Source organism: Cervus elaphus, chromosome 31 (genome assembly GCF_910594005.1).
Source record: "Cervus elaphus chromosome 31, mCerEla1.1, whole genome shotgun sequence".
Taxonomy (NCBI): domain Eukaryota; kingdom Metazoa; phylum Chordata; class Mammalia; order Artiodactyla; family Cervidae; genus Cervus; species Cervus elaphus.
In genome coordinates, this window is record NC_057845.1 from 5,650,315 (window position 1) to 5,884,009 (window position 233,695).

Here is a 233,695-nt window from a genome sequence, read left to right on the forward strand (position 1 = left end):
CCAAGCATCCCAAAGTTTTCAATCAAAACATCTCTTCCTAACATCCTCAGTTCTGAACACCCTGCGACTTCACAGAGTTGACTCCCCTGTGGTGCCAAGACCCCGTGTTGGGTCCAGACTTGCCAGGCTACTGGCCCTGGGGATGGCAGAAGAGAGCCCTTAACCAGTCTAGTGCGTCATCTAGTGTCTCCCCTGAAATTCACACCCACCTGGACCCCTAGAAATGTGATCTGATTTGGAAATAGGTGTCTTGCAAATATGATTAAAGATGAGGTCCTACTGAGTTAGACACCAGTTCAAAGGCAGGTGTCTAAGAAGTCCGTTTAAAGACACACAGGGAAGAATGGCAAGTGAAGATGGGGGCTGACTTTGGAGTTGTGAATCTACAGTCCAAGGATGCCAAGGATTGCCAAGAATCACCAGAAGCTGAAAGAGGCAAGGAAGTGTCCTCCCCGAGACCCTTCACGGTCCGGCTGACACCTTGATTTCAAACTCTCTTCTCGAGTACTGTGAGGGAACATATTTCTGTTGTTTTTAAGCCACCACGCTTGTGGTCATTTTTTACAGCAGTCCCAGGAGACTAGCGCAGCCGGGTAAATGGGATGAGAAGACCTGTGCGATGCAGGATAGGCAAATGGGAAAATGGGACTCTGATTTTCAACCTCTGCAGTAACCAGCCTGCAAAACCAAACCATTCCCTCTGCAACAGTCAGTCCAACAGGTCGGGACTTGGTCAGCGGCTGCCAGTTTCCCTAGCTTTACCTCTGCTTCCAACTGCAAACCAACTAGAAACAGCCAACCATGCTCCCCTACCCAAGCACATAGGATGCCCTGCTTCTAGTTAACCTGCCTCCAGCTTCTCCATGGCAACAGCTTCCTGTCGGGACACACCTGATGCCTTCCCTTGATTCCACCAGTAAGCTTTCCCCCTCGGCTGTGGAGATGATTCTGACTCCCTGGCTAGAGTGGGCTCTGAGAAATCACGTCTGCGTGTCCTTATTGGTGGGGGGAGGTGTCCTTCATTGCTTCCACGCCTGGAATCTGTGGGTGTATTGGCTTGCAAGGACTCCTATAGCAATAGGGAAGCTTAAGCAGCAGAAATTTATTTGCTCAGAGCTCTGGAGGCTGGAAGTCCACGATCAAGGGGCTGGCAGGTGGTTTCTCGTGAGGCCTCTCTCCACAGCCTGCAGACAGCTGCCTTCTCCCTGTATCCTCACACTATCTTTCCTCTGTGCTCATGTTTCTCTGCACAATCAAATTCCTCTGCTTATAAGGACACTAGTCACATTGGATAAAGGCCCGCCCTAACGGTAGCCTCATTTTAACTTAATTATCTCTCTAAAGAGACCCAATTTCCAGATATATTCAGAGCCTGAGATGCTGGAAATTAGGACTTTAATATATGAATGGTGGGAAGACACGATTCAGCCTATAGCAGAAGGGATGGGACCAGGGCAACTGGGGTGAGTTGGAGCTGGAAGAATGCCATCTTGACTAGACATTATATCTCCTTTGTAAGAATGCATTATCTGTTTGTAGCTTTTAGATGATTTGTGTGCAACAGAGCTGAAAGACTGGGGTGACAAGACATGAAAATTAATAAGAGAAAGCGCTTCAGAGCCAGCCTGAGGACACAGCGAAGAGTTTGGGCCTCAGCAAACTGGCCAGTAAAGAGCCATGAGGGTGGAGGGGTGGGCCAGGAACTGTCCCAGCTTCTCTCATCAGCATCTCACCTCCGTGCCAAGTCTTTGCACAGTCACCAAAGGAAAACAGTCAAGTGGACACACACGCGTTGGAGACATGGGGACAATGGCTCCACCACGCACCCAAGGCCCACGGTTACCTGTTGCCGGGGTGGCCCACGGACCAATATTAGGAAGAGTCAGCACTCTGGCCATCTTCTGTGGAGGATGTTGGTACCCAATTTGTGAGCACTATTTGTCTCCCAGACCCTCCACTTGAATGTTTATATTCGGGGACTTACACTCTGGATTGGGAGTATTTTCCTTTCCCTTAAGTGCCCTTCAGCCATCCACTAATCAAAGTCATCTAAGTCCTCTCGACATTCACTTTTAATACAGTAAATCCCCTGCATACAAACCCTCACGTGGTGAACTTTCAAAGAGGCAAACGTGCATTCACATGTCCGATCACATAAGTTAGTTCACGCGTCTGGTGTGCGTCGTCACATGTGTGCGTCCTCTACAGGGGCTGTGTTTTGTGTACTTTAGTCTTCAGCGCTGTACGGAGTCTAGTAGTTCAGTGCCTTTCCTTCAAGCTCTGTGCCATCAGCTTCTTCAGGCAGGAGTGAAATGGCAGCTTGCCCTCCTACGGTCTCCTGTTGTCGACAATCCTTCAGCTCTGCCATCTCCCACCTCCTCTCCCTCCCCCAGTCAATAACTCTTCTTGCCTGTTTACGCTGTGCCAGCCCCTGTATGCCAGCTGTTGGACTGCACCACTGTACTTTTCAAGGTACTGCCCGGTTCAGTTCAGTCGCTCAGTCGTGTCTGACTCTTTGCAACCCCGTGAACCGCAGCACGCCAGGCCTCCCTGTCCATCACCAACTCCCGGAGTCCACCCAAACCCATGTCCTTTGTGTCGGTGATGCCATCAAGGTACTGCACTGTAAGATTAAACATATTTTATTTTTTGTGTTTTTTAATGTATTATCTGTGTGAAAAGTAACATAAACCTATTATACTACAGTACTATATAGCCAATTGTGTTGGTTGGGTACCTACGCTAGTTTTGTTGGACTTACAAACAAATTGGACTTACTAACATGCTCTGGGAATAGAACTTGTTCATATGTAGGGGACCTACTCTACCATTCATGCATCAGCTCCCCCCATCAATCCACCCATCCACCCATCCATCCACCATCCACCCACCCACCCATCCATCCACCATCCACCCACCCACCCATCCATCCACCATCCACCCACCCATCCATCCATGTGTTGGATGTACTCATGGAGGACCAGGAGTACGCAGAGAAGGGCAAGACAAATCATACTTGGGAAGGTGGAAAGAGCAGTTGGACATACCCTCTTCTTTCAAACACTCCTCACAAAGTAATTTCCTTCTTTCTATCATGGTCATCACCAGGTCCACCCTCTCTGTGGCCCAAAATTTGCAAAGAGGAAAAAATGGACTCCAGACGTCATGACAGCCCTAAAAATCCCCAAGCCCCCATTAATTCTGGTCTCTTCACCCAGCGTAATGAGAAGAAAACTGACCGTGGAGGCAGATGTTGCCAATGACAAGTTTGTGATCTTCATGCCTCCTTTCTCCGGTCCGGACTCAAATGCATTGTCTGTAAATGAGGAAAGTCGACCCTGACTCTGCCTCTTAAATTATCCCCTGAAATGTCCAGAGCAAAGAGGACAGTCACGGGTGGATTCACAATATTCACACTAATTTTGCATCTGAATACATGACACGTGTTAGTTTTAAGTCAAAAGGAAAATTTATTTTTGATTATCAGTGAGCTACAAAAACTCTCCTCCAAGAAGCTGCTTCATGTTTATCCTGAGAACCCCTGTTTATTGGTGCTCTTTTTGGACTGCCCCCAAACTCCTGGGGGGACTAAACCCAGGAACCAGGTGACCCCAGATCCTTGTGATTTTGTGACTTGGCCTCCAGTGCTCTGAAAGTGAGTATGGCTCCCGTCATTGAGGTGGCCACGGGTGGGGAGGACTCTGAATGGGCTCTTCAGGGCTCTCTGACTCAGAGGGCACGATTCATCTTTCAGTGGAGGGGACGCTGGTTCAGCCGGTGGTGACCCCACGTCATTCAGGTGTGAGTAATGGCCATGATTCGTCTACGAGGCATTACGCAGCTCCACGTCGGCTCCAGATTTAGACTTGTTCCCTTAAAAGTTGACTCAGCTCGCTTTTTATGAGCAAGCAAGAGCCCGTTTTAGAGAGGCCTTTCACAAAGAGAATGGAAAACGGCTTGAATGGAGTGTGATTTGAGCTCTAGGGCCACGCTCTGCTCCGTGGGATGAATCCAAGAGTGGGATTAAGTGTCTGCGACAGACTGGTGACCAAGATGTTCCCCGAAATGCTTCCGTGCCCTACGGACGGCAACCGGAGCTGGAGATCTGCCGGAAGCAACGTAGGAAGAACCTCACGTGTTCTCTTTTAGCATATATTTTTATTACACAACTACTTTGTTAATCATTTTTTTAATACCACACAATGTGCCTGGTTCCCTGACCAGGGATCAAACCTATGCCCCTTGCGTTGGAAGCAGAGAGTCTTAACCACTGGACCACCAGGGAATTCCCAGGGGCTCTCAGGTGACGGGACACCTCTGAACATCCACGGTGTGTGACTGCATTGGTGCTGGTCATGTGAACGGGGCTAGCTACCTACGGTGGTGTGCTTGCTCAATCCGATTCTTTGCAACCCCATGGACTGTGGCCCAGGAAGCTCCTCTGTTCTTGGGATTTTCCCAGTGAGAATACTGGAGTGGGTTGCCATTTCCTTCTCCAAAGCTACCTACACATAGCTCTAAAATTAAGACAACTTGACTATTCCACAGGGTCTCTATGAGGATTAAAGGAGGAGGCCTGAGGATCAAAGTCTGTGTGGCCTATGTTTTCCCACCAGACAAAAGTGGTTTCCACATGTTTTTAAATGTTTTCAATGTTTGGCTGTGCTGGGTGTTGGTTGCTGTGTGGGCTTTTCTCTGGTCGTAGCAAGCGAGGGTTGCTCTCTAGCTGTGGCGTGTGGGCTTCTCATTGGAGTGGCTTCCCTTGTTGCGGAGCATGGGCTCCAGGACATGGGCTTCAATAGTTGCAGCACTTGGGCTCAGTAGTGGTGGCTCCAGATTCTGCAGCACAGGCTCGGTAGTTGTGGCTCACGGGCTTAGTTGCTCGGAGGCACGTGGGATCGTCCCAGACCAGGGATCAGATCGATGCCTCCTGGATTGGCAGGTGGATTCTTTACCACCGAGCCACCAGCGGAGCCCCGGTTTCCACATTATTCAAGGGTTGTTAAAAAGAAAGACAGAAAAGAATATATAACGGACTGCATGATAGTCTGCTAAGTGTAACATGTTGCTACCTGCCCCTTTACAGAACAAGTGTGTGGGTCTCTGGACTGAAGGAAGAAATACACTTGAAAATAACTGGCCCAGGGCCTAGCACATAAGGGATACTTGGAAAAGGTGGAATTTCACTCCGAGATAAAGGACAACTTTCTGGGAATAATGTAGTTGCAAGAAAAGGGTAAATGAGATTCAACATATGGGACAAAATCTGTAGGATTTGTAGAATATATAAATATTTCTATTTGGCCTTCCCCTTGTGTTAGTCTGCTGGGGCTGCCGTAACCAAATACCACAGACTGTGCAGCTTAAACAACAGACATTTATTTTCTTACAGCTCCGGAGGCCAGAAGTCCAAGACCCAGGTGTCTGCAGGTTGGGTTTCTCCTGAGGCCGCTCTGTGGCCAGCAGATGGCTGGCTTCTCACTGGGTCTTCACATGCTCTTTCCCTTGTCTGGCGGTCCTCTGTGTGTGTCCACATTTTCTCTTCTTATAAGGACACCAGTCAGACTGAATTGGGACCCACCCCAATGGAGAAGGAAATGGCAACCCACTCCAGTACTCTCTTGTCTGGAGAATTCCATGGATGGAGGAGCCTGGTGGGCTACAGTCCATGGGATCACAAAGAGTCAGACACGACTAAGTGACTTCACTTTCCAATGGTGGCCTTATTTAAACTCAACTCTTTATTTTTTTATGTTTATTTATTTATTTATGTATTTGGTTGGCTGTGCCTCATGTCATGTGAGATCCTAGTTCCCTGACCATGCCCCCTAAAGTGGAAGCATGGAGTTTTAACCACTGGACCACCAGGGAAGTCCCTAACTCACCTCTTTAAAGGCCCTATATCCAACCACACCCACATTCTGAGGTACCTGGGGTTAGGTCTTCAGTATATGAATTTTGGAGGGTCTGTACAATTCAGCCTATAACTCTCCTCTTAAATTACAGGAAGTATTAATAATTAACAATGCTTATCCCTTTACTTAGGACAAATAATCCTTATCCTTGCTGGAGAAGACTCTTGAGAGTCCCTTGGATTGCAAGGAGATCAGTCAACCCTAAAGGAAATCAATCTTGAATATTCATTGGAAGGACTGATGTTGAAGCTGAAGCTCCAATATTTCAGCCACCTGCTGTGAAGAGTCAACTCAATGGAAAAGACTCTGATGTTGGGAAAGACTGAAGGCAAAAGGAGAAGGGAAGGGCAGCAGAGCATGAGATGGTTAGATAGCATCACCGACTCAATGGACATGAATTTGAGCAAACTCTGGGAGACAGTGGAGGACAGAGAAGCCTGTAGCACTGCAGTCCATGGGGTTACAAAGAGCTGGGCGTGACAGAGTGACTAAACAATGAACAATCCTTACACATGAAGAGGATCCATAACTGTGTAACAATGGGAAAGTCCAGTCCAATGTTAAGGGACTGTTAAGAGAGGCACCTGTAGGTCCCCTGTGGCAGAAACATTAAGTGCACCCAAAATATGCATGTTGCTGTGAAAGTGCTGCACTCAAGATGCCAGCAAATTTGGAAAACTCCGCAGGGGCCCCAGGACTGGAAAAGGTCAGTTTTCATTCCAATCCCAAAGAAGGGCAATGCCGAAGACAGTTCTAACTACTGCACAATTGCACTCATTTCACATGCTGGCAAAGTAATGCTCAAAATTACCATATACTCCCTCACATTTCTCAGCATCCTGCTCACAGGAAGGCCCAGAGGACTAGTTCTGGCCTTTATGGAGCTCCTAAGGGCCAGTGGATGCTCTCCAGCTCCCCCTTACTTGGCCATTTTGTTACTCAGTCTGACTCTTCATGACCCCATGGACTGCAGCATACCAAGCTTCCCTGTCTCAGGAAGCTTCTTGGCTATGGCAGCAAGAGAAGCTTCATTCTGAATGGATAGAACGGCAGGCTGGAAGCAACCTGGATCCCTGAGCTAACATGTGGAGGAGAGCTGCTCTGGCGTCAGCCAAACTGCACAAACATTGCCTAAGTAAGAAATAAAGCTTTATTGTGCAAATCACAGAGATCTGGGGCTCAGTCTATCACAGCAAAACCTGATCTATCGAACACACTAGTTGTCAGAAGAGAGCTGAATGCTGGGAAAGGGTCACAAAAGACATGTCCATCTCAGACCTGCCGTGAACTCACTACCTAATCTTGCACGGGAAGCCTTATTCCTAACACATGCACGCACTCTGCCCTTGGTTAGCTGGCTATGGTAACAAAGCCTAGAAAGAATACAGTTTGTTATTCCTGAGGGTTTATATACACAATATCAGCCAAAGACTTTTCTTTCAAAATAGCTATTAGGCTGGGACTTTCTTGGAGGTCCAGTGGTTAAGATCTGCCATCCAATGCAGGGGACATGGGCTTGATCTCCGGTTGGGGAACCAAGATCGCACATTGTTGTTTAGTTGCCCAGTCACGTCCATTGTTTTTGTGACCCCAGGGACAGTAGCCCGCCAGGCTCCTCCATCCACAGGATACCCCAGGCAACAATACCGGAATGGGTGGCCATTTGCTTTCTCCGGGGCATCTTTCTGACTCAGGAGCAAACTTCATCTCCTACATTGCAGGCGGATTCCTCACCCCTGAGCCACTGGGGAAGTCTACGTGCTGTGGGACAGCTAAGCCCACGTGTCGCAACTACCGAGCCCCTGCACTACAATCAGAGAGCCCGCAGCAAAGACCCCACATGCAACAAAGACCTGATGCGGCCAAAAATAAATATTAGGGGAAAAAATAGCTTTGGGCCATCTCCTGAGCAAGGAATATGTTGTGTAACTAGCTCAGGCCCTTAAATCAGAGCCATTTATTTATTTATTTCATCTGTAAATAATGCATCTCCCTGGCATTGTCCACTCTGTGATGTGGTCATTGGTTAGTCCCTGAGCTTCCAGTACATCAGTCTGTTCCACACACTCAGAGCTGCCACCCCCAAAGGCCTCCTTATGTGCACCCCAGCTCAAAGGCTGATACACGTGGAAGGAAATTGCAAAGGCTACGATGTTCCCCACTCTTTACCACCCCCAGACCTTGGTGCCTCAGACATCAGCTCTGAGAGATAGTGTCCTGAAAAGAGGTCTGCAGAAAAGAAGAACAAATATAGACCCACATTTGTCTTTGGAACCAGATGTCTGAAGCGCTCCCTTGACAGAAAAAAAAAAACTGCCACAAATAATACACTCATTTACTACTCAGGAAATATGCTCCTTTCATTCAAAAGTGATGACATGAAATTGAACCAGCTCCCAGTCCTGCTCTGAATTATTCTAACTGTGCCTGTAGCACAGAGAGCGTCTTACAGAGAAAACAAATGCATATTCGAGAGGCTTCCAGACGCCCCCCTAAAAATATCAGTCTTGCATTCTTTCTGGATTGGTCTCATTTTATGACACGGCTATACAGCAAGTATTTTATTGACTTAATCTAGTAAAACCCAGCAGCCTTTTAACAGCTAATGTAGATAAGGAGGTGATCCAGGGTGGCTGCTTACTTGGGAGATCTGTTAAGAAACAGTCTTTGTCCTGGTTTAAGAGTTGATGGTAGATGGCGGAAAGGCCGTGATGCTCAGAATCTCGACAAGCCATATGATTTTGAGAATGGCTTAACACTGCGAAGACCTGGCCCACACAGACACCTCAAAGATGTGTGCTATAAGGACAGCTCAATCTGCAGATGACTGTCCTCTCTGCCCGCGGTGGCCAAGCTCTCTCATTTCTCTGTGTTCATGGAGGTAGAGGCCATGTCCCCCGAAACCCCTCTGGGACCAGCTCACTCAGGACCCTGGAGTCCCTAAACCATTCGGGCTCCCAGTTTTCTCTTCTTCAAAAAAGCCCATTCGGGCTCCCAGTTTTCTCTTCTTCAAAAAAGCTGGGGTTCCACCCCATGGGACTCTGCTCAATGTTATGTGGCAGCCTGGATGGGAGGGGAGTTTGGGAGAGAATGGATACATGTCTATGTCCAGCTGAGTCCCTTCACTGTTCGCCTGAAACTATCACAGCACTGTCAATCGGCTATGCTCTAATACAAAATAAAAAGTTCAAAAGAAAAAAAAAAAGCTGAGTTGCATCCAATAATCTCAATTCCCTTTCTGTTCTAAAATGCCCTGATTCTGGAAACAAAGAAGAATTTATCACTCAGTCATGTCTGATGCTTTGCACCCCCATGAATTGGAGCCCTCCAGGCTCCTCTGTCCACAGGCTTCTCCAGACAAGAATACTGGAGTGGGTTGCTACCATCATCAATACTAGCTACACTTTCTGGTCCCCCCACCCCCACCCCGTGAAACTTCAGAGAGAGCTTCTTGAAGCGGAAACCATGGGCCTCCCGCTTTCTACCATGCTATACTGCACAGGAAGGCCACACAGCCCAGGGGACGCAGGGCTTAAGCAAGTCCGTCAATATGAAAAATGTTTTGTGAACAGTTATAAAGGAAGTCAGAACTGGGCCAATCCAAACACCCCATCTGGACTCCCCGTCCATTCTACTCATCACTTCAATTCCCCCTCACCCTCACCAAGTCCTGAAACAAGGACCAGAATCTAGAGGGGACGTTCACAGATGTCATTTTTCATGTGTCATTTTCAGAGCCTTAAGCTAGTCTGTGTCTTGCTTAAGCAGACATTGAAATGGGCTTAAGCATGTGAAGATTTTATTAGGGCAGATGCCTTTGAGAAGATGGGGAGGGAGGCTGGGGAAAGTCAGGAATTCCGGGGCTTCCTTGGCTCGGACAGTGAAAAATTTGCCTGCAATGCAGGACAAGGTTCAATCCCTGGGTCGGGAAGATTCCCTGGAGAAGGGAATGGCAACCCTCTCCAGTATTCTTGCTTGGAGTATTCCATGCACAGAGGAGCCTGGTGGGCTACAGTCTATGGGGTCACAAAGAGTCGGACACGACTGAGTGACTAACACTTTTACACTCTCACAAGGAAAAACCTGAACTCTTCCCCTCCAAAAAAAAAAATAGTTGATTCACCTTGAACAGCCATTTGCAGTACATCAGGCAGACAGAAGTCTGCAGGCACCCCTGTGGCAATGAGGCAAAGCCGAAAATGCCCTGAATGCCCGCACCACGGTCCCCTTTTGTATTCTGTCTGTTGCCGGGCCAAGAACCTTACTTAGAAGCCGACACCCCTCTTTTCAAACACACTCTTAGTTTTCAGACGTACCAGTCAATAAACGAAGCAGTCATAGTGAGGGAAAAGTGTATTTCACAGTCGTTATAAAAGTACATATATTTCATAAAGGTGACATAAATACAGTCCTTACTTATGACCAAACCGTACAACCAAAGCCACCCTGGCTTCCGGATATCACACGATGATAGTCGTCACTTCCGGCAGTAACCGCACACAGGCTGGCCAAGCTCACGGGTGCAGACTAACAGGAGACAGCCATGGGTCCAAGAGACAAAACACGCTCTATACTTACCAAAGGGATACTCAAGGTCTCCATATAAATATAATAAAATAATAAAGAACTCAACATTTCTCCTCTCACTCAATCCCATAGATTTGTCAGGTCCTCACACACGCAAAACACGGGTTCTCCCCTTCCTCACTGACCCCCTCACCTCTCACTGGGCTTGGAATAAACCTGAGTTCACAGTTCAAGCTGCCAGTGGTGACACAGTCAGCTGTTCTGGAAGCGTGCCAGGATCAGAGAACACGCCCCAGCAGGCAAACACAGCGAGGCAGAAACACTCATGGTCTCGAGGCCAGTAAAACACAAGAGAGAGACATAAGAGCTTAGACCAAGTTGGCGGGCAAGCAGCCTGCAAGCCTGCGGAGCCACACTTGCAACTGGAAACCATCTTCAAAGAGGCTTCTTCACCGATCAAAAACCCAGCACTCCGTGTCAAATGGAGAGAGGGACTTCTCAGCTGCTGCTTTTCTTCCCTCTGCTTAAAAAATTAAAAAAGCTCTATTTTTCAATGGAAAGTTCCAGAACCTGGTCTGGAGCCATCCAAATGAGTGCCACCCACAGTGGGGAGTCTGACCTCCTCCCAACAAGCCCCAGGGCTGGGGCGATCCCCAACAAGGCGAGGGGAGCAGCCGCCCCGGGTCTCGTGAAGATCAGCCAGAGCTGGGCACGGCCAGGTGTCCCCCCCTCTTCACTCACTCAGGGACACCTGGGGCAGAAGGAGGTCACCAGTGCGGAACGAGAAGAAAGGAAGACCCACCCTCACCGCTCTCTGGCACAGGCTGGCTGCTGGCGGAAGTGAAGGCGGGCTTTGCAAGGCTCCAGGGTCATGGACTTCCTTCGGATCAGTGGGCCGGGAGGACTAGCCCTGGGGTGGCCCCAGCAGCGGTTTCTGGTCACGCCCGCACCAGCCAGCAGTTGAAGACGCCAAGCCACAGTGGAACCTGTCTGTGAGCTGACCTGCATCCAACCTGTGCCGATTCTTCTTTTGCCAATTCTGTTCATGGCCGAGTGGTCCCCACCAAGGGCCAGGGCCCCGGCCCCAGTGGAGACAGCTCCTGGCAGGCTCCAAACTAGACACAGTCAGACAACAGTGGGGTCCACAAAACACATACACAGGGACGGCACGGACACAGACCCAGAGGTGCATCTTTGGTTCCATCCTTGGCAAAAGGTGTGAAAACCGACCACAGATTCAAAGCCTTGTTTGAGGAACACTGCTTTCCTCAAAGAAGATACAGTACTGTATTTTGAACGTGAGTCCCTCCACACGAGCCTTTCACTGCTCATGGCAAACTGGCTGAGCTCTGTTCCACAGTTGTTTCCTTAGCAGCTGGAACACTGCAATGCACAGAGCTAATGGTGCCTTCCGGGCATGTCCATATTCAACCTTACCTGTCTTCTCTTTCTAAATAACTGACTGTAACTATGCTCTGCACCTTCCAGAAGGATCTGGGCTCTGCTGATCTGATGGGAAGGACAGGTGGCCAGCTAGGATCACATCCCCTCCTGCAGGCCACCACGGGCCAGCGCCACTAAAAACATCACCTGGGCAAGCCTTGATGGGCTCCATGCTCATCCTCTTGTGAGAACAGGAGTTTGGTGAAATCACTTCCCATCTCATCACCCGGGTTTCTAAAAATCATGTTGATCGATTTAACGACATCACATAAAGAACAATCACCTTTGGAGAAGATACTAATAATTCAACTGTTAGCAAGTTTCAACCAAGTGAAAAAAAATTCCATCAAGACCCTGCTTGGCAAATGAGTGTCCCACATTGGTCCTTTCCATTCACTGGGGACCCCACTGTGGGGATCAGTCTTGGACCCGATCGGAGTGGGTGATGCTGGTTTCTAAGCTTCCTGCCCATCTTCCCCAGGGGTTCCTGAAGCTGGGCCCTCTGCTGACCAGCTCTTGCCACCCTTCAGGGAGTTCCCTCTATCAAAGGCGGGGAAACCGTGGCCTGGGTGAACCATGCTGTGCTTCCAATGCCACGTGACTGCTGATATGAGACCAGCCCACTAGAGGCACACACAGCACACAGTGCAGAAACAGCTCAAAGGGCGTATCGTCTGGGCAGGCCAGAGGCCAGTGCAGGGTTCTCCCTGCAGCCCGGCTGAGGGAGGGGGGTGGAGGGCCAGTGAGCAGGCGGGAGGAAGGAGGCCATGGGTGACGGAGTCGGCCGCATGGACAGCCAACCCTCCTGGGAGTCTCCAGTGGGGACCCTACATGAGACCAGGCCATACAGGCTCTGGGTCTGTGGGCTTCAGCTGTAGGGACAGCAAGTGTCAGGAGGAGGTGAGGCTGTGAAGGGTGCTCCAGGAGAGGCGTGAGAGTCTCCGCACCCTGACGGATTTGCACTGCTTTCCTTAGAAACACCCGGATCCCCTTCGCCGGCACAGGTTAGCACTGGCCTTTGACCCCATCAGCCAAGTCAAAGGAGAGGCTTGAGGGGGCCAGGGGCTGCAGCGGGGGCACGCTGGCCTCCAGGGGCCTGTCTGCAGGGGGCTGCAGGCTCTGATGCCGTTTCCTCAGCATCTGTCCGATGCCCATCATGGGGAACCTGCCTCGGCTCTTGACACAGTTGGGGCTCCCCAGGGGTTGCGCGGGGCCGTTACCGGGCCCCGGGGCTGGGGAGCACATGCCCTCCTCTTTGGGTGGGCTGTTCTTATCTTCGTGAGCAAAGGAGACCAGAGTGGGGTGCAAAGGCGTTTGGAGAGGCGACGGGCTTCCGGGCAGCAGAATGGGCGAGAGTGTCCGCTCACAGCGAGCCAGACCCCCAGGGGAGTTCAGAATCCTGTAGTGATGGGACGGGGAGAGCAGTTCCGTCTGGCCGTCGCGATCCACGGACTCGAAGGAGCGCACCATATCCAGCAGCAGGGGGTCTTCCTTGACGGGGAGGCTGGTGCCCCCAGGCCCCTGCTGAGGGGGCTCCGGTTTCTTCACGATCCTGGGGGTCCTGGGGGGTGGCACGGGGATGAACTCCATGGAGGAGGAGGCCACACAATTGGAGTCCGAGGTTTTGCGAAAAATATTGCGGCAGCCGAAGGAATCTGCACATCGAGAAAGAAAAGGAAAGATGAAGACGGCCACACAGTCAGCGCCCACAACCCTGTTCCCATGCACTCGGACCTCCAGTTTCACCGAGATGGGGTGGGAGGTGCCCAGGGAGGTCAGATGGGACCAAGGAGCTCATGGCTTCCCACTCTCCCCACGGGGAACTGGACGGTCTTCCTGGAGTGGAGGGGACAGAAGGCTGGTGACAGGAGGCCTCCTGGGTTCTGACTTGCCTCATGGCACCAGCTTAACTTCTGCTCTCCTTTCGGTTGTTTAAAACTCTGGACCCCGCCCAAGAGCCTCTGAATGAAAAGGTCTGCGGCTCAACAGGATGACCACAAAGCTGCCGGAAGCATGTGGATCCCAACTCACTGAGGACTTGCAAGTTTGGTCCTCAGATCATCAAAACCAGAAGGAAGGTTTTTTCGTAACTTTAAAAAAAAAATTATGGTGAAAATTACATAACATAAATTTTAAACTGTTTATGTATTTATTACTTAACCTCTTTTAAGTGTACAGTGCAGTTAAGGACATTCACACGGCTGTGAAATAGAACTCTTCACTTGCAGATCTGCTAGTGGTTGTCAGGGGCAACTGGTCTATACATCTGACTACTCTAGCTCCCTCATGTAAGGTGGAATCTACAGTATTTGTCCTTTCATAACTGGCTTGTTTCACTGAGTACAGTGTTCTCCAGGTTCCTCTGTGCTGGAGCATGGGTCAAAATTTCCATCCCTTTTAAAATTTTTATTTATTCATTATTTTCGGCTGTGCCGAGGCTTCATTGCTGTGCGGGGGCTGCTCTCTAGGTGCGGTGTGCAGGCTTCTCATTTTGGCGGCCTCCCTTGATGCAGAGCATGGGCTCCAGTGTGTGTGGACTTCAGCAGCTGCAGCTCAAGGGCTCTAGCGCACAGGTTCAACAGTTGTGGTGCATGGGCTAACTTGCTCCTCGGCATGTGGGATCTTTCCAGATCAGGGATCAAACCTGTGGCTCCCGCGCTGGCAGGCGGATACTTTACCACTGAGCCACCAGGGAAGCCCCAGAATTTCCTCCCTTTTAAAGACTCTCTCATGACTTCTGGTCTCCCCGGAGCCTCACCCAATCCTGAACGGGGGTGAAATACTCTTCATCTATATATTTCAGGCAACCAGCCAACTCCCGTGGCTTCCATCTCAAGCTGGCACAGGCTAGAATCCAGGTTTGCAGCCTTTGGCAGAGAAGAAAGGGAAAACCCCCGGCATTTGGCGCTGAGGGAAGTGAAGCCAGGTCCACATGGATCAAGGCCTGACTTGGTTGCTGCTCCTACCATCACACCTGACAGCCCTGTTGGAGTCCGGAGGCAGGAACGAGCTGTTGCCACTGGGAGCGATTTCGGCGACAGCCAAGGGCACTGGGAATCCTCTTCCCCTTACATAAATATATACACAGATTCCCCAAATAAATCTCCTCCTGGGGCCAGCACAGATGCCTGAGATTCATGGGCAGAGAGAAGGGAAATTTCATTGACGGCTAACGTCTCCAGCGTTCCAGCTGGCACGTGAGCCCCTGCCCTTCCCTGAGATGGCTGTGTGCCCTAATCTTGTAGCCCGGCTTCTCCCCCCACCCCCTTCTGCTTCCTCTGTTTGCCTAGAGGTGTAAATCCTGGCAGGATCCCTCCCACAAGCACCCTCCTTACCCCACCCCAGATTCAGCCCCGGGGCAGAGACCTGGGCCCTGCATGGTCCCCAGCGAGAAGGGCAGAGTCACCCCCGAGTCTTGGGCATGTGGGCTGGCTCCTCCTTACCCCGTTCTTCCTGGGAGGGAGTCAGCTACCCTGGTCAGCAGAGAGAGCTCTAGAGCCAGGCTGCTGGGCTGGAAATCTGGACTCCATCACTTACCAGCTCCCTGACTTTGGACATCTCTCTGTGCTATTCCTCACCTCTAGAAATGGGGGTGAGAACGATCTCACCGGCTGAGTTAAGAGCTGAAGCAGTGCCCGCCACACCGTGAGTGGTCAGTGTGAACAGTTAACACAGGCTCCTCCGCGCTCCTCGGCAACAGACTCCCAAGTCCCAGGACAAAGGCAAAATGCAGAGGAACAGACGACAGTTGACCCAGGAAAGTACCAAGGAACAGACTCGACCTCTGCAGCTACCTAAGTGAATGAAGTTGCTCAGTCGTGTCCGACTCTTTGCGACCCCATGGACTGGCTCCTCCGTCCATGGAATTTTCCCAGGCTCCTCCGTCCATGGAATTTTCCAGGCAAGAATACTGGAGTGGGTTGCCATGTCCTTCTCCAGGGGATCTTCCTGACCCAGGGATCGATCCTGGGTCTCCCGAATTGTAGGCAGACGCTTTACCATCTGAGCCACCAGGAAAGCCCGCTACAAAGTTAACCCCAAATATGCAGACCTTCCTTCGGGGAACCCACAGGATGCCATTGTCGAGGGCCCGGATTCACTGCTGGTTTCAAAGCCAGAAAGGAAGGTCTCCCGAGGAGGGACAAGCACAGTCTCTGCAGTGGGGCCCCTGCCTTCCTGACGCCTGCAGAATGAAATGGAACCAAGTAGATCTGCTCTTCCCTGGGTGACAGCTGGTCCCTCTTAGAGTCAGAAAGACCCATGCTACTGTTTTGAATGTCCCCAGCACTTTGCCAACAAAGGTCCGTCTAGTCAAGGCTATGGTTTTTCCAGTTGTCATGTGTGGATGTGAGAGTTGTACTATAAAGAAAGCTGAGGACCAAAGAATTGATGCTTTTGAACTGTGATGCTGGAGAAGACTCTTGAGAGTCCCTTGGACTACAGGGAGATCAAATCAGTCAATCCTAAAGGAAGTTAACCCTGAATATTCATTGGAAGAATTGATGCTAAAACTGAAGCTCCAACGCTCTGGCCACCTGATGTGATGAACTGAGTCACTGGAAAAGACCCTGCTGCTGGGCAAGATTGAAGGCAAGAGGAGAAGGGGACGACAGGATGAGATGGTTGGATGGCATCGCTGGCCCAGTTGACAGGAGTTTGAGTAAACTCCGGGAGATGGCGAAGGACAGGGAAGTCTGGCGTGCTGCGGTCCATGGAGTCGCAGAGTCAGAGATGATATTGTGACTGGACAACAACAAACTGCTTTCCTGCTGGTTAATGTCAGACAGCCGGAGCCCTCCTGGAACCTTAGTTTCTTCATAGTTAAAGCAAAGGGATCGAAGGCTGGACACCACCACCTCTCCCATCCCCTCTGGAAGGAGCACCGGCCTCTACTCCACAGGTGGCTTCAGGACACCCACTCCTAGGCTCCGTGTCCCCTCCAGGCCCTCAGGGTGTGTTAAGTCTCCTTTCCGTATCCCTGGATGCCTGCTCCAGAGGAGGAGACCCATATCCATCAGTTACCTCATGTGCTGGATGATGAATGAGGGAAAGCCCACACGTGTTTCTCATTGAAGTGAAAAGTGAAAGTGTAAATCGCTCAGTCGTGTCCAGCTCTTTGCGACCCCATGGACTGTAGCCCGCCAGGCTCTTCTGTCCATGGAATTCTCTAGGCAAGAATACTTGAGTGGGTTGCCAGTTCCTCCTCCAGGGAATCTTCCTGACGTAGGGATCAAACCTGGATCTCTTGCATTGGCAGGCCAATTCTTTACCATCTGAGCTATCAGGGGAGCCCTTATCTCACTGGATCCACCCAATAGCTCTGACAGATAGGTTTCCTTTCACAGGGAAGGGAATCAATAAAGATCCTCAGAGGGTGAGGAACTTGGGCCACCACCAGCCTCAGAGCTGGGTTTAAGCACCCTGCCTCCACCCAGAGCCCAGACCCTGTGGATCACATGTCACTGCCTCTCAGGGTGCACTTTTTGGGGAAGGCTTTCACAAGAGCATGCCCCATCCCTGCTCCTGAACCCTGATCTCTGCCCCCCAAAACTGAACACCAATGCCTGGTTCCATGATACTATGCACCCAAATCTCAGCTACCTCAATAAAATACCAAGCACTCCAGTTTCTACTCCCACAATGCCATGCACCCTGGTATCTGCTCTCCCACAAAACCATGCACCCCAATCTCTGCTCCCATAGTACCATCCACCTTGACGTCTGCTTCTTTGACATCTGCAAAATCATCCCTCCCAATCTCTGCTCCTGTACCCCATCTCTATTCCTGTACCCCATCTCTACTCCTGCACCCCAATCTGTTCCTGCATCCCATCTATACTCCTGCACCCCATTTCTGCTCCTGAACCCCAGTCTCGGCTTCTGCACCCCATCTCTACTCCTGCACCCCATTTCTGCTCCTGAACCCCAATCTCGGCTTCTGCACCCCATCTCTGCTCCTGCACCCCAGTCTCTACTCCTGCAATACTTTACACCCTGATTTCTGCACCCACAAGCTCCTGCATCCCAGCCTCTACACCTGCAATACTTTACACCCTGATTTCTGCACCCACTCCACCTCTGGTCTCTCAAACCCCGCCCACACGGGTGGACCACACCAGGCAGTCAGGACCTTGCTTGTTCTCTCGTTGCCTCTAAAGCATGAATTCTGCTTTCCCATGGCACAGGAGTCGTGTCTGTCACAGGGGCCCACACAGACACCAGCATGGGATACACAGCAGCCACGCAGCTGAACATGAGGCCCCGAGAGTCCCCCACGCTGACCCACCTTTGTCGGGGAAGCCAGGCTTGGAGGCCTTGCGGTCCTTGAGCAGGGCCCTGGTGCTCTGAATCTGCGTGATGAGCGAGGCCGACGGCTGTTTGTGCGACGGCAGGTTCTTGTCCAGCTTCTTGGAAAACGGTCGATGAAGAAAATCCCCTCTTTTTTCTTGTTCTTTGGGCTTTTTATCCTTCCAATGAGAAGCAAACATGGGTATTCAGAGGCACATAAGAATGCACAGCAGGACCCCCTCTGAAGAGCTATCACAGTGGAATTAAGGAGCCTCGGTTTCCTAAAGCATCAGGCTCCCAGCTGCGTGGTGAACAAGGGAAGCGCCCAGACCCAGAGGATGCCCCGGGAAGCCACGGCCTGCTCCCTGGGCCACAAGTGGGCTTCGTGGTCCCCAGCTTCCTGCAGTGTGCTGTTCTGACATGTTCCAACAAGGGCACGGATATCCCTGGGTGGTCCATTTTCCTAGAACAAGCTGAACAAACCGAGGTAAAGCCTATGAGGACTCCTGGTAACCTCCCATCTTAGCTACAGCAGAGTCCTGAGAGTCTGCCCAAGTAGCGGATTTGCAGAGGCAAAAAGTGCTCCATCATAACCTCAGTGTTTATGTGTTCAGTGAAGCCAAGGAGGTGGACGACCAACCCGTGGAGCCCTGAGCCTGCCTGGGTTAATTTCTGACCCGCCTTCCTCTGCTCACGTGGGCTCTTCTTGTTTAGTCACTAAGCCGTGTCTCTCTCGCGTGCTCAGTCACTCGGTTATGTCTGACTCTTTGTGACCCTATGGATTGTAGCCCGCCAGGCTCCTCTGGCCATGGAATTTTCCAGGGAGGAATACAGAAGTGGGTTGCCATTTCCTCATCCAGGGGATCTTCCTGACCCAGGAATCGAACCCGTGTCTCCTGCACCGCAGGCAGACTCTTTACCACTGAGCCACCTGGGAAGCTCACGTGGGCTCTTATGTACTTAAATTGGCACAAATCAGCCATTTGTGCTGTCACGTATTGCCCTGATTGAACTCAATTATAATCCCTCTGATGGGAGTGAATTTGACTGTTTTATACATCTTCAACCCCACAGCCTCTGGCATGAAGCCAGGCATGGAGAGAAAGCTTATTAAATAGTTAGTGAAATATTAAAAACAAAAACAAAAACAAAAAAGCCAGTGGAAACGGAACTGAATTAAAATTAATTGGGTTCAAGCTTCTGGGAAGGGTGATGCCACAAGGAAGCAGCTTTTTTCTGGCCCTAAAGACTGTGTTTGATGTTTATTGTTAAACATAGACAACTGAATCCCTGACCTCACCAGGAGTGGGGGGTGGGGTGGGGAGAGACCAATTTTCACATTTTTTGCCTTAAACCTTACGAACATTTGCAATTCAAGAGAGCTCATCTATTTTTCATGGATGCTGTTGAAAAGCTTCTCAAGGAAACATCCCCTTGCACTTGGGTAGCCCTTTCTAACAAGGATTTTCAAAGTCTTTCTGGATTGGGGTTCATTATGTCCAGGTTTTGAGTGGGAAAGATGGCAGGAAAGAAATGGGAAGTAGGGGGGCACCCATCCCGGCCTTGAGTGTCACCTCAGGACAGGAGCTGCTGGGAGCCCAGACCTTGGCTGAGGTGGCTCGTCCCCATGGACGGATGAGGCAGGAAGAAAGCAGAGGTGGAGCTCCTGCAAACACCTTCCCCAACGTCTCATCAGCCACCACCACCTTTACTGAGGATGTTTGTAACGCCAGACACTATGCTAAGAGCATGACCCATGATGAGGCAAATCCTGTTATCCCCTCTTCCAGAGGTGCCTGCAGTAGCTAAATATACCCAGATAATTCAAAAAGATACATGCACCCCTATGTTCACAACAGCACTATTCACAACCGCCTAGACCTGGAAACAATGTAAACGTCTGTCGACAGGTGAATGGATAAAGAAGATGTGGTCACACACACGTACAATGGAATGCTACACAGCTGTGAAAAGAACACCATTTGCAGCAACACAGATACAGCTAGCGATTATCAACCTAAGTGAAGCAAGTCAGAAGGAGAAAGACAACTACCACAGGATATCACTTATATGTGCAACCTAAAACAGGGCACAAATGAACCTATCTGTGAAACAGAGACTCACAGAGAACAGACTTGAGGTCACCAAGGGGAGGGGGGGCGGCGGAGGGATGGAGTGGGACTTGGGGATTGGTAGATGCAAACTGTTAGGTTTAGAATGGATGAACAACAAGGTCCTATCGTTGAGCACAGGGAACTATATTCAATATCCTGTGATAAACCACAATGGAGAAGAATAGTCAGTAACAGGGATGTGTACACATGTATAACTGAGTCACTTGGCCGTACAGCAGAGATGGGCCCAACGCTGTAAATCAACTATACTTTCATTTTTTAAAAAAGAATTCACCCAGGAGCCTGACAGCAACTCAGATTTTTGCAGCCTTCCCTGAACGTCGGTGTGTTCTTAACCTTTGACTCCACACTGCCCTCTGGAAGCTGGGGCAGGGCCAGGCTTGTTCTGGCGGCAGAGAGAAAGGCAGGGACCACACTGTAGTCCAGGGCATCCAGGATGCTACAGATGAGACCACGAGCAAGATGCTACAAAGGGCAGGGCGGAGGGGGGCATCCGCTCCACACCAAGGCCAAGCACAGTTCTCCACCGCCTCCCTTTCCCCCTTTCTATCAAACACCAACAGGCCCTCTGCTCCGCAGCAAAGAAGAGTGAGCTTTCACCATTTCCAGCCTCTCCCCAGGCAACAAACAGCCTGTCCCAAAGTCTGGCTCCATTTTTTATATATGTTTTTATGAGCAAACTCATCAGTTCTATCTGATAACACCTTAAACAGGAAAAAAGAAATCAGATGCACTTTTGTGATACACTGTAAAACAGTATTTGGAAGAAAAAAATAAAACTGGAGTTTGCTCCGCCACCCCCCCACCTCCCACCACCACAACCCCAACACTGCCCCTTGGAAGGATTTTTTTTAGAAACATGAGTATATCTTCCTTTGGGCTACCCTGCATTTCCTACTCTCAGAGGGCTCCTGCGGGCAGCCTCCTGGGTTCATCTCAGCTCCTTTTTAACTCTCTGTGGCTTCTCAAAGATAAAGGATCAAGATGCAAACTTTCAGGGGGGCCAGTATCACCACCCAGACAGAGCTCATGAACCAAAGTGTGTCCAAGGTATGAGAGTTCTCTGTAGGACGAGATCAAGGTTGGCTCTAGAAATTTCTCCTGCAACCCACAAAGGGATCTTTGGCAATGAGCAGAGCTGACTCATTGGACAAGCCCCTGATGCTGGGAGAGATGGAAGGCAGGAGAAGCGGACAACAGAGGATGAGATGGTTGGATGGCACCATCAACTCAATGGATATGAGTCTGAGCAAACTCTGGGAGATAGTGAAGGACAAAAAACTGTGCTACAGTTCATGGGGTCACAAAGAATCAGACACAACTAAGCTACTGACAATAACAACAAGGAAGCCCACAATGGGGACAGGAGAAAGAGGACACGGATTTAGGACTAAAGGGTCTGGGGAACCTTGCTCACATCCCCCTGTCGATCCTGCACCCTGGTGTTGTTGCTCAGTCGCTCAGCTGTGTCCAGCTCTTTGTGACCCCATGGACGGCAGCACGCCAGGCTTCCGTGTCCTTCAACATCTCCCGGAGCTCGCTCAAACTCGTGTCCACTGAGTCAGTCATGCCATCCAACCATCTCCTCCTCTCGCCCCCTTCTCCTCCTGCTTTCAATCTTTTGCACCATGGTACTTCCTCCAAACTGCCCCCATCCGCTCCCCCCACCCTCAGAGCATTCTTCTCAGCCTGAAAGAACAGATGACCTCATAGTGACTGGTTTCTAGGGAGATGCCAAGAGTTTACCACCCATCTGCTCCTTGGGGGTGGGGGACAACACCCTGGATCTGTCCCAGTGGACAGGTCACCAGTCCCCAGGAAACTGACTTGTTTACAAGCAGCCATCTTCATGTCTTCCAAGCAGAGGTTCATAAATGCAACCGATTTTCCAATTCTACCATTTTCATTTGCATGGCCTATTTTCTCCAAAAGAGATTTCCCAGGGAGAAGGATGCTAAATTGCCTTATGTAACAGAAACATATCTTCAGAAGGACTAATTATGTTCCCCCTTGCCTGCACCCACTCCCGCACACCCCACCCAGCAACGCTGGCTGCCTGCAGGCCTCTTCGGTTTACCTCTGATTCTCATGGGTGGGCAGTGTGCCCCTCAACCGCATGTGCCTAAAGGCGGGTGGTGGAGCTGAAGCTTCAAGGGTCTTCTCTGCCCCCTCATGCTCAGTCCATACCCTCCAAGGTGGATCCAAGAGGAAACCAGAGGCCCCAGATGCTAGCAAACCCCACACAAAACAGCCTCTTCTTCTCTTTAAACCATTTTCCAACCACCACACATGTGCGTGGACGTTTTTCAAAAAAACTGGATGCCCTGAGTGTGCAGACCTGGACTTCCCTGGTGGTCCAGTAGTAAAGAATCCGCCTGCCAATGCAGGGGACATAGGAGATGCGGGTTCGATCCCTGGGTCAGGAAGATCCTAACCTGGAGGAGGACGTGGCAACCCACTCCAGTATTCTCGCCTGGAGAATCCCCACAGACAAAGGGGTTGCAAAGAGTCAGACACGCCTTAGCGACTGAGCACAAGCCCAGGCCCATAACGTAAGGAAAAGCCACAGAGGCCTGAGTCTGCCATAAGAAACAAACAAATGCATTGAGAATAAAAAGGTCCAGGAACCGGGAAGCCATGGACTGTTCTAAACCCCACTTCTTTATAGGTAGAAACACAAATGCACAGCCAAGTTTATTGTTATAGCAAGATGAATTTTTAAAAAGTCAACTATACAGGTGGCTCTAGTGATAAAGAACACACCTGCCAATGCAGGAGACATACATGGGTTTGATCCCTGGGTTGAGAAGATTCCCTGGAAGAGGGCATGGCAACCCACTCCAGTACCTGGAGAATCCCATGAACAGAGAAGCCTGGCGGGCTACAGTTCATAGGGCCAAAGCGTTGGACACGACTGAGTGACTTAGCACACACACAGAGAAAGCTGATCTGATCTGAGGGGATTCTGACAAATCCACTTACAACAGGGTTCTGCATGTCTGAATTCAGGACAGGATGAGGGGTGTGCAGAGTCCGGAGCCCCGGGCAGGGATTCACTAATCTTCAGGGTCACAGGCAACGGAGACTTTCAAGTGTCAAGTTGCCTAGACCAGGGCACCCAGTGTCCGGTCAAACACCAGTCTACAGTTTGTGGTGAAGGCTTGTGTTAGATGAGAAGGACATTTCAATCGTAGGCTTTTGAGTAAAGCAGCTTATCCTCCACAGTCTGGGTGGGTCTTGGGCAATCCAGTTGAAGGGTTTAAGAGAAGACTTCATGGTAATGTTTGGCGGAAACCGACACAATAGTGTAAAGCAAATATCCTTCTATTAAAAATAAATTTAATTTTTTTAAAAAGAGAGAGAACACTGAAGTGTTCTGAGAAAGAAGGAATTCTGCCTCCAGAAGCCTTGTGACTGGAGCTGTAACATCAACCCTTCCCTGGGTGTCCATGCATCACACACACACACACACACACACACACACACACACACTGTCGATTCCGTTTTTCTGGAGGACTCTGTCTAATCCATCAGAATCCCCAATTTCTTACCTGCACGGCATGAAATTCAAGGTCTCTTGTCCAGGTGTCCAGGGAGGCCTGCGAAAAAAAAACCAAAAAACAGCATTTTTCAACAATTCAAGAAGCTGCACTTGCTGTTTATTCCCTAAACTCTTCCCACTTGCAGCTCTGGTTGAGGATTACCTATTTCAGTGTTTGCAGACAAGAAACCAAACTGTTCCGGAAGGAGGCGGCAGATGTCCTAATTCCTGCCCTAGAGAGATTTTCTAGGTAAGGTTTATATTAAAGTCTAGGACACATGACGGAGTGGTGCTCTGATGATGAGTAAAGCATTCACTCAGTTTTCTCAATCAACAAAAGCACGCATGAAAACGGCGCCCGGATCAAGAAACAGAACCCAGCCAACACAACCCAGCCAACACCTAGAAGTCCCTCGTTGCCACATTCTCTTCCCGCCCCCGAAGGTAGCCACCGTTCAGATTTGCCACAGCAGAGACTTGATCCCAAATTTGATTGTTAAAATTTGTGCAGGACTTCCCTGGTGGTCCAGTGCATAAGAATCTGCCTGCCAACGCAGAAGACATGGGTTCAATCCCTGATCTGGAAAGATTCCACATGGCTCGGAGCGATGGAGCCCATGGGCCACAATTACTGAAGTCCAAGAGATCTCAGGCCTGTGAACCATAACAACTAGAGCCTGTGCTCCACGGCAAGAAAAGTCACTGCAGTGAGAAGCCCACACACCAAAATGACGAGAAGCCCCTGCTCATCGCAATTAGAGAAAGCCTGGGCACACCCAAAACCCACTGAAGCCAAAAGTGACATAAATTTAAAAAAAAATTTTTTTTTAATTTGTACAGATTTGGAAATGACACAAAGAAAATACTGTAATATTTTACCTTTAAACTTATAGTTCCCATTATGCATTTAATTATGATGGTGGTGGTGGTTTAGTTGCTCAGTCGTGTCCAACTCTTTGCAATCCCACGGACTGCAGCCTGCCAGGCTCCTCTGTTCATGGAATTTCCCAGGCAAGAATACTGGAGTAGGTTGCCATTTCTTCCACCAGGGGATCTTCCCAACCCAGGGATCGAACCCACGTCTTCTGCATTTCCTGCTGGGCAAGTGGGTTCTTTACCACTGAGTCACCTGGGAAGCCTGCATTTCATCACATTCCTCCAAATTCGAATGTTGGAGTCCTAAACCCTGGACCTCAGAATGCAGCTTCACCTGAAGACAGGGTCAGGTGAGGCCCGTCCCATCCCCTCTGGGGCCTGGCAGGGGGTACAGCGGGGAGTGTGAAAGCTCTCTCTCCTTGGCCTTTGAGAAGGAACCTCTTCTTGGTCTTACCTTTTCAGGTGATTAAGTTAAGATAAGGTCATCAGATTGGGTTCTAGTGCAGTGTGACCGGAATCCTTATAGAAAGGGGGTAACTGGTCATAGACACACAAGCAGACTGCCACGTGAAGATGAAGGCAGAGATCAGGGTGATGCTCCTACAAGCCCATGAATACTGAAGACTGCTAGCACCCACCAGAAGCTAGGAGGCATGAAAGATTCTCCCTCACCATCCTCAGAGGGAATCAGTCCTGCAGACACCATGACCTTGACCTTCTGGACTCCCAAACCAGGAGACGACACATTTCTTTTGTTTAAGCCAGTGGTCCCCAGGGGCACCAGGAGCTGGTTTCGTGGAAGACCATTTTTCCAGAGACCAGGGTGGGAGATGGTTTGGGGATGATTCAAGTGCATCACCTCTATTGCTCACTTCATTTCTATTATGATTACATCAGCCCCACCTCAGATCATCAGGCATTAGATTCCAGACGAGGGGGACCCCTGGTTTAAGCCACTTGGTTTGTGGGACTTTGTGATGGGAGCCCTCGCAGGCTCATACAGTCCTTCCGCCACCGTCTGCATGATTTAACTTCCAAAACTGCAGTGTTACTTGGATATCGCAGAGAAGTCCGTGTATTTCTAAGTGACATTTTGCTACATATCAGCATTATTTTCCAAGACTTGGACAACACTGGCTTCCAGTTCTCTGTGGCTTCACTGAGCCAGTTTACTAGTGATGACTTCCCTGCCACAGCCCTCCATGGCGTCCTGCCCCCCGCCCCCCGGACCTCTCTTTTAGGAAAAGGAGTCTCTGGGGCCTTAGTCCAAGGTGAGACAAGGGTCTTCCTTTTCCAGACGTGATCTCTGCCTGCTACAGTACGAAGACGGGGAGAAAGTGGCAAAGTCATACCATGATAGCACTAGAATCCTGAGAGGGAAGTGTTTTCTGCTTAATTCAGCTCCTCTGTCTCCTTGGAGAAAAAGAACTGGGATCCAGAAGAAGAAAGAGGCCAACACTTGCCCTCAATGCCCAAACAAGGCCCCAGAGCCGCCCCCCAGCCCACTCGTGTACAACCTCGAACTTCACTCCGCTGCACACCACGCATCCCCTCTGCTTCTCCTCCTGGACCAGCTGGGCTGAAACCCACAGAGGCCCGGAGTGGGCTCTCCCTGGAGAATCTGGCCTCTTTCAGTCTTTCTCACCACTTTTTCTAGCTGGCCCCATTCCACTTTGCTAGGTTCCAATGGAGAGGAGCTGGGTCATCTAGCCAGAGCCTGTAATTTAATTAGCTCAAGTATTGCTGCGGTTTGGAGAAAACAAATGGAAACTAGAAAATTGAAATGCTGTTTCCCCATTAGCGTTTCTATTGAAACTCTAACCATTAAATATTGCAACAAATGTTTTAAAATGCTTACCATGTGTTTTCAGGCCAAATGCAATAAGCAGCTGAGAAAAATAATGTAGATGAAAAAAAAAAAAAAGAGGCCCTTTCCCATCCTGGCCCTGACACTTTGGAGCACTCAAGCAGTGCTGGGTACCAGGGCAAACAAGGACGTGGGCATCGGCCAAGTGGCTTAGAGGCCGCCTAGGATACACACTTAGGGGATGTGGCACATCTAAGTTTGCATTATTACCTGAGGCCCTAAAGAGTCAAACCAAGAGGCAGGGGAGCCCAACGGTGACTTCTGTATCCCCTGGCCCCCAGCCGAGGTGACCACCCCCAGTGCAAGTGACTGTAAGAGGTCCCTCCCATAGGGCATGGCCATCAAGTGATGGTAATCTGACTTGAATGCTGCCATGCAGGTGGTCCCCCTGCTTTAACCAAGCTAGGTGTCACAGCTGGAATGTTCAACCTTCCCAAGACGCTGACCCAATTCCATTTTCTGAGACTCAGGCCAAGGTCCACTTGATTATTTCACTTCTTCCTCCAGCAAATATTTATTAAGCCTCTACAGGCAGCGTGCAGGCTCTAGAGACACTGTGAGGAACAAAAGGGACGCTGTCCCAGGGACCCTCCTGATGGTCCAGTGGTTAAGAGCCCAATGCAGGGGAACTTGGGTCTGATTCCTGGTTGGGGAACTAAGATCCCACGTGCTGCGGGGCAAGCCCAAGCACCACAACTGAGACCAAGAGCTGTCAAATAAATAAATAACAGGGACTCCATCCCTCCTCTTAAGGAATTCACAGACCAGAGTGGGAGAGAGATGAGAATCAAATCATCCCAGAACAAACAGAACCTCATCCAGGGGATCAGCCCCAGGAGGCAGGAGGTGTGTGACAGCCTGCACTGGAGAGATGTGACCCGAAGGTACAGGTCAGAAAGCAGCAGGGGTCCATGAGGACACAACCCTGCCACCACATCTGAAGACAGACAGAGACTGACTCAGCAGAGAGAGCTCGGGAGAACATTCTGGAAGAGAGCAGGGTGTGTACAGCCCTGGAAGACAAGAGAGCACAGAAGTCTGAAGGCCCATGGGACCGAGCACGAAGCAAGAAGCAGGGGGCGTTCCTGGTGGTCTAGTGGTTAAGACTCTGCACTTTCAATGCAGCGGGGCACGGGTTCCATCCCTGGTCGGGGAACTAAGATCCCACATGCCTCAGGGAGTGACCAGATGAAAATTAAAAAAAAAAAAAAGGCAAGAAGCAGGGTGATGGGGGTGGGGGTAGGGGTAGCTAGAAGATAAGGTCGGAGTTGCTGGCAGAAGCCAGTCCGATCTGGGACACGGCGGCCACGTCACAGTTTGTCTTCCACAGTAAGGAAGCCTTTGACAGTTTCGAGCGGGGAAGCGATATGGTCTCATTTGAGTGTTAATAGCTCACCCTGGCCTGTGTGCGGACAGCCTGTATTCATGACTGCAGTCATGAGGACAAAGAGGGAATAGTTAGGAGGCTGTGGCTGAGGTCCACGCAAGGGGCGATGGGGGCTGGACCAGGGCGGGAGGATGGGGTTGGGGAGCTTCAGGAGTCAAGCTGGCAGAACTTGGTGACAGACTGGCTCTCAGGGGTGAGCGTGCCGTGTGCATGCTTGGTCACTCGGTCGTGTCCCCATGAACTGTGGCCCACCAGGCTCTTCTGTCCATGGGATTTTTTTTTTTTAGGCAAAAATATTGGAATGGGTGGCCATTTCCTTCTCCAGGGGATTTTTCTCGACACGGGGATCAAACCTGTGTCTCCTGCATTTCAGGCAGATTCTTCACCACTGAGCCACCTGGGAAGCTCCTGGGGGTGAGGGAAAGGAGTAAAAAGGACTCTGCCCCATTTGAGGGCGAGGCTGCCATTTGGAGAGAGAGAACAGGGGCAGGGCAGGAGGGCTGCTGCGGGTTGGCTCCTGTGTGCTATGTTGGAGACCTGCACTCATTCGAGAGGAGATTTGGCAAGCAATTGGCTGGAGGGGTCTGGAGCTGGGGGTGTCTGGCCCTTCACCGTCTCTGATCTTCCGCTCGCAACCCAAAAGCCATGTATGTGCTTCCTGCCCAGAACCAACCCACACAATCCATCCCGCCAAAGGCTCATCTCCACCCTCACCACGCTGGTGCCTCACAGTCTCAGAGGAAGGGGGCCTCCAGTCCAGGGTCAGGGCTAGGTCCCACCTGGGTTGCTCTGAATGCCCACCCGTCCCCACCTTCTGCTGCAGTCCCTTCCTCTGCCCCCCACCCTGACTCCTTCCCACCCCCGTGCATCCTTCAAGCAGAGGCGGTCATGTCCTCCTATTCATCGCCAGCATCATACATGGAGAGATCTAGGCTCACAGTCTTCACTCCCCCCAGTCCATGCAATCTCTTCTCTGCCCTTCCACTTCCTCCATGACAAGCAGCTGCTCAGCCATCACCACGGGCCATTTTATACTTGACCTTTCCCACGTCCTCCCCAACATCCTTCCCCCCTGGGTCTCCTGCTGCCCCAGGATCTCTGCTTGTTCCTCTGTCATCAGCATCTCCTCTTCTCCGCCTGCTTGAATCGTGCCATCTCCCAGGCTCTGTCTAGAGTGATCAGCCTCCTCCTCCCAACCCAGCTGCCTACCCCAACCCCGCCTCGATGCTCGGGGCGGCTGCATTCTCACATGGCAGCTCAGCTCCCCTGTCACCTGTATCACTGCAGTGGTCTGGGCCAGGTCCCACTTGCTTTCTGCTGTCACAGTGAAGCACAGCCCAGCAGGCTCCACATTCTATGGGAAACCCCTGAGCAGCCCGGGGAGCCCCCACTGGACAGAACAGTGAATGAGGGGTCCGGGGGGGAGGTCCCTCACCCTGTGCGCCAGGCCCTGGATCTGGAGATCCTAGCACGATCTCTTAACAAGCATGGATCTGGGGTCCGAATTTTGGATCATACGATACTAGTCTTTACTCTGAAATCAAAGAATCTTGGTATTTTCTCTCAGGTACGTCCTAGGTAGCATCAGGTCACCAGGGACAGCGGACTGGAAAGGTTCACTCCTGATCCTTTTTCCCAATCCTCACCTTCCTTACTTTCTTCTGATGCCAAGTGTTACATACACATGTCTTTCAGCATCTTGTTTTTATCTTTTGGCAATCTGACAGTGGATTCCAGCCGTGACTCCATTGGGAATCATCCAGTGAGCATTAAAAAATACTGACCCCCCCAGATCTGGGACTTCCCTTGCAGTCCAGTGGTTGGGACTCCATGCTTCCACTGCAGGGAGCATGGGTTCAATTCCTGGTCAGGGAACTAAGATCCCTCACATGCTGCATGGTGCGGCAAAAAAAAAGGAAACATCACTCCCCCACCCCCAATCCTGCCCCCTGAGTTTCGATGGAATCGGTCTGAGGTGTGGCCCAGGCATTCACAAGCTGAAATGCCCCTGGGGATTCTACTATATGCCCACAGCTAAGAACCACAGTCTGGAGACTGGACAATGGTGGCCCCACTGTAAGCCATTTCTTATAAAGTGAAAGCGTGAGTCGCTTCGGTTGTGTCCAACTCTTTTTGACCCCATGGACTGCAGCCCACCAGGCTCCCCTGTCTGTGGTATTCTCCAGGCAAGAACACTGGGGGGTGGGTGGCCATTCCCTTCTCCAGGGGATCTTCCCCACCCAGGGACTGAACCCGGGTCTCCAGCATTGCAGGCAGGTTCTTTACCATCTGAGCCACCAGGGAAGCCATTTCTTAAGGGCTCGGTAAAGCGAGTAAGTATTTGTCTTTGGCTACTTCCATGTCCCACAACAACTGGCTTCCTTTCCAGTCCTCCTCCCATAAAGGAAATCCACTCTTCCTAAGAGGTCCTGGGTTTTGCTCTGGGGAGCCACTCACCTCATACGGCTCCTTGGTGGGCCTGCACCTGTCTATCTGGTAGAGCTGGGTCTTGTAGCAGACGCTGTCCTGGAAGTCAGATTTCTACCAGAGAAGAAAAGAAAATAAGCCGGGCTCAACTCTCAGAAAATAGGAATGTCTATCAAGCAGTCATTAATTTTTAAACCAGCACTTGGCTGAGAAACGACAGAATGCGGTTGGCAGACCCCTCCAGGACAGCCCACAGGAGCGTGGGGGAGGCAGGACCCGGACTCCTGGCTCCGCCGGGAAAGGGCTTGGTGGCCCCGGGCACGTCACTGTTCCCGCTGCAAATCCCCTCTTTCACCTGTGCGATGAAGACCACGCTAAGACATGAGCTCAGAGACCAAATATGTGAGCTGGGGAGGACAACTTATTTTATGGAACTACTGAATGGGATACAGGTCTTGCTGATTTGAAAACAGGCCTAAGAACTTCCCTAGTGGCGCAGTGGATAAGAATCCACCCGCCAATGCAGGGGATGTGGGTTCAGTCCCTGGTCCAGGAAGATCCCACAAGTTGTGGAGCAACTAAACCCCTGCAACCACAACTACTAAAGCTCTGCTCTAGAGCCCATCCTCTGCAACAAGAGAACCACCGCGATGAGAAGCCTGGACACCGGAACTGGAGAGTAGCTCCCACTCACCGCAGCTAGAAGCAAAGCTTGTGTGCAGCGACACAGACCCAGCAGAACCAAAAACAAATTAACTTATAAAATGAAAACAGGCCTGAAATGCATAAATAACCAGGACCTACTATATAGCACAGGGAACTAGCTATATTTGATGTCTTATAAAAACCTATAATGGAAAATAGTCTGAAAAAGAATGTATATATATATATATATAACTGGATCAGTTAGGTGTGCACATGAAACTAACAGAATACTATGTATCAACCAGACTCCAGTTATAAAAACACAGCCCTGGTTCCTGCCCTCCGCCCCAGTAAAAGTCACAGCAATCCACAATACAGCTTAAAGGAGAAGATACATAACCACACCTCAGATGGTCTAGGGGTACGATTGAGGTGCGGTCCTCTCTGGCGACAGTTGAAATTAAATGACTGATTAATGCATCAGTCAACAAATATTCCCAGAAGGCCTTTACAGGCTCTCCAAATTAAAATCCATGCATCTAGGTTTTAGAAAGAGGAAACAAGAATCAAGGGAGAAGGGGAGAAATGGCAATTAAGGTATAATTTTTTAGTTCACTAGTTGCCCTTTCAAAATTATATATGGCTGTTAGTAATTGGTTAATGACATTAATAACTGGGACAGTGCCTCGGGTGCAGTTAAATTAGCCTTGCACAGATATTATTGAGTGGACTAGCTATAGTTACTTACGGGGAATAACTCACTCTTAAAAGCAGTCACCCACCAAGGCACTGGTTCTCAGACCAGCTATGTCCTGTGATTTAAGGGGTAAGTGTGAAACAGACAACAAAACAAGAACTGTGTCCTGTTAGAACTATGTTAGTTTCCACCAGGAACTTCTCAGTAGTGTGTGTGTGTGTGTGTGTGTGTGTGTGTGTGTGCGCGTGCTCAGTTGCTCAGTCACATCCACTCTTTGCACCTCCATGGACGGTAGCCCTCCAGGCCCCTCTGTCCACGGGATTTCCCAAGCAAGAATACCACAGTGGGTTGCCATTTCCTACTCTAGCTTCTCAGTAGACAAAACCACAAAGCTTGGCCACACTGCAACACTTGCAGCTCTGATGCCGAGTGATCACTGCAGAAGGCAAGACACCCGGAGAAGGCAGGACACAGCCTAAGAGCTTCACACAAACGTCTCTTACTTGGGATGAGCCCCCTGATTGTTTAAGAGTGTGAGTAACCGAAGCTGGGGGCTCTACAGAGGTAGACATAAGAAAGAAACTATTTTTTAAAACAAAAGCCCCTCTATCTTATTGATCATATTCAGAGAACTGATTCTGCCGAAAGAAGGATGTTTGAACCTGCTTGCTTACTTAGGAAAGTAGCAGAGTCATCCCTTTAAACATGTGGAATCATGAACTTTATAGGCAGTTTCCTGGAAACACTTTCTAAAACTCATTTTTCAGTGGCATTCATCATTTCAAAAAGAAAATCAGTGTGTGACCCTCCACTGTCCCTTTTACTTGAGAACTGCTTGTCTCTAGCACGGTGGTCTCTAAATGGTGTGACCTTGAGCCCATATGAATGAAAAAGCCGTCAGCAGGCATTGACAATATGTGCATATTTATTTTATAAATTATAAGCATGTACTGCACTAATATATCACGTATATCATAAAATATGCAATAAAATGGGGATTAAAAGGATAAGGAATATATGGGACAGACGGTTTTCTCACAAAACCACAAGGGCCTCGCTGGGGGTCCAGGTTAAGGATCCACTTTGCAATGCAGAAGCACCGGTTCAACTTCCGGTCTGGGAGGATCCCACAGGCCACAGGGCAACTAAGCCCATGCATCCGAACGCCTGAGCCCACGCGCTGCAACTGCTGAAGGCTGTGTGCCTAGAGCCCGTGCTCCACAGCTAGAGAAGCCACCGCAGCGAAGACCAAGCACCGAAACGAGAGAGGAGCCCACACACAGCGACAGAGACTCAGAGCAGCCAATGTAAACAAAACAACCTCTTTTTACAGAAATAAGAGAAAAATGAGAAATGGCTTCAAGTCTAACATGTCTTTTGAATTCATCGTCATAGGTGAACAGAGGACCTCTGTTCTCTGGTGTGAGAGAATTTCTTAATCCTATCACATAGTAAAATGATATAAATAATACATTATGGGTCAAAGGTCCAGTCTTTTTGACTTCCACCTCTCTCCTGTGGCAGCTTTCCAGTGACCGTGGTATTGTCTCTGAAATCCAGTTGCATATCTGTTCCCTTCCAAAGTTTCATTCCATCACTGCTTCTAGAGCGTGTTTTTTTTTTTCTCCCTCATACAACACTGCTCTCATTTTTAACAGCCTTTTACTATAATGTTTCTTCTCATGTACCTTTTTCCTTTTAAAGTCAAAGTGTTAGAGGCTCAGTCATGTCTGATTCTGTGCAACCCATGGACTGTAACCCTCCAAGTTCCTCTATCCATGGAATTCTCTAGGCAAGAACACTGGAGTCGGTAGCCATTCCCTTCTCCAGGAGATCTTCCAAACCCAGGGATCGAACCTGGGTGTCCTGCGCTGCAGGTGGATTCTTTACATCTAAGCCACCATGGAAGCCCAAATCTTTCCTTTGGTGGCTCACAAAAAAAAAAAAAAAAAGTTCTTCTGTGGATAATTTCACATTGCAGTCAAATCTAGGAAATACCCACAGCTGAATCAGCTTAGAAACATCTATCCTTCCATTGCATTGTTTAATAAACCTCCCATCAAGCTTCTTGATCTATTTAGCAATGTTTTCTAGACGTCTTCCAAATCTATTTGCTAACAAGAGACACATTCTAACCATCTTGTCTTCTGGGCATCGTTTTGGTCATTTCTACCTCACCAGGGAGAATATCATTTCCCCGACTGTCTGAATTTTCATCTTTAGCTCTAATTGGGCCATCACATAACTTTATGTATTTTTTAAATTTTTATCGGAATATAGTTGCTTTTCAACGTTCCGTTAGTTTCTGCTGTGTAGCAAAGTGAATCAGCCATATGTACACATATATCCCCTCTGTTTTTGGATTTCAAGCCCATCTAGGTCACCACAGGGCATTGTGTAGAGTTCCCTGCGCTATATCTCATTAGTCATCAACTTTATATACAGAGTGTGTGCTCAGTCACTCAGCCGTGTATGGCTCTGTGACCCCAGGGACTGCAGCCCTCCAGGCTCCTCTGTCCATGGGATCCTCCAGACAAGAATACTGGAGTGGGCTGCGCTTTTCTTCTTCCAGGGGATCTTCCCGACACAGGAATCGAACCTAGGTCTCCTGCACTGAAGGCAGATTTCTTGTCGTCTGAGCCACCAGGGAAGACAGTGACTATATGTCAGTCCCAATCTCCCGTATCACATGACTTTAAGTAGCACTGCAAAACTCCAGAATTTCGTCTTCATGTTCTGGATTCTGAATGTCTTCCTAACAGTGATGACCTCACGCAATCAGATCTCAAGGCACACATACACAGGGTGAAGACCATGCTTCAGGAGAGTGGGTGTGAAATCAGACTTCAGATGGGCTTCCCAATGATTGCAAATTTATCTGCCTGACTTCTTGTTAGATTTGGTCAGCCCTCACCATTCTGAGTAGGAGAAACAGCAGCAAAGATATGCAGAATCCCCACTGCCTCTGGTCTAGCTTTCTTTGCAGAATTCTTTTTCAGCCATTGTTCATTTGGAAAGAGTTGATTTACGAAGGGCTTCCCAGGTGGTAGAGAAGCTGCCTGCCAATGCAAGAGACCTAAGAGACCTGGGTTCAATCCCTGAGTCGGGAAGATTCCCTTGAGTAGGAAACGGCAACGTACTCCAGCATTCTTGCCTGGAAAATTCCATGCACAGGGGAACCTGGCAGGCTCTACAGTCCATGGGATGCAAAGAACCCGCCATGACTGAAGCAACTTAGCACACACAGCACGATGTAATCAAAACCCTCGCAGCTCAGTCCGTAAAGAGTCTGCCTGCCATGCAGGAGACCCGGGTTCGATTCCTGGGTCGGGAAGATCCCCTGGAGCAGGAAATGGCGTTTCAGTATGCTTGCCTGGAGAATCCCAGGACAGAGGGAGCCTAGGGGGCTACAGTCCATGTGGTCACAAGAGTCGGGCACGACTGAGCGACTAAGCACACACACACAGATACGGAAGTGTGTGGACTCCCTCACTTGGGCACTTGTGAACTGCGCGTGGCAGAAGGACACAGCTGACCTAAGCGTGAGGGTGCCACGCACGGTCCAGCCCAGACGCCCAGCTGCACCTCCCTCACCTGGGACACAGGGCACCTGGTGCCCAGACTGATCCGTGAAGAGCCCAAGGTCACTGTCACTCTTGCTTTCTAGAGAAGTCAATGTCAAGAGTGGCCTTTCATCTACCCTGCTTTAGAGGTGAGTGTTTGAGGGGCTCTGCGCCCCAGTTTTCATGACCACACAAGCCCCAGTGACCCTAAGTGGGGACCCCAAGGAACAAGGCAACAGGAAGCTGAAGGGAAAAGAAGCTTGGGCCTCTCGCAAGTCGGCCCAGAGCTTGGCTCTGTGGGAGAATATTTTAAAAACACCTCAGATAAAAAGCGCTCCCCGAGAAGCAGGTTTGCTCCTCTTTTATCCCATGTTCAGGAAACTCAACCTCACGTGAGTTTCAATTAACAGCTCAGATCAAGTGTCGGCCACCGGGAAACACTTCGGGCATCAGAGCTCTCTGTTTTTCCATAGAGAGCCGAGAAAGCCAGCACGGGGCCCCACTCACCCCTGACAAGTAGCGCTCCAGCTTCTTGTTTAAGAGGAAGTAGATGGCAAGGATGTGGCAGGCGCGGTTGGAGAGCACAGTGTTGATCACATCGCTGTTCTTATAGCCCAGCTTCTCGGTCATGTGCAGCACCACGCTGGGGCTCAGGTCTTCCAGGGAGATCCTGCTCAACGGAGGGACAGACAACCAGTCACCGCGAGGCTCCGGGGCCCCCTCAGTGGCGCTCACAAGCTCGGCAGCACAGAAGCCCCCTCCCACCCGCAGACACACAAGGGCTCCCTCGTGGACAGCCAGTCAACTCATTCATCCATTGACTTGTTATTATGAACCGTTAACATACACAAAACACGACAGGGAGTAGTCTGATTACCCTAGGTGTGTGCTGAGTCGCTTCAGTTGTGGCTGACTACGTGAACCCATGGACTGCAGCCCGCCAGGCTCCTCTGTCCATGGGGCTCTCCAAGGCAAAAACACCGGAGTGGGTTGCCATGATCTCCTCCAGGGGATCTTCCCAACCCAGGGATTGAACCCTTGCGTCTCCTGCATTGGCAGGCGATTCTTTACCATTAGTGCCATCTGGGTATATTAGTGCCATCTGGGTGTGCCCAATACCTGGTTGAACTAATTATTAGCAGTTTGCCTTTCTTTCTTTCTCCCTTTCTTTTTTCTTTTTCTTTCTCCTGTCCTTCCTTCCTTCCTTCTTCTCTTAGCTTCCCTCTTTCTTTCTTTACTAAAGTATTTCAAATCACAAACAATTTTTTTTCCTAAACACCAGAATGCATCTTTAAAAACCAATGACATCTCCTGCAGGATCATAATACCTTCAAAACATCCCCAAAATTTTAGAAATCTCTTAATATTCTCTGATACCTAGACTATATTCCAAGTTCCCTATTCATCCTAAATTTCTTTACAATTTAACATTTTTTTCCCTTAAAATGTCTTTATTGAACATGGGTAGAGCCCAGGTAGCTTGGGTGGATGTTGGGTTGGGAAAAAAGGGTATTCAGGAGCCAGCCCAGACCATGTTTAAAGGAACAGTGTGAGCTCACAACTTCACAAAGAGGGGATTTGGGACGCAGCTGTGAAGCTGGATGCTCTCAGAGGACAGGTTAAAGCTTCTACACAAGAGTGGTATGAAGATAAACCCCCTTGGGATAAAATGCCAGGTTTGTATTTATCTACTTATTTGCTCATTCAAGTCCCTGCTTCATGGAGTTTACATGACAACAGGGAAGAGAGAAAATAAATCCATTTATTTTTCACAACAGTCTTACAAAGGGTACCAGAGCTCGCCTGGTGGCTCAGTGGTAAAGAAACCACCTGCCAATGCAGGAGACGTGGGTTCAGTCCTTGGATTGGGGAGATCTCCCGGAGAAGGAAACAACAACCCACTCCAGTATCCTTGCCTGGAAAATCCCATGGACAGAGGAGCCTGGCAGGTTACAACAGTTCATGGGGTGACAAAAGAGTTGGTCATGACTTAGCAACTAAACAACAACAACAAACCATTACTATCCCCATTTAACAGATGAAGAAACTGAGGCCCACAGCAGGAAAGTAACTTGCCCAGGGACACACTGGCAAGAAGCAGCAGCTATGTAGAACCCGAAAGCAGGAGACGGGCATAGGGAATACATGTGTGGGTCATCAGATAGAACAACCTACAATCCTGAAGAGGCAAGGACAATACTCTGTGAGCATAAAGCAAGCACATCTGGCTAGAAAGCTCTGCAGCCTCGCCAAAGAGTCTGAAGACATTTTTGGTGGAACCTCAGAGCAATAACACTAGGAAAAACCACAAGTACAACCCCATAGTGGTGCAGAAGAGACCGACTTGCCAAGCTCACAGGGCAGCAAGGGCAGACCTGGGTCTGCTGGCCATTGTGACTAGGTCAGCCCTCCCTCTCCGAGGTCTGGCTAAGTGCCACCCAAAGAAAAGGTGCCTGGGAAACCACGAAATCTGCCTTCCTCACTCCTGTTGGCTACAAAAAGCACAAATTTTAGAAAGTTTGGAGTAGGCTTGCTATGATTAATGGTTAAAAGTAATAACATCTGTTTTAAAAGGATACGATTACTTGAAGGTTGCCAAAGCACTTAACACAGAAAACACAACTGTTGGAAACTACCTGGTAACATCCGTGTGCCCCTGGCCCTGCCCTTGATCAATGAAACCACGCCCACTTGACCCCACTCCTGGCCAATGAGATCACGGTCCTTTTATGTTGGCCAATCAGACCACAGCCTCATGGCCACTCCCTCAGCCAATCAGATCATGATTTTTGTGACTCCACCCCAGCCAATCATGCCATGGCTGCCCTTTGGATGGCTCCACCCTGTACCAGGAGCAGGGCCTGGAAGGGAGTGTGCTCTGGGTGTGAGATGCCACCAGCGTGGGGCTGGGGGCAGAGGAGAGAGGAGAAAAGTGAGCAGTCTCTGCCCTTCATACCCACTGTCTTCAAAAACAGGTGAGCTCTGCCAAACGGAGACTGTGGACTGGCTCTTGACTAACGGCAATATTTTGAACGTTTTCAATGAGCAATGTATATATTGAGTGTCTGAGGAATCCCATGGAGGGAGGAGCCTGGCGGGCTATCGTCCATGGGGTCACAAAGAGTCAGACGCCACTTAGCGACTAAACTACCACCAACCATGCTGGGTGCTCTCTTGTATGAGTTGTTGAATTTGTATTACCGCTCCAAGTTTCAATGATATAAACAATATTTTAAAAGTGTTCTAGAATACGAGGTATAATTTTGAGTCAATATGCATTAAATTAATTTTATTCCAGTTTGGTCTAAGTCTGTCCTTTGTTACCAATGACCTGCTTTCCCTCCCACCCATCTCCAGAGCTAACCTGCGGTGTGGGAGACCGTCCCAGGCAGGCTGAGGCAGGAGGCAGCCAAGGTCTGCTCTAGAAAAAAATGTCTGCTGCCAGAACAGTGAGGTGAGCCTGGCACACAGCAGACATCTGTAAATGACTGGCATGAACTTATTATAAACTTATTATAAAAAGTTTCCTTTTAAAGATATTTTCTTCTTGCCTCTTGCAGGTCAACTCAGAGGCTTGAATGAATTAACAGAAGGCTTTACAGAACAGTGATAGAAAACATGAGACCTTTATTTTCTCTCTGTCCCAACAGTAAAATGCTGACAACATCTAAAATAATTAAATCTGGGGCTACATATGTTGAGAAACTATAAAATAGACTTCAAAAAGAAAATATTCCTTTCTCTGGTCACATGTTCTTATTCTGTTTATCTTATCCATGTCCTGGTAAAATCAGAAAAATAATTATCAAGGGCACTTTTTTTTTTGTATTCTTTTTCAAAATAAAGACTAAGGAACATGTGTCTTTCCTAATAGTTTAGATTTCTGGTTTCATTACTGCCAAAATTGGACATTGGTTTGCCTCGAAAAATTGGACATTGATTTGCCTCATTAAATGAGTAATGAGCCTTACCTAAAGAGAAGGCATTGAGCTGCTGCTTTCCTTCATATGCAAGCTCTCAATCATTTTTACAGTCTATGCAACTAGATCTTGAACAGCCTTCATGCCTCTGACCAAGTCCAAATGCAGAAATGACCAAACTGGCTGAGCCAGTACAGGTAACTAGAATTTAAGATTTTAATCTACAAAAGGCTGTTTATAACCCGCGGAGAAGCAACAAAATGAGCCGGGCATGGATCTCTGTGAATGAAGATGCAACCAGCAAGGAGGGAGGGCTGTATTTCTAGTAGCTGCTTCACGCCCTTCAGCACCTGCTGCACTGAGGGGTTGGTTCTGCTCATTTAGAGGGTGATTACATTAGGTTAATGACTCATCTGGCTGCCACCGGCGCCTCCTCCCTTACAGAGAGCATAGCTGTGTACTGCCAGGCAGCATGAGCCTGGTGATGAGGCTTGGCCGCTTGGCTTTGCTTTCCATCGCACGTTGGGCTAATATTTCTCGTGTCTATTTCAGGTATTAGCCCACATTGAGCCAGCACTGGAAACCAGCAGTCTGTTTCCAGGTTCCCTTGGTAACCCAAGTCACCTAGACTCTGTTTAAATTACCTCTCATGAGTCAAAGGCTAGAATTCTAGATGGCAGCCCTCTCTGGCCAAGGTGAGTGTAAATGGGGCCCAGGAGCCAGGATGCAGGTCCCAGTACCGTCCACCCACCCCCTCTGAAGTTCCTCAGAACCTCCTCCCCAAGACGGAGCTCTGCCTGCACATCTTATTTGGAGAAGTTCGTGCTGCAGGTTTCATAAGCCTCGGGGTATGTCTCCAGACCTTCCTAGGCGTTTTGAAAACACTGTGATGGAGGTCGCTCCCTTCCCTGCCCCGTCACTGCTCTACGTGTCCCCCTTCTTCAGTGGTTCCCGCATTGTCTCCTGGACTTCAGATCTAGAGTGTGCAGGCCCCTCTAAGTCTGAAGGAAGAAGGACTCCAGGTGGTCTCAGTCCTGGAAGGTATTTGACCCCTGGGGTCTTCACATTTGCTCTAAAGCCACCAAGGGGTGGAGGGCTTCCCTGGTGGTCCAGTGGTGGGGGTTAGGGTTGGCAGGGGGTGCATGTTCCATCCCTGGTCAAGGAGCTGGGATCCCACATGCCTCAGCCAAAAAAAAAAAAAACACAGAACAGAAGCAGTATTGTAACAAATTCATTACAGACTTTTAAAAATAATGGTCCACATTAAAAAAAAAAACTTAAAAAATTTTTTTACAAAATAAAGTCACCAAGGGGAGGGTCCTTATTCCCCTAACTCAGATAGTGAGCAGTATGTCAAACGAGTAGGAAAAAGTACAAAAGTATTTTCCTGTGTGACCCTTTGCCACCCATGTAGCCCTCCAGGCTCCTCTGTCCATGGGGTTCTCCAGGCAAGAATTCTGGAGTGGGTAGTCATTCCCTTCTCCAGGGGATCTTCCCAACCTAGGGATCAAATCTGGGTCTCTGGAACTGCAGATGGATTCTTGACTGTCTGGGCCACCAGGGAAGGCCTTGTTTACAAGTCTGCAGTCAAGGGCCCCATGCGGGGACACATGGGCCATCACAAGGCGTCTCTCAGTGTTTCCACACTGTGGGCTCCTGCCTGGAAGCTTCCTCACGGACACCTCCTTGAGCAAACAGCACAGGAAAACACGGTCTGGAGCAAAGGACTCCTGCTCCCACCTTTCTTCCTGCCCGCAACATTTCAGAGCAGGGACTCGGGGCTGAAACAAACATCAGAGCAAAGAGGTGGCAGAAGAGGAGCCTGTGGGTCGTTTGGAAGGGACGGGGGCAATTCCACTGCATTCAGCCGATGCTGGCGGGACAGCTGTTGAGTGGAACACACACACACACACAATCAAACAGATACACTCACAGACACTCCAGCAGACACACATACTCACATACCCTCACACACTCAACACAGATTCACATACTGAAACACATACACTCACACACACAACCAGGCATACTCAGACACACACACACTCAAACAGATACACTCACAGACACGCATACTCACATACCCTTACACACTCAACACAGATTCACATACTGAAACACATACACTCACACACACAACCAGGCATATTCAGACACACACACACTCAAACAAACAGATACACTCACAGACACTCCAACAGACACACACATGCACACTCACATACCCTCACACACTCAAACACAAATTCACTTACTGAAGCACACACATTCACACACAGACACACACAACCAGGCATACTCAGACACACACACTCAAGCAAACAGTTACACTCACAGACACTCCAACAGACACACATGCACATTCACATACCCTCACACACTCAACACACACTGAAACACATACACTCACACACACAACCAGGCATACTCATACACACACCCACTCCGTTACACTCACTGACACTCCAGCAGACACACATACACACTCACATATACTCACACAGATTCACACATATACTCACACAGATTCACACACATAGTTACATATGCAAACACATACACTCACAGACACACATAAGCATACTAACACACACACACACACACACACACTCACTTGCTCACTCAAGCCATAGCTTGTCTAAACAGTCCCTTTGTGTGAATTAGAAAGAGGTGCTGCTCAAGAAAGACACAGGCCCTCAGCAGCGGGTTTGAGGAGGGGAGAGCAGCCTGGACTTCAGCCCCCCATGTATCTTCTGGCAGGTGCCCCCGAGGGTGCACTCTGCACAACCACGTGGGGTGGCCCCACCTACACTTCTCCTGGTGCACGGAGGGGAGCCCCACGTGCAGACCTGTGGGTGCAGAAAGGGGCAGGGCAGCCAGGAGAAGATGCGGCCTTCCCTTGAATCACAGAGAGCACCCTGTCCAGAACTATTCAGGGCTTGTAAGACAGGCCCCAGCTCGCCTGAGGAGGGTCCCTCTGCATGCACTCAGTACCTGTTGGGATAGGTGATGTTACACGGCACTTTGCCCATGTAATTCTCATTCAGCCAGCGATTCGCCAGCGCCTGCTGAATGTTGGGCCTCTTCACGGGATCTGGTTCCAGGAGAGAACGCAGGAAGTTCACGGCTCCTGTGAAGACATTGGGCAAACGTCACACGTGTTACAGGCTGAAGGCAGACCAAGGCAGGTGACCCACCACACCTCCCGGGCCACTGCTCATCTCTTTTCTGGATCTCTGGGGGCCACCCGTTCAGAGTATCAGATGTCTGTCCAAGGAGGTGTCTGGAATACAGTAAAGCAGGAACCGCCATGGGTCTCCCCATATACCATACTTCCCAAACCCCTTGTGGTTCACCACTAAAGGACAGCCAAAGAGGAATGGAAGAATGTAAAAAGACAACGCTGGATCTCAAGGTAGGTTTTAAGGAATATATATATAGGCTTTTCAGGTGTCGCTAGTGGTAAAGAACCCACCTGCTAATGCAGGAGATGTGAGAGATGCAGGTTTGATCCCTGGGTTGGGACGATCCCCTGGAGGAGGGCATGGCAGCCCATTCCAGTACTCCTGCCTGGAGAATCCCATGGACTGAGGAGCCTGGTGGGCTACAGTCCGTGTGGTCACAAAGACTTGGACATGACTTAGCGTCTAAACCACCACATATATATATTTATATGGAACTCCTTGGCAGTCCAGTGACTAGAATCTATGCTCCCAATGCAGCGGGCCTGGGTTCAGTCCCTGGTCAGGGAACTAGATCCCACATGCCACAACTAAAAGATCATGCATGCCACAACTAAGACTCGGATTCCTTTTCAGATTTGTTTCCCTTATAGATGATTGTAAAATCCTGAGTAGAGTTCCCTGTGCTATACATGCATCCTTTAAGATTATAACAATGGAGACAAGTATACAACACTGAAGAAAATGTTTATAACACACATGAAGGTCACAGGCTCCAAAATTGTTGAGCATGAGAATATGCAGGTCTTCATATGGACAAAGACTGCCAGGGATTCCCTGAAAATGAAGGTGTTCTGTCTTGCTTGAGTTTGGGGACCAGGATGTTTTCTTATTTATACTCATTTTATAAAGCACTGTGATAGTATCCTTGCAATAGAAAAAATATTCTTTTATGTAACTTTGTACATGATATCCCATTTCCAATATACCAAATAAAACTTTGCAGAAACTAATCTTAATTTGCTTGGTCAAAGAAAAAAAGACTGTGAGTATAATAAGTTGAAAACAGGAGACTCTTCAGTTAATCATGTTTCTGAGACATCTCTGTTGTTGCTATTCACACAGTCGTGTCCAATTCTTTGAGACCCCATGGACTGCAGCATGCCAGGCTTCCCTGTCCTTCACCATCTCCCAGAGCTTGCTCAAACTCATGTCCATTGAGTCAGTGATGCCATCCAACCATCTTGTCCTCTGTTGTCCCCTTCTCTTCCTGCCTTCACTCTTTCCCAGCATGAGGGTCTTTTCTAATTAGTCGGCTCTTTGCATCAGGTGGCCAAAGTATTGGAGCTTCAGCATCAGTCCTTCCAATGAATACTCAGGACCGATTTCCTTTAGGATTGACTGGTTTGATCTCCTTGCTGTCTAAGGGACTCTCAAGAGTCTTCTCCAACACCACAGTTCAAAAACATCCATTCTTTGGTGCTCAGCCTTCTTTATGGTCCAACTCTCACATCCACACATGACTACTGGATAAACAATAGCTTTGACTAGACAGATCTTTGATGGCAAAGTAATGTCTCTGCTTTTTAATATGCTGTCTAGGTTGGTCATAGCTTTTCTTCCAAGGAGTAAGTGTCTTTTAATTTCATGGCTGCAGTCACTATCTGCAGTGATTTTGGAGCCCAAGAAAATAAAGTCTCTCACTGTTTCCATTTTTTCCCCATCTATTTGCCATGAAGTGATCAGACCAGATGCCATGATCTTAGTTTTTTGAATGCTGAGTTTTAAGCCAGCTTTTTCACTCTTCTCTTTCACTTTCATCAAGAGGCTCATTAGTTCCTCTTCACTTTCTGCCGTAAGGGTGGTGTCATCTGCATATCTGAGGTTACTGATATTTCTCCTGGCAATCTTGATTCCAGCTTATGCTTCATCCAGCCCAGCATTTCTCATGATGTACTCTGCATAGAAGTTAAATAAGCAGGGAGACAATATACAGATGTACTCCTTTCCCAATTTGGAACCAGTCTGTTGTTCCATGTCCAGTTCTAACTGTTGCTTCTTGACCTGAATACAGTTTCTCAGGAGACAGGTAAGGTGATCTGGTATTCCCATTTCATGAAGAATTTTCACAAGTACTTCTCCGCTATCTTCTTGATCAATATTGTCATCGACAGGAGAATGTTGGATCCCATGAAAAAAAGATATCCCACATCCAAGGGCAAAAGAGAAGCTCCAACAAGACAGTAGGAGAGGTGAAACAGTGTTTAGAATTAAACCCCATACCCACCAGAGATGCTCAGAGGGCTCAAACAAGACCTTGTGTGCACCAGGACCCAGAGACCCCACAGAGACTGAGCCAGACCTGCCTTTGAGTGTTTGGTCAGCAGTGGCCTGCCATGGGGCAGGGGCTCTGCCTGCAGCAGGCCTTGGAGGCATAAGTCCTCTTGGAGGAGGTCGTCATTAACCCCACAATAGAGCCCCCAAGCAGACAACCCACAAACCGGAGAACAATTACACCAAAGAAGTTCTCTCACTGCTGCAAGAGTTCCAGGGCCCACAACAGATTCCCCAACCTGGGGATCTGGCAAAGGGACTGAGAACCCCCAGGGAATTTGACTTGAAGGCCAGTGGGATTTGATTACAGAACCTCCACAGGACTGGGGAAACAGACTCTTAGAGGGCACAAAAAAAAACCTTGTGCACACCAGGACCCAGGAGAAAGGAGTGGTGACCCCACAAGAGACTGAGCCAGATTCAGCTGTGAGCGTCCAGGAGTCTCCGTCGGAGGCGTGGGTCGACAGTGGCCTGCTGCGGGTCAGGGGCACTGAATACAACAGATCTAGGAGCCATGGTGTGCTGGCCGAAGTCCTTTGGAAGGAGGTTGCCCTTACTGCCATTACCCCTACTGTAGTTTGGCCTCAGGACAAACTACAGGGAGAGAATACAGCCCCACCCATCAGCAGAAAACTGGGCATCTCTATTGCTCACCCTCAAAGGACCTAAACAGCACCCCAGGCTTTTTCAGAGCATGATTACCCAGAAGAGCTAAGAACAGACTGGATGTGCGTCTTTGTTCTATTTTCAGAACCAAGCACTCTGTGCCGTCACAAATTGCTGATGAGCACAATAATTTTAGTTCAGATCTCTACCAGGAAATTTTCTTTCTTTGGACGTCACAAACATTGCATTAGTATCCTAAAAGGACTTTGAAAACATCCTTGGAGCTCTTTGAAGTCTGTATGAGGGTCTTGAATATCCCTATGACTCATGAGCAAAAGGCATAAAAATATTTTCCACTATTCTGGAAAGCTGTGGGTTGCATGGCCACACATCCCACCCAGCACCTCTAAGCTAGTGCTTAGGGTCTCCATTAGGAGCCAGGCATAGGGATGACCCACCCAGGGTGTGGTCCCTCTCTGCGCCCCGTATCACAGGAGGTACACACTCCTCCAGTGCAAAACCTGTTTCCTCCAAGCATCAGCTTTCTGGAGCCTGGGCTGGCTTGTGTGAGCTCCATGACCCCGTGCCTTGGGAAAGAGCGCCAGGAGGCAGACACGGCCATCAAATTCTCTGTTCTATTGCAGCCCGTGGGATGCTGAGAGAGATCTCACCCCTACCAGAGGCTCCTTCCCCATCAGCTCCTAGGAGAAAGCAGCAACAACAATTATTTGATGATTGAGACTTCTCAGAAATCTTTTTTACCCTATCTATATATATTCTCTTTTAGATTCTCATCGTTATAGTTTACTACAAGATAATGACTATAGTTCCCTGTGCTATACAGTAGGATCTTGTTTATTTTATATATCGTTGTGTGTATCTGTTAATCCCAAACTCCTCATTATCCCTCCCCCTTGCCCTTTGGTAGCTATAAGTTTGTTTTCCATGTCTGAGAATCTGTTTCTGTTTTATAAATAAATTCATTTAAATCATTTTTTTTTAGATTTCACATATAAATGATATCATATGTGTCTCTATCATATCATATCATATTTGTCTCTAGTTGTCTGACTTTGTATGATCATCTCTAGGCCTACCCAAGTTGCTGCAATGGCATTATTTCCTTCCTTTTTATAGCTGAGTAGTGCTCTGGGATGTGTGTGTGTGTGTGTGTGTACACCACAATGTCTTTATCTATTCATCAGTCAGTGAACATGTAGGTTGCTTCCACGTCTTGGTTATTGTAAATAGTGCTGCTATGAACACTGGGGTATATGTATCTTTTAAAATTAGAATATTCTTCAGATACATGCCCAGGAGTGGGATGGCTGGATCATATAGTAACTCTGGCTTCCCCAGTGGCTCAGGGGTAAAGAAACCACCTTTGATGCAGGCAGTCCAGGAGGTGCAGGTCTTCCTGGGTTGGGAAGATCTCCTGAAGGAGGACATGGCAACCCACTCCAGTATTCTTGCCTAGAGAATCTCATGGACATGGCAGCCTGGTGGGCTGCAGTCCAGAGGGTCGCAGAGAGCTGAACACACTGAAGTGACAGCACGCACGCACGCATGGTAATCACTCTATTTTTAGTTTTTCGGGAACCTCTACACTGTTCTCCATATGGCTGCACCAATTTACATGGCTACCAACAGTGCAGGATGGTTCCTTTTTTTTCTGCACCCTCTCCAGCATTTATTATTTGTAGACTCTTTGACGATGGCCATTCTGACCAGTGTGAGGGGATACCTCTGTCACTTTGATTTGCATTTCTCTAATAATGAGTGATGTTGAGCATATTTTCACGTAAAATCAATTGGCACTGGCACAACCCTCGGAGATGCTAACATCCTGCCTTTAGTATCACCTCAGTGACTTCATGGTGCAAAACCCGCTTGATCTAAAGTGAGTGTCTGGAATGTGTTCAAAATGCCTTCCTTGAGGTGTAGTGATGAAAAGGTAAACATGGACGCTGTGAGAGGCGTTCAGGACTCTGTGATGTACAAGCACCAACAAGCACAAGGAGAAGCCAGACTTGGAAGATCCAACGGCTTAAGCTTTCGAACTGCATGGTGGGGAAGAGGGACGATTCTTGGAAAGCATGCAGAACAGACTCAAAGGGCAATAACACGGTGCTCTTTTTCAGTTCAAATTGACAAAAATTCTTCCAACTTCATCTTAAAAAAAGTGTTGTTATACAGTAGACGTGGAGAGATCATTACAAGTATGAGTGATAGAAATTAATAAAGATGTGTTAATGAGACATTTAATAAAATGGCACATTTTCAATTTAGATATTTCAGTTTTGATATTACTCAAAACACGAGGACAACAGATAACACTGCCAAATCTGGGGTAGGGAGGGGAGGAGGGCATCTTACACAAAATAAAGTAAGGAAAAATAGAGAAGCAACCCTTCATACATAGCTCAGTTGGGAAAGAATCCGCCTGCAATGCAAGAGACCCTGGTTCGATTCCTGGGTTGGGAAGATCTGCTGGAGAAGGGATAGGCTATCCACTCCAATATTCTTGAGCTTCCCTTGTGGCTCAACTGATAAGAAATCCGCCTGCAATGTGGGAGACCTGGGTTCGATCCCTGGGTTGGGAAGATCCCCTGGAGAAGGGAAAGGCTACCCACTCCAGTATTCTGGCCTGGAGAATTCCATGGACTGTATAGTCCATGGGGTTGCAAAGAGTCAAACACGACTGAATGACTTTCACTTTCAGAGAAGCAACCTAGTACGGGAGGGAAGTTCAGATTGGGGGGTCAAAGGGAAGTAAATAAAAAACTGGAGAAGCTATATAATCTTGCTGGGACTCAGCAAGTCCGAGCAAGTCCCAGTTCCTCCTTGGTCAATTGGGAATAATAGAGCTTAACTTACAGAGTTGTTATGAGAACAGAAGATACTATGAAAAGCACTTACCCATGGCCATTCAATAAATGGCAGCCACTCCTACTACTGGAAGCTAGTATTCTGGGATGTAAACAAGCTGGTGTCATATGGTACCACAGAGGAAGGTGGGCCAGGCAAGGTGGAAGGAAAAAGTGGTAAACTTGGGATGCAAATAACAAAGAGTTGGAGAAGCAGGGGGCTGATGGAAAGCAGTGGCTGATCCCTAAAACTGATGTCCTTCACTCTATAAAGGAGAGAAGATGAGCTGAGCTTCCTCAGGATCAAGGGTGCAGTTCTGGGCCCTACTGGATCAGGCCAGATTCCATATCTAAGTAGCCAAATCAATCTGTGGGCTGCCTTCCCAGACCACATACTTTAACACAAGGGCCAGGGACTTAGATTCCCTGAGCAACTACTATGTGCCAACATGATGCTTGACAGCACAAACCTGGCACAAAAGGTTAAAGCTTGAGATGAGTAGATCTTACTATCTTACTATTGGAAATCAGTCCTGAATATTCAGTGGAAGGACTGATGCTGAAGCTGAAACTCCAATCCTTGGCCACTTGATGCGAAGAGCTGACTCACTGGAAGAGACCCTGATGCTGGGAAAGAGTGAAGGCAGGAGAAGAAGACGACAGAGGATGAGATGGTTGGATGGCATCACTGACTCAATGGACATGAGCCTGAGTAAACTCTGGGAGTTGGTGATGAACAAAGAGGCCTGGCATGCTGCTATCCATGGGGTCGCAAAGAGTTGGACATGACTGAGTGACTGAACTGAACTGAACTAAAACATCTACTCATCTCAGGCTTTAACCCTCTGTGTTGGAATAGTAAGAGAATAAAAGGGGGGAGTGAAAGTGTTAGTAGCTCAGTCGTGTCTGACTCTTTGTAATCCCATGGACTGTAGCCCACCAGGCTCCTCTGTCCATGGGACTCTCCAGGCAAGAATACTGGACTGGGTTGCCATGCCCTCCTGTAGGGGATCTACCCAACCCAGGGATCGAATCCAGGTCTCATGCATTTCAGGCAGATTCTTTCCCACTGAGCCATGGGGGAAGTCAAAAGGGGAGGAGAGCGATGTCCAAATTCCTATACCATAAAATCAGATATAAAAATGCATTTCATGCTTGTTCATGTTTGACCAGTCAAGGCTATAAGGTCCTGTACGGATATGAAGATCTCTAAAAAGCACACACAGAGTTTAAGGCCGAAGTCAAAACTGTCTTATCCAAGCAAGAGCTATGTGAGACTGGATATCAACTGCAATGATACTGAAATTGCTTGGAACATTTCTAATATTTCTTTTGTTCCCTTTGGACTTTAAAAAAAATATATTTTCATGGTGCAACTTTTACTTCTTTAAAGATAAATTCAATTGTCACAATAAGAAGGCACCTAGAGCCTAGCCTGCTAATGCTGAGTAATAGCACTGGGATAAAAACAAGGCTGGTTCAGAAGCAGTGAAACTGATGTCCTTGTGTTTTTAGTCCACCTGTCCTTGCCCTGCTGCCCGACCCACCCCAGTGCCGATGGCAGGGACCCCCTCCTCCCACAGCCTGTGGCTCACACGAGTAATGCTGCTTGATCAGATATTTCTGGCTTTTCACCTTCCAGACACATGGTAGCATTGCATTTCCTCAGCTCCTTTAGCTGGGTGAAGCCATGTGAAATGTTTTAGAAAGTTACAAGTTATGAGTGGAATGTTGGTGGGAGATTTCACTGCTGAAAAGAGACCGTCTAGATTTCTATTTCCCTCTGCATGGATCAGACACATTTGAAATAGTGGCTGCCCCATTGGTCTGGGACTCTGACTGACAAGAATGAGCAGAATCCTTCAACCTTTGATCCAACTCTCCATAGATATGTGGCATGAATGAGACATGAATCTTGGTTAAATTCCCTAGTTGTCCAGTGGTTAGGACTCCGAGCGTCCAAGGCAGGGGGTATGGGTTCGATCCCTGCTCGGAGAACTAAGATTCTGCATGCTACATGGCACAACCAACAGGAAAAAAAGAATCTTTGTTGTTTTATGCCACTCAGATCGGGGGGCTATTTGTTATTGCAGCATAACCTAGGCTATCCTGACTAGTACAATGAGAAGCAGCTCTAGCTCTTCAGGGTCTCACTGGAATTCAGTGAACACTGCTTTTTCCAGGCATGAGGTTAGAAACAACCTATTGTTCTTTGTACTGGGACACTTAGGACAAAACAGGCTCTGAACAATAAGAGGAATTTCAAAATCACTCCGAAAGATGAAGTGCTTATGATTATATCACTCTTAAAGAGACTACCTTGAAAGACTGCATTTATTTGTAAGTATTAAATTTTATTTGTTACCACAATGAGGGACCACTAGTTCCCTATCAGAATGGCTAAAATTAAAAACAGTGAGAATACCAAATGCTGGCAAGGATGCAGAGAAACTGGATCACTCATGCCTTGCAAAAAAACGCAAGAAAGAACGCAAAATGGTACAGCCACTCAGAACAGAAATGCAGCAGTTGCTTACAAAACCAATTATACGTTTATTATACAACCCAGCAATTTCACTCAGGCAAGTGAAAACATGTTCTCACAAAACCTATATATAAATGTTGACAGCAGATTTATTCATAGTATCTGGAAACAACTCAATATACTTCAACGGGTAAATATATACGCTATGGTAAATCTATACCATGGACTACTACTCAGCAAGAAAAAGAAACAAAGGATTGGTATGTGAAACAACTTGGATGGATCCCAAAGGAATTATGCTAAGTGAAAAAAAGAGATATAAACATATGGGATTTTTGAAAAGATAAAATTACAGAATTGGAGAACAGGTTAGTGGTAGCCAGGGGTTAGGCAAGGTGGGAGGCAGGGAGCTGGCTCAGGCTATAGACAGGTAAGATAAGAAACTCTGGTCATGGAATTGTCCCATACCTTGACTTAATTACCACATGAATCTACACATGTGGTGATGACACTGCAGAGAATTACATACACACCAACACAAGTGCATGTTCATCTGAATAAGGTCAGTGGATTTTAACAGTGTCCTAGTGGCAACACTAAACTACAGTTATTTAAGAGCCCATCAACGGGGGGAACTGGGTGAAGGAAGAACATATCTGCATGATTTCTCACAACTGCATGTGAGTCCGCAATTACAACACAACAAAAAGGTTTCTAAAAACCTTAATTGGCTAAAAAACCAAGAAACAAAAAGAAGCCCAACTGTATCTTTGTTCCCTGTCCCCTTATCCTGGTGCATCTTACTTTCTTTCTTTATTTTTGGCTGTTCTGGGCCTTCACTGCTGCGAAGCTTCACTCCAGCCGCAGCGCACGGGCTTCTCACTGCAGCGGCCTCTCCTGGGGAGCAGAGCTTCTGTGGCGTCTGCCTTCAGCAGCTGTGGTGCATGGACTCAGCAATTGTGGTGCTGGGCCTTAGCTGCTCTGAGGCACGTGGGATCGTCCTGGACCAGGGATCGAACCTGTGTCTCCTGCACTGGCAGGTGGGTTCGTTACCACTGAGTCACTGGGGAAGCCCCTTTCTAATTTCCTTTCGAGCACTTAAACTACTAAACATCCCATGTGTTTATCTGTTATTTTTTGTCTCCTCTGCTGCTACATGGATAGAGACTGTTTTGTTTTCCTGGTGCCTAGAACATCTCTGGCACCAAGTTGACGCCCAGGATCGATTTGTGGAATAAGTGAATGAATGTGAAATATGAATGAATGAATGCACTTTCATTGCAGCACTTTCAACATTTTGGCAAGCTCCAAAACCTAAACAAAACAATTTGATCAACATTTTGCACATTTTCTAACTCCAAGAGTTACAGGTCTCAGTGCAGAACTATTCCTTTTACAACAGAAACGTAACTCATCTTCCCAAGTACACAATGCCTGCTTTGCTTTCAGCCTCCAGAGATTCAACCCGCCTCAGCAGAGGTGAAAGAATGAACCGAATTAGATAATTACAGAAGAATGCATTTCAGCTTGGGTGCCATTTGGCAAGCATAAATTCTAGGTCAGCTTCATGGATGCTTTATAAACTCAAGCAAAAAAAAAAAAAAAAAAGAAACAAAAACCTAATAGTAGTCAAACAAAAATGCCATATTTGAACCATGTATCATAAGTTGGAATTAAATAATTGCTCCTTTTTTTCTTTTTTGGCCACATGCCTTATCTCAGTGAAGCTGAGTTTATTCTAAGGAGCCAATTAAATGACCATCAAGGCCAAGCAGAGGCCAGGAACTTGAAGTGAATTGCAAACCAAACAAAAGAACAAATTGCACTCATTTCCTGGATCTGAAACCAAACCTTAACATGAACTGTTTACTGAAATGTGAACCAGCTAAAGTTTGAGAGTAATTTCCAAACACACCTGAGGATTCAGTCTAATCAAGTAACCGAACCCATATATATTTAAAAGCTTTTGAACAGACTCGGAAACTCACATTGCTAAACAAATCCCAGAACAAACTCGAATGAAACTAATAGTTCTTTATGGTGAGTTGACTAAGGAAGACACAATAGAAATGTGATGATCAACCTTCTCTTTTCTGAGTCAACATTATAATATGGTAAGTGTGAACACAATTCAGCCTGCAATTATTTTTCCAAGGGAGACTATACGATCCTTTGATAGGTGTGTACTATGTGTAGGAGGAAGAAGGACGAAGTTAGGGGTCAGAATTATAACCGGCAAGGAAAGGACTCAGAGGAGATGAAGGGGATGTGTGTCCTTAGAGATGGGAAACCCAACCCTGTCTGGAGACTTCGTTTTCATACTAGGAAGACACAGGGTCGTCCAGACACCAAAGCTGCAGGAGACACACCGCTTCCGGAGGTCAGAGGGCGGCCCTGGACCCTGGAGCGGCAGGTGCTTTACCTGTGGAGAGCTGGGCGGGGAGCGGGTTCATTTCCTTGTCCACCATCTTCTGGTACAAGGCCCTCAGGCTGAAAGGCTCCACCGTGAAAGGCAGGGTCCCGGTCAGCATGGCATACATGTTCACACCTCTGAAAGGAGAGACACACCAGAGCGTGAGACGGGAAGACGAGCCGGGAAGAGGAAGACAGGGAGGCCAGGGGCGTGGGCAGCGGGGCCCTGCCACCCCCATGGCCCCCCGGCCCCACTCCATCGCCTCCTAGAGCGCTCAGCTCTGCCCTGAAACAGCAAGCGTGAGCGGCTCGGGTGGGAACACAGCTGGGAAGAGCCGGGCCGCGGTGACAACGGGCTTTAAGGAGCGTCCAGATGACACAAATGAATCTGTTATAAACCAGGAGCGGACTTAGAAAAGAGACGTAGAGTCACCAGAGGGGAGAGGCGGGGGACAACTCAGGAGTTTGGGATGAACATACACACACGCCACTGGATAGCACAGGGAACTCGACTCACTATTCCGTAATAACCTATTTGGGAACGAGTTTGAAGAAGAATGAATCCATGTATCTCAATAACTGAAGCTCTTTGCTCTACACCTTAAACTATCACAATATTGTAACTATCTTCTGATATAAAATAAAAATTAAAAAGGAATAAATTCAGGGACTTTCCTGGAGGTCCAGTAGTTAAGGCTCCACACTTCCACTACAGGGGACACCGGTTCGATCCCTGGTCAGTGAACTAAGATCCCACAGGCCGCGGGGCACAGCCAAAAAATAAATTAATTAATCAACTTTTAAAAAAGTAAATAAAGAGCTTCAGAAGCTACCCCTGGAAGAAGGGGAAACTATGTCCTTTTCTTCTGGAAGGAAGTCCAGACCAAATGATATGAAAAATGCCTGGGAAATCTCGTGCAAGTGCGAACTTCGAATAAAAGTAGTTTGGCCATGATGCGGTTTTCGAGTATAGTTTACAAGGTGGAGCCAGGAGGAGGCCAGACCAAAAAAATACATGGCAAGACCCCCCACGGGAGAGCAAGTCACAGTCTGGCCAGCTTGCTTGGCTACTACTTGGCCCTTGGAGACAGAAGTCTCACACCCCAAACTGGTGTTTTGCTCTTCTCTTGAATTCCATTTTGGCCTGTACATAGAGAAATTCCTTTGGAGGTGGGGAGGAAGGGAGGTCTCTTTCCCACTCTTATTTTTCATATCATTTTTTATTGCGAGATTCTGCCATCCAGCTCACATGTGGTCAAAATGCCTTCCGAATGGGCTTTACCACCTACATCCAAAGCCAAACTAGAGAACAGCAACGTCTCTTGGAGGATTTTCTTTTCCTGATGTGCACAACCTAATATCATTTTGATGAGATTTCCTGATGGGGTGAAATGCCTGGCCTGCCAAGAGGTCTCAAGTGCTCAAAAGCGCCCAAGGGAGTGTTTTAAAAAGAGGCAACAAGATCTCCAGTCAAAACAAATCCAATGAGACTGACTGAAATGAAGGCCCGTGGGGCCCGTTCCACTGAGGTGCCTCTGAATTACGGCACCCTGGAGAGGGACAGGTCTGGAACCCATGGGCTCGGCTAGATGTCATTCTCGAATTGCAGACGTATTCAGAGTCGTGCGGTCGGGGACGTATGCTAAGACCCAGTTCTTGCTCTGTAACTCGAAGTGGAGTTAGGGAGATGGATACATCTCCGTTCACTTCTCAAATGCTTGCAGGCTGGCTCTCGGACTCAGGCAGTGGTATTGATGGCTGGTCCCCAGGGGGGATACCAGACAAGGAGCTGCCATCTCAGACTTAGAACTGGGTGAAGGCAGACAACCAGCAAATCAACAAATAAATAAGTACAATCCTTTCAAGTAGTGAGTGCAGAGGGATAAGAAAATGCTGAAGTCTGCTGCTCTGGACCCCAGAGGAGTTCCATTAAGGGAGAGACATGACTATAATAAGTACTTGAAGATGGGAGCCCTCTCGGGATAGGTATACGTATGTGAGTTTCTCTGTCTCAGCCAACTGGTTATGAGGATAAATCATGTGGGCCAAGAAGTGGAGACGAAAGGGCTTCCCCGGTGGTCCAGTGGTTTAGAATCTGCCTTGCAAGGCAGAGCACACCAGTTCGATCTCTGATCCAGGAAGATTCCACTCACTGCAGGGTAACCAAGTCGATGTGCCCCAACTATGGAACCCACTCGCTGCAACCCCCGAAGCCCGAGTGCCCTGGGGTCTGTTTTTTGCAATGAGAAGCCTGTGCACTGCAACTAGAGAGTAGCCCCCACCCGCAGCAATGAGAGAAAGCCCTTACTCAGCAACAACAACCCAGCACAGCCAAAATAAATAAATCAATATTTAAATTTAAAAAAAGGAAATGCAGGTAAGAATGCACACACCAGGTAATCATTGGCATGAAGTGGGTGAAAGGGGCTCAGAATGGGGACCAGCAGACTAAGGCATGTTGTTCATTAAGTTCTGAATGGGAGGGACAGTGTACGGTGGCAAGAGAGAGGAGGAAAATTAGCAATAGGGACATTTGAAGGTGAGACACCAAGACGCAGTGTGGAAAGCTGGACGATGGTGGTGATATAACAGAAGCCAGGAAGCCGGGAGGAGAGGTAGTCTGGGAGCAGAGGAAAAGGGGATTAGGGGAACTAACCTGTTTGAGAACCTTCAATGCATTGTTGCATTGTGGGTACGTTTGAGGCTTGGAAGATTCTTAGAGACTGATAAAGAGGGAAAGCTAAGAGAGCCCTCCAAATTGTACCATTTGTGCATTTAAAAGGGTCTTGGACACATTGCTCTTGGGGATGGAAACCCCGTGGGATGCTCCACAAGGCTGTTGTTGGGGACCCCGGTAAAGCTTAAGAGTCAAGCTCTTCCAACCCCCTAAGGCAGCTCAGGCCATTCAGGGCAACTCTATGCATGGGCAAGGGCTTCAAATACTGAGCCAGAGTCTACAACTCCTGCCCATCAGCTGTGGGACCAGTCAGTCCTGTCCCACTCACCTCGGTGTGCATTAATTCTGGCTCTGACACTCACACCTAAAGTTGAAGAGTCTGGTACTTAAACAAAACTGTTTTTCCCACAGGTGGTTTTTTTTGATACTCAATCCATGTAGCAGGCTTCCCTGGTGGCTCAAATAGTAAAGAACCTGCCTGCAATGCAGGAGACTCAGGTTTGATCTGTGGGTCAGGATGATCCCCTGGAGAAGGAAATGGCAACCCACTCCAGTATTCTTGCCTGGAGAATCCCATGGACAGAGGAGCCTGGAGGGCTACAGTCAATGGGGTCACAAAGAGTCGACACGACTCAGCAACTAAACAACAACAAACTGCTTATTTGACCAAATTCACTCCAGATTCCCACTTCTCTTGGAGAAGTTTATCATCAACAAAAACAGTCATAAATCTGTAAAGAAGACCCAGCTCTCTATCCAGTATCTCTTACCTATAAAATGTGGATAATAATAGACCCTACTTCTCAGGTTGTATCAGGGTCAAATGAACTAAGCCACAGAAAGTATTGAATGCCATGCCTGGCATAATCTTAGTACTTGATAAATGTGACCTATTGTTTCATCACAAAACTAGAGATAAAAAGCTACAATTATATTTGTACCCTATTGCCAAATAATAATGGAAATCTACATTAACAGTCCTATGGCCACAGTACATTTGAAAAGGGAAACCAGACTGAGCATCTTAATCCCCCTCCCCTAGAGTTTTCATACATGTTTAATATCTGGATAAGGAAAATCTAGCCCCTTTGACATTTCGGAAGGATGTGAGAATACCAAGGGAGAAATGTGGAATGCAGTGTATAAACCTCCGTAATCCCACAGAATTAGTAGAAGTTTCAAAACATGTTCAGAATTTCCTGATGTGTCTTTTGAAACATGGCCCAGGGGCTTTCTCGCTTCTCCCTGTCAGACATGGGGCCCCCAAGAACCACAGAGAGTTTGAAAGAAAGTAACAAGATATTGGGATGAAGGAGGGCAACATGCATGTGAGCTCAGTCGCTCAGTCATGTCCAACTCTGCATTCCCATGGACCGTAGTCCACCAGGCTCCTCTGTCCATGGGATAATACTGGATATGGGTTGCCATTTCTTCCTCCAGGGGATTTTCCAGACCCAGGGATCGAACCCACATCTCCTGCATTGCAGGCAGATTCCTTACCACTGAGTCACCAGGGAAGCCCAAAGGAGGTTGACAAGAAATAAAATTCAAGGCTTCCAAACAGAGAGAAATAGGGTGAGTCACCAACGGATGCAAGCAAATCCAGAGACACTGACTAGGTGGAATACTTTGATGTCAAAAGAGAAAGAAAAAGTGCACCGGAAGGGTAGCTGGAAGAAGAGAGGAAGGGGTCCCGGGAAATGTAGATGTGGAATCTTTGGCATTAAACCAGGGGCCAGGGGACATTCCTGATGGTCCAATGGTTAAGAACTTGCTGTGCAATGCAGGGGTCTCGGGTTCAGTCCCTGGTCAGGGAACTAAGATCCCACATGCCAAAGGGCAACTAAGCCTGTGGGCCACAACTAGAGACCTCACGTGCTGCAACTACGGTAGCCTGCACTCTACAGCCCTTGCGACACACCTAAGACCCAACACAGCCAAATAAATAAATGAAAATACTTTTTTTTTAATTAGGAGCCAAGTAGTGGTCCTGATATTTAGTCTAATACACAGAAATACTCCCTGGAGGGAAAGCTAGGGTATCACCTGGCATCTCTGAAAGGAAAGACAGAGGGACTCAGCTCCCTGGAGAGAAGTCAACCAGCAACTTTAACAAGACACAAGAGACAAAGTAATTGGCAGAGCTACGGTGTCAGGGAGAGTATGAATACTGGTTCTCACGGGGCTGGTGGGCAGCTCAGCTTATACCAGAGTGAAGCCAAGAGAACCTTCAGCTGACATGCCTTGCTTCCATGTGATTCTTCGAAAAAGAAACTGCCTTTTAAAAATTAAAATAAATGCCTAAAAGCAATAGTCTTCCACATTTCAGTAACAGCTTTCAGTACAACCTCCAATTTAAGGTCTTAAAAATAGAGTGGGAACAGATCCATCCATTTGGAAAATCGCAAAGTTCACTACTACTCCATTATATGGTCTGTGTTCAGCAAAAGATTGTTTTCTTGTGGATTTTAAGACTTCCCCCCCCCTCTTTTCCTCTCCTCCCTCTTCTCTTCTAAGTGTGCATGCTAGCTCCAAAAACAAAAAGTCTTGGATTTTGTAACTGAAAAATCTCTGAAGCTAAAGAAAGTTTCTCTTTTAAAAGTCAATGTGCACATACCCAGAGGAATCCCTCCTCCCTCACCAAGCTTTTAAAAATGCTTTGCCAAAACCCTTTGGGGAGCTCAAGGCTTTTTAGGGCATAAGCCACCTTATCTCTTTGCACGGCCTTGCAACAAACTTTTCTTGGCTCAAAAAAAAAAAAAAAAAGTCAAAAGCTCTAAACTACCCCAAAGAAGTGATCAGACTGTTCTTTCTGCCTGTTTCTCCTGCCATCTTTCATTTGAAGGGAGACTGAATGGAGACAAAATGCTATCCTTCCAGATTTGAGCCCTGGAAGTAGCTGGTGGTGTCTGGTGTACTTTTACAAAACAGTTCTGGGGACTGAAACAAATTCTCCATTTCTTCCTCCTGAAAGCCTAGGTCTACACGGGGATAGCAGAACCGGAAACAAGACAGCGCCCCTCAGCCAACTTGTCTACCCGAAAGGACAGCACTGGGACAGACTTCTCCCACTCAGCATGCCTGGGAAGATGCTCTGGCTCTGCTGGGCAGGACACTCAACCAAGCCCCAGGTCTTCACACAAATGCTTCCCCCATTCCATGGCCCCGTGAGAGCAAAGAGCAGCTTTGGTGGATAAAAAATGTATTCTCAATCTCTGGGGGATAGAACTCTCCATCCCCTACCCTTAGAGACTCTCCAAAGTTTTCCAGAGAGCACTGTAATATTTTGAAAATTAAGTTAATTTTGATTCTTTTCATTTAAAAAGTATATCTGCATTGAAGTTTTTTTAAATTAGCATATATGCCACTCTGAGGAAAAGCCAGTCAACAATAAAAAAAAAGGTTCACTGCAACAGAATGAACATTTAGTTTTTGTCTCTGAAATTTCAAAATTCATTGGAGATAAAGATATAGATAATTCATTCATATGGATTAAAGGAAAGAAGTGAATTATTTTAGAGATATTCATATATGGTCCAAATACAAAAACACTGACCCTTGAAAATTATGGGACTTCCCCAAGATGTTGTTGTTCAGTCACTAAGTTGTATTCTGACTCTGTGACCCCATGGACTGCAGCACGCCAGGCTCCTCTGTCCTCCGCTATATCCCAGAGTTTGCTCAAATTCATGTCCATTAAGTCAGTGATGCTATCTAACCATCTCATCCTCGGTCACCCCCTTCTCCACCTGCCCTTGGTCTTTCTCAGTATCAGGGTCTCTTTCAATGAGTCAGCTCTTCCCATCAGGTGGCCAAAGTACTGGAGCTTCAGCTTCAGCATCAGTCTTTCCAACGAATATTCAGGGTTGATTTCCTTTAGGATTGATTGGTTTGATCTCCATGCTGTTCAAGGGACTGTCAAGAGTCTTCTCCAGCACCACAATTTGAAAGCATCAGTTCATTGGCTCTCATAATTAAGACCCTATAAATATTGCTTATTGCTGAGCCAGCTTGTCTATTATATGTAATAGGATGTTAAAAATGGGATACCTCCCTCCCGCCCCCGCCCCCCCCCCCCCCCCGCTTTTTCTTTCTCCCTCAATTTAGGCTGAATCTCCAGGATGATAAATGCTGCTGATTCGCATATCCCAAAGTGAGACCTGAGGCTGCCTGTGCAGGACTTGCAATGGAGAACCCTCTTTATGGTCAAACTCTCACATCCGTACGTGACTACTGGAAAAATCCAAACTTTGACTAAATGGACCTTTGTTGGAAAGGGGAAGTCTCTGCTTTTTAATATGCTGTGTAGGTTTATCATAGCTTGCCTTCCAAGGAACAAGCATCCTTTAATTTCATGGCTGCTATCACCATCCTCACGATTTTCCATTTCCATTATTAATTCCTGATTCACTAGAGGAGGAGTCTCCCACAGGCCCCATTTGTGGGGAACAGTTTTCTTTCCCAGGGTTTCCTTGAATGACATGCTGGTTTTCTTCCTGAACCAGTGTCAGAAAGGCCCCATGAACCTGTCAAGGTCAAAAAAAAAAAAAAATCTGGAGATGGAAGCTTGCTTTCAATTTTGGAAGTGGATGCTTCGTTCTGTTGTTGTTTCAGAGCTATAAAGAGGGATGCTTTGTAATAACAGTGTCTGACCCAGGGAGAATTGGTCCCACTTTCACTCTTTTTTAAATAGCCTTTCAAATTAAATTCTCTTTGGGCTTTCCATTTCCAGTGCTGCCAGCCACATCGTGGGCACCAAATAGAAACCTACCCAGCATCTCAGAACAACAACCCAAAGTGGTGGGAAATTAATCTCTTTAAAAGGCTCTGAAGTTGTGTTTTCTCCAAGATTAAGAACAGAAGGAATCAGGCTTTTCATATGTTCCTGCCTTTGCTCGACTGTTCCCTCTGCCTGGAAAGTTTCTCCTCCTCTTCTCCACCTGATGAACTCCTTCATCCCTCAGAAGCAGACTAAACTCTCTTCTGATACCTTCTGTTTTTTTAAAAAAAAATTTTATGTGGACCATTTTTTAAGTCTTTATTGAATTTTTTGTTACAATACTGCTTCTGTTTTACTTTTCGGTTTCTTGGCTATGAGCCCTGTGGGACACGGGGCTGAGCCTGTGCCCCGCATACTGAAATGTGAAATCTCAACCACTGAACTGCCAGGGAAGTCCCTGCTGCCCTCCTGAACTTAACCCACCGGAGCAACCACACTTGTTCTCTGCACGGTGTCTCCTGACATGCTCTACGGGTTTAAAGGTGAGACTTCTAGGTCACCTATATGCAAGTATCTTTGTCAGCTTGGCTACCATAACCCGACGGGGCGGATTAACCACCAGAAGTTAATTTTCTCACAATTCTGGAGGCTGGAAGTCTGGATCAGGATGCCAGCATGGTCAGGTTCTGCTGAGGCTTCTTTTCCTTGCTTGTAGATAGCCACCTTCTCTCTGTGTCCTCACACGTGACAGACTAAGCAAGTTCTTCTTAACAGCAATGCCATCATGAAGCCTCCACTCTCAAGGTCTCCCGAAGGCTCCGTCTCCAAATACCGTCACATTGGGAGTGAGTGTTTTAACATATGCCTTTGGGGAAGATACCATTCAATCCACAGCAGAAAATTTTTTTGTGCACGTTCTCAGTCGTGTCCTATTCTTTGCGACCCCCTGGCCTGTAGCTTGCCAGGTTCCTCTGTCTATCTATAGAATTTTCCAGGCAAGAATACTTGGAGTGGGTTGCCATTTCCTACTCCAAAGGATGTTCCTGATCCAGTGATCGAACTGGCATCCCCTAAGTCTCCTGAATTACAGGCAGATTGTAGATAGCAGTAGATAAGGATGTTCAATTTGAAAAAATAACCACAAATTCTTTGTTACTCTTTCCATCCAGGGGTAGAAAATATCTCTCCTCCTGACCCTGGGCTTAGCCATTGAGCCATCTGTTTTGCTCAAACAGACACTAGCAAATGTGACTCAGAGGACTCTTAAAAAGTATTTCTGCAGCAAGGCTTATCCTCTCTTACTCCAGGGACTTTTCCACCATCATGTGAACGAAATTCTACATACTGGTGGTTTTCTTTGCTTTCAGGTTTTCACATAGCCAATAGCGCGTTGCCTATAGGGCACAGCAAGGACTGACACGTCTGCTTTATGATCTGACCATCTGATGACCTCTGTTGGGGAGGCTTACAGTCCACTGGGGGGCGGGTATGATGGGGTGACCGAACTTCAGCTCGTCCAGTTCATCGGTCAGATAGTGGACTCGACTTAAGAAAGGAAATGTTTCACTCTTGGGAAGAGATCGGCTCTTGGGATCTGGACCGGTCAGTTTTCATTCACCTTTGACCTTTCCTGAGAGGGCAGAGTTTAAATAACAGAAATTTATCATCTCACAATTCTGGAGGCTCGGAGTCTGAGCTAAGAGTGTCGGCGGGGTTGGTGTCTCCCGTGGGCAGTAAGGAAGGGTCCGTTTCCCGCGGCCCCTGAGCCTCTGCTGGTTTGCTGGCCGTCTGGGGTTCCTTGACACAGATGGGTCACCCGGGTCCCTGCCTTCATCGTCACATGGCCTTCTCCCTGTGTCTCCCTGTGTCTAAATCTCCCCTTTATATGAGGACACAGTCCTATTGGAACAGAGCCCATCCTAATGACCTCATTCAACTCATTCAAGTCCCCATCTCTAAGTAAGGTCACATTCTGAGGTCCTGGGTTAGGGCTCCCATCTGTCTTTCTCTGGAGAGACACAATCAATGCATAACATTTTGTTTTGCATCTGTTTACAACTGTCCCATAGCCTCTCCCTTCCTTTAGGGCAAAATTCACACCCCTTCCCACTGCTTCCCACGCCACAGCCTTCACACATCCTGTTCTGTCCTGCCTGGAGCCTCTGCCCACATCTTCTTCCTCTCATAGCTGATTCCTCTCATCCTCAGATTCGGCTTTGAGGTCTTCTCAAGAGGCCACCCCCATCCTTGTTCCCTGCAGCCCTCCCACTTCCTCCAGAGAGGCTAGTGCAGTGAATTTACAGCTTTTTAAAAAACTGCCTTTCTGCCCCACTAGAATCCTACAAGAGGAAGAGCAACATGGCAGAAGCAGTAGAGGGTGACGATTAAAGGCAGAACTCGAGAGGCCAAACCACCTTGGCCCATCCTGGCCCCATCACCCATCAGTCACGTTATCTGGGCGAGTGTCTACAGCTCTTCACGCCTCACTGTCCTCATCTGCAAAGTGGGACAACACAGCATTCTCCCAAAGACTTCTGAGGCAGACGAGATGAGATAAGCTAAAACATGCAAAGCCCTTAACACTGACCACCACTCAGAGGGAGGTACGCAAGGGTTAACCACGATCATTACAGGAGTTGGACAGACCATCGTGCACTCGGAATTCGGCTCAGTGCCTGGCTCCACAAATATGTGCCGAATGAACAAATCTCTTGTAAGCCAGTATGTGGCTCACATAGCTTCCTATTGTTTTTTTAAGCTTTATCAACAGCTTCTAAAAAGGGCCTAGTTTATAGCATCCCTGTGAATGAGGTGTGGGTCATGGGGGTCTCATCCCCCTGGGGAATGTTCCAGGGAGTCAGCTAACACAGAGTTGCTCTGGGAAAACCCAGTTTCTAGAAAGAGTAAAACATGGTCCTTGGTGGCTGAGCAAGGGTAAGAATTTATTCCACCTTGACTCCCCATGTTGGGGACCAAAACAAAGGACTCGGGGGGGGGGGCGGGGGGGGGGGCGGTGCTGGGGTTTCTGGTCTACCTGGACATCCCCCATGGGCCTCCAGAGCTTTGCCAGGATCAACTGAAGCCCAGAGTCTGTAAAGTACATAATCACTTATCAAAGGCTTTCGCATACATTGCTTGACAGCATCATGACTAGAATGAGGCCTGATGAGAGCTTTCAAGAGACCTCCAGTTGCACATCAGCATTTTGAAAAAAAAAAATGCAACTGAGTGGAAGCTAGCAGAGAAGGGCCCCACTGCCCCAGACACAGTCCTGCCGGCAGCCGGGGCGGAAGGGGGAGGCGAGGTCCGGGCATGCTAGTCTCGGGTCATCTCTGTTTCTTCTGCGGTTTCTTCTGAAGCTTCACCTCTGCCTGGATGGAGCCACTGGATGGGTGTGGACACAGCAGGTGGCAATGGACCAGGTCCCTTTATTTTAATCCCGGAGCCCCGAAACTAAGAAGTAGAGCATCTAAAATGGTCACTAAACGTGGATTCCTTTCCAGGGTCCAGGGACTCAGAAGAAGAGGCAGGAACAAAGTCTGAGCTTAATACTGACCCTAGGATCCTTCTGCAGCCTGTCATCTTCATTTTCGTTTTTAAAAGTTAATTTTTATTTGACTGTAGTTGCTTTACACCGTGGCACCAGTTTCTACCATACAGCAAAATGAACCAGCCATATGCACACACGCCTCCCCTCTTTCCTGGACCTCCTTCCCACTCAGGCCACCACAGTGCATTAAGCAGAGGCCCTGTGCTGCACTCTGCCTCCCCACCAGTTGTCTGTTTCATACACAGCATCACGGGGCACTAATAGTAAAGAATCCACCTCCCAACACAGGAGACGCAGGAGACCCAGGTTCGATCCCTGAGTGGGTAAGATTCCCTGAAGAAGGGCATGGCAGCCCACTCCAGTATTCTTGCCTGGAGAGTCCCACGGACAGAGGAGCCTGGCGGCTACAGTCCATGGGGTCCCAAAGAGTCAGACGCAACTGAACAACTGACACATGCACCCATCAGTCGCGTATAAGTGTCAGTCCCAATCTCCCAATCCACCCCACCCCCCTTTCTCCCTTAGTGGCCATACTGTTCATTTTCCTTTGTATTTCTCCACGCAAGATAAATAATCAGTCTCTGTCTTAGTGTTCCCAGGACAGGACAAGAGGCCCCAGGCAGTTATAAGGCCAGGTGGTCGCCTACAGCTCTGACGAGCCACAGGCTCCTTCCTTCCTTCCTTCCTTCCCTCCACCAGCAGTTCTAGACTTTGCGGAGATGCCTGTTTTGTTAGTCATGGGCCAGAAAGGGTCCCGCTTACACAGGCTGAGCTTCGTCACCATGACGACCAGTGACGACGCTGCACTGTCCAGCCCCTTCTAGAGCAGGACCTCAGGAACAAACCGTCACCTCCTTTCCAGCCTCTCTTTCCCTTTGATCACTGTGTCTCCCGGCCCAGTCCCCATCACGACCCATTCTCCACATGGTTTCTTTTGGAGGAGAGGGGGTTTGTTGTTTCTGTTTTGTTTTTTGGTACACAAACTATTCCGTTCAAAGCTTTCCATTTAGCATAAACACATTCCCTAAATGCTGAGGAAAGAGAGTGATTATAGACTCAGACTTTCATATTCACCAATTCATACATGCGTATGTGCGTGCTCACTTAGTCATGTCTGACTCTTTGCAATCCCACAAAGACTGTAGACTGTCAGGCTCCTCTGTCCATGGAATTCTCCAGGCAAGACTAGTGGAGTGGGTTGCCATTTCCTCCTCCAAGGGATCTTCCCGACCCAGGAATCAAACCCGCATCTCCTACGGCTCCTGCACTGGCAGGCAGGCTCTTTACCCGCGGAGCCACCTGGGAAGCCCCTATTCATACATAAGTAACTATTAAGGGCAGATGACATGCCAGACACTTACAAGGGCATGAGTGGATTTCACCTGTGTATTGACTCTCATCCACCGGGGTTGGCTGCCTGGAGGGCTGTGTTGAGAAGGAAACTGAGGCCCATCTGGGCCCAGCATAAAAAGAGTCTGTGAGTCGCAATGCTGTTAACATCACCCAGGGCATCTCAAAGAGGAGGCACTCTTTACCTCTGCTTCCTACTACCACTACCCTGCCCCAGGGGTCCCCAGCTAGTCAGCTGCACATGGCACCCTCTGCACATGGCACCCCATGCACACGGCACCCTCTGCACACAGGCACCCTCTGCACATGGCACCCCCTGCACACGGCACCCTCTGCACACGGCACCCTCTGCACACAGGCACCCTCCTGCACACGGCACCCCCATGCACACGGCACCCTCTGCACACGGAACCCTCTGCACACGGCACCCTCTGCACACGGAACCCTCTGCACACGGCACCCCCTGCACACGGCACCCTCTGCACACAGGCACCCCCCTGCACTTGGCAGCCTTCTCACATCCTTTGGAGAAGTGGGAGGAACCCGGAGCTCAGCCTGAGGCTTGAAGAGCCCTGATGGCCAAGCGCAGCTCCCCAGCCTACAGGCTGAGTGGCCCTGAGCCGCACTAACCACCAAGCCACCCTCCTGTTTGTGTGAAAGAGGGTAATAGCCGGCCTCACAGGTGGTCCTGAGGATCAAAGGAAATAGCGGACTCAGAGTCTCAGCAATGAGGAGGCTGACCCCCACTAACGTCTCACCCCCTGGCTGAATGAGCTGAGCTGAGCTTCCAGCGAGAGCCAGCCCTTTCTTGAAATGTTCAGGAGATTCTGGTACCCTCTGATTCTCATTTCGTCTCTGGTTCCTCTGAATAATCTCCAACCAGACCTCCTGCAATCCCCTCACTCACTCACATTTCTCTGTTTGCTTCCTCTGCTGGCTTTAGCACTGACCCTCTAGCTTCTAGGGTTTCCCTGGTGGCTCAGACACTAAAGAATCTTCCTGCAATGCAGAAGACCTGGGTTCGATCCCTGGGTGGGGAAGATCTCCTAGAGGAGGAAACGGCTACCCACTTCAGTGTTCTTGCCTGGAGAATCCCATGGACAGAGGAGCCTGGCAGGCTACAGTCTGTATGTGTGTGCTAAGTCACTTAGTCATGTCCGATTCTTTGTGACCCCCAAGTAGCCCGCCAGGTTCCTCTGTTCATGGGATTCTCCAGGCAAGAATATTGGAGTGAGTTGCCATTTCCTTCTCCAGGGGATCTTCCTGACCCAGGGATCCAACCCACATCTCTTACATCTCCTGCATTGGCAGGCAGGTTCTTTACCGCTAGTGCCACCTGGGAAGCCTGAGCTACAGACCATGGAGTCGCAAAGAGTTGGACAGGACTGAGCTACTAACACTTTCACTCTCTCCAGCCTCTGCTCACCTGGTTGAAATGACTGTCCTGCCCTCCATCCCTCCCTTCTCTTCTTCTTCTCCTTCCTCCCTCTATCCCTCCTTCCCTCCTTCCTTCATTTTCCCTTTCCAGCCCAGGCTCCATGCCATGTGCTAGCCATCCCCAGAACAAGAGAGGGACTCCACAGTGGCGACACTGATCAATACTGGAACATGGGGCTGGACGGGCCATTCGAAGAGCTGGGAAACAGCGTTCCAGGGGAGAGCACCACCAAGTGCTGGCCGGGGCCGGGGGTGGGGTGGGAGGTGGGACAGAACAGATGAGGGGACTCAAAGGTACAGACTTCCGGTTAGAAAATAAACTAGCCACGGAGGTGTAGTGCACAGCCTAGGGAGTACAGTCAGTAACGCGGCAGTAACTCTGTGCGGTGACAGATGGTCCCTGGGCTTCCTGTGCGGGTCAGTTCATAATATATATAAGCGTCGGGTCACCGTGCTGCGCGCCTGAAACTAACATGATATTGTACGCCAGCTGCACTTCAATGAAAGGCGCAGCGACCGCGCAGCCCAGAGGCGGGGAGACAAAACAGAAGACAGCTTGCGTGAAGAACCCTGAGCAGTGGGGGCGGAGGGCAGTGGGTGAAGGGGCAGGAGAGGTGGGCAGGCCCACACGAGTGCGGGGCCAGGGCCGAGGCTGGGATTTACGCTGACGCTGATGGAAAGCAGCGGAAGGACACGAGTGACTCATGAAACCAAGGATCATCTTGGCGAGTGCTCGGCTGTTTTCTTCTCCCCCCTGCACCTTGTTGAATTTAAATTTAGGGCCTCTTGGGGCAGTTGGTGGAAAAACGACAGAAAGAACAGCGGTGGAAAGTGGGATCCTAGAGAATCACTGTGTATATATCTCAGGGCTGATCATTCATGCTCATTAAACACGCAAAGGTTATTTCATCAGAAAGGGACCGCGGAGACAGCAGGAGGGAGACAGGTCATTAGAGGGCCGTTTCAGAAGCTCAGTAACTCACATGGACCAGACATCGATTTTGGGGCCGTATTTCTTCCTGGCAAGGAGTTCGGGAGCGGCGTACGCAGGACTGCCACACTGCGTGCTGAATGGGTCGGAATGGCCCAGGATCCCTGCACAGTTGCTCAAACCAAAGTCTGCAAGAGGAGGACAAAACCAGCTCGGAATTAGAAAACTGTGGACGCGAACAAGGAGGGAGGTCGGGGGGAGGCAGCAGGAAAGGAAACATTCTCTGGGGCTAACACATCATTTCGCATCCACCAGGAAACCCAGCAGCTGTGAACTGTAACCTTTGGATATGGGTCTCAAGACAGAAGAATGTCAGGCGGTGGTTCTCTGGCCAAACTGGAAATATTTTCTAGCAGGGCCTCACAATCAAATCCAGCGAGAGCTAAAAAGTATGCTGAACCAAAACATATTTTCATCAACTCTTGGGTTATGAGTCATCCAGGAAAACAAGACAGGCTTGCTTGCTTTCGAGGACTAAGGCAGGAGGAGAAAACGAGCCAACAGTCCTTGGAGTCAGCCTGCTGGCTTCCAAGTGGCCAAGGGGGAAGAGCCAAAGGAAGATTGATATTCTCTGGCGGGTGTTGGTGTCACCCCAGATGACACGCGATCCCACCCATTAAAGAGTTGACTTTTTTCAGCTGAATGTTTTCATTGCATGCAAGTCTCTTAAAAAAAAAAAAAATGTTCCCAATGCATGAGGCAACATATGGTGATTTGAAGAGAGGGGGAAAAATACATCCAGTGATTTAGACAATGCTGAGCGTTGGCTGGGGGAAAAAAAAAATGCCAGAAAAATAGCAATGAGAAGTAGACTAAACCTAGCAATGATCCAAGCAATGATCCGTTGCTTGGATCCTGGGTGATTAAGGCAGGGGGCAGAAGAAAGAAGCCCTCAGCGCATCTAAAGCCACACTGGGTCCATTATGCCTTTTGTGCTCTGTTTACTGTTGATTTTACAGATAGGGCAGCTGACAGGTCATTAGAGAGCAGTTAGTGTCTGGTCCTCATCTGATATCTTTCCTCAAACTTTGTTGAGTGCAGAATTAAGATCATGCCTCCTCCTTTGAACTTCAATGTAAATATTTACAGTTCTGGTCCCCAAAGAGAAGACTCAGCCCATGGGGCTCAGACAGAAAGGGGCTGTGGTCAGAGATAGGCTCCACATTGGGGGAAAAAAACCCTTGCACTTTCTCAACTGCTAGGACATACACCTATCTTCGTTTTTTCCTTCACGCTAACACGTCTCCACCTGCAAAGCCATGGCTCTTGTGAAAGCTAGAGGGAAGCTCACGAAAAGAAAAAACCCAGTAGGGGCCGGAAAGGCAGAGTTGTGAGTCCATGAAGTTACTCACACACCATGGGTCAAGATGCACCACAAACATTCCCCCCTACGATCGTTGGGTTAAGCTGTACAATGAAAGAGCGTTTCTAAATAGAACCTCATCCAGGCAGAAAATACATCAAAGCTCTGAAGGTCACCCAAACTCTTCAGCTGAAGCTTGGAATGAAAAATCAGAACCCAAATCGGGATGGGCAAACCCCGCAGGAGCACTGTCCGTTCTTCTTTTGTTCGGGAGAGTTCTGTTTTCTCCCTCTTAACCTCTCTCCTGTCTCCTCTGCTCCCTACTCATCCACTCCCGCCCTCACAGACAGGGGCCCCTGTTTGCTTTCCGTTCAGCCCAGCTTGCACCAGCAGGCCCCTTCAGCAGGGCTGTCTTGGATTCATGTTTTAGGAGGAGATCTCTGTTCCAGAGACTCTGAGGCCCCTGCTCTCAGGCCCTACCCTGCAGAATCACTGAAGCTGGGAAAACTGGGAGGTGGGTCAGAAGTAGAAAAATGATTCTGAGCTTTCAGTTGAATGGCCATTTAGAATTCGCTGGTGGTCAGTGGTTGAGACTTCCCCTTCCAGCGCAGGAGCTGCCGGTTCAATCCCGGGTCAGGGACCACACGCCTTGTGGCCGAAACACCAAGGCATAAAACAGAAAGCAACACTGTCCATGGGATCGCAAGAGTCGGACACGTGTTAGCGACGAAACCACCACCACCCGCAGGGCGACAAATTCAATAAAGACTTAAAAAAATGGTCCACATAGAATAAAAAAAATCTCTTAAAAAAAAATATTTTCCCAAAGGAAATTTAAGAAGACAATCAATGCGTACAGAGCACTCACTATGGTAAAATGGAGAGACAGCACCATGGAATAAACATATTAAATGGGCCAACATTTTAAGAATAATTTCATAAACAGTCATGTTGGAGGCCCAGTCTCCTGAGAACCCATACACTAAAACTCTCACTTTCTAATCTCCAAAGGTTCCATTAACTCCTTCAGGTTACTCCCTCAGCTCTTGATTTGGGGCTACAACTAAGTGCTTGGTCTTAAAAAAGGGCAGCGGGGGGGAAGGGGGAAATAAGAGACCAGATTCCCCACTTGCTTCCAGACAAGCTTGTGAACACTGGCGTCTTGCCTTGTCTTAAGCACACTTTCAAAAAGATAAATGAGCAGAGGTCTGTGGGACAGAGAAGATAAAATCTACATTTTAAGTGACTTATGGAGACCTAGCCAAAAGGGTTTAATGTAAAATACATTGTGGAGAAATAACTAGTGTGTTTCACATGCACAACTGTAATTATTAAAGCTTCACACATATGCCTATAATTAGAATTGTGAAACTAGGGAGAAGTTCGCCTCTCAGTAATGTTACATGGGTCTGCCCCAATTAGATTTGGTATACACATAAGCCAATTATCACTCAGTTTTCTGAGAGTTATGAAATGAATCTCAAAAAACACCCAAACAAACGCTTTCTTTTTTTAAAAGGGGGGAAAGGACCCTAATTAAATCAAATCTTATTCCAGCTAATTCTAGTTAACTTGAACTGTGGCTTACATGGCTTAAGTAAATTTATTTAAATCAGATTATTTCAAAGAAAGAGAAACTGTTAAGAGAAAACGGTAATAGCTATAATCAACCTTTGAATAAACAACTAGGTAATTCCTTTGAAGAAAAGGTTCAAAGGGCTTTCAAGTTGCAAGAGGGCAGCTATAGAGACTTTTGATCCAAATTGCCCAACTCAGAAGCAAGAAAACACCTAAGACACGGGGCTTTCTTTGCCTCGAACATCTCCCCTCTCTTCCCACCCACCCTGTATGAAAAAAATGAGGAAATACAGATTCTGCTAAACAAAATGCAGTTCCCAGTTGCCCTCTGGGATGGCATAATGTCTCTTTCCATTAGCATGTATGTTAGGGCTGTTTGGTTTTAGCGGGTCAAGAGAAAATAGGGTGCCAAGTGAGAAGTTCTAACAAAGGGACATCCAGTTATCAAAGCCTCCTTTGCAACTGTTTCGGGAATTCTGGTTGCTGACACCTGGTTTCTGACATGCCCATTGTGTCCAGATGAGCTATGATGCCTGCCTGGGTACCAGTTCAGAAGCTGCCAAGCTGAGAGGCGATGACTCTGCCTAAAATGGTTCCTGGGATCTAAAGGTCCCCCCACCCATCTCAAGGGACCTGTGGGCTCTAATGTAGGTCTATCATGTCTCCATCTTATTTGTACAGGTCTCCTCTAAGAGGGTTTATCACGTGGCCAATGTGTGTGTGTGTGTGTGTGTGTGTGTGTGTTCACTCGGCCAGGTGTGTGCTATCCCATGGGCTCCTCCATCCATGGGACTTTCCAGGCAAGAATACTGGAGTGGGTTGCCATTTCCTTCTTCAGGGGACCTTCCCAACTCAGGGATTGAACCTGCATCTCCTGCATTGCAGTCAGATTCTTTACCGCTGAGCTACTGGGGAAGCCTGGCCAAAGTGTGAGCTACTTGCAAATGCACCCACTATTTACAGAGACTGGTTCTTCCAGAATCTTCTCAGCAATGGAAAGGTCTGTGCTTTTCAACACTCTCCACTCTTACCGATGATTGTCTAGGGCTATCGCTTGAAGAGAAAGAGGAGAAAACATACACAGGGGCAGAAAGAGAGGCAAAGTGAAGGGCAGAAGCAGCATGGGGGGTGCTAGGTGGGTAAGGAGACCACTTGGCGGGGGTCTGCACTTTGCTGGAATCACCAGCCTCAGCATAGACAACACGCAGGGGAAGTGAAATATTCTAATTCATACTATAATGGACATCCAGCCTTCACACCGCCTGTTCTCTTACACACTATGCAGCTTTAGGGCAACTCTGTGACTGTTCCCCACACAAAGACAAGTTCCAGGTCACCCTGCCAGGGAACCTACAAAGAAATCTGCTTTCCTCCATTCCTCGCCCCCCACCCCCGCCAGGACGTGCCTTTGTCTAATGCTGCAGACCTCGGAAACCAGGAGCAAAAAGACATCCTCCAGACATTTCAGAGTCTGCCTTATTTAAGGCTGCTGCACCTGGCTCTCAGGACAGCTCAAGTGCAATAGTAAAACAATCTGATCTGAATCATGCAAGAATCTTCTAAGAATACATCCTAACGCATTTGAGTCAGTTCTAACAAGGTGGATGAACCTAGCACCTATTATACAGAGTGAAGTAAGTCAGAAAGAGAAGGACAAATACCGTATATTAATGCATATTATGTGGAATCTAGAAAGATGGTACTGACAATCCTACATGCACAGGGCAGCAAAGAAGACACAGATGGAAAGAACAGACTTTTGGACTCAGTGGGAGAAGGAGAGGGTGGGCTGATTTGAGAGAACAGCACTGAAACATATACATTACCAGATGTAAAACAGATAACCAGTGCAAGTTTGATGTGTGACGCAGGGCACCCAAAGCCGGTGCTCTGTGACAAGCTGGAAGGATTGGGTGGGGTGGGGGTGGGGGGTTCAAGATGCAGGGGACACCTGTATACCTATGGCCAACTCCTCTTGATCTATGGCAAGAACCACAATATTGTAATTATCCTCCAATTAAAATAAATAAATAAAAACCGAATACATCCTATAAAATCCCTGGGGCGGAGGGCGGGGGGGGGGATTGGTTTCCTCTTAATTGTTAGTGTCCCAATAATGGGTGTATTTATCAACACCTGTCAACGATGCTTAATCACCCAGCCAAGGGGCCTGGAGTCCCTGGCAGCCTCTTGCCTGTTATTGGGTTGGAAGCCATCTGGGATCCCAAGGAATATAACCAGTCATTTGAATGATGTGTTTTAGAGTCTGGAGATGGTTTTCAGTATTTGCCAAACAAAATTTCCTTCTTGGGTACAAAAGCTAAAATTCACAAAGTTCTGTTGATTCTTCTCTTTTCTTCTAATAGAAAGTCTTTTCAAGCCCTCGAGGCAGAAGAAATTACTTGTACTTGGGGTGGGAAAAGAAAGAAAGGAGTAAAAGATGAGGCTGACATCTGGGTGGAAACTTGATGCCCTATATTTTTGCCAAGAGCAACCACACAGGTAAACAAAAGTAGAATATTTCTGGAGAAGAAGCCATGAGGTGAATTTGCTTATGAACCCTTAGTGGTGAATCAGTTATGATTCACTCCATCCTGGAATTTCCTCCTGATTGACACAGACCTCTAAAGCAGCCCTCTGTTTCACTCTGTACCATCATCCGTGTGCTACAGGGCTAAAGCAAAGACATTAAAAAGAGAAGGTAAGCTGCATTCCCTCTTATTTCAGTGCCCCTACATTCACTGAAAAGTGGAATAAAGCATGGCCAAGCTAAGAGCAGCATTTTTGAACAAAACTATGTTCCCCTTTTCTTAAGAAGCTTTCAGGTGAATTCAAGTAAAAAGAACCCCTCCACAAGTTCAACTCCATCTGAATTAACAGAGAAGCAAAAGTTTGAAGAATTCTAAGAACATGTTTTATGTTTAAATTATTCAGAACCATGCTTAGATGTTGCAGGTAAAAGGAGATGAACTAGAAGTATTGTCTGGGGATTAGAAATAGACCATGGTAATTTTCAAAGTCAGAAATAAATAACTGAGAATTGACAACACAGCACTTAAAGGATAATCTTGCTTTAAAAAAAAAAGTCATACCTATCAGCTTGATATTATTGTCTTCATCTAGCAGCAAGTTTTCTATCTTCAAGTCTCTGAAATAAACAAAACCATACAACATTTCAGATAAGCACTTGAAACATGGAATAACATTTTGCTTCTGAAGGGAAACGAACTGTTGAGAGCCACTTTGAACCAACCCATAAGGCTTGCTGCCAAAACTCACACAATCAATAAGTAAATATTTATGGAACATGATATACGTAATTGCCGCAGAGTCAAAAAGCTAAAGGATTTCAGAGAAGACAGAGAGCAAGCAGGGCATAACAAATCAGTTTCTGGAAGAAGTGGGCCAGAGCTGAAACTTGGCAGTTAATAAAACCAGGAGACAGTAGAAGACATCATTCAAGACAGGCACTGCTAGAACAGTCAAGAAAATACAAATGTGACCATGTTTTTGTGAGATGGTGAGCAAAACCAGCCAGAGTAAGGAAGATTTAGGCAGTTTCTTTTTTTTCCTTTTAATTGAAAACATGATTATCAGTCCTACAACCTCCATGCTTGGGGCCCAAGTGAAATGAAAGTCACTCTGTCACGTTTGACTCTGCGACCCCATGGACTAAACAGTCCGTGGAATTCTCCAGGCCAGAATATTGGAATGAGCAGCCTTTCCCTTCTCCAGGAGGTCTTCCCAAACCAGAGATTGAACCCAGGCCTCTCACACTGCAGGCGGATTCTTTACCAGCTGAGCCACCAAGGAAGCCCAATAGTCATCCACAAATTGGCAAGGGATGATAAACTATTTAGCAAGCAGCTATTACGGTAGACAGAAAAACAGACCCCAAAAATGTCAGGGTTCTAATCCTTGCATATGTAAACATTACATAACCAAAGAGAATTAAGTTTGCAGATGGAATGAAGATTGCTAATCAGAGGACGAGTGGCTTTTGACCATGGACACTGAGATAACTTGGGAGGTGGGAGGGAGACACGTGCTCAAGGTCATGCCGAGTGTGAGGGGTTGGTGGTTTCTGTGCAACCTGACTGTAAGCCCCTTGAAGGTACAAAACGTTCTGCCTTGCTTACCACTGTGCCCCAGGACCTTTGCACATTCCATAACCCGGTAAATACCAATGACTCTACACTATCCAAGAGATCACTTGGGGTTCCAGAAGAAAAAAACATGGGTGAAAGTATAAGCCATCTATGTCAATGATCATGAGCACCTTAAGTTGCAACCTGTCTGCTCAGACACACCATGAACATTACATGTGTGAGCATATTCTTCCCTTCTATATATACACAAAATGCTTTTTTCCATTGTTTTGAAACATAGCATTCTTGGTCCAGCTTTTATGTTCCGACTTCTGAATACAGACATAGCCAAAAGAGTTATTTTTGTCCTCTTATCTCTATTGTGAGGACTAGAACAGTGTGATCATGATAAACAAAAATGGTGACTGATAGCACTTCTTGGAAGTGCAGAGATGAGGGCAACAGCACTTGCTAGAACTCTGGAGGCCTGGGGAGCCAAAGTGCCCCATCTGTGTCCCATCTCCTGGGGACAGGGGTTTGTAACTTGGTCCCAGCACCGCCACCTCATCCCATCTTCCAAGAGTGGCCAGAAATCTGGATTCGATCCCAGATTTTCAATGTGGGCAACAAATTCACAATTATATCCACAGTGCGTGGGCCAACCTTACAGGCAAGATCCAGCCTACAGACTACCAATTTGCAACCTCAGTATGGGTGGAAGCTCAGCCTTCAAAGGACATGAGATGCCCAGGGAGAGGGAGAAAATAAGGCGCCAACATGCTGGCAGGAACAAGGACGCTCAGAGCCAGCTAAGAAGGAACAGTCAGGCAAGTATTGGCATAGGAATGACGAAAGGGCAGCATTTCAAGATGAGAAGAGTTAAGGAGTCCAGTGCAGGAAGAGGTGAGCTCTAAACAGTCACCACTGGATTTCAGAACTGGAATCCTTGACCCACGACTTGTAGCCTCAAGGCTGAACACCTGAATGAGAAGGGAGATTGTGTTGAACCGAGCAGCTGGGGAAGGTAAATAGATAGTCCCCAGTCCACAAGAGGACTTCCCAGGTGGCTCACTGGTAAAGAATTCACCTGCAATGCAGGAGACTTGAGTTCGATCCCTGGGTCGGGAAGATCCCCTGGAGGAGGAAATGGCAACCCACTCCAGTATCCTTGCCTGGGGAATTCCATGGATAGAGGAAACTGGCGGGCTACAGCCCATGGGGTCTCAAAAGAGTAGGACACAACTTAGCAATTCAACAACAAATCCATATGTGTTCACCAATGGGAAGGAGAATTGTAAACATGCCCTTCAATTCAAATAAAACCATACACTCAAAAAACTGTACCAGTCTTTAAAAGATGTCACCTATGTCCAAATGCAGGGTAAATCGCACCCCCCTCCACCATATAAGGCGATCGTCCTCACTTTTCCAAGGGGAAGACTCTGCCCCTCAGAAGGTTTTTGGAAAACATAAATATATAAGTTTTAGAAATGCAATGAAATGATCAAATGACTATTTACACTATTTATCTATGAAGCTACACCATCCTATTTCAGAGCATATATGCTATCATCTCAACATAATTACTTTAGAAATACTGTTCCCATGCCCTCACATCTTATGCAACAATTTCATTCAGACTTGTGGCAGGCAAGACCAGGAGTCTCCAGTGTAACATGATCTTTCAATTGACTGGATATTTGCGATAAAGCACTATTCGAACCTGTATGTGATATGCTTGTTGGGAATATTATCCCAAGCCATTTAAATAATAAGAGCCCATTTAAAATCTCTATAAATTATCCACTGAGTGAATTGATTTTAGAGTGGTCTCACAAACCCTCATCACTGTGAGTCACATCCCTTTAGCAACGGTCATTAAAGCCACACAAAGTGCCTTCGTCTCCCTTTCCATTGGTTCTCTCAGACTTCTAGAGTTTCCAAGGCCATCGGTGAGTCAGGTCAAGGTTAACCGGTACTTTGCTGTTGAAAGTAATGGAGATTATGCCTGATACTATGAGAGACTTTGCAAGCGCTCTGTAAGGCACTTCTTCCTTCCAGAAAATGATAGACTATGTCTTACACTTATATTCAAGCATATATGGTCATTCCCAGCCACTTGCATGGACTCACAAAACAATGTGCCAACAACAGGCCAAACTGTGAATTCTGTGAAAACTGATTATAAAGCAGCAGCACTCTTTTAATCTAAAAGAGGGCCACAGTTTATTTCCAGCAAAATTAAACCTCTCCCTGGGAAGCATGGAAGCCACACGAAGGCATTAAAGGAGAAATTTGGTTCAGAACAAATATTATGAAGAAAAACAGCTTAAAGAGGTAAGGTCAAAGAATGCAACTGCCAAGAATAATAAAACTAAGCTGGATAATTCTGGGGCCACAAAAGACCAAGGAACAACCAACCGCAGTGATTAGAAGAAGGATATAAATGAAAGGCTAAAAATAAGAGAAGATGCAGAAGAGAAAAAAAAGGTCCCCTTTTAAAATAGGGGAAAGTCATAAAACCAGGGTAGAAAGTATAAAAATGTAATTATCACGCTCAGTCATGTCCAACTCTTTGCAACCTCATGGTCTGTAGCCAACCAGGCTCCTCTGTCCATGGAATTCTCCAGGCAAGAATACTGGAGTGGGTTGCCATTTCCTTCCCCAGGGGATCTTCCTGACCCAGGGTGTGAATCTGGGTCTCCTGCACTGCAGTCAGATTCTTTACTGTCTGAGCCACAAGGGAAGCCCCCCAAAATAGAAGAAGATGTAGAAGAGAAAAAAAAAACCCACTTTTAAAACAGGGGAAATGTCATAAAACCAGGATGGAAAGTATAAAAATGTAATTATTAGGCAAAAGGAGGGAAATGAAATCAGTTTTTCTTTTCACCTGTTGCATCCCCTAGACACCCACCCCAACCCCTAAGAAAAATGCTCACAGCAAAGCTGGTTAATGGGCATTTACCCATACCCTTTCATCAAGGTTTCTAAAATATTCCAGTGACAACCAATAGAACTGCCGAAAAGTTTCATGACTAGTTAATGGAAAGGTAGGTATATCAGTCTCCACCCAGATCAATGTATTTAATCTACCCAAATGAAGGGAACAGTCAACCTCCTTTGGCTTTATTTCACCTCCTGATTTGTCTTTGGAGGTTTATCTACAAAGGAGAAGACGACTTTCCTTCTGACTCTAGGGAAAAAAGGCTCAAAAATCATATTTTAAAACGTCATTTTACCCTAGGTATTTATCCAAATGAGCTGAAAACTTATGGATACGAATGTTTACAGCAGCTTTATTCGTAATTGTCAAAACTTGGAAGCAACCAAGATGATCTTCAGTAGGTAAATGGATATACAAACTGGGGGACATCTCAGACAATGGAATAGTCTTCAGTCATAAGAAGAAGCAAGTTATTAGGACTTCCCTGGTGGCCCAATGATTAAGATTCCAACTTCCAACACAGGGAAGGTAGGTTTAATTCCTGGTCAGGAAACTGAGACCCCATGTGCCTTGTGGCAAAAAAAAAAACAAAAACAACAAAAAAAAACATGAAACAGAAGCAATATTGTAACCAATTCAATAAAGACTTTAAAAAACGGTCCACATCCAAAAAAAAAGAGTTTTTTTTTAAAGAAGAAATGAGTTACCAAGTCATGAAAGTCATGGAAGAACCTTGCATGCATGCTCAGTTGCTAAGTCATGTACCACTCTTTGCAACCCCATGGACTGTACCCCAGCAGACTTCTTTGTCCACAGGTTTTACCAAGCAAGAATACTGGCGTGGGTTGCCATTTCCTTCTCCAGGGGGTCTTCCTGACCCAGAGACTGAATCCAAGTCCCCTGCACTGGCAGGCAGATTCTTTACCACTGAGCCACCAGGGAAGCCTAGAAGAACCTTGGTGGTGGTTTAGTAGCTAAGTTGTGACCGACTCTTGTGATCCCATGGATTGTAGCCTGCCAGGCTCCTCTGTCCATGGGATTCTGCAGACAAGAATACAGGAGTGGGTAGCCATTTCCTTCTCTAGAGGATCGTCCCGACCCAGGAATTAAACCTGGAACCTTAAATATATGTTTTTAAGTGAAAGAAGGTAGTCTGAATAAACTATGATTCCAACTCTATGACCTTCTGAAAAAGGTTGTAGACTTAAAAAATATTCACAACTTAAAAGTTGAGAGTTATGTTTTAATCGGCAGGAAATTTTAGGACTTCAAGCCCAGGAGGAAATAGCTCAAATAACCCTGAAGGAACTGCTCCAAGGAGGTGAGGAGGAGAGCTGGTTATATAGAAGTTTTGCAACAAAGGCAGGTAGTCTGACCGTCAAAAAATTATAAATTAAGGAAAACCAGCTATCCCAAGTTAAGGAATTTAGCACTTTGTGGTGTATGGGAAGATGTAAGAGTCTGGCCTCACTGAACTCATTCCTTTGATATGCACTTCAGCTCTCTGGGGCCAGGATCCGGTATTTTCACATCCTGAGGGTCCTCAGGGCTCACTGTGGGGAGTGGCTGTGGTCTGATGGCTACTAGATGGCAAGTATTCTTTCCTTCCCGAGTTCCCTCAGGGCTCACCAGCTCACCATTTATGGTGGCTGCAATTACTGATGACTGTGACATCCTTTGTTTACTGATATGGCAGGAAATATTCCATTTCTCAAGACAAAACTACGGACAGGCAGATGATCACCACTTGCCTGAGGTTGCAGAAGGAGGGCTAGAATGAACAGGTGGAACACATTATTTTAGGGCAACAAATTTATTCTGTATGGGCTTCCCTGGTGGATCAGCAATAAAGAATCTGCCTGCGAATGCAGAAGATTCAGGTTTGATCCCTAGGTCAAGAAGATCCCCTAGAGAAGGAAATGGCAATCCACTCCAGTATTCTTGCTGGATAATCCCAAGGACAGAGGAGCCTGGTAGGCTACAGTCCACAGAGTCACAAAGAGCCAGATATGACTTAGCAACTAAGCAACAACAAATTATTCTGCACACTATAATGGTGGCTAGATGGCACCATGTATTTGCAAAATTCATAGAATGTACAACACAAAGAATATCCTAATGTACTATGCACCCTAAAGAACCCTAATGTAAACTGTGTACATTAGTTAATAGTAATGTATCAATATTGATTCAGCAATTGTAGCCAATGTCTTATACTATCACAAGATATTAATAGGGAAAACACAAGGAAGGGAAGTGGGAACTCTAGTTCTGCATGATTTTTCTGTAAACATAAAACTGCTTTTAAAAACTAAGTCTATTAACTTTTTAAGTAACACTTGGATATTCTCCCCTTCCTAAGAGATCAGTACTAGGAATGCTATGCCCCTTGCCAAGCCTCACTCAGGATGTTCCATGTGGAGCATCCTTACCACCAGAAGTTAATTATGAGTCCATTCAGCACAGCGGGCCACTCAGACCCTCTGCCCAGCTACTCAACAATGACTCAAAAGGCCATGAACAATCCCATGAGGCCAAAAATTGAAAGATAACTTCTTGAATAATAAAAGGATGAGGGAATTTCCTGATGGTCCAGTGGTTAGAACTCTGCACTTCGACAACAGGAGGCTAGGGTTCAATTTCTAATTGGTGTACTAAGATCCTGTAAGCCACGTGGAGGAGCCAAAAAAAAATTAAAAATTATTCACAAAGTTTTAGCGTTAGTGTGCGCGCGCGCGTCAGTCACTCAGTTGTGTCCAACTCTTTGCAATCCTATGGACTGTAGCCCACCAGGCTCCTCTGTCCATGGGATTCTCCAGCAAGAATACTGGAGTGGGCTGCCATGCCCTCCTCCAGGGGATCTCCCTGACCCAAGGATTGAACCAGGGTCTCCCGCATTGCAGGCACTGGCAGGCCTCTCTAATCCAGAAAACCTCCCCATGGTCCCTGTGAAAAGCATGGTTTTTAGCTCCACCCCGAGAGCAAAACATCTGTCTGTGTTTGGTGTCAGGTCTGTGAGATGGGAAGGAAGGTTCTGACAGCTGACCGGTTTGCACCTGATGATAAGGCGATGCTCAGTTTCACATTTAACAGCCCTTGATGGGATCAGCCACCTTGCGGAGAGGAGAGAGCCGTGGAGGGCTCTTCCTCCCGACCCGCAGTGGGACAAGCTCCTCTCTGCGGCCAGCTGACCGCAGGCGGTGTGAATGAGTCACTGGAAGCGCTGGGGAAGGAAGGGAAGTGGTCCCTGAACAGACAGGAACTGGCTTTCCCTGGGCCAGTGGGGCTTCCAAGAGGACTCGGGACAAGTAAGAAAAGGGGCAGGGCGTGTGTGGCGGAACCGGTGATCAGGACAGTGCTGGGGGCTGGGGTGGGAACGCTGTGTCTTGGGAGCGAAGGAAAGCAGTCAGTGGAGTGGCCCTTTGCCCAAACAAGAGGGAGCACAACCCAGGGGCTTCTCGGCCCTTCTTTGATGACTGGGCAGGGCCAGGAGAAATGTCCGGTGGGGCTCCTCATGGCGTCCATCCCACCCCCGCTTGCCCCCCAGACCCAGCACTGGGCCTATTCTCTACACTGTTTGAGGTTGGGGTGTGGGGGGGATGGGTAGGCATTTTTCCAGAGATTGAGAGGAAGGCCCAAGGGGAGAGCCCTAATCACCAGCCCTTTGTTCTGGGTTATTTCAAATGCACAAGCTCCAACAGGCCTGACTAACAATTAAACGTTCGCCCACAGGCGAGCAAGCATCCCTCCCCCTCCAGGAACCCACCCACCCAAAGGCTCCTTTAAAGGCATCCCTTTCAAGATGGTAATCTCTAAGGTTTGGAGACAGGCCACCAGGAGCTCTGCCCTCCCAGACCCAGGGGGTGGCGGGGAGGCCCCTGTTGCCATAACAAACACGGGGTCCTGGGGCGCCCTGGGGGAGGGGAGGTGCAGCTGCTGGGGAGACAGGGCAAGGGAGTGTGTGCGCACAGGCTTGCAAGGGGAACACACGCTCGTGCATGAGAGTGCACGTGTGTGCAAGCACGTCTGTGTGCGTACGTGTGCCTGTGTGCACACGCACAAACATGCTGCCCAAATACCAGGATGACGGGGCCTCACCCCGCGAGGCAGTGAAGGTCAGGCCTCTAACAAACCCCGGGCCTAAACTGGGGGGCAGGAATTTAAGAGAGCTTGCCCGCGGGGGCCACTCAGGGCTGAGACCCAAGAGGAAAGGGAGGAACAGAGCGGCATGAAGCAGAGGCTGCCAGGGAGGGGAGAGGAGGTCAGAGGGTGGCAGGGGGACGGGGGAGAGCTGGCGAAGGCCTAGTGTGGAGGGGGGGCGAACCTGGGCCAGGACGGCAGCCGGAGAGTGGGGCAGACAGGCTCCAGGGGCCGGGGCTCGCCAACAGCCCTGCCGAGCCGCCCTGGAAGAGTCACTTAAACACTCTGAGCTCCTGATTCTTTCTTTGGAAAATGGCATCCTAAGAGGGGCCACCTGGCAGGACCGGTTGACGGGTAGAGATGACAAAACGGGCCCCTCGCAGCTGCACAAGCACCGACAGATAAGAGGAGAGACGCTGGTGTGGCCAGGGGAGACGGTGAGGCTAGAGGTTCTAAGACTCAGTGAAGGGGAGGCTCCAGAAGAGATTTCAGATAAGTGACTCCCTCGTGAGAAGCACACAGCTGTTGTTCGGTCACTCAGTCCCGTCCAGACTCTGCGACCCCACCGACCACAGCACGCCAGGCCTCCCTGTCCCTTGCTGTCTTCCAGAGTTTGCTCAAACTTAGGTGCATCGAGTCGGTGATGCCCTCCAACCATCTCATCCTCTGTTGCCCTCCCCCCTTCTCCTCCGGCCCTCAATCTTTCCCAGCTTGGGAGGCAAACGAAAGGTCAGATAGAAGGGGTCTGAGAGGGGAGATGGGGAGCCTGGACCAGACTCACAGAGGACTAGGGCTGGGGGAGAAAGTTGTGCCTGCGGAGATGGCCACAAGATGGATTTTAGTAATGAGCTAAGAATAAAGCATTCAAGAAAAGCACATAACTCCCCAAGGCAACGGGCATTTTGCAGTGAACAAGAGTTTTTTTGTTTGTTTTTTTGTATATTTTTTAGTTAGGTTTTATAGTCAAAAGTGCTGTATTAAAACCAAATGTGGGAAGTGGGAAGGCGGTTCAAGAGGGAGGGGATATACATATACCTATGGCTTATTCACATTGATATATGGCAGAAACCAACACAATATTGTAAAACAATTACCCTCCAATTAAAAATAAATAATTTTTTAAAAACCAAATGATTTTTTAATCTTTGATTTATTTATAAGATGAGCAATTTGGTTAAATGCAAGAATAATTTGTTAAGCATGTACCTGATTTATTTATTCAAAATGAAACCTTTTTCGAATTCCTACAATGCTCCAGAAACTAACTCTGCTCATAAAATGAAAGAGCTATTCATTCGCTAAAAAGATGCCACCCTACAAAATGTGACCTGAAAACTAAATAAAGTGGTATGAAGTCAAAGAAGAAACTCCCTTAAAATTCCACAGAGAATATGGAATATTCCAGAAAGAACATGAATTGGCCGCCTGAAAGCTTCCATCCCAGTGCTAACTCTGACACTATCTGTATTCATTCAATTTCCCTTCACTCATCCAACAGAGTCTTACTGTGTCTGAACTGGGTTGGGTGCTGGGCTAGATGGTGGTCTGTGCAAAAGACAGAGAGGAAAGAAGTCAGTTATCTTGTGAAGCTGAAGCTGATGTTATTCCAATACTCTGGCCACCTAATGCGAAGAGCCGACTCGTTGGAAAAGACCCTGGTGCTGGGAAAGACTGAGGGCGGGAGGGGAAGGGGGTGGCAGAGGATGAGATGGTTGAATGGCATCACTGACTCAAAGGACATGAGTTTGAGCGAACTCCTGGCGTTAGTGAAGGAGTTAGTTGTGTCTGACTCTCACAAAAAGTCAGACACAACTTAGCAACTGACGAACAACAACAATCTTGTGAAAAGTGTTTGGAAAACAAAGTAGAAGGTGCTGGGGAGTCTATGACCAGGGGAGAGACTCCTGGAGGAGGTGACCTTCTGAGCTGGGACCTGAAGGATGAAGACAATTCAGCCAAAGATTTCAAGAGCCTGGTGGCTCAAACGGTAACAAGTCAGCCTGCAATGCAGGAGACCCGGGTTCGGTCCCTGGGTTGGGAAGATCCCCTGGAGATGGGGATGGCTACCCACTCCAGTATTTTTGCCTGGAGAAGTCCATGGGGTCGCAAAGAGTCAGACACGACCAAGTAACAGACAGAAGCAGAGAACAGCTCTGGGGCCTTGAACACACAGAACACGGCCTCCACGGATAAAATGAATGAGGTGGACTCAGTGGTAGCTACAGCGAACACGTACTCAGTACTTCCTGAGGGCTTTGAGCTAAGCACTTTACAGGAACTGACCCATTTAATCCTCACAACAACCACGTGAAGTGGATAACCCCTTACCCCTATCGTGTAGTTCCGGAAAGTGAGGCAGAAAAGCCTGAGATTTGCCCAGTGCAGCTTTTAAGCGGTAGACCCGGAACGTGGACACAGGCAGCCTGGCTTAGAATCCACACGCGGACCACAGTGCACCCCAATCCACAAACGTGTCGGGCGAGAGGTTTGTGAAATCCTGCATTTCTTATCATGCTTTCTCAGTCCCCATTAAATGAAAGAACCTTTGATCTATATAACCAGTGTCTCCAGATGTGTGCTCGGGCCCCAGGGTCTCCAACAGCCCCAGCCCCCAAAGTGAGCAGAAGTCACCCCTTTCTCATCCGCCTTCCCCTCTCACCCTCTCCAAAGGAAACCAAAAAGGTAAAAGAACTTTGTAAGAACCCCATCAGCACAGGTGGGGTCTGCTTCTTGTCAGGCCCACGAGAACAAAGGGTCCCCTCTGGCCCGGCATTCCCCGGAGTGCAGAAGGCCCCTTGCCAGCCCAGACGAGTGACTGGGGTCACGGCCCTGGGAACAGTCGTGCTGACACACGGGCGCAGGGTCCCTCTGATCACGCCTCTCTCTCACTCCCAGCCCTGCTCGTGTCTTCCTGCTGAGGGACGGCGGTATTGCGTGACCCAGGTATGTTTTGTCTGCACGGCTTGATTGGACTTCGTTATTTTGAACGAACAGTTGAATCTCCAATGAGACTCTCGGCAGAATCAGCATTCCTGATGATGGATGACAGGTCAACGCTTTCTGTATGACAGAAAAGTCATCAGATGTTGGCGTGAGCCCAGTTGAGAAAAAGAAAAATGGGAAAAAAGAAACCCTTGTTAGATTTTTAAGCCCGAAGTTATCTCAGGCAGTCCTCGGAGGGTGTAATGAAGATGTGAGGACCGCATTCTAACTTTGCAAAAGTGAACGACCACACTGTTGCAGCAGATGACACAAAAAGTATATGGCAGGTCCTTTTTCTTTTCCTTTTTTTTATATCTTCATTTATTTTTGGCTGTGCTGGGCCTTCATTACTGCGAGAGCTTTTCTCTGGTTGTGGCGAGAGGAGACGACTCTCTAGTTGTGATGCATGCACTTCTCACTGAAGGGGCTTCTCTTGCTGGGGAGCACAGCCTCTGGGGTACCTGGGCTTCAGTCACTGCAACACGGACTCAGTAGCTGTGGCTCTCAGATTCTAGAACACAGGCTCAATAGTTGCGTCTTGAGGGCTTAGTTGCTCCGCAGCATGTGGGATCTTCCCAGATCAGGGATCAAACTGATGTCTCCTGCATCGGCAGGCAGATTCTTTACTACTGAGCCACCAGGGAAGCCCAGGTTCAGTTTTTTTTTGTTTGTTTTTGTTTTTTTTTGCAGTTTATTTATTTATTTTTTTTTTTTATTAGTTGGAGGCTAATTACTTCACAACATTTCAGTGGGTTTTGTCATACATTGATATGAATCAGCCATAGAGTTATACGTATTCCCCATCCCGATCCCCCCTCCCACCTCCCTCTCCACCCGATTCCTCTGGGTCTTCCCAGGTTCAGTTTTAAATGAAGTCCTCTGCCAGCTAAGGAAATCTGCTTTATAGACGCTTGGTTTTCTTTTTTCCCTTCTACTTATAATAGTTACATGATTTTTAAAGATTCACTTCCTTTAAATGATATTTAAATAGCTCTGGGTTGAAAATTAAATATTTAGGTTTAATTTCACAGGAAATGAGGGCTCTGCCAGGCATTAAGCTGACGATAATATGACGATACGGTATCAGACTCATCAGGAAATATGCTTTTTAAAGTATCCTCTAACACACATCACCTAAAGCCCTTTAAATCATATAATGTAGCCACCAAAATTCATCCTAAATCCTTTTGGATGATCCAGTCTGTTTGCTCAGAAATCTTCCCGCTAGGGATACCGGGACATCTGTGAAATGCTATCTAAACTCTCTTCCTCATTTGAAAACTCTAACCTCGGAATTTGTGTGTGTGTTAGTCCCTCAGTCGTGCCCAACTCTTTGCGACTCCATGGACTGTAACCCGCCAGGCTCCTCTGTCCATCGGATTCTCCAGGCAAGAATACTGGAGTGGGTTGCCATTTCCTTCTCCAGGGGATCTTCTGAACCCAGGGATCGAACCCGGGTCTCCTACCTTGCAGGCAGATTCTTTACCATCTGAGCCACTAGGGAAGCCCAGCCTTGAAATAATTTATGAATTCATTCCACCTCTGCAGCATAAAGGAGACAATTCTCCACCATTGAAAACGGCTACAGTGTATTACGGATTACGGCTGCTTAGAAATGAGACATTCAAGACCTTTGAAAATTCAAGACATTCCGGATATAGCCACCCAGGAATGTATTCGAAACAGTTTCCTGTGATGTCTCCACCACCTAATCACCTGTGCCCACGTGCGCTGACACTCATTAACGCGATTTCTAGAGGAGAAAATGAAGAACTCCTCCAAAACGACACCTGTATTTCCAACCTTCCCTAACTTCAAAAGATCCGAGCCTTTGCCACTACTGGCTGATGAATATATTTCCAAAGAGGTAGAGAACGAAGCGGAATGCTGGAGATCAGAGAGAGAAAAAGTGCACCCTCGATGCTATCAAAACATTATTAAATGCATTCCTTTGACGTTCTGACAGTAATTGCGCTGAGAGGGATTGGATTTTGTTAAAATTACTTTAAAAGGGTTGCTGAGAATTTCCTGCGGGAGGGACCAGCAAGCGGGGCACAGCCTTCGCTGGCTTTCCCTTTGTTGTCCCTGAAGCTCCGACGAGACTGGGCGCATCTGATTTTTGACAGCAGGAAGCCCTTGTAACAACATCCTGAGTCCCTCGGAAAGCTCCCTCCCAGTTCTCTTTTCCTCCATGACCAGCAGAGTGGGTAACCCAAGCTGATTCACCCGTGAGGTTTCTGCCTTCATCACCAAACCACGCATCCTTACGACCATCATTTCCCGCATCACGGCAGAGCTCTGACACCGCAGGTTACACGAGGGGATTGTTAACAAGAGCCAAAAATAGGGTTATTCACTTACAATTTCTGAATGTTCCCTTCCTTGCTGATCAAAACTCAAAAGAGTTCTGATGAATCGTGATTTCCTGACAGTGTGTGTGACTAAAAATACATACATGGAGAAATTTTCTTACCTTGGTGAGGAAATGATCTGCCTGAATGGGGCCTGGTCAAGGCTGGCTCCTCCCCCCAGTTCCCCCCAAGCCCAGGACCTCCCCCTCCCCCCAGCTCCCCCCAAGCCCGGGACCTCCCCCTCTCCCCAGTTCCCCCCCAAGCCCGGGACCTCTCCCACAGGGTCCCCCCCCCACCTCCCGAGCTTGAGACCTCCCCCACGTGTTCCCCCCCAGCCCAGGACCTCCCCCCCTTGTGTCCCCCCACCCCCAACCTGGGACCTCCCCCTAGGGTCCCCGCTGTAACAGAGACTTCCCCACAATGAGCCCCAATCCAAGACTGGGACTTCCCCTCGGCATCTCCCGCCCCCCCCACCAAGACCTCCCTGCTGTGCCCCAGATTCAGGCACAGGGCAGAGCATCCCCGGAGCCAAGCCCATTGGTAAAGTTGAGTGAAGGAAGCCACTTGTAAAAGACCATATATTGTTTCCATTTATATGCATGATCCAGAACAGACAGATTCAAAGAGACAGAAAGAAGACTAGTGGTTATGACTAGGGGGTGGTGGGCGGGGTGGGAATGGAGAGTGACTGCCAGTGGGTACAGGGCTTCTTTTGGGGGGTGATGGAAATATTCTAGAATTAAGGCAGTGGGTATAAGGTATTAAGGCAGTTGCACAACTCTGAATATACTGAAAATGACTGAATTGTACACTTTAAAATGATAACTAATGATTGTGAGCTGTATCTCAATACAAAAAATTTTAAACATTGTGTGCGTATCTATATAATTCCTTGATCTTGGTTTTTTAAATGAGAATCAATTAAACATGAGCCCTAATTTTTCTCAGTAACCCAGAGTAATTATGAATTATAACTCCATGAAGGAAGAACTATGCATTTATTGATGAAGTCAACAGTTTTTTGGGAGGAAAAGAGGGCACTTTCATTTATTTTAATTTTACTATATTCTGTTGACCTTATTTTAGTCTAGCACTGAAAGTCGGCCCCACCACCAACAGCAGCACTGCTGAGAATTCTGTCTCCATTCTGGTTGCTTGCAAAACTCCTCCTCAAGAGGGAACAAGGTATTCAAAAAAAAAAAAGTTTTTCATAATTATTTGCAAGGTTGGTTTGGCTTATGGGGAACAAGCCTTACTTTCAAAGGCAAGTTCACAATTCACGTAGTAATTCAATTCCATTGAATAAAATAGCTATGAGCAATTACCATATGTAAAGCAAATACAGGGAAAGCACCATCAAGCATTGCTAAAATGTACGGCAAAAACCACTACAATATTGTAAAGTAATTAGCCTCCAACTAATAAAAATAAATGAAAAAAAAAAAATCTCATGCCATCCTAACATCGATCCTTCTTTCAGGCACCTGAGCAAGAGTTTTTATTATTTTGGAAATAATAATAACAAGAGCAGCCAACACTTAACATGCCCCTATTACATACCAAACGCAGTTCCAAGTTCTTTCCATATAACAACTCCTTTCCCCTAATGCCAACCATGAGATGAGTGTCATGATTGCTCCCATTTTACAGAAGAAGAGACTGAGGTTCAGAGTGGTTAACTAACCAGGCTAGGGTCACATAACTATCCGAAGGACAGAGCCAGGATGGACTCAGCCCTGCGCGGCTTGCACTGCAGCATGGCGCTGTGTGTCCAGCCCAGGGTTGGTGGCCAGCATCACGGCGCAGCCCTTACCTGTGGACCACCCCGGCCCGATGCAGGTGCTCCACTGCAGAGATGAGCTGCCGGATGTATCTGCGGGCTTCCGCCTCCTCCAGCCGCTTCTTCTCGTAGATTTTGTGCATCAGGTTGCCCCCCGGGCACAGCTCCATGACCAGGTAGTAGCTGTTCTCCGTCTCCAAGATATCGAGGAGCTGGGTGATGTTGGGATGGCGGATCATCTGCTGGATCTGCCCCTCTCGCCGAAGGTTTTTGGTGACATAGGTGTCTTTCTTGGCTCGCTTCTTGTCAATGACCTTGATGGCCACCTAAGGAGATACCAGGAACGCGGCGGTTACTAGACACTGCAGGCGAAGTTTACCCACCTGATTAGCCACAAAACCCTAGGAAGACACATCACTTCTTCTCTGCACCAGGAGCAGAACCTGATCTGAAGTAGCATCCAGGGAGAAGAGAAAAATGTTACATCAGCAAAGGTCAGAAGAGTCAACCTCGAAGGAAGAGAATGACATTCACTCGGGCGAGCTCGAGTAAGTCTGGAAGGCTCAGTGAAGAGTCAGTGTCAAATCTGGTGTTTCATCCTGCGGAGAAAACACCAAGGTCACCTCCAGCCAAGGCCGCTCCTGGCCCCCGCCCCACCCCGCTCAGACCTCGTAATGGCTCCAGGTTGGGTCCCCCCAGGCCTTCGTTTCTGAAACAGCCAAATCTGCCCCCACCTTCGGTTCTGGGGCGTGTTTAGGGAGCTGAGGGGTGCAATGCGCAGGGATCTGGGATCTCTGCCCTTCTCTGCCCCGCACCAGGCCCTCAGGTCCGGCTGTCCCTGGCTTCCAGGGGTCACCTCTTTGACTCTGAATCATGACGTAGGTCCTCTTGGCCCCAAGTCAGGCCCAACATGTCGCTGCTCCAGAGACACATCTCCGCTGCTGCCTGGACACCCCTCCTGGGCCACTTCCCCCACTATCAACACGTCACGTGTGTAGACCCTCCAGCTGTGCAGAGAGGGAAGGAAGGAAGGAGGAAGGGGAGGAAAGGAGAACGGAAGTAAGGATGGAGGGATGAAGGGGGAGAGAGGACTTCTGCCCAAGTCTCCACCCCTCCTTCGTTAGCTGTCACCAATTCACTCACCCAGCCTTAAAACACACCACTGTTCTGCCCACTTCTTCTTACTCAGGTCTTCTCCCCTCTCCAAGGTGACCACCAGTGACACCTCATCGCCGGCTTGTGCTAACTGCCACTGCCACTTTCTCTTCCCCTCTGTTCCCATGCCAGGCTGGATTCCTTCAGGACCTTGCCTCCCAGCCTTCAGATGCCCTGTCTCCATGGGAGACTCTAGCAACCCAAGGGACATTCTTCTATGAGGCTGTCAAGCCACTGGGCTGCAGGACAGAACACTAGAGCTATTTTCTACTTATTTTTTTTCTTGTAATTATATTTTATAACTGCTTCATAATGCATTCAGTGTCCAAAAGTGTGATATAGATTAATTAATAAAGGAATAGTAGATGATAGATAGACAGATGCTGGGAAAAGACTGAAGACAGGAGAAGAGGGAGCTGAGGATGGCATCACCAACTCAACGGACATGAAGCTGGGTGAACTCCGGGAGATGGTGAAGGACAGGGAGGCCTGGCGTGCTGCAGTCCATGGGGTCCAAAGAGTCAGACACGACTGAGCGACTGAACAACAGACAGGCAGATACATGTCTGTACAAAGGGGCTCAAATGTTCTTTTCTTTTCTTTTTTTTTAACACTAATCCTCTATCCCTGAGTCCTCCCAGGTCCTGGCATCCCCCACTCAAATTGTAATTTTTCAATGGGAGGATAACTGATTCACACCATTGTGTCGGCTTCAAATGTTATTTTCTTGACAACTGTGTGATAAAAATAAAAGTCTGGCCACCGCTGCTCTGGACTATGACGTCAATGTCCTACCTCTTTTCCTTGATACTCATCTGGGCCCCTTGAATTCACACTCTGCCCTGCCTTGATATCAGTGGGTCTAGAACTCTGATTTCTTGCTTAAAGCTCTTTGGGGGCTCTCTGCTGCCCGTCGGGCAAGGTCCACGGCCTCAGCCCAGCACTGAAGCTTCTTCTCCACCAACCCCGCCACTGTTCAGCCCAGACTCCCAGCTCCCCAGAGCAGGTCTCCTCATTCCCCCTGACCACATGCTCAGCCACTCTCCACCCTCTTTACACCTTCAAATCCTCAGACACTAACTCCAGTCCCACCTTCCTTCCACAAAGTCTCTTTAACGCTCCCGTCTTATGCTCCCACCACACCTACCACCCGCCATTCCATTTAAAGCACCAACCCCTCCCCTTAACACAGGGGCCACTCCCCACTCTGCCACACACGATCCTTTATAAACAGTGAGTGACCAACAGGTTACTAACCAAGCAAATCAGGGGACCCTTTTTTTTTTAATCACTGAAGCAAAACTAGCTGAAAACAGCTTAATCTAGCTGTAAACAGTTTATCATTTCTTCTAGAACAGTCTTTAAAAAAAAAAAACTTGAGATGTAATTGACATATAACATTGTATTAGTTTTAGGTACGCAACATAGGGATTTGGTGTATGTCTCTATTGGGAAGTGTTTACCACAATAAACCAGGTAAACATCCATCACTATAGTTATAAACTTATGTGTGTATGATAAGAATCTATGATCTTCCGTATTAGCAACTTTTCAAATATACAATACGGTGCTGCTAACTACTGGAGGAGGAAATGGCAGCCCACTCCAGTATGCTTGCCTGGAGAATCTGATGGACAGAGGAGCCTGGCGGACTACAGTCCATGGGGTCGCAAGAGTCGGACACGACTGAGCGACTAACGCTTCCTTTCATTTTCATTGCTAACTAGTCACCATGCTGCCCGTTACATCCTTCAGACTTATCTTACAACCAGAAGGTTTGTATCTTTAGACCACCTTCGCCCATTTTAATGGAGATTATCAGGCCCTTAAACCACAGATATGACCAAGAGGGGACAATCAGCCACTGGACCAGATAAATCGGAACCTGCAACATCCCAGGGCGATGTGAGGCTGATGCTGTCTGCCCACAGAAGTGGGCTGTAGTTTGGTCTACCAGTTCAGTATATACAAAACCAAAAGCTTTAAAAGCTGTACTCATTTGTGACAAAATATATGTATATATGCATAACACATGCACATATATATACACACAAATATATATCCATCATCTTGTGGAGGTGGAAAGAGGAATGCTGAAAAGTACAATTAGATTCTGTCTGCTCAACTCTATGTTGCAACGTTTTAAAAATTACACCCTTTGGCAGTGAAATTCTTAAAAGTACTGTGAATAAACAACAGTCTGAAAGCCCGGCAGTAATATGATCTGCCTTTCTTAACAAAGCACACAATTATTAGGAGGATAATTTATTTAGCTCTTTCATTGCCTGGAGTAGGTTATATAATGGCCACCCAAAGACATTAAGCCCCCACCCCTAGACCGTGTGAATGTGATCTTATTTGGAAAAAGTGAAGGATGCTGAAATGAGATTAACCTACATTATCTGGGTGGCACTAAGGGTCACCACAAGTGTCCCCATAAAATAGAGGCAGTGGGAGATTTCACACAAATACACAGAGAAGTCCAAGAGGTGAAGTGGGCAGAGATGGCAGGGATGGAATAACACGGCCACCAGGAGCTGGGAGAGGTGAAGGACGGATCCACCCAGAGCCATCGGAGGGAGCACAGCCTTGTTGACACCTTGACTTTGGTCCAGTGAAATTGACTCTGGACTTCTGGCCTCCACAACTGTGAGAGAAGAAACTTCTGTTGTTTTACGTTACCAAGTTTGCGGTAACACATTACAGCGTGTGTGGGTGCATGCTAAAGCACTTCAGTCGTGTCCGACTCTGTGTGACCCTATGGACTGCAGTCCACCAGGCTCCTCTGTCCATGGGATTCTCCAGGACAGAATACTGGAGTGGGTTGCCATTCCTTCCTCCAGGGGGTGTTCCTGACCCAGGGATCAAACCCACGTCTCCTGGAGCCGCCTGGGAAGCCCACGCATCACAGCAGCAACAAGAAAGTAACACACCAGGGGTCCACTCTCCCATCATCTGACATCTTGGTTCCCAAGTTCTGCTGATTCTGACAGTCCTTTTGTGAAAACCCCGAACCTTAGGCAGCCCCACCTAGAGAAGCTATCCTATAAAGGCCCCTCTCTATTTTTAAACGCCTTCACTTGTAAGCAGCGCTAAACTTGTAAACTCTGTACTGATAATACTGAAGATGGAATGATGTTCTTGCTTACACAAAACCATTTAATCAACTTTGTCTGTAACAACTGAAATGGGGTGGAGGGGAAATGAATGGGAAATTAAGGAATTGGCAGTGATCAATGGGAGGCATCTAATTTAATCTGACAGTAATCAGAGATTTACAGGCACTAATTCTACCCAGGGGAAGCCCAGTGTGATGGTGGGTCTCTAACTGAAAAGATAAACTGCTTCAGTCCGGAGAGTTTTAAAGAGTAAAATTAAATCTGCACAGACAGACAGGACCCAAGTTGATGGATCAGACTAGAACTCCCAACATGGTCTTTGAGTTTGTGATTGGGGTCTGGGGCGGAGGGGTGGGAGGTGTCAGGGGAATTTGTGAGTTTCATCCTGAGCATATGGGGAAAGAAGTTTTGCTGTGAAAGGTCAATAAAACAAAGACTCCAACTTTTTGATGGCTTCAAGTTGCATAGCCTCCTAAAATTTTACAGAGGAATCTGCTTTCAAAGATTGCCCCCACATTTCCAAGTAAGTAGCAAAGTCTGGCAAATTGCTAGAGAGAGATGAACACAGCACCAGTGGACCACAGGTGAAACTGATCCTTCATCAGCTTCTCATTAACTAAGACACCGCACTTCTCACAGTATGGCAACTCCCACCCCATCACCACTCCCAGGCTCCTGCAGAAAACAAACAAACAAAAAAACCTCTCAGTGTATAAAATCAGCAAACTTTTAAATAGCTAAGCTCACACAAAACGAAAGGAAATATCCCAAGGCCAAAAAAACCAAATTGAATAGATCCAAGATGAGGAGGAGGCAGCTACGGGGTAGAGAAACAGAAGATAGAGGGAAGCAGGGGTGACGCAAGGAAGGAGATCCTGAGAAAGCAAAGAGAGACGGAAGAGGCTGGCCTGAGGGGAAGGGAAGCCCGGCTCCCTCCCACACGGGGAAGGAGGAGAAAGAGAAACACGTGGATCCTAATTCCTCCAGAGAGGGGCCAGCTGCAGAAAGGCACTCATGCCTAGTGACCCCTGTGACATCTTAGGAGAAAAATTCCAACACAGAATTTTACTTAGAATGAGGGATGCACAAAGCATGTGGCCCCAGTCTTGGCATACACTTCCATAGACCCATGGGTATGCAGAAATGATGTTCATAAAGCACTCAGTAAAATGTCTGGCACTTAATAAGAGCTCCTTAAAAAGATATTCTTATAATCATTATCGCTTTGCTTTCACTGAGGCCACCTGTCGAGGGTGAAGAGCATTCAAAACTTAGTTCAGCCAAGAAAAAAAAAAGTGCATTGCTTTGACCTGTCACTTTAGCATATTAAATAAAAAAAAAAAAAGCAGCAGCAGCTTGAATCACATTTGAGTGTTTCGAACTCTCTGGAACAGAGCTGCTTTTAAATCCCAAGGCGGTGGTTTAATATTAGTCTACTCTCTCATCTTCTTTAAATATTGACTTCGTTGAGATTGCCTACATAGGATCAGACTTAACAGGATTTAAAATAATTCATCCCTTCATCCTGGATCACCCTTCACTGCCTTTAAAATTCATTCCTCTGAAATACATCAAGGATGGGTCACGCATCCAATCTCCAAAATGAAAAGGCAGATGTAAAATGGATCTTCATATGACAGAGAGGAAGGAAAACACTGATCAAAGAAATTCCTCTTTAATATCACAGAAACATGCATATATGCTTTACCCATTATACAATGTACAATGCGTTTCTGTACATGCAGCCTTCCCTTAATCAAAGCATTTGTGATGTTTTCAATAATCAGAATGCATGGAGAATAGGAGGCTCCGATCTGATTGAATTTTCTTTTTATGTAAAAATGAGCCAAAAAGAGCTTTCTTTCCAGACCGTGTTGGTTTCTTAATAAACACACTATGTTAAACTGGAGTGAATCTTTTCTTCTTTAGCAAACTCTTATAAAGGCACCTAAAATATAGTTGACACTGTTCTACACGCCAAGCGTACGCTATGAAAGAGACATGGATCTTCAGGCCTACTTGTGGCCATAATTCAGATTTTTTATAGTGATTTAAGATGACCATCTGTCACAGGCTGAATCGTCTCCCCCCCCAACACCCCACCCCCAAATCCACACTTTGAAGCCTTAACCCCTAATATGACTCTATATGGAGAGAGCTGTATGCAGTAAAAAGGTGAAACGGGGCCAAGAGGTGGGGTTATTGCTGCTGTTCAGTCACTAAGTCACGTTCGACTCTGTGTGACCCCATAGATTGCAGCACGCCAGGCTTCCCTGTCCTTCACTGTCTCCCACAGTCTGCTCAAACTCGCATCCCACTGAGTCAATGATCTCGTCCTCTGTCGCCCCCTTCTCCTCCTTCCCTCAATCTCTCCCAGCATCAGGATCTTTTCCAATGAGTCAGTTCTCCACATCAGATGGCCAAAGTACTGGAGCTTCAGTTAAGGGTGGGGACCTAATCTAGTTGGACTGGTGTCCATATATGAAAAGGAAGAGATGCCAGTGATCTCTCTCCACACTTGCATGGAGGAAAGGCCTGGCCACAGCAAGAAGCCGGCCATCTACCAAGCAAGGAGAAGCCTCATGAGAGAGCAACCCTACCGGCACCTGGATCTGGGGCTCCCAGCCTCCATAAATGTGAGAAGGTAAGTGTCTGTCACTTAATCCATACAGTCTGTGATCTGCTGCGGCTACCCAAGCAGACTCATGGACCACCCGAGCATCACACAATTCTACGAGATGCCTTTACCCTGCAGAAGAGCGAGACTATAAGTAAGAACCGAGGGGGAGCGTCCATCCTCCAAGGGCTGGGGTTCGGTCTGCTTTTGTCCACACCCTGGCAGCTCAGAAGGCGGCAGACCGCAGCAGCCAGATACGCAGGTTCCCAGGCTGGGCACCTGGACCTCAAAGCCGGCTCCTGCCACCTGGTGCCTCGGACCTCGCTAAGCTTCAGCATCCTCGTTGTTACAAAAACTGGAGGGGGGAATCATAATGCCTACCTTAAGTGGATGCTGGGGATACATTGACAAAGAAGAAAACCCAGGAAGGGTGGTGAGCCCCAGGAATGTTCCTGGAAGCCCTTGGTAAGTGTCCACTGTTAGGGTCTGTGTGTTTTGCGTAGGAAGAGTGTGTAGAACCAGAAGCCAGGAAGCCCCCCCCCCACCTGGCTCCCACCCCTGCCACTCCCTGAGGTCCTCAGCAGGGTCCCCAGGGCATCCTGACCACCCAGTCCATGAGGCCGCTCTCCCTCCTAGCCTCCTGCTGTTCCTCCCAGCCCGATGTCCCCAAGGTGCTGCAGGCCACCTCCCTCCTCACATTAGCAGTGTACCGTCCACCTCCTCCACTTCCTGGACGCCTACGAGCATCCATTTAATGACCAGTCCCACCACCTACATCTGCTTACACCTCTTTCCCAGATGTTTTTTTTTTAAGTTATTCATTTTAAATTGGAGGATAATTACTTTACAATATTTTGATGCTTTTTGCCATACATCAACATGAACCGGTCATAGGTAGACATGTGTGTCCCCACCCCCCTCCCCGATCCTGAACCCCCCTCCCATATCCCTCCCCACCTCATCAGTCCCGGTTGTCATAAAGCACTGCCTGGGACATCTCCACGTGAATGGTCCTCTGGCTTCCCAAGGACTTCCCAGGTGGCGCAGAGGTAAAGCTAGCAAATACAGGATACTCCAGCTGGATTCCTGGGTCAGGAAGATCCCCTGGAGGAGGAAATGGCAACCCACTCCGGTATTCTTGCCTGGAGAATCTGAAGCACAGAGGAGCCCAGTGGGCTACAGTCCAGGGGGTTGCAAAGAGTCAGACACGACTGAGTGACTGACACACACTGGCTCCCCAAACCCATCTCTTCCCCCTACTCCCCCTGAAGCAGGTGCCCTTGAAGCCCAACCACACATCCTCCTCCATCCATCACACCCCTAGTCCCACACGTAATTATCCACCAGGGCCTCCACCTCGTAAAGTCTCCACACGCCCTCTCCTCCCCAACCCCGCTGGGCGGCTGGCTGCACCACCATCCCGTCTGGAGGTCTCCCACCCCTGCCTGGAATTCCCTCCCACACAGGGCTCTCGGTCAGAGCAACTCCCAACTCCTAACTCCTCTCTCTGACCTCAGATTATAGTTTGTTTCTCCAGCCCAGACTGGCTCGAGCCACCCTGCAATTCCCCAGCTGTCACACCCATCACAGACACTCTTAACGGTGGGGGGCCACCCTCCACCCTCATTTCCAGGAAGGCAGCTGTCTGGCCTTCCAGCACTGTGCTTGGCTCATCCAGGGCGAGGACAGGAGGGGAAGAAATCAAAGAAAGGTCCCAGCCGTCTGCTACAGCGGCTCATCTCTATGCCTGCCGTGGGTAAGCTGGCCGCTTAAGCAACACCTTCCCGCCACTTTTTCAGCTTCAACACAGGCTGACCAAAGCCTTCCCTTCAACCATGAAAATTACAAAATGTGACGCCACCTGTGCGTGTGGTTTCAGCTCGTGTGTGACTGTGATGCAGAAACACGCTTTCCCACTCTTACCCCCTCTCCAAAAGTCTCCAGGTGAGAGACTTCCCTAACCAGCCTGATTAGAGCTGCACCACGCCCTCCACCCCCTACCCTCCAGGACAGCAATCCACAACCCCCTCACTGCCTTCTGGTTTTCCATTGGTTCCATTAGGGCTTTCCTCCTCCATGGCACAAAGTGCTCTCTGATGTGGACTGGTCCTGCTGAACCCTTCTCACTGCTTTTCCAGTCTCCTCCTTTTTGTAAAATAGCTCAAATGGTAAAGAGTCTGCCTGCAATGCAGGAGACCCGGGTTTGATCTCAGGGTCGGGAAGATCCCCTGGAGAAGGAAACAGCAACCCACTCCAGGATTCTTGCCTGGAGAATCCCCTGGAAGGAGGAGCCTGGCGGGCTACAGTCCACAGGGTCGCAAAGAGTCGGACACTACTAAGTAACTTCACTTTCTTCTAGAACCCGATCCCCACTGTCACTTCAAACAGAGCTCACTCCTCCGCGCCTGGTGCCTGGCAGTGTTGGGAACGCAGAAGAGGCTCAGGCAACGTGTACAGAGCCACTGAGACAGCCAAGGCTTGTGCGAGGGAAGGAGAGGAGAAGGGAGTAAGAGAGGGCGGGGGAAAGGGAGAAAGGATGGACAGACGGACGCTCCACTCCTCCCCAGTTAACGAGTGAGCCTCGTGGATTCCTGGACAAACGGCAGACAATGGACACAAAATGCTCACACTAGAGCAGAGATCAGATGACACGGAACAAACAGTGTCCGTGGTGGACTGTCTCAGGGTAAGCCAGGGCACAGAGAGAAGTTCAGGACCGCTGCCAGGCAACAGGGGGCGGACTGCGGTCCCCTGCTCCACTGGAGGCGCCCAGCCATCCTGCTGAAGAAAGCGCCCTCTCCCTTCCTAAGAGCCTGGCTGGGAGAAGTCACCAAGGAGAAGGAGAGCTGGAAGGACACCCATGGCCAGCAGTGAAGTGTGCCATCTGGGCACCTGGCGTCCACCGCAGAAGTAGCCTCCTGCTTCCCTCGATGCCCCCAAGTCCCTCCCTCCCAGCGTCTGGGCTGTGCCCCTGCCAGGTACCCTTCCTCCCTCCTCAACGTGTCTGCGCCATCTGCATCTTTTCCAGAATAGCTCCTCCAGAAGGACAGGCTGTGAGTGTGTGTGCACCAAGCTGCCTCTTTGGACCGCGTGGACCGTAGACCACCAGGCTCCTCTGTCCATGGGATTTTCCCGGCAAGAATAGTGGTGGAGTGGGTTGCCATGCCCTCCTCCAGGGGATCTTCCCAACCCAGGGATTGAACCCATGTCTCTGACGTCTCCTGCACTGGCAGGCAGGTTCTTTACCACTAGCGCCATCTGGGAAGAAAGGCCCCCTAAAGCAAAGACCAACCAGACACACCCAGAATCCCCATTTCTCCCAGAGAGTCACAGTCCTGAAGGTGCCTGGAGAACACATCACGCACCTGCCTCCTTCTCTGACCACATCTCCCTGCCGCCCCCTCTGCTCACCCGCGGGCTTCCCTGTAGGTCCTCTGATGAGGCACGGGTATTTCCGCCCCAGCCACAGACTCTCGCCCTCACCTCCAAGTCTTGCTGAGGCGGCACCACTCACAAGGCTCCCCTGACCCACTTATTAACAGCCAAATCCTCACTCCAGTCCCTAACATCTCATGGCAAATAGATGGGGAGAAAGGGGAAGCAGTGACAGGTGTTATTTCCTTGGGATCCAGAATCACTACAGATGGCGACTGCAGCCATGGGATTAAGACACTTGCTCCACTGAAGGAAATCTATGGGGACTTCCATCATGGTTCAGTGGCTGAGACTCCTTGCTCCCAGTGCAGGGTGCCTGGGTTCGATCCCTGGGCAGGGAACTAGACCCCGCATGCCACAACTAAGACCTGGTACAAACAAATAAGTAAATTTAAAAAAGAAAAAAGAAAAATCTATGACAAACCTAGACATTGTATTAAAAAGCAGAGACATCACTTTACCAACAAAAGGTCCATCTAGTCAAAGCTATGGTTTTTCCAGTAGTGATGTATGGATGTGCAAGTTGGGCCATAAAGAAGGCTGAGTGCTAAGGAATTGATGCTTTCAAATTGTGGTGCGAGAAGACTCTTGAGAGTCCCTTAGACCACAAGGAGATCACACCAATCCATTCTAAAGGAAATCAACCCTGAATATTCATTGGAAGAAGTTATGCTGAAGCTGAAACTCGAATACTTTGGCCACCTGATTCAAAGAGCCCACATGTTGGAAAAGACCCTGATGCTGGGAAAGATTGAGGGCAGGAGGAGAAGGGGGGAAACAGAGGATAAGATGGTTGGACGGCATGTCAATGGCCACGAGTTTGAGCAAACTCCAGGAGGTAGTGAAGGACAGGGAAGCCTGGCATGCTGCAGTCCATGGGGTCACAGAGTCAGGCACAGCTTGGTGACTGAACAGCAACAAAGCCTCACTCCAGTCTATTCCTCCCAATAGTGCACATCTCCTCTTAAACCCCACAGAACTCATCAACCGAGTGTGGAGTCTGCCTGACCCGCAGCTGCTGCAGAAGCAGGGGTCTGTCTCCTTTGCTGTCATGCTTTCAGCGACCAGAATGGTCTCTGGTTCACAGACAACACCCAACAAACATATCTTGGATGAATAAATGAATGACTGAATGAAAGCACAGCTGGAAGGAAAAGATTCTATTTTAACTAGATCAGAACCTGTTATGGACTGAATTGTGTCTCCCCTCAAATTCTTACGTTAAAGACTTAACCCCAAAGACACTACTAGGAGATGAGTTAAAGGTTAAATGAGGACATAAGGTTGGGGCCCTAATCCAACAGGATTGGTGTCCTTGTAAGAAGTGGAAGAAACACCAAGGATCCAGTCATACAGAGGACAAGCCATGCAAGGACACAGCAAGAAGACGGCCATCTGGAAGTCGAGGAGACAGGCCTCAGGAGAAATCTAACCTGCTGACACCTTGATCTGGGGCTTCTAGCCTGCAGAACTATGAGACAATAAACTTGTTGTTTCAGCCACCTGGCTGTGCTATTTTGTTATGCAGCCTGAGCGGACTTATACAGAAACTTCATCTAAGTTACTAGTGATAGGATGGCTCACGTTGTAGATCTCATCTACATCAATGAAATCTAGATGTATAGAAACCTAGACAATGTTGGATGAAGTAAACTGAGCAGGCGTGAGCTGGACGGGACGTCCCAAAATTCAGGAAGAAAACAGCATGGGGCTGAGAGCTCTGAGGCTCCAGGCCAAGCCTGAATTCAGGGTAAAAGGGCTGAAAACTGTGGCAGTCGGCATGACCCAGTGGGAAGTTTTGAAAATAAATTGGTTTCACACCTTCAGCACATCAGAGTAGAGCATGAGCCTGTGTGGGGGATACTCATTTAGCAGAAAGCAGAAAATATCTTCTGCCGGCTGTATAATTAATTTCAGCGTCGCTCTAATTCAAGGAGAAATGACGCTGGACAGCAAACACAGATCGCAGTCTTTTATGGGGGTCCATTAATTGCTGTAATTTATGTTGCAGAGCAACACAGCTCTGACCCCTGGCTCCCTGCCAGCCACCCTCCTGGGACTCTACAATAAAATCTGTCTTTGTGGAAATGAGGGGGGACAGTTTCCTTCCCCAGTCTAAACAACGAAGCTCATTAGGGCTGACCTTGGTGATGAGAGCAGAACCCAGTGCTGGGCAGATGGGAGCAGAACCCAGGGTTGGGAGACCCTCCCACCCCCACCTCGGGAAGTTCTGAAGCCACCATCACCAGGATCTCTGAGCCCTGAGTCCAGCTCCAACTCAGAAAGCAAGTCACATCCCGACACCTAGAAACATCCTGCAGGTAGGAATCCAGAAACTGGTTCCTGCCAGGAGGAAAAGTGCAGAACAGAGGATGTTTGAGAGAGCTGGGTAGATGGGCCAGGCTGCCCAAGAAGGGCAGTAGTGGTGCAGTTGCTACAATTCCTATAAGTCCATCTACCGTCCACTTAGTTAAAATATGCAGGCTTCCTTTGTCATCAAAATGTTTTTATGATCCACAAGGATAAAAGGAAGCCCAAATTCCCTGCCCAACTGGAATTCACCAAAATGCAGAAATCCTAAGGGAAGATGAGGTACAAATTTAAAAAGATGAGGTATGAATTAAAACAGTTAATGCTAGAATCATTTCTCTTTGGTTTTGGAAAAGCATCAAAAAGCCCCAGCTCAGCAACAGACGATAAGTTTTTTGAGAGCATGGGTAATTCATCTTTGTATTCCCCACAGAGTCTGGCTCCGAAAGCACCAAATATACTACATCAATAAATATACTGATTAAAAGATTCAATGTCCATTTGTCTAAATTACCCTTTACCTCTGATCCCCCAGCAGCCCCTTCCTGCTCCAATTCTCTTCCAACTAGGCCCAACTTTCTCAATTTATTTATTTTTAATTGAAGGACAATGGCTTTACAATATTGTGTTGGTGTCTGCAATACATCAACATGAATCAGCCAAAGGTATACATATAATGGGGCTTCCCAGGTGGCATTAGTGGTTAAAAAAAAAAAAAAAAACCACCTGCCACTGCAGAAGATGTAACAGAGGCGGGTTCGATTCCTGGGTCTGCAAGATCCCCTGGAGGAGAACGTGGCAACCCACTCCAATATTCTTGCCTGGAGAATCCCATGGAAAGAGGAGCCTGGTGGGCCACAGTCCATGGGGTCACAAAGAGTCCAACACAACTGAAGCAACTTAGCAAGCGAGCAAGCATACATATAATGAATCAGAATGTAACTTGGAGCCAATATAGAGGAAGGCTCAAATTACATCACCTAGAAGCAAATCGATCCATGGAATTCAGAAGATAATGGGATGGTCAGGCTTGACTACCCTTCGTCAGCCATCACTGTCAACAGGCTGAGAACGGCAACTCCCCACTGCCCACAGGATACCCTACACGGACAGCCTGCATCCAACCCTCCCATTGCAGCTCCTCCAAGACCATACCCACCATACTTCTGAGTTAATCGCTCCCCTCGTTATTGAGCCCATCATTATCACAACCTACCTGAATATTCACTGGAAGGACTGATGCTGAAGCTGAAACTCCAATACTTTGGCCACCTGATGTGAAAAACTGACTCATTGGAAAAGACCCTGATGCTGGGAAAGATTGAAGGCAGAAGGAGAAGGGGATGACAGAGGATAAGATGGTTGGATGGCATCATCAACTCAATGGACATGAGTTTGAGTAAACTCTGGGAGTTGGTGATGGACGGGGAGGCCTGGCACGCTGCAGTCCATGGGGTCGCAGAGAGTTGGACACGACTGAGCCACTGAACTGAACTGAACTGGCTGAGCACTTGACTCCCTTCCTCCCCGCAAAACCCATCCACATGGCAACCAGTCACCCAATCTCATCTGGAAGTTTCCTTCCTCCCCACCTCCACCACCCCAACCCAGTCTCCTAAGGATTCCCTGGGGTTCCCTCAAGTCTCCACCTTCCTCCTTCTCTACTCACTGAGGCATCCCGGCTTTTTTTCCCCTTTAAGTCTTCACTGAATTTTTGTTACAGTATTGCTTCTGTTTTATGTTTTGGTTTCTCGGCTCTGAGGCAAGGGGGATCTTGGCTCCCTGTCCAGGGATAGAACCTGTACCCCTTGTATCACACAGTGAAATCTTAACCACTGGACCACCAGGGAAGTCCCTGGGTTTTCTTTCTAAGGACGGCTATGACCATCTTCTGTTCTTAGAAACTTTTAAAAGAAATTCAACTCCTTGAGGAGAAATTAAAATTTGTTCATGATCTGACACCAGCGCCCCCTTACCTACTTTTTCTTTTTTTGAAACAAAATTTTGACCAGCTTGAATTTTATCAACTTTCATTTAGCCTGAATGCTGTCAGTCGAATGAAGTTTTCATGCTTTAAATGTTTTTATATAATAGTGGTAGTGAGACACACAGTCCCGAAGATTTTGTTTGTCCTTCATTTATTTTTATTTGGATAAAAGACATCTAATATGAAATCAAGCATTACTAAGTACACCATCCAGTGGTGTCAAGTGCATTCACACTGTTGTGTAGCCATTACCACCACCCATCTCCGGAACTCCTTTCATCTTGCAAAACTGAAGCTCCTTACTCTTTAAGCAATAGCTCCCCATGACTTCCTCCTCTGTTAATCACCTTTCTTTGATTTGTCTTTTTTTTTTTTTTTTTTTGAGATTCCATATGAGTGAGATCAGGCAATATCTGTGTTTCTGTGTCTGGCTTATTTTACTTAGCATAATGTCCTCCAATTTCATCCACGTTGTCACAAATGTCAGGGTTTCCTTCCTTCTCATGCTCAATAATACTCTATCACATATATGTGCCGCATTTTTCTTTCTTTTTTTTTTTTTTTTTTGCATTTTTCTTATCCATCTGTCCACAGATATTTTTTTTCCACACTGTGAATGATCCTTAACAAACTGTTGTACATTCTTTTTTTCATACTAAGTCTCTGAAGGCTGACGTGGATTTTAGACTCACAGCACATCTCAGTTTACACGAGGCACATTTCCAGGGCTTAATAGGCAGATGGAGTGGGTGGCCAGGGTTGGACAGGCAGGCCTGGTTCCATGGCTCTGACCGAGTCACTTACTCTCTGAGCCCAGGACCCAGCATAGCCTACCTGAGACAGAGCACTCACAAAGAGGTCCGGTGAACGAAGAAAGGAATGAAGAGGTGCTCCTGGTCTTTGGCTGCACAGTGGGAAGGAGAATGCCAATCACACAGATTCGGAGTGAGAATAAAATCATGCCTTTTGGAGCCAAACTAAGATCGAGATCTATAACTGAGAAACCCCATGCAAGAAACTTAACCTCAATAAACTTCAAATTGTTGATCGGTCAACTGGGGGTGATAGTGGCCAGGATACACCGCATACAGAGGTTGGCATATAATAACCATTCACTAGCTGCAATTAAAACTGAGCAAACAATAGTGACACCACAGTGGGGAAAGGACATGAGTGCTGTAATCAATCACACCATGAGTACAGGGCAGGGAAGCCTGGTGTGCTGCAGTCCATGGGATTGCACAGAGTCAAACACAACAGCGACAATCACACCACACTTATAGGGAGGGGAAGAAAGGAAAAAAGGAAGAGAGGACCACAGTAAAGAGGAAGGAAAAGAGGCAGGGATTAAAGTAGGAAGGAAGGGAGAAAGAGGGATGGAGGGAAGGACTGCAAGGGGAGAGGTGGGTGTCTCACGGAAACCCTCAAGAAGAAAGATGACCTGCTCAAGGTGGATAAGTTCACCAGCCCCCAGAAAATTGGGGGGGGGGGGGAGATGTGATGGTTCCAGAAAAAGAAACACAATAATAGTTGTGCACCCACCAAGCCAAGAAATCCTTCCCAGCCCTCCCACCTCCAGCCCCTCCGAGGGCTGCTGCCCCTTCCCACGAGGTCCTCAGTCCGCGATGGTTCCCAGCGCCACGTGCACGCAAAGCTGCCTTCCTCTCCGCATAAATCACATGTTAAATACCAGGGCTGGCCCCAGCACCCATGCTCCTTGGAAAGAGAAAACTAGGTCTTCCTTCCCTGCTCGAGCTCTGATTTATACACCTCCATTTATGGTGTCAGTCGGCGTGAAAGCAGAATTTGTGTTCCTGCAATGACATCATAAATCTTCCCAGCTTCCCCTCCACTTGCTGGGAATCCTGAAAGCTCGGATTCCACTGACAGCAGATAAAGGCTCTTAGGGCCAGCCAGAAATTCACAAGCAGATAACAAGAGGGCTGGGTGGGTGGTGTGCGCATATTCGCAGGCACTCGGGCACAGCACGCGGCCTGCAAGAAGAGCGCCGAGGTGAGACCAGAATGCTCCAGGACTTCTTTTTAATACAGGTTGTTCTTTCCATCATCTGAATTAACATCTCCCAGTGTGTTCGTTTGCAAGGGCTGCCATAACAAACGACGTCAGATGGGGCGGCTTCAACAACAGAAATTTATTTTCACCCACAGAGGACTGGGTAAAGAACGACGTGCTACATATATACGATGGAATATTACTCGGCCATAAAAAGGAAGGAAATTGTGTTATTTGCAGCAACACAGATGGACCTGGAGATTATCTAAGTGAAGTAAATCAGAAAGACAAATATCACATGATAAGACTTATAAATGGAATCTTAAAAATGATGCAAATGAACAAACTCACAGACTTAGAACACAAACTTAAGCTTACCAAAGCGGGGAGGTGGGAGAGAGGGATAAATTAAGAACTCTCTTGTCATTTTTGTTTGTAGCTGCCTTTAGTGATACACAAAGTTTAGGAAACACCAGATAACTACACTCTCTACTCCATACCATTTGTCCCTTTAAAGTTTAGCAAAAAATAAAGAGACAGAAAAGGGATGCAAGGATGGATTCCTAAAGATTTCCTGAAACGAATCCTGATTGAAAATTTCCAGGATTTCAATATGTACACATAAAAATTCAATCCTTTGCGATGAATAGTCAGGATCATGCTAGACAGAGAACTGTGATTAATTGCTCAGCCTATGGGGGCGGGGGCGGATAGAGATGGTTCTAGGAAGGAACTGAATTGGGTTTTGGCTCCATCCTCCTTAAAGAGGTCTTTAAAACTCTGTGCTATGCTAAGTCACTTCAGCCATGTCAGACTCTTTGCGACCTTATGGATTGTAGCTTGCCAACCTCCTCTGTCCATAGAATTCTCCAGGCAAGAATACTGGAGTGGGTTGCCATGTCCTCATCTAGGGCATCGTCCTGACCCAGGGATTGGACCCACGTCTCCCGTGTCTCCTGAATCTCCTGCATTGGCAGGTGGGTTCTTTACCACTAGTGCCTCCTCAGAAACCCTAAAACTATTCCAGTAACTGTCAGATGAGAAATTTACACCTATCCCCAAAGAGGCTATTTTTCCATTGATATCATTTTGTTTTTTTAAATGGTATCAAGGTCCTAAGAGTAACATTATCCAAATCAGCTATCCAAAAAAAGAAGAAACCATTTTAAATCAGTATTATTCATCCCATTAGATACAATCTAATAATTTTAGAAAGACTTAACGTCAAACATTTCTTTTTTCTCTAAAATCATGCTCATGTTGTCAAAGTATTAATACATTTTTCGAAGCACAAACCCTCCTAAAATGTGACCACTTAAGAAGGGAGTGGGAGTTGAGTTCTGTTTCTACTAATGATGTTCTACTGATGAGTTTCTGTTCTCCTGATGACAGGAGGTAAATTTTATTGAAAAGGAGTTTTGGGATTTACCGAGGGTGACATTGACAATGTAGCCATGCCAGACTGGAATGAAATTATCCCAATTCCACCCAGGACACCATTGTTCACAATTCTTTTAAAATATAGACTTCTTATTCATCATTTACTCAATGGCCTACAGCAAAGGTGAATTTTGGGGGCAAGAGTGAACTAATGTGGGGACTTCCCTGGTGGTCCAGTGGTTAAGAATCCGCTTTCCACTGCAAGGGACATGGGTTCAATCCCTGCTTGGGGAACTAAGATCCCACAGCCTCAGGCAACTAAGACCACAAGCCACAAGTAGCAAGCCCTCTCGCTGCAACTAGAAAAAAAAGTCCAAGTGCCACAAGAAAAACCCAGTGCAGCCAAAGTCATAATAATAAACTAATCTGTTTGGCCAAGAATTAAAATTATTTTTCAACTAGGTATTATCTGTACCTAGCAAACATTTTTTGTTATTCCGACGGCAAAAAAGTAACTAATGAAACAACGCGAAATATGCACACACAGCAACATAATATTTATATAGTCAGGTTCAATAAAAAGAATCATCTCAAAAGAATAGACTATCACCGACTTCAAAAGGATGTTTCTCACTTAAAAGGAAAGTGATCACTACAGAAACACATTTTAAATTCTGAGATTTTTTTGTGGGGGTGGAGGTGTACCTATGATGGGAGTTATTATTACTCAGTTTGATTACCTATGGTCCTGGGTCTTGTACTGTGAATTTGGGTCAAGTACTAGTTATCTCTTTCTTCCATTAAAATTAATGGCATTTTGTTATGTCAAAATCAGAATGGAAAGATTTTAATAGTGTTTTTCATAGAAGACAAGATTCCTGGTTGCAACCTCAACCCTCCCTCTCCACCAAAAGAAAAAAATAGATACTTTGATCATTATCATACTTTTTAAAATGGATCGGTGGTGACAATCTCATTATATTGAACATATTTTTTTATCATTACATAAAGTAAAGATTCATAGTATGAACAGCATTAAAAATTCATGTTGTAATTAGGATTGGGTCTCCATGGTCCAGATAATCAATCAATGTAGGCAGCTGTCCCAATAACTGAAGCTACATAAATATTTGAACTAACTGGGGAGCCATTCAATGATGTAAATTGCCTGGTTTAGTTGTCCATAAGCATAAAATTAATGAGCTATTGGGCAATCGCCATTTCTTCATTAACCGCATAGTGTGGAAACAAATTAAAAGGCGACAGCCACCAAACCATGGAAAGTTCAAACTGGGACTAGTCCTACTTGTTAGGCGCTTGCCAAGCAAGAAGCTGCAAGACGTTTCACACGCATTGTCTCATGCAAGTCCCACAGATTCTACTATTTTCCCTTTTTTTTTTTTTTTTTTTTGGCCTTGCCACAGCATGTGGGATCTTAGTTTCCTGATGAGGGATCGAACCTGGGCCCCCTACAGTGGAAGCACAGGTCTTAATCACAGGACTGCCATGGAAGTCTCTATTTTCCCTTTTTACCAGAGTGGAAACTTGGTTTATACAGAGTCCCACAGGCAGCCAAGCTGGGACAAGGCGCAGCCTGAATTTAACTCTCAACCCACAGCTAAGCTGCTTCTTGCCATGTGGAGGGGCCACTGGATCTGGGTTGAAGCCTGAGCTGCCTCACCCAGTGGGTTATTAGATCATTACAAAACAGCTAAATCAGGTAACTCGATGCAACCAAGAAAAACGAAAACAAGTTATCTTACTATCCACATTAGTCACTTTTAAAGCCTAAATCCTAACTCTCTACATCATTCCACAGCCTGATGAAACAATCCTATGCCATCTGTCTTAACCAACAGGAAGGGGTTCAACCACACACGTGATCGGAACCTGGTGAACAGCGGAAGCAGTGGTACAGGTGGGACAGTGTAAACAGAAAAGTGCAAGTCGTAAGTGTAAACATTAGCTGAACACAGACGTGACTGATGCTAGAATCTTAGCGCTGAGACCTCGGAAGCTCCCTCAGACAGGGCCTTCCCATTCCTGCCGACCTCTGCCTGCATCTTCAGGCCTAGTGGGCCCCTCTGGCCACCAGCCTGAGCCCACCCCCCACACCCCCATGGGAGAACTGCTTGCAATGCACCCACAGATGGGTGTATGGGCCAGAGTTATCTCCCAGGGACTAGAGGGAAGCAGGGGCTTCCCAGGTGGTGCTAGTGGTAAAGAACCTGCCTGCCAATACCGGAGATGTAAGACACACAGGTTCGATCCCTGGGTCAGGAAGATCCCTTGGAGGAGGAAATGGCAACCCACTCTAGCATCCTTGCTTTAAAAATTCCACGGACAGAGGAGCCTGGCGGGCTACAGTCTGTAGGATCGCACAGAGGTGGACACAACTGAAGCAACTTAGCACACAGAGGTGAGCAGAGTGGATGGGAATGGTCAGTCCCTTCTCCTCACTTCCTTCATCTCTCAGGATGCCTCCCTCCAAATTCACTGCTTTACCCAAGTCAACCTAGCAGACACACTCCCGGCTCTACAGGCTGTTATGGGTTGAAATGCGCCCCCGAAACATTCATGTGAACGCCAGCCCCTCAGCGGGCTTCCCTGGTGGCTCAGACGGTAGAGAATCCACCTGTGATGTGAGAGACCTGGGTTCGATTCCCGGGTTGGGGAGATCCCCTGGAGGAGGGCATGGCAACCCACTCCGTATTCTCGCCTGCAGAATCCCATGGACAAAGGAGCCTAGCGAGCTACAGTCCACGGGGTCACAAAGAGTCGGACACGACTGAGTGACTAAGCAGCTTACCCCTCAGTACCTTATAATGTAACCATCTTTAAAATCAAGTCCCAGCGGATGTAATTAAAGATGAGATCACTGCTCATGTGCTAAATCGCTTCAGTCCTATCTGACTCTTTGTGACCCCCATGGACTGTAGCCCACCAGGCTCCTCCATCCATGGGATTCTCCAGGCAAGAATACTGGAGTGGGTTGCCATTCTCTTCTCCAGGGGACCTTCCTGGCCCAGGGATCAAACCCGCATCTCTTAAGTCTCCTGAATTAGCAGGTGGGTTCTTTACCACTAGCACCACCTGGGAAGCCCAAGATGAGGTCACCAGGGTGGGCCTAATCCAATGACTGGCATCTTATAAAGGGGGGGGGCGGGACTTGGACACAGATACACACGGGGAGAACAGCAGGTGAAGGTCAGGGCTCCGCTGACACGAGCCAGGAACTGTCAGAGCTGGGGAGAGGCCCGGAGCACGGTCTTCCCTGGAGCCTTGGAAGCTGAGCCCGGCCCTGTTGACGTCTTCGTTTTTGGACTTTTGGCCTCCAGGACCATGGGAAAACAATTTCTGTTGTTCTAAGCCACCCAGGTTACAGTTCTCTGTTACACAGGCCCAGGAAATGAACCCAGGACACCAGGGTTAGTGGCACCCAGTCCATCCTGAAACCTCTGGAAAATCCTTCCCAACCACTCCACATCCGGCCCAACAGAAGTTAAAAATAAACCACCGTAAAGCGGCGGCCGACTCTGGATAAAGGCTTACTTCCAGAGTACTGATTAACTGAGGTCTCACACAGGGCTCGGCAGTCACGCTGGCCGAAGGAAACCTCTGGATGGTCACGCAGCCTCAGAAGTGCAGCCAGAGCCCCCGCAGGAAGACCTTGAGCCTCCCGAGCTGCCAAGTCCCGCTGTGCATGAAACATCAGGCGAGGCAGAGAGGAGTCTTTATGTCCAGCCACTAAGAGCTGGTTCCGGGCTTCCCTGGTGGCTCAGACGGGAAAGGCTGTGCCTGCAGGAGGCCCGGGTTTGATCCCTGGCTCGGGAAGACCTCCTGGAGAAGGAGATGGAAACCCACTCCAGTACTCTTGCCTGGGAAATCCCATGGACAGAGGAGCCTGTTGGGCTACAGTCCATGGGGTCACAAAGAATCAGACACGAGTGAGCAACCAACACTTTCACTTTTCAAAACCCATTTCTACCTAAATGTGTGTGTATGCTAGTCACTCAGCCATGTCCGACTCTTTGTGACCCCATGGACTGTATCCCGCCAGGCTCTTCTCTCCGTGGAATTCTCCAGGCAAGAATACTGGAGTGGGTTGCCATTCCCTTCCCCAGGGGATCTTCCCGACCCAGGAGGGATCGAACCTGGGTCTCCTGCATTGCAGGCGGATTCTTTACCGTCTGAGCCACCAGGGAAGCCTGAATAACCCTACAAACTGATGAGGAAGCTCATGCGTGCTCGATCATGCCCAAGATGTCACGTGGAGTGTGAGAAGTGACCAGAGGAGGTGAGACACAGCAGCAGGAGAAGTTGCTTCAGGTCAGGCAGATCAGGGAAGGCTCCCTGGAAGAAAGGGCATCTCAGCAAGGCTGGAAGGGTAGGCCCGCAGGTGGCACCGGAGGGAGCAGAGGCTGTCATGGGCCCCGGAAAAGGACAGTCCAGGACAGAGAACCCACCTGACCTGGGTGAACACAAACAGTGATGCAGGGTATGGAATTTGGAAACCACTCTGTAGATAGTAAGAAAGCCAACCAATCGAAAGGTCTTTGTTTTGTTTTGTTTTAAGCAGGGCTGTGGCATAGAGTTGGTTTCTGGATGGTGATGATGAATTCTGGCCTAAAGGAACTGAGGATGGGGAAGATGAACAAGGACTAAATCTGAAGGCAGTCAAGAGACCGGACAGTGGGTGATAAAATCAAAATGCAGAGACTTGCCTGGTGGTCCAGTGGATAAAACTCTGTGCTCCCAATGCAGGGAGCCTGGGTTCGATCCCTGGTCAATGAACTAGATCCCGAATGCTGCAACAGAGAATCCACATGCTGCAACTAAGACCCGGAGCAGTCAAATAAATAAATAAAATATTTTTTTAAAAAATCAAAACACAACGCTTTGTGAACTCACAGTTCCTGTGAGTTCTGAGCCACCAGGGAAGCCCAGTGAAGCTGGGAGAGAGGCAAGGAAAAGCTCCCCTCCGGGTTTCACAGGGAAACTGGCCCTGCCGATGACTGATTTCAGAATCTTTAAGTCTCCAGAACCATCAGACAACACATTCCTGTTGTTTGAGGCCACCCTGTTTGTGGCGCCGGCCCAGGAAACAAATATGAATGTGGAAACCGAAGCTGTGAGTAGGGTTAGTTCACCAGGAAATCTCACCTAGCCCGGAAGTCACTTCCTCTGTAGCAGCAAGTACAGAATCAGCGTTCTCCTGGGAGAGGCCTGTCGCAACAACGGAAGAGGGTGACAACTGACAATCACCGCTTCCACTACAACGCACATCGGTGTCTGCAACACTGCCCCATAAAGCAGAGGAGGTTCGCCAGTGGCTCACCAAGGCTCCCACCAAACTACTGAAGCCCACGGATCGGATGCTCTGAGGATATCAAAGGCTTAGCTTTCGAAGTCAGTCTCTGAGTATCCACAGAAAGTGCCTTCCTGCCAAACTTTCTGAGCTCATTACTTTGCACATTTGTCTGACTTTAATCACCCTCCACCCCACCCCCTGCCCTGTCCCACTCCAACCCACAGCAAAGTTCAGTGCTGGGCCTCTCCCAGGGGTGACCCAGAGACAGCGGGGTAGTCGACAGAGTCTGGAAGAAGAGAGAACTTGCAAAATGCATATTCCATACACTTACTTTTGCCTGGGGTGTGTGTGTGTGTGCTGAGTTGCCCAGCTGTGTCTGACTCTTTGTGACCCCATGGACTGCAGCCCACCAGGCTCCTCTGTCCACGGGATTGTTCAGGCAAGAATACTGGAGTGGGTGGCCATTTCCTCCTCCAGGGGATCTTCCCAACCCAGGGATCAAACACAAGTCTCCTGCATTGCAGGTGAATTCTTTACCATCTGAGCCACCAAGGGAGCCCTGATAAAACCATGAAATACAAAATTTGTTGTGATAGTAACAACAAACCATAAAATGGTTCTGCCAGCTGGGGATTCACCGGGGGTCATGTGCATGAACATCAAGGCTGAGATATACGGGACCCAGGTTCGAGCTGGGGGTCCCTCGGGTGGACAGGCTTCCATGGGAAGGCAGAGAGACAAGCAACACAGGGCACTTCTCATCCCCTCGTCTTATGAAGACACCTGTCCTGCTGGACCAGGGCCCACCCATGAGACCTCATTCTATCGTAATTACCTCTAAAGTCCTTATCTCCAAAAACAGCTCCATTCTGTGGTCCAAGGGGTTAGGACTCCAACACTGGATTTGGGAAGGTGGACAGGAGTAAGGGTAGACACAATTCATCCCAGAGCAAAAACTCCAAGAGATGCAAGACTTGCGCCTCTAAATAAGGATGCTCGGGATGACAGCAGCTCACAACCACTTCGAACACCCAACACCAGCCTCCAAGCCTTTCCAGGGGCAGACCTCACCGAGCAACTCAACTGAAAGGGTCGCTGATGCCCAGGCGCCAGTGAGGCATGGCCCACCCAGCTGTTTGTAATAAATCACGTTACTTTCCTAATGTTGAAATTTTCCTCTGTCACCCAGAGATGGATGAACCTCTCAGATTACACACGGAGAAATCCAATACCATCATGTTCCTTTCCCAGAAAAAACAACAACGAAAATCAACTCTGTTCTAAGGCTCTTACGTTTCAGAGCCTTAGAGCCTTTCATTCTCTCCACTCGCATGTAATTGTCACTGACCCTTCATTAAATGGTCACACTATTTACCCATCCAAGGAAAGTATTGTGCCGAAAGAGCCGAGATCCAATCACCACTTTGGAGGAATATTTCTGCTTGAACTCCTGCAGCAGGGTCTATAGGATCCCAGTTGAACAGCTGCTGCAGTTCTTAACACACAGGAAGTCTGAGCCCTGGGCCTCTCCATCGCCGTGAATGATGACTCAGGAGACAGGGGGGTCATAGGTCTTGAGGCTCCACTGAAGGGCATTTCCCCCAAGATCTTAATGTCACATATGCCAGAGCATGTCCTCTGTCTCCCAGACAGTGAGTAACACAAACACAACTGAATTTATTTCTCACCCAGATGCTTCATCTTGCTTGTCTTTCTTTTATGGAGCAAAGTAACACAGTGGATGTTTCCATAGAGGAACCAGGACTGATTCTACACAATTTTAATTGTGGTTCCTTAAAACCCTACAATGCTTCATTGGTCCCTCGCTGAGGAAATTTTCTTTTTTTAATTTTATTGATATATAGTTGATTTATAAGTTGTGTTAATTTCTGCTATATAGCAAACTGATTCCGTTTACATATATTCTTTTATATATATTCTTTTCCATGGGACTTCCCTGGTAGCTCAGACAGTAAAGAATCCACCTGCAAGACAGAAGATCCGGGTTCCATCCCTGGGTCGGGAAGATCCCCTGGAGAAGGGAAAGGCAACCCATGCCAATATTTTTGCTTGGAGAATCCCATGGACAGAGAGCAGCCTGGCAGGCTACAGTCCATGGGGTCCCAAACAGTCAGACAGGACTAAGCAACTAAGCATAAGCACAGTTCTTTTTCATATTCTTTTCCATTATGGTTTATCGCAGGATACTGAACATACTTCCCTGTGCTATATAGTAAAGTCTGTGGAAACATTTTCACTGTAATACCGTAAGTTCTGTATTTGTGGTTCATAGCTCAGTTCTGATGCTAGAACCCAGTTTTCCTGAGGGCAGATCTGGTTCTTGGGTCTACTCACAGTGCATTTGGTGCCTTAGACACACACACACACACACACAAAACATTCATTGGCGGGGCCATCTGGGACAGAAACCCAGACTCCCCTTGGCTTGCCAACCCGTGTGCCCTTGAGGCACCGGGTACCACGGAGCTGCAGCCACTCAGAGGGGGCACCTTTTTCCAACTGGTCTACCAAAGGAGACTCCTTTTTCTAAACAGTCTGCCCAGGGCAACACCTTTTTCTAACCAGCCTGTCTAGACATTCTTTCTTTTTCTAATTTGTACAAAAGCCCATACAAGTTGCCAGTGGCTCTGCATAATGAGAGAAATCAATAAATGTTTGAATGAAAAAAATACATGATCATCTGCAACAGCCAACTCAAGGTAATGCTTTCTTTAAAAACTCACTCACAACCGGGAAATTTCTCCAGCCATGAGCATTCTGACCTCACAGTACACCTAGCAAATGGCTTTAGATGAAGAGATAAATCTTTAACAAGGACATTATGAAAATGGAAAGAGTTTTCCATGAGTGTAGAGTGAATGACTCAGAAGAGAGAGAAGAAGCCATCAGCTGTTTGCTCTTTTTTCCCTTCTCTATCTTCCTTTCCTTTCCCCTTGGCCTTGAATAGCCTTCCCTTTAACAAAGAGATCTTAGACTATCTTCAAAAGTTGACATTTAGTACTTTAAACTCCAAAATTAGCTTTAATTCAAGAAACATTCCTGTCCCACAGGCAACAGGAAACAATCAATATTCTATTCTCACATCATAGAACGACTGGGAGCCAAATGTAGCTGGAAAATGAATAAAGTTGCTTTTGAAAACGGGGGATAAGTCTGGGTGGCACTATAGGGACTGGAAAGACAGATATTTTGGCAATAATAATCCAGTAAAAATGCTCAGTACAAGCCTGGACTCCAAAGAGATCTTAGGTCACAATGGAAATAGTGGGAACTCCTAGCAAAGGGACAGTTAATAAATATAGGTCCATATCTCCAAAGCTATTCATGTAGAAGAAATCAGAATCCCTAAAGAAAGAAAAATATTCTACTGAGTGCTGAGGAAAGAGTTGGCTACCAAATCAAAAGCATGGAGAACAAAGTCATGGGGAAATCACCTACACATTGACTCTTTCTTCAACTTTTCAAGAATGCTCAGTGCCAAAAAGGTGACAAGAAGGTCAACACAGTATGGATTCAACGGTCAGACCTTCCAAGCACTATGTCACCAATTCAAGACATGTCAAGGAACCAAATAATACTTAGAGCAGAAAGGAAAACCAGGAGGCAGAGAAGCCACAAGGCAGAGAGGAAGGCGGTAGATAGAGGAATATTCCCTAGGAGCCTGGGAAGCTCCAGGTAGAGGCAGAGGAGGAAAGCAGAATGCTTGGAATGCAGACATCCTGGCCCCAAGGGGGTCCTGCAGCCCTTCTGATCCTCAGGGAGGTGTAGGCAGCAGAGATGAGAGATGCAGCCTGAGTCTTTCTTCCTACCTTCCCTGTATCCTTACACTCCATCTTGCATGAGGAACTGGTGGATGTCCATTACTAGTTATCTGAGACAGCCTAATTAACACAAGTCTCAAAGGGTTGGATATAAATGTGCAAATCTAACAGAAGAAAATTACCGACTGCCTTTTATTTACTAACATATTGAATACATTTTCAGGCTGTGTGCTTTACACATATATACACATGGTTGTTGTTGTAGAATTGCTAAGTTTCATGTCTGACTCTTTTGTGACCCCATGGAGTGTAGCCTACCAAGCTCCTCTGCTCATAGGATTTCCCAGGCAAGAATACGGTGTGGGTTGCCATTTCCTCCTCCAGGAGATCTTCCCGACCCAGGGACTGAACCTGCGTCTCATCGAACTGCACTGCAGGCGGATTCGTTAGAGCTGAGTCACCAGTGAAGCCCGCCATGTATACGTAAAATACACATGTATGTTACGTTATATAATTGATATGCATTTTATAATACACATATATTTAATCAAATTTCCACTGAATTCTCATGAGACATTATCATCAGTTTATACAACACAAAAATTGGAATTTGGAGTATTTAAGTACCTTGCACAAGATCACGCAGATACTAGGCAGCACCAGAAAAGCCATAGGAACCCAAGGCTTTCAGTCTGTAAGCCTGAGCTTTAGTACATGACCCCATTGTCATGCAACAGGTTAAAAAATTCAGTCACAAATCCCTACCCAGCACAAAGATTTTTCTGCAGACAACAGTGGAACATTGGCAAGATTCACTGATAGTTTATAAGGTAAAACCAACAACAAACCCTGTAGTTTACTTTAGCATAAAAAATAAGATAAAAACTGAAGAAAGAAGACTAATTGGCTTAACTAAACAAAATATAAAATTTTTCTGTACTCCTCTCCCCAAAAAAGGAGTCATAAAATGAATCAAAAGCTAAATGCCAATTGGGAGAAAACATCTGCAGCATAACAGATAAAAATGCTATTATCTTTAATATGTAAAAAGTTTGTGCAAATCAATAAGACAAACAGGAGGAACCTGGGGGTAAATCATTAACAACAGTTAATAAAAGAGGATACACAAATTATGATAAACCTTACTAATTATCAAAACACACTTTTTAAAGTATACATATACACACATATGCATGCATATATATGTATACATCTGTATCACATGTAACCAGCCCAAACACCTAAACCCAGTGATTATTGCTGGGTAGTAGATTACAGATAACTTTTACTTTCTTCTTTGTGTTTATTTATTTTCCACAAGGAACTGGCAGGGTGTGGAGGGGGATCATATTTAAACAATCAGATTTTAAAATGATAATTTTTAAGGTATCTAAAACAGAAGCGGAGTATACAATGAAACATGTTTAGTCAAATGTGGTAGCAAATAGTAATGTAAGTGGCAATGCAAGAAGAAAATATCAATCCATGGCAATTAACAAATATTAGCCTTAGATTTATTTTGATTAACTAAAAACCTTAAATATTCTAGAATGCACCTGTGACTAGACTAGCTTAAAGAATTCTAAAACATGAGCTATGTAGTCCAAAGTACTTTAAAAAATTATTTTAGAGATATTTATAGTTAATCATAGGAGAACAGATTTATATTAGATGATTTACATATATTTTTTAAATAAATATACCCTGTTGAAATCTGTAGGACATTACTCTAAGTCTGATTATTGGAAAGAAACTATCTGTTATGCTACAAGCTCTCAGGTGCTTCAATTTAATGGCTTCTATGATAAAAAGCTCATTCTTGATCTAGGAAAAGGCATCTCAGGGTAATGAATTGGGTGGGAGTGCCATAGCCATAAAGCACCTTCCCTCTAAAGGGAAATTCAAGTTTCATTATGTCAAATTGGCCTTGAAATTACAACTACCGCTCACAAATGTTAGTTTTTAATAGAATAAAATGTTATCCTGTGGGACTGACACTTTACAAACCTGAAGAAGTGTTTTCAAGTTTTTTATTGGTATTATAAGTGTAAATGTTCAACTGAGAACTGAGTCATCAACTAGTTTCTCTAATTAAATTTTTAACCAGGAATAAAGAATGCACTTAAAAAGCTTGACTGCTACTTCAGAGCTGCAGTAATTCCAATGAAAGACCAGATTACGTAAGTGGTAACACTCATCTGTAGCCATTTGGTTTCACTAAAGTAGGGCTCAGATAACATGCTAGAATATTCGGATCCCAGACTTTACAGCCACTTTCCCTAAACCTACATTTTCACTTGGCCCGTCCTCCTTCCATTTGCCTCCAGCATCCCTTCTCAGTCCAAATGAGGACAGACCAAGGCTTAGAAAAGTTAGTCTAGCTCCACCCATCTGCATAATAAGCAAGGCAAAGGCACTGGGTACTTTCTTTGTTTTCAATAAATAATCTGTGTTCATTCTTGAAGCAGGGTTATCTAACAAGGAGGCTATTAGGGTCTGTTCAGTGAGCCACATAAGACATGTACTTGCAGCTTCACCATTTAATTCAAAATCCTCATACAGAATTTTCTGCCTCCAGTGCAAAGGAAAGGTACTAAAACTAAGACTGAACGTTAACCAGAGCTACTCAAAGTGGGTACCAGTCTTCACCACTTCCTTTATTAAGAAAGTCTGCTACCAAAAAGTTGTGTGTTGATATTTAGTTTAGTATTTTATTTAGTATTATGATTTTTATTTACTAGTACACACACACTAGGCTCAAGCTCTTCATCTCACAGTGAACTTGTAAAAGATGGCAGACCAGGACCTCTCTCCACACTTGAGAGACTTGGAGTGCACTGTGAACCTAGCATATTGGAGCCTTCAGTTCAGTTCAGTAGCTCAGTCATGTCCGACTCTTTGCGACCGCATGGACTGCAGCACCAAGCCAGGCTTCCCTGTCCTTCACCAACTCCCGGAGTGTGCTCAAACTCATGCCCATCGAGTCAGTGATGCCATCCAACCATCTCATCCTCTGTTGTCCCCTTCCTAAGGGTGGGAAAAGCCCCCTCACCACCCAGGACCACACGTGGCGGTCATCATCCACAACAAGCAGCCCAGTTACCCCCACGTCTTTGGGTTTTGGTTCAGTTCATTGCTGGTTCATGACCTGATTCACTGCTCTTTAATACTTTTATTTGAGGGAACTTCCCTGGTGGTCCAGTGGTTAAGAATCCACCTTCTAATGCAAGGGATGTGAATCCAATACCTGGTCAGGGAACTAACATCCCACAAATGGCAGAGCAGCTAAGCCCATGTGCCGCTATAGAGCCCACGTGCCGACACTACTGAGCCCCAAGCTCTGGAGGCCCCACGCCACAACTCCAGAGAAGCTGCAGTAGAGATCCCTTATGCCATGACGAAGACCCAATGCAGCCAAGTCAGTAAATAAATATGTTTTAAATAGTTGTATTTGAAAACCCTTAGCAGGATTACAAACACTGATGAGATTTCTTCATTTTGCCATTTCCTGAGTTTCTCAAAATGCAAGACTTTGGAGACCCTTGGGCACCCCGGACAGCTGGTCAACCTAAGGCTGCAAAATCGGGACAACAGTACCTACTACAGAAGGCCATTGTAAGGGATAAATTCTATTCTACAGCAAAGCTTCTAGGGCATGGCCTAGCAGATGGTATGCAATCAATAAATGTTAATGATTACTATCGTTATCAGTATTACATCCTCATGGTCAAAGCAAACAGCAAGCACTCAATCCTTTCCTGTAGACTTTTGGTAATTCAGAAGGTCACAGAACCCTGTTTTGCTCCAGGTAGATAAAAGAATCACTGGGATTCTGAACTTTATCCCATCATCTGAAACAGAGGTAGCAAGCCTCCTTGTGGGTAGCTACATCTTCCACTTCCTCTGACCCTTAGCACCATGCTCTGTGACTGGAGAGCATCCATCACTATTGTTCACCCTCGCCACGTGCTTGCACAGAGCTCTGGCAAAGAGCAAGTCACGACAAAGAGGGGAGCTTCGTGGAACAAGAGTATCTGAACAGAGTCAGAAGGACAGCCGGACACCTTACCAGAAAGCCATGAGACAGGATGTAAGACGACAGAAACTCAGTAGGAGATTAAAACGACAGAGCTACAACATGGCCAATTATTAGAGAAATGCAAATCAGAACCACAGTGAGGTGTCACCTCACACCAGAGTGGCCATCATTAAAAAGTCTGCAAATAACAAACGGTGGAGAGTGTGTGGAGAAAGGGGAACCCTCTGACACTGTTGGTGGGAATGTGAACTGGGGCAGCCACTATGGAGAACAATATGGAGGTTCCTTAAAAAACTAAAAACAGAGCTACCATATGATCCAGCGATCCCACTCCTGGGCATATAGACAAAACTATAATTCAGAAAGATACATGCACCCTCATGTTCACAGAAGCACTATTCACAGGAGCCAAGACACAGAAACAACCTAAATATGCATCAACAGATGAAAAAATAAACCTGCGGCACTGGGGACTCCCTGGTGGTCCTAAGCCTTGGGCCCTTTCAGTGCCACAGCCCCAGGCCCAATCCCTGGTGGAGGAACTAAGATCTCACAAGCCACAGGTACAATCCAAAAAAAAAAAAAAAGAGATGTGATATATGTAAGTGGAATACTACTCAGCCATAAAAGAGGAGTGAAATAATGCCATTTGCAGCAACATTGATACTAATAGAGATTATCATACCACCGTGTGATATCATGTATACGGGGGATATTTATATATGATATGTGATATGTCGAATCTAAACTACAATACACATGAGCCAATCCATGAAACAGACACAGAGAACACACCAGCGGTTGCCAAGGGAGAGGAGATTAGGGGAGGGATGGAGAGGGAGGTCGGGGTCAGCAGACGTAAGCTTTTATGTATAGAATGGATAAACAACAAGGTCCTACTGTTCAGCACAGGGAACTATCTTCACTACCCTATGATAAGCCATAATTTAAAAGAAGATAAAAAGGAATGCACGTGTGTGTGTGTGTGTGTATATATATATGAAAGCAAAAAGTGAAAGTGAAGTCGCTCAGTCGTGTCTGACTCTTTTCAACCCCATGGACTGTAGCCTGTCAGGTTCCTCCATCCATGGGATTTTCTAGACAAGAGTACTGGAGTGGGTTGCCACTTCCTTCTCCAGGGGGATCTTCCCGACCCAGGGATCGAACCTGGGTCTCCGGCACTGCAGGCAGACGCTTTACCATCTGAGCCACCAGTGAATCATGTATATATATACTGAAACACTCTGCTGTACAGTAAAAATTAACACAACATTGTAAATCAACTAAACTTCACTAAAAAAAAAAAAAAATGACAGAAAAACTCAAGGAAAGGGTTGAGAACAAATCAAACGGCTCAGGGGACAGGCAAGAGAAGTAAGCAGGTTTGCTAAATGTTTTGGCAGCAAGCTGGCCAAGAGACGGATAAATTATAAAAAAAAAAAAAAAAGTGTGTAGTCAAAGAGACAGAATCCAAAGCTCCATATATCTCCATGGGAGACATCCAAAGAAATGTATGTTTGCAAATAGCAGCGTCGCCCATCTGCTGTGGTGTCGGTACATTTTCTCAGCAAAGAGATGAGGGTCCTTTAACATTCCCATGACACTGTAGAATATTTTTCTGCCTCTGGTAGGTCCCTCTAATACCTAGGTGGCTTCCTTAATGAGTCCCCTAAGAAGGCACAGCTGTTCTGGGTCTGGAATGTTTCCCAAAGAGCGCCAGCTGGACCACCTGTCCCATCTACCCACCACTCACATAGGCAAAACCAGGAAAGGCAAGCGAGAAAGACAGGGCTTTCAAACCATTCCCGGCCAACCAGAACATCCAGAAGGTCGTCCCCGTGTCCTGGGGAGATCAAAGCATTCTTCAATCCATTCAGAAAACATTCACTGAGCATCTTCTCTCTACCAGGTACTATTTTAGCCACCCAGCATACAGCAGTGTTCCCTTCCTCATGGGGCTTACAGTCTAGTGGGGAGACAAACAATGAACACATGAACCCATAAATATACACCACGGGGTCAGGTGATGTCATGAGTTGGAAGGAATCCACCCCAAATTCATCAGTGTAAGTCCTGTCTTAGTCTGTTCAGGCTGCTACAACACGTACCAGAGGCTAAATGGCTTATAAATAGCAGCAATTTATTTCTCCCAATTCTGAAGGCTGGGAAGTCCAAGATCCAGGCTTAGATTCGGTTTCTGGTAAGAGTTCTTTCCCTGGTTCATAAACTGACATCTACTTACTGTGTCTTCAGGTGGCAGAACGGCAAAAGAACTTTCTGGGGTCTCTCTTTTTTCAAGTGTGTGTGTTTGGAGTATCACCGCTTTACAGCGTTCTGTCAGCTTCTGCTGTACCACGAAGCAAACCAGCTATCCGTATACATGTATCCCTGCCCTCCTGGGCCTCCCATCTCACCCATCTAGGTCATCACAGGGCACCGAGCTGAGTTCCCCGTGCTATTGGGGTCTCCTCTTTAAGACCACGGATCCCACTCACGAGGGCTCTGCTTTCATGCCTAATCACCTCCCAAAGGCCCCACCTCCTAATACCATCACCTCGGGGATGAGGTTTTAACCTGTGAACTCTGAGGGGACACATTCAGACTAACCCTCAGGACCTGAGAACGTGACCTTATTTGGCAACGATGATCTTGCCAGAGGTCATCACGTGAGGTTATCAGGACGGACCCTGATCCAATATGACTGATTCCTCATAGAAAGGGGAAATGCAGATGCCACACAGAGGGCCAACAGGGGAAGACAGCTGTCCACAGACCGAGAGAGGGGCCTGGAGCAGACCCAGACCTGACCTGGGCTCTGGCCTCCAGAACCGTGCGGCAATGTCTGCTACTTAACCGCCTAGCATGCGGTACTTGGTCACAGTCGCTCTAGCAAACTAACACAGGTGGCAGGACGCACTTTGCAGAAAAACAAGCGAGGTGAGGGGGCAGAGAGGAACAGGGACAAGACAGAGGGTATTCAGAGCAGCCCATGCTGACCCCCAGGACCCCAAACAGGTCTGGTTGTTCACTCCACCAGGACCAGCCCTCAAAGGGCTTCTCGGGTGGACAAAACAGCCCCGAAGGGCCCCAGGTGTATTTTTACACCTGTGCTTACTACACCTGGCTCAGTGCATTTTATGTCCAAGTTAAACAGCAGCTATTGCTCCTTAAAAAGGTTTTCACTTCGCTTAATGCTCCCTCTTTTTCTTTCTTCTCAACCACCCACCACACACTCTATCCATCCTCTTTCCCAGGAAGAAATAACAAGACACAATTCAGAGTTTCCCGAGCAAGAGTCAAGCTCTCCCAAAGATCAGTCTACACTCCAGCATGTCCTTTCCCTGGGACCCAGGCATGGCAGGGGCAGGAAGAAAGAAATCAGGCATGTCAAGCCAAGGTCATAGTCTCAACCGTACACCTGCCTCACCCGAGTGTAATCTGCAACTCAAACTCAATTAGCACAAGTGCTAACACACCACCGTGACCCAAATCCTCATCCCAACACACAAACCTCCATCCAGACAGCACTGCTGACAGGGAGGAGCATCAAAGCAGTAGCTCTTAACATTTGGGGAGTAAATAATTCCTTTTAGAATCTGATGAAGTTATGGATCCTCATCCCAGAAATATAATTCAGTTCAGTTCAGTCGCTCAGTCATGTCCGACTCTTTGTGACCCCATGGGCAGCAGCACACCAGGTCTCCCTGTCCATCCCCAACTCCCGGAGTTCACCCAAACCCATGTCCATTGAGCCGGTGATGCCATCCAACCGTCTCATCCTGTCGTCCCCTTCTCCTCCTGCCCTCAATCTTTTCCAGCATCAGGGTCTTTTCCAATGAGTCAGTTCTTCACATCAGGTGGCCAAAGTATTGGAGTTTCAGCTTCAACATCAGTCCTTCCAATGAACACCCAGGACTGATCTCCTTTAGGATGGACTGGTTAATCTCCTTGCAGTCCAAGGGACTCTCAGGAGTACAATGTATATGGATCCACAGAACCTCAAAGATTGAAGGTGGGAGGAGAAGGAGACGACAGAGGATGAGGTGGTTGGATGGCATCACTGACTCAGTGGACATGAGCTTGGATAAACTTCGTGGTGGACAGGGAGGCGTGGCGTGCTGCAGTCCATGGGGTGCAAAGAGTCGGACACGACTGAGCGTCTGAACTGAATTGAACAGAACCTCAGAGCTCTGCTATGGTCCCTTGCTAGTTAATGGAATCCAGGGAACTAACCTCTGCGAGAACTACCAAGAAACAAAGACAAAGAGGAAATGGAGCAAGCAAGATGGGTCGGGCTTCAAAATACATCACTGAAAGAGGACTGATTGCCTTAATAGATAGAAGTACTTATAAATCAGTAAGAGAAAGACCAATAACCCAAGAGAAAATGGTGAATGGACATGAACAATGAACAGAAATGAAATGCAAATTGTTGTTGGACGTATGAAATACGTTCAACTCACAAATATGATAAACTACACATAACACACAAGATACTAAGTTTAACCGACTAGATTGGCAAAGATCAAAAAGTCTGACAGTATCTTGTACTGATAAAAATGTGGAAAGATATCCCCACACCAGGTTGATGGGAGTATAAACTAGGACAACTTCCTTGGCAGGCAATTTGGCAAGACTCATCAACAGTTTAAACAGTCATATCCTTGGAAATTCCCTGGCAGTCCAGTGGTTAGGACTCAGTCAGCACTGTCATTACCAGGGCCAGGGTTTGATCCCTGGTCGGGGAAGTAAAATCCTGAGAGCCACACAGTGTGGCCAAAAAAAAAAGAAAACCAGACATACCCTTTCACCTAGAACTAGGAATTTAAACCTCAGATGTACTTGAGCATTTACAAGGTGATGCATAGGCACAGATATTTACTGCAGCACGATTTGGGGATACAGCAAGTCCCCTACATACGAACCTTCAAGCTGTGAACTTTCAAAGACGCAACTGGGCAACCACATGTCCAATCACGCAAGTAAGTTCACATGTCTGGCGTACATTGTCACGTGCGTACATCCTCTCCAAATGGTTGTTCTTTTGTGTACTTCACTGTACAGTACTGTATAGAGTCCAGTCGCTCAGTATCTTTATTTCAAGCTCAGAGCCTCTGCCATCAACAGGACTGACATTGCAGCTTGCCCTTCATCTCCCATTGCTAATGATCCTTCAACTCTACCATCTCCCACCTCTAGGCAGCAACGCTTCTTGCCTGTTCACTCGATGCCAACCCCTGCATGTCAGCTGTTGTACTGTACTAGTGTACTTTTCAAGGTACTGTACTGTAAGATTAAAAATGTTTTCTTTACTTTTGTGTTTGTCTTTGTGTATTCTTTGTGTGAAAAGCATTATAAACCTATTTCAGCACAGTACTGTATAACGGATTGCACTATTTGGGTACCTAAGCGAACTTTGTTGGATTTCCGAACAAACTGGACTTACTCTTGGAATGTGCTTTCAGGACAGAACTCAATTCATATGTAGGGGATTTATTATAACAAAAAAATCACATGCAACCTAAATGCCCATTCTTTAATTGTGCTTAATTCTTTAAGGAGTGTCCATTGACTTACTCATCAAGGAATGGCTAAATAAATATGGTACCTCCACGTACTGAATGGGCTTCCCTGGTGGCATAGTGGTAAAGAATCCTGCCAATGCAGGAGATGCAGTTTTGATCCCTGGTCTTGGAAGATCCCCTGGGGAAGGAAATGGCTACCCACTCCAGTATTCTTGCCTGTTAAAACCCATGGACAGAGGAGCCTGATGGGCTATTGTTCATGGGGTTGAAAAAAATCGGACATGACTTAGCAACCGAACAACAGCAGCATGTACTAAATACCACACAGTAATTAAAAAGAATAAGACAATTCTTTAGTAAATTTGGGGAAAGGATGTTCAAGACATATTGCTAAGTGAAAAAAATCAAGACACTGAACAGCATGTATGGTGTAAAAATATCTCTTCCTATATCTATCCATTTACAAATGTATGTATATAGAATATCAAATGTATGCACACTTGGATACAGACAGAGTATGTGTGGAAGGAGACACAGGAAACCAGAAGCGGGGTTGCCTCTGGGGAGAGAAACCCAACAAACACCAAGGCACCCAGGTGAAGGCAGAATTACCTCTCACTGCACCTCCTCTGGAAACCTTTCCATTTAAGACCACATGTCTGTATCATACATTCCAGACTTTAACCAAATGAATCTTAAAACATAAACACACACAAGTGATTAAAAACCAAAAAGTATTCAGTAAATAGAAACTGCATAGCTAGGGAGGGCAGAGCCAGTTCGGTGGAGGTGGTAACAGGATGTTAGGAGATGGCACTCACCTAGCAACCCAAATGTCCCAAATGCCACCCAAATGTCCCAAACCAGGACTCAGACAACTATCCAGTTTCCCACAACTCAAGAGTGATCGAAAAGGAGGGTCTCTCCCACTGTCTCTGATTAGACCCACTGGTCGACAAGTTAGCCCAACTCTGTGGACATGACATCCTCAAGAGAAAATACATAGAATATATAACTATCCCCAAAGCACCCTCAAACCCAACAGAGAGCCCTGAGCATCCTAGTGAAAAGAACCATGATGCCAGAATATTCCCACCGTGATGCTCGGTGTTGGGAACTAGCCTCTGCGGGCTGTTCCCTCATTCCAGGGGCGGGTGGCACCACACTAGGTGGGCAAGGCGGGGCAGGGAGCCCCCCACTCCGTTTATGGAACCGGCCTGGATTCAGATCAAGACCCTGAACTCTGGCCCGTCTCCCGCAGGAAGCCGTGGACACCTGGCCCCGCTGCCCCGCTTCCCCTTCTGGGCCAAGAACTTCCTCCCCAGCTGCTGACGTCTGCTGCGGGCTCGCCCCAGGCACTGCTCCCAGCGAGTGTCCAAGGCCACGCCCCTCTCCAGGGCCGCTCCCTGCCAATGATCGTCCAGGGCCCACAGGTATAAAGCCCCCGTCCCGTCCCCCCAACCCGGACCCCTCTCTAGATATAAGGACATAAAGCCCCCAGCCTGGACGTCTCGGCTCGGGAGTGCAGCGTGGTGTGGGTGGAGGACTTCAGCTGGGGCTGCATCAGGGTCCAAGGCTGCCTGACTTCTCCCCTCGCCTCCCCTCGCCTCCCCTCCTCTCACGGTGCTGATATACACTGAGTATACACCCCAAGACCACACTCTTTGCTTCCCAAGGTCTGCTTCCCAGGAAGTCACCTGCAATCTAGTCCTCATCATCTAAGAAGCTGTTGCAGGTTGAACTGTGCCCCGCAGAGAGATGGTCACATCCCATCCTTGGCACCTGTGAATATGGCCTTATGAGAAATGGGATCTCTGCAGATGCCATCAAGGCGAGCTCCTACCAATTAGGGTCAACCCTAAATCCAATTGGGCTGGCTTCCCTTGTGGCTCAGACAGTAAAGACTGCCTGCAATGCAGTCCATGGGGTCGCAAAGAGTTGGACACGACTGAGCGACTGAACTGAACTGCAATGCAGAAGACCTGGGTTCAATCCCTTGGTCCAGAAGATGCCCTGGAGAAGGAAATGGCTACCTGCTTCAGTATGCCTGCCTGGAGAATCCCATGGACAGAGGAGCCCGGCGGGGGCTTGCAAAAAGTCGGACGCAACTGAGCGACTGACGCTTTCACCACTTTTCTAAATCCCATGGCCGGTGTCTCATAAGGAGAGGGAGATTTGGAGACAGAGGAGACTCACAGGGGATAGAAGGACCTGTGAGGACAGAGGCAGACACTGGGGTGCTGCAGCCACAAGTCCAGACATGCCAGGGATGGCTGGCAAGCACCAGAAGCTCCCCTAAGCTTTCAGAGGTTCGCCAACACCTTGATTTTGGAGTCTGGACTTCCAGAAGTCTAAGAAAATAAAATTTTGTTGTTTTAAGTCTCCCAGTTTGTGGTCATTTAAAAAAATTTTTTTTTTTTATTTTGTATTGCAAAAGGAGAGGGGGCGGCAGAGGAAGAGATGGTTGAACTCAATGGACATGAGTTTGAGCAAACTCCAGGAGATAGTGGAGGACAGAGGGGCCTGGCGTGCTGAAGTTCATGTCCAAAGAGTTGGACATGACTTAGCAACTGAACGACAACAGCCAATTAACTATGTTGTGATAGCTTCAGATGCACAGCAGAGACACTCAGCCATATAGACACGTCTATCCATTCTCCCCCAAACTCCCCTCCCCTTTCGGTCATTTGTTAGGGCATCCAATGCAGACGCAGGAGATGTGGGTTCGATCCCTGGATAGGGAAGATCCCCTGGAGGAGGGAATGGCAACCCGCCCCTGTATTCGTGCCTGGAGAATCCCATGGACCGGGGAGCCTGGTGGGCTACAGTCCACAGCGTCGCAAAGAGATGGGACATGACTCAAGCAACTTAGCACGCGCACACTCGGGCAATAGAGAAGAGAAGGTCAGAGAAAAAAAATCCACCCAGGGCAACCTCCTCGTGGTCGACGCAGGTAAGGATACCAGAGTGGTGGTTCTCATTTGCCCAGGGTCACTTCAAGCATCTAATGAGAAAATGCATGAAAGACCCTGGATACACCACAAAGTGCTCTACCGCTGAGCTGGCATTCAGGAGAAAGGAGGGGCGATAGCTCTCTGCCTTTGTAGAAGCCTCCGCCTCCTTGGGTACCATTCAGGCCCTGTGGTTCACCCCTCTCCTGCCGGTCATCCTACCAGCCAGCAGCACTGCATCAAAGAACATGAAATTCAATTCAGGTCAGCACTTGAAAGCAGCAAGGGCCCAGGCTGAGTGGGGGAAGCGGTTTCACCAGTTTGCTAAAAATAAGGCTCCGGGATTATCTATAGGTTTCAATTAGCCAGGAGAGCAAACAGGTTGCTCGGTTACCATGAATAATCAAGATGGGGTGTATAGCCCGAGATAAATGATACTTCGTGCCCAGCCCACCTTTTCACAGAGGACACCCAGCCTGCCCCCTCTCAGGGCAGACGACAGGGGCCACTCCCCACACCTCCCGGGAGGAGAACCCCGGGCATGGATGACCGCCTCATGGCCCTGGGACAGCCTCCAGCGTGCACACCGCTGTAGTTGAGCCCAGCCTGTAGCAGTGCCTCCACACACCCGCAGAGAAAATTTGGGGTTGTGCTCCTCTTCATGGGCACGGTTCAGCACTGTTGTGCTGACTCAAAGCGCCCTTTGAAGTCCTTGGGACTTGAGGATCAGTGAACACTGAGAAGCGAGCCCTACGTGCCAATCATTCACAGGGACTTCAAAAAGATGAGGCAGGGTAGGAAGTTCAAAAAAGACCGTGCCTGCAGACTGTAGCACGCAATCTCCGAAATTACGGGCATAGCCTGTCACACGCGGCTCCTGGAGCAGGTGCTTTTTGCCCGACGCCTCTTGCTTGCCAAGAAATCCCTGCTGAGGGTTAATAGGAGTATCCAGTTCCCTAAGCATTTCTTGTGCCTCAGAGCTATTACCCCTAAATTTCTAGCACTTAAAAAAAAAATTACAGGATTTAGCACCTGTTTGTCTCTGAAATACTTGCTAAAAATGGATCTGCCAAAAGGCCACCTCTAAAATTAGTCATAGTTCCTGCTCTGAAAAACATAGTAAATTCTATTTTTAGTAACTCCTTCACTCCAGGTACCTGGCGCTGTCATGCTCGGGCACAATTATTGGAAACTTACTAAGCAGGCAACCCTTATTTTGAGCCCCAAAATAGCTCCAATGAAAATGATTAACAGGCTCTAAAAAAAAAACAACTAAGGGTTAGAAAAAGGAAGTTAAGCATCTTAACCAATCATTTTACGTACCTAACTCCACAGAGACTTAATCACCAAAAAAAAGTAATTGCGGCAATAACTATTTTCCCCTTCCTGCAGTTTTGCCTGTTGGTGAAAACAGCTCTATACCTGAAAGCACCTACGCTCATCCCTGTCAGCCTCTCCAACCATACTTTCTTCAAGTTTTAAATGTGATAACCTTGGGCTTTCCTGGTGGTCCAGCGGTTAAGGATCCACCTGCCAATGCAGGGGACCCGGTTTCGAGGCCTGGTCCGGGAAGATGCTGCAAATCGCTAGGCAACTGCGCCTGTGAGGCTCAACCACTGAGCCCACGCTCTGGAGCCCATGCCTCCACTACCGCCCTCATACGCTGTGACAACTGAAGTCTGTGCACCTGAGGCCCGTGCTCCGCACCAAGAGAAGCCACTGCAATGAGAAGTCCGTGCGCCGACAAAGAGCAGCCCACACAGCCATAAAGAAAAAAAGAAATACTTTTGAAAAAATAACTACAATAACCTATCAAGTGCCAGAGACTCTGCATTGCCCAGTATTAGGGACCAGTATCAGAGGCTGTGAGCACACCTCCCCTCTAGGTCTTTCCAAGTTATCACTTCATACTCCTGCAGAGCAACTTCATTCTTTGTCTCAAAGCCACTGAGAATCCTTTTCAAAGTCTGATCCTGTCATCATTTTTTCTCCTCGTCTAATCATCAACTTAGTCAAAGACAAGACTGAGAATGTGCCAGTTAAGAGTTTCACATGATCTAGTGAATGATTTATTTTTAAAGCCACATTAAGGGAGGCTATACCAACTGAAAGCTCCTGGAGGACAAAATTAGGTCCTGCCCAGAGCCATTGGTTCTTTTCAAGCAGTAAAAGGGCCAACGGGATTCAAGTGACTTTCAAACAACTTTGGAAAGAGGTATGCAAAAGAAAAGGGGGGGGGGGCAGGAGGGCGGGGGTGGTGGCAGAAATACTGTCCTGCAGGCAGTGATGGGAAAAGGTGCCTCTTGATAAGATAGGATTGAATGAAAGTCAGGAAAAAGCATCTCGTTTTGTCAACCTGATTCAGACAGTAATTCCCAGCACGCCATGGAGGATGGCACCCACTCTGGGGACATTTCATTTCCCTTCTTCCAGGTCCTGTCACCTCCAGGTGTCCCCTGGCTTGGCTCTCAGGAGTAACCACTCTCTGGGTGAAATCTCTGTTAATAGGTCACCTTTTAAAGAGACCAGGAAGGCTGCAAATTGTGTGAGGTTGATATCACCTTTGTGTTGTTCTTAGTAAGACAGTAACCAGCACATGAGTGGGGCTGGGGACTCATCAACTCAGCAGCCCTTCCTAGGTAGAGTCATGTACACACACACACACACACACACACACACACACACACACACACATACATTTTAGTCTCTGCTGCTGCTGCTAAGTCGCTTCAGTCGTGTCCGACTCTGTGCGACCCCACAGACGGCAGCCCACCAGGCTCCCCCGTCCCTGGGATTCTCCAGGCAAGAACACTGGAGTGCAATCTGCCAAAAACCCATATCTATTAGCTAAGCGTTAAGACGTTATTGGATCTGTGAGATACAAGCTATGAACACCCATCGTTTCTTTAAAGCTCGCCATTAAGTGAACTAAAATCCAGACTTCTCAGGAGGCTTGCAGTCAGTCCCGGAGCCCCTGATTCTCCGGGCTGAAGTAGGGCACACATCAGAAATATCTCCCAGTCTCCTCCACCACTCTAAGATCCACCCTCCTTAACTAGATTCAGTTAGTCCAGCGCAATAATTTTACGTCCAATTAATGGGTCCTCCCCTTGCGGAGAGGAAGTGAGATGCAGCGTTTGAAAAAGACAAGATGAGATAAACGGGCGTGAGCCCCTAAGGAGTGTGTGTGTGGGGGCGGGGGTGGGGGGAGAATCCTCACTGGCCCCCATCCGGGCAGGAATTCCTCGCATTCCAGACTGCCTGGGGGCCCAGCCCTGAGCTCCAGAACCGCGGCACCCGGCTAGGGGCTGAGCTCGGAGTGCAGCCCCGGGCAGTTCAGCCAAAGCTCACCTCCTGAAGTTAAGAGCGAAAGGGCAGCGGCGAGGAGCCGAGCCACGCAAGAGAGGAAGACCGCCCCAACAAGCTGAGCGGCGGGCAGGGGGAGCGCGCGCGCCTAAACGTTGCCCATTATACTGTGAGCAGAGCATCTCGTCTCTTTCTGCTAAGTTTCAAAGAGGAAACGGACGTAACCAGACTGACTCCTCTACATTTCGAGTGAAAAGAAAGTTCTACCACCCGTGCCAGGCGCGGGGAAGTGAGCGCACTGTAATTAGCTAGCCGGACCCGCGGGCATCCCCGCCTTCGCCCAGACGCGACGGGTTAAGTTCCCAGCCCACTGCCAACCCAGGAGGAAACGGCGCTGCCGCTCACTTTGGACTAGAAGGCGGTTTGGAGGGTTTTTCTTCTTGAAAGAGCTCCTCCATTCAGCGAGTTCCTCTCCCCAACACTCCCCCTTGTGCATGGAAATTCAAGCCAGAGGCACTTTGAAAACTACGCACTGCTAACTCCACTTACCCGAAACAAAGGGCACCCCACCCGGAGAGGCTGGAGGAAGGCAACAAGCGACAAGGCCGATGAAGACCATGCCAGGGATATGTCACATGCCAGGGGCTCCAGCGCACACTAGTGACCTGGGGAGGAAGATTAAAGCCAGGAGAAGCTGGGGACCAGAGGGGCAGGGAGCTCGCCCTGGGGTCAGAGGGCCCACAGCAGTGCGGCCTTGGGCCCCCCAGGCTGGCAAAGGACCCCAGGGCAGAGGGTGTCTGGGCAGGTGGGAAGCCCGGAGCCTCCCTGCCTTTCCCAAACTGCTGGCGTCTCTCTCTCTGAATGGGCCACCAAAGGGGGCTGCTCCCCACCGGACCTGGGCTGAGCAAGGTGGGGGTGGGGGGAGCCTTGAGTCTGAGATGACCATGAAGCTCTAGCCTGAAGTGGCTCCAAACGTAGGGTAACTCCCAGGCTAGCTTGCGCAGCATCTCAAAAGTAAGTCATCCTATGTTGAGTTTCTTCTCACAGATCTAAGTGAACAGCTGAGGTCTAGCAGGGCCTTGCCTGACCCGGGCTCACACCCCCCTAACTTTTCACGGGGCCGGAGGGGGTGCCCCTCCAGGTGTCTGGGGTGGGGGCAGGTCTTCCTTTGCTTTCCTCGCTTCTAGAAGATGAGAAGGCCTCTCCCAACATCTGAAGTCTGGAGGTATCCATGCCAGTGGCTCCCACCCAGCGGCGGGAGTGAGGAGGGAAGGAGGGCGTGGGATGTCCGGGGGTGGGGTGGGGGTCATCGAGGACGCAGGGGCGGGAAGGGTGGGTGGCGAGAGGGGCGGCGTGTGAAAACCCTCCTGTGACCAGGTAAAACGTGCCCTAGCTCCACACCCCACAGGTGGCAATGTCCCTGGGGTCTCGGCCTTCCTCTGCCTCCTCCCCAGAGCCCGCGAGGGGGATCAGGCTCTAAATTGGCCCCCAAGGGCTGGCTAATCGGCTCTCCCACCTTCAACCTCAGGGCCCACGCACTCCAGTCCTGGGTCCAGCTTCTCCACTGATCTTGCCGCCCCTACCGGCCCGAGAGCAGAGTCCCCCCACTGCACCCCAACCCCGCGCTGGTGTCCGCCAGGCGGCGCCCTTCGAGATACAAAAAAGCTGCCGGCGGCTTCGCGGGGAAACCAGTCGCCCCCCACCCCCCCACCAGGGAAAGTGACCCCAGATTGCCCCTCTGGGAAATGCCAGTATCCTGGTCTGCGAGAGCTGGCGCGCGCGTTTGGCTAGACCCCGCGTTCAACCCGAGAGGAAAAGCAGGCGGAGCGGGGAGGTGCGGGGCCGGGGCTCCGCGGCCGGACTCGCAGCGCAGGGCTGCCCGGAGGGTCCCCGCCGCCCCTCCCGCCCCGATCTCCCGTCCCGGGGCGGGGGCCGGGGGTCCAGGGCCAGCGCCCGGGGCGGCTCACCTTCTCTCCGGTCAGCACGTGCAGCCCCTCGCGCACCTTGGCGAAGGAGCCCTCGCCCAGCTTTCTGCTGCCGATGAGGTAGTTGCCTACGCGCTTGTGGTGCTGGAAGTCGCGGAGCCGCTCTCGGGGCACGCCGCTCACCCAGGCCGGCAGGAAACTTCCTTCGCAGGCGGCCGCCGGCCTGGCCGCGTCCTCGGCGCCGCCGCCGCCGCCGCCGCCCCCGGGCGCCGCCGGCTCGCCCAGGAGCCCGTCCCCCGCCGCCGCCGGCATCGCGCCGCTCCGGCTCTGCTCCCGCGCTCGCGGCTCCTCCTCCTCTTCGGCCGGCTCCCCGGGCTCCTCCCGCCGCCGCCGCCGCAGCTGCCTCCGGCCCGGCCCCGCCCGGCCCGCCGCTCCCGCGCCCCGGGCCGCCGCCGAGCGCCGCGCGCAGACAATAGCGGCCGCCGGGGCCACGGGGTACCGGGGACCCGCCCCCCACCCCCAAGAAGTTCTTCTTCGGAGGCTTGCGGAAACCCTGCCCCGAGTCCCGTCCGGGCGGCTAGTGACCGTCTCCCGGCTCGGGTGCGCGGGGAGCGCGCCGGCCGTGGAGGGGCGTTGGGGAGGCTGGGGGCGCGATCCGGCCCCGGGTCCCGGAGCCGAGATGCCTGGTCCCGGAGCCCGGGGCGCCTCGGCCGCCTCCGCCCTCGCCGCCGCCGGCTGGCCCGCACGGACGCGGGTCCGGCTCGCTGGTTCCTAGCTGCGCGCCGGGCGGCCGCTCCCGCCCGAGAGCCGGCGCGCGCGGCAGGCTGCAGGCGCCCTCTGGAAGGCAGCAGAAGAAAGCCCCATTCAGTTTGAATTTGCAGAAATTTAATCCGGTCGCGGGCGGCGGGAACAGATGCGAGCTCCACTCCGCGTGTGCACTTTCAAATCCCTCGTAGCCCCTCCTTCCCCGCGCGCAACAGCCAAACTCGACCCTCGCCGGAGAGGGGAGGGCCCTGGGAGGGGGGCGGCGGGGCCACCTGAGCTCCAGACTGGGGGGGACCCCGCGCGGCCTCTGAGACGCGCGCTCCCGGGTCGCCCAAGTCGGACCGCCTCCGCCAGTGCCTCTCGCCCGGCTTCTAGGCTTGGGCTTTCTGGACCTTTCAGCGAAGAAATCCGCCACCAGCAGCCGCACCCACCTGGGGCAGGAGGAAGGGAAGGAGGCGCTCTCGAAGCCCGTGGACTGTGGTTTAAGTGCTCGGTGTTCAGCCCCGGGCCCCGCACACAGTAGGACCCTCTGGCCCCCTGATGGATGGATAGATGGATGGATGGATGGATAGAGGGATGGATGGATGGATGGAAGAATGGAGTGGCTGGCGAAACCCTGGGCTCACACCAGGCGGGCACGCGGTGTTGGAGGAGGAGCAGCCGCAACAATAATAGTAGCAGCAGCAACGTAGGAATCAGGGCGTTTGCTCCCTCTGCTTGTACATTTACACCTTCGCTGCTTTGCATTGAAAAGATGCCGGTGATTGCAGGGCGCGGTGGACCAGCGCTCCCTGCTCCTGGAGGCTTTTGTTCTGAGGCGCCGGGACCCTGCTCATACCTGATGAACAAGTGCAGCCGCCCTGACCACTCTGATCCTCTCCGGGATCCCCAAAGTCTTCTCAAAGCAAAAAATGAGGGCAGGGAGGCGGGGGTGGGGAGGGGAGGGGTGGTAGGGAGATACCCCCCTTTTGTGTTACAAAATGCTACCTGTTGAGCAGCCAGATAAAAGGCGCCAGCGTTTAATGCATACTTAACCCCCCCAACCCCCGTCAGAGTTACAGCATCAGAGCTGAAAGGCAGGATTCGGTCCTAACCAAGTTCCTTTCACTACTAATTCCTTGGTAAACAATTATGGCACGATCCACGTCAGTGCTCTGAGATTGGGGCGGGGCAGGATGAGAAAGGGATGCTCGGCAGTCATTAATCCAGTGTCTCCGGGGCTTTCTGACCCAGAGAAACGCCTATTTTAAGTAGATCTCATTTCAAAAATGCTATAATCAGCTACTCACGGGTTACGACTGAGGTTGTTTTCCATCAGCCTTCTCGTCGTTCCCTTTTCCCAATATTAAAAATACACTTTAAAAATGTTTTTCTTGCTGTGCTTAAAGGGCTTCTTTACCACCTCTCCACTCCCATAATTTTTGCAAGGCCAATGTAGTCACAATAATGTATCAGATTCAATAATCAAGTATTAGGACAATGGAAGGCGGGGGAGAGAGAGGCTATGTGACCAGCATCGTGCCTGAAGAGTGAATGTTCAACAAACATCTCATGGATGACAAATACGGAGCTCACTTTGGGATCAAAACCATTCTGCCTCTTCTTTCAGAGAAAGGTTTTAGAGTTTCCCCAGTTAATAGCATATTTATTAGTAGAGTGTTGCTCTTCAGTCGCCAAGTCCTATCTGACTCTTTGCCGCTCCAGGTACTGCAGCACGCTAGGTTTCCCTGTCCTTCACAATCTCCCGGAGTTTGCTCAGACTCTTGTCCATTGAGTCACTGATGCCATCCAACCATCTCATGCTCTGCTGCCCCCTTCTCCTGCCTTTCCCAGCATCAGGGTCTTTGCCAATGAGTTGGCTCTTCGCATCAGGTGGCCAAAGTATTGGAGCTTCAGTTTCAGCATCAGTCCTTCCAATGAATATTTAGGGTTGATTTCCTTTAGGATTGACTGGTTTGCTCTCCTTGCTGTCCAAGGGACTCTAACTTTCTTTAAATTTTTGAATAATTAGCTCTGTATGAAAATGTAGAAATTACTTTCTTATAATGTAAGGCAAATGTCAGAGACAGTTCATCAAAGTGTCTTTATGGCCTAAAAAAAAAAAAAAAAAAAAAGCTAGCTGATTCTTCCAAACATTGTGGAAGACATTTACAATGAAATAGAGATTTCTTTCCTTTTAATTATCCTCTTGGGGTGGAGGTCAGGAAAGGGGTGAAAAAGAGAGAAAATCCAAGCCCGTTAAATCTTTTTCAAGCCTGATACCTGGGTTTGATTCAAGTTAACTGCTACATCATCCCATCAGCTGGGATGGATGCCAAAGAGTAGTCCAGATCCTACCCTTCCTGGGCTTAGTAACTGGTGTTTGAACTACAGGTCCTGTTCTTTGAAATGGCCTTGTTTAATAAGGAATAAGCCTAGAAATCCGGTTATGTAGGACAGATGAGTACCCAAAACAATGGACTGCCCTCATATGAGACAGAAATGCAGAAAACACCTGGTTGAAAGCAGAGTCCAGCACTGAAGATTCTCTACTGACTATCTCAAACTCTATTTCTTATCTGCCTGTGGGACCACCCTGAGCACCACATTTCAGCTGTCTTCATCCAGATGGGGCTTCCTCACCTCTGCACCTTTGCCTCTGCCATGAACTTGCCCAGTCAGCTGCCCCGACCCCATTTCTAACCAACACAGACTTTCCCTTCCCCATGGAGCCCCCAACCATCAATGAGCTGCAAGAGGCTAATTGCTCCTCCTCTCTTATTCCATAGCACTCATTCTTCTTAAGTCCTACATTGTTGTTGTTGTTTAGTCACTAAGTCATGTCCGACTCTTTTGCAACCCCATGGACTGTAGCCCACCAGGCTTCTCTGTCCATGGGGTTTCCCAGGCAAGAATACTGGGATAAGTTGCCATTTCCTTCTCCAGAGGATCTTCCCAACCCAGGGATCGAACCTGTGTCAAGTGTATTCTTTACCACTGAGCCACCGGGGAAGCCCTCCAAAGTCCTATGTTACTTCCCATTGAATGTCTTGCTTCTCTTTTAGACTCTTTGCAAATGGGAGCTCCCTTATTTTATATGTTATTGATATTTGCCCTAGAGCACCTAGCACAGTGCCTGAAACATGGCCATTCTTAGGTATGTATTTATTGCATAAGTGAAAGCAATTGTTCATGGATTCTCAAATGAGCAGAGCTTCGCTGCTCCAGACAGCAAGATACCCCTCTGTCCTGGGCGAAAGCATTTCTAACAGCTTTCTAAAAACATTGGTTGCCTATGAGTGGTCAACAAATATAACTGTCTTGTCAGAGATGGACAAGTCTCTAACTTAGATGCATTAACCCTTTAAAAAAAATTTTGCCAACGACAGTGGGCTAGAAAGGCGTGAAAAGCTTTCTCAGTTGACTTGTACCAGCTGCTTCCTTCCTCCCTGTCGTCTCCTTCTCCATCTCCTCCCACCATATGGCTGGGAGACAGTCTGTGTGCTCCCACAGAACGCCAGCTAGGAGACCCAGCTGGAAGCAGTCAAAGACAATTAGAAGTAATCAGGCTGGCATGGCCAGGAAATGAAAGTTGGCTGGAGGGAGTTAGGCTGGCAGAGCCGGCTGGTGACTGGAGAAGGAAAGTGAAGACAGCAGGCATGAAGAAACGTTGCCTGGAAGACAGTTCTCTGAATGCTACCCATTGATTCTCCCCAAAGAAGGCTGTCGCTTAATCATAGAGGCAGGACCCGAACTCATAGTCACCAGAGTTCATGTCCACCATGATCTTTTCACAGCGCAAGGCTGAGGAAGGCAAGGTCCCCTCCGGCACAGGCTGGGGTGTGGAGGCAACTTAGCCGGGCTCCGGAGGGCGGACCGCGTGCAGCACCTACCGGTGAACTCCTTGTCTGAAAGTGAGTCGTGACTCGCCCTCTCCCCGTCCCCCAGTCTCCTCCATCTATAAAACTGGGGTATTGAGGAAGCATGAGGATTCAGCGAGATGATGCACACAGAGCAGTCAGCCCAGAGGCTGGCACTTGGAAGCACGTGGTAAATTTTAGCTCCCACCCCTTCAGTCAATACTGGCATCATCACGACACTTGGGAGAAGTCACTCCAGAATGCCACAAATGCAACTGCCCTTATCATGGAGGAAGCCAAAGCATTTCCTCCAATGTGGCTTACTTCCCTAAATCCAACCCCCTTCTTCTCCACCAGGCTGTCTGAAAGGATCTTGGACTTACACTGGGCTCAGCGCGTGCACACACACACACACCCTGCCCTACTCCTATGCTAGGGCTTCACCCGAATTTGCCCCCAAATTTAAGAGTCGTCCTCCGCTTTCTTTCCTCCCTGAGTCTCATATCCAGTCCCTCAGCAAATGTCAGGTCCGTTCAGTTCAGTCGCTCAGTCACATCCGACTCTTTGCGACCCCATGGACTGCAGCACGCAGGCCTCCCTGTCCATCACCAACTCCCAGAGTTGACTCGAGCTCATGTCCATTGAGTCGGTGATGCCGTCCAACCATCTCATCCTCTGTTGTCCCCTTTTCCTCCCAAACTCAATCTTTCCCAGCATCAGGGTCTTTTCCAGTGAGTCAACTCTTCGCATGAGGTGGCCAAAGGATTGGAGTTTCAGCTTCAGCATCAGTCCTTCCAATGAACACCCAGGACTGATCTCCTTTAGGATGGACTGGTTGGATCTCCATGCAGTCTAAGGAACTCTCAAGGGTCTTCTCCCACACCACAGTTCAAAAGCATCAATTCTTTGGCGCTCAGCTTTCTTTATAGTCCAACTCTCACATCCATACATGATTGCTACAGTTTTTCCAGTAGTTATGTATGGATGTGACAGTTGGATTATACAAATGTCATGGGTTTTACTTTCACAACACTCCCACGTGTGACCACGGCTCATCACCTTCACCTCTGTCACCCTCTTCAAGCCAGCCACCAGGCTCTCTCTCATCCTAATCCATGTCCTAAAGAAAATCAGCCCTGAGTATTGATTGGAAGTACAGATGCTGAAGCCGAAGTTCCAATACTTTGGCCACCTGATGCGAAGAGCTGACTCATTGGAAAGACCCTGATGCTGAGAAAGATCGAGGGCAAAAGGAGAAGGGGACTGCAGACCATGAGATGGTTAGATAGCATCACCAACTCCATGGACATGAGTTTGAGCAAACCCAGGAGATAGTGAAGGGCAGGGGACCCTGGCATGCTGCAGTCCATGGGGTCACAAAGAGTCGGACACAACTTAGCGACTGAACAATAACAACAATTTAAGGTTTGGTCCCTTCCTCCAAATTCCAGAGGGAGGCTATTGAGAAGGAATGAAAGTTAACGTGTTTTCTAGAAAGAGGCCCTCACACCTCCTCCTCCTCCTACCGTTTCTCCTTGCTTGCATTTCTCATTGTCGGTCAAGACCAACAACACCCTCACCAGCAACATCCCTGTGTACTACGAAGCCCTCCCCACTCTGTGACCCCCACTCCTGCCCCCTCCCTTTATTTCTCTGACCTCCCCTCCCCCTTTTCACTCCAGTGAAGCCACACTGGACTGCGTGTTGCTTCCACGGGCATCAGGCTTAGTCCTGCAGTGGGCCCTTTAAATCATGCATTCCCTAGAAAAACTTCCTCCCAAATACCTGCTTCTTCAGGTCTTGGTTCAAATGTCACCCCTTCTGTGAGCCTGGGTCCGACCTCTGTTTACAATGCAGACCTCCCCCAGACTCCCACCTCCCCAATCCCCTCTTCCCCTTCTCTGCTTGATTTTCCTTCCTGGCACTTAACAGGAGGAGACAAATCAAGCATTTTCCTTATTTACTTTGTTTACTCTCTGTCTCCCTTCCTAGAATGGAGGCTGCTTGAGGGCTGGGACTTTTGTTCAGGGCTCTCTGCCTGGGGCCAGGCATACAGGAAGTACTCAGTACACGTCTGTCTTGATTGAATGAATTTGTAATTCACAGGTTCTCCCAGAGCCAAAGAGGGGACGGTGATACACAAGAAATCAGGAAAAAAAAAAAAAAAACCACAGCGAAACCGGGTTCTGCTAGAGAAAGCATACATCATCAAGACAGATTTGAAAGAAAAAAATAAAAGAATCAATAACCATGCCACAAAGATAAACCTCCCAAGCAAGCTCATTTGTAGTGTGGCAGGAAGGGAAAGGCTATTATTAGCACTAAGGTTGGAAATTGATGACCTGCATTTATGGGTGCTAACCCTTGTCCGGTTCTTGCTGGGGACTGGGCGACACCTCGGGTCTGCAGTGACCCCTGAGGAGTGAGCTCAGACAGTGGAGCAGCTCTAGAGTGTGCGTGCTGGGCGGAGGGTCGGTGAGAGGAGGGGCACTGGGGAACTGAGTCCACCCGTCCCTCACAGGTCGGCACGCAGGCAGGCTGACTGCAGAAGCCTGCTCTGGGCGGTCCAGCGGCCGGACTCAGACAAACCAGAGTCGGGCGCCGCCTGCTGGTGACTGGACTCTGAGTTCCCTCCACTCAACTGCCAAAGGAGCCACAGACAGAACGCCAGTCTGGAAACCAGAATCGACCCTCACCAGCCCCTTCGGTGACCCCGAGTAGGGCATTTACCATCTCTGACCTCACTTTTCTCCATCTCTAAAGGGAATAACTCCTTTCTGTCACTCCTAGTCCCCAGAACTGTTGCCTGGATAAAATGAGGCAAATTGGCATGAATGTGCCCCTCTTAAATGGAAGCTACTTTGGTCATTGGTGTCTTAAGCCAAAATGGAAAGTGTCCGGGGCATATATTCTCCTGGTTGTTCAGTCTCTAAGTCCGGTCTAACTCTCTGGCTATCCCATAGACTGTAGCCCGCCAGGTTCCTCAGTCCGTGGGATTCTCCAGGCAAGAATACTGAAGTGGCTTGCCATTTCCTTCTCTAGGGAAACTTTCAGACCCAGGGATCAGATTCAAGTCTCCTGAATTGGCAGGCAGATTCTTTACCACTAAGCCACCAGGGAAGCCCTGGGTACACATTGTATGTATTAGTCACTCAGTCATGCCCAACGCTTTTCTGACTTCATGGACTATAGCCCACCAGGCTCCTCTGTCCATGGCATTCTTCAGGCATGAATACCAGAGTGGGTTGCCATTCCCTTCTTAAGGGAATCTTCCCAACCCAGGGATTGAACCCAGGTCTCCTACATTGCAGGCAGATTCTTTACCATCTGAGCCACTAGGGGTATACCTTCGAAAACAATAAATTTAAATAAAATGGAAAGTGAGTGGTTGAAAAGATGTGGTCATTTAGAGCCTCTTCCTTTCAAGGCAGAGGCTTTCTGGGAAGTACTGACATGAGCAGAGACATCTTCATTTCTGCCTACGGTCATAGTCCATCCACACACCCCACATGAGACCTCCTTGAACGATGACCTGCCAATGTTTCTCCTTCCAGTAATGTTAGTCGCTTAGTGTCCGACTCTTTGTGACCCCATGGACTGTAGCCTGACAGGTTCCTCTGTCCATGGGATTCTCCAGGCAAGAATACTGGAGTGGGTTGCTGTTCCCTTCTCCAGAGACCCCTCATCAGCTGACAAATCATCTGTTACTGCTGATAAGTCTGTGTGTAGAGATAGGAGATAGATGGTTGACATATATTTTCCATCTAGACCAGCGGATGACCAGATACAACACTGAAGCTCCACCCATTAGAAGGAAGGCCAATCCTGGGGGCAGTCATAGCGTAATCACTGTATGTTTTGGGCTTGTAACCATACACACCTACCAACACCCAAGCTCGTCCTTTCCCCTCCTCCATCAGTGAGTCACCAGAGATCCCCCTTCCAAATGTGGCCATAGACGTGAGCTGATGGAAAGTTGCGGGTTTCACAATGGTGTAGTTGTGGAGGTCTGAGCTGCCTGCTGGTACAGCTTAGTCCTCAGGCCCTGGTTATGCTCCATCCCAGAAGACTTCACTGAATGGATGGTCCAAGTCCAAGAGCCATGGGTGGGAAGTTCATTCTGGCTATTGGCAGGAGGCGCCAGTGCCTTGCCATATAGACCTTTCCAAATAGTCTGACTATCCTCAGGACAAGGCTTCCCCTCAGTGCAGTAACATGTAAGAGAAGGCAAGGCAGAAGCCTCAATGACTTTTGTTTTCAAGAATCTTATTGAGTTTTAATAGACACTGAAAACTTTTGTATATTTAAGGGATACGACTGGATGGTTTGACATTTGTACACATTGTGAAATAGTCACCATAATCAAGTAAATAAATATGTCCATCGACCTCACATTCAGTTCAGTTCAGTTCAGTCGCTCAGTTGTGTCCGACTCTTTGTGACCCCATGAACCACAGCACGCCAGGCCTCCCTGTCCATCACCAACTCCCAGAGCTTGCTCAAATTCATGTTCATCATGTCAGTGATGCCTCTGTTGTCCCCTTCTCCTCCTGCCTTCAACCTTTGCCAGCATCAGGGTCTTTTCTAGTGCGTCACTTCATCACATCAGGTGACCAAAGTATTGGAGTTTCAACTTCAACATCAGTCCTTCCAATGAATATTCAGGACTGATTTCCTTTAGGATGGATGGGTTGGATCTCCTTGCAGTCCAAGGGACTCTCAAGAGTCTTCTCCAATACCACAGTTCAAAAGCATCAGTTCTTTGGCACTCAGCTTTCTTTATAGTCCAACTCCCGCATCCATACATGACTATTGGAAAAACCATAGGCTTGACTAGACGGACCTTTGTTGGCAAGGTGATGTCTCTGCTTTCTAAAAGCTGTCTAGGTTGGTCATAACTTTCCTTCCAAGGAGCAAGTGTCTTTAATTTCATGGCTGCAGTCACCATCTGCAGTGATTTTGGAGCCCAAGAAAATAAAGTCTCTCACTGTTTCCATCGTTTCTCCATCTATTTGCCATGAAGTAATGGAACCGGATGCCATGATCTTAGTTTTCTGAATGTTGAGTTTTAAGCCAACTGTTTCACTCTCCTTTTTCACTTTCATCAAGAGGCTCTTTAGTTCTTCACTTTCTGCCATAAGGGTTGTGTCATCAGCATATCTGAGGTTATTGATATTTCTCCCGGCAATCTTGATTCCAGCTTGGCCTTCATCCAGTCCAGCATTTCTCATGATATACTCTGCATATAAGTTAAATAAGCAGGGTGACAATATACAGCCTTGACATACTCCTTTCCTGATTTGGAACCAGTCTGTTGTTCCATGTCCAGTTCTAACTGTTGCTTCTTCACCTGCATACAGAAATCTCAGGATGCAGGTAAGGTGGTCTGGTATTCCCATTTCTTTCAGAATTTTCCAGTTTGTGATGATCCACACAGTCAAAGGCTTTGGCGTAGTCAATAAAGCAGAAGTAGATGTTTTTCTGGAACTCTCTTGCTTTTTCAATGATCCAGCGGATGTTGGCAATTTGATCTCTGGTTCCTCTGCCTTTTCTAAATCCAACTTGAACATCTGGAAGTTCACAGTTCACGTACTGTTAAAACCTGGCTCAGAGAATTTTTAGCATTACTTGGCTAACATGTGAGATGAGTGCAATTGTGCGGTAGTTTGAGCATTCTTTGACATTGCCTTTCTTTGGAATTGGAGTGAAATCTAATCTTTTCCAGTCCTGTGGCCACTGCTGAGTTTTCCAAATTTGCTGGCATATTGAGTGCAGCACTTTCACAGCATCATCTTTCAGGATTTGAAATAGCTCAACTGGAATTCCATCACCTCCACTAGCTTTGTTTGTAGTGATGCTTTCTAAGGCCTACTTGACTTCACATTCCAGGATGTCTGGCTCTAGGTGAGTGTGAGTGATCACACCATCATGATTATCTGGGTCATGAATATCTTTTTTTTTTTGTACAGTTCTTCTGTGTATTCTTGCCGTCTCTTCTTAATATCTTCTGCTTCTGTTAAGTCCATACCATTTCTGTCCTTTATTGTGCCCATCTTTGCCTGAAAAGTTACCTTGGTATCTCTACTTTTCTTGAAGAGATCTCTAGTCTTTCCCATTCTATTGTTTTCCTCTATTTCTTTGCATTGATCACTGAGGAAGGCTTTCTTATATCTCTTTGCTATTCTTTGGAACTCTGCATTCAAAGGGGTATATCTTTCCTTTTCTCCTTTGCCTTTCACTTCTCAACTTTTCATAGCTGTTTGTAAGGCCTCCTCAGACAACCATTTTGCCTTTTTGCATTTCTTCTTCTTGGGGATGGTCTTGATCACTGCCTCCCTCACAATGTCACGAACAGCCGTCCATAGTTCTTCAGGCACTCTTGTCTATCAGATCTAATCCCTTGAGTCTATTTGTTACTTCCACTGTAAAATCATAAGGGATTTGATTTAGGTCATACCTGAATGGTCTAGTGGTTTTCCCCACTTTCTTCAATTTAAGTCTGAATTTGACAATAAAAAGTTCATGATCTGAGCCACAGTCAGCTCCTGGTCTTGTTTTTGCTGACTGTATAGAGCTTCTCCATCTTGGGCTGCAAAGAATAAAATCAATCTGATTTCAGTGTTGACCATCTGGTGATGTCCATGTGTAGAGTCTTCTCTTGTATTGGAAGAGGGTGTTTGCCATGTCACCTCACATAGTTACCCCTTTTTGTATGTGGTTTGAGAAGACTTAATGTCTACCATTTTGGCAAGTTTTCAAGCATACAGTGTAACACTGTTACCCGCAGTCACTTTGCTGTATTACATTAGGTCTCCGTAGCTTCTCTTGTGTAACTGACGCTTTCTGCCCCTTGACCAACGTCTCCTCATGTCCCCTCCTCCCAGCCCCAGCCAGCTGTCCACTTTCTTCATCTTTTTCGTTTGTTTGTTTCTGGCCACACTGCATGGCATACAGGAGATCTTAGTTCCCTGACCAGGGATCGAACTCCCACCTCCCGCAGAGGAAGCACAGAGTCTTAACCACTGGACCACCAGGGAAGTCCCATCTACTCTCCATTTCTATGAGTTTGATCATTTTTGATTCTACAGATTAATAAGAGTATGCAGTATTTGTCTTCCTGTGTCTGCCTTATTGTACTTAGTATTATGTCTTTCAGGTTCATCTGTGTTGTTATAAATGCCCATATTTCCTTCTTATTCTTGGCTGAATAACATTCCACTGTATTTATACGCCACATTTTCTTTACTATTCATTCATGGACAGAAATTTGTTTCTGTATTTTCATTATTGTGAATACTGCTGCAATGAACATAGACGTACAGCCATCTCTTCAAGATACTGATTCATCTCGCTTAGATATGCCTTCATAAGTGAAATTGCTGGATCACATGGTAGTTCTATTTCAATTTTTTGAGGGCCCTCTATTCTGTTTTCCATCTTGTTGTTGTTGTGTCACTCGTTCACATCTGACTCCTTGTGACCCTAAAGACTGCAGCACTCCAGGCTTCCCTGTCCTTCTCTATCTCTCAGAATTTGCTCAAACTCATGTCCATTGAGTTGGTGATGCCATCCAACCATCCCATCTTCTGTCATACCCTATTCCTGCTGCCTTCACTCTTTCCCAGCATCAGGGACTTTTTCAGTGAGTTGGCTGTTTGCATCAGGTGGCCAAAGGATTGGAGTTTCCGCATCAACATCAGTCTTTCCAATGAATATTCAGTTGATATCCTTTAGGATGGACTGGTTTGATCTCCTTGCAGTCCAAGGGACTCTCAAGAGTCTTCTCCAACACCACAGTTCAAAGGCATCAGTTCTTCGGCGCTCAGCTTTTTTCTTGTCCAGCTTTCACACCCATACACGATTACTGGGAAAACCATAGCTTTGACTACACAAACCTTTACCCATTCAGATTCAGATCCTTTACCCATTTTTCAATAAGCTTATCTACTTTTTTGTTATTGAGTTGCATGAGTTCCATGTATATTTTGGATATTAATTAACCCCTTATCAGATATGTGATTTGCAAATATTTTCTCCTATCCTATAGTTGCCTTTTCATTTTGTTGATTGTATCCCAGGAGAGTACTCCCAAATTGATAAGCTCTCCTTTATCTGACTTCACATTCCACATCCCTTCATCCAGCATCTGAGAATTTACTTCCTTCTGTTCTTCTTCTGCTTCTGCCAGCACACATTGGCTAGGTCCTACAACATATGGTTGCGTTGCTCCCTTATTCAGACCAGCACTTCCCTGACTATGTTATGTTGTTACTTAATCTTAGCTATTGATCTCTTGGCCAGGAGGGGAGGTTGGACCAAGGCCTCTGCACCATTCCCAAACAAGAGGGAAGTGTTAGCCCTTAGCAGAGGGATGAGATCACAATAGTAAAGAAAAGTGAATCCTCCATTGTCAAGATGGATGTGAAAAGTAAAAGAAAACTAATATATGTGGAGAAAACCATATTTCAAAAAGATACATGCACTCCAATGTTATTGCAACACTATTTACAATGGCCAAGACATGGGAGCAACTAAATGTCCATCAGCAGAGAAATGGATTTTAGATTCTATATATAAGTGAGAGCCATATTACTTAGCCATAAACAAGAATGAGATAATGCCATTTGCGAACACATAAATGGGCTTAGAGATTATCATATTAAGTGGCCTCAGAAAGAGAAAGGCAAATGTCATATGATAGAACTTATATGTGGAATCTAATATGTGACATAAATGAACTTATCTACAAAACAGAAACAAGCTCACAGACCTAGAGAATAGACTTGTGGTTGCCATGGGGTGAGGGGGGATGGTTAGGAATGTGGGATTAGCAGATGCAAACTGCTAATGAAGAAAACACAAGATCCTACTATATAGCACAGGAAACTATATTTAATACCCTGTGATAAACCATAGTGGGAAATAATATGAAAACCAACATATACATATAACTGTATCACTTTGCTGTACAGCCAAAATTAACACATTATAAATCAACTATATGTCAATAAAATTAATTTTTTTTAAAGTAAAAGAAATGTGAAAGCTAAATGCTATTTTTAGATCAAAAGCATAAAGCATAAAATATAAACCAATCTCAAAAGAGAATCAATAAATATTCACATTAAAGCTTATACAAGCAAATCTAAATGCTTAATAGCAAATTCTTAGTCCAACCTTGTACCAAAAATGTAATAAAAGATTTTAATGCATTCCATCTTAATTAAAGTCAAAATTATAGCTTCTTTGGTGATACGGTACACTGTGCAAAAGAAAACAGACATAAAAATAAAGCTTTGGTGGCTAATCTATGGCGTGCCTTGATGAATTTCAAGAGTGCTGAAGACTGCCAAGGAAGAAAAGTCCAGGCACCAAGGTAAAAACAACTCAATGGAAATATTCTGAGAAAAATCACTGGGCTTTTTTTCCATTTAATACACAGAAGAAAAGAAATGTAACATGTCATTGATGAGCTGGGATAGGAATGTATTTCTATTTCCATTTACTTATGCTATCAATGAGTTTCTAGACTTCCTGGGTTTCTTTCCTTCCAGTTTTATTGACATATAGCACTGTATAAGTTTAAGGTGTACAACATAGTACAGTCAGAGATCATGATTATGACAGTAAGTTTAATGAACATCCATCGTTTCACATTCATGTAAAATTAAACATTAAAAATCTCTCATCTCTTGTGATGTGAGCTCAGCATTTACTCCCTTAACAACGTTCATGTGTAACATATGTGTGTGTGTGCGCTCAGTCGCTTCGGTCACGTCTGACTCTTTGCGACCCCAGGGACTGTTGCCCACCATGTTCCTCTATCCATGGGGATTCTCCAGGCAAGAATACTGGAGTGGTTGGCCATGCCCTCCTCCAGGAGATCTTCCCAACCCAAGAAGTGAACCCCAGTCTGCTGCATTGCAGGCAGATAATTTACTGTCTGAACCACCAGGGGAGGTGAAGGTGGTTAAAAAGTACAAAATTCCAGGTATCAGATAAATAAGTTCTGGGGATGTGATGTAGAGCATCCTGATGGTAGTCAACACTACTATATTGTACATTTGAAAATGACTGAGAGAGAAAATCATAGTAAGATTAAAAATTGTAACTGTATGACATAATGGATATTAACTAAACTTACTGCAGTAATCACTTAGCAATATATACAAGCATCAAAATCATTATGTTGTACAGTGTAAACTAATAAAATCTTAAATGTTAAAGTATTATATTTCAAAGTAGGGGGAGAAAAACAGTATATATCATTTTATTTTTAATCTAAAAATTGGAAGCCTTTAATATTTTATTCCTCTGATGATGTTTGCTGTAAGAGACATGAGCAGATATACGTTTTACAGGCTATCTTCCTAATACAGTTGAAGTAAGTGGCCATCACACTGGCTTACTTCAATACGAGATATAGTGAAGCCAAATGATTCATAGAATGTGCACCTTTTAAGCATGTAGAACATACAGTACAAGCTTAGCGAGAGTTCGATTATACCCAGATGACCAATTGTAGATGCAGCTACAATGGCATCATGTGGTATGACAGTCAGTTTCTTTACTCTGCAACTCTAGTGAGACTATAAAAGTTAGATTATGCATCAGGATAACACCCATCATTAATATAACTAGAGGTGTGCCACCATGAAAGAGGCAAGATGGCCCCCAACCAGATTAAAACTCATAGAACACAATTGTGTTCTAAGAGATGAAATGTCATATCACTATCATAAAACTGAAAACTTAAATCATCTCTTTGTGAGCATCTAGGCTCCAGGTTTTTTTTCAAGCAAGTTTGCAAGTCATGCAGCACAAGTAATGTGCTCCAGTGACGCCTCTCACCCTGCAATTTTCTCTGCTACACAGAACCAAGATGAATTGGTTTGCATGGGGATTCAATTACTAGGGACACATTTCATTTTCAAATCTGAACATTTTTGCAAAGATGGCTATTTTTAGAAAGCCTCCTGAGATTTCTTTTCAGAAACGCTCCTGATTTTATGGAAATCAAAAAAAAAAAAAAGCAAAAGTCATAAAGATCAACATTCAGAAGAGACAAAAAAAAATACATGCACGCTTTATTGTTTTAAAGACAAGAAATCTCAAAAAAAAAATAAAATAAAAAATAAAGACAAGAAATCTCATTTAAAACATGCAAGTGCATGAACCTAGAGTCGGCCATACAGAGTGAAGTAAGTTGGAAGCAGAAAAACAAATATCATTTATTACTGCATATATATGGAATCTAGAAAAATGGTATAGATGAACCTCTTTGCAGGGCAGCAATAGAGACGCAGACATAGAGGATGGACTTGTGGATGCAGTGGGGAAAGCAGAGCATGGGACAAATTGAGACGGCAGCACAGACAGACACGCATCACCAGGTGTAGAATAGACGGCTGGTGGAAGCCGCTGTATACCACAGGGGGCTCGGCTGAGTCTCCGTGGCGACCTGGAGGGATGGGACGGGAGAGGGTGGGAGGGGGGCCAGGAAAGAGGGGAACGGTGTACATGCATAGCTGATTCACGCTGTTGTGCTGTAGAAACTAGCACAACAGTGTAAAGCAATTATACTCCAATTAAAATAAAGCCATGCAGGAATGATTTTGTTAACTCTTCAGTTTTGGCTCCTCAGAAAAAAAGAAAAATCATTATGTAGGAATAGATGTAAATGTGAAAGTTCTTGAAAACGTGCATACCTTTTGACCCACGGTGTTACTTCCAGGAATTTATTCTGAAAAGAAATCTCAAAAGACATATAAAGACATGCACACTAATGTCTTTATTGCAGAATTTGCATATAATGAAATATTGGGAAACATCCAATTGCACAGCAATAAAGGATCAAATGCATAAAATATGGTACCTCTGAAAGTGCCATATTGCATGCATGCATGCAAAGTCACTTCAGTCTCTTTGAGACTCTATGGACTGTAGCCCACCAGGCTCCTCTGTCCCATGGGATGCTCCAGGCAAGAATACTGGAGTGGGTTGCCATGCCCTCCTCCAGGGGATCTTCCCAACCCAGGGATCGAATGCACATCTCTTATGTCTCTTGCATTAGCGGGCAGATTCTTTACCAATAGCACCACCTGGAAAGTGTGGGAGAACATTTATGGACACGTAAAATGTTTAATATGAAGCAGAAAATATTATAAGGCTAATGACACTTACAGAAGTAATGGTTCAGTAAAAACAACATATGTGCATATAGTCCATGCATTGAAAAAAATAGCAGAAGCATATTTTAATGGTGATTGTCTCCAGGGAGTAGAATAAGGGTGATATTTCTTTCTCATGGCTTGAGCTTTTCTGCTTGTGCGGTCAACAAACACTTGTTGTTTATCTTCTGTGTGCTGGGAGCTGTGTTAGCTGCTGAGTGTATATGAGATGGTTTGAAAACGTCATCTTAATTTTTTCTTCAGCTTTATTGAGATACATCTGACTTTCAACTTTGTGTAAATTTAAGGTATCCAACATGATGATTTGCTATGTGTACATATGGTGAAATTATTACCACAATATGGTGAGTTAGTACATCTGTCATCTCACATAGTTCTTTTGTGTGTGTGTGTATATGTGTGTGTGTGTGTATGTGTGTGTGTGTTTGGTGAAAACATTTAAGGTGTATCTTCCTAGCAACTTTCAAGTATACAACTTTTACCTATAGTCACCATGCTGTACATTAAGGGCTCAGAACTCACTTATCTTTTCTTTAATATTTATTTTTATTTATTTTGGCTGCACCCAGTCTTAGTTACAGCATGTGAGCTGGTTAGTTGCAACGTGTGGGATTCTAGCTCCCCGACCAGCGATGGAACCCAAGTGCCCTACGTTGGGAGAACAGAGTCTTAGCCACTGGGGAAGCCCAGAACTTACTCATCTTACAGTTGGAAGTTTGTCGGCTTTTACCAGCTTCACACATCTCCCTGCCCTTCCCCTGTAACCACGAAGTTAAGCAAGTCTCTTCCCCCGACGCACTCAGAAGGCTCATCGCCCAAACACTCCGCATGGATGCTCCCACCCTGAACCCTGTTACTGTGCCGTAAGACACCCTAGTCGTAGCCGAGCCATGCGGAGGTGCTGGGCTCCACAGTCCCAGGGGAGCCCAGCTCTCAGCGAGCCCGGCTCAGGCCCCAGGAAGGTCAGGGAAGGAGCCATCCAGAAGTGCTTCCTGCAGCCTTAGCTCTTTCCACTCCAGCCTGGAGTCCTGCCAGCTGACACCACGCCATCACGCAGCAGAGAAGTCTCATCCACACGGTGCCCTTTCCAAATACCTCACCCACAGAATGTGTGAGCGCGATACGTGATTGCGGCTGAATGCCACCCAGGAGCTTCAGCTCAGTTCTGAAGAATCTGCCTGCCAATGTAGGAGACACAGGTTTGATTCCCTGCTCTGGGAAGATTTCACATGCTGCTGAGCAACTAAGCCCGTATGCTGAAACTACTGAACCTGTGCTCTAGAGCCCGGAAGCCGCAACTACTGAAGCCCAAGTTCATCGAGTCCTCTCTCCATATCAAGAGAAGCTGATTCAGTGAGCATCCCGTGCACTGCAACTCACTCTAGTATTCTTGCCAAAGACCCAGCCCAGCCAAAAATAAAGAAATAAATAAAATTGTTTTTCGAAATGCCACCATGTTTGGGGTGCTTTGTTACACAGCAAAGACACCCAGAACCATGTGTCACAGTGACGAATACACTGGTAGACCAGGCAGACAGCAGAAAACTGATCAAGCAAGCTGTCTGTCTCCTCTCCCAGTGGGTCTTTGTCGCTGCGTGGGTTTTCTCTGGTTGGGGCGGGTGGCGGCTCCTCTCTAGTCGCCGCGCTCCAACTGCTCATTGCAGAGCCTTCTCTTAGTGCAGAGCACAGGCTCTAGGGTGCTTGGGCTTCAGTAGTTGCGGCACATGGGCTCTAGGTTTCTTTCCAGTGGGAGGCAGACGGCCCACTTGGAAGGGAAACGGGAGCTGATTCAACAAAGAGAATTGTTCAGTCACTCAGTCGTGTCCAACTCTGCAACCCCATGGACTGCAGCACACCAGGCTTCCCTGTCCTTCGCTATCTCCCAGAGTTTGCTCAAGCTCATGTCCATTGAGTCGGTGATGCCATCCGACCATCTCATCCTCTGTCGTCCCCTTCTCCTGCCTTCAATCTTTCCCAGCATCAGGGTCTTTTTCAGTGAGTCAGTTCTTTGCATCAGGTGACCAAAGTATTGGAGTTTCAGCTTCAGCATCAGTCCTTCCAATGAATATTCAGGACTGATGTCCTTTAGGATGGACTGGTTGGATCTCCTTGCAGTCCAAGGGACTCTCAAGAGCCTTCTCCAACATCACAGTTCAAAAGCATCAGTTCCTGGGCTCTCAACGTTCTTTATGGTCCATCTCTCACATTCATACATGACTACTGGAAAAACCAGCAGAGGACAAGCCACAGAAGCATGGGCTGTTCTGAGGGGAACCAGGAGAGAAGGGAAGCCCTCTGAAACTTAGAAAAGCAGAAGTATCTCTCAGCCCTGGGCCTGGAGAAGTGAGAGGAGGCAGGGATGTCAAGCTGTGAACTGCAGCCCTTCCTGCCCACACTCCCCTCTCCTGGGGCCTCCTGATGCCCAAAGCCAGTGGGAAGCCAGAGGGCAAGGAGCTAAGCTGACGCCATTTGGGTAGTTGCTTCTGTGACGCCAGGAGGGTAGAGGGGCTAAGGGCAGTCCTGAGGGGTGGACTGGGGGCCACCTCCCCTTGCCTCACAGAGCAGTGACAGATCCTTGAGTTTAAGGTTCTTCTGGACTGAATTAAACACCAGCCAACAGGTTCCCCCCTCCACAGCTGTGGGACACAAAGATTGCCTTTCCCTACACTTAGGAAGAAGGGCAAGCATCCCTTCCTCCCTTCTAGGTTGGAGAGACTCCAAATTCATCAACCACTCCCTCTAAGGAAAATCCTCCTCTAGCTTCATGGAAACAGTGACAGATTTTATTTTCTTGTTCTCGAAAATCACTGCAGATGGTGACTGCAGCCATGAAATTAAAAGACACTTGCTCCTTGGAAGAAAATCTATGACCAAACTAGACAGCATATTAAAAAGCAGAGACATCACTTTGCTGATAAAGGTCCATATAGTCAAACTATGGTCTTTCCAGTAGTCATGTATGGATGTGAGAGTTGGACCATAAAGAAAGCTGAGCACCAAAGAATTGATGCTTTTGAACTGTGGTGTTAGAGAAGACTTTTGAGAGTCTCTTGGACTGCAAGGAGATCAAACCTAAAGGAAATCAACCCTGAATATCCATTGGAAGGACTGATGTTGAAGCTGAAGCTCCAATACTTTGGCCACCTGATGAGAAGAGCTGACTCATTGGAAAAGACCCCAGTGCTGAGAAAGATTAAAGGCAGGAGGAGAAGGGGACGACAGAGGATGAGATGGTTGGATGGTATCATTGACTCAATGGATATGAGTTTAAACAAGCTCCAGGAGATGGTGAAGGACAAGGAAGCCTGGCGTGCTGCCGTCCACAGGGTTGCGATGTCGGACAAGACCGAGCACCTGAACAACAAACTTCACTCTTAGTGGTTTTGTGCACTCTGTGCATCTGAGAAAACAAGGGTCATGACACCTGTCTACCAACCTTGCCTGATACTCCCACATGGAAAGTAGGATATGGAATCTCTTGAGAATCCAGTTAAAACTAGACAAGACGGCTCCGTTATCACTTCCTGTCAGCCATGTAGAGGTGGCAATTTAATGTTTGACACAATGGGTATTTAAATAAGAAAAAAACAGCCATTCAATAAACAAGGATGGGATACCCTGTTATCAAAAAAGGGCAAGACTTAAATCCCCACTTCACACCATTCATAAAAATAAATCGCATCAGGATTACAGCTCCATTTTAAAGTATTAGCTGGAAATAGAGGATAGTACTTTCATCCTCAACCTTCTTACGAGACAAAAAATAAACACACACACACACACGCACAAAAGGCCCCATCCTCTGGGCTCTGACATCCACCACTGTGTGGCACTGAGGTCACCATTTTCCCAAGAGCTACTCCCAGACAGTGATGCCCACAGTGGGGCTACTGAGGCAGCCCACTCCTGGGAGCAGGGAGGGCATCATGGGTGCAAGACCCAAGCTGCCCCTCAGAGCCTTCCTCTCATAAGGCCCCGTGCTTGGTTTAAACTCCTCTGCTGTTACTAATTTGCTAACAAGGGAATCCTGCCTGTTCATTTCACCCCTGGCCCTGCGTATGATACAGCTGGTCCTGCCTGGGAGACAGGTGACCCCCTAGGTGGGCTAGAGGACTGCCTGGCATCCTTACACAGAATCTTCCTTAAACTGCATGTCGGTCTGGGTTGCACCAGACCCTCCCTCCCATCTTCCCTCAAGGTCTACTGAAAGTGAAAGTCATTCAGTCATGCCCTACTCTTTGCAACCCCATGGACTGTGGCCCAACAGGCTCCTCTGTCCATGGAATTTTCCAGGGAAGAATACTGAACTGGGTTACCATTCCCTTCTCCAGGGGATCTTCCCGACCCAGGGATTGAACCCAGTCTCCTGCATTGCAGGTGTATTTTTTTTTTTTTTTTTACAGTCTGAGCCACCTGGGAAGCTCTGGCTCTCCTGAATTTCCCTGGCCTCCTCCCCATTTTCTCACAGGCAAAGGCCCTAATAAAAAATCTTTGCATGCTTAAGCCCATTTCAGTGTCCGCTTCTGGGAGGACTCAGACCAGCTTAAGTGGTGCTAAGGGAAGTCAGACAATACAGGCAGAAAGATGGAGTTTTCTGACTTCCTCATCCACCACGTGGTTGGCAAAGTAGATGCCATCTGGGTTTTTGTTGTTTAGTCCCTAAGTCACTCTGACTCTTTTGAGATCTCATGGACTGTAGCCCACCAGGCTCCTGTGTCCATGGGATTCTCCAGGCAAGAATACTGGAGTGGGTTGCCATTTCCTTCTCCAGGGGGTCTTCCCCACCCAGGGATCAAACCCATGTCTCCTGCTTGGCCGGCGGAGTGTTTACCACTGAGCCACCTGGAAAGCCCATGCCGTCTGGGTTGGTAGGTCAGAAAGTAGCAGCTCAGTTGCCAAAGGTTTCATTGGTGGTGGCCTGGGAAAGTATCCTGGTGGGAGGGGCATGTGAAAAACCTGGAGGGAAGCCTACAGAGACGGCAGCATGGGCTGAGTTATACTCAGTCACACTGGTGCCCTGCAGAAGGAGAAGAAGAGGCAGGTGGCTGGTATCCAGCAGCAAATGACAGAGAGTGAGGACTCCCAGAGCACCCCAGTGGGAGCTCACAGAGAGGCCCAGATCAGCTGCAAAGGAAGGATACACACAGGCCAGCTGCAGGCTAAAACACGGTTCAGCTGCAACTCACTCCAGAGATGTTTGGATGTTCAGCTAAGGGAAGTGTGGGATGCAAAGGTCATGGCCCTGGTGAAGACAACCTAGATGGATGCAACCCAGCCTGTAGAATAAATCCAAACAGAAGCAAGGAGAGACAAGAGACAGAGAGGACACAATATGGCATGAGACTCTGGATCCAGCCATCACTCACTCAATTCAGTCTCGTCCAGTTCTTTGCAACCCTATGGATTGTAGTATGCCAGGCTCCTTTGTCCATGGGATTCTCCGGGCAAGAATACTGGAGTGGGTTACCATGCCCTCTTCCAGGAGAACTCCCTGACCCAATGATCGAACCTACATCTCCTGCATCTCTTGCATTGCAGGCAGATTGTTTACCGTGGAGCCATTGGGGCAATCTCGATCCAGCCACATGTAAAACCAAATCCACCTCCTGGCTTTGCAGCTTTGAGAGCCAGTATTATTTCCTTTCGCTCAAAGTAGTGTGAATCAAGTAATTTTTGGCACTTACACTGCAGAGTAGTCATGGCTTCCCTTTATGTATCTTCTTGCACAGATAAGCATCTTTAAGTATTCCAGCAAGAATATCTGTATTTTTTTCTTCATATTTTTGCAGAAAGGGGGAAACCATAGATTCGCACAGAGCATGATTCTCTAAGTCTCAGAGACTTACAGAATTCGTAAGTGTGTAAGTTGGTCTCATTTCCATCAAGAAAGTTGTCATGGTAGTCTGGAATCCATTTCATGCCTTCATTCTCACCAACCCACTTTGAGGCTTCCTCTTGATGGACAAATAGTTTTATATAGGATAGTTCCAGATTACTTTTTAAGCCCTGTTTTGTACAATCTGGCTCCGGGACTAAACTCCTCAACTCCATGGGATTTACATCCTGGCTTTCTGATGATGTGAATTTCTTCTAAATCCTTAGAAGTTCCAGGCCTTTTTCCCTTCTAATATTTTAGAATGCATTTTGAAAACACACAATAGATGTAGAGTTAAAGGAATGGATGTTGTGATTTCTTCGCCCAGTGATGGAGGGAAGTTTTTACTTAGTTGTGGTAATAAAAATCTTGAGATTATCCTAACTTCATTTCCACTGTTCTCGTAATTCAAAAAAGCACACAATCGTGGATTTCTATTCAGAGAGAATGGCTTAAAGGGTTGCAATTTGAGAATGTGTTGGGACATGATTATTTATTATATAGATTTGTTTAATTGACAAATATTTACTGAATATTATGGCACTTTGCATGATTATTCTCAAATATTTGCCGCCCCTCGCTATGGGAAGATAATATTTCCCTGTGCACACAACATCAGGCAAAGCCGTATGACTTGTTTTAGCCAATGAAATGTCCAAAGCAAGGACATGTCATTTTCAAGCCTAAGCTGTAAGAGGAGATATAAGTTTCACCATGTTCTGCTTCTACCCCTGCCATGGGCCAGCGATGTTTTAGTTCACGGCTGCTCTGTCAGCTTCAGTCCCAAAGTAGGATGATATGTAAACAGAGCCACGAAAGATGAGCGAAGGATATGCAACACAAGCAAGAAATAAAGCTTCTTTGTTGTAAGCCATTGAGATCAAGGGGTTGTTTGTTATAGCAGTTTAATATAACCCACCCTGAATAATACACAGTACCACTTGTGCTTATCATTGTGTTGGATGAAAAATCAACTTACACATACCACTCTAAGTCCTTGGCACCCAAATATCGTTGCTTAATAGGAACTTCTTTTAAATAAGAGCGCTATGTCATGGAAGATTTCAAACGTTCTCTCAGCAGCGGAACCCCCTTACGCAGAACACCAACTATTAAACTGATACCAGCAGAATTGCGCTGGTTGAAAGAGTGGAGGCCAGGAAGTTGGCAGTTCTATCTCCCCAAAGACCATACTCAAGCCAGTGCCAGACATCTGGCCAGCACTCTGTGAATATTTGCTGAATAAATAAACAGATAGATTATTTCCTGCAGAATTCTTTGAAGACACTCTGGGGAACTCTATATAGGTCCATAGAGCAGAGTTTAAATTTTCCATAGTAACAGTATGGTCCTATAGGACGTTTCAGATTTAGTCGTCAAATTTCTATATGTAGACTAAGAAAATAAGCAGAGATGGTAAAAAAAAATTCAGATTTTATTTCAGCCAATTGTTCCTACATCTTTCCAATCACAGTTCTATCAGAGATGCCAATGACAGTTATTAAAATACTGAGCTGGCAAAAGCATTTGTTTGGGATTTTCCATAACATCTGGTGGCTCAGACAGTAAAGAATGTGCCTGCAACGTGGGACACCTAGGTTCGATCCCTGGGTTGGGAAGATCCCCTGGAGAAGGGAAGACAACCCATTCCAGTGTTCTTGTCTGGAGAATTCCATGGATAGAGGAGCCTGGCGAGCTACAGTCCCTAGGGTCGCAGAGAGTTGGACACGACTGAGTGACTAACACTTTCACTTAAAGAAAAACTTGAGCCAACTCTTTGGCCAACCCAATAGTTTTGTTAAGGGTTGACATCTTTTCCATGATTCCGACAACAGAAGAGATGCTAATAAATAGAGGGGAAGAAAACAAAAAAGATCTAAAACAATAATTCAACCCCCTGTGTTCAGACTGCATGTTAGGGAAGATGCTAAAAAACTGGCAAGCTTAGAGAAATGGCTCTGCATTATACATTCAATGTAACAAAGATTCCTTTCCTTACTAAATCTCTCTCTCTGCTCATAAGTGTAGCTTGATGTACGAGCCTAATGCTCATTTTATTCCAGCAACAGCGTGTGTGTGTGTTCAGTTGGTCAATTGTGCCCGACTTCTTGCAACCCCGTGGACTATAACCCACCAGGTTCCTCTATCTATGGTATTTTTAAAGGCAAGAATACTTGAGTGGGTTGCCATTTCCTCCTCCAGGGGATCTTCCCAACCCAAGGATCAAACCTGAATCTCTTGCACTGGCAGGCAGATTCTTTATCACTGAGCCAACCTGGGAAGCCTGCCAGTAACAGTGATCTCTTAGTAAAAGACTTTTTTGCTCAACATCACTCATTATCAGAGAAATGCAAATCAAAACCACAATGAGGTACCATTTCACGCCAGTCAGAATGGATGTTATCCAAAAGTCTACAAACAATAAATGCCAGAGATGGTGTGGAGAAAAGGGAACCCTCTAACACTGTTGGTGGGAATGCAAACAAGTATAACCACTATGGAGAACAGTGTGGAGATTCCTTAAAGAGCTGGAAATAGAACTGCCATATGGCCCAGTAATCCCCCTGCTGGGCATACACACTGAGGAAACTGGAATTGAGAAAGACATGTATACCCCAATGTTCATCATGGCACTGTTTATAATAGCCAGGACATGGAAGCAACCTAATGTCCATCAGCAGATGAATGGATAAGAAAGCTGTGGTACATATAAACAGGGGAATATTACTCAGCCATTAAAAAAGAATACATTTGAATCAGTTCTAATGAGGTGGATGAAACTGGAGCCTATTTTACAGAGTGAAGTAAACCAGAAAGAAAAACACCAATACAGTATACTAACACATATATATGGAATTTAGAAAGATGGTAATGATGACCCTGTATGCGAGACAACAAAAGAGACACAGATATATAGAACAGTCTTTTGGACTCTGTGGGGGAGGGCGAGGGTGGGATGATTTGGGAGAATGGCATTGAAACATGCATATTATCATGTGAAACAGATCGCCAGTCCAGGTTTGATGCATGAGACAGGGTGCTCAGGGCTGGTTCACTGAGATGACCTTGAGGGATGGGATAGGAGGGAGGTGGGAGAGGAGTTCAGGATGGGGGACACATGTACACCCATGATGAATTCATGTTAATGTATGGCAAAACCACTACAATATTGTAAAGTAATATAGTCTCCAATTAAAATAAAGAAATTTATTTTAAAAAAAACACAAAATAATAAAACAATGGGGTGAGTGTGGGGGTAAACTCTACAGGCAAGATGATAGGCTAAGATAAGATAAACCACCCTCAACAAACTCTTAGACATGCTGCCTAAAATATAGTTTTTAAAAATCCTTTTAAATGTTATACCTGAGCTCACAAGAAAGAAAGAAGAAATCCCAGGGCCATGTAGAAGAGAAAACTGAAAAAAGTTTTGTGAGTTGACACTGTAGATATGAGGTCGGCAAGGGGTGGGGCGAGGGAGAGGTCCCCTCCAAATGACCAAAGGACTTGAGGTTCAATGTTTATGTGGGGATAGGAACTGAGGCCAGGGTGAGATGAAGAAGGAAGAGTCAAAAACCGCACACCGAGTTTACTTGTCAAATAGCGACAACCTCAGCAAAAGAGTAGACCAGAAAAATTCATCCATCAGCACAGACAGTAGCCAGGGAAGAAAGCTCATCTGTTTTCTGCTCAGGCTCTGGGTAAAAAAAGTAAAAGGAAATCAAAACTTTAAGTCATTGCCTCATGTATCTGAGATTCTAATTTATACTAGTAGAGTCCAGAAAACATCAGATTGGAAATTAATATAAAAAGTGGTCCTAGACCAGGGGGAAAAAAAGCAGGGGAGAAGAAAATACAAGATGATTTCTCAGATTCTCTGCAAAGAAAGTCACACTAGACTGCCACAAAATAGAAGCCTTGCTAAAGGTGAACTTGCATATGTATTACATTATATAGTATATACACATTTGTTCATTTGGGGCTTTCCTGCTGGTTCAGATAGTAAAGAATCTGCCTGCAATGCAGGAGACCTGGGTTTGATCCCTGGGTTGGGAAGATCCTCTGGAGGGGGGCATGGCAACCCACTTCAGTATTCTTGCCTGGACAATCCCATGGACAGAGGAGCCTGGTGGGCTAGAATCTGTCCAGAGTAGCCCTGTCTAAGGTCACAAAGAGTTGGACACGACTAAAGCACCTTAGCATGCATACATATATTCATATATATGTATGTATGTAAACACACACACGCAATCCACAGGGACCATTTGTTGTTAGTCACTCAGTCATGTCTGACTCTTTGACCCCATGGACTGCACCACGCCAGACTTCCCTGTCCTTCACTATCTCCTGGAGTTTGCTCAAATTCATGTCCATTGAGCTGATGATGACATCTAACCATCTCATCCTCTGTCGCCCCCTTCTCCTCCTGCTCTTAATCTTTCCCAGCAACAATGATCATAAGACAAAACAAATAAGAGGATTAGAGACCCTAAGATTTTAAAACTCAAGAATCTGGAAAATAGCACAAATTAAATATTAGAATTAAATTAGAAACAGCACAAATTAAATATTAGAAATAAGTAAAGAATTAAATAGGGAACATGAAACCCTATAAAGTGAACAAATAGCTATAAATGACAACAAAGACATTAAAAAAATACAGATTCCAGACATGCAAAATATATTAAATGATGTTGTCAATAAGTAGAAAAGCAGCATATTAGACACAGTTAAAAAGAGAATTGGTGAAATGGAAGATATGATGCAATTACTTAGGACGAAATATAGAAAAAACAAAACAAAACATGATGTGGTCACTATGGGATACAGTATGGAGGATCCTCTAAAAATTAAAGATAAAACTACCACATAATCCAGCAACTCCACTTCTGGGAATCTATCCAAAGGAGATGAAAACACTAACTCCAAAGGACAGCTACTTCTCCATGTTCACATCAGCATTATTTACAATAGCCAAGATGTGGCAACAGCCTAAGTATCCGTCAATGGATGAATGGAAAAAAAAATTGGGTAAACTAATTAAACATATACATGTATAATGGAATATTAATTGGCCATAAAAATGAGAAAATCCTGCCACTTGAGATAACACAGATGAATTGTGAAGGCTTTATGCTGAGTGACACAAGTCAGACAGAGAAAGACAAATATTGTATGATCTCACTTACATATGAAACCTAATATTAAAAAACAAAACACATGGAAAAAGATACCAGACTTGTGGTTACTAGAGGAAGAATGTGGGGGAAGGGGAAACTGAAGGAAAGTAGTCAAAAGGTACAAAATTTAGTTATAGCACAAGTAAATACTAAGAATGTAACATATAGCATGAAGACTATAGCTAATAGTGCTATATGAAAAGAGGAAAGATGTTAAGAAAGTAAATTCTGAGAGTTTTCATCACAAAAAGAATTCTTTTTGTCCTCTTTAATTTTCTTGTTATTGTATCTATGAGAAAATGGATGTTAGTTAAATATATGGTGGTAATCATTTCCCAATATATGTAAATATTTAAATATCAATATATGCAAGTATTTACACAATATATGTAAACCATCACTGCTGTACACCTTCAGTTCAGCTCAGTCGCTCAGTCGTGTCCGACTCTTTGTGACCCCATGACTGTAGCACGGCGGGCTTCCCTGTCCATCACCAACTCCCAGAGCTTGCTCAAATTCATGTCCATCAAGTCAGTGATGCCTCTGTTGTCCCCTTCTCCTCCTGCCTTCAATCTTTCCCAGCATCAGGGTCTTTTCAAATGAGTCAGTTCTTCGTGTCAGGTGGCCAAAGTATTGGAGTTTCAGCTTCAGCATCAGTCCTTCCAATGAACACCCAGGACTGATCTCCTTTGGGATGGACTGGTTGGATCTCCTTGCACTCCAAGGGACTCTCAAGAGTCTTCTCCAACACCACAGTTCAAAAGCATCAATTCTTCAGTGCTCAGCTTTCTTTATAGTCCAACTCTTCACATCCACACACGACTACTGGAAAAACCACAGCCTTGACTAGACAGGCTTTATTGGCAAAGTAATGTATCTACCTTTTAATATGCTGTCTAGGTTGGTTATAATTTTTCTTCCAAGGAGCAAGCATCTTTTAATTTCATGGCTGCAGTCACCATCTGCAGTGATTTTGGAGCCCCCTGAAATAATCTCCTACTGTTTCCATTGTTTCCCCATCTATTTGCCATGAAGTGATGGGACCGAATGTCACGATCTTAGTTTTCTGAATGTTGAGCTTTAAGCCAACTTTTTCACTCTCCTCTTTCACTTTCATCAGGAGGCTGTTTAGTTCTTCTTCACCTTCTACCTTAAGGGTAGTGTCATCTGAGTTTCTGAAGTTATTGATATTTCTCCCAGCAATCTTGATTCCAGATTGTGCTTCCTCCAGCCCAGCATTTCTCATGATGTACTCTGCATATAAGTTAAACAAGCAGGGTGACTATACACAGACTTGATGTATTCTTTCCTGATTTGGAACCCATCTGTTTTTCCATGTCTGGTTCTAACAGTTTCTTCCTGACCTGCACACAGATTTCTCAGGAGGCAGATAAGGTGGTCTGGTATGCCCATCTCTTGAAGAATTTTCCACAGTTTGTTGTGATCCACACAGTCAAGAGAAGTCACTCAGTCGTGTCCGACTCTTTGCGACCCCATGGTCTGTAGCTCACCAGGCTCCTGTGTCCATGGGATTTTCCAGGCAAGAATACTGGAGTGGGTTGCCATTTCCTTCTCCAGGGGATCTTCCCAACCCAGGGATTGAACCCAGATCTCCCGCATTGTAGGCAGAAGCTTTACAGTCTGAGCCACCAGGGAAGCTCAAGTTTTTACTTTTGATGAAGTCCATCTTAGCTATTTTTCTTGAGTCGCCTATGACTGTGATCCACACAGTCAAAGTACACCTTAAACTTATACAGTAATGTATGTCAATTATGTCTCAGTGAAACTGGAGAAAGAAGTGAAAGAAAGAAAGAAAAGCAGATGGAAGAGTGGTTAAGAGACTTGTAGGATGAAGTCAGAATATCTAATACAGTTCTTCAGAATTTCATGGAAAAGAGGAAATATTAGAATGCTAAATAGACGAGAATTTCCTAGGACCTTTGTGTCTTAAATATGACACTAAAAACATAGGCAACTCAAGAAAAAATAGATAAGATGGACTTCATCAAAAGTAAAAACTTTTATGCCTCAAAGAACACCATCAAGAATGTGAAAAGACAGGGGCTTCCCTGGTGGCTCAACAGTAAAGATGAGGATGTAAAAAAAAAAAAGGATGGCTCAACATCCACCTGTCAATGCAGGAGATGTGGGTTTGACCCCTGGTCGGGGAAGATCCCACATGCCACAGAGCAAGTAAGCCCTTGTGCTACAGCTGCTGAGCCGAACTCTGGAGTCCATGCTCCACAACAACAGAAGCCCCTGCAATGAAGCCCACTCACCGCAACTAGAGCAGGCCCTGCTTGCTGCTACTAGAGAAAAGCCTGTGCAGCAAGCCAGCACAGCCAAAAATATAAATAAGCAAACATTTTTTAAAAAAGAATGTGAGAAGACAATCCACAGAATGGGAGAAAAATTTTGCAATTCATATCTCTGATAAGGGATTTGCACCTACAATATAAGAAACTTACAACTCAACAATAAAAAGACATTTCAATTAAAATATGGGCAAATGATTTGAGTAGGTATTTCTCCAAAGAAAACATCAAAATGGACAATAACTACATAAAATGATGTTCAACAGTATTATTCGTTGCTAAGTTGCTTCAGTTGTGTCTGACTCTTTGAGACCCCATGGGCTGTAACCCAATAGGCTCTTCTCTCCGTGGGATTTTTCCAGGCAAGAATACTGGAATGGGTTGCCGTGCCCTCCTTCAGGGGATCTTCCCAACCCAGGGGTCAAACCCACATCTCTTACATCTCCTGCATTGGCAGATGGGTACTTTACCCCTAGGGCCACCTGGGAAGCCCACTACATACACACACACACACACACACACACATATATATGGTTTGCTTTTTTTTTTTTGCTTTATCGTGCAGTTTGTGGAATCTTAGTTCCACTACCAGAGATTGAACTTCCCTCAGCAGTGAAAGCTCTGAGTTTTAACCACTGGAAATGCAAATCAAAATCATGAGCTACACCCACTAGGCTGACTACAATCAAAAAGACAGACAATAACAAGTGTTGGTGAGGATGTGGAGAATGGGATCCTCATACACTGCTGGTGGGCACATAAAATGGTACTGCTACTTTGGAGAGCAGTTTGATAATTCCTCAAAATAAGCACAGAATTACCATGTGATCTACTAATTCCTCTTCTTGGTATTCATCCAAAAAAACTGAAAACAGATGTTTAAAAAAAAAAAAAAAAACGTGTACCTGAATATCCACAGCACTATTACTCAGAATAACCAAAAAACTGAAATAACCAAAATGCCCATCCACTGAGGGGCAGATAAACAAAATGTAGCATATTCATACAATGGAGTGCATTTTTATCCACAAAAAGAAATACTAATACATGCTACAACCTGGATGAATGTTGAAAGTATTACTCTATATGAAAGAAGCCAGTCACAAAAGACTACATAATCCATAATTTCATTTATATGAAATATCCAAAATAGGCAAATCCATAGAGAGAGAAAGTAAAGCAGTGGTTGTCAGTGACATAGAGAAGGGAGGAATAGGGAGTGAGTGCTTAATGGGTATGGGGTTTCTTGTTGGCATCACAAAAATGTTCTGAAATTAGACAGTGGAAATGATTGCACAATTTAAAAAAATTTTTTAATTTTGTAAAAAGTGACCTAAAGTCACTGGACTGTACATTTTAAAAGGAGTGAATTTCAGGATGTGGTGATTAGGTCTAATTTTTTTAAAGGTTAAATATTATAAACAGGAAAAGAGACAACCCTAAATACAATAATGCTTTGAAAAACATTTGCCAAGAAAAGAAAGAGGTTATGAGTTAATTTTGATGTTTAAACGCACACCACAACTGCAGAGCTTCCAGTCTAAGCTCACACCAATGCTGGTTTTCGAAGAGTAATGATTAGGACTGCTGCTCTGTGGTGGTACTAAACTGGAAAGAAATTTTTATTTTATTTTTGGCTGCACTGGGTCTTTGCTGCTGCACGCAAACTTTCTGTAGCTGTGGCCAGCGGGGGCTCCCCTCTAGTTGCAGTGTGAGAACTTCTCGTTGTGGTGGCTTCCCTTGTTTCAGAGTACAGGCTGCAGGGCGCGCAGACTTCAGTAACTGCAGCTGGAGGGCTCAGAAGTCTTGACACCTTGGCTTAGGTGCCCAGAGGCATGTGGAACCTTCAAGGACCAGGGATCGAACTCGTGTCCCCTGCATTGGCGGGCAGATTCTTAACCACTGGAAGTCCTGGAAAGAAATTACTCATTTCTAGGAGCTGAGGCAATGGTAAAGGGAAAGAGCCAGCCCACAGTGCCTGGCAGGGAGGGAAAAAGATGAAAAAAGACCCCAGCTTCACCCTTCTTCTGCCTGCTGGCCTCCTTCAGTGCCTTCAAGTGGCCAAACACAAATGGAATCCAGAGGTCAAGAAGTCCCATGATGGACTCTGCACGGGTCAACTTTCTAAGACACTGGGCAGCGCAGATGGCTGGGGCAGTGAACTGGGGAGGCCAGTGAAGAGCGCACAGTGCCCACTCTTACTCATTTAGCACAAAATTCAAGTTAGAGGAGAATCCAAGAGGCCCGGTTTGGACCTGGTTCTCGCCTCTTGGGTAGGGATGGGCAGACCATCTTGATTTGCTATCACATTAAGACTTTAAGTAAATCAAGGTACTTTTAGAAAAATAAGGCAACATAGTGACCAGACAGTGATATCTACCATGGAAATCTTTTGAAACTTTAAAAAAAAATAGATTTTAGTACTTTTGGAATTCCAAACAACTGGCTACAACACAAAAATGAAAATGAAATGGATTGTAAAACTAACTGACACTTGATCAGTGGGTCTTCCATATTTGTGAGAGGTTAAAATTTCAGTAAAAGGTTAAAAATGAATCTCTGCACACAATGATAAAGGAACTGCTTCCCTCACTGGCACAGCTCTGTGATAGCATCTGCAGGGGAGGAGCAGTGTCTGACAGCTCAAGTCTGGGTCACAGAGCTGTATTTCTTCATGCCATCCCAGGAACAGACGCCCAGTTTCCCTCTATCAAGGAAACTTTGGCTAAGAAACTATGGCACATTGTGTTCAAAGTGGGACAGACCTGGGACCTGGGACACTTTGCAGCAGCACCGCAATGCTTGCACCTGGACACAGCTCTCCTGAGCAACAAAATGCACAGAAACTATATGGGACTAAAAATAACTGCGAGCGTGCACCATTGGGGCAAATTCTGTACCAAAAAGACAAAAAAAGAAAAAAAAAATCTAACTGCCATTTCTGAGGAGCCAGGAGCAAAAATGAAGTGTTAGAAGCAAATGTAGGGTACTGTGCATGCCCCCCTGCATGCAACACCACAAAGAGAGGGGTGAGCAGACCACATAAGCCACCCCTCCAGCCCAACCCCTGGACACACTCCCACCCTGCCCCATATAAGATACAAGCTTGCCCCTACTCAGGGAGTCAGCAAGTAAAGGAACCTGTTATTTATTCTCACTCCCCCATGCTGCACAGGGGCCCCAGTAAGTCTTGCCTGAATTTCCCTGTTTGGCCTCTAGTTAATTTCTGTCAATCGCAGAAGGCAAGAACACTGGTCAATATCAAAGATAAGTTGTCCAAGATGTCTCAGCTGGTATGTGGTTGATCCAAAATCAATTCTCCACCATGCTGGACTGCCTAGAGATAATCTCGTCAACAGTAAGCTCTAATGGCTAATGGGGCAACTAGGGACCAGAGAGGAGAGTTGCCCAATGTCACATAGCTAGTTACTGAGAAACCCAGAATAAGCTGGTCTTCAGATTCCTCAACCAGTGTATTTTCCATTACACAAGGGAGAATAGACAGAATTTCATTATTTCACGATTGCCTGTTCTTCCCATCACGAAATGGAAGCAAAAGGGATGGGTGAGCAAGACCCAGAAGAAAATGGAACGAGCTCTGTGTTTTATCTAAGTCCCACTACTTTCTTTGGGGAGGCGTGAGCAGAACTGACATGAATAGCTTTCCACGTGCTTTGAATACTGGAGGGCACCATATAGAGCAGGAAGTGTATGCACCGTCAGAAACTGTATGCAAATTTGGGTGTGGGGAAAACTCATTTGATTCTCCATCTGTCTCCCTGTTTAATTACTTAGCCATAAATTAACATTTTTTACTAGCTACATTCAGTGACTGTGGATCAATTCATTGATTTTAATGTCAAATAGGGAATATTTTTGACTTTCAAGTATTTAGCCTTTTCATTTACATTCACATTTGGAAATCTAAATGAACGATCAAAATCTCCCCAAATACAATATTGGGATTTTTTTTTCCTATTTGTCTTCTCATTAAGGTATTTCCTTGTTTGAATCGTAAATGAGATGTTTTCTTGGAAATACTGCTTGTTTCCCCTAAAGGGTAAGAAAAGGAAGTGTTTTTAGCATTTAAAGGATATAATTAGGAAGCCTACCATGGATAGTGTGAACTCAGGGCCTTAAAGACACAGAGTCTGTAACTTTGCTTGAATTCATTTACAGCCTGACAAGGTGAGCACACACTGCCTTCCCTACCTCATCAGACTTTCATCAACAGAAAAGGAATAGCGCCTTCCAGCCCCCTCTTGTGCGTATTCTCTTAAAGAGGGCAACCTTTCAGCTTGTCTGTTGGTGAGATCACCCCTTATTTACTGTTAAATCACAATGCATCAAGCCATTATGTAAGCCCAAGGGAGAAATAAACAGGAAGAGATAACTTCTGGTATTAGAGCATCAGGATGAGAACAAGCCCACATGAGTCAAAAAATGTTAAGGAAACGTAATAAAATAACTACAAATATGTATATCCATGTACTGGGCTTCCCTGGTGGCTCTGTCAGTACAGAATCCATCTGCAATGCAGGAGACCTGGCTTCAATCAGTTGGTAGGAAAGATCCCCTGGAGGAGGTCATGGCAACCCCCTCCAGTATGCTTGCCTGGGAAACCCCATGGACAGAGGAGCCTGGTGGGTACAGTCCATGGGGTGACAAGAGCTGGGCATGACTTAGTGACCAAACCACCACCACCATTTACATGTACTAGTATACACTGTATTGATATCCTACTCCTTCTTATTCCTTGCCCACAGAATCCGAGTTCTGTTTCGGAAGATAATGTACCTGGCTCTGAGAAATGGATCAGGATTGGTTGAAACCAGTCACATCAACCCTGCTCCCTAAATTCCCAGATCTCTTGCAACTACACAGAGCCAGGGGATGCAAGTCTAGCCAACAAAACAGAATAGGAAGACTTCTGTGGGCTTCCAGAAACGCTTCTGTCTCCTTGATGTAAGCTCTGAGCTGCCTCTCCCACCCTTTCCTGTTATGAATGTAGATGTGATATTTGGAGTGATGAAGCCATCTTGAGACTGCGAGTGAAAGGCAGGAAGAACTGCCAAGATGCCAGCCCTGAAATCTTTGAATGCCTGAACCAATGCCAGGAACCACCCACCTTTGGACTTCTCATTGTAAGAGAAAAATAAATCTTTTGTTACATGCAACTGAATGCATTCCTAACCAGTATGTATACACATTGCAAAATATAAGCACAAAGGTACTAAAATGCATTCATAAAAGGGGAAGAGCTGCTGGAGAGCCAAGAGTTTATTCAAAGCCTGCTTTCCAATTAGCCTCAGAACACCCAGCTGGTCCAATTTCAGTTCCTCAACTGGGTGCTGATTCATCAACCCACTAAGACAGTGGGTTCTAAAGTATGGTCTCCAGGTTGGAACAAATGCAAGAGAGAGACATGTTGGTGTTTTGCGTGATGCACTCAGACAGTCACTGAACGTTCTGACTGGCTTCACTGTTCCAAACTCACCATCTCACCATGGACAGAGTGCTGGGAAGTTGCTGAGCCCTCTGGCTAAGAAGTTCCATGGTTAAACCCTCTGGAATCTGGTGAGAAGCTTCTCAATAGTCCTAATAGTCCCAGAAAAAAGCCAGGGCTGGCCCCAAAGTGATCTACAAATTCAACACAATCCCTATCAAAATTCCAACCATCTTTCTTTTCAAAAAGAAAAAGATCATTCTCACATTTCTATGGAATTGCTGGGGGTGTGGAATGGGGCTCTAAATAGTAAAAGCAATCTTGAAAAAGAACCGAGTCAGGGGACTCAACACTTCTCAGTTTCAAAACTTACTACAAAGAGAAAGCAATCTAGTATTGGCATAAGAATAGACATAGAAACCAGTGGAACAGAATTAAGAGTCCAGAAATAAACCCATACATATATGGACCGATTAACTCTAGACAAGGATTCCAAGACCATTCAATGGGAAAAACACAACCTCTTCAAACGATGGTGCTGAGATAACTGGATTTTCATATGCAAAAGAAGAAAGCTGGGCACAAATCTCATACTATATACAAAAGTTAACTCAAAACAAATGACCCAAATATAATAGTTAAAATGATAGAAGTCTTAGAAGAAAACATAGAGGTAAATCTTCATGACCTTCAATTTGGCAATTCTCAGATATAACACCATAGCAAAGGCCACAAAAGAAAACATAGATTAAACTGAACTCGATTAAAATGAAAAAAATTTTCCATCAAAAGACAAAAAGACAACCTACAGAATGAGAGAAAAGATTTATCAATCATATATTTGATAGAAATGTAATATCCAGAATATATAAAGAACTCCTACAACTCAAAAACAAAAAAAGACAAACAACACAATTTTACAATGAGCAAAAGACTTGAATGGCCAATAAGCACATGAAAAGATGCTCAGCATCATTGATCATGAGGGAAATGCAAATGAAAGCCACAATGAGATTCCACTTCGCACTTAGTAGGATGACTATAAAACAAAAACAAAAATTAACAAGTGTTAGTAAGAACCTGGAGAAATCGGAAGCCCCACACATCAATGCTGAAAATGCAAACTGGCGTGGCTACTGTGGAAAACAGTTTAGTATTTCCTCCAAAACTAAGCATAGAATTACCACATAACCCAGCAACTTCACTCTTGTACTCCTTAAAAATGAAAACAGGAATTCAAACAGGTTCTTGTACACCCATCTTCACTGTAGCAGTATTCACAGTAGCCAAAAGGTGGAAATGACCCGTGTCCATCAGCAGAAGAATAAACAAACAAAATGTGATCGATCCATGCAATGAAAATTATTGAGCCATAAAAAAAAAGAATGAAGTTCTGACACATGCTACAACCCAGTTGAGCCTTGAAAACATTATGCTCAGTAAAATAAGCCAGACGCAGAAGGACAAATATATGATTCCACTTTCATGATGTGCCTGACACCCAGAGACAGAAGGTTGATTAGAGGTGAATGAGGGCTGTGGGGGGCAGAATGGACAGTTACTGCTTAAGGTACTGGTTCAAAACCTCAGGGGTCTCCCAGGTGAAAGCAGCCTCTGTACACACAGGACTGGGTGACACCAGAAGAGGCAGACCGCTTGAGATCGGGAAGGGGCAGTTTTGATAAGCAAGGTTTTTCTTGGGCATCTACAAGATAAATAGATCTCCGCACCTGTCCACCAGACACTTAAAAGTTTATACAGAGGCTTCACGGGGTGCAGTCACACATAAACCATCCAGATGGTCTCAACAACACATGGCTCTTTTAAGTCCGTGTCCTTCAAAATAGTTCCCATGCTGGGAACAGTGAACAGAATGTACATTCCAAGGACAGGGCAGAAGGCAAGGAGCCTCTAACTGCCGAGGTCCAGCTCATGGGTCAACTGGCAGGCACATCCTTTTAATGACCTCCTCCAACAAATGGGTATGGAGTTTCTGTTTCAGGTGATAAAAATGTTTTGGAACCAGAGAGTGATTATGGTTACACAACAATGTGAATGTACTTAATGCCCACCTTAAAGTGGTTAAAATGGCAAATTTTATGTTAGCTTTATTTTACCACAATTTTAAAACATTAAGTTGAAAAAGCCAGAGCTGAGGCCCAGAGCCATGGTGAAAGGAGTCACAGTCATCCTGCTCTTGGTTTTGGAGAATCCAGACTCCTAGCCAAAAGCCCCAGAATACCTGCTCAGTCACCAAGAATTGAATGTTTCGGGGTCACCTGAAGTTAGTTTTTTCCTCCCCCTTTTAATTAGTGATCACAGAGAGTTGTAACAGATATATTTTTGCCATGGCCTTTCTCTGGGAGATAATCTACTGACCACAGTCTGAGAAGCACATAAAGCACCATCCTTTGACCCGAACATAGATTCCTGTTTCCTTCCTCACGACTCTCCTATAATTCAAGTGACTGCTAACCAAATCGGCCCCGTCCACGGAGCAGCAAGGTTGGTCCTTCCTCTACTTAAAGGTCACCTTCCCTTCAGTCAGTCCTTCCAATATGGAGCCCAGGTGCTCTAGTGGCCACTCAATCCAGCCCAGAGCGGGTGTGGGGGACAAGAGTAAATTATTAGGACTCTTGTGTTAATGTCTCATCGCTTCCCTTTAAAAAAAAAATTATTTATTTGGCTGCCTTGAGTCTCAGTTGTGATCCTCCGGATCTTCTGTCTTAGTTGTGGCATGCAAACTCCTAGTTGTAGCATGTAGGACCTAGCTCCCTGACTAGGGATCAAATCCAGGGCCCTGCATTGAGACGGTAGAGTCTTAGTCACTGGTCAGTCAGTTCAGTTGCTCGGTCGTGTCCGACTCTTTGATACCCCATGGACTACAGCACGCCAGGCCCCTCTGTCCATCACCAACTCCCGGAGTTTACTCAAACTCATGTCCATCGAGTCAGTGATGCCATCCAACCATCTCATCCTCTGTTGTCCCTTTCTCCTCCCACCTTCAATCTTTCCCAGCATCAGGGTCTTTTCAAATGAGTCAGTTCTTTGCATCAGGTGGCCAAAGTATTGGACTTTCAGCTTCAACAGCAGTCCTTCCAATGAACACCCAGGACTGATCTCCTTTAGGATGGACTGATTGGATCTCCTTGCAGTCCAAGGGACTCTCAAGAGTCTTCTCCAACACCACAGTTCAAAAGCATCAATTTTTGGTGCTCAGCTTTCTTTATAGTCCAACTCTCACATCCATACATGACTACTGGAAAAACCATAGCATTTACTAGATGGACTTTTGTTGGCAAAGTAATGTCTCTACTTTTTTTTTTTTTCTACTTCTAAATATGTGGTCTAGGTTGGTTATAATTTTTCTTCCAAGGAGCAAGCATCTTTTAATTTCATGGCTGCAGTCACCATCTGCAATGCTTTTGGAGTCCCCCAAAAACAGTCTCTCACTGTTTCCATTGTTTCCCCGTCTATTTCCCATGAAGTGATGGGACCAGATGCCATGATCTTAGTTTTCTGAATGTTGAACTTTAAGCCAACTGTTTTACTCTCCTCTTTCACTCTACTCTCTTACTTTCATCAAAAAGCTCTTTAGTTCTTCTTCACTTTCTGCCATAAGGGTGGTGTCATCTACATATATGAGGTTATTGATATTTCTCCCGGCAATCTTGATTCCAGTTTGTGCTTCCTCCAGCCCAGCTTTTGTCATGATGTACTCTGCATATAAGTTAAATAAGCAGTGTGACAATATACCTTGATGCACTCCTTTTCCTATTTGGAACCAGTCTGTTGCTCCAGGTCCAGTTTTAACTGTTGCTTCTAGCCACCGGACCACCAGGGAAATCCTGATCTCTTCCTTTTTTAGCCTTGATTTGTGTTTTGATATGCATTTTGTAATATTGATAATATATTAGTATAGTAACACACATCTGTTATTGACAAAAATAGATATACATATATATCAGAGGGGCGTACTTACCATCTTTCTTTATTGATAAACATATTTGCTCAAAAAAAGGTAGGACACCAGGGCTTTAGGACCTTTAGGGGGAAGATTTGTTGCTCATCCCTTCCGAGCTGTAATTTGCTATGGACGGGTATTTTGTGATCCCATTCATATGAGGAATCTAGAATAGGCAACTTCACAAGACAGAAAGTGAATTTTGTGCTGCTTCTAGCCTCCTAACTCTCGGTCGCCTTTCCATGCTGGTCCTTTTGGGCTGGGTTTCTTCTTTATCCACAAATGACTAATGGCACAAGACCAGTTTGCAAAACAGAATTTCTGAGGGTTTGGGGGCAATAGAAGGGGATTAATACGCATAATCATAAGCAAATTAAAATTAAATATTTGACATTAATATTCTGGAATGTTCCTTATTTATTCTCACCACTGGGAACTTTGCTCCACCCATCTGGCCCTAGCCTCTTATCAAGTTTGCTGGGCCCGTCCTCCCAGGAGAGAAGCCTTTTCCATCTTTCTAGAACCTCCTCCTTTATAGGCTTCCAACAATTTCCAGACTCCTGACACTTGATAATATGTAACGATGCAGCCCCGTCACTCTTCACATCTCCTCTTCCAGACTCTATGCAAAGACTTTACCAAGGACATCCTCACTCTGCCTACGAGATCGGTTGCTTTCTTAGGCAGACTCTGCAGTCTTCCCAAAGGGGGATTCCCAAAGCATGAGCCGCAAGCATCCGAATCACATAAGCAGTTATTTAAACTGCAGACTCCCAGTCAAGAGCCCAATGCTACTGAATCCAATTGCTGGTGGGGTTGGCCTGGGAAGCTGCTCCCCCACGATCCTGGTGCACGATGAGTTCTGAGAACCGCTGGCCTCTCAAGTAGATGATTCAACCTGTAGATACCTGAACAACAGGGGGGTTGGGAGCCCACCCTCCGTTTATAACCAGCCCTCCATATATGTGAAGAGAAACTAAAAAGCCTGTTGATGAAAGTGAAAGAGGAGAGTGAAAAACTCAACATTCAAAAAAAGAAGGTCATGGCATCCGATCCCATCATTTCAAGGCAAATCGATGGGGAAACAATGGAAATAGTGACATACTTTATTTTCTTGGGCTCCAAAATCACTGCAGATGGTGACTGCAGCCATGAAATCAAAAGAAGCTTGCTCCTTGGAAGAAAAGCCGTGACCAACCTGGACAGCACATTAAAAAGCAGAGACGTTACTTTGCCAACAAAAGTCTGTATAGTCAAAGCTATAGTTTTTCCAGTGGTCACATATAGATGTGAGAGTTGGACTATAAAGAAAGCTGAGCACCAAAGAATTGATGCTTTTGAACCATAGTGCTGGAGAATATTCTTGACAGTCCCTCGGACTGCAAGCAGATCAAACCGGTCCATCCTAAAAGAAATCAGCCCGGAATATTCACTGGAAGGACTGATGCTGAACCTGAAGCTCCAATACTTCAGCCACCTGATGCGAAGAGTTGACTCATTGGCAAAGACCCTGATGCTGGGAATGAATTAAGGCAGGATGAGAAGGGGATGACAGAGGATGAAATGGTTGGATGGCATCACCGACTCTATGGACATGAGTTTGAGCAAGCTCTGGGAGTGGTGAAGGACAGGGAAGCCAGGCATGCTGCAGTCCATGGGGTCGCAGTGAGTGAACTGAATTGAACTCCATATATGTGGGCTTCCCCGGTGGCTCAGATAGTAAAGAATCTGTCTGCCATGCAGGAGATCCGGGTTCAATCCCTAGGTCACAAAGATCCCCTGGAGAAGGGCATGGCAATCCACTCCAGTATTCTTGCCTGGAGAATTCCATGGAAAGAGAAGTTACAGTTCCTGGTGAGCTACAGTCCATGGGGTCGAGAAGAATCGGACACGACTGAGAGACCAACATCTTCATTTTCACTCCATATACATGGTTCTTTTTATCCATGGTTCAACCAACCAGCGGATCATGCTGTACTACCGTAAAATAAAAGCCCTGCTAAGTGGACCTGCTCAGCTCAAACTCCTGTTGTTCAAGGGTCATCTGTAACTTGTTTTTCTTTCTGTTAGAGCTGACTTACCACTGAATGTATTAAGACAAAGTTATCTTTTGCCCTGTTACCCATCCCACACCTGTGTTCAGACTACTTCTCCAAACCATACCCGGGACAAGTGTTTAAATGTGACTCTCCAGGTATATGAACCCAGCAGGTACACAGTTTACAGGGGGCCCTGAAAAGATTAGCAAACAGCATCCCTTGCTCTGAGAATACAGCCCCACGCAAGGGTGAGACACTTGCCAAGGAGGTGTAGGCTGGGTTTCAGCTGGGAAATTTTTTTTTAAGAGTATAATTGCTTTATAATGTTGTGTTAATTTCTCCTGTACTACAATGTGAATTAGCTATATGAGAACCCCCTGCCCCTTGAGTCTGCCTCTCACCCACCCCCCATCCCAGCCCTCTAGGTCTTCACAGAGCACTGAGTTGAGCTCCGTGTTCAGCTGGGAACTCTTATCAGGAAGCAAATTACACACCCCTGCCTTTGGTATAAACCCACCAACATAATAATTATCTTAGCTCTGTCTCTCTCAGATTTGAGCTCCCTGGAGTAAAGTAGGCAGGAGCTAGTGCCTAAGCTTCCTGGGACCAGCACAGCAAACAGCTGAAGCATCTGCAAGCAAGCTGTTACGAAAGGCTTGTCTTCTTGATGACTGTTAAAGAGTAAATTGTTCTGACACTTGTTAAAATGGTAAGGAAGACTTTACTCGGGGTTATTGCAATGGGTGTCGAGACTGTCTCGACAAGGGAGAGACACTGGGCTCACCTCTGAACGCAAAGATGGTGCAGGATGAGGGGGCCAGTGGATGGGGAATTACTAAAGGGAGACATCAAGAGCAGGGGATTCCTGGGACTTCCTCGGTAGTCCAGTGGCTAAAACTCCTCACTGTCAATACAGGGGACCCGGGTTCGATCCCTGATCAGGGAACTAGATCCCCCATGCCACAATTAAAAGTTTGCATGCTGCAGCTAAGACCCAGTGCAGCCAAAATAATCTTTAAAATAAAATAAAACCAGTTGCCTAAAAAAAAAAAAAAGAATAGGGGATTCTTGCTGAAGGCAGGCAAGGTGATCAGGTATCAAGTGTGGGGATGAAGAATCTGATCACAGATAGGGGGGGGACCAGATATTGAAAGTGGAGGGATTCTCTTTAAATTAACGTAGCAGAATTCTTGCAACAGCTAGGCTAAGCAGACCTGGAAAAGGAGAGAGGCCAAGGCGGAGGCCCAGTTGAGAAGGCTCAGAGAAGCCCGACTAAAGTTTGGTCAAAGCGAGAATCTTCGTCATTACTCACCAGAATCATCGTTTGTCTCCCTGATCACTCCACTTTGTCATTCTGGTCTGAAACACAGCCAGGGGCTACTAAGTTATGCTGGGAGGGCTGGCCCTTCCCCAGAGGGCCCCGGGAGACGGCTTCCCAAGGTCTGTAGTCTACCTCCAACATTGTGGTTCTCACTATTCTTATTCTATTTGCTGTCGTTTTTGCTCTTGTCATCACACTTGCCTCGCCAACTTGCTGCTTCCAGTCTGCTGTGAACTAGAGAGCCAGGCTGCCAGGTTTGTGTGGAATGCTTCTGATCACAACGGTGAGAACAGAATGCTACAATTCCGGTTGCTTGTTCTGGGAGACCTCCGGTCAAAATCCCCTTTTGAAACCTGGCATTACTCATCTTCACCATTTACGATTTTTCTCCCTCCTTCTGGGAGAAAAAAAGATTAATATACTTAAGTGTTGTATTGAAGATATAAAAGCTGAGTGTATCTCCTTCAGAGTTGTAAATTTCACAGCATTGCAACAAATTAAACACATGGGTGATCTCAAATCTCTTGCAAGAAATCTGTCCCAAAGAATGGAAAGAGGCAGGCCCATCAGGCCTGCCCAACTCAGGCAATGGAGATGTGATTGGATGCTGTTGCTGTCAGTCACATTTGCCCCAAGAAAGGCTACAAAAGGTCCCACCCTTTCCCCTTCCAAGCAGACCCCAATTTCAGGATCCTCTGCTAGCAGGGCGATCCTGGTCTGCTCACACCCCTGCAAACATAAATCCTCTCATCAACAGAACAGAAGTCTCCTTGATTATCTCTAAAAGATACATTATATTTTTTAATAGAAAATAAGAGGGTGGGAGTTCCCTTGTGGTCTAGTGGTTAGGTTTCCAAGTTTTCACTGCTGTAGGCCTGGGTTCAATCCCTGGTGGAGGAAGAGATTCACCAAGCCACCTGGAGCAACTGAAATAATCAAATGTTTTTAAAAAATTTTCAGGGGAAAGCAAAATGACTCTTTGAGGATTCTGGGTGTCCTGAAGCATTGATTGACCTCATCACCAAGAATAAGGCTCAAATCAAAAGAGAATTTACTCTTGATTTTGGCTAACAAATGCAATGCTTTTTTAATGTTATAAAGTTAAAGTAATACTTTTTCTCTGAACTATTAGGGCCAAAAATATGAAGGGAGGGATGGAATGAGGACCAGAGGAGCTTTCCTGTGAACACAGTTGGTAAACTTTCGGGGATGGATTTTGGGAGATTGAGGCTTACTGACGTGTGAAGTGTGTCCAGCTTCCTGCCAGGCTTCTGGGTTGATTACAAATGGCTGAGCTCACCAGGTACTGAATCTTTCCCTTTTGTTGTTTTTCAGTTGCTAAGTCAGACCCCACTCTTCACAACCCCATGGACTGTAGCCCACCAGGCTCCTCTGTCCATGGGATCTTCCAGGCAAGAATACTGGAGTGGGCTTCCATTTCCTTCTCCGGGGGATCTTCCCTACCCAAGGATCAAACCCCTTTTTCCTGCATCCACTGCATTAGCAGATGGATTCCTTACCAGTGAACCACCTGGGAAGCTCAGCTGCTCTCCTTGAGGGGGAAAAAAAATCAGTATAAATAATTTGCACTTAAAGAGTGTTGCATTATTCTAACACATATTCTTTTGCTATGGTAAAATTCCAGGTAAGAGTAGATTTTCCTCTGCCAAGCCAGGGGCTCCTCTTTGTTGCTCATAGGGACCCAGGCAGCCTTTGCTGGCTCAGGTGGTCGGTCTATGCCCCACTGTCAGCGACCTCACCTGGGTGGCCACAGATGGTCTCCAGAGCTGACTCCCTGACTATGGAAATGAAGCCTCACTCTAACTCAGCGTTCTTCAATAATATTAGGCTATAAATCCATATTCAGAGCATAATTGTATAAGTGTGTGACTGAAATTAAAATCCCACAAAATTATACTTAACCCTTTTGTTATTTTTGTGAGGGCTGCCATAACAAAATTCCACAAACTGGATGATGTAAACAACAGTTAATTTTCTCACAGTTCTGGAGCCTGGAAGCTAAGATCAAGATGTTGACAAGGTTGGTTTCTTCTGAGGCCTCTCTCCTGGCTTGTACATGACTGCCTTCTAGCTGGTTCCTCACATGGTCTTCCCTCTGTATGTCTGTGTCCTAATCTCCTTCTCATAAGCATACCTGCATATTGGATTAGGACACAATTGAATGGTCTCATGTTAACTTAATTACCACTTTAAAGACTCTATCTCCAGGACTTCCCTAGTGACTAAGGCTCTGAACCTTCACTGCTGGGGCATAGGTTCGATCTCTGGTCTAAAAGCTAAGATCCCACATGCTGCACAGCTGGAAAAAAAGAAAAGAAAAGATTATATTTTTCCAGTAGTCATGTACAGATGTGAGAGTTGGACCATAAAGAAGGCTGAGCTTGAAGAATTGATGCTTTTGAACTGTGGTGTTGGAGAAGACTCTTGAGAGTCCCTTGGACTGCAAGGAGATCCAAACAGTCCATCCTAAAGGAGATCAGTCCTGGGTGTTCACTGGAAGGACTGATGCTGAAGCTGAAGCTCCAATACTTGGCCACCTGATACAAAGGGCCAGCTCATTGGAAAAGACCCTGACGCTGGGAAAGATTGAGGGCAAAAGGAGAAGGGGGCGACAGAAGATGAGATGGTTGGATGGCATCATCAACTCAATGGACATGAATTTGAGCAAACTCTGGAAGATAGTGAAGGACAGTGAAGCCTGGCGTGCTGCAATCCACGGGGTCACTAAGAGCTGGACACGACTTAGGGACTAAACAACAACAATAACAATCTCTGAATATAGTCACTTTCTGAGGTACTGGGGGTTAAAACTTCAACACATGAACTTTGAAGGAACACAGTTCAGCTCATAACACTCTCTGCACAAATCCAGTGCCATCAGTTATTCTCTATTCTGTTCTATTTTCCAAAAATACATAGTTGAGATGCTCTAAAATTTGAATTCATGACCCACTAATGAGACACAAGCCAGAATTTGAAAAACACCCTTTAACACGTTGGCGTTATTCTGTGGTCTGATGACTGGCAAAAAAACCTTGAAAAGGAAGCAGAAAGCAGAAACCCTCAGATCCTAATGGAGATCCTTGCCTGTCCTCAGGGAGCAGTGAAAAGAGCAAAAGCTTTGGGTGAGTCACCTCCAAATAGAAGCCCCAGCTTTATTGCTCACCGTGCAGTCTTCATCCAACCAGAGAGACCACTGGAAACTTCAGGCTTTCCTTCTTCCTGATTTCATGAGTCCAAGATGGTGAACTCCAAGATCCTGATTCCAGAGTTAAATGTTGGTCCTGCTATATCCTTTGATCTCCCGGGAAACAATCACGCAGATTATCCGCAGAATGGGGCAGTACTTCATCAGGGGAAATTGCACTCTTCATCCACAAAAATTCCCCCATAAGTCAGAAACTTGGTTTTCTTCAGGTCTCCTTTACAGCCATCCCTCTGCCCCATGCATCATAGAACTTGGTTTCCTGTTATATAAAGGAGTGCCTATAATTAGTCTTTCTAATTTGAATTATTTTTTAAAAGGATTGTTAACATCTTTACCTTTTTTTCAATTTAATTCCCAGTGAATTAATTCTAAGTGAATTTCTTTTGTGCATAATTAGGATTTTTTTCTTTTGGAAAAAAAAGTCTTTAGGTATTAAAAAAAGACGAGCTGGTTATTAAATATGAATTTAAATTCTTGCCACCTACACCTCAATCTTCAGTGAAGTTTCTTGGGCCCTCCTCGACATCAAATAATCCTGCTCTCCAAGAAAGGCGGACAGGTATGATGCGTTAAAATGAAGCTCTGATATCTTCCTGGGAGAAGTTAGGTGCACAGGATAGACCTGAACTGGAAACCTGCAGGTTAAGAGAAAAGGGCAATTCAGAGACAAGTACCCAGAAAAAGCAATGTACACAAGAGAACCTAACAGGAAGCTCTCGTTTGGATGGAAAAGAAATGTGGACTCCGTGGCGCCCTGAGCTGCTAGGACAGCAGATACTTTCATCAAAGCCCACAATGGAGCATTTTCCACTTTCTGGCTGAGGAAGTGAGGTGAAAGGTGCATTTGAGGAGAAGATGATGCCAGCACCATTTTTAAGAACAGAAAGGCTACCTGTGGTAGCTAAGATGGAAAGCATTTCTCAGCCACCTTTTGGTTATATGTACCTTCCTTCTTCTCCATCTCCACCCACTTCTCTGCTCTACAATTCCACTCCATTCTCTCATTCCACTACCCCATTTCTAAAATTTTCTTTTCTTTCTCTCTTAAGTTTTCCATTTCCTTCTCCTTTTTAAAGGCATCTTTAAGCGTTGCCACACTCCACCTAAGCCCTTAACCCTCAATCATACAGTTCTGCCCCGTGATGTGGAATTTAAGGCATCAGAGGCACTTGACTTGGATTCCAGATTTTGTGGTACGCATACTGCTGTGCTATGCTGCACATTGGTCCCTCCTGTCTAAGAGCTTGCATCTATAATAGACAATATGTAGTGGTCAGCTTGTGCTGGGTAACAAACAATCCCCCAAACTTCAGAGGCTTCTAGCATCAAAGCTTTATTTCTCACTCCTGTTACAGGAGGGCTGCAGGTCAGCAGTGCCCTTGCTCCAGGAGGCAGGATGACTTCAGGTGAGCTTCACGTACCAATTCACTCTGGGCCCCAGAAAGTAGGGACAGCCCCATGCCTCATGCAGTTCTCTTGCAGAGGGCAGGAGCACAAGCTGCCAAGCCAAATCACAAAGCTGCAACTAAAGCTTCTGGTCTGAAGTGGCCTCAATCGTGTTCACTCACATTCCATTAGCTATAACAAGTTATACAGCTGAGTCTATCAGTATGTTCCACCTCCAGGGAGGGAACAAATAGTTGTCACCAAAACTAAACCTACAAGTGTGTGGACATATGAACAAGCACAAGATTGGTGCCATGCAAGAGCAGACATCCAGTAGCTGATGATTAATGAATCAGTATTTCCACCAATCTGGGTAACTGTCTTCAAAATTAAGGTATTATGTTCTGGGTAACAAAAAAAAAGATTAATTGTGGTTATTGTAAAAAGTTTGGAAAGTACGGAAGTAAAAGGATAAACAGTGAAAAAAAAAAAAAATTATTACCCAGAGACAATTTTAGTGCATCTCCTACAGGAATTTCCTCTAGAAGTGGGTGTGAGGGAGAGAGGACGGTTAAACTGTGATTAAACTTTAGAGTGGGCCTCCCTTGTGGCTCAGCTGGTAAATGATCTGCAATGCGGGAGACCTGGGTTCAATCCCTGGGTTGGGAAGATCCCCTGGAGAAGGGAAAGGCTACCCACTCCAGTATTCTGGCCTGGAGAATTCCATGGACAGTATAGTCTATGGGGTCGCAAAGAGTTGGACATGAGTGGGCAACTTTAGAGTATTATATCTCACTTTTCTTTATTAATATTTTGTGCCTTTCCTCATGTCAGTAAAAATCCATCATAAATCTCATATTAAATAAATGTGCTATTTTTATAATGTAGAAACAGTTTGGGCTTCCCAGATGGCACCAGTGGTAAAGAACTCACCTGCCAATGCAGGAGTCATAAGAGACTCAGGTTTGATCCCTGAGTTGGGAAGATCCCCTGGAAGAGGGCATGACAACCCACTCCAGTATTCTTGCCTGGAGAATCCCGTGGACAGAGGAGCCTGGCGTGCTATAGTCCAAAGAGTAGCAAAGAGTCAGACATGACTGAGCACACATGCAATGACTACCTATATTGAGCATTTTTTTCAAGTGTTTATTTTCCATCCATTGATCTTTTGGGTGAAGTATCTGTTCACATTTTTTGCCCACACACAAATAGTTTACTTTCTTATTAATGAATCTTGAACTTTCTTTGTATATTCTGTTTACAAGTTCTTTATCAGAAATATGATTTGAAAACATTGTCTTCCCAGTTGTGAGTTGTTTTTTCATTCTCTTACAGGGACTTCTGAAGAACAAAAAACTAGTAATTTTTTTAAATATTGAGAGACTTCCCTGATGGTCCAATGTTTAAGACTCCACGCTTCCACTGCAGGGGGCACAGATTTGATCCCTGGTCAGGGAACTAATACCCCACATGTGTGAAACAAGTGTGAGGTGCAACAAGTGTGAGGTGATACCTCCTGTGGTTTTGATTTTCCCTCCCCTGATGATTAGTAACATTGAGACTTTTTTTTCATCCACCTGTTGCACATTTGTTTGTCTTCTTTGGAAAAATGTCTGTTCAAACCCTTAGCCTATTGTTTGATCAGGTTATTAATTTTTTCAGTGTTGAGTTATAGAAGTTCCTTATACATTTTGGAGATTATCCACATAGAAGATATATGCTTTGCAAATATTTTCTCCAACTCCATGTATTGCCTTTTTACTTTGTTGATTGCTCCTTTTGCTGTGAAGAAACTTTTTAGCTTAATGTAGTCTTGTATGGTTTTGGTTTTATTGTCTGTGCTTTTGATATCATTTTCATAAAATCATTGTCAAGATCTATGTTATGATGCTTATTCCTTATGTTTTCTTCTAGGAGTTTCAAAGCTTTAGATCTTATGGTTAAGTGTTTCATCCTAGTTGATTTTCTTATGTTACATGTGAGCACATTTTCTTTCATTTGCATGTGGATATCCAGTTATTCCAACGATGTTGAAACAACTAAAACATTCTTAATTTAATGGAGTCTGAGTTAACAATTTTTCTTTCATGGATCATATTTTAGGTGTTTTGTTCTTTTTTATTCTGTATTATATAATACTTTCTTATTCTATAAATTTTTATTTACTTTATTTTGTTTTATGATTACTTTGATAATGTAAATTACTTCATTGATGTTCAGTGTGCAGTGTTAAATCAGCCTTGCATTCTTTGCAAACCCCATTTAGTCACAATATATTATTCCTTTTACATATTGTTGAATTCAGCTTGCTAAAACTTTTTCCTATTTTCTTCTTTTTTTATTGACATACAGCCAATTTACAATATTATATTAGTTTCAAAGTGTACAATATAATGATTCAAAAATTTTATATAGGCTATATTTCTTTTAAAGTTATTATAAAGTATTGGCTATATTCCCTGTGTTGTAATAATATATCCTCGTAGCTTATTTATTTTATGATAGTACTTTGTACTTCTTAAACCCCTACCCCTCTCTTGCCCCTCCCCACTTCCATCTCCCCAATGGCAACTACTAGCTTGTTCTTTATATCTGTGAATCTGTTTCTTTTTTATTACATTCACCAATTTGCTTTATTTTTTACACTCCACATGTAAGTGATATCATACAGGGCTTGTCTTCCTCTCTCTGACATTTCACTTAGTGTAGCACCCTCCAAGTCCAGCCATGTAGCTGCAAACAGCATTATTGCATTCTTTTTATGGCTGAGTAATAGCCCATTGTATATCTATACCACATCCTCTTTAACCATTCATCTGTTGGTGAACACTTTGGTTGCTGCCATATCTTGGCAATTATAATAATGCTTCTATGAACGTTGGGATGCATGTATCTTTTCAAATGAGTGTTTTCAAGGTTTTTGTTTTTGTTTTTAGATATATGCCCAAGAGTGGATTTGTTGGGTCATATGGTAGTTCTTTTTTTAGTTTTTGGAAAAACTTTCATATTGTTTTCCAAAGTGGCTATTTCAATTTAATTCCCATGAACAGTGTATGAGAGTTCGCTGAAGGAAAGTTTTAAACTGGATATTAAATTTCATTAATAGACATATTGCTAACTACGTTACCTACTTCTTTCTGGATGAACTTCAGTATTTACCAATGGTGTCCTTTTCATTGAAATTACAAATATATTGGCATAAAATTATTCATAATATGTCCTTTAAATATCTATAGCATCTGTAGTGATTTGGACCTCTTTCATTCTTAATATTGGTATCTCTTTTTTTTAAATAAAATTTTAATTTTAGAATAGTTTTAGATTTACAGAAAATTTATGAAGATAGTACAGAGGATTCCTATATGCCCCACCTACTGTCCCCTATTATTAACAACTTCCATTAGTATAATAAACTTGTCAATTAATGAACACATGTTGATACATCTTTATTAGCTGAAGTCCATGCTTTACTCTGTATATTGTCACCCTGCTTATTTAACTTTTTTTCAGAGTACATCATACTAAATGCTGGGCTGGATGAAGCACAAGCTGGAATCAAGATTGCAGGGAGAAACACCAATAAATACCAGAAATATCAATAACCTCAGATATGCAGATGATAACACCCTTACAGCAGAAAGCAAAGAACTAAAGAGCCTCTTGATGAAAGTGAAAGAGGAGAGTGAAACAGTTGGCTTAAAGCTCAACATTCAGAAAACTAAGATCATGGCATCCAGTCCCATCACTTCATGGCAAATAGATGGGGAAACAGTGGAAACAGTGAGAGACTTTATTTCTGGGGGCTCCGAAATCACTGCAGATGGTGACTGCAGCCATGAAATTAAAAGACACTGCTCCTTGGAAGAAAAACTATGACCAGCGTAGACAGCATATTAAAAAGCAGACATTACTTTGCCAGTAAAGGTCTGTCTAGTCAAAACTACGGCTTTTCCAGTAGTCATGTGTGGATGTGAGAGTTGGACTATAAGGAAAGCTGAGCACTGAAGAACTGATGCTTTTGAACTGTGGTGTTGGAGAAGACTCTTGAGATTCCCTTGGACTGCAAGGAGATCCAACCAGTCCATTCTGAAGGGAATCAGTCCTGAATATTCATTGGAAGGACTGATGCTGAAGCTGAAACTCCAATACTTTGGCCACCTGATTCGAAGAACTGAATTCACTGGAAAAGATCCTAGTGCTGGGAAAGATTGGAGGCAGGAGGAGAAAGGGACAACAGAGGATGAGATGGTTGGATGGCATCACTGACTAGACGGACATGAGTTTGAGTAAGCTCCGGGAGTTGATGATGGACAGGGAGGCCTGGAGTGCTGCAGTCCATGGGGTCGCAAAGAGTCAGACACAACTGAGCGACTGAACTGAACTGAACTGATACTTTACTCAGTATAATAATTTTTTTTTAACTCATCATTTTTATGTTCCAAATTCCAACCAGGATATCACATTACATTTTGTCATCGTTGCTTCTTAGGCTCATCTTGCTGTGACAGTTTCTCAGATTCTCCTTGCTTTTGATGACTTTGATACTTCTGCAGAATACTCACTAGGAAATTTTTAGAATGTACCTCAGTTTGAGTTTGAAGTTTGCCTGAAGTTTGTCTCTGATTGAACAGGGTTTATGGATTTGGGGAAGAAAAACCAGTGAGACAAAGTACCGTTCTTATCGCTTTATATTGGATACACACCATTAATATGACATCACTACTGATGCCGACTTTGACCACTGGCTAAGGTCACATGTGTCAGGACTCTCGACAAGTTAGCCTTATCTCCTCTGTTTCCACAGCTTACTCTTTAGAAGAAAGCCTCTGCACGTTGCGAATTTAAGGAGTAGGTTGTTACGCTCCATCTCCTTGAGGATATAGCAGGTACATAAATTTTTTGGAATTTTTCGGCACAGGAGATTTTTTTTCCCTCATTTATTTATTCTGTCACTTATTATATTAGTATGTACTCATGGATATTTATGTTATACTTTAAGTTATAACCCAATGTACGTTCATCATCTTGTGCTCAGACTGTCCGGCTTTGGCCACTAGGAGCTCTTGCTGCGGTGCCCCTTTGACACGTCTCCACCGTTGACGGGGTGGCAGTTGGAACAGGGATTTTTGGTAAGCACATCCTTATGTTCTGGCACCACAAGATGCTCCAGGTTCATCTTGGATATTTCCTACCTCAGTCTTAAAAGCAGATATCTTTTTCCTCTTTATCAGTCTAATAATAACAAATTAAGTTCAAAAGGGAAATATCTCCAGACTTGGTTAATATGGAGGCTAAACAACATCAAGGACCTGAAACCGTGCGGGGCCCTGTGGGACTCCCAAGCACTGAGACCCTTCTGTCCCCTCTTTCTTTAAGGCAAGACTCCAGCTTCCCCGACCTTCCCTGAGTTCCAAAGGCTGGATTCCAACAGTTGCTAATCATGGGAGGAGCAGCCAAGAACTCTCCTGAGGCAAGATTAAAGAGACCAGAGAAGCTCATCAAGATTAGGAGACCCGGCCACCTGAGCTTTGTGTGTCTGACTCTTTGCAACCCCAGGGACTGCAGCTCACCAGACTTCCCTGTCCTTCACCATCTCCCAGAGTTTGCCCAAACTCCTGTGCATTGAGTTGATGATGCCATCCAGCCGTCTCCTCCTCTGAGATTAAGGGGCTGCAGACTCTGTTCACAGCCTCATCCTGTCAGAGACCCCAGCTGTGACTCACTGTTACAAAAGCCCTCAGCAAGTTCTCTGGGGTAGGGACACATAGGTTTTCTAGGCAGAAGCCCAGTGTGTCTCGCTTTGCCTGACAATAAAGCTATACTTTTCTAATTCACCCAAAACTCGTGGTTCGGCACTGGTGCACAGAGAGGCCGAGCCTTCAGTAATAGACTTTAGGTGGGCTCCTCCAATGGTCCCAAAAAGGCTACCACGGCTCCAGGCATCGCCTCTTCACAATCCATACAAGAAGCTGAAGAAGGAGCATGCCCACTTCTTTCAAAAGCAAAAGAAAACTTCCCCTTGTGGCTCAGTCAGTAAAGAATCTGCCTGCAATGCAGGAGACCTGGGTTCGATTCCTGGGAAGATCCCCTGGAGAAGGAAATAGCAACCCACTCCAGTATTCTTGCCTGGAGAATCCCATGGACAGAGGAGCCTGGCAGGACTACAGTCCATGAGGTCACAAGAGTAGGACATGACTTAGTGATTAAACCACCACCGCCAAGATCCCTACCAGATTTCTCCTCTGATCTCATTGGTCCAAATTGTGTCACAGACTCATTCATTAACCAAACCCTGGAAAGAGTGAACAAGATTTCCATGTTCTGGGTCTGGGGCCACTGCAAGGCCATCCAAATCTGAATAGCTTCACCATACTTTGGGGGGTAAATAAAAACGGGATTTTGTTCACATGGAATAGGGAAGGGGTTACCAGCTGTTTGTAGGGGGTTAACAGTGTCTACCATAGAAAGTGATGATAGATATCTCAGAAATGTCCCTGCACTGATAGAAGAGACGTCAGTCAGTTGCTAGGATTTAGGCAGAAAGGGAAATCTGGCGAGCTGCAGTCCATGGGGTCGCAAAGAGTCGGACAGGGCTGAGCGAATGAACAACAACAGATGTGTTGGGTTGGGGAGGGGTCATAGAGTCTTTACTGGGTGTCTTGAAAAGCCAGAGTGTTACAAAAAAGCACTCTTTCATCCTTTCTTTCCCTTTTCTTACATTGTCTTTGTCACTTTAACAACTGCCCTCCTCCACCCCTCCAAATTCTTTTATGAGTTTTCTTGCTTGAGGTCTTTTTCCTTCAAGTTTCTAAATTACCAGCCTCCCTCTGGGCACCAAACAAAATGGTAAGAAAGAATCTGTAAAAGGCCCTCGGGATTACGATGAAGGAGTTCAGGTCTCTGCCCTCCGTCCTGGAATATTTCTGATCTCTTGACAAAGGCACAATGAGAGTCAACAAAGGAGAAATTTCTTTATTCCAAACCAATAGTCATGAAGCATGTGGGCTCAAGGAAAGTAGGAAGGGGGTAGGAGGGAAAAAACTGAAAATATGACTCTGTCTTCAAGATTTACAACACATAAAAAAATTAGAGAACAAAGCCGTGTTTCCACTGGTGCCCAACACAACATATTACACTCCAGATACGTTCACCTCTCCTTCCTCTTTTCTCCTCATTGTGCTTATTATAGCGGTTAGCATGTGGTCAGCTAGAGGCAATGAAAACCTAGGGGTTACTTTTTTCACATATTAAGAAACCCAGAGGGAAAGCCCTGCTGCCCTTAGTTCAGCTCATTAAGAACACAGCTCTTTCTACTCCGCCACTCTCTGTTGATTGGCTTTTTATGTCTGTTGCTTCATGGTCACAAGATGGCTGACACAGCACCTGAACTCATGGCTACTTTCAAAGTCAGGATGCAGTGAGGCAGCCAGATAGAGAGGGCTGATGTTCCTGCCTTCCATCAAGGGACTCAAAATACTTTTCCCAAGCCTTCACCAGACTTTCCCTTTGTCTGACTAACCAACTTGGTCACAGGACCCTTTACTGGCTGTAGCAAAAATGAGTGCCTAGCAGTTTTAACTTAACCATGATTGGTTTAAAACCAATCACAATTTATTCGTAAGAGTTGGGCACATTGCTACCCTCCAAAAAAATGGGGGGGGGGGGGGGGCAGAGAAATGGCAGGTAACCCGGTCTGCCAAGCTCATCTACGCATGTGCCTTACATCCTGTTCACCTCATCTGTAGAGGCTTCACTGACCTCCTCCTCTTACTTAGGATCAGTTCGTACTTCAAGACCCCAGCTGACTGCACTGCCTCTAGGACACACCTAGCACCTACAGCCCCACTGCAAGAGGAGGGCTCAGCTGACCCAGGCCTCTAGCCCAGGGTTGTTCAGTCACTCAGTCACGTCTGGGCTTCCCTGTCCTTCACTATCTCCCAGAGTATTCATGTCTATTGAGTCAGTGATGCCATCCAACCGTCCCATCCTCTGTCGTCCCCTTCCCCGCCTGCCCCCAATCCTCCCCAGCATCAGGGTCTTTTCCAATGAGTCGACTCTTCACATCAGGTGTCCAAAATATTGGAACTTCGGCTACAGCATCAGTCCTTCCAATAAATACTCAGGGTTGATCTCCTTTAGGATGGACTGGTTTGATCTCCTTGCTGTCCAAGGGACTCTCAAGAGTCTTCTCCAGCACCACAGTTCAGTGGAAGAGTCTGATTTCCTGGGTTTGAATTCCCAGTCAAGCCTCTTTCTAGTTTTGGCTTTCAGAAATTGTTTGACCTTCCAGGAGTGAGGACATTTCAGTTTCCATATGTGTCCAAAGAACATGCATAGAGGGACTGGCCCAAAGCTGTCTTCAGTTTTAAAAAAATGACGGGGGTGGGGATGGCTGGATCATATCTACCTTCACAGAATCACTAAGAAGATTAAATGAGAGGACATATATGAAAAGAGTGAATGGCTCCTGGCATATAGTAAATGTTTATTGCTCCTACTACTGCTAGGTCGCTTCAGTTGTGTCCGACTCTGTGCGAACCCATAGACGGCAGCCCACCAGGCTCCCCTGTCCCTGGGATTCTCCAGGCAAGAACACTGGAATGGGTTGCCATTTCCTTCTCCATTCAGTTCAGTTCAGTTCAGTCTCTCAGTGGTGTCCGACTCTCTGCAGCCCCATGGACTGCAGCACGCAGTCTATCACCAACTCCCAGAGTTTACCCAAACTCATGTCCATCAAGTCAGTGATGCCATCCAACCATCTCTTCCTCTGTTGTCCCCTTCTGCTCCTGCCTTCAATCTTGCCCAGCATCAGGGTCTTTTCAAATGAGTCAGTTCTTCGAATCAGGTGGCCAAAGTATTGGAGTTTCAGCTTCAGCATCAGTCTTTCCAATGAACACCCAGGACTGATCTCCTTTAGGATGGACTGATTGGATCTCCTTGCAGTCCAAGGGACTCTCAAGAGTCTTCTCCAACACCATAGTTCAATAGCATCAACTCTTTGGTGCTCAGCTTTCTTTATAGTCCAACTCTCACATCCATACACGACTACTGGAAAAACTATAGCCTTGACTAGATGGAACTTTGTTGGCAAAGTAATGTCTCTGCTTTTTAATATCCTATCACTATTCTGCTTCAAAATTTTCAGTTGCTTCAGTCACCCTTATGGAAAAGGATCAAGTCCAACCTGCTTACTCAGTCTGGCCTCTGCTACCTTTGGGACTCGGCTGTTCTGCTTGTGGCTCCACTGACCCTGTCTCTCACCAGCACACCTGCTCCTCCCACCCATTCATCCCTGCCCTGATCCAGGACTTTCTTCCTCCTGGGACCATCCTCTCTGCTCCTCTTACAAGCCAGACCAGGTAAGTTTCCCAGAGCGACAGGAAGTTGGAATATATGAGAACTCGCTCAAGGAAGACTTTTGGGAGCTGGCCAGCAGGAAAGCATCCTGTACCACCAAGACCACCTTACTTAGTATTTGACTAGTATATGAGTATTTGTGGGAATTCCCTGGTAGCTCAGTTGGTAAAGAATCTGTCTGCAGTGCCACAGACCTGGCTTCAATCCCTGGGTCGGGAAGATCCCCTGGACAAGGAAATGGCAACCCACTCCCGTATTCTTGCCTGGAAAATCCCATGGACAGAGGACCCTGGTGGGCTAAGTTCATGAGGTCATGAGAGTCAGACACAACTTAGCAGCTAAACCACAAGGCCCCAGACTAAACTCCAGAGAAGTTCTGCGTCTGGGAAGGAGTGGGAAGCAGGGCTGCAACTCAGACTGTGATACCCTGCACAGTCTGGAACTGTTTATACAGAAGAACATGTTCCTCAAGGAACCAAGCCCTTAGAACTCTGAAAGACCCCACAAGTACCCAGAATCTACAACGTGCCCAGAGTTACAGGTGCAATCGCCTGAGATTCCTCGTTTAGTAATGAAGTATTTTCTTATATTCCTATGTATATATGCAGGGCTTCCCTGAAAGCTCAGTTGGTAAAGAATCCACCTGCAGTGCAGGAGCCCCCGGTTCGATTCCCGGGTTGGGACAATCCACTGGAGAAGGGATAAGCTATGCACTCCAGTATTCTTGGGCTTCCCTTGTGGCTCAGCTGGCAAAGAATTCGCCTGCAATGTGGGAGACCTCGGTTAGATCCCTGGGTTGGGAGGATCCCCTGGAGAGGGAAAGGCTACCCACTCCAGTATTCTGGCCTGGAGAATTCCATGGGCTGTATAGTCCATGGGGTCGCAAAGAGTCGGACACGACTGAGCGACTTTCATCTTCACTATGTGTATATGCAAGGTTAACCTGTTCCCCTTTTCTTTCTTCCAGCTCCTTCTCGCTCTCTATCTCTGCCCAGGCCTGCACCGCCGCCCATCCTCCCAGGCATCTTTCCTCCTCCTTGATGGTGGTCCTTACACCCTTCACACCGCACCGCCCCGCCACGGCCCCACTGCGCATGCTCAGATCCTGTTCCCACTCCTCCAGGCTCTGTACCTCGAGCCCCGCTACCTGCGTTCACTGTTCCTGCCTGCGGAGCCCAGACCCTTCCGTAACCCAGACGCCTTCACCTTCGTGCTCAGACACCCTCACCGGCTCCCCAGCGACTTCGTTCGGTGCAGACGTCTCACGCGAACCTCTGGATCCTGCCGCCAGTGCCCAGGTGCCTTTCAGTCCATCTCTCACCTGGCCTCCACCTCCCCCCTTTTCCTTTATTTAGAAACATGTCATATATTCCAGAGTGCTCCTAAGAGATGTCCGAATTGATCCTACAGAGACCACACCTGTGAAACATCCATTCGCGGTAAGACTCGAGGGGTACGTCGCGGCCGTTGGATGGCCACTCACCTCTCTGCTCCCCGCTCCCCCGCTCCCAATCACCCATTCCCCTCCTGACGCCAAGAGTTGACACTCTCCCGACATTTGCAGAACCATTCCCGTGAATTCTTTACAAGTTTGCACCTGTTCCTAAACGCCATATTTATTGTGCTATGACTTTTGAATGACCTTTTTCTAAAATATAATTCATAAACCATGCAGTTGATTCATTTAAAGTGTACAGTTCAATGGTTTTAGTATATTTAAGTTAACCATCATCTCAACCTAATTTTAGGAAACTTTATCATCCCAAAGAGAAGCCCTGCCCCCCAACCCTGGACAGCCCGTAATCAACTTTCTATCCCTATAGATTTGCCTATTTTAGGCTATTTCATATGAAAGGAATTATGCTCATTTGCCCCCGCCCTCCTTTTTTTTTCTTTTTTTTGCATGCGGGATCCTAGTTCCCAACCCAGGGATGGAACCACGTCCGTGCGGTGGATGGGCCAAGTCTTAACCACTGGACCGCCAGGGAGGCCCTCATTGGCCTTTTGCACACTCTGCTCTCACAGAACTGGGCCCCTTTTCTCCCCTCTTTTGCAGAAGGAGCACTTCCTCGTTCTGTCTGGAGAGCGCCCCTGCCCACTGCTACCCAGCCAGGACTGTCAGTTTCTACAGGACCCAACCCCAGACCTGTCTTCTGTGAAGCCATTCCTCTTTTCCACCCCACCCTGATGGTGGGTGGTGCTTCCCTCATCAAACTCTCAAAATAATCTGCGAGTCCGTTTGTCTAGGAGGGCAGGGAGTCCAGTGTCTCCTCATCAGCCTGTCGGCCCTGGGAAGGCTGAGGACCTTGCTGGCTCAGCTCTCTGTTGGTCCCCAGAGCCAGCTCCAAGCCTGGCACGTGGCAGGTGTCCAGGTGTGTTTGCAGAGAGACTGAGGCACATGCGTGTCACTCTTAGATCATCATCCTGTGTGTGTTTGTGTATGTGTGCGTGCACAATCAGCTGTGTCCAACTCTGCATCCCCCATGGACTGTAGCCCGCCAGGTTCCTCTGTCCATGGGATTCTCCAGGCAAAAATACCAGAGTGGGTTGCCATGGCCTCCTCCAGGGGATCTTCCTGACCCAGGGATCGAACCTGCGTCTCTTGCGTCTCCTGCATTAGCAGGTGGGCTCTTCATCAGCAGGGCAGCCCAGATCATCATCATGCATGCATATAACCAGTTCTCCAGAGAGACATTTGTGAGACACAATCAGGAGTGATGTTTTCTTTCCCTGACCTGCTCTGTGGTTGGCTCATCTCCTGCTCCCAGGTGAAATCTCAGGCAGTCCTGATGGCTTCCTGCTCACTCTCTGATGCTGAATCTCCAGTGTCCGCTGCATTCAGGAGCCCAACCTCCATTTCAAAGTTAAAACTCCTGCCCAGCTCAGTTGAGCTCTCCTTCTGGCCAGCACGTGGAAGCAAGCGGTTGCTTTCTTCACTCCTTCCCTCCCCTTGCTGGCTGCACTTTGACCTCTCCAAGGTCAGAATCAAGAGGAGGCAGAGGTAAACAGCCACTGGGCATGGCCCCTGTGTGACACCAACTCTTTCTCTGAGCCTCTCTCCCGTTCCCCCATTCCCCATGCTTTGGTGGTTTAGTCACTAAGTCGTGTCCGACTCTTGTGACCCCATGGACTGTAACCCGCCAGGCTCCTCTGCCTGTGGAATTTTCCAGGCAAGAATACTGGAGTGGGTTGCCATTTCCTCCTCCAGGGGATCTTCCCAACCCAGGGAGCGAACTCAGGTCTCCTATATTGCAGGCAGATTCTTTATCAAATGAGATATGAGGGAAGCCCTCTACCCCCCCCCCCCCCCCCCCCCACTACCCCCCACCCCCCATACCAGGGATATTTCCTGCCTGTCCCGCCCTCACCTCAGGCAAAAGCATCTCATCTAGTTCTTTACCTAAGAGCCTGTCCTTGGTCTCTGGAAACCTAGCAGTACCTCTCGATGCCCCTGCTGCTCTTAGAATTCTCCAGCACAGCCCCACAGGGGTCTCTCTCACATGGTTCACCCCTGCTCTGCATGAACTTGCATTTTTGTCTCATGGTCATTGGAAGTGCGGGCACACAGCCATCTTCTCTGTGGCTTCAGCCAGCCCCTTACCTGTGAGAATCCGTATACCCGAATCTGACTCTGGTCCCTGAGTTAACTAAGTTCCCTGGGCTGCAAACAACCTCTCCAAAAGGCATCACTGAAACTACCCTCATAGACCAAGAAAAGAAGATAGCACCCCACCCTCCCTCCATGGAGAGATAAAGCTTATTGCACAAGACCTATTTCTCTTCTACAAAACCTTCTCTGTAATCTCCAGCCCCTCTCTCAGCCTTGCTTATGTTTTGTATAGGCTGCAACTTGACTATACAACAAAGGTCCATCTAGTCAAAGCTATGGTTTTTCCAGTAGTCATATATGGATATGAGAGATGGACAATAAAAACGGTTGAGCACCAAAGAATAGATACCTTTGAGCTATGGTGCTCAAGAAGACTCTTGAGAGTCCCTTGGACAGCCAGGAGATCAAACCAGTCAATCCTAAAGTAAATCAGTCCTGAAAATTCATTGGAAGAACTGATGCTGAAGCTGAAAAGCCAATGCTTTGGCCACCTGATGCAAAGAGCCGACTCATTGGAAAAGACCCTGATGCTGGGTAAGACTGAAGGCAGGAGGAGAAGGGGATGACAGAGGATGAGATGGTTGAATGGTATCACCAACTCAGTGGGCATGAATTTGAGCAAACTGCAGAAAATAGTGCCGGACAGGGAAGCCTGGTGTGCTGCAGTCCATGGGGTCACAGAGTCGGATGTGACTGATCGATTGAACAACAATAGGTCATCAGCTGAAGGGTTCAAAGCTTGTTTCCAATGACGTCCTTGGCTGTCCTGCCTGGAAACCACATACCTCACTTTGGAGTGTGATTGTTCTCACCACATACTAACTTGGGACCTTGGTCAAAAATGAGAGTTTTGGGGGGCAGCTGTGTAGGGTCTTAGTTGCAACATGTAGGTCACACTCAGCACTTGGGTTTAGTTGCCCCGTGGCAGGTGGGATTTTAGTTCCCCAACCAGGGATTGAACCCAAGTCCCCTGAATTGGAAGGTGGGTTCTTAACCACTGGACCACCAGGGAACTCCCCAAGGGTCCCACTGGGTTGTCCCAAGACATCCCATACTTGTCTTATCCTCGAATGAGACTATATGCTCCTGGAAGCAGGCACTCTGCTGTTTTCACCTCCACTGCCTACTCCCCTTACCCGGGGCTGGGCAGCGCCACACTCAAGGTGCTGGGGGGTATTTTAGAGAAGAGTCGCCAAGCCGATGAGCCAGCAGCACGATGGAGAAGAAAAGGCAGGAGAGTCCAGAGGGTGAGGACTCAAAGGGAAGGCTTTAGAAGTTTTGTTCTAGAAGTTACTCGGGCTTGGAATCTATTTTTCAATGACATCAGAGATCTCACCGGCCCAGCTGCCTCTGGCACTGAGTCAAAAGCAAGTCTATAGTGTCAGTAACGTCATACAGCGTGGCCTTGTGATACTGAGCATGCACAAAATGGGAACACTGAGGTTTAAGAGGAAACAAAGGATCTAGTTCCCCCCAGTGATTTTTCTAGATAATCTTGTTTCTGAACATCAGATCTATCACCCAGTGTTTCTTTGGGATATTAGGAAACATATTGGTCCATTTGTTTAGCCCTAGAAAAGGTACGTGCTCAATCTTGGGCACATAAAAAGGCAGAATTTATAAGCAGGAGAAAGAGTTCTGGGATAAGACACGAAGTGTCCAACTCTTAGCCAAGTGTCAGATCTGGGGTGCTATGCTGAGAACTGGGTCTCATTACCCTGCAAGCAGGATCTCTGTTAACATGCTAAACTTGACTGGGTTACTCTCGTTTGTTTTTTGAATATTTACTGACACCAGGTAGGAACTCTGAGTTAAGGGCTCCAAACTGTCCTTGCCACTAAATTCCCTGCCTGCATTTCAGCCGTCAGCCCTTTCTCAAAAGGTCCACTGTAGAAATGTCCCAGAATTATGACCCACCTCTCCTCCCCTCGTTGGAATCTACCATCCAAATACCTTCCTGATCCGCCACCGCCCCTCTGTCCCCACCATGGCCCCCAGTCAGGTCTTCACCGTCACCCACCGAGTGGACTTGTACAAAAGAGCTTCACTAGGCTTCCCCAGCGGCACAGTGGATCAGAATCCGCCTGCCAGTGCAGGGGACACGGGTTCCATCCCTGGCCCAGGAAGGGTCCACACGCTACAGGGCAACTAAAGCCTGTGCTCCATGACCACTGCAGCTGGCGCTCAGAGCCCATGCTCCGCAACAGGAGAAACCGCCGCAAGCAGACGCCTGCCCACCACAACTAGAGTAGACCCCACTCACCACAGCTGGGCAAAGCCCACGAGAAGCAACGAGGAGCCCCTTGTGCTGCAACCAAGACCCAGTGCAAAATAAATGAAAACATATGAATGAAAATAAATGAAATGAAAAATGAATGAAAATGAAAAAATGAAAAATAAAAAAGAAGAAGCAATGATGGAGTGCTTCTCTCTCTCTCCCCTCCCTACGTCTTTCTTTCCCTCCCCACCCCTTCCTCTCCCTCCTTCCCTTACCTCCGTCCTGCCCTGAAAGGACACAACAAGAAAGCAGCCATCTACCAATCAGGAAAAGAACTCTCACCAGCAACCAAATTGACCCGCACCCTGCCTCCAAAACAGTAAAGAAAAAAAAAGTTCATATCTGCATTTAAGCCGTCCAGTGTATAGTGTTTTGGCATGGCAGCCTGAGCTGACAAAAGCACCTGGGTGGCTGAATGTTGCAAAGGCGACCTCCCACTGTTCTAACCAAGGACTCCTCCGCAGACCTGGGAGTGGTTTCCTTATGCAACCACTGTCTGACACCCCATCTCGGGCGATCCCCATCTATCTCGTGTTCCTGACACTGATGAGCTCTCTTGGGTCCTTAGAGCTTTTCCAGGTGTATAGGATTGTCTGGGCTGTAGCGCCTTTCGAACCACTTTCTCCCTTAGGGGCTTCATAATTGCATCTGACTTTTACTCAAAAGTATGCATTTTATTTTTTCCACCCTGGAAATTCCTTGGGCCTCTCTTTTGCCAGGAGCCTGTTTGTGTAAATCAACCTTCCCAGTCCCCTCCCTCCCTTGTCCTAGATCTTTGCCAGTATCACCGGATTATAGTCAGATTATTCTGTCCTAGGGCTTCTCAGATGGTGCTAGTGGTAAAGAACCCGCCTGCCAATGCGGGAGACGTAAGAGGTAAAGAACCCACCTACCAATGCAGGAGACGTAGAAGAGGCGGCTTCCATCCCTGGGTCAGAAAGATCCCCAGGAGGAGGGCATGGCAACCCACTCCAGTTTTCTTGCCTGGAGAATCCCTTGGACAGAGGCGCCTGGGGGCGGGAGGGGATGGGGCGGGCTACAGTTCATGAGGTCACAAGGAGTTGGAAACAATTGAAGCAACTCAGCATACATGGGTACAGAGAGATGGTACCTCACACGAAACTTAAACCCAGCCTGACTGCCTTCCTCCATGCAAACCCAGGGCTCTCCAAATTCCTCTCTGGTTATGTAATTGTAATTCCCACAGGCTTTTTCCTAAAATGTTTGTAATACTGTACCTTCAAGCACAGATAACTCTTCATAACTTACATTAGTTTAAACATACATGAAACCAGAATAGAAATATAACCCACCTAGGATTCAGGCACTTCATTTCGGGGCTGGCCGTTGCCTCCCTCTACGCGTAAGCAGATAAACCTGCTGTGTCAACAGAGAAAAGGCTTGGCAAAGAACTGAAATTTTCTCACCAGTATCACTGACACTTCAGTAAGCCTTTGCCAAACCACCTTTCCCCTCACCTCACAGAGGAGTCTGAGACCTTGGGAGAAACTGCAGGACAATGAACTGAGTCTTTGCTTACTTTCTCTGGTGTCAAGGAGCCTAGAGAAGGGTGATGGAGTGAGCCTGGATCACCCACGGGGGAAAAGCTCCACTGAATTGAGATTTGGAGGTATAGCGGGGGAGGAGATACATCCACATTCTACAACGGTGGCTTAAGTACTGGAACCACAGCCACATGCCACTATTTAAACTGACGTTAATTAAAGTGAACTAAAAGAGAAAATGCCACCTTTTCAGCCCCACTAAGCACATGTGAGTGCTTAAGGACCACCTATAGTGGCTACTATACTGGACGGGGCAGATATAGAATATTCCCATCATTGTGGAAAGTGCTATTGGGCAGCCAGAGCATACAATATATGTAATGCTTATAAGGAAAACCAAAACTCAAAGTTTCTAACGTTAAAATGAGTGTTGGGACACTTTACTGGTAGTTCAGACTCTGTGCTCCCACTGCAAGGGGCACGGTGTTGATCCCAGATCCAGGAACTAAGATCCCATATGCCTTGCAGGGCAGTCAAAAAAAAAGATGTGTTGGAAAAACATGAAGTGGACTTGGGTGACTGCATTAAGGGTAAAATATAAGTTTTTAAAAAAGGCACTCTTAGGTTTTCTGTCCACATGGTGAAAGATATAACTGTAAATGGAATGGAGCCTTTAAAAAATGCATAAAGTATTAAAAGCTTTTTAAAAACAAAATATGTCAAGGCTTCCCTGTTTAAAAAAAAAAAAATTTGATTTGATCCCTGATCTGGAACGATCCCAAATGCCACAGAGCTACTAAGTCTGAGCATCACCACTACTGAGCCCCAACACTCAGGAGCCCAGCTCCGCAACAAGAGGAGCCGCCTAAGTGAGACGCTCCCGCGCTCCGCAACTAGGAAGTAGCCCCCACTCGCTGCAACCAGAGAAAAGCCCATGCAGCAATGCAGAGAAGAGCCAGGACAGACAATACTAAACCTACTATTTTTTTAAAGAAGCTTTTTGTTTTTTTAAAAGAAAATTTTTTTTTTTAATGATGAAAGAAAGAGATGAAGGGCAGAGAGAAGAAAGAAAGATAGTCAGATGGTTATGAACACTAAGGTGTCTCACTGCAGATCAAGAGAACCCATTATCCTCATAGCACAGGAAACCCAGTGGCCATGGGCGAATTTGTCTAAAGCCCCATCTGGAAGTGACAGGCACTTCCCTATCTGAAGATGTGGTTTCAAAGGTGTGACCGTGCAGGCATGGTCATGGGCCATTCGAGTGTTTGATGTGGCTTTTGAAAGATGTAGTATGAGGGAGGAAGATAATGTCATCTTTAAATAGCTCCCAACCCTGCTTGCACATCGCTTCCTTTTCTTAAGGCCGTGTTAGATGCCTCGCCAGTTGTGCAATAATCTATGTGGGTGCCACCGCTGGGGAAAAAGAAACACCCACAGGCAAAGGAACTCATTGCACTTGTTTAAGATGCCAGGAAGGAAACCCCAAGAATCTGTAATCCCAAGGAGTCTTGGTGGTCAGACTCCGGCTCCTGACAGTGAGTGGCCCCTGGGTTCCAGGCTCCTCTAACCCCCCAGCCCATCTGTCTGGGTTTTTCAACCTTTGTTCTGTTTATCAACACTCCATCCCCTTCTCCACTGTCAAGCAGCTAGTGTCCATTCTACTGCCATATTGATTTTTCAAGACTCCTTAACAGCAGTCCTCCAAGAGTCCCCTGTTCTTTAGGGCCCTGTAGAGTCTAAAGAAAATCAGCTTTGCTGACTCCTCACTCTGCTCACCCTCTCTGGTGGGCCGGCCAAGAATGGAATTATCCGACAAGCTCTGGAACTGGGCAGGCAGGACCACTCATGTGAGCGTGACCCAGCCACGGCTGACTTGCCAATACCTGTGCTTTTTTTATTCATGAAATCCTCGCCAAGTGTGGGGCCTCAAAGAGCAATTCATATTCTACTGCTTAGCAACTATGGCTTGTTGAACCGCGTCTAGGAGTTCCACAGATTGGCAGGATGTCTTAAGACTGGTTATTGTTAGTGGTGAAACCCGCCTTAATCCCATCTGCCTCGCGCTCTGACCAGGAGAGAGACACTAACAAGAGGCAAGCCCAGGCCTGGAAACCAGCCCCCCTCCCAGCCTGGGCTCTGCGCCTGCATACACCCTCCTCCCCTCCCCTCCCCCAACATCTCAGCAAAGCAAGGAGCAGGGGAACGTGTCTGCACCCACATTCAGGGGCTGGCAAGCTTGCTCACCACCCGAGGTCCAGAGTGTAACCATCAACTCTCAGGGATCTTTCAAGAAGGCTATGTGCATGCGTGCATGCACACACGCACACCCACAGCATACCCATGCTCATACATGCACCCATTCCCCAAACACACCCGTACATACATACATGATCATATACACATGTACACATACATATGTATATAAACACATCCTACACCCACTCACATATTCAGAACTTGCACACACATATATACACCCCATACATATATGCATACATGCAACATACACCCTTAAACATGCGAAAACAACATACACTCTCACATATACAAACACACAACACACACATAGCTACATACCTACGTGCTTTTGAGAGTTCAGCCATTGCCAGCGCTGTTTTGCTTGGCTAACCAAGCTTTCAGCTGCCCAGGAATAGGAAGCAGCCTCAGGAAGTGGAACCCCAGCTCACCCCTCCCCTTTAGGAGCAGCTCTGGAAAGGGCAGGGGGAGCTGCACCTTTCCCACTTCTGTCCCATCCCAGAGGCGTTAGGAATCAGCTTGGACTCAGGGCAGAGTATGGGCTGTCATGCAGTGTTTTCAGCTGGTTCATCAACTCCATCTCTCATTACAGGACCTGTGTTATCTACCGATAGAGTGTCATATGGTCTTTGATATTACATGTATATAACAATATAAGAAAGATTAAAGGATGTCTATGAACAGGCCAACTAGAGGAGAGGCAGAGAGGAGAAATTCTCTCTCCAACAGGAAGTAGACAGCCCACTTAGGAATTGACCCCGCAGTAAGTCAGACACAGAAAGACAAATCATATGTGATATTATATGATGTCACTTACATGGAATCTAAAAAAAAAGGGTACAAATGAGCTTATTTACAAAACAGAAGTAGAGTCACAGATGTAGAAGACAAACTCATGTTTACCAGAGGATAAGGAATGGAGGGATAAATAGGGAGATTGGGGTTGACATATAAGCACTACTATATACATAAAATAGATAACTAATAAGGACCTACTGTATAGCATGGAGAATTCTACTCAATACTCTGTTGTGTCCTATATGGAAGAAAAATCTTCAAAAAGAGTGGATATGTGGGTATGTATAACTGATTCACTTTGCTGCAGACCTGAAACTAACAAAGCATTGCAAATCAATCGTGTTTGTGCATGTGTGTGTGTCTGTTAGTCACTCGGTCGTGTCCAACTCTTTGCAACCCCATGGACTCGACTGGATGGAGCACAAGCTGGAATCAAGATTGCCGGGAGGAATATCAATAACCTCAGATACACAGATGACACCACCCTTATGGCAGAAAGTGAAGAGGAACTAAAGAGCCTCTTGATGAAAGAGAAAGAGGAGAGTGAAAACGTTGGCTTAAAATTCAACATTCAAAAAACGAAGATCATGGCAACAGGTCCTATCACTTCATGATAAATAGATGGGGAAACAATTGAAACAGTGACAGACTATTTTCTTGGGCTCCAAAATCACTGCAGATGATGACTGAAGCCATGAAATTAAAAGAAGCTTGCTCCTTGGAAGAAAAGCTATAACCAAACTAGACAGCATATTAAAAAGCAGAGATGTTACTTTGCCAACAAAGGTCTATCTAGTCAAAGCTATGGTTTTCCCAGTAGTCATATACGGATGTGAGAGTTGGACTATAAAGCAAGCTGAGCTCCGAAGAATTGATGCTTTTGAACTGTGGTGTTGGAGAAGACTCTTGAGAGTCCCTTGGACTGCAAGGAGATCAAGCCAGTCCATCCTAAAAGAAATCAGTCCTGAATATTCATTGGAAGGACTGATGCTGAAGCTGAAACTCCAATACTTTGGCCACCTGGTGCGAAGAACCAGCTCATTGGGAAAGACCCTGATGCTGGGAAAGACTGAAGGCAGGAAGAGAAGGAGACGACAGAGGATGAGATGGTTGGATGGCATCACCGACTCGATAAACATGAGTTTGTGCAAGCTATGGGAGTTGGTGACGGGCAGGGAAGCCTGGCATGCTGCAGTCCATGGGGTTTCAAAGAGTCAGACACGACTGAGTGACTGAACTGGACTGTAGTCCTCCAGGTTTCTCTGTCCATGGGATGCTCCAGGCAAGAACACTGAAGTGAGTTGCCATTCCCTTCTCCAAGGGATCTTCCCAACCCAGGGACTGAACCTGGGTCTCCTACACTACAGGCAGATTCTTACCATCTGAGCCACCAGGGAAGCCCTAAATCAATCATACTCCAATTTTAAAAAAAAAAAAAGCTTTAATGCAATAATAAAAAAAGAAAAGAAACTGACCTGTTGCCCACCAGTGATGCCTGCTGGGCCCTGGGCTGTTTCTATGTAATCCCTTTCACACACACGTCAGGCCTTGTGGCCTCTTCTAGTCCACTGAGCGTCTCGAGCTGAAATCTGTAGGAATCCAGCAATTTCAAAGGAATGGAGAAGAAAATAGGATGAAAGGGCAGAAATGTGAATTTTGAAAGGTGGCCCTTACTGGCTAATGATACCTGGGTTTCAGGCTCTGCTGTGTGCGCACTGAGGTTTCTGCAAACATGAGCTAATCAGCGTGTTCTCAGAGGTGGGTGAGCATGTGAATTGTTACCATTCAAGCTTGCAGAACCACTTAGCTCTGTCACACTTCTTGTAGCAACATGCCAAGTAAAAACACCCGGGGTTTAAAATACCTGGATCTGAACTGATAGAGCTGGGGAAACTGTGACAGCGCTTGTGAATTTGAATTAGAATTCTCCCTCTTCTCTCCTAGCTCTTGGCCGCTGTAAATCCTCCTAGACTGTGATGCCCAGTTGTCTCCCTCCTCCCCAAAGCCTTCCCCAACTAGGCTTGCTTGAAAATCAAGCCTTCTCCATAGTGACCAACTGTCCTGGTTTACCCAGGACAGTTTACCCAGGACTATCTGGGCAAATCACATGTCCCAGGAAACCCCTTAGTCCTGGGCAAACTGGGATGGCTGGTCACCCTGAGACTCTCACTACCCTGCCGGATAGGTAACAGGTGATTTTGCCATTAATTACGCTGCATGCTGTCTAACTGGGCCTTCCCTGGTGGCTCAGTGTTAAATAATCTGCCTGCCATTGCAGGAGATGCATGGTCGATCCCTGGTAGGAGAAGATCCCCTCGAGAAGGAAATGGCAATCTACTCTAGTATTCTTGCTGGAGATTTCCATGGGCAGAGGAGCCTGGCAGACTATAGTCCATGGGGTCAGAAAGGAGTCAGACATAACTTAGTGACTAAACAACAACCACAGCAACAGCACTGTCTTGTAATACAACCTACTGATTCACAAGTTGAGTTTGTCCCAGGTGCTCAAATAAAGTGTCTTTTCTTTCTTTCTTTTTTTAATATTTATCTGTTTCTTTGGCTGTGTTGGGTCTTGGTTGTGGCAGGTGGACTCTTTGTTACACCATAGGGGGTCTTCCATCACAGCACATGGACTCTCTCTCTAGCTGTGGCCCATTGACTCTGATACACCATATAGGGTCTTCCATCACGGACATGGGCTCTCTCTGTAGCTGTGGCCCATGGACTCTGTTACATCATATGGGGTCTTCCATCACGGCACATGGACTCTCTCTGGCTGTGGCCTGTGGGCTCTGTTACACCATATGGGGTCTTCCATCAGAGCACAGAGCTCTCCCTCTAGCTGTGGCACATGGACTCTCTCTCTAGCTATGGCCCGTGGACGCTGTTACACCATGTGGGGTCTTCCATCACAGCAGATGGACTCTCTCTAGCTGTGGCCCGTGGACTCTGTTACACCATGTGGGGTCTTCCATCACGGCACATGGACTCTCTCTAGCTGTGGCCCGTGGACTCTGTTACACCATGTGGGGTCTTCCATCACGGCACATGTACTCTCTCTGGCTGTGGCCCGTGGACTCTGTTACACCATGTGGGGTCTTCCATCACGGCACATGGACTCTCTCTAGCTGTGGCCCGTGGACTCTGTTACACCATGTGGGGTCTTCCATCACGGCACATGTACTCTCTCTGGCTGTGGCCCGTGGACTCTGTTACACCATGTGGGGTCTTCCATCACAGCAGATGCACTCTCTCTAGCTGTTGCCTATGGACTTTGTTACACCATATGGGGTGTTCCGTCACGGCACATGGACTCTCTCTAGCTGGGGCACATAGACTCTGTTACATCACATGGGGTCCTCCATCATGGCACATGGGCTCTCTCTAGCTGTGGCCCGTGGACTCTCTCTGGCTGTGGCCTGTGGACTCTCTCTGACTGTGACCCGTGAACTCTCTCTGACTGTGACCCGTGGACTCTCTCTGGCTGTGGCCCATGGACTCTCTCTGGCTGGGGTACATGGACTCTGTCTGGCTGGGGCCCATGGACTCTCTGACTGTAGCCCTTGGACTCTCTCTCGTTGTGCCCGTAGACTCTGTTACACCATATGGGGTCTTCCATCACGGCACATGGACTCTCTCTGGCTGTGGCCCGTGGACCCTCTCTGCCTGTGGCCTGTGGTCTCTCTCTGGGTGTGGCCCATGTACTCTCTCTGGCTGGGGCATGTGGACTTTCTGCCTGTGCCCCATGGACCCTCTCTGCCTGTGGCCCGTGGTCTCTCTCTGGGTGTGGCCCATGGACTCTCTCTGGCTGGGGCCTGTGGACTCTCTGGCTGTGGTCCATGGACTCTCTCTGACTGTGGCCCATGGACTCTCTCTGGCTGTGGCCTGTGAACTCTCTCTGGCTGTAGCCCATGGACTCTCTCTGGCTGTGGCCCGTGGATTCTCACTGGCTATGGCCCGTGGACTCTCTCTGGTTGGGGCACATGGACTCTCTGACTGTGACCTGTGGACTCTCTCTGGCTCTGGCCCAAGGACTCTCTGGCTGTGGTCCGTGGACTGTCTCTGACTGTGGCCCGTGGACTCTCTCTGGCTAGGGCACATGGACTCTCTGACTTTGACCCATGGACTCTCTCTCACTGTGACCCATGGACCCTCTCTGGCTGTGGCCCACGGATTCTCACTGGCTGTGGCCCATGGACTCTCTCTGGCTCTGGCCCATGGACTCTCTCTGGCTCTGGCCCATGGACTCTCTCTGGCTGTGGCCTGTGGACTCTCTCTGGCTGGGGCACATGGACTCTCTGACTTTGACCCATGGACTCTCTCTCACTGTGACCCGTGGACTCTCTCTGGCTGTGGCCCATGGATTCTCTCTTGCTGTGGCCCATGGACTCTCTCTGGCTGTGGTCCGTGGACTGTCTCTGACTGTGGACTCTCTCTCGCTGTGACCTGTGGACTCTCTCTGGCTCTGGCCCATGGATTCTCTCTGGCTGTGGCCCATGGACTCTCTCTGACTGGGGCACATGGACTCTCTGGCTATGGCCTGTGGACCCTCTCTGGCTGTGGCCCGTGGACCCTCTCTGGCTGTGGCCCGTGGACTCTCTCTGGCTGGGGCACATGGACTCTCTGACTGTGACCCATGGACTCTCTCTGGCTCTGGTCCGTGGACTCTCTCTGGCTGTGGCCTGTGGACTCTTTCTGACTCTGGCCCATGGACTCTTTCTGGCTGTGGCCCATGGACTGTCTCTGGCTGGGGCACATGGACTCTCTCTGGCTGTGGCCCATGGACTCTCTCTGGCTGTGGCCCGTGGACTCTCTCTGGCTGTGGCCCATGGACTCTCTCTGGCTGTGGCCCATGGACTGTCTCTGGCTGGGGCACATGGACTCTCTGGCTGTGGCCCATGGGTTCCAGCACTCACGGGCTCAGTAGATGTGGTGCAGGGGTGCTGCGCAGCGTCACTTAGTTCCCTGGCCAGGGATCGAGCCACTACATGGCAGATCCTTTACCAGTGGACCACCAGGGAAGGCCCTACCCTTTTCTAATATCCCTGGTATACCTAATTTGGGCACTGAGAATTGCATCTTGATTTCATTTCTTTAAATAACAAGTCTCTACTATGACATACTACAAAATAAGACTTGCCAAAGGTTTCACCTCTAATGACAACATGGAGCCTCCCCACTAAGAAGTGTCTTGAGCTATGAGCCTCAAGATTGAAGGTCCAGACCAAGAAGATCCCAGACCTAAGGACTTTGTCCTGATTTGTAGAAGAGCCCTGAAAGGTCAATCCTTCTCAGTTGTTTCCAACCATTGTTTAAATGCAGGTTCCTATAGTCCATCCTCAGAACTTCTGGTTCAAAATTGGGAAAGGAGTACGTCAAGGCTATATATTATCACCCTGCTTATTTAACTTCTGTGCAGAGTACATCTTGGGAAATGCCAGCCTGGATGAATCACAAGCTGGAATCAAGATTGCTGGGAGAAATGTTAACCTCAGATATGCAGATGACACAAACCTAATGCCAGAAAGCAAAGAGGAATTAAAGAGCCTCTTGATGAAAGTGAAAGAGGAGAGTGAAAAAGCTGGCTTAAAAACTTGAAGAACTAAGCTCATGGCATCCAGTCCCACCACCTTACAGCAAATAGACAGGAAAAATGGAAACAGTGAGACTTCATTTTCTTGGGCTCCAAAATCACTGAGGACAGTGACTACAATCACAAAAGATGTTTGCTCCTTGGAAGAAAAACTATGACAAACCTAGACAGCATATTAAAAAGAAGAGATATCACTTTGTCAACAAAGGTCCATGTCGTCAAAGCTATGGTTTTTCCAGCCATCATGTACGGATGTGAGAGTTGGACCATAAAGAAGGCTGAGCACTAAAGAATTGATGCTTTTGAGCTATGGTGCTGAAGAAGACTCTTGAGAGTCCCTTGGACTGCAAGGAGATGGAACCAGTCAGTCCTAAAGGAGATCAGTCCTGAATATTCATTGGAAGGACTGATGCTGAAGCTAAAGCTCCAATACTTTGGCCACCTGATATGAGGAACTGACTCACTAGAAAAGACCCTGATGCTGGGAAAGATTGAGAGCAGGAGGAGAAGTGGGCAACAGAGGATGAGATGGTTGGATGCCATCACCAACTCAATGGACATCAGTTTGAACAAACTCCAGGAGAAGTGAGGGACAGGGAAGCCTGGCATGTTGCAACCCATGGGGTTGCAAAGAGTCAGACTCAACTGGGCAGTGGAAAAATAGCAATAGTTGATTAACAATGTTTTGATAGTTTCAGGTATACACCAAAGTGATTCAGTTCTACATATACATTTATCTATTCTTTTTCAAATTCTTTTCCCATTTAAGTTATTACAGAATATTGAACAGAGTTCTCTGTGCTATATATAGTAGTTCCTTGTTGGTTATCTATTTTTAGATATTGCAGTGTGTGCATGTCAACCCCAAACCCCCAGTCTATCCCTCACCCCGCACACACACACCCTTCCCCCCTGTGACCATAAGTTCATTCTCTAAGTCTATGAGTAAAATAGGACTTTTAGACTCTGACAACTTGAGTGAAAATAGAGATTATATTTGGTTTGGAAGAATGTTCACAAGATCTTATTACTGTGTTTCTAAGTTTTCACTAAAGGTCTTCCCTTTTAGGCAGAAACCTCTTTCTTGTTTTGTGTTTTGTTGTTGTTGGGTTTTTTGATTATTGTTTTAATTTTTTGGCTGCACTGCATGGTGTATGGGATCTTAGTACTCTGACCAGGGATTGAAATGGAAACAGGGAGTTTTAACCACTGGGTCTCCAGGGAAGTCCCCTCATTTGATGTTTTTGTACTTGTTTTCACTCTTTCCCTCCATTATCTGACAGCCTGGCTTGACAGCTGCAGGTTTTGCTACAGAAAAGTGACTCGATATCCTCCTGCTCCCAGATCCAGAGCCTCAACACCTGCCCTCCGCCTCTGCAGGGCCCTCAACACTGACACTATGCCTCCTCTATGCTTACACATTTATAGGGCCCTAAAGGTAGCCTCAGACCTTCTGCTGAGACAAGAGATGTTTGAGGGGCACCATTTAATATCAAGTGGCACTAGTGGTAAAGAATCACCTATCAATGCAAGAGACACGAGAGATGCGGGTTCAATCCCTGGGTTGGGAAGATCTCCTGGAGGAGGAAATGGCAACCCACTCCAGTATTCTTGCGTGGAAAATCCCATGGACAGAGGAGCCTGGCAGGCTACAGTCCATGGGGTCACAAAGAGTCAGATATGACTGAGCATGCACACACACACATCTAATAATACCACATCAAACATACAGGTCGTGACATCTGACCAGGAACACCAGGGCATCTCAGGCAATCTCAAGCCATTTTCCCCATCTTCTAGAAACACCCGGATACCTACTGATCGCAGCCGAAGTGAGCTGGCTTTGCCTCCCTGATTTGAGCCAAATTTCTCGAGCAGGTATTTTTGAAGCTCTACCGTAAGTGTCAGGGATCTCTTTACCATTTCTCTAAGGATATTTGGAATCTCACACAAATAGAATTTCTGATTGCCTCTGGTATCCCAGTATTTCCGGGTAGACAGGTTAGGCCTCCTTGATGACCCCCACATGCCATGAGACAAGATGTGCAGTCAGTTTTGAGGCAAACTGTTTTGGTTGGCCGTGGGCAGTACCAGTTTTAGCACTGACAGTCTTTACACCCTGGAAAAGTCCTCAGGCCTGGGAAAACTAGGACAACTGGTCACCCAAGCAATCCGTCAAAGTGAAAAAAAAAGAATGTCTACAAGTTGAGATCAACTGCAAGTTAAGGTACAATGATTCAGTGCTCTTAGTGTTGGCACAAGTAGTTTTTTTTCTCCCCCTTTGTGTCTACACACAGTGCATTTTCTTAGATCTGCCAAAATGCTGAAGTAATTAAGTCCCCTCTTTGTCACAGCCTGAAAATATCCATAGGAGTCCTGGAGCCAGCTTTCGTCAAGCCAGTGGATTGCTTAGTGAAGCATTCCCTGCTTAGCTGTTTCTGTCTTCTCTCTTCTCATCAGTTTAGCTGATCTCTTCTGAACCGCGGCCAATCTGTCTGCATCTTCTTGATGCCATGGTACTCTGGATTGAACACCAGGTATATGTATACAGACTCTCACCTCCTCGCCTCATTGGATGCCTTAGGCAACAAATACACCACAACCAGGTAAGCATCTTATCCAGTTGTTGTAATTGCTTTTAGGACACGTACACACAGATGGATATTCTGTTAGTCAAGAGAATTAAGCACCTCTAAAGGTCAAAAACCACATCTCTCTTGCTGAGAAAAGGCAGAGCAATAATCTTGGAACATTGATGAGCATAACAATAGGAAAGGGAAGGGATGGAGTTCTGAGAATCTTGTTAAGGGTCCAGCTCTGCTGGGAAACCAGCGGGGAAACCCTGAAGAAGTCGCTTTGCCAGCCCGGCTCTCCGTTTCCTCATGAATGAAAATGAAGGGTTTAGAGAGGTCTCCACAAAAGTCCTGATGTGCTGTTTGGGAAAAGACAGATACTGCTTCAAGATAACATTTCATCCACTGGATCTCAGTGAGGGCAGAGCTGAATCAATTTTGCTAAATATACCTGCTTCTTCAACCCACTGCCTGCCTGCCCTCCAAGGCATGTCAACATTTAGAGAAAGAGGAAAGAGACATTTCTGATTTACAAAAGCTTATCTAGAGGTGATGATGGTGACTGTGGTAGGCTAAATAATGTCCCCGTCTTAATCCCTGGAACCTGTGAATATGTTAGGTTAGGTGGCAAAAAGGAATTGAGATTCCTTCTTGAATCTCAAGGAATTAAGACTAAGAATTAAGATTAAGAATTAAGAAGGATAGAATTAAGATTGCTAATCCACTGAGTTTTTTTTTTATAAAATATAAATTTTGGGGAATATAATTGCTTTTCAAGAAATTTCTGCTGTACAGTGATGCATGCCTGTGCCCCCTCCCTATGGAGGCCCCCTCCCACTGCCCCCTGCCCTAGCTCTGCCGTCACAGAGCCCCGAGCTGCCTTCCTGTCACAGAGCAGGTTCCCACTAGTTATCTGCTTTACACACGGGAGTGTATGCACGCCAGTGCTGCTGTCTCAGTGCGTCCCACCTCTCCTTCCCCTGCTGGGTCCACGTGCCGACTCTCTATGTCTTCAGCTGACCTTGAGGTATATTATCCTGGATAATCCAAGTGGGCCTGATGGAATCACAAGGATCCTTAAAAGTAGAAGAGGGGTGGAAGAACAGGTCAGAGTATTTGCTGTGAGAAGGACCCTGCCTGCCATTGCTGGCTTTGGAGATGGAAGAAGGGTTGCAGAAATGGGGGCAGCCTCTGGAGACTGGAAAAGGCAAGGGGTGGAGGCCCCCCCAGACTCTCCAGAAGGAACACCTTGATTTTAGGTCATTGACCTTCAGAAATAGAAGATAATATGTTTGTGTTGTTTCAAGCCACTGCATGCAACTCATCTTGTTACACCTGCAAGGCACAACAATTACAGGGACCTCTAGGGCCAAGGTGCAAACACAAACACTCACTCTCACATAGAAACACACCCTCTCACACACATTCACACACACTCATGTGGTCACACTCACATACGTATTCCCACCAACCCACACTCTCTCATACACACACTCATGTACACTCTCTCGCACACTCACACACACTGACACATACTCATGTTCCACACACTCCCATGCACTATTCAGTCACTCACACACTCATGCACATACACCCTCACTCCTCACAAACACACTCCCTCACACATGCTGCCTCACAAACACACAATCATTCACACACATACTCACAACTTGTCCTGAAGAATGAATTCATTCAACTGCCCTAGACTCTCTGGAATAATACCTGCGGACTTTTCAGTGTCCCCAGGAGAAATTTTAATCTCTTTTAACCATCATGCTCATGTGCTTGTGCTCCATCAGTTAACCACGTCTGACTCTTTTTGGCCCCATGGACCAAAGCCCACCGGGCTCCTCTGTCCATGGGATTTCCAAGGCAAGAATACTGGGGTGGGTTGCCGTTTCCTTCTCCAAGGAATCTTGCTGACCCAGGGATCAAACCCGAAACTCCTGCACTGACAGGCAGATTCTTTACCACTGACCACCATGGGAGACATCTTTTAACCATGCAATGTGTTAGTCGCTCAGTCATGCCCCACTATTTGCAATCCCATGGATTACAGCCCAACAGGCTCCTCTGTTCATGGGATTCTCCAGGCAAGAATACTGGAGTGGGTTGCCATTCCCTTCTCCAGGGAATCTTCCTGACCCAAGGATCGAACCCATGTCCCCTGCATTGCAGGCAGATTCTCTACTTCTTGAGCCACCAGGGAAGCCCTTTTATCCAAACAAGAGATGATTTGCAGTGAAACAAGCTATGGGACTCGAGGGGTTCTGGAAACCCTTACTTCCACCAGCCTCACTCTTGGTGACTATACACGGCTCCACCCACACTCTCCCAGGGGAGAAACTCTCTTTCCTCCGACTTCCACTCCAGCCCGCCTCCGCACTTCACCACCTCCCAGCCCTGCCTTGCCAATCTCCCTCTCTGGGCCTGAAAGCAGCTCCCTGCCTTCTGCACCACTCTTCACAGCAAATGGTTAGGTTACGAGGACAACCAGCCGTAAACTGGTTTATATCACTCCCCCTGCTTCTCTCCTCCCTGACTCCTCCCGCCTCCAAGATGCCCTTGAGATGCTCTTCCTTAAACACCGGGGTCTGACCTTTTTTTTTAATTTGTTTAAAACTCCCCAGGCATTTAGTGCACAACTTAGCACTGCGGTCGGGGGCACTTGTTGGAGTCGGTGGAGGGCTGATCTGATGGGGAAAGTACAGGGCATGGAGTCAAGGGGCTACAGGCTAGTCCTGGCTCACACCATTATTCTGTGGCCCCTTAATTACAAAATATGTCACTCTCCACCAAATAAATTAGACTGCTGGTCCCTACACCCCACCCGAAATGTGTCATGATGGGTGTGTTTACATTCAGTGGGAATGTTCTGAGTCCCCCAGAAATGAAAAGTTCCTCCGGGGCATGATTTGAGCGTCTATTTATTTTTAATTCAGCCCCACAGCTAGTAAAATGTGCCACACCGTGAAAGTCCAGTCAATGTGGGTTGATTGACTGCTGGCCTCAAAGGAAGAAAGTATGACTCAATTCAAACAGTGCAAATCCTGAAGCTTTAGGAAGGGAAACTGCGTTGTGGGCGTGCATTTGGATCTTCTTCACATCACCAGTGACATTTTGGGAATCTATGTCTAAATGTGTAAAACAACTTTAGCATGCTATAAAATAATTATTAGCATCATTGTAGCTTTGGGCTGTAATTATATTTTTATAGCAGAAAGTATTTCACGTGTGAGAATTAGACCTCCTTATTTAATTTAGAAGGTGAGGGTTATGGGCTAAATTATGGCCTGCTCTTCATGGATCACAGCATTGTCATGGCGAAGGGGCTTGCATAACTCAGTGAAGCTGAGCCATGCTATGCAGAGTCATGCAAGATGAACGTGTCATAGTGGAGAGTTCTGACAAAATGTGGTCCACTGGAGGAGGAAGTGAAAAACCACTCCAGTATTCTTACCACAAAAACCCCACAGACAGTATGACTTGGAAGGACTGATGCTGAAGCTCTAATACTTTGGCCACCTGATGTGAAGATCTGACTCATTGGAAAAGACCCTGATGCTGGGAAAGATTGAAGACAAAAGGAGACAGGGACCACAGAGGATGAGATGGTTAGTATCACTGACTCAATGGATGTGAAACTGGAAAGATTCTGGGAGCTAGCAGAGGACAGAGGGGCGTAGCGTGCTGCAGTCCATGGGGTCTCGAAGAGTCAGACATAACTTAGTGACTGAACAAATTCATGTGTTGAAGGTCTGATCCCCAGGACCTCAAAGTGTGACTATACTTAGAGATAAGGTCTTTAAACAGGTAACTAAGTTGAAATCATATCATTAGGGTGGTCCTAACTCAATATGACAGGAAGATGAGATTAGGACACAGTCACATGGAGGCAGGACCCTGTGAAGACACGGGGAGAAGACAGGCTTCTATAAGCCGAGGAGAAAAGATTCAGGGAAAACCAACCCTGCTGATACCTTGGTCTCAGACTTCAGCCGCCAGGACTGTGAGAAAATTAATATCTGTTGAGCTATGAGTCTGTGGTACATTTTTATGGCAACCCTAGCAATCGAATACAGCAAGTACACAGATGAATTTTGTTTATTTTAGATGTTTGTGGAAAGTATATTCACTTTGAAATTACATACTTAATACCTGATTGTTGTAAAAAAATTTTGGAAACAGAAAAGAGAATGGGAATTTGATGAAACTTCAATTTCACCCTCCCTCCCCACTGGTGCATATCCTTCCAAAGCTTCTTAAAAAACAAAAATATACACATATAAATATATAAAAGTTTTTGAAGTGGATAATACATAGTCTATAATCAACTTTTTCACTAAATATATGTCACTTTTGCTCTTCCATTTTAATAAATATAAATTTGACTTTAATGCTTATCTAGTTCTCCGATATATAAAGGTATCATAACTCAAGCAGTCCTCTGTTGTTTAACAGCTAGACTTTTTTCCTGGTATTTACTCTCATCTGATAAATAATGCATACCTGTTCAACCATCTTTGCATTTTCGTATTGCTTCCCATAGGATAAATAGCTAGGAGATAGTTGTATCAAAAAGGAATGCAGTTTTCAGACTTTTTTCTTTTTTTTTTTAGTTTTTGCCTGTTTTAGAGTTCTTTAATATTTATTTATTTGGCTATGACAGGTCTTAGTTGTGACTCGGGGGATCTAGTTCCCTGACCAGGGATCAAACCTGGGCCCCCTGCATTGGGTGTTTGGAGCCTTCCCACTGGACCAACAGCGAACTCCCAGTTTCCAGACTTTTGATACTTTTTTAAGGAATTCATTTTGTTCTCCACCTTATCCCCCATACCTCAAACAAGGCTCAGCACAAAATACAGGCCAATCAATATCTGTTGAATTAATTAATTTTGCCAAATAAGGTAGATTCACTCTTGACATGCCATTGCTAAATCTATTTTAAGATTCCAGGCTGGTTCATGTCTATGTCTGGCAAAAGCACCACAATATTGTAAAGCAATTATCCTCCAATTAAAATAAATTAATTAAAAAATAAATAAATAAATCTATTTTAAGATTCTATAAAATTAAAAGTTATTTAAAGACCCAAAATTCATGGTTAGTCAGAGACTGATAGAAATGAGGGCCCATTGGTGCCTTCAAACTCATCGGGGAGTCTTACCTGGCATCTGAACCAGAGTAACATCTCTCCTAGGTGATGTCATTCTCAAAAATCTATCCTTTTGGCAAGGTATGGACTTGGAAAGAGTGGAAATGGATGGGCTTAAATCAGTTGTCACAATTAGAAAAACAAAACAATAAACTACAAACACACACACATGCATACTACCAGCACGTAATGCCTCTGGCTTAGCCCATTCAGGCTGCTATAACGAAATACCATAGACTGAGTGGCTTACACATGATAGAAATGTGTTTCTCACAGTTCTGGAGGGTGAAAAGTCCAAGATCAAAGTGCCAGCTAATGCAGTGTCTGGTGAACTTGCTTTCTAGACAGCTATCTTTCCGCTGTAACCTTACATGACTTGAAAAGTAACAGAGCTCTGTGGAGTCCCTTTCATAGGAACACTAATTCCATCATGGGGGCTCTACCCTTGTGACCTAAACACCTCCCCAAGGATCTGTCTCCTAATGCCATCATATAAGGATTAGGTTTTAACATATGAGTTCTTGGGTGCAACCCCCTCTTCAACAGAGATAAGAAAAGCAACCCTCTGTCTATAGCAGTAGGGTATCTTCATATTAAATATGCCACTCTTCTATTTCGCCGTCCTGAAATCCGCAGATAGCGTGGTCAACCCACATCTTCATAAATACTCATACTTGCTACAATAGAAGACATCAGTAAATCTGATGTGACGATGCTTGCCTTCCATGTATTAAAACCCCAGGAACAGGACAGGTAATACTGCAGACTAAAATGGGTGTGTTGGGACTTCTCTGGCCATCCAGAGACGACACTACACTTTCACTGCAGGGTGCACAGATTCGATTCCTGACCCGGGAACTAAGATCCTGCATGCCTTGTTTTGCGGCCAAATAAATAAGTAAATAAAATGGGTGTGTTGCATTGACAACTTAAATCCCATAAGAGTGTTCCCATCAGTGACAGGATTTTCAGAAATGGTGAGAGTTCTTGGTAATGCTCTCACAAAAGACAATGCAATGTTCTTTCCATTGACGTGGTTACCCAAATAGGATTCACTGCATATCAAAAGTGTGTAAAAAATAATTTGCATTGCATATAATGTGGAATTCAGATCTATGACTTGATCACTATCCACAAATTTTTCACCTATGTGAATGAACAACAAGATATTCAAAAATAATGCGGGCTGGGGGCCAACTCTTCATTGCGAGGGAAACCTCACTCTTTGCAGGGTGGCTAGCAATGCAAACATCTATCTCCTAAGTGCCAGGTATGTCCTCAGTCATTGTGACTACAAAGTCCCGCAAAGATATTAAGAAATTGGAACCGTTGTGCATTGCTGGTGAGAAAGCATCACAGCAGTTCCTTAGAAAACAAAATAGAACATAGAATTACCATATGAACCAGCCATTGTACTTCTGAATGCACATCCAGAATAATTGAAAGTAGAGTCTCCTTCCTTTGAAGAAGGAAATGGCAACCCACCCACTCCAGTGTTCTTGCCTGGAGAATCCCAGGGACAGAGGAGCCTGGTGGGCTGCCACCTATGGGGTCGCACAGAGTCGGACACGACTGAAACGACTTAGCAGTATCAGCAGAGTCTCAAACAGACACTTATACGGCCACATTCACAGCAGCATCATTCACAACAGTGAAAACGTGGAAGTAATCCAAGTGTCTACCTACCGAGGAACAGGCAACACATGGTGTATGCCTGCAGTGAATTGCATTCACCCTGCTTTTAGAAAGGAATGAAATTCTGATACATGCCGCAGCAAAGGTGAACCTTGAAAAAACTATGCTAAGGGACACAAGCCGTTCACAAAATGACAAGCACTGTGTGATTCCACTTCTACGCGGCATCTGAGTAGGCAGAGGCATAGAAACAGAAAAGAGAACGGTGATTATAAAGGACTGTGGGTAGACTGAGGGTTAGAGTCTAGTGGATCCAGACCCCCAGTTTGAGAAGATAAAAGCTCTGGGAATGGTGGGGGTGACGGTCATACGACGCTGAGTGTAATCAGTGCTGCTGAACTGTGCACTTAGACACGTGTAAGGTAGCAAGTTTTGTATGACGTGCATTTTACCACACACACAAAAATGAAAAACAAAGACATTGATAACAGGAAAAAAAAGTAAATAACAGCGAAAAAAAAAAGGTCTTGCAGATTTCCAAAACACTCCAAGAGTGGAACTGCCCTGTTAAGCATCATTGCACAAATATGCTTCTTAAAATAGAGGCTCAAACGCTATATTTTGAACAGGGAGTGGTAAAAGTGTGAAGAAGAACATTTCAGGGATACCACATTGGTTTTCTCTCAGGTGCCGTTGATTGCTGGAAGTTGACTGAAGTGCTGTGTTGAGAAGGCATCCAACCTGCCTTTGAACTCAGCAAGGAAGAGCACCTCAGTCTATCAACCGAGCCTTCCGAGGGCAAGAGACTGAGACAAGGGTGGCCCCATGTCACGTGTGTGCAGGCTTAGAAATGGAAACCCTCTCACTCCGGACTTCTGCCTGTGACTAAAGCCTAAATCAAAATAGCTTTTTGGCAGGAAAAAAGTGCAACTGACATATCAAACTCCATTTCCCCATATTTTGCAAAACATTTCAGAATCTAGAGCAAAGAGGGAAACATTGGGTTCAAATACAGAAAGTCTCCTGCATACAAACCTTCCAGTTGCAAGCCTTCAAAGGTGAGATCGTGCCCCTGTATGCCAGTTGTTGCAGTGTTGTTATTTTAGCCCCTAAGTCGTGTCAGACTCTTTGTCTGGACTGTAGCCTGCCAGGCCCCTCTGTCCGTGGGATTCTCCAGGCAAGAATCCTGGAGTGGGTTGCCCTTTCCTTCTCCAGGGGATCTTCCCAACCCAGGGATCAACCCTGAGTGTCCTGCAATGACAGCCAGATTCTTTACCACTGAGCTATCAGGGAAGCCCAATACTACCATACATTTCAAAGTACTGTACTGTAAGATTAAAAATGTTTTCTTGGGACTTCCCTAGTGGTCCAGTGGCTAAGACTCTGTGCTCCCAATGCAGGCACCCTGGTTTCAAACCCTGGTCAGGGAACTAGCTCCCACAGGCAGCAACTCAGAGTCCACATGCTACAACTAAAGACCCAGTGCAGCCAAATCAATCAATAAATATATTTTTAAAGGTTTCTTTATATTTTGTTTGCTTTTTATGTATTATTTGTGTGAAAAGTATTATAAAGTATCATAGTACAGTACTATATGGACGATTGGGTTAGTTGAGTAGACACCTAGGCTAACTTTGTTGGACTTGCGAAAAAATTCGCTTTATGAACGCGCTCTCAAAATGGAACTCATTTGTATGTAGGGGACTTACTGTATTCCAAACCATATGTGTTTAACTCAATGAGAGAAACTCACTGTGACAAATAAGAAAAAAAAAAAAATAGAACTGCTTTAGCAGTCTATAAAGCATGGTTTGGGGAGCTGTCTAGAGGCGTTTATACTCAGGCAACGCCAAAATTTAAAAAATCTAGTAAAATTCTTCCCCGTATTAACTTTGATCACATTTTCCTTCCATAGTCTGCCCTCTGGTGATGTTACTAGGCAGCAAACTCATCTGAGATTGAACTGATTGAGGGAAAAGGGGAGGGTAAGGAGAAACTAACCAAATTCTGCTTGAGGATCTTCTCACGACAGAGGGAAAATTCCATGGCTGCTCCTGCTGCCGATGCTGGTGGTGATGCTGGTGGTGATGATGTCGGTGGCGACAGTGATGGTGGTGACAGCATTAATACCTAATCTTTATACAAGGTGAGAATTTAGTTGCTCAGTCCTGTCTGACTCTTGTAGCCCCACAGACTGTAGGCTGCCAGGATCCTCTATCCATGGGATTTCCCAGGCAAAAATACTGGAGTGGGTTGCCATTTCCTATTCCAGGGGATTTTCCTGACCCACGCATCAAACCCAGTCTCCTGAACTGTAGGAGTAGTCTTTACTGACTGAGCCACCAGGACTTGCCCCCAAAGTGTGTCCCATTCTTTGGACTGTAGCCCACCAGGCTGCTCTATCTATGTAACTTCCCAGGCAAGAATACTGGAGCGGGTAGACATTCCCTCCTCCAGGGGATCTTCCCGACCCAGGGATCAAACCCAGGTCTCCTGTATTGCAGGCAGTGTCTTTACCCTCTGAGCCACCTTCTAGAGGCTCTACTCTATATATAGTATTTCTCTATTGCATTACATATGTTCATTAGTTTCATCATTGTAACAGTCTTATGGGGCAGGTACTTTATGTTACCTAGTAACACGTGAGGAAACTGAAACACAGAGACGTTATGTCTCTTGGTGAAGTAACACAGCTAATGAGCAGAAAGAAACTTAGAGGCTCCTAACGTGCATGCATGCTTAGTCACTCAGTCATGTCCAACTCCTTGTGACCCCATGGACTGTAGCCCACCAGACTCCTCTGTCCATGGGATTTTCCAGGCAAGAATACTGGAGTGGATTGCCATTTCCTTCTACAGGTGATCATCCCAACCTGGGATCGAACCCACGTCTCCTGCATCGGTAGGCAGATTCTTTACCTCCACAAAGTTAAAGTTGTCACTAGAAATTATTACCATAAATGTTTCAACTGCCTAGTAATTGTAGCAGGCTTCCAAATAACAAAAACACATATTTAGGAACAGGCTTAGAAATGTTTATGTGGGTTTAGGTATTCACCTACTAAGTTCTTAATAAAAGGGAGAGGGGGTGGGGTTGGGAGGGTAAAGAATACTATAAAGTTGCCCTTGGGGAAGTTGATTTGTCATGATTTCCTCAGAATTTGGCATAGTGTAGATGTTCAGTGGTGGCATCCCAGGTGGCACAGTAGTTAAAAATCCTCCTGCCAATGCAAAAGACTCGGGTTCAATTTCTGGGTCAGGAAGATCCCATGGAATAAGAAGTGGCAACCCGCTCCAGTATTCTTGCCTGGGAAATCCCACAGACAGAGTCTGGCAGGCTACAGTCCGTGGGGTCACAAAAGAGTCAGATACTTAGTGGCTAAACAGCACAATGAGTCTGTGAGATATACCAGGGACAGTTCTAAAGTAAGAACTCTGAGGTTACAGGTGTTGCAAAGAGTCGGACATGACAGAGTGACTGAGCGTATGCACACAGGTGCAATGAATGCTTCCTAACAATTAATTAAAGGAATGAACACGCGAAGGGCTTCCAGGTGGCTCAGTGGTAAAAGATTTGCCTGCCAATGCAGGAGACTTGGATTAGATCCCTGGGTCGAGAAGATCTCCTGGAGAAGGAAATGGCAATCCACTCCAGTGTGCCTGACCGGAAAATCCCATGGACAGAGGAGCCTGGTGGGCTACAGTCCATGGGGCCACAAAAGAGTCAGACACGACTTAGTGGCTAAACAACAACAACGAATACATGAAATATACCAGGGATATTTCTAAAGTAAGAAGTCTGGCTGTACATTGGTGATGTCACTGTCAGCTTCTTTCAGTTTCCATGGATAAAACATCTATAGTCATATTTTTCATGGATTCCTCACCCCATTATGAAATCATTGCTTCTCTGAGTGGATCGGCAATATTAAGGGTTTGTGGATGATATTTCCATTGCGCAATGACATGTAACGATTGCTCTGATATGATTAATAGAATTATATCAATGGGTGGGATTTGAAAGTAGATGCTTTATTAGGGGCACAGTGTGATTTGTAGGTAATATCAGCTGGTGATAAGTCATTCATAGAGTTCAGGTAGGGTGAAAAAGAGTGCCTGCCTCATGGCTTTTGATTGGGAGATCTAAAGAGCTTCCTTGAGCAGATACTATTTGAGAATCGGGTGCATCAAGGAGATGATGAAGATGGGGAGCCTACTTGTGCAGTATTTACAGGAAGAAGGTGTGGCCTGGAATATGAGAAGGAATATATAAAAAGATGAGTCTGCAAAGGTATGAAAGGCATCAGGTGGGAACTTTTAAGCCAGGGAAAGGATCTTGGCTTTCATTTTAAGTGCTGTGAGAAAGCTTAGGTGAGTGATGGTAGATTAAGGGAGTGGCATGCTGTGACATTGCTTCCCTGGTGGCTCAGATAGTAAAGAGTCTGCCTGCAATGTGGGAGACCTGGGTTCAATTCCTAGGTCAGGAAGATCCCCTGGAGAAGTGACTGGCAATACACTCTGTATTCTTGCCTATAGAATCCCATGGACAGAGGGGCCTGGCAGGCTACAAGCTGTGGGGTCACAGTCGGACATGACTGAGTGACATCACTTTCACTTTCACAATGTGACTGTTTTTAAAGAACACTGGCTGTGTTTGAGGAATTGTTGAAAAGGATGAGCAAGGGAACAGGGGAACAACGAGGAAGGTTCCTGGCAGAAGTCCAGGCCAGCAATCACGGCAGCTTCTCTAGGCTGGAAGCAGAGAGGGTAAAAGGTGGAGGGCAGGGTGAGGATGTTCCCCAGGAAAGTGGGCAGGACCTTTTCTAGGGTGAGTGGAAGAGGAGACAGAAAAGACTCAAGGATTTAATATTTGGCCTGATCAGCTCAGGCCAAATGATAATGGTGTCGTTTATGGAAGTGGGAAGACCGGGGATGGAGTAATTGGTTATTTTTTTTTTTTTTGGAAGTAGAGAAGGATCAAGAGTTTATTTCAGCCCCATTGATTTTAAAATGCCTATTTGACATCGGGGAGGAATTCCAAGCAGGACTTTGGAGATTCAGGCCCAGAATTCTGGCGAGGGGTCAGGTCCAGAGAACCAGTGGAGCAACCCATGCGTGCAGGTAACAAGCTCACATCTGCACAGCACCTCCCAGCTCGCAGAGCCCCTGTGTACTAGCTCACTAACCTCATAGCCCTCTCATGTCAAGGTTATTACTTCTGCAACGTTACTGATTAATAATAATATTACCTGGCCTGTGTATCTCCCTTGAGAGTTTCCTAAACACTTCCCCATAGACTGTCCCTGTCACACTTTGCTCCTATTATTCACAGGGCAATGGTGGCTGTAAAGACAGGAATCATACCTGTCGGAGCTTATCCCTGCAGAGGCACACAGACGATGTCATAGGGTATGCACACCTGTGTGTTGTTTCATTCAGTGGCTCAGTCCTGTCAACTCTTTGTGACCCCGTGAACTGCGTGCAGCTCGCCAGCCTTCCCTGTCCTTCACTAACTCCTGGATTTTGCTCAAACTCATGTCCCTTGAGTCAGTAATGCCATCCAACCATCTCATCCCTGTCTCCTTTGGCCTTCAATCTTTCGCAGCATCAGGGTCTTTTCCAATGAGTGGGCCCTTTGCATCTGGTGGCCAGAGTATTGGAGTTTCAGCTTCAGCATCAGTTCTTCCAATGAATATTTAGTAGTGACTGATTTGATCTCACGCCTATGTGTATTCTCTTTAAAAACCAGTTTTTTCTGATGGACATGAGGGCCCTCTGCTGTTCAGACTGGGCATATCCATTAAACTATGATTTTTTTTTCAGCTGAACGGACTGAAAGTATTGAATCAAAGTTCTCTCTGATTTTTGAAAAATGCTCTTGGGATAAAAACCCCACGTGATGACCATTAACAATGTTTAAAACAATTTAATTTGTCATAGCTAATAATAGCCCTGTGGTATAAAACCCCATATTTTATTTTTCAAGAAAGCAATGTTGAGTGAGAGAAACAAAGAGCTTTATGCTTGAGATGAATTTTTTTCCACTGCCAGTTACCCAAATCCAGGTACGGTTCTAGAAGAAAAGCAGCAATTTCATGGCTAAAACAGGAATGAAAAGCGCCAAAACTTGCTACATAGGACTGCCACATGAAATCAGTAATTGCATTTTTTTTTTAATTGAGAAACCTGGTCATATTTACCTGTATATTTTATCAATACATGGGTAGAGTGGCATCTAAAGGATGTAGATGTATTGGGTTGTCCAAAGCGTTCATTCGGGTTTTGCCATAAGATGGTACAGAAAACCTGAATGAGCTTTTCATCCAGCCCAATATAAAGGGAAGGGTATTGTCACGTGAGTGTATGTTCCTCGGTTCTTTGTCTCATCACAACAAAAATTTGGAGTGACGGACATTAAAGCCCCTTGGCGGTTCACAGCTCTCAGAGGACAGACCGTGTTATAGCTCTCAGGTCTCGAACGGACCGTGTTATAGCTCTTAAATAAATCAGTATTACAGCTCAGTGTTACAGCTCTATTTATTTAGATAATAGCAGGAAAATCCATCTTTGAGGCGTGAGGGCATGTCTATCCAGAGACGCGAAGAGAAGATCGCCCCATCGCGCGGGGGAGAGAGAGGGAGCAAAAAAAGGGGAGAAGAGAGCTTTGGCTCCTCATTTTATATGTTTCTCTGTCCCTGGGCCTGTCTTATGTAAATTGGGTTTAGGCAGGAGCGTTGTTTGTTTTACCTGAGGTTCTCACTCCGGTCCTCGGACCTTCCTTTGTTCTATTTTCGCGGGCTTTCCCTTCCAGGTCTTTTAGCCAGCGCCATTTTGGACTCTTTTTCCCTATTCTAACTACCTAACATTCCCCCCTCAATAGATGGGAGGCCCAATTCTTTGGGAATAGGGGCGTCGAGGTCTCTCTGGCTACTTCCTGCTGAACTGGGACGGCGAGGGGCATTGGGCCTCCCCCTCTTGCTAGTCTCAGGCCTCAGAGTCCTTAGAGCGGTGTCCATCTAAGGGTGACTGATGTTTTCTGTGGTTGGCTGTAGTTTTATCTTTATTGAACTGGCTCTGCATGTCATAGCTTGACCTGGGCAGAGACAAGACAGGTTAGAGAATTGACAGTACATGGAACAATCATAAGCAGCGTCAGTATGGCATAACAAGGACTAGTAGGGGCATTAGCCAATTTTAAATTTACATCACCAGGATGGCTCAAGTCCCTCCTTGTTCAGAGATCAGAAGAACTATCTCCTGTCTATTTTAGAGTATTATTTCTGCCAAGCTGTGTTGGCTCTTTAGAGCTGTCTTGAGAAATCTTATCCCCGGAGACCAGATTTTGGGGTTGTTTATTAGAAGGGCACTCATTTGTAGTTCTGAATAGGTATCTGAGGTCTCCCAGGGGCTCACAGGTGTATTGAGTGTCCTCTTCTGTTTTCTTCCACGGCTTGACTTGTGAGTAGTGAATCCAGGAGTCGTGTCCTGGTACCTTGACCGCTGTGGGAGTAGAAAGTATTACAGGGTAGGGGCCCTTCCACGTGGGCTGGAGCTGAGCCTTTGGGGACCCGTCTTTCCAGACTTTAATTAGGACTTGAGTCCCTGGAGCATATAGTGGCGAGTCTTTAGAGTCTTTTGGGTCCTGGTTCATACCCCACAAGCGTATATCCTGTTGGAATTGCCCAACGGCCATGGTATAAGACTGGAGGGTCTGAACCTCTGGATCTAGGAAGAGGTCATTGACATAAACAAAAGGTCTCCCATATAGCATCTCATAAGGACTAAAACCAACCTGTTCCTTAGGGGCAATACAGGTACGGAGGAGAGCTATTGGTAAAGCCTCCTTCCATCCCAGGGAGGTCTCTTGGGTTATCTTTTTTATTGCTGATTTTAAGAATTGGTTGGCTCTTTCTACTTTTCCTGAAGACTGAGGCCTCCAGGCACAATGGAGATAATAAGTAATGCCCAATGCTTTAGAGATTCCTTGGGTGATCTTAGAAGTAACTGATGTCCCATTGTCACTTTGTAATGACCTGGGCAGACCAAACCTTGGAATGATTTCATGGAGCAGTCTTTTTACTACCTCCTCAGCCTTCTCAGTCCGGGTGGGAAAGCCTTCAATCCATCCTGTGAATGTATCTATCATGACTAATAGGTATTTATACCCTTGAGAAACTGGCATCTGGATGAAGTCCATCTGCCAGTCCTCTCCTGGATAAGCCCCACGTCTCTGGACGGGCTGGGCCAGCTGGGGTCCTCGAGCTCCTTGGGGGTTGTTTAATTGGCAAGTGGGACAAGAGGAGACCACCTGCTTTATAGCTGTTTGGAAGCCTGTTCCTCTGAAAGACCTTTCTAGTAATCTTTGGAGGGCCTTTTCTCCTAAATGAGTGGTGGCATGTAAGGAGTTAACCAACTTCCATTGGATGTTCCCAGGCAAAAAAATGAGTCCCTCCTTTTGGAACCACCCCATATGATCTTGAAAGCCCTCACTCTTAGCTTTAAGAGTCTCACCTTCAGTATATGAAGGAGTTTCTGGCAAGTTAGTCTGTGGAACTAAGGTGGCAACCCCTATCAGGTCATGGTTCTGTAACGCTGCTCTCTTAGCTGCCTGATCAGCTGCTTGGTTCCCTTGTGCCACTTCCGTGCTCCCTTTCTGGTGTCCTTTACAGAGGGAGACTGAAACCTCAGTGGGCAGATGGACTGCCTCTTAGAGCCTAAGGATTTGGTCACCATATTTGATTGGGGACCCTCGGGTGGTCAAATGGCCCCTTTCTTTCCAGATAGCTGCATGTGCATGTAGCACCAGAAAGGCATACTTGGAGTCAGTATAAATGGCTATTCTTTTTCCTTTTCCCAGCTCTAAACCTCGAGTCAGGGCTATGAGCTCAGCTAATTGGGCTGAAGTACCTGGTGGCAGAGGCTTAGCCTCTATGATCTCAAAATTGGAGACTACTGCATATCCAGCTCTTCTTTTTCCATCTAAGACAAAGCTGCTTCCGTCAGTGTACCAGATTCCCTCAGGACTGGTCAGAGGATCTTCTGACAATCCCTCTCGGGGTTTTGTCCAGTGGTCCAAGGTTTCTAGACAGGAGTGAAAGGGAAGAGAGCCCTCGGGGGTAGGCAGGACGGTGGCTGGGTTAAGAACCTCACAAGGGGATATAGTGAGGCCTGGATTTTCCATCAATGTTACTTGATATCTGAGAATTCTTTGATCAGACATCCATAAATGGCCTCTCCCATTTAGGAGTTGTTTTACTTGGTGGCTGGTAAAAATAGTTAGTTTGCCCCCAAAGGAGAGTTTTAAAGCATCTTCTATCATGATTGCAATAGCTGCAAGATTTCGAAGGCAGGGGGACCAGCCTTGGGCGATTGGATCAAGTCTCTTGGATAAGTAAGCTACAGGCTGGGGCTCAGATCCCAACCTTTGAGTTAACACTCCCAAGGCTATTCCCTCTCTTTCATGGACATAAAGTTGGAATGCTTTTTTTGGATCTGGCAACCTCAAGGCAGGTGCCTGAGTTAAGGCCTGTTTTAGTGTAGCCTCTGCCTTCTTTTGAGGAGTTCCCCACATTAGTGGAATTGAATCATCTCGTCCCTTTAAGCTTTTATTAAAGGGCTGGGCAATTAGACCATAGTTGGGTATCCAGATTCTACAGTACCCAGTTAGCCCCAGGAAAGCTCGCAATTGTTTTCGAGTCGTGGGGGAGGGCAACTGGAGGATTCCTTGTACCCGATCAGAGGACAGCCTCCTGGACCCATGTGTAATCTGAACTCCCAGGTAAGTGACCTTTGTCTCGACCATCTGTGCCTTAGCACGGGAGACTTTATATCCCCTTTCTGCCAAAAAGTTTAGAACCTGAATTGCATGTTGTTGGGCACTTTTCTCATCTGGAGAGCAGATTAGTAGGTCATCTACATGTTGTAATATTTTCCCATTAGGTCCCAGGTCCAGATCTAGGAGATCTCGGCTAAGGGCCTGTCCAAACAAGTGGGGACTGTCTCTGAACCCATGAGGTAATACTGTCCAAGTCATCTGTTGGTGTTTTTCTCCTGGGGCCTCCCACTCAAAGGCAAAAAGATATTGGGATTCTTTAGCCAGTGGTATGCAAAAAAATGCATCTTTGAGATCCAAGACTGTAAACCACTTGGCAATGGGTGGGATTTCTCCCAAGATTACATAGGGATTGGGTACTGTGGGATGGAGGGGGACTACAGCTTCATTTATGATCTGGAGATCTTGAACCATTCGCCAGGTTCCATCCTTTTTCTTTACTGAGAGGATTGGGGTGTTACATGGCAAACTGGTAACATATGGGGACCAATATGGGGACCAATAGCCCACAAACAAGGAATTTATTTATTAAAGGCTGTAGTCCCTCCCGAGCCTCTCTTTTGAGAGGATATTGTTTCCGGTTAGGAAACCGAGTGAGATCTCGGAGGACAATGATGACCAGTTCAGCTTGGTGGGCTCATCCAGGAATCCCCTGGTCCCACACCTGGGGGTTAATTTTGTCCTCCCATAGTCTTTGTTCTCTCTCTATTGGAGGTGTAATGTGTTCCTCAGTAGTAACCAGGAGCTGTAGGGCCCTAGGGGCTGAAAAGCTTCCCATCACAAGGGTGGTCCCCAATTTAGTGAGTATGTCTCTTCCTATTAAGGGAATAGGACACTCAGGGACAACCAGGAACTGTTGGGAGAATATCTGTCCATCCCAGCAACAAAGAGGTGCTTGGGTGAATCTTCTAGTAGTTGCTTTTCCTGTAGCACCCAAAATGGTACAGGTTTGGGAGAAGAAGGCTCCGGAGTAGGAGATCAAGACAGAGTAGGTGGCCCCTGTGTCAACCAAGAAATTCTCGGACCTACCTGCCACATCCAGTTGCCCCCTTGGCTCCAGCCCCGTGATGGTTATCTGTGACAGGCGGGCTGGCTGGAGCAGGCTGTTTCAGTCCTCTTGAACCATCGTGAGGGAAGGCTTGGCGCTTGACCTTGTGGCTCTTGGGTCCCCAGGGCAGAGTGCCGCCCAATGTCCCAGTTGATGGCATTTGTGGCAAGCTGTTCTAGGAGACTTGTCTCGGTTAGGACACTCTTTGGCCCAATGCCCCGCCTGTCTACAGATTAGGCATTTGCCCCGTGCCTTGTCATTCAAGGGCTCGGGGTGTGCCATAGGGCTTCCCTGGAGGGCGGCCAGCATCTGGGCATGCCTTGTCTCTTTCATTCTCTCCCTCTCCTGGGCCTTGGCCTCCTTCTCCTGTTCTCTGTTATAAAAGGTATTGGCTGTCTGGATCATCTCATCTAGAGAGGCATCAGAGTTCTGCTGTAGCTGTTGTAACTTAATTCTGATCTCTGATGCACATTGGGACAGGAATTTGTCCTTTAAAATCACCTGTCCTCCGTAAGAGTCTAAGTCCAAATTAGTAAACTTTTGGAGGGCCTCTTTTAGCCTTTCCAGAAAGGCAATGGGGTTCTCATTGGACTCCGGAGTTATTGCTGAGATCCGGGCATAGCTAATTACTTTTTGCTGGGCTGCTTTCAGTCCTGCCTTTATACAGATGAGAAAATGATCTCTTCCCCAGATGTGCTCAGGGTCATTATAATTCCAGTTAGGATCGGAGGAGGGGACTGCAGTTTCCCCTACTGGGTATCTATTGCTTGACGTGTGAAGCCCTGTTGCATACCTCTGGGCTTCCTTTAAGACCCTAGTATGTTCAGGGTCAGATAAAGTTTGACTAAATATGACCATGATGTCCTTCCATGTCACGTCAAAGGCCAAGGTAATATGTTGGAATATATCTATGTATTTGCCTGGGTCGTCTGTATAGCTTCCCAGGTCTTGTTTGATTTGTCTTAGTTCTAAGAGGGAGAAGGGTTTATGGATGCAGGTTGGTCCGAATTCTCCTCCAGTTTCAACTAAGGGACATACTCGAGCTGGCTTTTGTGGAGGGGGTGCTCCCGGATATGGGGGCATGCTTGGATACAAGGAAGAAGCACCAGGCAACTCGGGAGCTGTGGGAGGTGAGCCTTCACGGGGTGGGGGGGTGGGGGGGTTTCTTCTCTTGGTTGCCTGTGCCTAACACCATTTGCCTAGTGGGCTCCCTTTTAGGGCGTACAACAATCCCATACTTAAGACAGAGTTCCTTCATATCTCTCAGTCTGAAGAAAATTTGAACATAGGGGATCTCTGTCCATTTCCCTTGTCTTTTGCAGAATAATTCTAATTGCAGGATGGTATTGTAATTTAAAGTCCCATCCTCGGGCCAGTGTTCCTCGTCCCCCAGTGGATACCGTGGCCACGCAGTGGCACAAAAGAATTTTAAATGACTCCTCCTCAGAGTTAGAGGATTGAACAGCTTCCAGTTGTCAAAGATGCATCTCAAGGGTGTCTGCCGGGAAGTGGATTGGTTATTTCCCATCTGAAAAACAGTCATGTTAGGGAGGAAAAGGAAAAGAAAAAACTAATAGGCTTTTTGAAGCTTATCTTACCCAGTACTGTGGCAACCTGAGAGCCAGGCGTCCCCGGGTCAGGATGCAGATCTCCAGGCAGGCTGAGGCGTGACAGCCTCCTAGAGATCGAATCCCCGGGCAGGTCGAGGCGTGACGGCCTCCCGAGAATTGAGCCCCTGGGCAGGTCGAGGCGTGACGACCTCCTGGGACCCTTGGGACTAGAGGATCCCCGAAAGGCTGAGGCTTGACAACCTTTCGAGGACCAGATCCCTAGGCAAGTCAAGGCGTGATGACCTCCTGGGACCCCCGGTCTGGAGTTTGGGCGTCCCCAAGATCTCCAGTGTGACCAATGCTAGGTAGGACTAAGGTTGGATATTATACAGTTCTTCCCTCCCAAGGCCAGCTATTTTCTGGTTATCCCTCTAGTAGATTGTAGAGGCAACATTGTGGGCCCGGATGGGGCTGAGGAAAGGAGCATGAAACAGGAAGGAAGGGGGGCAGAGCACAACCTTTGGAAGAATGACACAGCACCAGGGCATAACGTAAACCGATTAAAGTCAATTGGGTCCAATCGAGCAAACTTTAATCCCCAATCTGTAAGGCAAAAGACACACCCGGAGGTGGCAGAACAGCCCTAAATCACTGTCAACAGAGGGAGGAGTGGGTGGTTTCCCAATGGCTGGGATGATCCTCCCGCTCATTAGCATATGAATTTGCCCTGCTCGCAAAACTTAGTTAGGCCACATTCCATGGCCGGTACCCTGTAGAATGGGCGCTTCTCTCTGAATCCTAGCAAATCCACCTCCCACTTATCGCTTTGTTTCTCACTGAATTTTTGCAATAAGACCTCAGAGCCTGAGCCGGGCATCCTGGGTTTTGGTTGGGCTCGCGTCCCGAGTTGGGCTCCTGCTGCGCTTGGCCTCTTCCGTGGAGGTTGTTTCAGCCACGTTTTATCCGAGTCACGGCACCATAGATGTCACGCGAGTGTTATGTTCCTCGGTTCTTTGTCTCATCACAACAAAAATTTGGAGTGACGGACATTGAAGCCCCTTGGCGGGTCACAGCTCTCGGAGGACAGACCGTGTTATAGCTCTCAGGTCTTGAACGGACCGTGTTATAGCTCTTAAATAAATCAGTGTTACAGCTCAGTGTTACAGCTCTATTTAGATAATAGCAGGAAAATCCATCTTTGAGGCGTGAGGGCACGTCGATCCAGAGACGCGAAGAGAAGATCGCCCCATCGCGCGGGGGAGAGAGAGGGAGCAAAAAAAGGCGAGAAGAGGGCTTTGGCTCCTCATTTTATATGTTTCTCTGTCCCTGGGCCTGTCTTATGTAAATTGGGTCTAGGCAGGAGCGTTGTTTGTTTTACCTGAGGTTCTCACTCCGGTCCTCGGACCTTCCTTTGTTCTATTTTCGAGGGCTTTCCCTTCCAGGTCTTTTAGCCACCGCCATTTTGGACTCTTTTTCCCTATTCTAACTACCTAACAGTATGAATTGCTCCTTGATGAGGCTGGAGGTTGCAGAAACAAGTGGTGAACAGTATGCTGGACAGAGGAAATACCCTGAAACCAAGAGAATCTTAGACGCTTGGGCTGGGACATAAAACTTGACAAGAGCCCTGGCTGGGCTGACTGAGGGTTTTCAGCATCACCCGGGTTTGACCTTCCCCGAGCTGATGGTTGTTGCTATTCAATCGCTCAGTCATGTCCTACTCTTTTCGACCCCATGGACTGCAGCATGCCAGGCTTCTCTGTCCTTCACTATTTCCAGGAGTTGACGGTAGGGATCCCAGAATGCTGATTGACTGGACAGTGACATTCATGATCAGGTTTGAGCTCTAACGGAGGTTTTGAAAGATGCATGTAAGGCATTCAGAGGCAGGAAATGGCAGGATTAAAAACAGCCCTTTAGGCAGCTCCTGAAGCTAGCAGGAACTTCCATGGTGGTCCAGTGATTAAGACTCTGAGCTTTCACTGCTGGGGGCGCAAGTTCCATCCTTGGTCCAGGAACTGAGATCCCTGCGTGCAGTGTTGTGGGCCAAGAGGAAAAAAAAAAAAAAAAATCCATCAAAGAAATCACAAGCTCCTTAGCCAGGGTAGTAATAACAGGGAAAAGGAGACAGAATAAAATTGAGATGAAGAAAGGAAAAAAGAGGAAAGATGGTTGGGAGAATGGAAGAACATTGTATAAACTATTACGAAGAAGACTTAGAAAATAACTTCCATTTTTATCAACAACAACAAATATTATGTACTTCTCAGGTCTACCTCTACACACCCCATCTTCTCACTCCTAGGGCTGACTGGCTTGTTTTCCCAGGCTCATAGCTGTCCCTAGTCCTAGGACCCCAAGACCTAGTCTAACCCAAGACCTAGTCTAACCCTCCACTGAGGCTATTGGAGTATCAACTGAGAGCATTACCACCCTGTCGGGGAACATTTGAAAATGCATGAGAACATTTTTAATTAGTGAAATGACCTAGGGTGGTTACTGACATTTAGGAATAGGAGATGTTAAACATCCTGAAATATTCAAGGAAGGCCTACACAATACAGAGCTGAACCGTGCGGAAACCAGTAGTCCCATCATTGAGAAACACTGCCACACCACCCCCCACTGCTGAATCTCAGTTTGATAAACAGGCGTGTGCTGTGTTCTCTGGAGCATCTCTCAGAAGATGGGACGTATCCAGAGACCTCTGAACACAAAGCTTTGGCACCCAATTCCTGTTATAAACATTTGATATTCTCCCAAGATCACTCTAGTCGCTACCTTCTTTCTCTGTGTTTTGAGAAGTTACCAAGTGCCTAGCACTGTAGTCACAGCTGGTGGCCTAGACAAGCAGACAGATAGCCCACAATAACCCCACTGGCTCAGCAGTAAAGAATCTGCCTGCAAGGCAGGAGATGCAGGTTCAACCCCTGGGTCGTGAAGATCCCCTGGAGAAGGAAATGGCAACCCCCTCCATATTCTTGCTTGGGAAATTCCATGGACAGAGGAGCCTGGTGGACTTCAGTCTATGGGATCATAAAGAGTTGGACACAACTTGTTGCCTAAACAATAACAACAACAAGCCCAAAATGTAGTCCCTGCCCACAAGGATTTAATACTCCACTGAGGAGTAAAAGGCCTCCCTGTCCATCACCAGCTCCTGGAGTTTACTCAAACTCATGTCCATTGAGTCAGTGATGCCATCCAACTATCTCATCCTCTGTCATCCCCTTTTCCTCCCGCCTTCAATCTTCCCCAACATCAGGGTCTTTTCCAATGAGTCAGTTGTTCGCATCAGCTGGCCAAAGTATTGGAGTTTCAGCTTCTGCATCAGTCCTTCCACTGAATATTCAGGACTGATTTCCTTTAGGATGGATTGGTTGGATCTCCTTGCAGTCCAATGGACTCTTTAGAGTCTTCTCCAACACCAGAGTTCAAAAGCATCAATTCTTCGGTGCTCAGCTTTTTTTATAGTCCAACTCTCACATCCATACATGACTACTGGAAAAACCATAACTTTGACTAGATGGACCTTCAGATAAGCCTAGCATCCTTTCCCCCATCCATCTCTTCATTCATTTATTTGCTCATTCATTCATTCACTCTACATATGTGTCAGGCACTGAACTGTGTCCCGAGGGCACCATGGAGAACCTCACAAAGCTCCTGCTCCTTGAGATGCTCACAGGCCAGTGAAAGACACAGACATCAAACAGCTCCATTTATAGCGCAAGGTCAAGTGGTGGTGAGCACCACAAAGCAAAACAACTTTGAGCAGGGGGACAAAGAAAGCTGGGAGTGAGACTGGCTTTTTCAGTTTGGGTGGTCAGGAAATGTCTCTAAGAAGGTGATATGGCCACTTGGATAAAGGGAGAGGGTGTTCCAGGCAGAGGAAACAGCATGAGCAAACGCCCTGGGGCAGCACCCTGCTAAGGAACCCAGAGAAACCAGCATTGTTGGCCCACAGGGAACAAGGAAAAGACTGGCAGAAAATAAGAAGAAACAGCAAAGCTTAGACCAGGGAGCCTTTGTCAGTCAATATATGGACAGATTCTTTTATTTTTAAGTGAGACGGTAATCCATTGAAGAGTTTTACACAGGGGAGTGTCATGATCTGATTTTTCTTTTAAAATATAGTCCTATCTTGGCCACACTCAAGTCAGCAGTGCTATCTTTGAGTCCCAGAGCCAGAGATCTCGGAAACTAACCCATTTCTCAGCCCTCCTTTGAGATTCAAATCTTCTTTCCTCCTTGTCCAGCTATTTGCCCCATTTTTCTTGCGTGGTGATCCACACGTCTTGCCCCCATAGCCTGCCAGCTCCAATATGTACTTCTACAACAGTTCTATATGTTCATCTGTCAATTTCCTGCCAGGAGCCCCAGCAAAAATTGCAAGAAGCATATTTGCATCTCACCTGCATCAGTAGAGCAAAAAGGGGGCACAGCTGTAATAAAAAATAGTTGGAGGTAGGAAGTTCTAAAACTACCAAAAAAGGGGGGAGGGGGGTGACCCCATTGCAACTAAATATAGATTCCACTGCAGACCACGTGGCTGAGATGCAGAATTTTTGCAGACGATGTGCAGTTTTGCTTAAGACCCTTTGCAGTCACTCTTAAGCTATACAGAAAGGGGCGCTTAGGGAAAGAGCCCCACCCATTGCCTTACAGACTGGGAGCTTGCAGTAGCTTCTGACCGTCGTCAAAAGGCTGCTGAATGTCAAGGCTCAGCTCCAGGCTGGGCTCGTGACAACCAACCAAGGCCTCTTTCAACAACACTATGAAAGATTTATGAAAGGCTGGGCAACAGTAAATGAGCTTATGCAACACTTCCCCCAATACAAATTAAGAAACTGATTTGAGGAAGAGAAACTTGGTTAAGCCTTGCCTACCTGCAAACAGCACCGCGGAGAAAGTTGAACACTTAAAAGAGAAGAAAATGGTCTCTCAGGGGACTGGGAGCATTATTTCTGCTCTGAATAACTGAGAAGTTGCATGTGAAAGAGCTTCTACCCAAACTGAGAATTTTCAAAATCTGACCTTAAGTTTCTCCAATGTTGTTGTCATTGTTGTTTAGTCACTAAGTCATGTCT

The 233,695-nt window shown here is 46.8% G+C and overlaps 1 protein-coding gene across 2 annotated transcripts; it reads right to left on the bottom strand.

Annotated features, from left to right (window-relative positions):
- Positions 1-10,253: 10,253 nt before the first annotated feature.
- HUNK (hormonally up-regulated Neu-associated kinase) lies at positions 10,254-134,206 on the bottom strand. 2 transcript variants are annotated; one of them, XR_006339131.1, is made up of 12 exons: positions 133,906-134,206; positions 89,042-89,334; positions 73,816-73,871; positions 67,835-67,970; positions 53,128-53,255; positions 42,226-42,361; positions 35,819-35,981; positions 30,437-30,520; positions 23,860-23,907; positions 18,172-18,352; positions 11,245-13,540; positions 10,254-10,962 (listed from the first exon to the last, which is right to left on the bottom strand). XR_006339131.1 is itself a non-coding variant. In XM_043892856.1 (11 exons), the coding sequence occupies exons 1-11, from the start codon at positions 134,173-134,175 to the stop codon at positions 12,891-12,893; spliced, it is 2,145 nt and encodes a 714-aa protein (XP_043748791.1). In that variant the 5' UTR covers positions 134,176-134,206; the 3' UTR covers positions 10,254-12,890. The 2 variants fall into 2 exon arrangements, 1 of the variants encoding a protein (XP_043748791.1); XM_043892856.1 differs by having other exon boundaries at positions 10,254-13,540.
- Between the last annotated feature and the right edge of the window lie 99,489 nt (positions 134,207-233,695).

Coding starts and splice junctions, on each gene's coding strand:
- HUNK (XM_043892856.1), bottom strand. CDS start 134,175: ATGCCGGCGGCGGCGGGGGACGGGCTCCTGGGCGAGCCGGCGGCGCCC. Junction 30,521..35,818: donor TGGAGCGCTACTTGTCAGGG/GTGAGTGGGGCC, acceptor CTTCTCTGGTAG/AAATCTGACTTCCAGGACAG. Junction 13,541..18,171: donor GCCTGGCTTCCCCGACAAAG/GTGGGTCAGCGT, acceptor CTCGATGTGCAG/ATTCCTTCGGCTGCCGCAAT.